The sequence below is a fragment of the Cupressus sempervirens genome, chromosome 3 (assembly GCF_028749045.1).
Source record: "Cupressus sempervirens isolate cs-2001-9-10 chromosome 3, ASM2874904v1, whole genome shotgun sequence".
Lineage (NCBI taxonomy): Eukaryota > Viridiplantae > Streptophyta > Pinopsida > Cupressales > Cupressaceae > Cupressus > Cupressus sempervirens.
The window spans coordinates 795,025,502-795,313,859 of record NC_143120.1 but is presented as its reverse complement, the minus strand read 5'-3'; the positions used below and the strand labels follow the sequence as shown (position 1 = coordinate 795,313,859).

Sequence of the window (288,358 nt, the reverse complement as noted above, 5' to 3'; positions counted from 1 at the left end):
TTTTTGTGATTCTGAGGGATTTTTCAATCAGATGTTGAGGCATAGAATCAAGTTGGGACAGGTCAAGCATGATTCTTATTATCTAGAGGATATTATAAGGAATGAATTCTCATTGCAAGAGCAGGAAACTAAAAAGAAAAAATGGAGAGTTTATTCTCGGGTCTTAGAATTCATTCATTGTTTTGATAACAAATATGGTCCTTTGGATAATGCTATTACAGAGGCTGACAAAATAAGTAAGCTCATGAATACCTTCCCTGAAATAATGGAGGTCATGAATGAAAAGAAATAATTTTTTATTGATTCATATCCTGATAAGGCCAGAGAGGTCATGAGGAGGTTGGCTTTCACTCCAAATGTGAGAACTAATAAAATAATTGTACAAAAGAGGCCCGGATATACTATAATTCAGAATAAAAGGGTTCCTATAGACAAGGGCAAACAAATAATAGGATCTACCAGTATAGCCCAAGAGGAGAGACCTGAAGAGCCTAGTCCTAAGAGGCAAAAGGTAATGATAGAAGAAAGGCCTCAAGATGAGGAATATTCACCCACCCAGTCCCCTTTGAGGATTGGAGAAGAGCAGCTCACTGGTGAACAGGTTGAACAAATGGGATCACAGGGAGATATTTTAATTACTCAAGTAGAATTAGATGAGGGTAACCCTCCAGAACTTCCTCTCCCAAGTTTGGATCTAACAATAGCTAATTATAGAGGCAAGGAGTTGGACCCTGTATTAGAGCAGGCAAGTCATCAATTTTTTACTGATGACAGTTTTGTAAAATCAAGGGCTTTTCAGCAGTTTGCATGGAGGACAAACATGAATGTTTTCGAGGAGAAATGTAAAAAGATGAAAACAGAGCATCCAGAAATGGATGAAACTTCCATGCAAAACCAAATTAAAGAAGAAATGATGAAGGAATTGCAGAATATAAGCCCTGAGGAGGGGAGAAAAATGATAAAGGCATTTTATTATTGCCCAATTGGGATATTGCAGATGCATTAATTTTCAATTCTGTTTCAAGTAGATTGGAGTTGCAAGACCCAAATAGAAGAGACTTCCAAGGCACTTCATTCATTGAAGATCAAGCTGCATTGGTCAGTTGGTCATTGAGAAAGGGATCTAGAGCCACACCATCACAATCAGATGAGTCTGGGTTGATGGGAAATATACTTGTAAGAAGGGTTGCTGACACTTCACATGTACAGGCAGCATATTGGAATGTGGATTCTTCTAAGTTTGTGTTGGCCACTGCTAAGAAGGAGGAACAGGTTATGTCTGAGTTACAGAATAAATATGAAACACTTCTTGAGGCCTATAATAGGGAGGTAAAAAGGAGAATTGAACTTGAAAAGAAGGCAATGGGGAAATCCACAAGGCCAAGAATAACATACCCCCGTCCTCCAGTGGAACCTTTTAAATCCACCCCCCTTGTAGTGATACCAGACACACCTCAAAGGCCTGAATATTATACAACTGAGGAATTTGAAGAAGAGAAGAGCAAACTATAGGCCTTACATGTAGAGTTAAATACACAGTATGAGGATAAGCTTAGAAAAGCTCTAATGTATTTAGTGGACAAAATTGAGTGGCCCTTATTCTGTGATCAGTTGGTAAAAGTAATAGATATATGGGAGGAATTGAAAACTCATGATGATACCCTGAAGCCTATTGTTAATAAATGGGGAAGAAGGGAAAAGGAAATCACCCTTCTATGTTATTCAGTTATAAAGTCTTCCCATGACCATGTTGAAAAATTGTATGATATTGCTAATGACCTGTCAGATTTTGATAACAGGAGAGTTGCTCTGCAACTGAAAATTGTTTCTTATTTGAATAAGTACAAGAATCAAATTTTTGATCTATTTCCTTGTGCCTTGGGTAGAAAGAAGAAATTGAAAAATAAGGAAGAGTGGAGTAAAGAATTGGATGACCTTTTTTGCACAAGGATAAATAAAGTTATTAATGAAAAAGGGCATGCCTGGTGGGCCACCACGACAGAGGAATTGGTTAAAGTCCAATTATTTTTTGATTTTTTGAAGCAAGAATTTGTTGGTTTTGAAAAGGAGGCTAGTTATATTTTAAAAAAGAAAAATGATATCCTACAGTTTAGCTAGCTGGATGATATACAATTTGACACTTGGATGGCAGATCTTCTGTTGGACAAGCAGTTAGAGGAGGACAGTTTAGATGATGATGAGAAACTAGAAGGCGAGGTGCAGGTTATTGACACCTCTACACCAGAACTAAAAAAAGAAGAAGGGGAAAAGGTAATAATTCCTGCTCAGGGTGAAAGCAGTGAGAACCCGCAGGAGAAAACCGATTTGGAGGTATCACAAGATCATCCTTCTTTGGCCAGCTTGGTAGCCAAGTATTCTGAGGAGCCAAAATAATGAGAGACAAATCAGAAGTTGATGATTCACAACAGAAACTAGAACGGGCCTACCTGAAAGAATATTTGATACGCCTGGCATTCTGTTGTGATTGTTTTTGTCTTTTGTATGATGCTTTGTTCCTTGGACACTTGTCAGATCACAATTGCCCTTTGCTTGTTGCAACTCATGCTATATAAATGAGTTTTCAATGCATTGTGATGGTCCGAGACTTGTGCAATTTTTTGTTTCTTTCAAGAAGAGTACATATTCAGTCGGTCCAATAGTATGCAGAGGTTTTGAGTTTGCTTCCATTGTACTTTCTAATAAGCAAATTGAAATGACAAAAATGGCAATCTATTCTAGGCATTCAATTGGTTATTGTATTAGTCATATGAAAAGGATAATACAAAGGGGTATTTACACTATATCTGTGGATCATCAATTTCTATCTCCAGTTTATGGGTTTGTTTACTTTGAAGTCATTTAAATAAGGTTTATTTGGCTGAATGCAGTCTAGATAGGTTGTATGTTGGTTTTATTGTTGCTTTTAATTCAAGCAATTATATAAATGCTTCAGTAAATCAGTAGGGTTTATGAGTTCATAAAAGGGATATTGCATAAGAATGGAGATGGGTGATTACAGTTGAATAATTCTTATACAAGTTATTTGAATTAGATCTCCCACTAATAGTCAATTTCTTGCCCAATGGATAAGGCACTGGTCCTATAAATCAGAAGTAAACAAGGATGAATTTTGTTGCTGCATATCAAATCATCTTACAAAATCAAAATTATTTTCAATCCTGTTCAAGAATTATAAATGCTGGTCTCAACTCATTTATATCTAATTCCTGAGTCTTAGGTAGCTGCTATTTCCAGGAATATTTGTAAATTTTAGGAGAATTATGACTAGATCTGCTGATAAGGGGTGTGTATAAGTTTAAGAGCATTGAAGAATTGAAGTGAGTTGTGTATGTATGTGAGGGTAACAGAGGAGAATCAGAATGAAACTAAGATAATTTCATTTTTGAATTCTACTGCACCGTGCACTTTTACAGATCCTTTCTTTTTCCTCTTTGTGCCCACCACTTAGCCCACATTATTGAGTGTCCTATACAAGAAAGTCTTATAGCAAGCAATTTACCCAAGATTCTTGGAGTTGTTCCACTATAAGATATGATGAAATCATGAACTAATTGCCTATTATTTAAGAAAATGAGAAACACTATAAGACACTTTGTAGTGTTGCAATAATAGCCAAATCACCAAAGTAGGCATGCTTTTTGGATCATATTCTCTCTCAGACACAGATGCAACATGCATTTTGGTTGCAGGTGATTTCTAGGAGCTTGGGGTTCACTATCAATTCCAACACCTTCGACTAAAAATTTTGAACAAGTCAAAAGTTGTTCCACTATAATGATTACTAATAAAATTTATCATTGTTCAAGTCAAAAGTTTATCATTAGCAAAAATGGTAGATAAGTTTGTTCATGGTCTCAAGGAAAAAAAAAGACTGCTTGACAATAGCAAGAAACAACACAGATGACTTAGAAATAGTCTATCACAATGAAAGACATATTTTGCCCACCATAACACTAGTAGTGCTCTACTGTCTCATTTTTGGTAACAGAGACACCCCCCAAACATGAAGGATTCACCCCCCAAACATCTTCAAACATGAAATGATCCACTGTCTATTACACTGGTGTCTAATCCAGGCTAAACCTCCATCAGCAATTACCATCCAACACTGCACTTGCACCAAGTTTTCCCACTCTCCTGCATTTGGTTAATATAGTACAAATAAATTATCACAACCTCATTGTCTCCCACCAATAACAGTGACTACAGGTGGTAGGAGAGAATCTACATTGGAAACTTTAGAATAAGTACAGTTGACTATGCCTAACCAGTCACTGGTTTGAATGCACCAGTCTATTATTCCTTACTCAACCCGCAATGAAAATTAAAAGAATGCGTGGACAAGATAACAAAAATAATAAAATGTTCTCACATTAAATATTAGTCAAAATGCATTTGATACATCATAGGAACTCACTGTTCCATGGGACAGAGACTGAATTGCAGAGAACAGGATTATTTTATTGATTATAATTTTTTCACAATGCCTTCTCTCACCACCCCAACTCTACTTCTCCCCCAAACACTTGACAAATCCCTTCTAAATAACCAGACAATAGTAAACAACCATTGATGTCTAACTATCTGACTGTTACCAGTTAGTTATAAACTAAAATTTGTTGTCTAGTTAACACAAAGTGTCAACTTCGACAACTTACAATCATATATGCCTTTAATATATTTCACTAACTTTTTCAAAGGTTTTATAACTTCACTAACCCTTCCAAAGACACCTAAAACCCTTACGATTTGTACTAGGCCTAAAGACACCTAAAACCCTTACAAGCTTTTCTTTGCATTTTTTCTACATTTGATACTTTTCTTATAGGTGGACATGTCTATCACAAACATCCAACATGTCTGTCCTTAGACTTCATGGCAAAAACCCTACAAAAAACACACAAAAAATAAGGACATGAACCATCCAAACATCTCTAATAGCTTGTGGATATCCCAAAGATGCATAAGTGCATGACTTGTGAAAACCAAAAAGATAAGACTAACTTGTATAACAAGCGAATAACCAAAATGATTTTATGTCTGTGTTATGTTTGACAATGACAATGATATTTGGATTCAAGTATGACGAAATTTGTATCAATCAATTCATTAAATATCATTTGAATACAAAGAAGATTTTAAGAGATTCAAGAGCATAATTATAAGCCAAATTTTTGGAAGACCTAAATCAGACCTAAGTGAACAGACATGTGAAGGCTTATTTTGAATATGATAAACAGATCTAAGGCAGAATTTTTATGAAGGTATATTCCAAGTTTAGAGCATTTATTGAAAAACAATATTTCAAATCTTGGTGGATTATTCATAAGTACAAGGTAGATTTGTTGAAGACCTCGAAGGAGATCTAAGGCAAATCTACCTACATTATAAACACTTTGCATTTCAAAGGTCAGTTCCTTCTGCATTGCAGGATTTGAGGTTGGTGTCTCTTGCTAATTGAGTCTACACATTTTTTTGAAGTTATATACATACATACATATGTGTGTGTGTGTGTGTGTGTGTACATACACACACAATTCACCTACAAGGATTTCCATGCTAAATAGTATATTCATCTTGTCTTCTTTTGTTAGACATCAACTATGTGAATGCTTTCTACATTGCTTTCAGTTGACTAAATATATATAATAAGATATGCAGGTTTCTATGTAATGCCCCGCCCGGAGATCCTTGGAAACAAGGATTCAAATCAAGCCAAGATATATATATTTTTTTTTTTTACAAGTATGAATGCACAAGACAACATCATACAGGGATCACAAAGATCGCAACGGAAGACTTCAACACAATCCCGGCAACCAATGAATCTCCGAATGCCACTACCAACTGACACACATAAACAAAGCCAACAAAGACAACGCACATGATGAGGGCACAAGAAACAACCCCTCATCAAAAAAACACCAAGCTGGGGGTAAAATGCAGAATCCTGAAATTTGGCTAAGCTTGAAATCATGAAGCCCTGAAAATTGGCTAAGTCTGAATTTTTGAAGCTCTGAAATTTCCTAGAATCCATAACTTATCTCCGAGAGGTCTGAAACCTATCTCAAACAATTTGTCGCATATATTAAAATATCGTCAACTTATACTTAAACGATATATTTTAAACCCCTAGGAAATATGTTTTGAACCTGGAAGGTGTAAAAACCAAAAGGGTGTCCAAAACCAACTTCCAAACTTTCATCCGACAAGCCTAGATAGCCCCTGTTTCTCGTGCGAGAAAGAAAATTGGTCTCGAGTTTCGCGCAAGATCTTTCACCGCTTCGCGCGAGAAAGTGCGCACTTCGCGCGAGGACTACTGAGCTTCGCGCGAGGATTCACATTCTCGCGCGAGGATTCCTATGCGCCACGCGAAGATTTACATTCTCGCGCAGGAAGTGTATTCTTTCGCGTGAGGAAGAAACAGTCTCGCGCGAGGAAGAAATAGTCTCGCGCGAGGAAGAAACAGTCTCACGCGAGGAAAATACAATCTCGCGCAAGGAAACAAATCAGCGCGACACAAAACACAAACAAAAAGCTAAACAAACAAGGAAACCTCCACACCGGGGAGTACCGGATCCACGTAAATCGAGGAATGAACACTCGAGAGCACTAACAGCAAGGAAAGAGGAACATCTAACCATCTAAAACATAAAAGCAAAGCACATACTGAAATAAACATCGCAATGAACAAAATACATTTCAGGAACAAAACAACCAAACTAAGTATGCGGTTCCTCCCAACCGTCAATAGCATCATAAGACCATCGTGGGTCCTAGCCATCCCCTGCGCGTAACATCCCAAGCCACCGACCAAATCGTCGGTACTGTCGTAATAGGGACGTCACTACTAAAAACATGCAACAATATAAGCATAAGGAAATCTAACATGCTAGTAGTAAAGCATAAGATAATCCTACAGTAGATAACATCACCTATCACATGCTAAACAGCAATAAGCAACAGATATGCTTAATACAATAATTCACAGCATCTAATCATATGTTAAACATCATAATAAGGGAATGCGTCAAATAAACTAACATCATCTAAACATGATATCCAAGCACTCCAATGAAAACATAAATCACAAGAAACCATACTCTGGAACCCGAAGTACCAAGTGAAAACATCCAGCAACGGTCGCACTAGGACAAAGATCGTCTCTGTACACTAATCCCTAGTAGTGGTGAAGGTAGCTACGCCTCCCAACCACGTGGCACCCGTAGGTCCACACCCGCCGTGCTGATGGAGATAATGATCCAACCACAACCACACATAAAACACAACATCCATGGCTAACACTCACGCCAGACAGTATGATGGTTGAACCAAGAACTTAAGACAATGTAAGGAGTACAAGTCCTGGTCAGACACTCAATAGGCTACTATGTAGGGGCTGACATCCTGGAGAGTCGCTTGGCATCAAAAAGCCCAAGCTCGGATCGTGTGTCCTCAAACTTAAACGGGTGCTCACACATTGTGTCCTCGAACTTAATCGGGTGCTCACACATTTTACTTATCTTAAGTTTTATTAACAATCACACATTTTATTTAGTTATCACTTATATAAAGCTTCCTCTGCCAACCCATGACGCCATGATCGTCGGGTTGCGAGATAGAAGCCCCCTCCAGATGCTACCCTACCCTACCCATGCTCATCCTACAACAAGTGCCCGTGGGCATGCATACTCCCATCCCAACCCCAATGATCATAACTTTCGGTAAATCCACGAAAGATTGGGCCTCGCAAGTCACCCAACAAATGTACGCGCACGTACTCGTGTGTGGCGCACCACCATCACGAAGATCATAACACAAGGACAGGAATGAGAACATAATGCAAAGAAAACACCCCACTGAAAGCAACACGGGAAGGATGGATTCTACACAAATCCCAAAGCCAATAAAATCATACACCATGAAATCACTCAACTGACCTCAATCCGAGAGTATGGATTCTACACGAATCCCAATGATGTAACAAGACCAAACATCGTGAACTCACTCAACTGGCCTCAATCCGAGAGTATGGATTCTACGTGAATCCTAGCGTTCACGAAACAAAAGCAAAGGTCTAAAAGAAACAATAACACCAGGTATAAAATCACTCAACCGAACACAACGTCGGGAGTACGGATGCAACACGCATCCCAATGCAACATAAAAGTGCAATAGTGGTCTGACTGATATCCAAATGGATCATCTAGGTCCACGAACCACAATGTGCCAAAAAAACTTGAGAAAACAGGGCGGCATGCAAAACGAGGTGAAAACCCCAAAATTTTGAAAAATTACAAAATTAAAACCCATTTGGCCTTTGGGTTCAAAAACCCCAAAAATCCAAAAATAAATGGAATCGGACACCGTATGCAAAAACGGCCAGCATAACGGTGCAAAACTCCAAACCCTCTTCCCAAAAAATAGGGAAATGTTCATACCCGCCCAACCGGGTAGAACTAACATATAGAAATGGAGGGGAACACTAGTTCTCAGCCTCCAAACAAATGGCTACCAAAAATAGAAGCTGAAACAGAGCAGAAACAATAAAACGGAAAAGCCCTACCTCACAGCCAAAAGGGCAAAACGGGAATCTGAACCATAAAATAAATATCTCGCAGAAGTAGCTGAAAATCGCGGCAATCCAAGGTTTCCCCGAGCTGGATCCAACGAGCCCAACCTCGCGACGATCCCATGCTCGTAGCTCCCACAACGAACAAAACAGTAAATCCTCATGAAGAGGATTTTTGGGTTTTACTCTCCAACTTTCCAATTTGAAAGTGAGAAGTGAGGAATTAAATTCCTTTTTGGATATTTATTCACTTTTCAAGTGAATAATTGATTAGGGCATTTAACCAGCCAATCTAGTTAAACCCTGAATCGACCCAAACGAAAACAGGCTATTCCTATAAATAGGAATTCATCTATGGAAAAGCTGCCAGAAATTAAAATAAAACAATTAAAAAGCCCGAAAACCCAAAAACACATAAATCTCCTTAAACAACTTCCGCGACAATGCGAACCTCTAAATGCACAAACACGCTTACTGGTCTAATCACATAATGCAAATGAGTTCGAATTTAATAATCATCGAAAAGTTTAATTTAAACATTTTAATTAAGGATACGTCAACCATACATGGGCGACATTGGTAAAATATGAACGACTGAATCACTAACTCCATGTGCCACTGCCAAGGATATAATCCTGCACACTAAACAACACGATCAAGTGCAATTGCATATAATAACATAGCCAAAGCAATAATGCGTTAAATCACCTAATTTAACCATTTATTTAATTATATTAAAATAATCTATTTACATCACTCATGTTCGCATAAAGCATAACAACGCAGGAATGAAGTAAATATCCATAGCATTAAATCCATCACATAACAAAATCAGAGGTATGTCCAAATACCAGATAACCAGATAACATCGTAAAACACACTGTCATCTCAAAATGGCATCATCATGCAATATGATTAACTGAACAGCATAGTAGTCTAAAATCTATGATACTAGAATCAAAGAGTAACATTTGACCCTCGGGTCCTCTCAAATGTAAACATCACATGAGTAACAAATATCTCTCTAATCAAAAATATAACAAGGTAAATGCCTGCAACAAATAACCAAATAATCCAACAAGAACAATCCATTCTAATTACTTAAGCATTTAATAATGATTGATTACTTTGCATTAAAAAGGCATTTAAAACACATAAGCAAACACAATCATAAACATGACTAACCATTGCTACAGGAACCTAGTCCAGTGTAGCATGGTAATAGTACACAGTGCAATCTCTGCACACATCTCAGGGTAATCATAGAACAACCTCATGATACCACATCGATCCTGGTAACCACTGGCACAAACCTCAGTGAACCAAAAATCACATCGTAAACTCAAAGATCAGACAAAAGCATAAACAAAGCAACTGATACATAAACATAAATCCAAACACCTCAATGGTGTAGACCACTCAAGGTCACAATAATGATCCCATCACAACAAAAGATCATCAAGGTTGCATCCATCATGACGACTTACAAAAGTCAAATGGGAGAGGCACTACATTCTATGCCAAACTAACTCCAATGTGGACAAATATCTAATGTTGTTGTCAAACTGTTGTGGAAGGGATAGAGGTAAGATGAACTGCAATCATTAAAAAATGATCATTTCAATATATTATTAAATAATGCAACTGGTACTACATTCAATCTTACAAATATACTATAAATAGAAAACATGACTTACCTTGAGGAAGGTATGCCAATCATGTGTCTTCAATCCTGGCCCAAAATCACCTTTCTTTGATAGAAGAGTGCTTATATTTGCAGCAAATCCTATTGGAAATTTTGTTTTTTTTATGACTTCTTTTAATGCATCACTTTGTTGCTCCGTTAATAACCAAGGAAGGGCACTTGTATTTATGCGATCTCCATTCCTATTTGATTCAATGAAAACTTTTAGTGCATGATTAGATTCATGAATGTTAGTACAAATTTTAGCAATTTGTTCTCTATCACGCCTTCCATCCAACATTTTCCATAGTGTCTCTGTTACATTCTTTCCAATATGCATAGCATCAAACAAATGCACGATTGGGAGATCCTTGTAGTATGGTAACCTACTAAATTGAGTAGGATAACTTTTCATTCCTCTAGGAAGTTGGTCATTGATGCCTTGACGACCTTTACAAGCATCAGTTATAGCATTAGTAAATATAAGACAATATTGTGGACGACAAATTGGACATTACCTCGACGATTTAGTCGATCGTATTCCAACTTCCATAAATGAGGTGTCATTCTTCGTGGCCTTGATGATGTCTCTTCTTTCCCATTGAAAAGATGTTTTTTGGCAATTCGACACCTATGATTATTGTGGATAAAGTGTCTAAACTCATCAAACACCTACTTTCCTAAACTTCTCAAATGACGACATTTCATCTTCAAACCACAAACTGGACATGCAAATTTTCCCTTTGTCTGAAGACCTAAACGATCATGTATAATTGGATTATGTACAATTATCATGCGCAACTTAAGCATTTGATAGTAATGTGTAAGCACTATAACAGACCAAAAATATGTGATCTTAACAATATAACATACCACAAAATGAGTTAGCCCAAGGGCATCATGTATTGTCCATACAAGCATTGCATGGAATTGAAATTATCGATGTCCTATCAGTCTAGAGATGTCATACATAGTGATGTCATTCCATAACTTCAACAACTCGTCAATTAGGGGCTCAATATACATGTTCATATCTTTAACTTGGTATTTACCTAGCAATTGAATGAACATAAACATTACATAATTATTATAACCATTTTCATGCACTATTTATAAATTAATTTAGATAACTATTAAAAAAAAAAAACCTGGCACAATCATTGACAACATTATGTGCTCCCTCTTTATGGACATCCAAGGAGGAATGTTATTGTTAATAACAAAAATAGGACATACTGAGTAAACAGATCTCATATCTCCATATGGATTGACACCATCTGCCGCCAATGAAAGTTTCAGATTACAAGGCTCTTCTTTAAAGTGTGACCATGTTTCTTCTATCTCTTTAAATGCAAAACCATCAGCAGGAGATCGCATAATGTCATCCTAACTTCTATTGCATGTATGGTAATCCATAAATTGTGCCAAGCTAGCGCACCTAAATAACCGTTCCAGACATGGAATAATGGGAATGTACCGAAGAACCTTGTGAGGCACTTTTTTTGTTATTTGATCTAACCGATATCTACTAACATGACAATCAAGACATTCTGTTGCAAATTCATGTTGTTTATGATATAGAATGTGATCATTGGGACATGAATGTATTGTCTGATACTTCATTCTAATTTGATCCATAATGTTGGATAATTCTCGGTACGAACGAGGCAAAATGTTTGATGGTGGTAACAAAAACTCACTAATCAACCTACAACAACAAATATGCATTGTTAATATAATGAATAGTAATTGTATGCTAACCTTGAAGATGACAAAAATGAGATACCTTAGCATACATGACATTGCTACATTGGATATGCTATTCATAACCTTTAAGTTCACCAACAACACTATAGCCGACAGTAGAGTTGTTTGGGAGCCTAGGTATAAGGGCTCATGTGCCTTCTCAAGTAAAGGTATATCAAGACCATCTTCATCATTATTATCAGATTCACTAGTACCATCATTGTGAGCCTCCTCATCACTTGCCCCAATACCATCTTCTTCAATCATGTCCTCTGGCACATTATCATCTTCTTCCATGGGAGCATTATCCTCAACTTGGATATTCACACCTCCATGTTCCTCCAGTAGGAAATCCACATTCAGCAATGGACAAAAATCGTGGCCCCCTTCAACATGACCATATTGCCTACAATGACTCTGGGCTGTTGTGATTAGAATTCTTCGATTCTTTAAACCCTTACACTTTTTGCAAGGATAATAACATTTATTAGGTTTTCTTCGGAATTGAGCCCACAATGCAGCCATTGTCTCATTATTTTCTTCTAGATTCATATTGTCAGGTGTGGTCTTTCTTTACAGGAAAATATACCTACAAATAAATTGGACATGTTGTGATTAATGTTTATATCTGCACATATGGTTTTTGTTAATTAATGTTTTCAAATGTAACTAAAATGATTACAAACATATCAAAAAGGACATTCACAGGGCCTTATTACATCAACTATTCTAACATGGTCATGTTGGTTATCTTGAGACCTTAATGTCTTCTCATGCCTTCAACCTTGACCTTGATGCTCCTGCATCATTCTCCCAAGGATCAAGGAAAGTTGGATCATCATGGAATTGAGTAGGCAGACCTTCTAGGAAGTTGCAATACTTCAACCTTGTAAGTGTCACGTCAATGCAATGGGTACTAAACAAACAGTTTAAGTTGATGAGAAATGGGGTTGTTATGAATTCAAATTGTAAGCATCACCTCAATGCATTGGATATTAAACAAACAATTCAAGCTGATGAGTATGGGTTTTTATGAACCACAACTCATGAAATATGCATTAAGTCCATACCTACTATTTACAATGAGTATGGGTTTTTTTTCTAAGAACATACCTATTGTTTACAGTCAGTAAGTTTCTATATCCTCTAACAAATTTGAAGCAATGAGCCAAAGTCACATGATTGAAGATGATCATTGTCCCCTCAAAGCACCATCATTTGATAAATTGTTGCATTGAAATATGATCTAGAAAGGGCCTTTCCACATAGTATGTTGGCACTATTTGGCAATCATCGATCATGTGGTTATTGCAAAGAGGCTAAGGACCAAACATGGAATCATGGAGATAGTGCACATATGTACAAGGAAAATTTGTTGCTCTTTAGCTACTAATCTTGCTTTGTGCTTGTTAATTAAAACATTATTTTTAAACTTGATTTTAATACTTTTTATAATCAATGGCTTTCTTTCCAATGTCTATCTCTCGACTCAACACATTTTTTCATTTTTCTTTCCTTCTTGCTTCATCATAAATACTTGGTTCACAAGCACTTATGGTGTTCTTCTTGCTAAGATTATGAAGTGGACAATGACTTTCAATCTAGATAATCAAATGTTTGGCTCAATTTTTTTGGGTAAGTGTGATGATATGTAGTGCACTATAAATTTTATCTTCAATGAAAGGATTAGCACCTCTAATTTTCAAATGGCGATCAACCAGAACTAGCTGACAATCTAACCTAAAAAATACATTTTATGCCAAATTCCAATCACAGTTAAAGACATTTAGCTATTGGAAAATGGCAAGATTATGTCTTATTTCAGATATGCAATAAAATGGGCAAGAAATGTGGAAGAACGTTAAGTTTTTATCCACCAAAACATGAGTAAAATTGTATAAACTGAATGTATTTTTAAAAATAATGTCAATTCCCTTCAAAAGAAATATTTTGCATGCAACTTACTTGCTGAAGATATTTCAAGTTCAGCAACTCTTTAATCACAGGATCCACAATAATTGGAAGCTTTGACCTGTCTGTCAGCTGTGGCTTGGCCTGCAGCAACAAAAAATTCTTAGCATATGCATCTCAAGATTTAAAAAATACATTAAGCAATTCAGGTCAGTTACAGTCTATAAATTAACTGGCATTTGTTTCTTCTTTAAAATATTCGACAATCAAGTACAATTAATAGGAATACAAGAACAAAACTTGGAATTCTACTAATGTCATCAATGTTAATCTTGGGTACTAGTACAAAGCCAGTAAGAAATTTGCAATTGTACCAACCAAGATATTTACAAGACTTGATCACAAAAGGTTCATTTAGCACAAAACAACTTCAAAAATATTGTATATATACACTCTTTGACGTTGTCAAAGGGAACAATTATTTTAATGATGTTTTACGTAAGAATTGCTAGAGGAAATGATAAGCATGAAATATATTCAAGTTTTGACACTAAGGAATTGAAACATCCACACTCAGGAATTGCCTGGAGTATTTAAAGAGTGTATCCCACAAATGAAATTGGTATAAATGTTACAACCACCAAATTTGGAGGGCATGGAAATTCAGTCATCACTATCCTATGTAGTACACTTAATTTCATATGTTGGAATCATTTTGTGACTTGTACACATGATAGCCTAATAGTTTTTAATGTCATCTTCATCACAATTTTTCTATGATAGTCTAATAGTTGCAGGTGGCATCTTCGTCATAATTTTTCCATGATAGTTTTGTTGGTCTGAATTTTTGCATAATCAAATTCCTTTGTCTAAGGTATAGAAGAATTCAGATTGGGATCCACCTATGGTGAATAGGGTTTCTAGCCAAGTCATATTTTGTAGGTCTTTGAAGTAAATTTTTTTTGAAACCCTAGGTCTTGTTTTCTTTTAAATTTTTCGGGCGCGAAACTAAAAATATGCGAAGATTCCCATCCTTTTTAAACTTTTTGCGCCCTGAGTCACATCTTTTCTTTTGTGTTTCTAACCGCCTGATCCCTAAAAGATCTACGACAATCGCTATCTTGCTATGAAAAGATACAAGTATTTTACCCTTAGCGACATAGCGACCACTGCTAAGTTGAAAAGTGGTACCATCAAGTGGAAATACAGTGACCAGAGATTGTATTGTTTCAGAGATATTTCATCACGTTTACAACAGACATGTCAGAACCTAAAAAGGAATTACAACATTGAGGTACAAAAGGCGTCAACAGAAATCTTAGATTTTTCGATTAGTCGCTTTGTCACTATCGGAGAAATTGGGCACTTCGATGTTGGCGACATGACGATTTCACCAAAAATAATGGCCGGTAGTCACTTTTAAATTTTTCGATGATCGTAAGTTTTTTCAGGCTGCGTGGTGCACGTGTTGTTTTATTATGTGTCAGATGCATTAACGAGGGTAGTTATGACTTCACTCGCCTTTATCTTTCCGACCCTGAATTTTGATGAGTCACCAGAAATCACTATGTCACTATCGAAGAATTGGTGTCTCTCGCCGTTAGTGACATAGTGCCCAGACGAAAAGTAGTACTGCAGAAACTTTTCAGAGTAAGTGGGTCCCAAAAAGTACTCCATCAGATATCAATTATAAAGCTTTGGAACATGCTGACATCTAATGGGCTACACGTATACGTTGGGAAAAGCAAAGACACTGGGATTTGCTATGTTGCTATCGGGAACTTGTTCTTCTCGCCATTAGCGACATAGTGCCCAGCCGAGAAATAAACAAATATGGGCCCCAAGCAGTAGGTAATATAGCTAGGATTTTATCATGTCATCAATGATTGGACCCACGCCCTGTTCACAAAATATATGAAAGACTGATCGTCAGATCTATCTCAGATCCATAATCATCGCTATCTCGCTATGGAAAGTTGCACGAAGGTTACGAATAGCGACATGGCGACAAGGGGCCCACCATATTTCTTTTGAGTAATGCATCAAATGTCATCCGCATGATCAAATCAGGATCAATGACGGGCGCTATCTCCCTATGGCAAGGTGCTCACTCTTTATGTATAGCGAGATAGCGCCTAAGTGACACGTGTCCTCAGATTTTTGTGGGTCTAGTTCAGAGGCGCCAACAATGAAGGAAAGGTACACATGGCAAATTTTCATTGGGTTGACTGCCAGCTTGTTAAGGGGAACATGAGTCATCTTTGCTTGCATCCCTGGATCGTAGGATTTTTCGTAAATCCACAGTGTAAATTTGAATATAGAAGGTGATGCCACCCTATGCATTTATGAGAGATGAAAGCTTCGTGAGTGAAGAAAAATAGAGTATAACACAGAATATTTTCTTAATTCCACCGTACTCGAACAAAGATTCAGAACATTTCTAAGCAGAAACAGTTGTTGAGAAGACCGTGTTGGATTCGGTAAGATTGTTAAGCAGTTTGTTCGCAGAAAGATTGCAGTAACACTGAGAAGAACTAGAGTGAAATTCAAAGTAAATACTTGCATTATAATCCTCATGTTGTTTCAATTCCTTTGAGAGTTAATTAAAATGGCTTCAAAACAAAAAGCGTTTTCTGGTCAAGAGAACTATTTGAATAGGAATGTTCACGATGATTTGTTTAAACTGCTCCCTTCTTCCACTGTTGAAACTGTAGAAGTTAAGAGGCTAACTTCATTAAACCCTAGGCTGAAAATAGCAGATGGGTTGTATGACAAAGGAAACCGGGTTAGGGATGCAACAACTTCACAGACTGGTCTTGTTTTATTCAAAAAATGGTTTTCAGAGAGGAACCTTTTTGCCCCACATGCCAACATCTGGAATTTTGGTCTAGGGAAAACGGTGGTTCCCAGTGTTTTCATGGATTATGATCATTTGGAAGTTGTAGCTAAGAATTATGACCAAGCCCTTAGGGTAGTGAGGAGAACTGATGGTGAAATCTTGATTACAATCAGCGTAGAGGAGATTAGGGAAGTTTTCAGTTTAGGGCCTGACACTGATTATCATGTGCCCATTGATTTGAAAGGGTTAGAAAATGAGTATATGTCTAAGAGAGATGCAGTTAGGCAAGGAGCGCTGAGCGCACACATAGGTAGAATTGGAACACTACCAGCAATAATAGCATCCTCCAGGGAGCCTTTCAAAAGGGCATACTTCAATTCTAGGGCTATAGAAATATATAGGTCCTTGTGTAAAGTTTTTGGGAGAGATGAAGAAGAGTTCATGCCTATGGATTTTATGTATATGATTACTCAGATTTCCTCTTTTGGTGTGGATATAATTTTTTATTTTGCTTCTTACTTAGCTGAGGAGATTAACATTTGACTGATTGGAATTGCTATGGGTAAGGCGGAAAAAACTTTTGGCCATTATTCTCTATTAATGCACATGTTCTTATTCAAGGGAGTAACATATTTTAGTAAAGAAATGGAATTAGACGGAGAAGAGAGTGGGGAAGCATTACCAGTTCAATTGTGGAGTGCAGATATGACTTGGAATGCAAAGAATGCCAGTTTTGTCAGGTTTGATAGGTATTTCGCTTCAAAGCTGAGATGCCTCCTATTAAGGGACAATCCCAAAATCCTCAAAGCATTAATGAATCTCATTAGGCCTATGGACAACCCAAGTGGTTTGAAAGTTTCACATAATTAGGGAGATGTCATTCCATATTCTGTTTCTACTGTATTTAGAATATATGGTTTTAAAGGAAGCCCTCACGTACTACCCTACCAAGTGCCTTTGAAGGTAGGAGTTGCTGAGATATTGTGGCAGCTGGGAGGAGTGGAGGAAGCCCTTCTATTGAAAAGACAAAAGGGGTCAATTTTTCCTACTTGCACAATGGCTCATCATTTTGTAATCACAAAATGAGGTTGGCTTTCTCTGCACAAGATTTTGAATCCTTATAAGATGGCCACTTTCCATCCTCATTTTTGTGATTTTGAAGGATTTTATCATTTTGCTCTGAGGCAGAGAATTAAGCTTGGTAAAATTGAGCATGAATTTTATTTTCCTAAAGACTTAATAAGGAATGAGTACTCCTTGCAAGAGCAAGAGACTAGGAAAGAAAAGTGGAAAGTCTTTTCTAAAATTTTGGATTTCATTCATTGTTTTGATCCAGATTATAGTCCTTTGGACGATGCAGTTACAAATGTAGATAAGATGAGAAAACTTATGAATAATTTTCCTAAAATAATAGAGGCAATGAATGAAAAGAAGCAATTCTTTATTAGGTTCTACCCGGATAAGGCTAGGGAAGTAATGGGAAGATTGGGTTTTACTCTCAATATAAGGGTAGGTCAATTAACTGTCCAAAAAAGGCCTGGATATACTATTGTTCAAAATAAAAAGAATACAGTGGACAAAGGCAAATAAATAATTGAGTCCACTAGTAGGGTTTTGGAAGAGAGGCCTACTGAGCCCTCCCCTAAGAGGAGGAAAATAATAAGAGAGGAGGATTCTCATGTTGAGGAGTATTCACATTCACAGACCCCTTTGAGAACCGGGGAGGAGCAGCTCACTATTGAGAAAATTGAACAAATTGGATCACAAGGGGGAGTTTTTGTCACTCAAGCAGAGATCGATGAAGGGAACCCCCAGGAACCTCCTATGCCAAGCCTCGAGCTGACTGTAGCTGATTTTAAGGGAAGGTAATTGGACCCTGTTTTCGAACAAGCCAGCCAGCAATTTTTTTCAAATGACAGTTTTGTAAGGTCTAGGGCTTTCCATCAATTTGCTTGGAGGTCAAACATCCACAATTTTGAAAAAAGATGTAAGAACATGAAAACAGAGCATCCAGAAATGGATGAAGCCTCCATCCAAAACCCAATAAAGGAGAAAATGATGCAAGAATTCCATAACATTACCCCTGAGGAGGGAAGGCAAATGGTAAAAACTTCTAACATACTATTGTTGCCTAATTGGGATATTGCAGATGCATTGATTTTCAACTCTGTTTCTAATAGACTGGAGTTACAAGACCCAAATAAAAAGGAATTTGCAAGGACTACTTTTAGTGATGATCAAGCTACTCTTGTTATGTAGTCATTAAGAAGAGGATCCAGGATTGTATCAACACAGCCTAATGGTTCAGGACTGATAGGAAATATTATTGTGAGGAGAGTTGCTGATACCTCACACGTACAGGCAGCCCACATGAATGTGGATTATTCTCAGTTTGCCTTGGCTACTGCTAAAAGGGAGGAAAAGGAAATGTTTGAATTACAAAGTAAATATGAGGCAGTTGTGGATGCCTACAATAAAGAGGTAAAAAGGAGAGTTGAGCTTGAGAACAAGCTACTGGGAAAATCCACCAGGCCTAAAATAACATACCCTCACCCCCCTGTTGAACCTTTCAAATCTACCCCCCTCATTGAAATACCAGACACACCCCAAGGGCCATAGTATTACACTACTGAGGATTTTGAAGAAGAAAAGAGTAAACTGTGGGCCTTACATGTAGAGTTGGAATTTGAATATGAAGATAAACTAAGAACAACTCTTACATATCTAGGAGACAAGGTTGAATGGCCACTAATCCATGATCAATTGGCCAGGGTGATTAACATCTGGAAGGAGTTAAAAGCAGATGATGAGGCTCTAAAGCCTATTGTGAACAAATGGGTGAGAAGGGAGAAAGCAATAACTTTATTGTGTCTATCTGTTATAAATAATTCTCGTGATCAGATTGATAAAACTTTTGACATTGTTTCTGATCTTGCTGATTTTGATACCAAAAGGATACATTTAAAGAAGATAATAATAGGCTACTTAGACAAATATAAGAGACAAAAATTCAATTTATTTCCTCATGCCCTAGATAAGAAAAATAGTTTGAAAAGAAAAGAGGAATGGGCGAAGGAACTTGATGATTTATTTTGTTTAAGAATGAATCAAGTCATAAATGAAACAGGGCATGCACGGTGGGCCACCACAATAGAAGAAATGGTGAAAGCCAAAATATTCTTTGATTCTTAAAACAGGAATTTGTTGATATTGATAATGAGGCTGATTATATAATAAAGAAACAGAAGGATATTTTGCAATTCAATTGGCTAGATGACACATTATTTGACAGGTGGATGGCAGAAATGCCTTCTAGTGAACAGTTTGATGTAGATGAAACTGATAGTGATGAGGTGCAGGGTGAGGAAGTCCAAATCATTGATAACATCACTACTCAAACCCAATCAGAAGAAGAAGACAAGAAAAACCTGTCACTTTCAGTTGTAGAACCGGGACCACAAGATGCCAATACAATTAAAGAAAAGGAAAAGGTAGAAGTTGTCCTTACCACGCAGAATGAAGGTGGTGGAAGCCTACAAATGGAGGTTAATGAGCCCTCGTCAGAACAAGCTTCATCGTTGGCTAATTTAGCAGTTACATATGAAGATGAATCAGATCAATAGCCAACTCAGCAACATCAGAACATGTAACAGAAGCTGACCCACCGAAAGGAATGATTTGATTTCGATATCTTCTATTACCCATAGTTTTGTCATTTTGTGATAGGTGTATGTAGATATTCCTTGTAAAAGACACCTGTCAGTTTCTCTTAGCCTGAACCTTGTTGCATTTCACACTATATAAATGAAATTCCAGGGCAAGAGAAAAGGTTCGAATTCTATTTGCTAAGTGATACACTTAGTCTGTTTTTGGTCCACCATTTTTGAGCAAAAATTTGTGATGTATTTTCTCTATCAGATCTTGAAAATACATGAATATAGAATGATCTTTATTTATTTTTGAAGGTCATTCTGAGTCTATTGTAAATTGTATACAATTTTCAAGGAAAATGAATACAAATTATGAACTGTCCCCATATCAGTTCTTTCTGAACTTTGTCTCCTTTTGATTACTTGGTTATCTTGATGTTGTATAAGTAAAGGCTTGTGCAATTGAATGTAGTTCAATTAGGTTGTATATATGTTTATCATGGCTGTTAATTCAATGGATTAAGTAAAAGCTTTGATGAATTTGATAAGGTTGCTATAGTAGTGGAAAGGATTTTGAATGATGATTTCTGATAAGAATTGCTGATAAAATTTGTTGTAAGGCAACAAATTAGATCTAGAGATTTGTAGTAGACTTTGAACCCCAATGGATTAGGCACTGATCAAATTTAATCCAGCTGAAAGAGAAATGTGTCACACGTGATTGTCAAAATGCAGAATTATAATCAACTTTACTTTTATTTCCTGTAGATCTTCAAAGTTGGCCTCTACATGTTTGCATGGAATGTTTTAGCTTTAGTTAGCCATTATTGCTGAGAACATCTACAGACCTGTAGAAGATTTTTGGCCATATCTATTATATGGGATGTGTTTATTAAAGTATCAAGAATTGTACATGTATTGGAGAATTTGAGATGAGAATCAGAATGAAACTAAGATAATTCTCATACAGTTTTCCCAGTCTTGTATCATCCTTGGGTATACCCACCCTAGTTTTGCAGAGCCAAAAGAGTAGAAAACCACCCTTGGTTTTGTAGAATTTTGGCCCAAATGGTGTGCACATAAAATTGATAATAAGAATAGGCTAGTCTTTAGACTGTGTGAGTATTGTCATCTTGGTATTAAGCATTTTGTTGCTTAGTAGTTTTAAAACACCAACAAGTTTGTTATTCATCCAAATGGAAACCCTTGTAGGAAGACCTAATTACAATGCAACAATTAAATGTAATGTTGAAATATAGGAGAGAGATTATTTTGGTTGAACTAGAAGATAAATCATCTTCTAACAAAATGACAGAGACTTTCGATGAAGGATCCAAAGTACATCAATTCAATTATAGTCTAGTAAATTTAGGTGTCATCTTCATCATAAGTTTTTGAAGATAGTCTAGTATTTGTAGGTGTCATCTTCATCAAAAAATTTCCATGATAGTCTATTAGTTTGAGGAGTCATCTCCATCACAAGTTTTCCATGGCATACTTGTAGTTAGAGGTGCATTGAAGACCTTTTATCACTACATGAGCTAGTAGTAGATAGTGATTATTCATTATCATCATCATCATCTAACATAGAATCACATGAATATCATGTTTTATAGCCCACATGGCCTAGGTATTGAGGGTACAACTCCAAGCACTAAACACACCAAATTTCAAATTATTATCTTTATGTGTTGATGTTTAAGTTGAATGTTCTAGAGTTGAAGAGAGAAACACACTCAATTTTATTTTCTTTTTGTTCTTTTTTTGAATATGAAACTGTTGTCTAAATGATACAATATAATTATGTATTATTAAAACAAAAATACAAGAAAAATATGATACCAACACAACTATATTTATAAAACAAAAAAAAATTCATTATTATTTCTTCTAAGCTTTTACAACTACAGCTTCTGCATATACATTTCCTTTCTTTTCTTTCGTTACTATAACAAAAAGTATAATAGTTGTTACAATAGACCAACATTCCAAATGATAAATCTGCATCTACACACTTTCAATAAAATGAAACAACAAGTACATTACATTCTTTTTGCAACTAGACTCTTTTTAACACTTATCATCAAAACATCACTGAGAAAAAACACTTGAGTAGAGACTCTCCCATTTATATTACACAACAATGGCTAAACTTTAGCATAAAAAATAATAACGATAGTAATAGTATTCACTTCCATCTTCAATATTATCATAAAAACCTACAACAAAAATACACATGTACCTATGGAAATATGCTCGAAGAGAAATCCCTCTCCTCGACCACCGGAGATGCAGGTGTGATTTGAGGTCGTGAATGGAACAGCTTTTGAAGTCGAGCACATCAGGAAGAATGAAAGAAAGACAATATCAAGAGTTTTGAACTACTATTCTACCCCCCTTATATTGATGCAAATGCAGGGCCCCCTTTCATATTATTCCCAGGGCTAGCAGGCATCATTAATCAAGTGGGTGGAGAAAACCTGAAACAAAACTGGGCTCAGAGAAAACCATGCGAAAATGCTCCAAAAACATCAAATGAAATCGGGCGCGAAAAATGTAATTGGACAAAAAAATTTGAACTTTGCGGATGTATAAGCCCTGTGTTGGTCGAAATTTTGACCAACACGGGTCTTATATGTAAAAAAATGAAATTTTTTCCTTTACATTTTGACCACCCTAAATTTATTTAGTTGATGGTCGAAATTTTTGGTCGAAAAATGATGTTAAATGTAGTAGTGACTAGAGCTCGAGAAAACTTCCCTTTATCATACTACTCGTTGAGATTCATATCCATTGAACAAGATGAACATTCTCCCTTAGAAAAGTTGATTTTTGGTAGACCTTTGGCCATATGTTTAGAGAAAATTTGTTGAAGAGAGCGGAAGTCAAGGTGACCAAATCGCTCATGCCATAAGTTGATTTGTGAAGTAGAGTGATTCAACAAGGCTTAAGAAGGAGACTTACACACAAAGTGGGAGAAGGAATAAAGCCTCTTGTAATCATTGACTTTTCCCACTACAACCAATGAATCATTTCTAAGACTTCGCACCATCATTGAATCTGGAAGGAACTCAACCTTGTGACCATCTCCAAGGTGAGTGATTTGGTAAACTGATAGGAGATTGGAGCTAAGGTTTGGAACGTAGAGAATATCTTTGAATTCCCCATTTTCCATTTCCACATGTCCTTTCCCTTCAACTTCCATTTTAGTATCATCTCCCATGAAGATGTGTGGTACCTTTGATTGGTTCAATGAAGAAAAGTCTTCCTTTGAAGAACCCATATGGTAAGAGGCACCTAAGTCAAGTATCCATTCTGAAGAAGAACTTGTGTTTTCCATAAATGCTTGCCCTTTACCCTTTGAAGAAGTTGAAGTTGAATCCTTGGAAGTACCTAGCACTTGAATCTTGTTCTTCCTGAGTAAATTTTCTAACTCATCATTTCTTTTAGTCTTGCAATGATGCTCTTCATGATTTGGCTTCTTGCAGTATACACAAAAGAGTTTGTCCTTCTTGTCATTACTTCCCTCCTTGTTGGAAGAAGAATTGCCTTGTTGAGAGGAGGATTGTTGTGTCTCAAATTGTGATTTCTACTTCCACTACTTCTTCTTCTTGTTTCTTTTCCCTCCTTAACTTGATTTGTGCTCATCACTAGCCACCAAGGCTTTGGTCTTTGATGACTTGAGAAGTCCAAAATCCACCAAGTGAGATTGTTCAACAATCAAAATCTTTGCAAATGCATCAAAGGAAGGCTTGTGGTAAGAAGATCCCATGGTCAGCCTATGAGTATTAAAACTTGAAACAAAATTGGTGTACTCAGAAGGTAGCCTCTTCAGGATGTGATGAATCAACCTGTCATCCTTCATGGGATTTCTACAATCTTTAAGAAGTTCCCTATACTCATTGACTTTAATGATATAATCCTGAATTGTGTCAAAATTCTTTGGATCCAAGAGAAGTAGATCATCTTCAATCTGAAATCCCTTTTCTTCACCCACCTTATCATACAATTGTTCAAGTTTATTCCAAGCTTCTTTAGAGTCTGAACAAATTTTAATGTGGAAGAGAAGATCCCCATGTACACAACTCCTAATAACTCCTAAAGCCTGTCGATCTTGATTTTTCCAATCAATGAGTACTTTAGCATCAGTAGGTTTAGGAATTATACCATCAACATAAAGACTATCCCTTTTCCATTAATCTACTCTATGCAATATCTTTCCATGTAGAATAGTTGTGTGAAGTTAGAGGAGGATATTTAAATCCATGATGTAGAAATGAAAAGAGCACAAAAGAGACAAAAAAATAGTACACAACCCTCCTTTTCACTGAATAAAAAGACCCCCCCAAAAAAGATGCTTTTGGCACTTTATAAGTAGTGCATTTACAATGGGCCACTTGTCAAAATGAACAAAGTGGACTTTTTTATTTTGCTTCTACAACTACCTTATGAGGCTTAAATCTATTACTTAAGCATTGTAGCTCAGATTTATAACAATTCTGAAAAAGAATCAAAGCTTTACAATGCCGAAAAAAGCCTAATTGTGAAAGTGAAAAATTGGTCCACACAACCCTAGAGTCTGACTTTAGATCTAGAAAGTAGACCAAAAAAATGTACTTTCAAAAAAATAGAACTTGAAAAAGTGACCAGATATGCTCGTACGAAGCGTTTGAAGTTGCAAAAAGTAGGATTATGCAAGTATAGTTGCCAAAAAATGCAATTTTTGCAAAATCTATGCACCAAAACTAGAAAACAACACCACCACTAGAAAATTCAAGAAATTCTACGCAATTTCAAAAAAGATTGCACTAAATCGAAGTTCGGATGTTCAAGTTATGGGCTCATGAAGTCAAGCTGCCAAACTGAAAAACAATCTAGAGAGGGGTCTGGAGAAAAAATTGCAATGTTAAATTTGACGGTCAAATAGCCATCACTTTAGTTATATATCACCTGGTTTTGACGGGTAAACAACCGTCAATTTTAAAACAATGTTCTGCTGATGTCAACAAAAAATCTGGGCCCTAAGGCTGATTTGGCATCCATACTATATGGGATGTACATGTGGCAAAATTTTGTACACTGACGTGTCAAGAAAAGATCGGCTGTCCACATGGCTGACGTGGCAATTGCAAATGCTGAGGACGTGGCACTGACGGTGCAAATAGGTGCTGACGTGGTAAACTATCCTACATGGACGTCAATGTGTTCCTTTCGGGCCGAACCAATTACAAGGAGCCACATGGTGGCTATTATCTACAGGTACATATGCACTGGGTAGGAAGGTTGAAATTCACGTGCCAAAAAACTTTAAACAGGTGACGGTCGGAAAACATACAGCGCAAGCAAAGTTTAAAATTATCGTCTGCCGTGAAAACCTGTTCTGCCGAGAGTCTGAAAGGGTGAAAAAAATTCGAAAAAATTCTAACAAAAATACAAAAATACAATAAAATTGTAGAGAAAATAAAAATTAAAAATCCAAAAATAATAATTGAGATCTACAAATGACCGTACCCAATCTGCAAATTGGGGCCTCTGGGTTTCGATTTGCAAAAAAAAATTTCCTCATGGTCGACTTTGAGCCAAGGTAGCCAAGTTTATAGTCAATTTTCACCGAATCAGCATTTTGGACACAATGGCAAGGTCAAATCTAGCTCTTGACACTCTTAGTTTCTGCAGTACTCTGGATTTGGGCTGAGGGGCTGAAGCAAGTGTGGTCTCGAACAACTATGTGATGAGAAAATCTCTAAGTTGATCTGATACCATGTAAAAATTTGCCTAAAGGCAAAATTCACCCAAGAACTAAGAACTCAAACACAAGAACAATTGTAGACCAAGAGAGAGAGTATGATCAGAATGACAATATATTTAATATGCCATGTTAAGAGTGCACTAGGAGTGCCTATCTATAAAGGCCTCTCAAGAAGCACCTAGAATGTCTCTAGAAACAACCAGGAGATAAGACAATTAAGCACCTTATCCAACATTCTAGATGAATGGATAAGAATGATAAAGTGTCATATGTGTGTAGAAGATTCTTGTGTTGTAGACAACATGTGCTTAAAAGAGGTGCAGACCCCTGTGATGTCATCATGACAACTCAGAAGAGTGCACAAACTCCTAAGTGTCTCACAAATAAAAATAATAAAATAATGCAAAATAATTAAATAATGCAGTAACCTAAGTAAACTTAAGTAAGTGTAAATAGTGAATACTTATTTACACCAACAAAACAAAATGGTATTTTTTTAGGAAACTCGGACCAAATTTGCATGTGTGCAATTATGAGTGGGCAAAAAGAGGAAACACATGCAAGCATGTGTTGAAAATCTTATATATTCTAAAGAGGAATGAACATGATCAAGTTGGTGGTAAGTATCATTTAGCATTTAGGATTAATTTATTTATATTTAGTAATCTTTTCTATACTAACTATATTAGTCTTATTTTAAATTTCAGAAGCTTCTACTTCATTGGTAGTTGATGATGAGGAAGTGAGAAGAAGTTCTTGTCAAGAAATAAATGTCATTGGTAATGAAGATATGATCTGTATAATAAAATATTATATAATTTAATCATTCTAAACATTAAATACTCCATGTTTCAGTCGTAGATAGTTGTATACATTCTGAAAATGAAGATGTGCTTGAGTTTGTTAACTTATGTGAAGGTGATAGAACTTGTAAGCTTCAAAACCATCATTTTTAATGAAATTTCAAAAAAAAAATCCAATATTTTTAACTTTTCTATTGTTATTCATATTGCAGATGGTCAAAATTCATCTAGTACTATCAATAATAAGATTCAAAAATGAATTGATCATTTAAATTCATTGCTCCAAAATTTACCAACTAGTGATTATGACAAAGACATTTTTAGTCAATCTTAGATTTAGAGATATTCATGCATCTCTTGCTTCATCTTCCAAATAAGAACCAATCCATGGTTCGAATAACATGTCTATGAGATGAATATCACCATGGTTTATTCCAACCAAAATGAAAAAAGTCATTCCACTCGCCAAAAGTGTGAATTCCTCACTAGAAACTTACATAGCAGAGTTGAGGAGCATGAACGTTTCCAAAAAGAAAAAGAAGAAAAAGGTCACAAATCACTTAAGAAGAGCTATTGAAGAAGAAAGATCGGGCAAATAAGCTAGTTCATTTTTTAAAAAAATATTTTAGTAATTTACATAACATTACTTCTTACTTTTATTTCATATACTAAATATATGTCACTGTAGGTTTTGGTGATCAAGAAAGTACTCCATGATGTCAATTAGTTTCTCCATTGATCTAAACCTTCCAATAATAGATGAAGTGCGATTTACAAATGGGAAGCTTTTAGCTATTAAATTCATTATTACTTTTATAAAAAAATGCTTAGTTCATAAATTTACAACTAGTTTTTTTATGATTTTGAACAAACAAACAAGATACAATTTCTAGAGATCAACTACCAATGCTAACTATTGTCCCTACCCATACCTTCCAACGAGCTATTGCATGTAGCTAGTAATTTTAATATTTTTTAGGTTAATAACATAAATTAATTTTATACTCGAATATTTTATCTTAGTTAATATGTTAAATATGAATTTTGCAATAGCTTTGGACGATCAACAAGAAGCTCAACAACTTGTGTTGCCCTCTTCTATTGATCTTAACCAAACATTAAGAACAATAGACGTATTACAAACTAGATATGGAAATAACACTATAAATAAAAATTAACCAATTATTAGTCTTTAGTTTGTAAATTTATTTTGCCAAAGTTGACATATTAAATGTTCATTTTATTGCAAGATTAGATGATCAACAAAAAAATCAAGAACATGTGTCACTTGTTTCCATTGAATCCAACCAGACATCAACAAGAAATGATGTAATGGAAGCTAGATACTGTAATCAAATTATGAAATGAAGATAATTCTAAGTATTTAATTTTTAAATGCATTGTAAATTTATTCAGGATATATGTTAAATGTTAATGCTCTTGTAGATTTAGATGATCAACAAAACATTCAAAAACACATGCAATGATCTTTATTGATCTTAATCAGACAATAACAAAAATGAACACAATGCAAAGTGCAGATGGCAAGGAAAACATGAAATTAACTGTAATCAATTATGTGTCTTTAGTTTGAAAATGAATTCCATTATTAACTCAATGTATTTGCGGATGTTGATGATATTTATAAGGAGGATAATGATGAGCACATTTTGGGGAATCGATTAAAGTGATAAAATTGTTTCCAATTAGAAGAGGGTTTAATATAAGTCAAGGGCAAGAGCTTCACTATGAGGGATTTGTAGAACTTATTGTATTGTTAAATATCATCCAAATACTAAACTTCCTTGATTTTGTACCTTTGAAAAGGATTTGATTTTGTCACATGATGAAAGCATTATGATGCTTTGAGTTATATTTTTGTACTATAGTTGTTCATCATCTTCACATGTTATGTTCTCTCTACCTTCTCATGTAGCATTTGATTAAGTTAACATGTAACATTTGATCTAACTTTAATATTGTAATAACACAAATGTTGAAATAACTTATGTGTATGATTATGAATAAAATGGTCAAATAAGATTTTTTTGTGTAACATATGGTTAAGAATCACATGATTCAACTAACCAATTTTTTCTTTTTCTTAGTTATGACTAGCTTTGAATCTTGTGCGCCTATTGTTGCCTGCAATGCTAAAACCTAGAGAATTTTGAACTTGAACCCATCACACACACCATTATATGCACCATCAAATTTTTAACCCTATGCTCCTATGCACTAAGAGACAATTAAAAGATAATAATTGATATTTAAGAGCATGATTTATAATTAATTCCTAGAATATAAATTGTATGCAAATGGGTTAATTAATTAAAACATCTATTATACATTTATATCCTTGTTCTATTCTCTTGCAAATTGTTTGTAAATACTAATTTCTAAAGATTAATTGAAAATAAGATTCACAATTCATTCATTAATCTCCAAGAATTAGAAATATTAAAGCATCATCACTTAATTAAAAAATTAAAAATATACTTGAACATATCTTAATCAATCAAAAAATGAAAAAATAATAATTATAGAATAGCTTACTAGTTATTATTTATTAACTTACTAATACAAAAAATTATAATAATAAAATAACTTACTAAATATTATTTTATTAACTTACTAATACCAAAAATATTGTTACTAGCAGTTGCATGCTTTTGTGCTTGCAACGATAAGCCGATAGGTGCTTGATAATAAATTTATTTTTTTAAATATAATCTTATGTGAACAAATTAGATCATTTATAATTTTCAATTTAAATAACATAATATTTACTAAAACCTTTTACATAGATTAATAAATATAATTTATTTAAAGTCAATTTATCAAATATGAAAAAAAATCATTTTAAAAACCCATCAAACAATCTATTATAAAAAAAATTAATAAGAGAAATACAAAATTATAATATGAAAAATAATGACGTTTCTAACAAATATTCTCTTGACTAAATAAATTATAGAAACTGAAAAATAATATTTCAAGAAAAAACTAAACTAATACGAAAATAAATTAAAATAATTTAAAAACTAAAACCTTTAAATCAATTTTAAAATAACTAAAGATTATTTTATTAACTTACTAATACCAAAAATATGATTAAAATAACATTAAATAAATTTTAAGGAATAATAATAAATTTAACGAAAACATGGTTAAACTAAACAAACTAATAGTTCAAATCAATATGGATGAAGAAATATTGTTACTCTAATTTTAGCAAAAAATGGCGATAAAAGTAGTCTGAGCGAAAAAAGCAATTAAAATCATTGATTATGCAAAAAAAACCCGAGTATACTTCTCGAGCAAATAGCCTTTGCCCTAATAGGGAAAAATTATTTATCCAAAACCTTGCGACACACCTAGACACCAGACAAAATGGCCAGTAGGAATGATCATGCCTTCCCACTAGTAACAAATTTGTTGTTTTATCAACTAACATGGAAGAAGGTAAAGCTCAGAAAAGGGTTGCGTTCAACACTATTTGCGAACTTTATTTTTTCAGTGATTATTTGCGAACTTTTTTTTTCTATTGTCTCTTTCTTTTCGACGGCCTAGGGTTTCACCAAAGTGGCAACCTTTGGCGACGCTAATGCTGAAGGTAGGGGACAATGAAGCACTTCCATGCGCCTCCTCAATATGGGCGTATCCCTTACTACATCCGACATTAAAGACATTAAAATGTCTGAGGTGAGTGATAATGGCAAGGCTACCAAGCAAGTACCAAGTAAGACATTTTCGATGGCAGTTAAATCTGTTCCAGGTAATGGCATTAGTAATCCAGTTTCCCATAGCAATGATCGACCTAGGTCTTTTTCTGAGGCTGTGGTTCAATCATCGGTTATTAATGATAGGGAAAAGTTTGAGTTTGCAAGTGTGGGTAACAAGGGAGCCTCTGAAACTGGTAAGACCCCTTCAACTTCTCTGTCTCCTTTTGCCATTATTCCTAATCCTAAAATGTTAGAAGAAATTGTTGAGGAAAAACATAGATTAAGAGGTACTGTGATTTTTTTCTTGGCTGTTGAAATTGATAAATGTCCACCAAGGAAATTTATGGATGATTGGTTCCTTCATTACTGGAATATCAAACTTGGGTTGCATATTTCATTCTGTAGGCAAATACATAAGGGTTTATATGTGATTTTCTTTGTGAATCATGATGCTCAAATAGAGGTTCTTAAAAAACAATATTGGAATGTGGGTTCAATATATTTTAGGGCTATTGCTTGGTCGCTAGAGGCTATCCATGAGGAGGTTCTTGCACTTTCGGCTCCAAGATGGATACTGGTAAAAAACATTCCCCCTTTTTGTGGCATTTTTTACCGCATTTGCTTGAGCCTATTAGTAAAATTATTTGAATGGATGAAACTATGAGACTCGTCCTGCATATGGACGCTATAATTCTTATCTCTCTCTTGCCTGGTAAGGATATTCCTGCCGATATTTCAATTAACATCCTTAATGATGCTTATATCTGTCCTATAGATATTTTGGGCCAATTGAATGCCTATTTTCTCTACCACAAAGAAGGTCACCTCTGTAAGGATTGTTCGATCATTAGGAAAAAACCTAATCCCTCCAATGATTCAACTAAAAATATGGTTAATCCTCCCATCACCAGTAATCCTCCCCTTGAGAATGCTCTTTGTCATACAACCCCTACTTCTTCTTCATCCCCATCGCCTACCACTGAAACCCCTAACCCCACTAATGTTTTGACTAAAGTTGTTCCTAACCCTCTCTCTGCTATTATTATTTGGCCTGAGAATGTTTCAACTAAAATTGCGCCTAACCCTCTCTCTGCTATTAATGTTTGGCCTAAGAACATTTTGTGTGATACAACTCCTACATCTGGAGGTCTTCAAATGCTCCCCAATCTTGATTTAGCTATTGATCTTAATACAGATGATGGTTTTACTATTGTTTGGGATAAGAAAAAAAGAAAAAAGGGAAATAGTAACTCCATGCCTAAAACTTTTTGCCCTAACACTAGTAATAATCAACATATTAAATTTTTAACTAGTATTTCTTTGACTAACGCAAATACTATCAGTCAGAATGCTGATATCAGTTGTAAGCCCCAAACCAGGGAGTCCTCTCAAAAAATCCCTCAGAAAATCTTCCAAGAGATTGGGGAGGATTATGAATTTGAAATTATTCTGACTGCCCCCGTTCCCACAAATTCTAATAATGGGTAATCCATGGATGTGGATTCTCTAGCGAAAATCAAAGTTGATGTTAACACCGACTCTCCTGCTGCCATAAGAAGAGGAAGACCACCTAGTTCAAAAAACAAGCCATCTATGCCTAAACCATGGGAGTCCTCAAATAATTTTTTGGCCCTAGCTGATCAAGAGGGTAATGCATGCTCCACCTCTAACATTTTGTCTCAATGAATTGCCTATCATGGAATGTGAGGGGTGTAGAGTCCCTTGATAGAAAATTTGTTATCAAGCAATTGTTAAATTCTCTACATTTTATAGACTTCTTTATGATGCAGGAAGTTAAGGATGTGGGATTCATTTTGGATTCCAATCTCAATTTTATTTGGAAAGATGCTATTAATTTTTGCACTAACCATGAGAGAGGTAGAGGAGGAATTTCCCTATTTATTAGTAATAAATGGGAAAAACATATTACTAATAATGGATGTTCTCCTTGCCAGAGAGTAGTGTGGGTTACTTTGCAGTATGATGACAAGACCTTCAGGGTCTGTGCTATTTATGCTTCAAATGACCCTAAGGAAAGAATTGAGCTCTGGAAATGGCTTATAGACTTCTCAGATATGCCTTGGCTTTTCGGTGGAGATTTCAACATGGTTGAATCTCAGGATGACAGGTCGGGGGGCATTCCCTTTCATTGGAAGGGTAATGAAAAAATTATTGGAATAGATTTTTAAATTCTAACTATCTTTTTTATCCTATTGCTAGTAACATGAATTCCAACCCTGGATTACGGCACACCTAGTGCAACTTTTGGTAGGGCAATGCTAGGATTTATTCCAGGCTTCACAGATTTTATGCCAATAAGTATTTTTCTCTTTCCTTCCTAATATCTCTAGAAATATTGTTCGAGTTATTGCCACCACTTTGTCTGATCGTCACTCTATTTTGACTAAGGTTAATTTTAACAGTAGTCCCCTTCAGCACAAGTCTAGAAGCAGTAAATTCATCTTAAACACCAGTCTCCTCATGGATGAGGATGTTCTTGTTGTTGTGTGGATTATTAGAGGTATCAATAAAATTAACCTTCAGCACTTGTCCCATCTTGATAGATGGAAAACTAACCTTTCTTCATGGAGGATTTTTCTTCAAACCATTGGTCAAAAAAAGGCTAAGGATTACAGGTTTGTTGAAAAACAATTATCTTCTGAATTGCAAATAGCTAAGAACAACATTCAAAGATATTCCTCCAATATGGATCTTCTCTCCCAGGTTATGGCTACCAAAGAAGCTCTTAGGAAGCATCAGCAGGTTAGGATTCATGGAGCCAAGATCAGATCTAGAGCCCACTGGCTCCAACATGAGGACAAAAGCTCAAAAATTTTCTTCAATCTTCTTAAGCATATACATATTAAAGATTCCATTGATAGACTCTCGATTGATAATCAAGACATTTTAGACCCTAAGATTATTATTCAGGCTTTTGTTGACTATTACAAGACTCTTTTTACTTCAGAGGACTCCTGTGAGGCTGAGTCTATAAGAAATAAATGCAAAGTTCTTATTCCTAAAAAGTTGGACTCGGATGATATTGTTGTGCTTGCTAAAGATATCTCTATTGAGGAGATTGAGGGAGTTATCAAGGCTCTCAATAATGATAAGGCCCCAGGCCCTGATGGTTTTCCTGTTGAGTTCTATAAATCCAATATCAGTTGGATATGTAAGGATCTCCATGACTTATACTCTGAAGCTTTGTCTATTGGTTCCTTGGGATAGGATGTTAATAGAGGGATCATTAAGCTCCTCCCCAAGGATGGAGATAAGACTCTCATTAGGAATTGGAGGCCGATTACACTTCTTAATGTGTCATATAAGATTTTGGCTAAAATTATGGCTCTTAAGTCAGTCAATATTCTTCCTAAATTTGTTAACTCTACCCAAATTGGTTTCATCAAGGGTAGATATATTGTCGAGAATCTCATAACTAGTTGGGAAGCCATGGAGTGGTCTAAATGATCACACCAAAACTTAGCCATGCTTCTTATGGATTTTGAGAAGGCTTATGACAGGGTTGAATGGAGGTTTATTCTTATGATGTTAGAGGCCTTTTGTTTCCCTCCCTCCTTTTGTAATATTATGTAGGTGCTTCCTAGCGATGCATCTACTCAGGTTGAAGTTAACGGTGTTCTCTCTACTCCTTTTTCTCTCAAGAGATCCATTAGACAAGGGTGCCCTCTGACACCATCTCTTTTTGTGATTGCTTCGAAGGCTCTTTACTATTTTCTCAGAGATAATTCCTTATCTCTTGATGTTAGAAGTATATATTTGCCTAATGATGAAGAGCTCATCAATTGCTAGTTTGTGGATGATATCGTGTTGTTCTTTGAGCTTTCAGAAAGTAATTTTAAGGCTTTGCAAGATAAACTCAATTTTTTTTGTTCTATATCTGGGGCTAAAGCATCTTAAGCCAAATTGGTTTGTTTGGGGTGGGATGTGCAGCCCCTAGATTGGTTTTCTCAATACAATTTTCAATGGGGAGGCCCCAATAAGATCACTAGATATCTTGGTATCCCTTTCTCGGTGGAACCTACCCTCAAAGACATGTGGTCATGGGTTAAAGAGAAGATTGATAAGAAGCTTAACAAATGGCATAATAGGGTGTTATCTCTGGGAGGAAGAATTCAGGTTTGCCAGAAGTTGTTGTCCTCTTACACCATTTATTATTATTTTGCCTAGTTTTTTAACAACTATCAGATTGCTGAAATTATTTCAGAAGTCCATCAGACACTTTCTTTGGTCTGATGAAAAAGGTAATAATAAAATTTATTCTGTTAAGTGGGCTTGATGCCACACTGACAAGGCCCTGGGGGACTTGGGCTGAAGGATTTAAGAATTCAGTGTATAGCCCTATCTGCCAAATGGATTTTTCAATCCATGGAGGGTGACTGTCCTTGGAAAGTCTTGGTTAGAAACAACATTGAGAGGGGTGTGCCTAAGAAAGCCAAATCTTGGACTAATCTCCCCTTTTATGGCCTCATTATTGGTAATTTTCCTGTCATGGTCCAAGGTTTTGCAATTTTCAAATCTATTTGGAAGGCTTGGGACCATGTTAGGAAATTCATCACTAATAAGGATTTTCATTGTAATGATCAACTCCATGGTGAAAGATCCATTTGATGGAATCTTCACCTAAATGGTAAACCTTTGGCCCTTACTCGAGGGTGTTTTGCCAGACTGTGGGCTAAGAAAGGTATTAAACAGTTCATAGACCTCTTTGAGCAGAATCAAATCACTCCTTGGGATGATCTGCAAAATATATATGATATCCCTGATTCCCATAAAAGAACTTATAACATGATTGTGCAAGTTTTTAATGGTCTTTCCACTATATGCCATGTTGATTCTCACAGGTACCTTAAATGTAACTGGCCTGATGGAGTTGTCACGAATCTTCTTAAGGCCAAGAATATATACAGAATCCTTGATTGTAATACTGATATTATTGATCATGTCAATGTTGTTTGGCACTCTTCTTGTGATGTTGATGTTTGGAAAAAAAATACTTTGATATCTTGTAGAAGAATTCTGTTGAGCCTAAACTTACATGTTTTAGATGGTTAGTCATGTTGGCAAACCTGCCTATTAAGAGAGATTTATCTAATTCTGATATTTGTAATTTATGTAGAGTTCTTGAAACTAGTAGACATATTCTTTTAGATTGTATTTTTGCTAAAGAAATTTGGAGAATGTTTGGCATTGTTTATCCTATTGATGTTAATATTCTTGATATTATCACTGGTCATATTAATGGTCTTCCTAAAGATACCAATTTATTTTGGAATATATATTCGTCTAACATTCTTTGGCAAATTTGGAAGCGCAGGAATGAGGAAAGGTACCAAGGTAAGCCGAGGGATCTTACTAATTTTTTTCGAAAACTCACATATTTTTAAAAAAAAATTATAGGTGTTGTAGACACCTAAATCTGATTACACCGCTTTGGTAATCCTATTTAGCTATCTCTAAAAGCATCATTAATTAAATTTCTATTTAATTAATCCTTTGCCATCCCCTAGCTGATTAATTCAATTAATCATCTATAGTCCTAATTGATAAATCAAATAACCCATTATTTATCAATTAAACCCTATTCTCCTATCTAATTCCAAAACTCTCATTTATTAAAATCACTTTAATAAATAAAACCCTCAAATCTAATAGCCCCTAAACTATCCTAAATCCTCCATTTAGCCTAATCCACCCCATCCACCCATACTAAACCTAGCTTAGCCACTAACTTACCCACCCTCATGAATGCCATCCACTTGCACATCTCTAACATCCTTAATCTAATCCTAAACCAAGCATATCCCCCCCTAACCTTGTCACATTCCCTAAGCAAGCTTAAGACTTTCCTAAACCAAGCAAAGTCAACAATCTCAACTCCCTCCAAAATATCTCAACCACCCAACCATGAATGCTCTTACAAAGCCATAAAGACTCTTACAAGCCCATTCATTGCTCTTACAAGCCATTTATGAGGGTCTTTAAGGCTTTGAGCTTCCCTTGTTGACTCATCCTTGCCCTTTCCTCCATCCACTCACCCTGTGACATGTGTCACTCCCTGATTGGCTGTAAGGAAGCACAATCCATGTGCTCTCCTCTCATTCAATCTAAGCCCTCCATGAGCTTTTCTCCATCCTTGCATCTTAGCCCTCAAACCCTCAAGCCCTTAGCCTATAAATTGAATCCCCTCCCAAGCCATTTCATCAAAAAAATCCATTAGCTAAAGTTATAATGCTAGTTTGAGAAACAAAGCTATTAACCATACCCTTATAATGCCAAATTGAGAGCTCACAAAGCTACCAATTTGCCATTACCCATCTCCACCATTGAAGCAAATTTGAAGCTTGAGCATACATCCCAAATCCTATCAAATAGACTCATCTCCAAAACAAGAAAGGCCTCTTTGAGAGAACCTCTTAATGGTTCATATTCTCAATTGAGGGCTTATTTTAGTCTCTCTCAAAGTTTATATTAGTTTTGTTAGTTAATGCTTTGTTTTCTTTAAATAGATTAGTGTTTCTTGCTAACAGATTAGTGTATACATTTTGGCACGCCCAGTGGGACCCCACAAGGATCATTTTAAATCTTCATTAATGCTTTGTTTTTTATGTTTTGGCTAACCATGAAAAACTAACCTTGTATGCCTTAACTTTTGTGTTTTTATCTTGTGATTTTTGATTGCAAGGTACAATTGACCACCACAGGAACGCGCATACAAGCCTCTAAGCAGTTTTGGCATAGTCAACGCTTGAAAAAAACCTTTCTTTGCATCCCTGCAACTTCAGGAACGCGATCTTGCGACGCGGGAACACTTCTATTCCTTTAGTGAGAACGCGAACCTGCGACAGCGAGTTCGCAGTTTATCAGAAAACAGCTCTACCACACAGCCATACAATTTGCTCTGCATCCCCGCCGACAAATCCTCCAGCGGGAACGCACCTCAGAGAAATCAAGATCATTATTCCCGCTTGCGGGAACGCGCCCTTATTTTTTAACTGTATCTAAAATTGTAATAAATTTATCTTTCGTGGGACTGTCATTCTCGCGTCACGGGAACGTTGTAAAACCACAAACCAGCGGGATCATTCTATTCAAAACGAGCTCCCTGGTTTTTTATTTTATCTTTTACCAATTTTTTCTCGCATTCTCGCACCTTGGTAGGCCTGCGAGAATGCATCCCCATGAAGAAAAACTCCAACGGGATCACGAACCTGCGTTGTGGGAACACTACCCTCGTGGGAACGCGTTTTCTTGTATTTTCTCTAGGGGAACGCTGTTAGTTTTTGTTGGTCGGGTCTAAGTCATTGTCATTTCTCTTTACAAATTGGAAAAATGAACTTGTATGTCTAACAACCCCACAAATCAAACATTTCATTTTGGAGCTTAAAAAGAACAACTACAAACATTCGATTCCGCATGCAACTTAAGCTAATTTAATTTTGAACACTTCGGAAATTCGTTAAGTTAACATAAATCAACAAAAAATCAAATTAAGCAATTTTCATTTGGACTCACCATTTTTCTAACCACCCATCATTCTAACCATTGGTTGCAATTTAGCGCCATATATGGGGATGGGTCCACTTGAAAAAGGTGTTAAGTGTTCCAATCTAATTCTACTTAATTAGTTTTTTTTGAGGATTTATCTTAACTTATAAGATTTCGTGAATGTTCACAAATTTAGATTAGATCGATCACACTTCAAGTTTGGACCTTAAATTTGAACAAAAATCAATTGATGTGGAGGGCCTCCAGGCGCGCGCTTGAAATCAAATTTCACACATCTTTGTTTTGGGCTTAAAATAAACTCACACTCAATCTTGAATGCTTTAAAGAAAAATCAATCAATACTTGACGTGGAGGGCCTTCGGGCGCGCGAGTTTACTTTTGTTGACCCTAAATCTTCTTGATGTATTCATTCTTCGATTGATTTTACTTTTGTTAACACTTCAAGTTGGAATTGAACATTTTCATCCTAAACATGTGTGTTTGCAAGGTCTAGATTAGAAAACTTAAATGTCAGTTGGAAAAGAACTCTGTTCTTTAGCCCAAGATCATCCAAGTCATCTCTCCTCTTGTCGTCTTTCGAGGCCATCTTGGGTGCATAAGATTAGGATCCAAAATCTTGTTTAAATTTTAGGAGGCTTGCTTGGAGATTTCATCACCCCTTGGGACGACCTCAACTCCAACATTCTGGCGGAGTATAAAAATCAGGAGGTGAATCCAAAGACACCTCTCTTGAGATCAAGATTTCGTCACTCGAGCTAAGCCTCAAGGAACTTTATACCCTTGAGAAGTGAAAGAGGAGAAGTGGGTTACCACTCCTCTCAGCTGTGTGACATTTTTTTAGTTTCATCTACGGATTTGGGTCTCACGTACCTTGGGTATATCGAGGACTCCCTAGCTAAACCAACTGTCAACCTTGCAGACAACCATCTAGGGTGTTAATGTGTTTGAAGTGACTGATCGAAACATTTGTAGAACATACACACTCCTTGGCGCAAGTATCACATTCTGAGAATCAAAAACTTCTATCTAGTTGTTCCTATCTATTGCTTGATTTTTTATTTTTTTATTTTTGTTGAATGAATGTTTTCCAAACTTGGTCAAATCCTAGCTTAGGGCACACTTAGTGTAGTCACTGCCTGTTTCAAAGGTTGAATAAGTCGAAGCAAAACAACCGAGATCTCTCAAAGCCAAGAAAATTCAAGAATTTATGTCAGAACAACCCAAACCCAAATAGAAGTTTCACAAAGCCAAACTCAAGCCATCTCAGGTATACCAAGAAATTTCAGCCAAGAGAAAGGAAGTAACACCAAGCCCTTGAATTGCTAAACTTCACAAAGCAGAAGAAAAAGCTACTGACGAAGCCCTTCAAGATGCTTGGTTAGATCGCACTATCAAATTTAGGAAACATCCAAGAGTTAACCCTGCTTATGCATTACCAACTAGGCATGATTTCTATGATTAGACCCCCTTGTTTGTCCACATCTTCTTGCATAAGATTCACATTAGAGTCATCTTTGTAGGAAAGCCAGCCATCTTTAGTCCTCCCCTTAAGCATTTTAGCTCATCCATCTCATTTAGAACCAAACCATCTAACCAGCAATCCAAAAACTTCACATCCAAGCCTTCAAAATTGTTGTCACCTTGCCAAAAGTTTGCCATTCCTAACATCTTCCAAATCCACCAGCCTCACCAAGGTTATCCCTCTGACAGAGCTTTGTCTAGGGTAATCTAGCTTTGTTTCTTGTTATCCCTCATCACCTTGAGCTAAAGGTTGGGATCCACAAGTGGTCAATCCCATGTTTTTCCTAAAGGATCATCAGTCTATCCTTAAAATTGACACAATCACCACCAAGCTTGCACATAGGAAAGCAGAACTTTCATGCTTTGGCAACATATCTTTGAAGTTAGAATCCCCAACCCAATCCTCCTTAGGTTTTGTCATATAGCTTTGCCTCAACCTAAGAAATCATTTGCATAGAAAAGCCTTCCCCCTTTGCATCCATCGGCATTGTTGCATCTCATCCCTAGGAACATTTTCATGCCACCCGTCACTTGCTTAGCTAAGAAGAAGAAGGAAACAATGGAGCCCTATCAATTAGATCACACAACATCGCTCCCCTTGAGCACTCAACCATCATTCAGCCCAGAGAACACTATACCATCACCTACTGACATTGAAGCTTTCATGAACCAACTAGGAAATGCAGTATTGGTAAACGCCATTATAGACAAGAACAAAGAAATAAGCATGGCTAACTTTTGAAGGGACAACATAGGAGCCTTCGACTTTGGAAGACCTCCTCCCTTATCAAATCCATCTCACCCACTGTTTGAGCAACTCCCACCATCCATAGGCTCTTATGATTCGAATTATCCTCAATATGTGCCAAACGAAGAACCTCAAACCAGTCCATATGATCCAACAGACCCAAACATACCAGCCTCCACTCAAGTTGAAATCTCCCTTCCGCAAGCCAATCCAGCCACCACCACTCCACCATTGGTCCATACCACTCCATCCTAAACCCCCTTCGCCCAAAACACCTCATCATTCACTCCGTTCACTATTGTTGCTGCTGCTCTCCAAACGAGCCTTCCAAATCCACCCATCTCCCAAATCAGTGCTAGCGTCTTTGGCCAACCTCAGCAATATACAACTGGGATGCCACCCATGGGGCCAAGTAGTCAACCTTTCATCACCCCCAGCTTGTTTACCTCAGCTCAGAATACAATTTCATCATTTCCACTAGGTCCTTGGAGCTCAGTGCCATCAGCCACAAATCCACAAGCTACTACCCTCATTCCACAAAGCTATCAAACCCCACAAGCTACTACCAATGTTCTGCCAAGCTCTCAAGTGACCCAAGCTCCTGCCACCACTCTACCAAGCTTTCAAATCCAGCCACCAAGCTATCAAACCCCATCAATTCCATTTCCAAGCTTTCAATTCCCACCACCTCCACCACCAACTAATCCATTACCTCCTATTACTAACTATTTTTCTATGCCACTTCTAAGAGGAAATCCACCACCATCAACCACCAATTACTTGGCCTCTTTTGTCATGCAGATACCTTCCCAAATAGGGGCACAACCCACATATATTGGTCAAACTCCTCAAATCCAAAGTCAAGTTCCACAAGCTCCCCGATCCTTTCCCCAAGCTTCACAACCATCTTATACCTTATCTCCACAAAGTAATCCATTTATCCCACAGCCAGCTTATGTTCCTCAATCCCAACCTCAAATCTAATATCAGCAGCAAGCCTCGCAACACATGCAGCAATATGTGCCACCTCCACCCCAACAACCCATCATCCACCATTTAGTTGCCCAAGCCATGTACAATCCCTACCATCCCATACCTCAAAGCCATCCCTATTCCATTGCCCCATCTAGCACATACCTACCTTAGGGCATTCCTACATTGGGGGCACCCCAGCCATCACCTATCAATTCAGAATGGGAAGCCATGAAGACAGCTTTGAAGAACATCCAGGAGGGAAATGATCCAAAAACCTTCAAGTTTGAGAATGTGTGCCCTTACCCATTTGACAGAGCCATTAACATGACACCATTTCCCAAACACTTTGAGATACCCAAGTTTGACAAATTCAGAGGAAAAGGAGACCCTGTCACACATATCAAAGAATTTTACATGCACTGCCAAGAAGTGGCATACGGTGACGTCTTCCTCTTGCATCTCTTTCCCAAAAGCTTGGTCGGACCAGCTCTTGACTGGTTTTATAGAATCCCATATGGCACAATTAAAAACTTTGTTGAATTGTCTAAGGCATTTGTAGCCCAATATGCCCATCTTGTTGAAACAGAGCTATCACTAGTTGATCTTGTCCACACTAAGCAAAAAGGTGGAGAAAGCCTTCCCAAATATCTGCAAAGATGGTAAACCCTTACCACCCACATATCTTGCACCTTACTAGAATGCCATTTGGTGAAAATGTTTATTGATAATGCCCATCCCAACTTGGCTCAACACATGACCATGAACTGTTTGCAAACCTACAAAGATATCAAAGAAAAAGGAATGATCCTTGAGCAAGGACTTATTAAAGATGGTGTGGTCAAGATTTACAAAGAGGCCAACCAAAATCAATCACATTCCAATGAAAAGTCTAGGTATTGGAACAAAAATAAGCACGTTGCAACAGATGGGGTCACTGACACGAGAAATGTGAATATTGTTGGTCCTTCCCAAAATCAGTCCAACCCACCATATCAACCAAACAATCAACAAGCTATCAACTACCAACAGCAGAATAACCAAAGCTATCAAAACCACAATCCAAGACCCAACTTCCAAGGGTCTAGCAATCAAGCTAATGCCATCAATGTCGCTGTAGGGAAAAAGCCCAGATTCCAACCTGCACCTAGAAATTATACACCCCTTGGTGAGCCATTGGATGTCATTTTTGAGAAATTGTCTAAGGAAAACCTCATCAAATTTCCTCCTACCCAGCAAATTGACCCAGGCCAATGCAAAGCTGCATAGGACAAAGCCAATGAGTACTGCAAATTTCATAGGGTAAAAGGTCACACTACCCTCAAATGCATGAAACTGAAAGATTATGTGCAGGACCTCATTGATCGGAAAGAAATCAGTGTTGGTGCCCAAAACTCTCCCAATGCAAGCTTACAGATCTATCAAAATGCTTTTCCTCCTCACAAAAATCAAAATCTTGGAAAAGCACCTATCCAAAACAACAACAACAACACCAACAACCGCCATCCAAACCAACAGCATGGGAAGAACAATGACCAAACTTCATCCTACATAGACTATGGTAGCCTCATCAGTTGTATATTTAAAAAAGAGCCTTCTGTCAATGTTATCAATATCCAAGGCCCAAACAATGAGTGTGCAGTCACCACTAGAAGAGCATGATTTAACATCGTAGGTCCACCAGTGTCACCAGCACCATCAGCTCCATCAAAAAGCTAGTGCAATATCTTGGAAAACTTTGGGAACATGCCAGCCCAAATCTCCATTTTAGACCTTCTCCGCACTAGTCCTGTGTACAAAAACATCCTTGATAGTGCTCTCATATAATCTCGTGTCCCTTCAGATATCAACGCTACTAATTTTTGTAATCTCGTTGGACACCTATCCTCTTCATGTGCCCTATCATTCAAACCCACCGACATACCCGTGGTCGAGCCAGATCACACCCTTCCACTCCGCATAGCCATTATGGTATCCAATTTTGCCGTAAAAAGAGTAATGATAGATAATGGATCAGCCTTGAATATTTGCACCCTAAAATTCATAAATCAAGCTGGGTATACTAAGGCAGATATAATCAGTGAGGTTATCACCATCAAAGCTTATGACAACTTGGAAAGAACCACAGAAGGAACTATTTTGTTGCCAATCAAGGTTGGGCCAGTCATCCAAGAAACACTCTGCCATGTTATTGATCTAAACCTCCCATTTAACATCCTCCTCGGTCACCCATGGATTCATGCCATGAAAGTTGTTCCATCCACTTACCATCAGTACATCAAATTTCTGCATCAGGGTACTGAGGTAACCATCCATGCCGATCCAGAACTCTTTGCTTACTACAATGCAGTTGAAGCTTCATATACAAACCATTGCCCTGGAATTGATATCGGCACAGCCATCGCCAGCTCATCCCACACTTGTAATGACCCAAAAACCATCCTCGCCTCCACCCTATTAACCATGAAGATCAATAACAAAGGTTGTGGAGAGTATAGCCTGTCAGATGCATTTGTTGTCAGGGCACTCCCACTTGATCCACATGCTCATGGGCGACCGACATATCACAAAGCTAAAGAGATTCCACCTCCTCGTTACAAACAGTTTGGCCCAACAACCTTTGTATCCTCAAAAATCCCTCTTCATGAGGAGCTCACTCCAGATATCAACAATTGGTTATATAAGGATGCACCTCCAAGAAATCAAGCATGCCTTGATAACTTTAGCTAGAAGTATCCCCAAGAACATAAGCTCATCACTGACAAATGGAACTATCAAGGTGGTGGTCTAGGACCAGAAGAAAGAGGCATTCAGTGCCCCATCGAAGCACACCAATGGGAAACGAAGTTAGGTCTTGGCTTTGGCATACCCACAACTAGGGGCACCAATGAAAATGGTCACACTTTTTTGAACATTCACTGCGACCTTGTTGAAATCGAAGACATTCCTGAGGAAGTTGAAGAGAGAGCCTATGACAATATCCCAGACCAAATCTCCCTCGGAGACTCTATTCTCCAAGAACTATCCATCCATTTCGTTGACCTACCACTCGCCCATCCACAACTCATAGATTGGGACCAACCAAGCGTCATACACATTGATGAGTTCACATCAGAGGAAGCGCTTCTAAGATTCATGGGAGTTGAAACACCTCACAAGCAAACAAAGCCAGACTCAACATATATCTATAAGCTAGATCCCAAGGGGTATTTTAGAGAAAATCGCCAACCTAGTTCTAATACACCCAAAACTAGAACTAGGGTGAATCTGGAACTAGCTAAGGTAGCAAAGAGAGCCCCTCAGCAAGAAAATCCAGAGTCACAAGCAAAACATGAGGATTTAGCATTGCCTCCTCAAGATAATCAACCAGAGGTGTCTTTTATTCTAATTGAGGATACTAGGGATGTCAACATCGGTTCTTCAAAGATCCCCAGACTTGTTCACATTGTTGCATCCCTATCACAAGACCAAGCTGACCTCCTCTTTGAGGTCTTAAGAGAGAACATTGGCCGATTTGCATGGTCATATCAGGACATGCCAGGACTTGATCCAAAACTTATAGTTCATCATCTTGCAGTCGATCCAAAGATCAAGCCCGTTAGACAAAAGCTTAGAAAAATGCACCCCAAGGTGGCATTACTAGTCAAAGCTGAATTAGAAAGAATGTTAGTTGCTAAGGTTATCCGACTTATCGACTACTCAGAGTGGATCTCCAACATGGTCCCCATCACTAAACCTTCCGGTGACATTAGAATCTGCACTGATTTTAGAGATCTTAACAAAGCTTGTCCCAAAGATGATTTTCCCTTGCCCAACATAGATATTATTGTAGATCTTATAGCTGGACATGAAATTTTGTCCCTCATGGATGGATTTTCAAGTACAATCAAATCAAGATTGCAGAAGAGGATCAGCATAAGACAACATTCACTATCCCTTGGGGAACCTTTTGCTACAACATGATGCCTTTTGGCCTAAAGAATGCTGGGGCTACCTATCAAAGAGCTATGATAGCCATTTTCCATGATCTTATCTATAGCATTTTGGAGGATTATGTGGATGATATCTTGGTTAAATCTCACACCTTCATGGATCATCTTGCTGACCTGGAGAAAGTCTTTGATAGGTTAGCCAAATATCATCTCATGCTGAATCCTAAGAAATGTGTTTTTGGGGTACATCTGGCAAGCTTCTAGGCTTTATAGTTTCTAAACGAGGTATAGAGATCGACCCCAAGAAGGTCAAGGCTATCTTAGACATGCCTCCTCCCCAGACACTGCGACAGCTTCGCTCTCTACAGGGAAAGCTTCAATCCGTTCGGCGCTTCATCTCCCAGCTTGTAGATAAGTGTATGCCATTTACACATTTACTAAAGAAGGATGAAAACTTCAAGTGGGATCCTTTATGTCAACGCAGCTTCGATCAGTTCAAACAGTATCTCGCCAATCCCCCTATCTTGGTTCCACCAATTCCTGGTCGTCCCTTGATCTTGTACATATCAGCAACACCTATTGTTCTCTGGGCACTTCTAGCACAGCTCGATGACTACGGTAGAGAAAGAGCCATCTACTACATCAGTAGAACCCTAGTTGGTTATGAACTCAATTATACTCCTATGGAAAAAGCTTGTTTGGCAGTTGTTTTCTCAACTCAAAAGCTTCACCACTACATGTTAGGTCATACCATCCAACTAGTCTCCAAGATCGACCCTCTCAAGTATATCCTCTCCAAAACAGCACTTACAGGCCATTTGGCCAAATGGGTTATGCTCCTTAGCAAATTTGACATCTAGTATGTGGACAGAAAGGCAATCAAAGGGCAAGCTATAGCAGATCACCTAGCTGATGCGCCTCTTGTAGATACATATCCTTTGATCACAGAATTTCCAGATGAGCATATCTGTCTAGTTGAAGAATAGCCCCCATGGAAACTTTATTTTGATGGCTCATACACATCTCATGGATCAGGGGCAAGAATATTGTTGGTCACACCTCAAGGAGGTTATATTCCAAAAGCCTTCAAGCTACAATTCCCTAGCACCAACAATATAGCTGAATATGAGGCTCTCATAGCAGGATTAAAGATAACCGCAGAATGGAATATCACAGAGTTACAAATCTTTGGCGATTCTCATCTCATCATCAAGCAAGCCCTAAATGAATATCAAACCAAAGATGAAAAGCTATTACCCTACAAAGAGCTAGTTGATTAGCTAACCCAACATTTTACAAAGCTTCAGTTTACACAAGTGCCTCGAATGCAAAACAAAGCAGCAGACACTATGGCTACTATTGGCTCACTCTTGGAAATTTCCCAAGCGGTTACACAGTATGAGCTTTTAGTCGAGCAGCTCTTCACACCCACCTATGTGAATGAGGATTCAAATTGTGTTTGTATCTTGGTACCATGAGATTCACGCTTACCTTAAAGATGGTATCATCTCCCCTCACCTCACACGTACCCAACGCCAAAACCTCATCCAAAAATCATCTCGCTATGTTATCATAGCCAATACCCTATATCGTCAGGGTTATCACAATACTCTCTCTCGATGTTTAGACCAAAACGAGGCCACGATGGCGTTAAAAGAAGTACACTCTAGACTTTGCAATGCCCATACGAGTGGTATTATCCTAGCATGGAAAATCCTTAGAGTAGGCTACTATTGGCCTACCATTGAAGAAGACTCCTGCGACTTTGTCAAAAGTGTCTCTCATGTCAGTAGCACGCAAATCTTGTGCATGCTCCAGCACAAGATCTATGGCCTATTGCAGCACCTTGGCCTTTCGCTTGTTGGGGCCTTGATCTAGTTGGAACTATCACACCTCTCTCATCTGATGGACATAAATGGATAATAATAGCTACAAACTATTTCACTAAGTGGGTGGAAGCAGTCCCCCTAGTCTTAGCTACAGGAGTTCAGGTCTCCAAGTTCATCTTGTACCACATTGTTTGCCGCTTCGGCATCCCATCCACCATCTTCATCAACCACGGAGGTAACTTTGAAAATCTCAACATGGAAGAATTATGCACTTCCCTCCACATCCATCATCGCTTTTCTAGCCCATATTTTCCACAAGGTAACGGCCAGGCAGAGGCAACTAACAAAACCCTCCTCAAAATCCTAAAGAAAGTTGTTAATGATTCCGACTGCGATTGGCACCTACAAATAAATCCAACCTTATGGGCCTATTGAACCTCCTTTCATACATCCACAGGAACAACTCATACTCCCTAGTCTATGGTGTCGAAGCAGTACTACCCATAGAGGTTGAACTTCCCTCCTTGCACATATCTTTGCAATGGAAAATATCAGATGAAGAATACAGAGTATTGAAATGATTTCTGGGGAAGATTGTGTGAGAGTTTTTTCATCAACGTTTCGGATCATACTGTATGATCCATCATCAAGATGCCACTGAGTCACTGAGAGCAAAAAAAATGGAGTGCAGATCTAGGAGAGGGGATAAAAAGAGGATGGAGAGGAGGGAAGGGGCACGGAGACCGAGGAGGCACGGATGACGGAGGGGGAGAGAAGTCAAAAGAAGAAAATGTAAGGAAGAAAGGATGAGAAATGAAAATGATGAGGAAACAAGAAGAATATAAAAACGAGAATAAGTGTATATATATATATATATATATAATCAAAAATTCCAAAACAGAAAACAAGGACAAGCAATCAATAAATTAAAGTAATAAATAACAAAAAATAATTAAAAACCTGAGCCAGTAACCACGCAAAAACCAAGAAACAAAAAATTATATAAATATCAACGGGGATAAATGAGCATCTATACGAAAATAAATATCTATGAGAATATATGTAAAACAATATATAAATATGAAAGAAAGTCTAAATGAATGAATAAATCAAGGTGAATAAATTCGTATAGATATATATACGAATATATATCTATATGAATGAAAATGTCAATAAGAATATATATATATATATATATATAAGCCAAAAATACCAGAAGCGATAGAATACGAACGCAAGAAATTAAAAAACTAAAAAATGAAACGAACAAGAGAAACAACAAATAAAAATGAAAAAAAAAAAAAAAAAAAAAAAAGAAAATGGAGCGAGGCAATAAAAAACAAAAGAGTTTGAATAAAAATAAAATAAAAATAAAACAAAAAAAATAAAAGTAGATAAATAAATGGAAGCGAATAACAAGAAAAAATAATAAATAAATAAGTGTAAAAAGTCAGAAAAACGAAAAAATATCCCAAGTGTATAAGAATATAAGTATAAAGACCAAAAATAAGCAAAACGAAAGAAAAATAAAAAATAAATGTAAAAAACAAAAACTAATCAGGTAAAATCGGAAAGAAGAAAAGAAAGAAAAGAAAAGAAATCAATCCAAAATAAATTACTAACTGAAAGAAAGATAACAAGGAAAGATAACAGCGAAGCGAACAAAAAGAAAAAAATAAAAATTGGAAAAGAGAAATAAGAAAAGAGAAATTATATAAAAATACAATGAAATAAAAATAAAGAATAATAAAAATAGAAAAATAAAATAAAGAAAATAAAAATAAAAATAAAGATGAGAGATTAAGAAGAAAAAGAAAAAAGGAAAGAGAAAAGAATCCAAAAACTAAAAAATAAACGGGAAGGAATACACACAAAAATAACTGTAAAGAAAAGTGCAGACCGCAGCAAGACCGAGGGTGACGAAGAGGGAGTGAGAGGGAGAAGGGGGGGGGGGGAGAGCGCGAGAGTGGAGGAGACGAGGACAAGCATCAGAGCTGGAAAGCGAGGGGGAAGGAGGAGAGACAGAGGGGAGCAACGGAGAGCCAGGAAAGAGAAAAGAGGATGAAAAAGGGGGAGGGGAGAAACCCGAGCTAGGAGGGAAGAACGCGAGGCGAAAGAGGGGGGAGGGAAGACAACAGAGGATGCCAAGAGGTGCTCAGGTTCCAGCCGTCATCGCGGTTGAGGTTGGCCGGGTTGTTGAAGATTTCAACAGCCTCTTTGCGTGGTTACTGGCTCAGGTTTTTAATTATTTTTTGTTATTTATTACTTTAATTTATTGATTGCTTGTCCTTGTTTTCTGTTTTGGAATTTTTGATTTTATATATATATATATATATATATACACTTATTCTCGTTTTTATATTCTTCTTGTTTCCTCATCATTTTCATTTCTCATCCTTTCTTCCTTACATTTTCTTCTTTTGACTTCTCTCCCCCTCCGTCATCCGTGCCTCCTCGGTCTCCGTGCCCCTTCCCTCCTCTCCATCCTCTTTTTATCCCCTCTCCTAGATCTGCACTCCATTTTTTTTGCTCTCAGTGACTCAGTGGCATCCTGATGATGGATCATACAGTATGATCCGAAACGTTGATGAAAAAACTCTCACACAATCTTCCCCAGAAATCATTTCAATATTCATGGATTGTGGAAATCTGTTTGCTTTGAATACAGAGTAGCCAGACTCACCCAGCTAGATCTCTTAGACGAGAAGCGTCAACAAGCCTATGATCATCTCACAGTCTACCAAACTCATCTCAAAAGGAATTTTAACAAGAAGGTGCTTCCACAACACTTTCAGCCATGCGACATGGTCCTTAAAGAAAATATGAAATTCCAAGCTGATCGAGAAAAGAAAGGCAAGTTTGAACCTACTTGGCTTGGTCCTTATGTTGTCACTGCCTCCTTTGGCTCTGGAGCCTATTAGCTATCTACACCAAAAGGAGAACTCTTGAATGATCCTACTAACATCATTCATCTCAAGAAGTTCTATGCTTAAAGATCCTTGGTATACCCCGCTTTTGAAAAATACAAAAAAATAGTAAAGAGAAATAAGCGTCCAATGGTGAAAACTTGGCAATTCAAGCACCTTGGATAGGTACCTTGGTGAAAACCTGGTAATTCAGGCACCTTGTGTACTAAGACTAATCCATTATCTATCACTATCCTATCCCTCATCCATTCACCCACCATCCCATAAAACACCTACTTGTTCCCTTGGTGTTCCAACCAAATATCCAAAATCTAATGAAGCTTGTAAATACCTCCTGTACAGCTTGTAAATCTTGTACCTCAGCTTGTAAATCTTGTACCTCAATTTGTAAATATTGTATCATCCCTTGTATCATAGCTTGTATATCCAAATCTTGTCCAAAGCTTGTACCATATTTTAGCTTGTATTACATACCAAAGCTTGTATCCTAGCTTGTATCCTATCACATGCACACAAAGAATCCCATTTTCACTTAAGTTTTTCGCAAACCATCTAGCTATCCACCTATCAACTATTACAGACATCCCACCCTTCACAAACATTTCCATCTCACAAAACCAAAACATGAACAACCTTGTACATTTGTAACATATCTTGGTCTATCAGCTTGTACATCCTCTTTAGCTTAGTACCATTGTATCTATCCAGCTTTTGTGTCAGTTCCTCCTTGATCAGCATCTTGCACACATCGTACAACCCTTGGTTAGCTATTCCAATGCATCCTTTAGCTAGATCTCCTGTCACCAAAGTGTTATCCTTCTTAGTTCAGCTTGCCAGACGCATCACTCATCTAGATCCATCAGCTTAGGTGCTCTCCGATAGATCCTTATAGGATATAGCTTTCCACATGTCTAATCTTGGTCCGTTAGTACCTCATCCTACCCATCTCATTGGCAAACAGTTCTCTTTTGGATTTTCTCTTTCTTTTGATTTGGAATCTTCCCTTTTGGGTCTTGAAGTATCTTTTCCAAGCAATCTCCTTGTTCCCTCCTCAAGGTTGCCACGATCTTCCATATCATGGTATACTGCGAATGGGGCAATCTGAGCGTAAGGTCTTGATCAGGTCTTTTGTTTGTTTGTTTTTTTGCTTGTGGGTTACCCAGTGTCGGTTCCACGTTGCTTCCTTTGGGAATCATGTGTGATGCTAGGGCAATCCTTGCGTGTTTGTTTTGAGTCAGTCCATCAGTTCTTTGGACAGTTGGTGAAAAGGCCTTGATGTTCTTGGTAACCTTGGCAATTAACCAACAGTCCTATAGCAAATCTAGTGCTCAACTACATGGTGGTACTTCTCTTTGAAGTATCCCCCCGCTCAAAAAGCTTCAATGGATTCCCTTCATCTCCATTATCCCCCATCCATATCCAGCATCTGTCTCTCATACCCCAGCTTATGCATCAGTATCTCTTTGAATCAATCTACACTTTTAGCTTTAGGGATCCACAATCCTAGTCTTAGGGATCCACCAATCCAATCAATCCACCAAGCCTCATCTTTCGAGCTCCACAATCCTAGTCCTAGGGATCTCTGAAACTCATCTTCTGCCAATATGGCTCTTTGCAATCCTATTGCCTCAACTTTCTCTTCCCATCATCCATCCCCTCCTCTTGGTTTCCTTTTATAGCGCTCCGCTCCTTTGTCCTCCCCCCAATCCTAGATCATCTTAAGCTTGCTTCCTCTTGTGCATCTGATTCTCCTTTATCATTCTCCCATAGTGAGAGTTTGAGCTAATTCAGCCCCTTCTCTTTGCCAATCTGGGTCTCCTTGCTTATCCTAGATTCTTGTATTTTTCAAGAAGTCGTCGAGCCTCATTTTCTCTCCCCGCCGCCTTCTTGACAGGGCATCTCATAGTCTAGTCTCTCCTCTTCTTATCCAAGACTGGGGCAACCTTGTTACTAAAACATCTTCCTCGTGTCATCTCCATTCGAACTTCTTTGAAATAGTGTTGTCTCAACACTATGTCAAAGAGGGGCAAAATGTAGACACCTAAATCTGATTACACTACTTTGGTAATCCTATTTAGCTATCTCTAAAGGCATCATTAATTAAATTCCTATTTAATTAATCCTTTGCCATCCCCTAGCTGATTAATTTAATTAATCATCTATAGTCCTAATTGATAAATCAAATAACCCATTATTTATCAATTAAACCCTATTCTCCTATCTAATTCCAAAACCCTCATTTATTAAAATCACTTTAATAAATAAAACCCTCAAATCTAATAGCCCCTAAACTATCCTAAATCCTCCATTTAGCCTAATCCACCCCATCCACCCATACTAAACCTAGCTTAGCCACTAACTTACACACCCTCATGAATGTCATCCACTTGCACATCTCTACATTCCTTAATCTAATCCTAAACCAAGCCTAATCCCCCCCTAGCCTTGTCACATTCCCTAAGCAAGCTTAAGACTTTCCTAAACCAAGCAAAGTCAACAATCTCAACTCCCTCCAAAATATCCCAACCACCCAACAATGAATGCTCTTACAAAGCCATAAAGACTCTTACAAGCCCATTCATTGCTCTTACAATCCATTTATGAGGGTCTTCAAAGCTTTGAGCTTCCTTTTTTGATTCATCCTTGCCCTTTCCTCTATCCACTCACCTTGTGACATGTGTCACTCCTTGATTGGATGTAAGGAAGCACAATCCATGTGCTCTCCTCTCATTCAATCTAAGCCCTCCATGAGCTTTTCCCCATCCTTGCATCTTAGCCCTCAAACCCTCAAGCCCTTAGCCTATAAATTGAATCCCCTCCCAAGCCATTTCATCAAAAAAAATCCATTAGCTAAAGTTATAATGCTATTTTGAGAAACAAAGCCATTAACGATACCCTTATAATGCCAAATTGAGAGCTCACAAAGCTACCAATTTGCCATTACCCATCTCCACCATTGAAGCAAATTTGAAGCTTGAGCATACATCCCAAATCCTATCAAATAGACTCATCCCCGAAATAAGAAAGGCCTCTTTGAGAGAACCTCTTAATGGTTCATATTCTCAATTGAGGGCTTATCTTAGTCTCTCTCAAAGTTTATATTAGTTTTGTTAGTTAATGCTTTGTTTTCTTTAAATAGATTAGTGTTTCTTGTTATCTCATAGTCTAGTCTCTCCTCTTCTTATCTGAGACTGGGGCAACCTTGTTGCTAAAACATCTTCCTTGTGTCGTCTCCGTTCGAACTTCTTTGAAATAGTGTTGTCTCAACACTATGTCAAAGAGGGGCAAAATGTAGACACGTAAAACTGATTACACCGCTTTGTTAATCCTATTTAGCTATCTCTAAAGGCATCATTAATTAAATTCCTATTTAATTAATCAGTCGCCATCCCCTAGTTGATTAATTTAATTAATCATCTATAGTCCTAATTGATAAATCAAATAACCCATTATTTATCAATTAAACTATATTCTCCTATCTAATTCCAAAACTCTCATTTATTAAAATCACTTTAATAAATAAAACCCTCGAATCTAATAGCCCCTAAACTATCATAAATCCTCCATTTAGCCTAATCCACCTCATCCACCCATACTAAACCTAGCTTAGCCACTAACTTACACACCCTCATGAATGCCATCCACTTGCACATCTCTAACATCCTTAATCTAATCCTAAACCAAGCCTAATCCCCCCCTAACCTTGTCACATTCCCTAAGCAAGCTTAAGACTTTCTTAAACCAAGCAAAGTCAAAAATCTCAACTCCCTCCAAAATATCCCAACCACCCAACCATGAATGCTCTTACAAAGCCATAAAGACTCTTACAAGCCCATTCATTGCTCTTACAAGCCATTTATGAGGGTCTTCAAGGCTTTGAGTTTCCTTGTTGACTCATCCTTGCCCTTTCCTCCATCCACTCACCCTGTGACATGTGTCACTCCCTGATTGGTTGTAAGAAAGCACAATCCATGTGTTCTCCTCTCATTCAATCTGAGCCCTCCATGAGCTTTTCCCCATCCTTGCATCTTAGCCCTCAAACCCTCAAGCCCTTAGCCTATAAATTGAATCCCCTCCCAAGCCATTTCATCAAAAAAATACATTAGCTAAAGTTATAATGCTAGTTTGAGAAACAAAGCCATTAACGATACCCTTATAATGCCAAATTGAGAGCTCACAAAGCTACCAATTTGGCATTACCCATCTCCACCATTGAAGCAAATTTGAAGTTTGAGCATACATCTCAAATACTATCAAATAGACTCATCCCCAAAACAAGAAAGGCCTCTTTGAGAGAACATCTTAATGGTTCATATTCTTAATTGAGGGCTTATCTTAGTCTCTCTAAAAGTTCATATTAGTTTTGTTAGTTAATGCTTTGTTTTCTTTAAATAGATTAGTGTTTCTTGCTAATAGATTATTGTATACAGGTGCAAGCTAATATGTTGATCGATCAGGACAAGATGAGAAGGTTTCTTCATGATGGGCATGCTACTTTTTTCTACTATGAGTTGAAGCATGGATACCAACGGCGTAGAACCCTGGATGATCTGCAAGCTTTTGAGCAAGCTTGCAATAGGCTGAACAGAGAGATCAGAAAGAAAGTGAATGCTAGAAAAGAAGAATTATTTAGGCTAATGTAGATTCAAGAACGTAAAAGTATTGTTTGGATGGAGGGTCCCTTAGGTTGGACTGCTTTGGTGGTCAATTACTATGATGTTCTTAGTTAGATAGTCCTTCTTCTCCTCTTTTTGTTATGTTGTACAGCTGATACTGTTCTTCCATGGTGAGGCTTGGCCTCCTTGTTGATATTCATGGTGGTACTTTGGTTGCTTTTTATTTTTTGAAACTCTTATATCTAATAGAAAAAATATGAAAAAATAATGACGTTTCTAACAAATATTCTCTTGACTAAATAAATTATAGAAACTGAAAATTAATATTTAAAGAAAAAATAAACTAATACAAAAATAATTTAAAATAATTTAAAAACTAAAACCTTTAAATCAATTTTAAAATAACTTAAGATTATTTTATTAACTTACTAATAACAAAAATATTATTAAAATAACATTAAATAAATTTTAAAGAATAATAAAAAATTTAACGAAAGCATGGTTAAACTAAACAAACTAATAGTTCAAATCAATATGGATGAAGAAATATTGTTACTTTAATTTCGGAAAAAAATGGTGACAAAAGTAGTTTGACCAAAAAAAGCAATTAAAATCATTGACTATGCAAAAAAAACCCGAGTATACTTCTCAAGAAAATAGCCTTTGCCCTAATAGGGACAATTTATTTATCCAAAACCTTGCGACACACCTAGACACCAGAAAAAATGGCCAATAGGAATGGTCATGCCTTCCCACTAGTAACAAATTTGTTGTTTTATCAACTAACATGGAAGAAGGTAAAGCTCAAAAAAGGGTTTTGTTCAACACTATAGTCAAGATGCATGAAGCTAGACACGGAGAAGTAATCAAAATGCAAGGGAAACGAAACATTACCAATGAAGAAAAAGATGGGTGGCAACAAGTAACAAGTAAGAAGAGTACGAGGGGAACTGCGATTAAAAAAAGACAATAACGGCCACAAATCATTTAGAGGCAGATGCGATCATCAAATGCCAAGAGGATTTTTATAGTGAAGCACTATATGTAAAGAAATCACTAAGGGTTGAGGAACATATAGTTCCCAAAATAAAGCCTTACAAAGATAAAATTTCAAGGATACAAAAACCTTTAAAATATTATAAGCAAATAGAATTTTGTTAGGTTATAGATAGCAGTATCATGCACATAGTATAGATCTTAGGGTTTCCACAATCAAACCTCACAACCCAAAAGTCTACATTTGCCTGCATAAAAAATCAGATGAAAGGAAAGGTGTAGCTGAAAGTGAAGTGCCTCCTCCTACAAAAACCTTAACTAATCATAAATCTTTTGTTGATATACTAATCATTAGTGACAGGCATGTAGAAGAAAAATGGATGGAGTGCTCAAAGCTAGGTGTGTTTGCATATTGGGGTGGACCAAGTATCGCCCAAACCTGGCTAAGAGATTAGAAAAGATTTGCAAGCAGCAAGTATGTATAAGGACTTTTTCAAACTTTTAATTTTATGTTCACTATAAAAACAAGGAAACTAGGAATAAATTATTCTCAATTTCAAATTTCTTTTATAAAGGATGTCTTGTTAAATTTCTAACATCAGAACCAAATTGGAGTGATGAAAAGAAAAATCAAGCACTCAACTAGTTTGAATGTAAAAAAAATCCACCATAACTTAAACATCTCCAAACCCTAATAAAAAATGGTAAATCTCTAGGAAATTTAATAGGAATTGAATTAGAGTTTAATTCAGTAACATTAAATTCGTAATAGAAACAGAGCTAGGTTAGAAAGAACTTAACACAAAAAAGTTAATTACAAACTAGAGTTTACAAAATTTGAAGGAGAAAGCAATGGAATCATCAAACCTAATATGAACATAGATTATAATATATCAAGCATAAAAGAAGCACTTAATAATATAAGCAACAAGAAAAGAAAGGAAAGAACAAAGGTATCAACAGATCATAAGGAAAAGAAAGCAGAGGAAAGTAAGGATAAAAGAGAACAGAATGGAAAAACACTAGAAAGGGAAATCATGTATCAGAAAAGCCAAATTGTAGAAAGAGAAATAGAAGGACAAAGAATATCACAAAGAGAACTAGGAAGACTAGGGGAAACAAAAAGAGAGAGAAAAAGTCACTCATGAGAGCCATCGAAAATTAAGATTCCTTAGAGAATGTAAGGAGTGTCAAAGGGAGAATAAAACATTGGATGATATAGAGATGAGCTTATAGGAGTTAAATAGAATGACCTATGATATCCTTCTAGGAAATATAAGAGGAGTAACTGAGAGGGGAGGGGTGAATCAGTTACTACTAAAATAAATTCCAGATCATGTCAATACAAAACTGAAAAACTGAATACTGTTGAAACTTGGTAAACACACACAAAATGTTGTAACTCGGTAATAACTGAATTAGCTAGGTTAATGCATAACATATAAATTTTTAGATGTTTTTTGTGATTACCATTACTTTAACTGAGTCACAAATATATATTTAAGAAAATAACATGAACACATATGACACTAGGATTTAACGTGGAAACCTAATTTGGGAAAAACCCCCAATTGCAACTAGTTACTATTTTTCACTCTTCTGAAGTGAGCCTTATTAGGAGCCAACCCTGTTAAAGGTTACAAAACACATTGTTAGGTGTGACCCTATTAGAGAATTTAATCACCCCATTAGGAGTGGCCTTGTTAGAGGTCTTGAGACAATTCAATAGAACTGCCACCTTGTTAGAGGATTTGCAAATAGTTGTTAAGCCAACTCTGTTAAGAGATATAGATCATTGCTATAGTGGTTAGAGAGTAACAATGAGATGACTTGATTTGAATGCAACTGATGTGTTGATTATACATCTCTGTTCTGGCTTGTACTTGATCCTTCCTAATCGAATATGGCTTTGCTACCCCACAAGGATATTCTACTTATACTTTAAATTTTCTTCCTCTTCTCATCATTAAATCTTCAATAACATCTTCATGCCTTGTACACACACTTTTGAAATCACAACTTGACCTTATATCTTCCACTTTGTCAAGTTGGCTCAAATATAGCTTAGAATAATCAATATGTATCACCTTAATCGGCCAGAATTAGTAGATAAATCAATTAAGATTAATATATCAAAATAAGAAAATCCTCCGTTAGCCAACCCAACTTGGTAGAAACTAACTCAGAAATAATTTCCTTTGTTAACCAACAGAAGCTTGGTTAACACTACAAACTCGCAAAAATCCTTTGAAAATCGAGTGAGCTTGGTTAGCACTGTTCCATCCAACTTTCCTTCATTAACCAAGTGAGCTCAATTAACACTCACTTTTCTACATCTTTCCTTTAACGCCTGAGTGAACTTGGTAGACACTACCTTCTGGACTAGGCAAACACAAGCATGCTCAGCAGACACGGAGAATTGTCTTCACTGCCCGAGTGAGCTTGACATATATTGACTGATAATGATATGACATTTGTGTAACATCAAAGACAACACACAATTAATCAATTGTATCCAACAATCGTACTACTACAAAATGATATTGAAGATCAAATAATGATAAGAGAACAATGTCATATTGTTCATGGGAATAGGGAACAACAAGATGAGAAGGAAGGGGGCAAAAAAAAAATCAGTCGACATAGAATTAAATGGGAGGAAATTAGGGGATAATATCAGAGAATAAACAATAGAAGAAAACTAGAACCAAGAAATAGTTAATAAAGAGACTCCAATTTAAGGAGAGATGTTACTAAAACAAGGTGCAGCAGGAAACAATTAGGATCAGACTATTGATCAAAACAAAATGACAGAAGCAAGAACTAAAGACATCATAGGAATAGAAGAGATAAGGGAGAATCAGGAATATGAAAGCTTGATCCCATCAACTTCTTCATCTCAATGGAGCAACATAACAATTTTTAAAAAAAGCAAAGAAAAAGAGTTATAAATTTTGGCAGACACCAACGAATGGAAAAGATATCTTTGGAGAAGAAAAAAGAAAAGAACAAATAGACAAAGAGGGATATTTAATTCCTTCAGAAGTAGCAACATTCATAGAAGCACAAGAATTGAAGAATATATTGACAAATGAGGAGATAAGGACAAAAGTAGAACATATTGGGCATAGCCAAAAATGGGAAGAGTTTGGGGTTTTGGATGATATATATAAATAAAAGGAGGTAGAGGAGGTCAATATAGTGGAGCAACAAAGGAATAGTGGACAAGATAATAAATTACAAGATCAGATATTTAAAGATTTAATAGATGAGGGTGAAGATAAGGAAGAAGATATAAATTCAAACAACAATCAACATACAATGGACAATCTGGGAATCTCTATAATTCAAGAGGGCTTTAGAACTCTGAAATGTGGCAATAGAAAATGAAGAGAGGTAGGAAATCACTAAAAGAACTAAGAGAGGTAGAGGGACAAGCAAAGGAGTAGAAAAAGATATTTGAAGTCCTAAATGCAGGGAAGGGGAAGAGCCTTCCTAGTGATCAATGAGGATTACAACATGGAATGTTAAGGGCTTGAATGCCTCTATCAAGCAATAGTTGCTTAAACACAATCTTAGTTTATTTGAATCAGATATAATACTAATACAAGAAACCAAATTAAATAAAGAAGAAGGAGACAAATTAGGAAAGAGACTAGGTAGATGGAAAGCATAATTTAAAGAATCAAATGGGGCTTCAAGAGGAATGGGAGTCATCTGGAACATGCAGATAGTAGGCATCAAAACCATAAAATCTGACTATAACTAGATGGGGAATAGAGTATTCAACTACAAACATAATCTCCAGTTAATAGTAATTAATGTATATGGACCTACACAAACACAAGATAAGAAAAAATGATGGGACAAAATAAACATATTTATGGAGAAATACTCTAATGAAAACATTGTCATTGGAGGAGACTTTAATGTCATTCTGTACCTGGATGAAAAATACAAAGGTTCTCAAGTTATTACTAAAGCAACTATGGATTTTAGGAATTGGGCAAGGGATAATAAGCTATTAGAAATCCCAACCAGTAGTGAAATATTTACTTGGAACAATAGAAGGAAGACTTCAATTACATAGCGGAGAAACTAGATAGGTTATTCTTTAAAGGAGATTTAGCAAACTAGATTTAACAGTTAAAGCAACTATTCAACCCATAGTGGGTTCTAATCATTATCTAGTTATAATAGAATTTAAAGAACCCAAGACACCAAATAGGAACCCTTTTAAATGCAAAAAATGTGGTTCCTAGATAGAAACTTCATGGATTGCATCAAACAATGGTGGCAAGAAGGTAATTTTACAGGATAAAAAATGTATTGTTTTGTTTCAAAACTAAAAATGATCAAAGAGCAAATATTAAAATGGAACAAAAATCACTTCAACAAAATTTTCAAAGAAAAATTGGAAACCAAAGAAGAACTTATTAAGTTAAATGAATAAGTAATTAAAAATGGTATGGTAAATTCATTAAAGAAAAAGAATTGTTAGCTAAACATGAAGCAATATTAGCAAAAGAAGATATTTTTTGGAGGTAGAAATCTAGGGGGAAATGGCTTATAGAAGGAGATAGAAATACTATTTTTTTTTCATAATAGCACTATCCATAACAGAACTATTAACACAGTAACTCAAATTAAAGGTAGGGATGGAAATATGGAAGATAACCCTTCAAAAATAGTAGAAATACTCATAAATTACTATGAAAAGATACTAAATAATTTTGATTTCTCTAGTTGAACTACTTCGAAAAAGGTGTTAAGGGTAATCCCCAAAGTGGTAACTGAAACTGACAATGTAGTACTCAATAAACATTTCTCCAAAGAAGAAATTAAGTTAGCCCTCTTCAATCTTAACTCAGAAAAATCTCTAGGGTTGGATGGGTTTCAGGCCTTCTTCTTTAAAAAATGTTAGATATTCTAGGAGAAGAACTCTTGAGGGTAATTAAGGCATCCAGAAATGGATGATCAATACTAACTGAAATCAATCACACTTTTCTTTCTTTAATTCCTAAAAAATTAGTATCAAAGTCACCATGTGATTCTAGACCTATTGCACTGTGTAATACTATATATAAAGTATACTCAAATGCCTTAGCAAATCAGATTAAAACTATTCTCCCAAAAATCATCTTAGAAGAACAAACTAGTTTTGTGCTAGGAAGATCCATCTTAGATGGAATATCAATTATTTAGGAAACCATCCATTCAGCAGTCAGCAACAAGCCAGCATGTATGGCTTTGAAACTAGACATCCAAAAAGTGTATGATGTAGTGGAATGGAGATTCTTATGCAAATCTCTAGAAGCTTTGGAGTTTTCCCACCAATGGATCAATGTAATATTTAATTATATACCAATACCCAAGATCTCTCTATTAATCAATGGAATCCCTAAAGGATATTTTAGTATTTCAAGGGGTGTCTAACAAGGTGACCTGATTTTGCCCTTCTTATTCATAATCATGGCTGAAGCTTTTGGGAGAACAGTAAAAAAGGCTCAAGAAGTAGGTAAAATTAGAGGAATTATGGTGGTGGATGACATACCTAGAATATAACTCACCAACAGTTTGCGAATGATACTATTCTCCCTGGAGTTAGTACAAAGGAAGAAGTACAAACTTTCAAACAAATCATTCTAGACTATGCAACAGCCTCAGGATAGAAAGTAAATGCGAAAAAATCAGAAATTTTCTTCCTAAACACATCAAGAGAAATAGAAGAGTATACATAAAATCGTATGTGATATAAGAAAGGTACTTTTCCTTGCAAATATCTTGGGATTCATTTAGAAAAAAGGAGTGTTGGTAAACAAATTGTTCTTTCTGATTCTAACTCTTAAATGCCCAAATTATGAACAATATCTGATTACAAACTATTGAAAAGTTACTTATGAAAAGGCTAACTTTTCTTTGAATTAATAGGTACAGCTCCCTATTGCGGATTTGCAATGAATTATGTTTTGTTCCTAAAACTTATATGGGGTGTGTTCTTGACCCAAGAATAGGAGAGGTAAAACCGAGCCAGGACTAAACAGAATCTAACTCAAGCAAGAAGTGATTTTTGAAGAATTGATTAAGTTCATGAACCCACACATCTTGTGAACTCACAAAGCTTAATGACTCAAAAAGGCGTAACAACTAATACTAAACTGATTCAACTAGAATCTAAGCTATAGAGAAAGAACAATTAACTAAAGGGAAAATATCTAAGAGATTTCTCTTCGAACATGCAATGACACTACTTATCACATTCGTTCATTACTTCGAAACAGGGGAATGAAACTCTGTTTATTCCTTGCTTCAATCTAGATAAAAGAGAAAAAAAGTAATTAATAACTAATAGAAATGGAACAAAAAATAATTGATACAAAATACCATTCAATTGACTCTGCAACATCAAGCACTTCACACCAAAATTTAGCTGACCTTTTATTAATCTTTCAATTTCATATATATAGGATTCTGAGATTACCATTACAATAGAAGTTCAATTAGTTCATCTCCTCAAAAAATGACAAATGGCAAGAAACCAGTTTTTCATATTACAATGATTACATCAAAAAATGAAAGGGGTGAAATATGAATCACTTCACTTTCTTTCCATTTTCAACTTTTTCCTTATAGGCCTTACCAACAACAATGATTGGGATTAGTTCTTCATGCCTAGGCACGTGTATGTTGGTGTATCTCAAGAGCCACTTAGAATGCTCCCTAGCCAAATCCTTCATAGCATTCAACTGATCTTGAAATTCCTCTATGGCCACATGTATGCATCCATTGAGTTTCTGGAGTTACGCAACTCTGTTTTGATTATTAGAGGATACATCCGTTAGACTATTTATGAATTTGGAGAAATTCTCCTGCATGACGATTATTCCAATGAGTCCTTTCCCTTAGCTGCTAGTCTACAGATTTGTATGCAGTCCCCTCATGAGCTCAAAACCTTTGTCTTGGTCCTTCTTTACTTTATCCTCTGTCTTCTTAAGTCCTTTCTCTTCTAACAAGATCATTTCTGATTTGAACTGCATACTTTGAAGCCATTCGAACAAAGGTTCATCTCCCTTTGGCTAGATCTTTGCTTCAACGACTTCCTTTTCCTTCATTTGAATAATCATCTTTAGAAGAGAGATACAATAATCACTCTTCACTCTTTCTTCGGCCAAAGTATTTCTATTTGTCGAGATGTTATCCATCTCTGTTTATAATCTTAAGATAACATTTCCAATTTTCTCTATAATAGAGACTCCCTCCAATTTAAGCTTTCCAGTCTAGTCCTTACCAATTTGGCCAAAGTGCCTATCTTCCTGAAGCTGGGAGATGAGGGCTTTAACTTTAGTGGTAGTAGTATTACTTATTACTGGCATTCTAGAAATACTTGCCAATGGAGTGACCAGTTGTCTAATAAATCTGTTTAACTCTTCTATCTTCGCCTTCATCCTAACCTTTGACAACTTGAGGCTCTCCAATTGTCCTTCAATTACTTCGTTGGTTGACTTCCACAAGCCAACCTTGGTGTCATGTCTGGCCTCTCCAAGATCCACCGAGTGTAGAGTGAAATCATCTACAGACATATCTTCCATCTATCCATCCTTGGTGGACTTTGCAATCTCCATTGTTAGGTGCCCAGTTTTAAGATCTTGTCCAAGGATAGACAAGGTCTTTTGCTTCTTGATGTTACTCAAAGTAGACCCAGAGCAAACTATAATAGATAAGGTATCCTTATTTGGAGCACCTTCATCCTTCCTCTTTCTCTTCGTCATCAAAGTGTCCTCTAACCAAGAATATGTGCCTATCACCTTGGAGGTCATCCCAAGTGAGTCTATGCTAAATATCTTCTTCTTGACTGGAGTGATTGCCATCGCAGTCGAGGAGAAGGGGTTCTTCAGAGCCTGAGAAATGAGCTTGGAAGAGCTTTGGCCTTTCTCTTCCTCTAAGGTTTTCTTAGCTACCTCATCAGATTGAGTAGATTCACTACTACTACTCCTTCCATCTCCCAAATCCACTATCTACATTGGGGAGCTACTTGGTTGCAGAAGTGTAGCACTTACTTGTGGAACTGGGCTATGATGAGGAGACGGAACCGAGGTGACATGAGGAGAGGGAACTAGGGTAATAACACTATCTTTTGGCTCCTCCATTTTCTTCTTCTCAGCATCATTTTGGGTTCCAATAATAGGGAGGGAGCCATCTTGACAAGTCTTAGCCATAAGGATGTTCTTGTATGGAGATTGATCACCTCCCCCAAATGGTTGAGTTGGCCCTTGAATGATGGCCAAGGTTACACTTGTTGTGCCACCTTGAGAGGAGGAAGGAGCTGCAACTACTAGACAAGCTTGAGCTGATGTGCTTTTACTTCTACTCCTCCTCGCAATAGTCTATTCGATCGACTTTCTAGTTCTTTTGATGATTTGGGCCATCATGATATCTAGGTCTTCCTCAACATCTTCATAAGGCTCTGAACTAATAGGAGTGCCTCTTAACTTATTTAGATATGTCTTGCTATACATATGTTGCCCATCATCCTCTAATCCTTCAACATCAAGATTAATATTATATGTTTTTATTTGCTCCACTGTGAGCCTGGCAAAGGCACGATCTTGAATTTCAAATTCATCTTTACAAATCTGCCCAATAATCTTCAACAGTGGTAATGTGTTTGATCACACTCCCGATCTGCAACACCTCCCTAACATATCCATTTGGATCAAACATAGGTCTTAGGACCTCATACATCTCCAATTTGTACCTCATCTCGAACACTTTAAGCATATTCTTTGCATCAGATCAGGTCTCACAATTGAAAGCTCCCACTTTCATAGGGAACTCATATCGGTTCTTCTTCAAGCTCCTGCTCAACACGTTCACTTGGATTGCCTGCCTCACGATCTTGATCAGCACAATCATGTCACTCGGATATCTAGGCAACTTCAAGGGGAATCCATCGAAAGGTTCAAGGTGCAAGTATAAGAAAGATGAGAACTGGATAAATAGCTTCTGAATTGGCTAATAGTTGCCATTGCTTCCGAATGAACTCCTCTCTAAGCATCCTTGAAGTTCCTTGCAAATTCTCATAGTGAATGCATCATTAACTTTGACATACTCTACATAACTATTTTGCAATTGCAAACATGGATAGAACTCATAACACTTCACATCATCGAGAAAATTTTCTATCCTTGGGAGGCCCAGACATAACTGTCGAGAAACTAGCATATAAATTAGAAAGGAAGACATATAGAAGGGGTTGTAGAACTTTGCCACGCTGAGAGCATTGGAAAGATTTTCACTTACCTCATGAGCCAATTCAATATATTGCATATCTAAACAGATTACTTGTACCAAAAAGAAATATTGTTCAACAAAATTTAGAGCTTCTACCTCACCTTTCAGTCTGTGCAAAAGAACTAGAATGTCTACAATCTCAAGTTTGAGATTGCTACCAAAAAGGGTCTTAGGGACCTTACTCTTTGCACTCCATGGATTTTAAAACTAGGACTACATAATCTCCTTCCTATGGACCATCTTCTTAGTAGAGAACTCAAAAATTGCCCATCCCACTGTCAAATCTAAAAACTCTTCCCGTTCTAGAACTCTGAGGTAATTCACCATAGTTTGCCTATCAATAGAAATCAACATTGTATCATCTAGTAACACAATCTGTCTGGTATCTGGATTGTAGTGATTTATGCATTCATAAATCAATTATGGAGCTTGGACTACCACCGAGAAACCAACTGCTTCCACTAGCCCAAATCCTTGGAGCTTCTAAATTATGGTATGAATCGGCTTTGATTTCAGCCTCTTTTGAAAATCTTGCATATCATAAAAACAAAGTGAAGTATCTATGAAATTTTGCAATGTGGACTTGACTCCATTCAGCCCATCAAAACTCGCAAACCTAGTTGCCATTCTGTCTAAGAATGAACTGAGTTGAAATTTTGAATCTAGAAGAAGAATGGGATATTGAATTCACAAATACAGGCTATTTGAAAAAGTTGTGCAATTTAACATAATAACAATTACGTAGTTTGAATAACTGTTATGTTTCCATCTATATAGGAGTCTCAATTCACTCGTTGATCTTCAAGATTCACGCCACATGAATGAATTAAAGAATAAATCCATTGAAATAGTAAATGCAGAAGCTCTAACAGATATTTTAGTGTCTTTTCACTATTTTCGTTGGCCCAACAGTAACTTTCTATTCTTTCATACTTACATTCTCTTTTCCCATTAAGTTTCAAAATGTTCTAAACATAATACTCCGTAAGAATATATTTGCCAAATCAAATTTTTCTTGGTATATCTTTCTCACAATGGTTAGATTGTTTCCATTATCATTTTAAGATGTTTTGTGTACAATTTGTGGGTCCAATCCACTTAACAAGTTAATTTTCTTCAAAATGCGAAAAATTGTCCTCATGGGTTGAAAACCCGTCGAGGAGAAGACAATTTTCATTTATCCACCCAGCCTTTCTTTTAACGTTATCTTTTGAGTTAATATTTCCTTTGGGTTTGGAGAAGTTTAAAAGCAATGCAAAAGTTGAAAGGGACCCACTCCTTGTTTCTTTTCCTTTACAATTGCCTTTGGCTTAAAATAGACTTCATGGGTTGAAAACCTACCAAGGAGAAGTCAATTTTCAGTTTTTCGCTTGAGATGATTCTGATCATCATGATGAATACTAAATGTTTCCAAAGGTAGTAGATCATAGTGAAAACATGAATTTACCATAAGGTATCTCATTATCTTCTTACATGGACCCATATGCATCATTTGGTGCTCTTCATAGGAAATCACCTTCATGGGTTGAAAGCCGTTGAGGAGAAGGCAAAGCTCAATTTTTTGCAAGCTTCTTATTTTCATGGAAAATATGGTAAGCCATGAGCAAGCTCAGCTTTGTGAATAATTTTTACATGTTGCAAGAATCTCCATTAGATTAGGTACTAAGCTACTCATAAGACTCACAACATAAAGAAAAACCACCCGGCCCTGAAATGTGGGGGAAGGGAAAGATGAAAAATCTGATGAAGACTCTTTTCACCTAAGGGAACTTAAAACTAGACTTAGACATACCTAGGCTTAACTAAGACACAAAATTCTCCACTTTTGCAAAAGGGGTTATAGGGTTAAGGGGGATTAGGTGTAAAGAACTTGAGTTGGAAAATTGAGGCATTGGAGGAAAAACTAGTCTATAGAATGTACCAAGAAAGGGGAAACAAATTGGCTAAAATTTTATACAATAAATACTTAAATGTGAACGATCCAACATCCTTATTCAAAACTAGGAATCCACCAGCAAGGTTAGAGACATGGAATTTCATGGTAAGATATCAATCAATGATCAACAAGTATTCAACTTGGGACCTTGGAAAAGGACTTGATGCTCCCTTCTGGGAAGATTCTTGGGATGGATAACCCCCTCTGACTAATACTAACATTCCTGATTATGTCAAGAATGAGCTTATCAATTTATGGGACTCAAAGGTTTCAAACTATGAATTCATCAAAAAGGTAAATGGGGAAGATATTTGGGCATGGAAAACCTTGGAAAATGTAGATATATCACCTATAGATAAAGAGAATTCGGAAAAATCTCAAATATTGGCAGGTGAATCATAAAAATAGGGGAAACAAACTCATATGGGGAGCTTCCAAAGATGGATCTTGCAAAGTTAAGCTAGGATATAACCTAATAATTAACTCATAAAGATGGGAAAACATTAACCTTCCTTTGAAGTTATGTCGGGATGCAACATGCTTACCTAAGGTAGGTATCTTCTTATGGGTTGTGATTCATAAAAGAATCCTAAAAGCAAACATATTAACAAAAAAGGCATTTGAAGGCCCATCAAAATGTTGCCTCTGTAAGGAAAACTCTAAGACATCAAAGCATCTCCTTTATAATTTCCCATTTGCTAAAGAATGTTGGAATTGGCTTTGTCAAAAACTTAACTGGACTTCTCCTCTTTCTGAGGATTTTTCTAGTCACCTATTAGGTTGGCCAACTAAGAACAATTCTAGTATATATGATAAATTATGGAATACATCCCCACCCATACTAATATGGGAAATATTGAAAGAGAGGAATAGACACATCTTTAGTAACATAGAACTAAGTGTGAACTCTCTTCTAATTAAGGTTGAAGCTAGTATTACTGAAGTTATTAATAACTGTTTAAGGAAATTTGTTAAAATTGAAAGGACATTCTCAGAATGGGATGGGTGTATGAAAAAGAATTGGGTTTTTCTAATTAATCCTCCACTAATATATGAGAAAAAAGACCAAAAGGCAAGGAAAGAATGTAAATGGGAAGCACCTCCAAAAGGATAGATGAAACTAAAATTTGACAGAGCATCAAGAGGTAATCCAGGAAAAGCACGAATAGGATGTATAATACAATCAAAAACTGGAGAGTGGATTATCAAAAGAGCTAGACCTCTGGGTATCTCCTCAAACAATACAACAGAATTAGAATCCTTTCAAGAAGGACTACAATTAAGTTTTAAAAATAGGATAAAAAGAATAACTATAGAAGGAGACTCCCAAATCATTATTAATGCTATTAGAAAATGTCAAACTCCAAACTAGTTGATGAACTCCAAACTTGAATATGTTCTCAATTTAATTGATCAATTTGAAGAAGCTAGATTTCAACATGTATATCGAGAAGGCAATATTAAGGTAGATAAGTTAGCAAATAAAGGAGTTGACGGTGAGGATTTTATCCTCCAATATTTAGTATAAAATCTTAGTTTTTATGTGGGTGGCCTTTTCCTTTTCCTAGTTTTTGGGATACTTCTCTTTTTTGGTTTGTCCCTCTATCACTTCTAATCATTTAGAGAGTTGTCATTATCAGGTTTTTTCAAACTTTGAGTACTAAAATCTTAATTAGCCAGGGAAGTGGTAATCATGTGTTGGTAAAGCTCTTTAGTACATCAGGCCTTGATTATTTCTTCGATGACATGTTTAGTCTTTCCCCTCTATTTTTGGTTCTAGATCTTTCTGAAGCCATAGTGTCTATTTATTTGGGTCTCTTCAGCTTAGTTGTTGTGGTGCCTTTATCTTTATTCTAGCATCCCTTTTGTGTCTTGATGGAGTTGGCAATATCTTTGTTTTATTCGTTGGAGGTTAGAACCATGGCCTTCTAGGGGTTCGTTAAGCCCAAGAGATGGAATAGGATCCTCAACCCAATTAATGATCTATCTAGGTTTACAGTTAGTTGGGCTATAGGTGAGAAGGCCTTCAACTACGATTTTATATGGCTGGCCAATAGCTTTGTTATTATCTCCTTCATAGGTTGTCTAAGCAAGGCTAATATAGGTAATGGAGAGATCATTCGATTCTATCAAAAAAATTTCAACCCCACTTGGTTAGAAGGTTTGGAGAACATTGTCCTTAGCATTCACTAGAAGCTTAAAATTCCACTACCAAAAGTTTATATGGCTCATCCCACAGGCAATCTTAGGTTAGCCATAGTGGTGAGGAGACCATCTCTTTACATTTAAGATAATATCCAATTCTTCTCAGTCTGGTAAAAAATGGAGGCTACCATCACTTTTTTGCTTCGCTAGAGGGGAATTATAGAAGATCAGAGTAAGGAGTGGTTATTTCATTTCCTTCATATGTTTGAGGCCTACACGATACCAGGAGTGGTTTTTTATGATCTTGACAACCTAAAGTTCATATTTCCCAATATGCAAAAATCTAACAAAGAGCAATCAACATTTGTGTTTCCTCTAGGATCTAAGGTAGATGACCTAGATGAAGTGGCAAATATCATCATGGTATGCTAGAACCAATTAAAGAAGGATTAATCCTCCTTTTCTGTTCAAAGTTTTTGTAGTTTTTTTGGGTTTTCATCCGGGTGCCATCCCCTCTGCCCTAGGTTAAGGGTTTATCTACTAGTATATTGTTTTGTTTATTCTCAGATCGGTGTTTTGTTTTTTTTCCCTTAGTTTTGTTGTTGCGTCTCTACTTTGTGGCTCATATCATATACCTTTGAATATTAGAGTACAAATCTTATCATATATAAATTGCATATGTTTTTCTTGACCTAAGTTTGACTCTTTTCCCTTTTACGTCTATAGTGTGTTGCGGATTTCCACTTATCTTTGATCGATTCTTTTCCTATTTTTTATTATGTTGTCATTTTAACTTTCATAGAAGCTAACATTAGTCTACAAATGGTTGGGGTAGATCATTTATATATCATGATCACTAGATATTAACAGTTAACCTCAGAACTCATCACTTTATTCACAAAACTTATAGTTTAAAAAAGATAGCATCTAAATCTTATAGTACTGACCCTAGCAAATCTAAATCTCTAAACTAGAATTTAGAACCATAAAGCCTACACTGTATCAACAGGCAAGTAGATTAAAGAATCTAAGAAATAAGGGCAAATTAGCTTGCTGGACTTTGGTAAAATGGTCTTCTAGACCCATGAATTTAACTTAGGTTTGGACACTAGCATCTTACTCAAAGTTTAATTGTGATCAATCTATTAAAAGGATAGATATGATTTTTTTATGTATTGGAAGATATAACTTTAAATCCTTTAAAGTTAAATATGCAAGACTTTTTTATTGTTTGAAAATTGAAAGTAGGGCAAAAAGATATATGTTAATCAATATTGGGATAATTGGCATTGGTAGTATAGGACGATTACTCAAGTACTTCAAATCATAAGGACATACACTGAGTAAACAAATGTGATAATTGGTAAATCACCTAAAGTAAGATCGTCGGCAATAGATAGGTAAGCTAAGTGAGAGATTTGGTAATAATAATCAAATATTAAGAGCAATTGAATTTAAAAAAATCAAAAGACAAAAAGACTTTATTAAAATTTAATAATCACAAAATCAGTAATTTAAAAGGAAACTACTTTATACACTATATTTGATAAAAAATTGGATTACAACTATAATATATCATGATTTAGCAGCATTTTAGAGCTAATGAGTATTGCTAATTAGTCTTCAGCTCTTGTTGCTTAAGTATTTTAGAATAGATTAGACTTTATTGTTATGTAATTAGTCTTGTAGTTATATAATCATCAAAATTTCTTATGATCAATACTAACACTCGAAACAAGTTTGAAGTGGTTTTTGTTTGCAGAGCATTAGTAAAATACACCATGATCAAAGTATAAGGCATAATAGAGATTTGAGTGGACGATCTTGGATGTGATCAACGGATGAAATCAAATGTAAAGGTTGATGTTGCCTCCAAAAAATGGTGTATCAAGGATTTAGAGATTAAACGGAGATAAAGGAAAAATTCAGCATAATATTGTATTAAAAAACTGGGGATGCCCCTTTTAATATTTGTACTTTGTATAGCACTAAGGTCCCAGGCAAGACTGGAGATTTTCTTCTCTGTTCTTTCCTATCAGTCCCTGTTTGAATGGAGATACTTAATGTTTGTAATTTGTTCAAATCTATTTATATAATCCAAAGGTTTTGATTGTTTACCAATCAAAATATATATATATATATGGACCAAGAAATATAGTTTATATTTATATTTATATTTTTTATATTATGTTTTTATTAACATTTTAATTATTCTTAAAAGTTATACACGTTTAAACTTTTTTAAATATACAAAATAGAAATATTTAAAAATAAAAATTGCCTAATCTGCTTGCGAAAATGCCGAAAACAAAGAACTGTTTTAGTTATCCATGCCCGAATCGAGGGCAGAGGAACAAAAGGAGACACTCCAGGAATGTGTGCACCATCGAAGAAGTGAGGCAGGGATATTCTCTAGCGAACCAGAGCAAATTTCACCACCTAAAATATGGAAAAACAAATGCAAGGTTCGATGTTCCTACCGCCAATAGATTCGAGGCACTGGATAAATCAGTAGAAGAGTCTACCTGTTTTCATCAAAAAGGAGGGCTTCAAAGATTTAAAATCAATGCGAAAGCTCCCTCTGGTATCATAAACCAATCTGGAATGTGTTCCCAATTGCCCATATTCACGGTAGAACAACTTGATAACCAAATTCGAGTTTTCAACATGACCAAGTATGTATTTCCAAATTCATTCAAAACTATGTCCCCTCCGGGAAGCACCTCATTGCATTCTATCCTTCCAGATGTTGAATTTGATTTAAAACTAGTCTCCCCTCCAACCTACATTCCCCCTCATAGACAGCTTAACAACTCACCCCATTCTTCTAACCCTAATTATTCTCCTGGATCGTCGCAACCAAACCCCCTTGACAAACCGGTTCACATCACCATTGATGATGTTGAAAATACTTGGTTCGACTGTCTGAAGAAAGGGATCTTTGCGATTTGGACTAGCCCTTCCAAAGATACCCATCCCCTAATGGAATGGCTATCGGGTAACTGTCAGGAGCAGGTAAGTATCTTTCACCATTATGAAAATGTTTTGTTTTTAAAATGTGAAGAAGAGGCTGTTAAAAATGAGTTTATTGTTGTCTCAGAATGCTTTTTTAAAGGTTTTTGTGTCAAATTTGTAGAATGGTTTCCTAATTTTCACGTTGATAGGGTAGATCGTATGATCCCGTTATGGTTTTCCATGCTATCTCTCCCCTCGGAGCTGTGTGATGTTGATATTATCTATGAAATAGGATCTGCAAAAGGAGAAGTTATTGCTATTGATGCTTCCTTTTTTAGCTGTAACAACATTAAAATTCTCATCAACCTTAATATTAATCACCCTTCAGAGTTCCAAAAAAAAAAAAAATCACCAGGAAAGCCTCTTATGATATAACCTTTCAAAAGTATAAAGGGAAGATCATTGATATATTGAAATATGAAATTAAAGATAATCACAGACCTGAGGTCCTTCCCCTTACCTCGCACTTCAAGGACAAATTTCCAGGGCTAAGTTCGAAGTTAGTCAGAAGGAATAAAGATTCAGGAAATCAAAACTACCGATCAGAGATTTAGATTGGACAAAATTCTCAGATAGAATAGAGGGCTTCATTGATAAACATCATGCCAAATAGGACAGAAGGTACCCTATTAGCCTCAAAAGCCGATTTAACAGAGGATACAAGAGGAACGAAGACTGGTGTTTGCACCAAAAATGACAAGGAATTCAAGGGAATAGGTACTTGTGACAATAAACATAAGACTAATAAAAGTGGATATGATGGAATTAAGACTCAACTTCCAAATGTCAGAATAAATTTCCCCAAAAAAATGAAAGAGCCAACTGTAAGACAATACAAGGAAAAGAGCAAGGCCTCAGAGTGAAGTAAACTAGCAGAAAAAGCGGACAGTAAGGATTATAGGACAAACAAGGAGAATTTGGGAGATCAAGTTTCCCCTCCCTCATAATTGGATTCTGTGAACCATATAGAGAAGGAAGCCCAGGACGATAGAAAATGGAAGGAGAAGGAAGATTCAGCAACAGTCAGAACTGAGGTAGATAATAGAGGAGAAGTTGATCAAAATCATGAAACATTATGCAAACCAGATGGGAGTTGGATCAGAGACCAAAATCCAAAGCAAGACACAGTAATACATGAGGCTCCTGCAGAGCACAAAGAAGGGTGTAATAAGGAGAATGGAAGTGAAGAAAGTAGTTGGAAATCAGATACAATAAAGGGACCCTCCACAGATATGTATCAGAAGGATCTTGAAGGGAACAAGGATACTGTAGGACAAGGAGAGATACAAAATAGCACCACAAAATCAGCAGATTTTCAAAATATAGGTGAAGCAAAAAATGACATGCTTTTCTCTTCACCCAAGGTGAGGATGGAAAAAGCAATTTCTACAACAGAAAAAGAGGATACTCAGCAACTGAATACCGATATTATCCCTGAATCAGAGTTATCCACTCTGCAAATTGAAGGAGCTAGAAGAACTTCAAAATTTTGGCAGACACCAGATGGACACCCTACCTCGCCATTCACACCAGAGGAGATTCAGTCACAGACACAGATTGATGGCAAAAGTCTAGAAGTCTCTATTAGTAAAGACCTTCAGAATTTTTTAAATGAGGACCTAGAATTTACACCAGAGGTTGGAATATTAGAGTTTGAAGATAACAGTCTTGAGCAACTAGCAGAGGAGCTTATTAAAGTATTTGACTTTGATAACTTAGATAAGAGTACTTCCTCTCAAAAAGAGAGGTTGATCCAAAAAATTATCAAACTGGGAGGAGATGAATATACAGCTAAAGATCTCCGAAGGGATATGATAAAGATACAGATGGAGGATAATGTAATGAGGCAGAACAAACAGAGTGGGAAGAAGCCAAAAGTCAATCAGGAAGGTGACGGGACAAACATGGGAGAAAGAGAGAATAAAGAACTGGAGGAGGACAGTCTTGGGATTAAAATCTGCAAGGAATTGGAAATGGAAGAATTTGAAAAAATAGAGGAATGCATCTTATCGATAGCACAAGAACTAGGTATATTTCAGCAAGAGTTTGGTATAGAAAGGAATCAGGAAGGTCTAACGTCTCCAAAATTTGGTAAGCTTAAAGGAAAAAGGGGTAGGAGATCACTAAAGGATTTACGTGAAGCTGAAGGCCTAGCTAGAGAACAAAGGAAAATTGATGAGCTACTAAACATGGGGAAGGGGAAGTGCCTTCCTAAGACAATATGAAGATAACTTCATGGAATGCTAGGGGTTTAAATGCCCCTAGTAAAAAAAGGTTATTTAAACAACATTTAAAAAGCTTTAATTCAGAAATAATATTAATTCAAGAAACAAAACTAAATAAGGTAGAAGGAGACAAATTTAATAAGATGTTAGGAATGTGGGATTCAATCTTCATAGAGGCAATAGGTGCTTCGGGGGGTTTAGGAATTATTTGGAATCCTAAGAAAGTTAGTCTAATATATCTAGTAAATAACAATAATTGGTTGTGTGCTAGTATACAGAGCCTAAAATCATATACGAAATTCATTCTTATTAATGTGTATGGGCCTAACAATATAATAAGGAAAAAAACTGTTTGGGGTGAATTAAGTACGGTTATTACAGAACACAAAGATAGCCCGATTATATTAGGACGTGATTTTAATACGATTTTAAGTTTAAACGAGAAAATAGGGGGTACTCAACATATCTCGCTCTCATCAATAGAATTCAAAATATGGATTGACAAATTTAGTTTATTAAAAATTCCATCAAGTAATGATATATTTACGTGCAATAATCGAAGAAAGGATAATGATTATATTGCAGAAAAGTTAGATAGATTCTTTTTTGTAGGAAATATCTCTTCTTACAATAAGGACCTCTAATCTTCCATTCTTCCCTTCACAGGATTGGATCATTTCCGTGTATGTTTGGAGATTTCAGAACCTTCTAAACCACAGAGAAATCCTTTTAAGTGTGAGAAGATGTGGTTTCAAGATCCGAGATTTTTGGAACTGGTTAAGACATGGTGGACTCAGGCGAACTTCGCTGGGTCCAAAATGTTCATTTTCATTTCTAAACTCAAATTGCTAAAAGAAAACATTTTGAGGTGGAATAGAGAACATTTCAAGAACATTTTTAAAGAAAAGTTGGAAATTGAAGATAAACTGAAAAACCTAAATCAGGAAATTATAAAATATGGTATGAATTATGAGAAATTCACTTTAGAAAAAGAGCTCCTTATGAAATAGGAAGATATTTTATCCAAAGAGGAAATCTTCTGGAGACAAAAATCCAGGGAGAAATGGTTGGAAGAGGGAGATCGAAATACAAAGTTCTTTCACAATTCAACTATTCAAAATCGATCTCTGAAGAAAATCTCTAGTATCTCGACTCCGTAGGGTTTGCATACAGAAAACCCAACTGAAATAGCAGACACGATAGTCTCTCATTTTAAAAATTTACTTAATAATTATGAAGGGTCCAATGGGGAGGCATAGGCCCAAATGCTCAAATTTATTCCAAAATTGGTCACGGTAGAAGAAAACAAAAATCTAAACAGACCAATAACTTTGGAAGAGGTAAGGACTGTGGTATTTAACATGAGTCCAGATAAGTCTCCAGGCCTGGATGGGGTTCAAGCTTTCTTTTTTCAAAAATGTTGGGATATACTTGGAGAAGACCTATGGAGAGCAATTGAAGCCTCAAGAAATGGTGGATCCTTGCTGGCTGAAATCAATTATTCATTCTTCACACTAATCCCTAAGAAGGAATGTCCGAAAAATCCTGGAGACTTCCATCCTACAGCTCTGTGCAACACTATTTACAAAATTTTCTCAAAAGTTATAGCTAATAGACTCAAGGCAATCATGCCAAAATTGATTTCTGAGGAACAGACAGGTTTTGTTCTAGGAAGATCTATTTTGGATGGCATACTCATAATTCAGGAAGCTATTCACTCGGCTACCACAAATAAGGAAGCATGTATGTTTATGAAATTAGACATACAGAAGGCTTATGATATGGTTGATTGGCGTTTCCTATGTAAAGTTCTAGAAGCATTCAGCTTTTCGCGTCAATGGGTAAACCTAATATTTAAGTTTATCTCTACCCCGAAGATTTCTGTTCTCATAAATGGGACTCCTGAAGGTTTCTTTGAAATCTCCAGGGGCATTAGACAGGGAGATCCTCTATCTCCCTCTCTCTTCATTCTAATGGCTAAAGCTTTTGGTAGAGCAGTCGCCTATGCCTATCAGGTACATAAGATATTTGGGATTTTTGTTACTAGAAATATCCCTAACATTACCCATCAACAGTATGCAGATGACACCATTTTACCAGGCAAGAGTTCTATCCAGGAAGCAATGGGTTCTAAAAATATACTTCAAAATTATATGGATGCTTCAGGTCAGAAGGTTAATAAAGAAAAATCCGAGATATTCTTCATGAACACCTCTCTAGAGATGGAAAATAAGATATGTGGGATTATGGGATTTAAAAAGGGTATGTTCCCATGCAAGTATTTGGGTATCTCCCTGGAAAAGAACTCAAGATATACCAAAGTTTGGCAGGATACGATAGAAAAGGTTGATAAGCGAGTTGGAAGCTGGAAGAATAAATGGCTCTCTAAGGTTGGTAAGATTACTAAAATCCGATCTGTCCTTTCAGCCATTCCAATTTTTCCTTTGGCATGTCTTCGTCTCACAAATTGGATGTCTAAGAAATTTGAATCCAAACTTAGGAATTTCCTTTGGAAGGATAAGGAAGATGATAAGAAACTTGCTCTTATTAAATGCGATAATTTATGCAAACCCAGAGAATGTGGAGGTTTAGGATTGAGGAAGCCTCAATGGCAAAATGAGGCTCTGGGAGCTAAACTTGTATGGAGGTTATACCAAGAACATGAGCACAAATGGGCTAAAATTTTATATTATAAATATCTGGATCCAACGAAGCTGAAATCATTGTTTAGGATGAGAAATTTTCCTAAAGGATAGGAATGCTGGAATTTCATGGTTAAATGCAGGGGTATCATCAGCAAATATCTTATGTGGGACATGGCTGCAGAAGATAAAGCCTTGTTCTAGAAAGATTCCTGGGATGGGCATCCCCCTTTACACTCATCCCCCAACTTAGAAAACCTAATAATTAGGCTGAAATCTCTATGGGGTAGTAAGGTTAAAGATTACAAAATCAAAGAGTTGATTGATGGGGAACTTCGATGGAGATGGAGGTCAATAGATGGTTTAGATCTTGATCTGAAATCAGCTGTAACCTTTAAAAAGATTATCTCGAATAGAAAAATGAAACAATTAGAAAGGTTAGATAGTCTTATTTGGGCTGGATCAAAGGATGAAATATACAATGTGAAACAAGGTTATCAAGCTATTATTCATTCACAGCATTGGAACTCGATGGAGATCCCTTTAAAGTTGTGTTGGGATATAGCCTGCCTTCCTAAGGCCGATTTCTTCCTATGGCTTGCCCTTCAAAACAGAGCTCTGACAGCTGACAGACTCACTAGATTTAGTATAATTGGTCCCAATTGGTGTGTCATGTGTAAACAGAGTAATGAAGATGCAGATCATCTCTTTCTTAATTGTCCCTTCGCTCAAAACTGTTGGGATTGGCTCAAGTCCCGACTAAATTGGGCTTCCCCCCTTCAGAACTCTCTTAAGGGGCTCCTCTGCTCATGGCCCACGAATATGGGACATGGGGTCTACAGTATATTGGAATATCTGCCCATCCATAGTTGTATGGGAATTATGGAAAGAAAGAAATTGTCGTATCTTTAAAGATCAAGAGCAAAATATAGACAGATTTATTCTAAACTTAGAAGCTTCAATAGTAGAAGTAATGAATGCTAATCTGAGGAAGACAGTGCATGTAGAAGGATCTTTCTCATATTGGGATGGCATTGTGAAGAAACTATGGCCCAATCTTATCAATCTGTCACTGGTGCATGCAGCTACTAATAAGGAGGCAAGGGAAAAATGAAAATGGGTCCCTCCTCCCCCAGGTTGGCACAAATTGAATTTTGATGGTGCAGCAACAGGGAACCCAGGCATAGCTGGGGTATGATGTATCATAAATGATGAGAATGGTAGATGGATAGCAAAACTAGCAACCCCTCTTCCACATGTTTCCAATAACGTGGTAGAACTTGAAGCTTTGGAGAAGGGTCTTCAACTTTGTCATAAATTAAGCCTCCCCAAAGTCCACGTTGAAGGCAACTCTCAAATCGTCCTTAATGCAGTCAGACAAAAGAAGACCCTAAATTGGGTCTTGAACTCTAAACTCCAAGAAGTGTTCATATTATTAGACCATTTTGAGGAGATCAATATCATTCATATTTATCGAGAAGGAAACTCGCTGGCAGATGAACTTGCCAATAAGGGTGCAGATGGAGAATCAAGCTTATTGTTCAATTCAAATATCTCTCCTCCTTCACATTAACTAGATAGTTGCATATAAATAATATGTAAGAATAAAAAGAAGAAAGATAAAGATAGAAAAGAGAATTTAGAATTAACCATGCAGATTAATATAAAGCAACCTTTTTGGACAAATCCCAAGTCCAGGTCTAGTTCACATTCGAATTCATAATTAAAGAATTGCAGTTATCTTCAGCCAATCCATAATAGCATTAATATTCATCGAGACATGATCAAAGCTTCTCAAAACATAACTTAAGCAATGTATCATATTGGTAAAACTTATATTCTTTAAATATTGCTAATATTCAACTAATTTATTAACCTATATAAGATTTATAAATCTCTTATTTTATATTATTTAAAAATAAATTAAAGGTCAAATTATTAAAATTACTTAATAATATGTTTAATATATATAGATATACATAATAATTTCTTTTGAAACTATATAAATCTATATATATACAGCAATAATAAAATTCACATATATATATTTAATCATAGAATAATATGTTAATCTATACAAAATTATTAAGTCAGATGTACAAATAGGAAGATTAACAAGTACAATAAGAATATAACAAGAATTTAATTAATAAGTGTTACTGCATTAGGATTATGTTTACTACTATAATCATTAATAAATAACACATTTTTTATATCTATAACTAGCATTCGTAATCAAATTATTAACTAAATAGTCCAAAACCGTCAACTACAAGTAGAATTAATGATTACTCAGCATTGATGTTAATTTTCGTTATTTTTCTCATCAAGAAGTGTACGAGTAGTCCTTTTTTCTCTGGATGTCTTGCTTAAATTGTTTCCTGTAGAATTATTTAACATAGCTAGAGATTTTATCGGTCGATTCAAGCATGCCACCTCTGAGTAGGATCACCTTTCTATCATCACAAGATATGGAAGGGATCTCCCAAGTATTTTTTGAATTTCCTAAGTTCATTATGGCAGGGGACGAAGTATGGTTACAGAAATTGTGCGATGTCAATTACAAAGTTTAAGCCAGCTTGAGATTATAAATGACCACTCGTTCATTTAAGCTTAAAGTACTTTCCCAAGATTGTAGTAGAAGGAAAGGTTTGGAGTGTAGATCTTTGGTCATAGTTCTTCCTATCTTAGACTCTGCCTAGAACCTTTTTTCATTGAGGCCCTCAGATTTAAGATGGAATCCAACATCCACGTCTTTCACTCGACTGAATCAAGAACTATGGCTTTCTTAGGTAAAATCAAGCCTGAGAGATGGAGTCGGTTGTTGAGAATCACTGATGACATGATAAGATTTGTTGTAAGTAGGGCTCTGGGTGAAGAAGTCTTTGATTATTCAACAACCTGGAGAACAAATAGCTCCATTATCGGCTCCCTCATTGGGATAATGGTTAGGGCAAAGATCCCTAAGGATGACATTATACGACTTTGCTTTGACATTATCAGCCCAGTGTGGAGGAAGGGGCTGAAAAAGGTTGTATGTAGCATAGACAATAAAGGCAAGATTCCATACCCAGAAAAATACATGGGTCTCCCGGTTGGTGATGAAGAATTGGACATGACCCTGCGCTGACAAGTCCTAACTGTACAGGAAGGCCTAGCCTTCTATAAGGAATGGCCCCGTATGGAAGCCAGCATCAATTTCCTTTTGCGCTGGAGAGGGATCATTGTAGAAGACAACAATGAATGGGTTTTCAATTACCTCAAAATGTTTAATGCTTACATTGAGCTAGGAGTCTCCTTTGAAGATCTGAATGCTATCAATTTTGACATCCTCAAGTCTGAAAAAATGAGCAGGGTCGCAATTCGAATCGAACTACCCATGAATATGGTCACGGATGATACAGAAGATGAACCCGAAGTACTCATGGTTACTCGACAAAAATAAGGATGGGGTAGGTTTTTTAGTATAAAGGACTTCTTTATGTAATCTGATAATATAGCTTGTCGAATCTGGATTTAGGTTTGTTTAGACTCTGGATCAGTTTAGTAGTCACATAAACCAATATGTCAACTTTGTATCGGACGAATAGATACTTCCTCTTTTTTGTGCTTTATTTTTTCTGATGTTTTGGGTATACTGGGGGTCTAGGGTCTAATTTGCTCTTAGATAGAAACTTTTCTACGTTGTATATAATGAACATGATAGTATTTGGAAGGTTCAAAACTTCCTGTATTTTGGGTTTGGACGAAAATCTTATATATATTGTTCTGTCTTTTATATAATAGTCTTTAGTTTAAAGCCTAAATGCAGTAGGTGCACTAGTTGGGTGGAAGGAATTTATCATCTGCTATAATAGGATTTTATGTAGTAAGCCTCTAGTTAATGAATAGTAAGAGTTTCCATTTCTGTGCTGGCTCATTCAGCTTCTTTTTATAATTTTTTTTTTAAAAAGTGCTTATTCAGAATTTTCTGGATTCTCTGTATGTGTATTTTTAAAAAAAGTGCTAACTGAACTTTTAATCTCAATATGCTTCCTTACATGACTGATATCCGATGATGTTTCCTATCATTTTCATAGATAAATATTAGTGCTATGGCCTAAACTTGAGGGTATGATCTTTAATATTTCGCTGTATGAATTAGGCCTCTATTAAGATTTATAGTCATTCCTTTTGAGCAAATAATAATTCGGTTTATTTTTTGTTGGAGGAGTACTTGATAAATTGCTGGAGCATTTAATTTCAGCCCTTGAGTCCAAACAGGGTATCTTCTTGTATTGATACAGAGATGGTGGACACTCAGGCCTTCATGTAATTTTGTATAGTGGATTTTTCTTAGGAACTACTTTGGTTAGAGATTCAGTCTACTAGTATGGTCTTTTAAAATGTATGCTATGAAAAGATATCCTCGAGTAACCTATAACTTGAGGTATTTATAACATCTAAGATTTGGTAAAACTAACATCACTACATTACTGCTTTTCTGGTAACTGGTGGTTCACAGGTAATGATCAGGAGTTAGTCCATATTGGCTCTATAATTTTACTTCCTTCCTTATATTTTCTTTATTAGAATAGGTATTTCCTGGATAGGTCTTCAGAATAGGTTGGAGTATAGATGCTGAAAGATCAACATTATCAGTTAATTTTGTTTGTTACTAACCAATTTTTTGAAAAGATTTTAGAAAGATAGGTACAGTTGGCACAAAATGGAAAGGAATGTGCTCTTATAGACAGAGTTTCAGTTTAGTTGGAAAGATTTAGACATCTAAGAGATGGAATTGAACAGATTTCTACTTTAGATCTTTCTTCTAGTTTGGGGTTAAGAGGATACAATATTTGATAATACTTGCCAGAAAAGAAAATGTAAATAATAAGGGTACGTTCTGAAATCTTTTGTAATTAAAATGGTGATATTATTTACTGGGGTATGCCCCTTTTATCAATGTAAAAATTGGGGTATGCCCCTTTTATTAATGTATAATATAAGACTGCGGTCCCGGGTAAGACTGGAGGGTTTCTTTCCCTGTTCTTCCCTACCAGTGCCTGTCAGAACGAGGGACTCTTTGTACTTCCTTTATTCAATTTATAAATTTAATCAAGGCTTCGGCCATTTATTGAGCAAAAAAAAAAAAAAGTTATACACGTCCAATATAAAAAACTATTGCAAACTTCATAAATAGTTTATAATTTAAAGAAAATGATGTGATTTCACCTTTCTTTCTACCATCGTAGTCCCTTGAGCATTGTGACATGTACGACAGATGTAACTGACATGGAAAATGGGTTTGATGGGCATGGCATGGATGCATGTTAGATGGGAGGACATTTGAAGCTTGGCATGAATTTCCAGGTGAAAATAAGTTATATCGTAGCCAGTGCCTGGACTCAAGGCGTCACATGCCTTGGCCCACCAACTTTGACCCTTGTGCACAAAGTACCATTGGGTGGCTGAATTTGACCCCTCATGACCAAGTTGTGTGCTTGGCATTGCTTGTAAGGGGAGTGAGATGTCTTGGTCACCTCCCTAGGAATGGGTGGGAAAAAATTTCGTGCTCTTTTTAACTTAAGATGGTGCTAATAATAGGATTGGTTTCCTAGGAGGGTGAAAATGTACTATAGTATTTGCATTTTATTGGTTTCTATTATATTTAGTTGTATATGTGATATAAAGAGTGTTGTCTAGAATAGTTAGCTTTATTTAAATATGTATATAATTTAATTTGTAAGATATTGACATGATCCCAAGTATAGGTAATTTTCAATTTATTTATTTTTAATATGTGAACCCATGACACAAAGGCTATATGATTCTTATGAGTCTTCCTACTTTTATGCATAAGACTTGTCTAATTAGTTTATTGTTTATTATTTTCTTGAGACAAGATTCTATGGCATATTCTCTAATTTTTTATTGGTCTATGATTGGGAGTGGGATATTTTCCCACTTCCCATACAAATTCCAGAGAGCTAAATGTGTTTGTACAAGCTAATATTCTCATGGTATTTTATGCTATGTGATATATTTATTTTCTCTTCTCTACTCAACTATGATATTATGAATATTAGTTTGGTAGTGATTTGAAATTAATTTCATATTCCAATTTAAATTTCTAGTTTAAGGGATCCATTTAGGAATCACTTGGACAAATACTTAACACATAAAATGCATTTGAAACACAATCCATCGTGAAACTAATAGATTACCATTTTCACCAAAAGTGGAACATTAAATGATATTTCTTATTGAACTAATGCATCATGAGATTTCTTTACATGAACAATCTTTTGAAACACATTCTCTTGTATTGCTTCATCATTTAATTGAGCATGATACCAATGTAATGCATATTCATTTCTTTAACATCAAACTTAATGGGTTATCCTTTGAAATGAATCTCTTCAATATTTCAAATTCCTTTAAATGCATTTTATTGGAAACTTACAATATCAATGCATATAATCATATCCTAATTGCTTCATTACTTCCATGAAATCATCCTTCTCAACAATGTACATAAGATGAATATTTCACTTTACAAATGTAATACACAACAACATAGATGGAATCATCTTTACAATGCAATACACCATGATATCTCTTCCTTGATACATCAATACATAGGGTAACCCTGGTTCCTTCTTTGGATTCCAAGAGCACAAAAAAAACCTGCAAAATGTTCAAACAAGAACAATGGAGGCTCACCTCCCATCCTAGGCATCTATGAGGCCACCCACTGAGCTAGGGGAAACAAGGCTCAAACAATTTACAAACAATCAAACTCACTAATGCATGAACAAAACCACACAACATTTCATTACCCCAACCAAGGCTTTCACAATGATTTACATGTGGAATCATGAACATTGGGTGAAGGTGGGTTCTCCAAGAGGAGAAATGACATGTTAATATCTATTACATACATTGAAATTCACCATGACTCTACAAGGCTTGCACAACACATTCTTCTCTTCACAATTTCCACTTATCACCCCCAAATCGTAATATCAAGATAATGGCTTCAATGGAGCCCATACTCCATGAAATCTCTCTTCTCTCTAAAAGAAAAGGCTCTAAACTACATTATTGAGCCCAACTAACCCCTTCACCCAAGGATTCTCTTCCCTCACAAGGGTGAGTGAGACCTTCAAACCTCAGAACTACATTCATTGCAAAAACAAGGATAATCAAGTAAAGACAAAATATATCAAATAACTCATCACAAGAAATACAACACAATACACATATCACATTTACACTTATACATGAACATAGAGCCAACATCATTATACAAGCTTCAATGAAAAACTATAGCATGGGCACCAACTTTGGTCCAAGAAAATGCCAAATGATAGTTGTTGAAGAGCTCCTTCCCTTAGCTTTTTCCTCCTTCAATAACCTTAATTGTCTCTTAACTTAGAGAGTGGGTGAACAATCCACTAGTTTGTCAGAAGCCCTCTAAAAAGCCTCAACCCACTTACTTTTGGAAAAAACATTAATCCCACTAACTCTTACACTATTGTCCCTACTAAAAATAAAACCTCGACCAAGTGTGAGGATGAGGGAAATGTCATGTGACATCACCAATTTCTAATTGATTAAAGAATGAGTTGTTAAGAGGATCTCCAAAGTTACCTAGACACTTCAATTTCAATAAGTAAAGGATGACATAGACATAACTTATTCCAATTTTATCAAGGAAATCTTAAAGAAATTTGGCATGGAAGACTCTAGACCAATTGGGACACCGATGATCAAAGGGTGTAAACTATCAAAGGAAAATGACATTGAAGAGGTAAATCAAACATTGTACAAATCCATGATTTGGAAAATACATTATGTTTTTCATAGTAGACAATATATTTCTCATGTTGTAGGAATTGTGGCTAGATTCTCTTCTAATCCTAAGGAGGTACACATGATTGTTGTGAAGAGAATCTCTAGATATTTGAAGGGAACAAAGGAGTATGGTCTATGGTACAAGAAAAATGGAGATTTTGAGCTAAAATTTTATACTGATGTTGAATGGGTTGGGAATGTTGATGACATAACCAATACCAGTGGTGGAGCTTTATTTTTAGGAGAAAGTTTCATGACATGGATAAGTAAGAAAAAAAGTTGTATCTCATAGTGTATTGTTGAAGCTGAATAGGTAGTTATTGTTATTAATTGCACTGACATTGTATGGATCAAACAATTGTTAGAAGAAATGTAATATGAAGTGAGTAATCTAGTGACAATACATTTTTTATTAACATATCAAATAATTTAGTGATACATGCAAAGACAAAGCATATATCTATCAAGTACCCTATTTAAGAGAGCGAGTTCAAGAAAAACAAGTTAGATTGGAGTATGTGAAGTCATGAAAGTTGATTGTAGATATATTTACTAAGCCATTACCTAAGGATGTATTTGAATATCTAAGAGGTAAATTAGGGGTTCCCCCATGCAATGTTCACTAAGTGAAGATTGAAGAATGCATCAATTAATGGTTTATCATAATATCTTTATGAAGTTGATGCAAGAGTTCACTCTTTAGGTTGTCCTAAAGTTGTGAAGAGGATGTAATAAAAAATAAGTGATCAATACATGCAAGGCACAAGGTATGACTACAAGGTTTTATAAGTTTCAAACTGAAGCTTATAGTTACCTTGGTATTGTTGCCAAAGAGGGAGAGACTAAGTAAAGGGAAAGAATAAATAAAGAAGGATTATATATGCACATGAAATAAAATGGTAGATGATGTATTGGAAACAAAGGGGGAGAATTATTGTGAGAAAGAAAGTTGAGATTATTGTTAAAGGGGGAGTTGATTAGTATTGAAAAAGAATAACATAATGAAAGGGGGAGTATATGAATAGAGTTATAATTTTCATATAGAGCAAAGAACCTGATGAAAAATAAAGTTGAAGATAGAAGATCAAGTTGGACATAAATAATGTATCGTTGAAGATGTTGATGTTTGGTACTAGATGGTTTGTTTCATAATGTGTTGCCATCAATGCTAAAAGGGGAGATTTTTTGACACAACTAATGTTGATGAAGTAAAAGGGAGATTGTTGAAGCTAATGAAGATGAACATCATGACAAAGTTGCAAAGTATATGTGGAAGAGTCATATCACTTGTTACATTATCATTGATGTTACGCTATTTGATAGTACTAATTCATGTAAGTTGCAGTCATCCAAAGGATGTGATATTGGATAAAGAAGTTAAAGTCAAAGTATGAATATGAGAATGAAGAAGTGATGTTAAGTATGAGAAACTAATTGGGAAATTGATGAATTAGTCTATGATAGTATAATGGTGGTTTGATTATTTTGCATGGTTTCATGAAGTGTTAAGATCATGTATACACAAGTTTGGTTGGTAAGAGAATGAATGAAGTTTAATAATGAAAAAATATTGTATACTGAGCTAGAGATAGTTGTCAGTAAATGAAGATAATGAAAGGTGATATAAGTAGGAATATTATTGATTGAGCAAGACAAATGTTAACTGTGCTTATCTAGTTTTAACTGAATATAGTATTAATCAAGTATGAAGAAGACCAACAAAAGAAGAATGCCATTTGGTAAATGAAGAACAGTTTATGAGGCATTGATTAACGAAGGCATAATGTGAAGATCGAAACTATTCTAGAAGATTTTCAAATAAGGATGAAGTTTGTCAAAGAGATCTGTAGCTGGAGAAATTTAAAGAAGATATGATGGTAAATATTTGAGATGAGTTTTGAGATCCAAGAAAAGAAACAAGTTCCAAGGAGAAGATACAGTTGGATAGATTTGTAATATGGTGCAAATACAATGAGATCAAGATCTTATAGAGGAGATTAATTCATGGAAAACCTAATTCATAAAATGAAGTTGGAAAACAATGTCTATATAAGGAATAGACAAGCATGAAAATGGCATTGGTCTAGTGAAGATAAAAGTGGATGCAAAGGAGTTGAAGGAGATCCTATCAAGTAGACTAGAAGTGAGAGTGGAAGTGAAGTGAGGAGTTGAGTGTGAAGGCCTGTCAATGAGCAGAGATATTGAGCATAATGGAGATCTAAACAATTAAATTGAGTTGCATTTTTATCAGATCATTCGCCTGTTACTCTCTAACCATTATAAAAAAAATCCCCTAGCTGAGTGGACATAACAATCTTAATTTGTAAATCCATTTGTATGGTGACATTCCATTGAATGTTTGTAAGTCCTTTAGACATCTCACTCATTGAAGGGTAATAAGGTCTAGATGATCTTTGGTGAAAGTTACACCTAACAATGTGCTTGTAACCATTAACAGGGTTGGCTCTTAACCGAGCTTGCTTTAGAAGAGTGAAAATATTTTGGGTGACTAGTCCCTAATGGTTTTTATCCTAATTAGGTTTCTACATTAAAAATCATAGTGTCAACATGTATATGGATGTTTTGCATGTTATCTTTTACATGTTGAAACTATTTATATTTGTGCAAGTCATTGAAAGTTACTAATATTTGATCCTGCAAGTGAAATCATTTTGATGCACATTAAAGATTGAGTTTACGTGATTAGCGATTTGGTTATCTAATAAGTAGAAGTTGTTATAAGTGTGGTGAATTATTTGAAAGGGCCTGAGGATAACTGATTCACCCTCTCTCAACTCTCTAACACCATTTTGTACCAATTTTGAATAGGTTTAAACATGTTCAATGAAAGATAGTGCAATTCATGAAGTGTTTGAAGATGTGACCCATGGACAAATCATTAAAGCTCATCAACTTCTAAGTACAACAATATCATTAGATGACACAAAATTAGAAGGAATAGATTGCATTAATCATAGTACAATAAGTGTTAAAATTTAAGGGCTTATAGAAGAGTGTGTATGGAAGATGATGCAAGAATATAAGATAGACAACATGAGTGTGGAAATAATGGCACGGTAAGGCTAATGGTAAGATTTGACAATTATTAACTATGATGTCATAAAATCATCAAATTTGAAATCCATTACCTCATGCAATCTTGCCATAATTAATCCCTAGGATATGTTTCTTTATATTTGCTAGTTTAAAGGTGTTATACAATGATGTGGGGTTGGTAAATTTTATGTTTAAGTGTAAATTATGGAGGTGAGATGAAGAAGTGTTCATAGTGTCTACGAGTCCAAGGTAAATCTTGGTAACTTTTCCATTTGTATTTCTGGAATTTCTTTTACATGAGGCTTGAAAACTTGTTGTTTGTTTGAAAGAGGAAGTTGACTACATCACATTTCTTTGGTAACGCCACAAGTATGAATTACAAGGGTCTCATTATAAGTGATATTAATTTGATGGTGGTAGACACAAAAAGGATGAGTGATAGAATTTATGATCAATTGGCTAAGCATTTTCCTCTTGAAATCTTGTCGGACTATTGTAAGTTATTGCTTTTCCACCTGTGACTACGAGCCCTGAACTTATCCAAGAATGTATTAACCACTATGACTTTAGGGATAAATGTATTGGGATAAAAAATGGTGAAACTCTAATCCCCATCACTAGAGAGATAATGATTTCTATATTAAAAATTCATGAACATGCCTTTTTAGAATTCACCCTACCCAATCTTTGGCCAAGTTCAATGAATTTCTTGAGAAGTATTGCAATTTAATTTCAACAAATTGGACTAAGAATTTTTATAAAGGAGGTTCTCAACTATACAAAAGCCTGAATAAAGACCACATGAAGTTGTACATCCATGACTTGGTAGTGTTATATAGTGTAAAGGGTTCCCCTAAAGCTTTCTTGTTCGAAGATTGGATGTATTTTTATATTAAATGATCATAGAGGGTAAAAAGTAAATGGATCAAGGATAAATCATATTGGGATCATTGAGGGAACAACTCAAGTTGTCTTGGGTAGTCAAGAAAGACTTCTTCATGTCTTCTTACTTAATGTATTGTTTGGCCTATACCTAGAATTTAACTAGTATCCCACATGAAAATTGGGACAATAACATCATTATTTATGAATACTACTCTATATTACATAAAAACATATCCCTTGAGAATTACATGAAGGTTCATGATGATTTTATGGAAAAATTATGTCTTCAACTAGTCAGGACTCTAGGAAAGAGAATGTCACAAGAAGCCTAGAGTTTTGTTCAAGTGTATGGCAACTTCTATATCTAATTCCCTATGTTCACATATATTAGAGTTGGGGGTTTTAAAGAGGAACCTGTGAAGTTACCAAGGCATGCATTAGACTATTTTGTGCTTGTAAAGATATGCAAACAACTTTATTGTGTAGTCAGGAAGTATATCCCCCAGGAAAAGTGGCATGTGTTTTTCTTTGTCCACATGGACCACCTTGCATGTAGAACCATGAATGACGTAGTAAGTATGGGCTTGATTTATGTAATTTTGTCCTCGATTATTATTATGAGATAAAATGATTTGATAACAAAGGGTTTTCTAGCCAAGCCCTATAATTGAAAGATCAAATAAAACTAATTCCCCATTTAGAGGACCTATGGGAAGATTGCACTAATGAAAGGGAGATTGATAATCAAGATTATTCTAGATTTTAATTGACCCAAATTTTTACTCTACAACTAAGAATGATAGAGAGGTAGTGGAAGATGGCGGTTCTGACATTGTTGAACTAGGTTATCAAAACCTAGATGAAGTGTCATTTACCTGTAATTGACTAGACTAGGGAGGAAAAGTTAATATTCTCCAAAGGGCCAGAGCTATTATCATATACACCGAGAATTGGTTGAAACAAAATAAAAAAGAGAAAGCATAAATGATTCAATTATAAAAGTTTGATAAGAGTCCCCTATATTCCCTTGTCAGTACTTCTAACGTGTGTCTCTTCATTGATGATGTAGGCAGAATACATCTCTTAGGAAAAGGGCTAGTTCTAATGAACAAGACTCTAAACCTATGACAAAACATTTGTCATATTTAAAACCAAGTCTAGAACTACATCTAAAAAACACAACAAAATGACATCACAAGAGGTAGCTTTTGTGGACTTGGACAAGGAGAAAGAACATAGCTCCCCCTCACTAAAACATGAACAATAGAGGCAGGAAATGTTGGACAATATCACTCCTATGGTAGATACTCTAGTGACTCCTATCAAACCAGTAGGAGAGGAAGTGTCTCTTGGTTCAATGCCCCAATAACGAACTAATTCTATAAGTAAGAAGCACAACATGATACCCATTTCTATTCCTATTAAGGATATGGTGAGAAAATACACAGTGAAGGTGCCCAAACCTAAGAGAGCAAAGAATACTGCAAGGATGACAATAGACCCCAAAATAGGGAGAGTAACAACAAAAGTTACTTTGTATAAACCAAAATAAGGAGATCTAGACTTGGCCATTAGTCATTTCAAAGTGAATAAGGTAGATATGGGGATTTTGAACATGGATACAAAATATCATTTGTTTGAATACTTTGCATAGCACATGCTAATACATTTTCAAAAGGATAGTCAAGATAAAAGGTTACTCAAATAAATCATAACTACCATGGCATAATACATAGATTCCTTCAACAACTTTGTACCATTGTCTTTGGCTTGGGTACCACAAGCCTTTGACCCAAACTCTCCAGACACCAACAAATTGTTAAGTCAAATCCAAAGGGGTATAACATTGACTACCACAATGGATTATTGGATCAATGGATTGATAAAAGAGGGGAATAGGTTTATCCTAGAACCCACCATTATTTTTAATGATGCAGGGGCATTGTTGGGTGAGATTCAAAAATAGATTCCAAGTTGGGAAGCCAACGAGGGGATGTGGGCCACTGTAGTTTTGAAAAACTTAGAAGTTGAGAAGTACAGAGCATCCAAATTCCTAGCCAAAAACTCTCTAGAGGTGGTTGATGAACGCATGCTTTATATTCTTAAAAAGAATATACGATGGAGAATTTCCCTATTCAAAGTTTATATTTCAGGGATTTAATCCATTGAAAAGGAAATTAAAGAAATGTATGAGAGTATGGTCATGGACGTGAAGATTATTAACCTCACATGCATCCTACAATATGAGGAAGGGAATAAAGATGTAGAGACTTTAATTAAATCATTTGAGGCAACCATGTTAGCCATCAAAGAAGAGAAGAATCCTATAGTTGATGATTTTACTAAAGGAGCATGAGTAAAAGCTATGATGTATCTTTGCATTGATTAGTTGCCAAAATATGTTGACCAAATTGTGAAGCTCAAATGGGAGAAGGACACGTGGAGAGCATGATTGCCAAGACTAAAGAATCCTAATGCATCATCAATGCAAGAGTTTGTGAGTGCATAGAGAGATTGGAAGCTCACTTGTGATGCCACATTGGAGGAAGACCAAGTACAGGAGGCAGAACTTGATTTGGTTGTCTAGTTAGTTTTTAGAGATATTAGTTATTAATTGAACTTTGGGGACATTTGTTCATTTAGTTGTATTAACTGTTTGTTTTAATCACCATAAGGTTGGGTTTCAAGGAGATTGTGAGGCCTCACCCTAGCGCATCATAACATAGCATAGCAGTTTATTTACATTTCAAATACTTTCTATTTTGAGACCTTGTTATATATTGGATTAGACTTCCCTTGATGATTTTCCTATCTTACTGGAGTTTGCACATGTGTTTCGCTCAAAGCTTCCTAGTATGCCTCCATCTAGAGCGCTTGATTTCCACATTGATCTAGTGCTAAGAGCCAAGCCTATTTCTAGGGCACCATACAATATGACCACATAGGAGCTCAATGAGTTCAAGATTTAGTTGGAAGAGCTCTTGGAGAAAGGGCATATTCATCCTAGTGTGTCATCTTGGAGTGCACCAGTCATATTCGTAAAGAAGAAAGATGGGTCACTTAAGTTGTGTATCGACTATCAACAACCAAACAAAGTAACCATCAAGAACCGATACCCAATACCTAGGATTGATGACCTTTTTTATCAACTAAAGGGTGTATGTGTCTTCTCAAAAATAGATCTTAAGTTGGGTTATTATCAATTAAGGATAGTGGAGAGTGATATCCACAAGACTATTTTCCATACATGGGATGGCCACTATGAATTCACTATAGTGCCATTTGGCCTCATGAATACTCCAGTTATATTCATGAATCTTATGAATGGAGTATTTTGTACTTTTATAGATAAATTTGTGGTGTTGTTCATTTATGACATTTGATTTATTCTCAATATGAGAAAGAGCATGAGGAGCACTTGTGACAAGTACTACAATATTTGAGGGAGAATCATTTGTATGCTAGTTTGGAGAAGTGTGCCTTCTTTAGACTTGGGATACATTCTCTAGGCCATATTATTACAGGTGATGGGATCTCAATAGACCCATCAAAAATTAGAACCATTATGGATTGGGCTAGACCTACTAGTGTCACTGAGGTGAGGAGTTTTATGGGATTAATACGTTACTACAGACATTTTGTGGCACAATTTTCTAGGTTGGCTCATCTCATCACGTCTCTTCAGAGGAAGGAAAGAAGTTTGAATGGACAAAAAAATGCGACAGAGCCTTTCATAAGATCAAGAGAGCACTTATCAATGCACCTATTCTTGTCATGTCCGATCAATTAGAGGATTTTTCTATGTGTATAGATGCTTCTTTGGATGGCATAGGAGCAGTCCTTATGCAGGATGGTCGAGTTATAACATATGAGTCTAGGAAGCTAAGGATTCATGAGCTTAATTATGGTACTGGTGCCCTAGATCTCGCTGTAGTAGTTCATGCTTTGGTGAGATGGAGAATTTTCCTCTTAGGTCACCATTTTGAGCTTCATTTAGATCATCAAAGCTTACAGTATATCTTTTCTCAGTTGAACCTTAATGCTAGGTAGAGGCAATGGATGGAGTTCTTATGTGATTATGGTTTTGATGTTTATTACATCAAGAGGAAGGAGAATGTGGTTACAAATGCTTTGAGTATGAGATGACATATGATATCATCCATGGCTACTAGAACCAATTTAAGAGAGCAAATCTTATGCCATTTGCTTGAAAATAAGTTGTATGCAAAGGTTAGTTAGATTGGTCATTCTTAGAGACCCTAGTAAGGAAGTATGTGGATTATTTGTTGGAGTTTGATGGAATTTTGTGATATTGAGGATGCATTTATGTACCTTCTACCAGTGATCTGCATGAGCTCATTGTATTAGAGGCTCATTGAGCACCATATGCAACACATCCTAGTGTTAAGAAGTTACATGCAAAATTGAGGCAATTATATCATTAGCCAAGCATGAGATTGTATATTACCAATATAGTAGCTAGATGTCTTGAGTGCCAAAGAGTGGAGGCAAAGCATAATCATCCAAGAGGACTATTACAGCTGCATGAGATACCTGAGTGGAAGTGGGATGTAATTTCTATGGACTTCATTGTTGGTCTCTAGTCTTTGTTGAAAACAATTGATTAATTGTGTATTGTGTATTGTCTTTGATGTTACACAAAATGTCATTTCATTTCTAGTTAGTGTATGTTGAGCTCACCCGGGTGATAAAGACAATTTCTTGTGTTTTCTGAGCATTCCAAATTTTGCCTAGTTCAGAAGTTAGAATCTACCAAGTCCAATCGATCGTCAAAGGAAAGTTTATAGAAGTTGAGTGTAAATCGAGCTCACTCGATTAATGAAGGAAATGTTGGATGGAACTAGTATTAATTGAGCTCACTTGGTTGCCAAAGGAACTTTGTGAATATGCAGTGTTACTCGAGTTCACTGGGTTAACATAGGAAAATCATTTCTGAGTTAGCATCTACTGAGCATGGTCGACTAATGAAGGATTTTTTTATTTTGGCATATTAAGTTCAATTGATTTAATTTTTGGTTCTAGCCGACTAAGGAGATGAGTATTAAATATTATAAGTTGTATTCAAGCTGATTGGACAATGTGTAAGTTATAAATATAAGGTCAAGTTGAGGATTAAATATGTGGAACAAAATATAAGATTTGATGATGCTTAGAGTTAGCAAATTAGAAGGATAAGAAAAATATCCTTGTTGAGTTGCAAAGATACATTCAATTAGGAAGGATCAAGTATTCATGCCATAATTGAGATTTGTAATCAACAATTTAGTTGTGTCAAAAATCAAGCCATCTCATTGTTACTTTCTAACCATTGTAGTAGTGATCTAAATCTCTTAACCGAGTTGGCTTAATAGCTATTTGTAAATCCTCTAACAAGGTGGAATTTCTATTTGAAGTGTCTAAAGACCTCTAACAAGGCCACTCTTAATAAGGTAATTAAATCCTCTAATAGGGTCACACCTAACAATGTGTTTTGTAACCATTAACAGGGTTGGCTCCTAATAGAGCTCACTTCAGAAGAGTGAAAATTAGTAACTAGTTGTAATTGGTGGTTTTTTTCCAAGTTGGGTTTCCATGTTAAATCTTGGTGTCACTTTTGTTCATGTTATTTCTTTTATGTGTATGCAACTAAGTTAATCTTAAAGCCAATCACATAAAATATCTTAAGTTTGGCATTTGTCGAGTTACTGTTGTTTCAGTTATTGTCAAGTTGCAGTATCTACTAGTGTAAATTGAGTGCATATGTGTTTGTTGAGTTACAAAAAAATGCAGTGTAATCAGAGCTTGTATTGACATCTAAGGGATCTAGGATTTATTTTTGTAGTAAATGATTCACCCCTCCCCTCTTAGTTACTCCACTTATATTTCCAATAGTCTTCTCATCACCATGATGCTATTTTTGTGTCAATTGATATGTTGACCAAGGTTGCCCATTTTTCATCTGTTCATACTACCTTTACAACACCAATAGTAACACTGGCATTTTGCGAGATGTTGTTGGACTTCATGGAATTCCTTGTAAGATCATTTCTGATTGAGACTCATTGTTGACATCTTCATTTTGCAGTGAGCTTCAGACAACTTTGGGTACTTACTAGTTTTAATTTTAGTACAACATATCACCCTCAAATAGATGGACGGACTGAGAGAGTCAATTAGGTTTTGGAGGATATGTTATGAATGTATGTTATGGATCATCAGGTCAAATTGGAAGAGTGCCTTCATCTTGTGGAGTTTTCCTATAATAATGGGCATCACTCATCCATTGGTATGCCACCTTATCAAGCATTATATGGTAGACCTTGCTGGACTCCTCTGAGTTGGGATAGGATTGAGTACAGAGCGTCTATTGGACCATAGCTGGTCAAGGATATGTAGCAACAGGTAGATTTGATTAGGAAATGTCTTAAGGAGGCTTGTGATAGACAAAAGAGTACATTGATGTGAAGAGGGTAGATAGGGAGTGCACGGTTGGTGATAGAGTTTTTCTGAGAGTGCTTCCACACAAGAGTCTAGTCCATTTTGGAAAGGGTTCCAAGTTGGTGCCTCATTTTGTTGGACCTTTTGAGATACTAGAGAGTATAAGACCATTTGCCTATAGTTTAACTTTGCCACCTAGCTTATTACACATCCACGATGTGTTTCATTTTCATTATTGAGGAAGTATATTTATGATGAATCTCACATTGTAGATTAGGATACCTTGTTGGTGAAGTCAGACGGGTAGTTAGCATTGTAGCCCATTCACATTCTTGGCTTATGGACCCTAATGCTTTGAGGCAGAGAATTGGACTAGGTTAGAGTCTAGTGGGACTATTATGATGAGGTCACAGCTTCATGGGAGGACGCAACCGAGATGAGAGCATAATACCCGTACCTCTTTGGTGAACTCTAGGAGGATGTTCATTCCTGGGGGGGGATGTGAGGCCTCACATTGGCCCGTCATAGCATAGCATAGCAATTTATTTGCATTTCAATTACTTTTTATTTCCAGACCTTGTTATATGTTGGATTATTTTGGACTATTATTCAAACTATTTGATACTATGGAATTCTTTATTTTTACAATGATTATTTATGATTAGGGCTTTTTATGATGTTGATGATTAAAGTATATTTATGCTTCTAATTGCTTACTCTATTGATGGATAATCATGATCTCCTGTAAATGTGAGCAAAATTATGTCATGTTTACTTGATGATGCACTTTGGTTTAGAATTGGAAAAATGTTATTTGAAATTCAATTGAGGAATATTTTATGTTTGATTCAACTATGAATATATAATTGATATAGGATTTATACATGCATATGATTTATCATCTTGGACTACTGATATGCGGTTTGAGTGTGCATGAAATAACCATGACAAAATGGAGAACCAAGACTATACCTTTCTGTCAACTGAGAATGCTAAGGCTATATCCAATGAAGAGATCTTAGCCTCATTTTTTAGTATTTTACTTTGTGAACATAATGTGAATGAGTGTGTTAGATTATATTTTCCACTCATAATGTTAACTGTATATTTTATAATGTCACATTGCACTTGTATTGTTATGTGTATAAGTGGCAAGTTAGATTTAGGTATTGGCAAAAGACATCCAACCTTAATTCCAACCAATTAGAAATGCTTAAGTTATATACCCTTGGTTAAAATTACCATATGAAGGTGTTAATTAGATTAAATTTGGATTTCAAGTTTAGCATGACTTTAGGGCTTTATTAGAGTCCTAGGGTGTTCTTTTAGTGAAATTGAGTTACCTACATGTTATTACTATATGTAAAGGGCTTTAATTTTGACTTTAGTTTAGTTTTAGAGATTTTATGTTTTGGAGTTTGGATCAAGGAAGGATAGATGGCTCTTCTCAAATTGGTTCATTTGCCATATCTTGGAGAAAGGTTGGAGCTTTTGCCCTGTTTTAAGAATTATGTATTGTATTGCTTTTCTGAATAAAAATTGTGTAAATTTTTTTAAAGATGCATATGTGTATTGTTCATTGTCTATGTTGCATTGTTGGGTGTGGATGGATTTCTATTGCCTTCTTTTCATTTTGATTTTGAGAGTATGATTTTATGGGTGTGGAAGGACATCACTCACCCTTGGAAGGGAAGCAGTGACCTTTAGGTAAAGAGGTTAGTTAGGCCTTTCCCTTGAGTGCAGAGTCTCTTCCCTGAAAGAAAGAGGGATACACATGTAGTATGGGTTGTATGTGCTAATACATTTGTTATGCACTTGAGGGGTGATAAGGGGAGAATTTTTGTAGAGTTATATTCATTTTGTGTGCCTTGTGAAGGAAGATTTGGGTTTATGTATTTGGCTTCTCCTCAGGGATTTAGGCACACCTTCACCCATTCTATTGGTTGCTATGGTAACCTATTGTGTAAGCTCAAAAAGAGTGTTAAATGTTGTATCTTATAATTATAGTTTTATGTGTTTGTGCTTGATTGTTACCCGGCTGGTCTTGGTTCTCCAAGCTCGGTGGCTGGTCTCATAGAGACCTAGGTTGGGAGGCGAGCTCTCCATAGTTTTTAGTGTTGTTTTCTACAAGTTTCATATGAATTTGTGTTGAAGAAAAGCTTGGAAGATTTCATTTTCTATTGGAGATTTCAAGATTATTTATTATAAATATTTGTAAAAATTTTGTATTGTAAGAGATCAAATGTAGACCTTCATTTATGTAAATCTTGATTTGTTGTAAGATCTAGATGTCATTGTAATATTGTAAGAGACATGTCAAATTTGTGAATACATTTCACTTTAAATATTTCCTTGAATATGATTAGATGTATTTGAAATTTGTAGCAATAATCTATAAATGTGGTTTCTTAAAGTGTTCAAATTTTAATTTTAATTTTCTTGAGTAGTATGTGTGTGTGTATCTTGTTCAAAAATTTGGGCATGACAGAGATCTCCTAGCTATCTCAAAAACTATATATGTAGAGCATAAACTTAAGTAAGGGTTAGGAATTTTGGTAGAGGGTGATTAAGAATAGAAGTGTTGATAGTTAAGTATTTTCCTTTTGGTTTGGTGGAATGAAATGAATTGACATACTTTGAGAACCATATATATTTCTATCTTCGAACATCAGTGATATAAATTAACATATCAAAGTTATTTGAATCTTTGGGTTCAAATTCATGAGACAAATGTTTTCTTTGCAAATATTACATTTAGGCTTTGTGTTATTTTGGTTGGTTTAGAGTGGATAGGCATTTCATATCTCATTGAATTTTTGGTTAAAAATTCATAAGATGTAAGAAAATTTGGTTTTTTGAATGCGTGATTTAGTCTGTGTTAATTGAATTAAGCTCCTTACTTAAGAGTAATGTGAGTCACCTAACGTACTTTTTGGTCAAAAGTGCATATGTTGTGTAGATTAGCATATATTCATTAAAAATATGTGTGAGGGAGTTGTACCTTTTTAAAAATTTGGAGGGAAGTAACCATTTTGTACTTCCCCAATTGTTGGATGATATAATTTGTTTCCAAAAGAGGGCCATTGAGTTAACATTGTAAATTGGTAAAATTGGGAGACAAATATGTTTGCAGCAAAATGGATATATCCTTTATCCCTTTATTTATTCACTATAATGGTAGAGGGACTTGACAAATATATCAAATCTCAAGTGCAACAGTGTCTTATCTAGTGTTGGAGTTGGAAAAATGTTTTGCACCCTTACTCTCATCTTCAATTTGTAGATGGTACAACTTTGATGGGTATGACCGAAATCAATGAGGTTATGAATTTTAGGAGAGTCTTAGATATCTACTTGAAGACTTTTGGTCGAAGAATTAATTACCCATATCTTCTACTTATTTCTTGGATAGTCCTCATTTTATTCAGAGCAAGATTCCTACAATCCTCATATTTTAGATTTGCTATCCCCCTCTAATGTACCTTGGGATTCCTTTGGCCTTAGGATCTCAATGTAGATAGTTTTGGTTAGGGATTCTAGACAAGTTTCAAAGTAAGTTAGATCGCTGAGCTTTTAGATACCATTTTCTATTTGGAGAGTGATTCTCCTAAAGAATGTGTTGTATTTACAAATGCTCTCTCCCAAGAATTCATATGTTATGAAACTCTTCTTTCTTCTAAGTGAAGCTAGGTAATCAAGAATTCATTTATAGGTTGAAGCATGTTGGAGGCCTCAATCTTCATTCTATTGGTTTGGTTAGCAAATCTTGAGCATTTGTATTAGAGGTGGTGTACTTATATTGACTAGGAGCCAAGATTATTGTCCACAAGCATTTTGCTAGTGTTGATAGCCACAATGTGCCTCAACACATGTTGACTTGAAAAAGATCTTGTATTTCAGATACTCTTAAAAAATGTTATCAACTTATAAAGGAAGGCCTATTCTAGATTTGGAATAGGGGCTCTTATGCTCTTTTATGGAAGTTCTCTTGGGATGGTCACCCTCCTATTCTCACTAGCTTCTCCAAGCTACTCTCTTTGTGATATTTTTACTAATGCTAGCTAGGTTAGGTTGGAGAATTTTAAATCCACAAAGTGTTAGGGTCATCATGAGATTACTTGTTGGAAAGAGCCACATGGGTGTCCCTTGGATGATTTAGTTGAGGATCATATTGAGTTGGTTAAAATCTTGGAGGATGACTATGTAGTTCCCTTAAAGAAATATACATTCTAGTTTGGGGTCCTAATCTTAAAGGATTTTTTTCCCTTGTTGTAGGTTATTCTTTGTTGTATGAGCAATGGCATGGGCTGGGGGCATGTATTCGTGGAAAAAGGTTTGGAATTACTCTTCTTGGCCTAAGTGTAATTTTTTTCTTATGGCTAGTTGTTAAAAACATATACTTTACTTGGGATAACTTTTGGAAGCACCAATTCAGGGTCCCTCTATCTATGTTCTTTGTGTGAATAGTGAAGAATGCAACTTCCATTTGTTTTTTAAATGTCCAATTTCTAGAGAGATATGACATTGGTGGTGGGTAACATGACAACATGCCTATATTCATGCTACCTCCCTAGATTGGGTAGACCTCTGCTGAAGGCATCCTTTCTACAAGTGGCTTGGACTATTTGGCCCACTCTAATTATTTGGAATTTGTGGGTGGAGAGGAACTACAAAAATTTTCGTGACACTAAAGTGGAGAGCCCTAAGATGTGAGACAAAAATGGTAGTAGGCTCTAAGAGACTATTTATACAAAATATGACATGCCTGGAAATGTGGATTCCAATGATTATGCTATTGTAGGAATTTGAGCTTAAGGGATAATAGATGTTGTTGCATTGTTTCCAAAAAATCCCATCATGGTAAGATGGGGTTTGTAGAATTGGGAGGTGGATGCCTTCTTCAAGTGGTGTCTTAAAGATTAATACAAATGGTTCCTCTTGTGAGAACCTAAGGCATGCTGGTATGGGTGGTATTGCTAGATGTAATGATGAAGTTGCTATTTATTTTTTCTCTATTTGAAAAGGACAACACTGTAATAATTTGATGGAGGCTCTTGCTATTAAGATTGTTGTTGAGAAAGACATTTCTCTAAGATGAAAGAAGATTATTTATATGTCAGACTCTCATATTTTTGTGGATATGTTGAACAAATAGGATATGGATGATGTTGGCAATTGACCTTTGCAGTTTGTTAGATTTTGAGTTTGAGCAACTCCCTAGAGTTTGTTTTCTTTTGCCATATGTCCAAAGAGTAGAATAAAGTGGTTGACTACTTGGCAAAGTGGGCTTGAGAGAATATTGGTAGTTGGGATATTGATGGGAGGAATAGGCTACCTCTTGATTATCTTGAGACTTAAGAGAGGTTCTTGTTGGAAGACAAGGATCAGTAGTGTAGTGGTGTTGATTCCGAAAGTTTCTTTCAAGATTCTATAGACTTTGAACTTATGCTTTGTATCTTTGAATTTATTTGAATAAATCTTTACTCCTTTTTTAATAAAAAAAATCTCTCCTTAATGACATAGTAGCGAAGTAAATCACTGAAATTAATTTTAAGTTTTGGTTATCAAATTACATCTTTTGGTTGTGTAGGGATTTTGATTAGTGATTAATTGTATCAATAAATTTGATCCTTCGAGCAAGCCTGGAATTTGATGGCCGCCCTTGCGTGTCATATGATTTTTTCATGATGGCTAAATATTTTTCATACCTTTCATTTTACGTTTTAAGCAAAAAGTTGAATGTTAATTTTTCTGTTTTAAAACAATTTAATATATCATTTTAAGTTTAAAATTTAACAAATAATAAATACTAATTGTAAAATATGCAAAATTCTCTATGAATAACTTATAATTAGTAATTAGTAATCTATACAAAAGTGTCAAATAAAGAAACAAGCTTCTAAATTCATATATATGCTTTAACATATTTTTAAATTAATATAATTATATTAAAAAAAGTTTTTAAAATTTATTATATATTCTATTTCAACAAATTTCTAAATTAATATAAATATGCAATCACCAAAATGCAAAATAGGAACATATCTAAACAAAAGAAAAAAAAGATAAAAATATCAACATAAACTACAAAATAGAAACATATCTTAAAAAGAAAAGAAAAAAATAAACATATCAACATAAACTAATATATATGTATCATATATATCATACATATTATGAGATCACATTTATGTATACTAAATAAAATACTAAAATACTAAGTTGTCTATAACAAATATTGATGGTTTAGTAATAAATTTACTTGTCACATTGATAATTATCTTTATACGGTCACAATTTTTTAACCCGTTCAAAAGTGCAAAAACGGCCAATACCGCCATCAAATGCCCCCGAGCTACCGAGATAGTTTTGTTTTATCCAACATAGGAAATGTTAACATTAGATTCTAAAACCCTTGTTTAATCTAATACGTGATAAACCCCCGATTTTATCTTTATTCTTCTATATTTCTTGCCTTTGCTTGGGCAGTGACGATCGTAGTCTTCCAATACTGCAGCAGAAATGGCGGCCAATTTGGCAAACCCTGGGTTGCTTTTAGACCAGCCATTCCTCCCCGCGAGGCCTCCGCAGCGAACCGGATCTTCCGCACAATTTAACGGCTCTTCTTATCCGGAAATTCGGATTTTACAGAGAAAACTATGCATGAAATTGAACGGATTCACAGCCAAAGTTGGAAGAAGGGATTTACATTGCAAAGCTCAAGCTCAAGATAGCGGCTTGTCGCGGAGAAGTGGTCAGATTTTCTTTTGCCAACTTTCCTGCCAAACTTACTTTTGCTATTAAAATTTCGAAGTAGCAGTTCGGAATCCCATGTTCTGGCTAGATGTTAGGCTTGTTATTTTCTTTCTTTGGGTTTATAGAATAGAGGGTAATAAGTTCACATTCATTTTATATTTAATTTATTTTTGATGTTGTATTCGGGGAGCCCTTCCTGTAGGGACTGCAGGAATTTTACATTTTTTGCTTGACGGACATCAACAAAAAAAAATCTCTTGCCTCATCAATGGTCCTAACGTACGAACGCTTAAACTTCTCCTTGGGCCCACTTCATATGGAACATTTGCTAACCGAGTTTTTTTAAAATTTTAAAATTTAAATGTTAGTTTAGTATCCAATGGATGTTAAGAGTCATCTTCTTTTATAACTTCCCTATAAGCAGTTTAGTATCCAATGGATGTTAAGAGTCATCTTCTTTTATAACTTCCCTATAAGCTGAACTCTTGCTTGGAACCATCTGTGTTAGTGGCTTCATAACTTGAATGTAGCTGCATTGCTTTTCCATATGTATGATGAAGTTATAAATCACCTCTCCCTTCAATCAACCTCTTCGGCTTCCATAGCCTTCTTTGCTTTGACCTTAATTCCATACGCAGCGAAAGTCAATGTTAGTCTCAGTGCCTTGGGTGATCTCTTCAGTTTCCGTAGTCTGCCTTGCTTTGATCTCTGTAACATTTGTAACAAGAGTTAAGTTTATTTTTCTCTCCCTTAAGCTAAATTCGTTAACTACTTAATTCTCTTTGTGTCAGACACAATTACATAACACGATTTAGGATCGTATTTCTCTCCTTTTAATTGATGAAGAGAACTACATTTTCTGGACCATTTCTGCCCAATGGATGTTAAGAGATCTTATTTTAATTAATTCCCTCTAAGCTGACTCTTGCTCGGGGGCATCTGTGTCTCTGGCTCCATGACTTGAATGTACCTTGCATTGTTTTTCTACATGTCTGATTAGGTTACTAGTCACCTTATCTCCCTTCAGTCAATCTCTTCGACTTCCTTACTCTATTTTGCTTTGACCTTAGTGTTAGTTTCACTGCCTTAGGTCGACCTCTTCAGTTTCCTTAGTCTACTTTGATTTGAACTCAATAACATTCGTAAAAAGAGAAATTTTTATTTTTCTTTCCCTCAAGTTGCACTCTTTAGCTACCTAATGCTCCCAAACTCAATTACATAAGTAAGAGGAATTAGGGCCGTATTTCTCATCTGTTAGTTGATGAAGTGAACACTGCATCTTCTGGACCATCCTGCCCAATAGACGTTAAGAGTCCCTTTAAGCTGAACTCTTGCTTGCGGTTATCTATGTTTGTGGTTCCATAACTTGAATGTACCTTGCATTGTTTTTCGACATATACAATCAGGTTAAAGTCACCTTCACCTTCTCTCCCTTCAGTCAACTTCTTCAACTTCCTTAGTTTTCTTTGCGTTGATCTAAATTACATGCATAACAAGAGTATATTAGTTTTACTGCCTTAGCTTGACCTCTTCAGTTTCCTCAATCTCCTTTGCTTCGAACTCAATGACATACATAATAAGAGTGAAGTTTATTTTTCTCTTCCTTAGTTTGACTCATTAGCTGCCAAATTCACCTTTGCTCTAAACTCAATTACTAACAAACAAGATTTAGAATCGTATTTCTTTCCTATTAGTCGACAAAGAGATTTGAGGGTACATGGATTTGAAATTGGGTTGTGTGCTTATGAGTCACCACCACAACATTATAACATGACATATTGGACTAGTGAGTCAAAGTGCTTATCAAATGTATTTACACATGTTGAAAGTCCATTGCCAAGAAGAGAAAATTGCAATGTGTAAGATGCTTTTAGGTCTTTCTTCTACAAATAATAACACAATACAGTATTACCTATCTGTAGTTTCACTCACAGGAATGTAGTGTGTGTATTCATCCACTTAGATGTGCATAACTACTTTTCATGTTATAAGTTAGCAATTTGAAGTCTCCTTGAGTGTCTATCAAGTGAATGAATGTAAAATAGCATTTGCATGTCTGAATATAGTTGTTTTTCAGTGACATGGTGGTAGAGCCTATCCGAGGCATTAAAGACTAGGAAAGAACCAATGCTGACAAAATGGGAAGTATTGAAGGGCTGTTTAAGTTCATTTTTTTTGTCTTTGGATACAATATGCAGCAGAAAATTAGATGGGAATGCTGCTTATGATCCATAATCTTCCCAGAACAGATCTTTATTTTCATACGTTGCATATTTTTCTGGAAAATTAATGAAACCCAATATATATGGGCTGAGGTGGTACCCATTCGTCAATTAATTATAGGATTCTAGTTTCATGTGTCTTAAGTTTATCAAATCCAGTTATTCCAAGATGGCATGTGGGATGTATATTATGTCTTTACCTAACAAATTTTATCAGTGGTCCATCAAAGCAATTCATTTTTTCATTGGCCCATAGATTGGTGCCTTATAGTAATTGGATGACATTTAATGCTTGTAATTGATAGTTACATTAGGGCTGTGTTGGAACAATCTTGCCATTGATCTCAAATTAATATTGGCCATTCATTGTGCTTGGAACAATTAGGCCTTCTCATTTGTAAAGGAGATTGTTGATGAAATTGTTGCTAATATTTTGCCAAAATTTCTCCTTATTGACTATTGTCTTTTCATGGTGAATACTTGTGAACTTTTGGAGTATTATACGGTTTCCTATTTTTTTGACTTAGTTTAGATTTGCTTGAGTTGAGTAAGAGTTAAAATAGTTGAAGTAAAGTAATTGGATGGTGAAGACCTTGTTGTTGTTGAAGAAACAATGAAACTAGTGTTCACAACTTTTGGCGTTCGTTGATTGCAAATAATAATATAAGATTAATTTGAATTTTGAACCTAATTCTAAGTATTTAACTTAGAGTTCTTAATGTTTATTGACTTGCATAGTACATGGTTTTGATGAGCAAAGTAGTTTGAAAAGCATACTTGCACCCAAACAAAATTGCACCCTCCTTGGTGTAGTTGATTTGCCAAAACAAGGATTAGTATGGTCTCACCATGACATCAACATTGTCTTGCATTAATAGGAGTAGAATTAGAAGTAGCTATATCTTTGAACCCTCATCTATTTGCACTTGATTTCAAACCATTGTTAGAGGTAGCTTGAAAAGCTCAATTGCTATACCTTCTGCATTCAAGAAGTTGATAAGTAGGAGATAATTTCCATAGCAAGTCAAATTGTGATATTGCTATCAGGTTTTAACTATGTGATTTTGAGTCAAACTCATTGACCCATGTTTCACGAGTAATGATTCAACATGAATCCATCTCTTGAGAATAAATGGAACACTTAGCACTCATTGGATCTAGGTGATGCTCACAGGGGTGAAGCACCGGAATTTCTCGAGAGGTCACCCATCCCAGTACTACTCCAGCCTGAGAGCGCTTAACTATAGAGTTTCCTCCATGGTTAAACTCAAAGCTTGCAACCCCATTTGCAAAACCTTCACCAAGTGTTGTGCCTTATGAACCATTCATTAGAAAGCCCCTTAAGCTCATCAATTGATAACTAGGAGATAATTTCCACAGCAAGTCAAATTGTGATATTGCTATTAGGATTTAACTGTGTGATTTTGAGTCAAACTCATTGACCCATGTTTCATGAGTAGTGATTCAACATGAATCCATCTCTCATGAGAATAAATGGAACACTTAGCACTCATTGGATCTAGGTGATGCTCACAGGGGTGAAGCATCGAGACTTCCCGGGAGGTCACCATCCCAATGCTACTCTAGCCTGAGTGCGCTTAACCCCTGTGAGCATCATCCCTGTAAAACATTCATTAAAATGTCCTCTTAACTTTAACACTCATTGATAATGCCCCTTGATTCAATCTTGACAAAATATCGTTAATCTTTACACTTTCTAAAAATGCTCGATACTTTTTAAGAATGTCCTTACTTTTGACACTCATTGAGAATGTCCCTAATCCTCGACAATCACTAAGAAACATAGACTAGGATATATGAAAACACAAAGCATGTACAAAATATATATACATTAGTGTATGAAGACATGAAGTATACACATTAATGCATGAAGACACGATGCAGACATAGAGCATACACATTTTAAAAGCTTTGGTGGATTCCTTCCTCTAGTTACAATTTTTGTCTTGTCGGAGTTGGTGGTGACTAACTCCTTGACATAGACCTGTATCATATGTTAGTACTCCAACCATGATAAGAATATTATTCAATCTTGTAAGTCATTAAAATATAGGATCCTAATTCCCAACTTAAGCCCTTCTTAAGGAGAGACTGTGATCAGATGCTTAGTTCATGGGGGAGTGCTTCCTGGGGCTCTAATTAATAGAACAACTCTCTCCACTAAGCACCATCTTCTCACAATAATTCTCTCTTTAAGACCTTATGGATAATCAATCTCGATATATCCATCCTTCCTAGGAGAGAGTTCTTTCTCATCCTAGACCTTATGGATACCCGCTTTGGGTGTATCCATCCTTCTTAGGAGAGGTAGTACTCATCCTAAGCCTTATGGATAACCATTTGGGTATATCCATCCTTGCATATGCATTTGTTTAATTATTTTCCAATTCTTCAGAGAATACTTGATTCTCTGCCTTACTTCCTTAAGAATATTCGTTTATAGAATATCTTGCGAAGTCCTTCAGAGAGGTTAGTTCTCTGCCTTAATTCCTGCTGGGAATTATTATTGTCGTCTTATTAGTGGCTACTTAGAGTAGTCTATTTCTTCCTTTCATTGACTGTAAGAAATCACTAAATTAGTGATTGGCCCTATATTTTTTTGACTGATATTCTTGTTGTGTCCTTTTTAATTTATCTGAATATTGTTGAACTATCTCTTCTTCTTACTTGACTCCTTTCCTTGATAAACTCATTTCTATTGATGTTTTTTATTCTTTTGTATATGCTGACGAAAACATGTTGTGTCTCATTTGATCTGAGATGAAAACAATGTAATAGATGCTCATCAATGTTGAACGAGTTATGTGTTCTTTATTTTACTTCTTCTTTCACATGTCTTTGATGAAAATTCTTATATGCTGATCATTGTATAAGATTCACCCTACAGGATGGCAAGATCATGCTCTGATTCAACTGTAATGTCCCCGGATGGATCTTTTTAAAACTATATGCCTTTATACTTAGATTTGGGTAGTAAGAGAATTCGTGCTAGTTAATCTGACACAATATCTCAAAATTTGCAATTTGACAGTCTTGATATAAGAAGTGGCAGTCTTTGAACCAATTACTAGTCTTGTATATATAAATGCACTGTCTGAATGATACTAGCTCTAGGGATCTTATATCTTGTACTCTTTGAAATTAATGATAGAGCAAAGTCTATTAAATGTGCAATATTTGTGTCTTGTCAGTTTAATATTTCTGCAGTTTCAAATGATGTAATAATGATTATGGATCCCACTGATTCTTTTAGAAGAGTATAGTGACATTGTGGGTATTTTCCTGAACAAAGCAATAACAATTAAACATTCAATAATAATCAGAGATAATTATCCTTTGTTGCCTTTGTTGCAAAATATATGTCTTTGTATTGGAAATGATCAGTAACAAATCCAAGTCGTCTATATATGCCTGCTGTAGCCTTAACTTTACTGGAGTCTACTTGCTGATATGATATGTGAAAGGCGGAATAAATTCCTCACCACCTTATAGTCTCTTCATAGTAACGATCTCTATATCTGTAGGTTATAATACTGATGGAGTGCTGGTTAGTGTTGACTGGGCAGAGTTGGTGGCGATACATTTCCTTCCTCTATAATATATCTTTTCTGCATTATTTGTCCTATGTTCTCTGCCGGCTATATATTCTCCAATGGATGCCATCATAATTTTATGTGGTTCCATGTTTAGTTCTTCTTTCCCAGCTGTACGACAAACTCATATAAATTACTTTATGTCTTCTATATCATATGTGTGTGTTTTGATTAAAGGATGATGTTGTCTGTTCTTCGTATCTCTATCTGAGAACATGTTGACTATATAATACCCTCTTCAATTTATTATGGTGCCCTTGATTTATTTATATTACTTTTCAGTCTTGTTATTGATTTTTTCCTGCAGGCTTGCCTCCGCTTCAGCCTCTCCAATCTGTATTTGATTGCTGAATAAGTATCGATTATATATATATCCTTCCATCTAGTTCCATGCCCCCACTTTTTGTCATCGACAACTTTGTAGATATGGTTACGTGTGGTGAGTTGCGACTTTGGTCGCATAGTCATTTTGTTCATTTGGTTATTAATGTTATACTCTTTTCGTTTATAAATTATAATTGTTATTGTTATCTTCTAATGTTTATTAGTAATATATTCTTTTGAGGCTTATATTTCAATTGTACAGTTTCAATTAACCATCAACTATTTGAAATATAAATTCTATTTATATATTTTATATTGGATTTAATTTTATAATTAATCATTATTAGATCCCTTTTTAAGTTTAAGATATATATGTCAATTATTGTATATATTTCTATAATTTAATTTTATCAATGTTATTATAATTATAATTGCGTTTATTTATTTAATTGTTTAATCTTATATATTTAATTCTATTATCATATAAATCGATCTCGGAAATGGGGACATTACAGTCCACCCTTCCCAAAATTGCTTGTCCTCAAGCAATTTAACATTTTCCCTTTGTGATTTGATTGGTGCACCTTACTATAGTCCTATCACAACAATTTAAATTTTGTTATTACATAATTGAAATATAAATTTGAAGGTCACAAGATTTAATTTAAATTACTAAGAATAAATTTTAAAAAGGAACTTATTTCAATTTGTTGTAGCACTTGTGATTCTCCCTTTGCTAGGTGTTGCTTTCGTTTTGGATAAGTAAGCCTTCAAGGATGTAGAGTCTTTGTCTTAATTCCTTTCTAAGAAGTAAAACGTTCATTAAAATGTCCTCTTAACTTTAACACTCACTCAGAATGCCCCTTGATCCAATCTTGTCAAAATATCGTTAATCTTTACACTTTCTAAAAATGTTCACGATGCTGGATACTCCTTAAGAATGTCCTTACTTTTGACACTCATTGAGAACGTCCCTAATCCTTGGCACTCACTAAGAAACATTGACTAGGATATATGAAAACACAAAGCATGTACAAAATATATATACATCAGTGTATGAAGACACGAAGTATACACATTAATGCATGAAGACACGATGTAGACACAGAGCGTACACATTGTAAAAGCTTTGGTGGATTCCTTCCTCTAATTACAATTTTTGTGTTGTCGAAGTTGATGGTGACTAGCTCCTTGACAGATAGATCTGTATCATATGTTAGTACTCCAACCATGATAAGAATGTTATTCAATCTTGTAAGTCATTAAAATATAGGATCCCAATTCCCAACTTAAGCCCTTCTTAAGGAGAGATTGTGATCAAATGCTTATTTCTTGGGGGAGTGCTTTTTGGGGCTCTAATTAATAGCATAACTCTCCACCAAGCACCATCATCTCACAATACTTCTCTCTTTAAGACCTTATGGATAATCAATCTCGATATATCCATCCTCCCTAGGAGAGAGTTCTTTCTCATCCTAGACCTTATGGATACATGCTCTTGGTGTATCCATCCTTCTTAGTAGAGGTAGTACTCATCCTAAGCCTTATGGATAAGTTATAACCATACGGGTATATCCATCCTTGCATATGCATTTGTTTAATTATTTTCCAGTTCTTCAGAGAATACTTGATTCTTTGCCCTACTTCCTTAAGAATATTCATTTATAGAATATCTTGCGAAGTCCTTCAGAGAGGTTAGTTCTCTGCCTTAATTCCTGCTGGGAATTATTGTTGTCGTCTTATTAGTGGCTACTTAGAGTAGTCTATTTCTTCCTTCCATTGATCTCAAAAGATTCCATGATGTGCAAGAATTTATCATTGACTGTAAGAAATCACTAAATTAGTGATTGGTCCTATATTTTTTTGACTGATATTCTTGTTGTGTCCTTTTTAATTTATCTGAATATTGTTGAACTATCACTTCTTCTTACTTTAATCCTTTCCTTGACAAACTCATTTCTATTGTATGTTTTTTTTTTCTTTCGTATATGTTGACGAAAACATGTTGTGTCTCATTTGATCTGAGATGAAAACAATGTAATAGATGCTGATCAATGTTGAGCGAGTTATGTGTTCTTTATTTTACTTCTTTCACATGTCTTTGATGACAATTCTTATATGCTGATCATTGTATAAGATTCACCCTACAGGATGGCAAGATCATGTTTTGATTCCACTGTAATGTCCCCAGATGGATCTTTTTAAAACTATATGCTTTTATACTTAGATTTGGGTAGTAAGAGAATTCGTTCTAGTTTATCCGACACAATATCTCAAAATTTGCAATTTGACAGTCTTGGTATAAGAAGTGGCAGTCTTTGAACCAAGTACTAGTCTTATATATATAAATGCACTGTCTGAATGATACTAGCTCTAGGAATCTTATATCTTGTTATGACAGACCAAAGTCTATTAAATGTGCAGTTTTTTTGTCTTGTCAGTTTAATATTTGTGCAGTTTCATGCAGTTTCAAATGATGTAATAATGATTATGGATCCCACTGATTCTTTTAGAAGAGTAGAGTGACATTGTGGGTATTTTCCTGAACAAAGCAATAATAATTAAACATTCAATAATAATAAGAGATAATTATCCTTTGTTGCCTGTGTTGGAAAATATGATGCCTTTGTACTGGGAATGATCAGAAACAAATCCAAGTCGTCTATATATGCCTGCTGTAGCGTTAACTTTACTGGAGTCTACTTGCCAATATGATCTGTGAAAGGTGGAATAAATTCCTCACTGCCTTATAGTCTCTTTGTATGCAATGATCTCTATATCTGTAGGTTATAATACTGATGGAATGCTGGTTAGTGTTGACTGGGCAGAGTTGGTGGCGATCGTTCTCCTTCCTCTGTAATATATCTATTCTCCATTATTTGTCCTATGTTCTCTGCCGGCTATATATTCTCCAATGGATGCCATCGTTTTTTTATGTGGTTCCATGTTTAGTTCTTCTTTCCCAGTTGTACGACAAACTCATATAAATTATGTTACATCTTCTATATCATATGCGTGTGTTCTGATTAAAGGACGATGTTGACCATCTGTTCTTCTTCGTATCTCTGTCTGAGAACATTTTGACTATGGAATACCCTCCTCAATTTATTATGGTGACCTTGATTTATATATATTACTTTTCACTCTGGTTATTGATTTTGCCCTGCAGACTTGCCTTCGCTTCTGCCTTTCCAATCTGTATTTGATTGCTGAATAAGTATCCATTATATATATATCCTTCCATCTGGTTCCATGCCTCCTCTATTTGTTATCGACCACTATATATATGGTCACGTGTGGTGAGTTGCGACTTTTGGTTGCCTAGTCATTTTGTTCATTTGGTTATTAATGTTATACTCTTTTCATTTTTAAATTATAATGTTTATTGTTATCTTCTAATGTTTATTAAAAATATATTCTTTTGAGGCTTATATTTGAATAGTACATTATCAATTAATCATCAACTATTAGAATTATAAATTCTATTTATTTCTTAGTATGGCAGGAAACTATGGCATTCAATGCAGTTTACCTTTTTAATTTGTTTATCCAATTAGAACAATTTATTATTCAAATACTTTTTGACATATAAAGTTTTCATAGTTATTGCATTAATAATAATTCAATACAAAATATTCATTGACATTTTGATTGGTTGTTTTCGCTACAGTAGGGAGTGCAACTTTTTCATCCAATCAGAATAGTTTATTATTCAATTAATTTTTGCAACTATAAAGTTTTATTATATATTATATTTAAACTAATTCACAAATATATATATTTATATTGACGTTTCATATGTTTGTCCAATTAGAATAGTTTATTATTTAATTACTTTTTGAAACTATAAAGTTTAAATGTATAGTATATTTAAACTAATTTACAAAAATATATTTATTGACAATTTGATTGGTTGTTTTGTATTGCAATAGGGCTTGCAATTTTTTGTACACAAAATACAACAAATTATTTTAGACTTTCAAAAACATGTTTTTTTTTCTAACAAAATCTCTAACACTTCTTTTAATTGTCAAACAACACTTTACATTAATATTATTTCTTTCTATTGAACTCAACAAAAATCAAAGCTACTATCCACAACACAAATCAAAACTACTAACCTACTATCGGCAGGATCTAGACGCATTGCGTCCTTGTGTTATAGTGGATTTAATTTTATTATTAATTATTATTAGATCCCTTTTAAGTTTGATATATATATATATATATATATATATATATATATATATATATGTCAATTGTTGTATATATTTCTATAAAATTATTTTATCAATGTTATTATAATAATAATTGTATTTATTTATTAATTGTTTAATCTTATATATTTAACTCTGTTATCATATAAATCGATCTCGAAAATGGGGTCATTAGAAAGGACATTTGTATAACATTCTTTGAATCTATTATTACACATTGTGACAATACAAGTACAATCAATATGTCTAAAAATCCAATTTTACATTCAAAAACTAAGCATATTGCAATTAAGTATCATTTCCTGAGAGAGGTCATTGAGAAGGAAATCAGATTGGAATATGTTAGAACTGTACCTTCTTAAAATGGAAGCACCCATCTTTTAAGACCTTTTAGCACCCGTCCCATAGTGACTTCCTGGACCATGGATGGGTTTGTGCTCAATGCATTCTTTCTCTTGTTTTCTTCCACGTTTCTCAAATTTGTCTGCACTCCCTCCGAGACTCTTGGAGTCCCTTTTTCTTCCCCTCGCAGAGAACAACTTGACCTCTTCTGGAAGAGGTTGACCTTAGGTCCACCTATTTCCCCAATGATTGCGAGGCTCGAGGCTTAAAATTGTCTTGGGGTTCCAAATATTAAATTCCCGCTTCTCGGTTGGCTTGTACTATTTGCTTGCCCAGAAATTAGTATTCATGGAGGTTTGGAGGCCTCGTTTTGCAATAATAAGAGATGCATATACACGCAAGCAAGCTACACTTGCACTTTGCAATCAAGCAATCCAAGAGTTCAAGGCATTCAAGCATTTAAACATTCAAGGGAAGGAATTTTCATTAAGCACTGAAGAATTCCTTGTGGGCATTTCCTCTTCAAGATCTACCATATTGTTTGCCGTAAAGGGAGGTGATATACAGTGAGGCATTCATCATCTTCTTCATTGATGCACATTTACATCCTTGGCTCCATAATGTGGTTTTGGTAGATCCATTACAATTGTGGAGATATCCTACTTCTACGTACCGAATTCAACATCTACAACGTACAAGGAGGCAAAATCCTTATTGACAAAGGTTTTTACAAACAAGGAGCAAGATAGGGAATTTGTGTTTGCAGATCTGGAAATAACTCTCCAAAAGCTTTCAGACGGATTTAGGTCGACCTAGCTACAGTGTCCTGGGAAGACAGTGACTCTGTGGAAAACCTTCTAGAAGGATTTCCACCAAGTTGACCTATTCTCTGAACCTTGATTGGAAAAAAGCTTTCTGCATTTTTCATTTTCTTTAGAAATCTATAGTCAGATTTTCAGTCTGCAGGTCCAGATCCACACTTTTTAAAGCAAAAACACATTTTCCTCCACATATTTCAATGTGACTTAATTCTCTTACATTTCCATTCATAATTTTAGCGGTATCTTAATTGGGCTGATTGTATACACTTGACATCTAGATTTACATTATTTAGTTAAGTAGTTCAATTTTGCATACACATTATCACACACGGGATACAAAGTATTTCGTTGTATTGCATTCCTTTCCACAATTCAAATTTAGCATTGGCATCCCTTCCTTCATTTCGGTCTTGCAAATCCAATTTGGAATTAAGAAGGAATCGTACTTGTAGATTCTCCTCCCCACACACATATTTGAATGTTTTATTCCAATAAAGTGGAGGTCTACATCCTATTTAAGTGCTTCCATTTTTGCGCTAAACAAGCACAAAAGAATAGGTAGTAGATATACTCACTAAACCATTGGCTAAAGTTACTTTTCAGTACCTTAGAGTTATGTTTGGGGTAATGGCTCCACGTTGTGTAGAGTAATTGATGCAGATATGCATTAGTCTACTGTATTCAGAGCATATTTAATCATCTGGGCGTGATGCTTAGTATTGCCCCTTAGGGGGAGTGGTTGCATTATGCAAAGCTAATCCTAGAGCTCTTATGTAATGGTTTTTGGCATGATAGTGTTTGTTGGCACTTGGCATCTTTGGTTGCAGATTAGCTTTATCCAATGCAGGTATTTTGATGAAGATCATAATCAAAGGGGGAGAAAACTTTAGAACGGGAGGAGATTAGAGATATTTTGATATTTGGCATATAGACACCTTTGCCATTGATGCCAAAGGGGGAGAAGATAAATGAAAAAAATTTCATCAGGAAAGGTATACGTAGGAAAGTAAAAGAAATAATCTAGGAAGGTATATGCACATGTGGAGACTATATATGTTGAAGATATTCAGGAAATTGTATTCTATTGTTTGCTTTTTGGATTGATGGGTTTTTACCATATGTTGCCATCAATTCCAAAGGGGGAGATTGGTAGGGATTGAGATCTTTGTTGGTACTTGGATGAGTTGTTGAGATGTTGTATTGATGACTAGTTTTGTCATTGATGACAACATATGTTCTCATGTTCATGACAGACAGATTTTGTATATTGTAGGTGATTTATTAGTTCAACGAAGTTAGTATTTGAGACAATTATTCATGTGAGCTTACATGTGTGCAACAAAATGAGTATAGATACCATATCGATGTTCGCTATGCTTTACATGAAGGTTTGGTTAAGTTACAAATTGATTGGTGAAGATTGGTGGTAGATCATTGTATAGGAAACATTGATAGAGATGGTTGTAGAGATTTTGTTTATATCTTTTTGGCGAATAAGAATTAACCACAACAAGCTTAGAAGGTGATAGAAAACATGCTCGTGCACGTATGTTTGTGATTGGAAAGCATTTGGTTTATTTTGGAAAGGTCACTAGTGCAAAACGTGTGGTATATTTTACTGATAGCGACTGTGTTGAGCAAGTGTGTGTTTTATCATTGCAAAATGTAATATCTTTGTTGTAAAATGTGGGAAATTTATTGTAATGATTGTAATAATGATTACGAAGGTGTGTATGCCTTTGTATGGTCCTATGTAATTAATTGTACATTGGGGAAGCTTTAACACAACGACTTAATCAATTATTTGTAAGGGTATAAACGAAAGTTGTTTTCCTTGGTTGATTATTATCATGCATAGGATATGTGGTATGCCTAGATACATATGATGCAAGCTTTCATGTGGGATGATCAGAGCAAAGTAGAGTTGATCTTGGTTGATTGAAGTGGACTTTAATGGAATTGTTTTGGCAAGTAAGTTGCAGATTAGTCAATTCATGTAAATGGATATGTCATCCTAAAAGTATTATCTTTCACACTTGTTGGAGCATTTAGGTAGTGGGTCTATTTCTTCTTATCAACCTTTAATAGGGTTAGAACCTTCTAACAAGGGTTCAAGGTCTTCTAACAAGGATTTGCCCTTTAATAGGGACTATTGTACTAAATGATCTGTATTTGACTTTTAATAGGGTCACATCCTTTCATAAGGCATTTATATATTAGTACATTATCTTGTGGGTGCTATCCCAACTGGATCTTTCCCTCTGATCAAGGGTTTCCCTAGTTAACAAATCATTGTGTTATGGTGTATGGTTTCTTATTGTTGTGCATTATTCTTTTATTTATTGGTTGTTGGAGATCAGATTTTTAAGTTTTGATTTAAGTATATTTACTCACAAATGATTTACGTCCCCAGTTGTAAGTGGACTTTACTTCTTAACAATAAGGGTAGGCGAAATGGACTATGAAGTCGTTGGAAAGTATTGGAATTTATGCGTAGGGTTTCTAGTATTGTATTTTTGTACTTTAGTAGCAATTTTATGTACATTTTGTGGCTTTTGTTTGTTACATGTAGATGTTGTTCTTGATATGGTAGGGTGATGGCCTCTTGATAGTATCCTTGATAAAGGTATTCCAAATGTTAGAAATTTTCATGGTTGAAGAAGTCACTTGGGATTTTTACTCCTATAATTTACACAGAGAGGTGATAGAAATGAGTTTAGCTGTGTTGTTACAACTACCAAAAGTTGAGTTATTGAAAGAGAAGACAATAGAACTATTGCTTTTGGATTTGCAAGATTTGATAGGCCACACTTTCTGGTTCATGATGTAAGGTTTGATGGTTGTAATAGCTTTTAACTAAGAATAAATGTTTCTTGCTTATTATAGTGAGTGATTTAATGGTGTTAATAATATTTTCATTTATTATTAGGAATGTTATGCGATTGTGTAGATGTTGAAGAAATAGATACATTACTTTTTGTCCACATGATTTATTTTGCTATACTAATTGTGAAGTGCTAAATATCATAGTTACTCATACTAGCAATTTATTCGTGATAAGTGAGCTTATAGCAATAAAGTCTAGATGGTGATAAATTCCAATAGTTTATCGCCAATAAGTTGCCAACTTATCGCCTATAAATTGTTGATAAAAGCACTTCAAATATCGCTTATAATCACATGATAGGGCATTAATGACAAAGGAAAAGCTGATTATGCATATTGTGAGTTCTATGTTGATGTTTGGGCAAAACAAATAAGTTTTCAAGGTGATTTGCTGTGATCTAGACTGATGTTTAGTTGATTTGAAGAGGTTTTTGTAGCAGAATCAGATTCAGAGGTAAATTTTCAAATTTTATTTTCTATTTTTTCAAAATCATTTTATGATCTCTTTGTTGACTTTAGATTGATAGATGCTCTATGATAGCATTTCTGAAGCATTTCAAATTTTACTAAAACATAATTGACAAGATTTAACATCAATTTTCTTTTTCTTCAGATTTTTCATTGTTTTCTCAAGAATCTCATCTTTTCCTAAGTATTTAAAACTCTTAACACCTTTTCTTATTTTTTTTTCAAGTTTCAAGTATGTTGCGAACAAGGAAAGTAGAGCAAACACCAACTGGTCCACTTGATTTGGACGAGAAAGATCTTTATTGTGATTGGACATCATAGGAGCAGCCTCCATTGTTTACAGAGAATGAGATCTACGATTTGGAGGGGTAGACTATGAACTAGTGTAGATTAATGGTGGGATTGGATGACATTCAAGAGGGTGAGGAGGATGAGAAGGTTGAGGAGTCATTACCAGTATTGGCACCATCTACATCCAGGATGGAGTTTGAGTCTCAACCAATTCTGCAGATGGAGGAGGCACAACCATTGTGGGCTTCTAGGACTAGACCCCCTACCCCTCTAGTAGTTTTTACTAGAGTTGCTGGGAGGGAAATAAGAAGATGTAGACTATTTTGATGTTGTACATGTATTTACTTATAGTTTTACAAAGACTATTTGCTATTTATAGTTAGTTTCAAAGTTTAGAGAATTAGGCTATGGCCGCCACCAATCATCAACATTCCATATGAGGATTTTGTACCCTATTTGGATTTAAATCTAAACTCAACTTGTTTGTTTTGTTTACTTATTCTGACTCATTAGATCCATCTCCTTAATGAATTTTTTTTTATAAAATGCATTTCTAATTAAATTTAAGCAACTTTTTAAGTTGTCTTTTTTTTTTTGATAAGTTGATGATTAATCTCTGTTTTTTTGCGGTTTTCTTGGGGCACTTGGCAATAAGTTGCCGAGAACGATATTTTCAACTATGAAATTCTGAGTAGCAAAAGTAATCTAAGTCGAAGACATGTCTAATGGGTTGAATTCCTGTTAAAGTACATGAGTGGTAAGATCAATAGAGTAATTGACGTGTTTAGAAAGAGGCATAATTATCAATTTAAGTAAGAGTTGAAGTGGTGGGTTGCGATACAATGAAGAATTTGTTTGAGAATGATGTTGATGTTGTCGAGTGGAAAGCATGCAAAGTATTGGTAAGTATGGATAGGATAATGGGATGATTTTTAATTATAAGATAATTTATTGGTGACAAGCAACAAATTGTGTATTCCTAAGAATTCTGTGATAGAGAATCATATTTGTGGATTTGTTGGCCATTTTGGTATTAATAGAACAATAGCCTTGGGAAGTGAAATATTATTATTGGCGTACATCATATGTAGATGTTAAGAAACTTGTTCGAAGCTGTGGATTACTTATTCTTCAGAACCCATGGGACAAAGTTATTATGGATTTTGCATCAGATTTGCGAAGAACAGGATATTTAATTTCCTGTAAAAAAAATTAATGATGCTGTGCATATAGCTGATTTATTCTTAAGAGAATCTTTGAGATTGCATGGATTACCTAATTGCTTACATTGATAGACAATTTACTGGACCATATTTTATTTAGGCAGTGGAAGCTCTCAGGTTGAGAATATGCTGTTGTCTTGCTAGTTATGGTTGGATGCTTGACAGAGGCAGCCATGTGCTCCCAAAATCCATCCCTTATTATGTTGTGCAGTAGTGACTCCAAGCTTTTTGCTACGATGTATGGTCAATGTCTCCTTTCAGCCGTCATATCCTATTATTTTGTTTTTGCAGACAGATATTACCTCAGCTTGTTGTTGTGATGTAAACCTGTTTCATGACTCTCATTTCTATTTTAACTGCATGCTCAAACAACCTCTCTGCTTGGCCTAATGAGGTGTTAACTGTTAGAACTTATGATATAAATTTAATTTAAAATGGTACTTTTAGCCCGCAGACTCTTGTATGTTTGTCACATATTTGGTTAACATAATTGTTTTTGTTTAAGCAAAAAAAATTACAAATACAAAATGTCTACAACACATGATGAATATATTAAGATTCAGGGTGGTTAGGGAATTGAACAATGCCCAACATATATGTTCAATATATTCCTGATTTCTTAGGTGTTTTAATAAGCACAGAGTAGTATTTATTGATTTCAAAGTAATATCTGGGAAAGTTTTTCCTTTGATTTTTGCACTACAAAATGAGTGGAACTGAATTAACTTTTTATTTTCTCAGTACATGTTTTAAATGTACGCACTAAATATTGTACAGAATAATATGCAGACGAATGCTGAAGTACACACGAGAGAGTGAATGCTAATGGGTTATAAGCTGTGTACTTATTCTATTGGAATTTAGTGTTTTGTATTACAGATGCTGCAAACAATAAATTATTGGGCCTGTTCTAGATGCTTTTAGTTTTTGTTTTCTCTGATGGAAAGCATTGTGGCTGCATTAACCAAATTTTCATTATCTGAACTTTCTAGTGTTTAATGATGTTACTTGGACTTTTCATGTATAAGCTATCTTTAATGATAGAATTCCTCAATCACCAAGAGATTGAGGGAAACTCCATTATGGTCTCAAATTTATTTAATCAATTATTCTATCTGAGGATTCCCTGAGGGCCATTGATTGTATTGTAGCTTTGCTAAATATAGGTTATTTCTGTCATTAGGATTGGATCAATCAAAGGTGCAGCTTCTTCTAGCTTCAATATCAAATTCTGGTGCACAGACATCTTCTGTTGGGTCAAGTCCTAATCCTCAATATATTCCACCTCCGCCAACATTAGTGTAAGGGAATTGGGTACCCATCTTGGCAAAATGTCAAAATACATTTTTTTGTTCATATTTGTGAGCTACAGAGTGTTGATTATCTAGGAGGTTAATGCATGCATTTGATTCCTTTCTCCTACATATTCAACATGGCTCATTTTATCATGTATTGCTGCTAATTGTTTGATTTCAGAGGGTCCCCGCTTTTATGGATAGGAATTGGAGTGGGGATATCTGCTCTATTCTCTTGGGTGAGTTGATCAAGATACACAATGCTGAACTTGCAAAGTTTTGTGCTTTAGTGAAAGTCTAAACTATTTTATTTGATTTTATCAATGTCATTGTACTGTTTTAAGCCACACCTTTTACTATTAGCTTACAAATGTCTCATGGCTGATTTTTGTCAGGTAGCAAACAGCTTAAAGGTCAGGTTACTATCTTATTTAAATTTTTGTTGTTCTGAGTAAGTAGCTGTTTGTTTTCCTTGATTTGCATTATGGCTCATATAACATGTATATTTCTGAGGTTACCACTTACTGGTTTCATAGCTTGCCCAGAAGGAGAATATGTACTCTACAACTGCAAGCAAATTACCATTCATTGCATTGCACAAAAGGTAGAATGAAATGTTAGCCATTTCTCTAGGGTTGCTTCATTAGGGAGAGTAAATTATTTTATTTCTTTATCTTCATATTATCTTTTTTGATGTACATTTATTGGCTTCGCATTTTACATGCTTAAGCCTTGCCTTAGAGTAATATTCTCTTTATCAAACCTTCAATCCTTTTCTTGTTGCTTATACCATGTGAGCTAAAGTTTACTCTTCGACATTTGCATTGCTCCAGAAAAAGGCCTTTAAAGCTTAGTAGGCAAGCTCATTTGAGGCTTTGCCAAAGAATGTTGATGTGAGTAGGCTGCAACATCTTGAATGTAGCTATCCAGAATTCGAATAAGTAATTTTTCTGGAGTTCTTCAATTAATTCTGTTATTTGGATTTCTATTTTTAGTTCCCTATGTTTTTTGATAGTATTTTGGAAAATGATCCATCTAGAGAAACAACACGGGAATTGAGAAGATAATATATTAGTATGTGAAAGGGAAGGATACTGAAAGGAAGACATTTTGGAGTATGTCATAAATTGTGGTGTTGAAATCTTTCCAAAAGATTGAAAATTTCCTCACTATGAAGAAATCTCCAAAAGGAAAAGTGGAATAAGAAATGGAAATTGTTGAAAATTCTAGGAACACTAGTAAGAATCTAAACATCTCTGTTCTCTTTGTGGTTGATGCCTTTCATCTCTTTGGTTGGGTATCATTGTGAGAAGAAAATTATGGCCCTTGCACAGGAGGAGCAGGGTTGTTGAACACCTTTGGATGTTGAGAGGTGGGGGTGTGGGGAAGGGAGCATGAATCAGCTTGCACAAAAACTAAACTTATTCTGCCATACACCTTTAAAAATTAACTTTAGTCCAAGTAACCATCAGTGAATGATATTGCAATTTTGACACATCTGCACATACAGAAAACTTATGTGTAAAACCCAATATAGAAAAAACCATGGTGAGAATCTACTTACTACATTGTTAATTGTTTACAATATTTGTTAATATGATTAACTGCCATGGAAGTACACTACTCCTTGATGAAGGATTTGCAGGCTAAAACACCCTGCCTTAGAGCAGGATTAATATCTGCACAAGTTACCAAAAGAGAATGCAATCTTTCAGCAGGTACAAGGAAATGATGAAAATATATATGATCTCTTGATTGAACTGTGTAACAACTCTATCAAATCCACACTCTTCTTCCTCTGCTCTTTCTTATTTGCATTACTTTGCTTTCCATTCGATCCAGTCATCCTTTTGCCCTGTAAGATTTGGCTGAAAAGCCTACCCAAGATACAAATGAATATAGAAAGCAAATAGAGAAATCAGATATCAGCAAGAATAAACTGTATTCTGCTCAAGAGAATGCAAAGCTTTCAGTAGGCTTGAGAAGTGAGATCACAAAGGGAAGACCTTGGTTATATAGGCCAAGGGAAGAGATAAGATACTGCAATATAATGACAAGTGTCTCAATATTATGAAAACGAGGCATAAAGTGGATAAATATCATAAGATTGTGACGAGTGCCTTATTCTTTATGATGTGACACAGAAAGTGGTAAATATCTCATTTGGGCCCTATGTAAACTTAAGTAGCTAGTGCCTGTACTGAGAACAGGTACAAGGGTATAGCCGATAGTTGCATGAGGTCAACTATTCTGAAAATATGTCAACACGTTGCCATAGATGATAAGCTCATATTCGTTTTGTTACAATAGTACTCTTGATGGCTTCATAGTCCACAATGGTATCCATCTCCCCTTGATAAGCAAACTAGGATAGAAATGCCCAACATGACCTCCTGTACTATCCTAAACATCTATTAACATTCCTTTCAGAAATAAAATAATGCATTCACGTTATTGATATTTACATGTGAATTGCATATAAATAATAACAATTTAGTATCTATAGCAATATTGATTTTGGATTTGGTCATTCTAATCAAGTTGAAGAAAATAGATTTAAATTGACGAAGCTATGGAATTTTATGGTTGTTGACTAGAAGCTCTGTTGTTAGAGCTTGATCTACTCCATGAGTATTTGATAGCCCATAAACAATTTCTGTTTGAAATGTTTTGGTTGTCCTTTTGTGGCCAAATATGGCATCGCTTATTCTTACTTCTGCTTTAAAAATCTGATGTTAAATGGGAATTCTCGCTGATAAGGCAGGTAAACTGTTTGACAGATTGCCTCAAAGAACTTGTAGTGTGCCCTTGCCTTGCTAAGTTTGATAGCTGGTGTTGCTTTTGTTACATAGTTTCCATCAATGCAAGTTTTTTTCCCTTCATATTTGGAATTCCATTTTCCACCTGTGAATTGTATAGAGCACCGGAGAAACAGGGGACCTGAAACCATTGCAATTGATCTCATATATCTTAATGCCTTCTTTATAATTCTACTTACGTATATTTTGGACTAGAAATAATCTTGTCTTCTTTATAATTAAGGACAACTAGGCTAAGCGAACAACTATTAAGGACAACTAGGCTAAGCGAACAACTAGTGACAATCAATTTAGATGATGGTAGCAAAGATGTCTACAACTTGAAGATTAGATGTGGTGTAGTAAAATATTTACCATATCTTTCAAATAGTTTGATAGTGCTCTAGAAACTAGGACCCATAAAATGTATTAATATGCCCATCATATATATATCCGATCACAAAATTTCAAAACATCATTTTCTTTAAAAAGATGAGAGAGATTTTGGATCGATCACCTTAAATGCAAATGAATGTAGTTGTATATGGAATAAATTTGCTACAAATTAAATAAGACAATTAAGCATAAAATTATCAAAGTTCTAAATGAACAAGTCCAAATAAGATGTAGCTGGTATAATGTGGTTTAATCAAATTTTTGAAATGCAATCTATGCTGCCAAAAATTACAAATAAGAAACTGAACACACACACACAGACATAGACACAGACAAATAGACAGACACACACACATGCGCACGCGCACACACACACTCGTGCACGCGCACACGCGCACACCCACGCACACACACATGCTCGTGCGCGCTCGCGCACACACACGCAGGCACACATAGACACACACAGACAAACACACATAGACACACATGCACACCTGCACACACCTATGCATACACGCATACCCATGCACACACACACGCACACCCGAGCACACAGACACGCGCACACACACGCACACACGCCCACACGCACACACAGCCATACGCGCACGCACACACACTTGCACATGTACACACACCCGCACACATGTGCACATGCACATGGACACGTGCGCGCACGCGCACGCGCACACAAACACATGCATGCACCCGCACGCACGCGCACACGCGCACACATGTGCACACACACATGCGCATCCATACACACAACCACACACACACGCCCACACACACCCACAGACACCCACACGCACACACACCTGCACGCACGCACACCTGCACACGCGCACGCACGCACGCACTCGCACGCATGCGGACACGCGCACACACACGCACATGCATAATTGTGTTCGTGTTTATAGAAATAACCCAAAGTTTCACCAACAACTACAAGAATGATTTCTCACACACACATACACACACATATTTGTGTTCGTGTGTAAAGAAATAACCCCAAGTTTTACCAACAACTAGAAGAATGATTATGCAAAAGCTGAGTTTTCTTCTTTAATTTGTCTCTGCACTACTAAGCTTCTCTTTTTCAAAGTGCCACATTTCACGACCGTTCGAGCTATCATTGATGCCATAAGGCATGGGAAAAGAATTCATGCGATTGTTTTGGGAATTTGAATTGGGTGTCGATGGACAACATTGATTCAGTCCATCTCTGTGAGATCTACTTCTTCTGCCGTTAAGCACTTCTAGATCACAACCATTGGTGTGAATTTTGATGACCTAGAAGACAATGGAAGAGGGCTTATAGAGTTTGCTAAATCTTTGGAAATTCCATTTTCGTACTGCCCAATAAAGATCACAAAGTCGGAGGAGATTAAGGAAACTTTATTCAATGTTGAAGCATGCGAGTTCTTGGCCATGAATGCTTCAACTATTTTTAGAACTTTTTTATATGAACCTACTCTTCTTGGAAATACTATTGACTTAATTAGGAAACTAAATCCCCAGATTATGGTGATTTTGGAGATAGAAGGGCAGCATAATTCTCTTGTTTTCTTTGACCAGTTCATTTAAGTGCTCTTATTTTACAGCGCTTGTAACATACCATTTTCAGTAAGCTGAAAGTAAAGAACATATTCTAAGATTATAACCGAATATCATATCGGAATGACATGAAGTAATTTAGAAACAATACATCATACATAAATGAAACTATTTATGAATTTATTATACAAGCTATAAAATCAAATTTAAGCAACGACTATATCTATTTCATATGAAAGACAACTAAATTAACTTCCATAACTGACTTCTACGATTACATTTTGAAAGAAACAAATCAATTTAACCATATTTACAACTGTACATTTCAAAGTAATATAAGGTACGCACAAGTCAAAGATTTAGAATTCATACATGAATTTAAATATCTGTCAATGTGTTGTGCAAGCCTCGTCATCTGGTGAAGAGGAGAAGCATTGACATAGGCTTAACCTCCCAGCTATGAACCTTAGCATATCCCCACACAATCTCTTATGAGAAAGGTTGTCCCTACCCCGAGTTAGGCTTGGGGCACCATGGTCCTGCCATCATGAGCATACAGGTCTTAGAGTGTCGGCTAAGCACTAGGCAAGGCTGAGGAATTCCTCCATCAACCTTCCCTCTGTGAGCTAACACTCTCGACCTCTAGTGATCAATTGTGGCAAGCATGCCTTTTATTTATCTTGGGCAAGGATTTAGGTGGGCAATTGAACAACTCGATCACCACTGCTTGACTTGACAACTGAATATATTTTGGACAATCATGAGCTGACTTGGACTAAACAATTTCTTTCTTTAAATGTTCATGCAATTAAGACACTGATCAATAGTTTATTCTTCTTGCAGGAATACCTCTTCTCTTCACCCATTTACACTTGGCTATGCTAGCCTTGGGTTCATCCTAGGAGACTGTTGCTAACTATGAGAATCTTATCAATCAGAATTTTGTGAATACCTTTTTGATTACTACACAGCGGGTATATAGCGAATACCAGTGTATAAGGTAGAAAAATACTTCATGCCAAAAGATGGAGCAGACCTTGTACAACAAAAAATATTATGTATTAAACAATTGTTGAGCATTCAGTCTTAAGGGAACTGTAACAGTTCACTCCCTACAAGTATGCACCCGATATGCATAGATAAGAAATAATCATAAATAAAGAATGAGCAGGCTGATGCTTCTCATAAATTCTTACTACGTTTTGAGCCTTGGTTATGGCCTAGATATGTAGCCAAGCTCGTGATTATGATACGTAACCAAGCTTGTGATCATGATATTTCTTCATTCGGCAGTGATATACATAAAGAGAAGTTTGTATTGAAAAATGCATAGCATGAGATAAAAATAGACTTGCGAAATGTTTCATGACTTGAGAAAAAACAATTCAATCATTGACGTGATTCTTTGAGGCAATAACACCACGCTATATTGCTTCCACTAGCGTGGCCCAACACTGCAGATCAAGTATGGTATTATGGTCCAAAAAATGGGCGGAAACAACAGAGGATACTTTGGTTCAGAGAGATCGCATAACAAGAAGGGAGTGGATAAGAGAAAGATCCTTCAGCCATAGGGAAGGGAGATAAAGCCTCCTGTGCTCCCGGTTACAAGAAAGAGCTCGATATCGGTTACAAGAACTTTATAATTTCAAATTTTAAAAGTTGATGCCGATAAGGTGGCAAATGCACATCGATTTGGAGTCATAATAAAACATAAAGATTATACTTTTTCACGGATTCATCATGCTATTGAATTCTATCTATAATTGTACCTACATATACATATATTTATACGCGTGTGTAATTTTGAGAATACATGTAATTCATTTTTATCATTATATTTTCTCTAGGTACGCACGCGCATATGTATATATACATGTAAGTGCAATTCATAGATATTATCAGAGTATCATGGTGGCATTATATATATATATATATATATATATATATATATATATATATATAGTTATATAGTTATAAAGTCGATCACTTCCACAATCTCAAAATAAGAGAGAGGTAATAGTTCTCATGACATTAAATGCTTCTCTTGTTATAAAAATTGATCAAGTAGCTCATGACTATCCAAGGTATACTCTGTTGCCTAGCCATTAAATCCTTCATCATAGTAGTTAGAGCCCATACTTGATGGTCTAAGAATGGACTAAATTGGTGCCCCATTCCTTGAATCCTGTTTAGCAATGCTTCCCTCCCTTCATCTGCTTCTGCAACAAAAAATGTATATTCCACAATAATAACATATTGCTCCATTTAAATTGAAATATCAAGAAAACACAATAATTGATAATTGTCACAACAACTAACCACCACTAACATTTATCTTAAAATATAAGCATTCATTGTTAGTCGGAATAACAATAATCAACTAACAAGTCATTTACACATGAATCAATTCGGTTAATCATAACTTCCATTTCATAATATCCGAGAGTTTCTAACTAACCATTACAATGGCTATAATATTGTTTAAAAAGATCAAAAATTTGGGATGTAACATGCCCTCCCCTTTGTGTTTCATTGCCCTTGATAAACTTCACAAAAGGGAAAACAAAGTTCTATGTAAGTGACAAAGCATAGTTTTAAACAGTTTTTAACAAATAGTTACAAAAATTTTATGCTTCGGTCCTAGAGAAAAGATGGGAATTTTTTTGGAAGATATCATCATAATCTTCCCAAGTGGCATTTTTCTTAGTATACTGGTTCCACTGAACCTTGCACTGGGTTATGTCTCGGTTTTGTAAGCGGAGCTTATACACCTTGAGGATTTTGAGCGACTCTATTTCCACCACCTGTGGGTCTCGTACTTGCAAAAAGATTCCAATCAATTATATGCTCATGATGGGTGACATATTTCTTAAGATATGATACATGAATACATCATGTATCCTGGTAAGGGGTGGAGGTAGTGCAATCCTGTAGGCTACAGGGTTTATAACTTCTAACACCTCAAAGGGTCCCACATATCTTGGGGCCAGTTTGGCATTCTTTCCAAACTTGATGGTACTCTTTTGTGGTTTTACCTTTGATAGAACCTTTTCTCCCGACGAGAATTCTCTAGGTATTCTTTTAGCATCTGCATAACTCTTCTATTTGTCATTTGCCTCCTTCAGCCTCTGGTGGATTTGAACTACTTGTTCTTCCATCTCTAATAGCATCTCTAGCCCAATGATAATTCTTGTCTTCAATTCGGTTCCAACTAACAAGAGTTCTGCATTTACGACCGTACAGGGCCTCAAAGGTACCATCTTGATAGTGAATTGATAAGAGTTATTATAAGCAAATTCTACTAAGGGAAGATACATTTCCCATTAGTATTGTCAATCCATATAGTACACTCTTAAGAGGTCTTCCAAAATTTGATTTACTCTCTCAGTCTGACCATTGGTTTCTGGGTGGTAAGCAAAACTAATATTTAGCTTGGTTCCCAAGGCTGAAAATAGGGTTTGCCAAAACTTGGATGTCATCCTAGCATCCCTATCGGATATAATCTTTTCTAGAATTCCATGAAGTTTGAAAATTTCTCGAACAAACTTGTCAGCAGTCTCAGGTGCTCCATCTGTTAAGTTACCTGGTATGAAGTGAGCCACTTTGGTTAACCTGTCTACCACTACTAAGATGGCATTGTGTTTGTTCCGGGTCATGGGAAACCCTTGAATGAAATCCATGGTAATTATTTGCCACTTCCATGCGGGAACCTCGTTTGAGTGTAATAGGCTTGCTAGGGAGCGATGCTCTGCCTTGACTCTTTGACACTCGAGGCATCCAACTACGTGGTCAATTATTTCTCCTTTCATTCCCTTCCAAAAATACAAGGGTTTTATATCTGCCATCATCTTGGTCACCACAGGATGTCTAGAATAGGGAGCTATGTGGAATTCTTCTAAAATCATCCTTCGGACTTCTGGAACCTTGGGTATATACATCTTACCTTTTTACCTCAACAATCCATCCTCTTCTAATTGATAATCTCCATACTAGGGATCTTGAGGGTCTCTATGAAGTGCTTGGCTGACCTCACTATAGAAATCATCTCTGGTTAGGTCTTGCAATACTTGCTCCCTAAGTCTGATAGTAATGGCTACCATAGCTGACACATGCCTATGCTGACCTAAAGCATCCGCTACCTTGTTTTCCTTGCCCTTAATGTAGCTGATCTCAAAGTCATAATCTGCTATAAATTCTAGCCATCTCCTTTGTCGAGTGTTAAGGTTAGGCCAAGTAAATATATATTTCAGGCCGTGGTGATCTAATCGGAGCCCAAAGGGTTTTCCTACCAAATAGTGCCTCCACATCTGGAGGGCGTGAACAATGGCTGCTAACTCCAAGTCATGTGGGGCATTAATTTGTTCATAATTTTTCAGCTTCCTAGATTCGTAGGCAATAACTTGATCTTCTTGCATCAATACACCTCCTAACCCTTTCTCGAATGCATCCGTTATAACCACAAATTAGCCTTGTGGATCAGGTACTCTAAGTATCAAGGCGGTAGTATTCAAAAGCTGCTTGACACTTTTTTGTCCAAATGAACTTCTTGCCTTTTCTTTGAAGTGAGGTGATGAGGTAAGCTATCCTGGAGAAATCTCTAACAAATTTCCTATAAAATCTTGCTAAACCCAAACTCCTGACCTCTCTCACGTTCCTACGTACAGGCCAATCTCTGATTGCCTTGATCTTAGTGGGGTCTACGACTATCCCTTGAGCTGATATAATGTGCCCCAAGTACTGGATCTATTTTTGATAGAATAAACATTTGGATAGTTTTCCATACAAAACTATGAAGTTTTGGATAGTTCCGCAAAACAATCTCTAAGTGCCTTTGATGTTCCTCCTGATTTTGTGAGTATACGAAAATATCATCGATAAACACCAACACAAATTTATCCAAACAATCTTGGAAAATGTTATTCATAAGATTCATGAAAGCCGTTGGAGCATTGGTTTATCCAAATGGTAGTATAGTAAATTTGTAATGTCCATATCTAGTTCTGAAGGCAATCTTATGAATGTCTTCGTCTTTAATGCGGATCTGATAATATCCAGACCTCAGTTCAATCTTAGAAGATACAATTTCACCTCTCATTTGATCAAATAAGTCATCAATTCTAGGAAGCCGATACCTATTCTTAATGGTAACCTTGTTAAACATCCTATAGTCTATACACAGTCTCATGGTCCCATCCTTCTTCCTGACAAACAACATCGGTGCTCCTCAAGGTGAGACACTAGGTCAGATAAGTTTTTTATCTAATAAATCTTTTAGTTGCACTTGTAGCTCCATTAACTTGGTAGTGGTCATTCGATAAGGTGCTCTGGATATAGGTTTTGCCTCGGGTACCAAATCTATGGTAAAATCAAATACTCTAGACAGAGGTAATCTAGGGAGTTCTTTTGGAAACACATCCTAAAACTTCTTGAGATGTGGATACTTCTCCTCAAAGGATTCCCTCATTCTTTCTCTAATTTCTCCATCTTCGAAGATGTAGTCATCCCCATGAGTAGTATCTATAAGTTCTCTCAAATCTTCAATTTTTACTACGAAGATTTCACATCCCTTCTTTCTGCATCTTTTAAGTTGCATGGCCAATATCTAGCTTGATTTGATCTCATGTATAATCTCCTTGATGGTTACAGGATTGCCTTGGTCATCTAAACATTCTTCTGTCTTGGCAAGGCAATTGACCTTAGCCTTATGTTCACTAAGCCAATTTATATCCATGATGATGTCGTAGGACCCAAGAGGTGCTACATATAGATTCAACTGTGTAGAAAAATTTGGAAAGTCAACTTGGGTCTCAAACATGCAATGCTCCACCCTAGTCCTTGATTGGTTTTCATACTCAATAGTCCATGGGTTCGCCATTAAACTAGTTCTAGGATCTACTCAATAACTTTGGGGATAAACAATTTTCTATTGCCCCTGTATCAATTAATATAGAAATGAGTTTTCCGTAGATCTTACCCGGAGTTTCTATTGGACCCAATTGTTGTTCTGCTTGCCGATTGTCCAGTGCTGCATGAATCCTCAGTTGGTAAACGGTCTGTTGCGACTGCAATGGGGGTCAAGGAGGCTGATTGGTATTTGGCTTGTTAGGGCACTTGTTGGCATAATGATCCCCACCACAAGTGTAACATCCTGATGGTGGTCCCTTCATTTCAATCCCTTTGCTGCCTTCGTTTAAGTTGGAGTTACCCTTGAATTCTTTACCACCATTTCCTCTAGGCTCTAGTTTATTGCGCTTGAAGTCTGTATGGATTGAGGAGCGTGTTGGAAAGAATGTAACGAGATGCTATCCATGTATGTTGCCATGCGGATAATACATCCAAACATACATCTTTCTTACCCTTTTGCATTTCTATTTCAATTTGGTAGCTAGTATGGGCATCTTGATGAGCTTGTTAAAACATGGGTGCTCAAAGGAAGTGGAGATTTTTACAGAGTCGGCGAACATTCTTATATCATATAGCTCGCAAACAACAGCATGTTCTATTTGCATCATGGTAATTTCTTCTATACTTTTGACAAAAATAACAGGTGCTTGCAATGCATACCTGTGGTTCAATATGTTGGTAATGGAGCAAGTAGAGAAAAATATAAAGTGTACGATCCTTCTGCCGACAAACTCATTATGCTGGTGGGTGAGAGCATAAATTTCATTGATGTTTACAATTCATCAACCTGTATGATTGGGCGTAGCCTAACGTTGCATTTAAAGGGGGAGATTGGGTCTACCACTGGTATACATCAGTATGACTCTAACCAAATAATGCTACCAGCAAAAAAAAGAAGTAAAAGCTGTTATTAATGTTGAAGTAAACGACATGTATTTGGTTGGCAAACGGAGGTGGTCAAATTGAGGATTGGCGGAAATTGTTTTCGCTTTCATTATTAGATGGACAATGTTTTCGTTTTCATTATTATTCGCGAACATTGAGAATAGTATTTATGATTTCATTTTTAGATGGAAATTTCTCACTGCTGTCTACTGATGGACTATATTTTCTTGTATGATTGAGATCATTTGCTGGTACTTTATGCAATTGATACTAGTATCGATGCCATAATGAATACTAAGTGTGCAGATTCAAAACTTATAATTCTGGAGATAATAATGAAGTTCTGAATATGTTCAAAGGCTTAAATTTTACTGCTGGTTGAAGGAGACTACTGAATGTATTATATTGCCTGAGCAATGATGCTTTGGAGTTGATTCAGATAAATTACCCTTAATGAGATCACTATTCTGAATTGTTATACTTTCAAACATATCACTGCTTGATTATTGCATATCACCTGACCTATATCATCGATGGGGAATGCCTCGAATACTTCCACGAAAATTGAGAAGACAGATATGAAATATCCTGTTGGTCTACTATTGCAGGGACATGATAGATATGGTATGAATATCTGAGAAAGTGAGGACTTCTGTAAAAAAATTGCTCCTGCTAATCACGAGCATCCTCAACCACAATAATTGGAATGATTAAACTCTTAGAGCCTCAAATGGCACCCCCACCATTTGGTGTATCCAGGGATTAGTGATCCATTATCATACCATGATTTGTCCAAACAAAATCTGTATCAAGAATACCTTCTCATCTTTTGAGATTAAGGGTCCACAGATCGTTAATAGTTTCGCTTGGAAGATAGAAATCTTGTGTTCGAGTTGATTGCACTTGTGTAAACAATCTGAAAGTCCTGCATAATTGATATATTGCAGCCAAAAGAAATGAAAGAAACTGATGTGGACAATTTGAGGCAGTGGCCTGGAAATTTCAATCAGGGCATTAATTCCAAATTACCATTTGGGGCCAAACCCTTCCTCAACTTTAATGAAGGTGCCAATTGACCAAGGATTCAATTATCCTTGAAGTTTCCATAACTAGAGGCAAATTGTAGAGATGCAGCAAAGATTGGATGAGGAAATAACTCTGCAGTGAAGAGGTTGTAGACATCTATTTGTTTGATCCCCTTAGCGGAATGGAGATCAAACAATTCCTTGGCTACGTCCTGTAGAGGTGGATACATTTGAGAGGCAGACCAAGGAGATGTTGATAATAAAATCCACTGATGGACCACTTACAGGAAACTTTCCATTAGAGGATGTCAATCTTCATAATATTTGGTTTCACTTGAATCTATCAACCCCCCACCCAAAAAATAAAAATAAAAAATGAATAAACTAAAAAAATTGGGCAGGTCCTTGGATTACTTGGGGGAATGAAAAATGGTGCAAACATTAGATCTCTTTGACAACAAATTAGCAGGCTCTAAAATCAAGCAATTTTTCTATGCACAAAAGAAACAAGTGTGCAAGGGCGGATGCTATGACAAGCATTAGATAGAAGCAGAGCCGTCAATAGTCGGCTGGGTTGAGTCAATTTTCATACTTGTTTGGAATAAGTGAGAATTTTACATTGTGGGGGGGAATAATAACCAATGGTACGTTCTTATTTGAACCAACCTTAAAAGGAAGGCGTCTCTCAAATCATCTAAGAATGTTGTACTTAAATTGTTTAACAAATGCTTATATGGAGGCATTTTTAGATTTGATGCATATGGACCTTCATCAAAACAACTTGTATCAAAGATGTGCAGGGATGATCTTGCAGGAAAAGAAGAATGATACATTAGGCATGCTACCATATATTGTGTTGGACTCAATCCTATGACATCTGATGTTCATGCTAGATAAAGAGAGGCTATTAGAGCATGATATCTTCTATGATCAGAATCATAAGTATTCTTCTTTAACAAGAGGGAGTTTGACACTTCGTTAGAGGCAACCTTGGAAAGAGAGGGAGCAGATAGAGAATACAGCTCAGTCAACTTTTGATGATTGATTCAGAGGGAGAAGATCATATTGAGATGACTTCTCTAGTGACCAAGAAACTATAGCAATCAAGAGGCAGTTTGAGAATCTACCGGAGGAAACCATAGACGAGGAGGTCTAAAAGTAGATATTGCATTCAGAAAAAGTCAAAGGCAACCTTGGACAAGAAGGTCAAAGGGTTGATGCATGTACTTGGAGCTTCAATTAGAAGCCACATTATCATGAATATTAGTGTCACCAAGCTTGGGGATAAATCGATAGTTTATTACATTCTCTCATGTTACTATGAAATCGAACAAGAACATTTGAATATGAGGGACTACTCCTACAAATAATGTTGTGATCAGAACAGAGAGAGTTACTAGAAGATCTGCCAAATGGATCTTTGATCATAGTGATTTTGAGGGAGTGGACCATGAAGATGTTTTTCTTTTGGACAAGGTACATTACCACTAAAGAACAAATGGCTGATATTCTCACCAAGTATCTTACCAAAGTAAAGTTGTGCATTTGGAGACTAGGTTGCATATGAACTCTCCCTTCTTTAATAGCTTGTTTTGAGGTGGTCACACTCTTCATTACATATCTTTTCACCTTTCATTAAATTTAGCTAATTTATGTATTATGATATTAATTAATTAATCAATTCATATTTTCATATAAATTTATTATTATTATGTATTTTTAAGTAGGGGACATTACAGTTCATCAAAGTATTACAGGTTGGACCCAAATGAATCATATACAAAAACATTAAAGCATAATATATATTAGAGGTTGGCCCAAAAACACTTTGTTGATGTGAGTTTTGTAACCACCCCAATGTGTAGGATATAATATTAAGTATTCTGCCCTCGCTTGAGCAACGAAGCCTCAAATGCTGAACAATGTGAAATTCCATGATGGGGTAAAGCAACTCCAAGTTTGCAATGGTTACTGACATCTTTATTGTTGGTTACAACAAAGTTTAATGATGCGATTTGGTAGTTATCACAAAGGGACTTACACTATTCATTCATGAACATTTAAAAACTTTTCAAATGACAAATGATTTAGTGATGTGAGCTCTTCAACTACTTCTAATGAGGAGTTCGAAAAAAAATGCAAGAACAATATGGGTTTTCAAATCTAAACTAACTCTTATTTTTAACTCCATCAGTGCAAGAGACAATTGATTATGAGGTGAAACTAACCAATCCTTGCTTTTCCAAAAAAAAAACTATGCAAAGGAAGATGCTATCTTCTAAGGGTGTGTAAATGATTATCAAATTGCTTGTACACATTAAAATTAGAAAGTACGCAACTCAATGAGCATGAAGCAATGAAGTTCTTGGCAATGATTCCAATGTAACTTTGCACAGCGACTTGCAATCAACTAGTAGCAAAAGGTATAATTGTCAAGTTTCACAACGAATCAACAATAATATCTTTCATTCAACTACTTAACATAAACAAATTCTATTGAAGTCAGAAATAGGAAACCATGCAACACTTTGAAATAACACAGGTAGTTATTGTGCTTCAATGAATTCGGAATTCCTTTTGTAGTATCTTAGTAACAATTTCACAAAAAAATTTCCTTTTACAAATGAGTGAGCAGGCCTTAGAGGCTTCAAGTACAGCCAATAACTCAAATCAAGATCAACAGTCCAGATAATTCCAAGTAATCCTAATTAGGGTTTTCTAACTATTACTTACAAATATTAAATGTTAATGAGTGAGGATAAAGCACCTACCTATAGACCAAAATGGAATTTCTGCCACATGGGATCATAAGCAATCTTATTCTAGAAGCATGTTTTCTTTATCCTTTTCCTTGATAGCATTTTTAATGAATCTAGGCATTTTGGCATTGAGCTCCTCCATAAGTGTAGTTGATGCAACCTCCACCTTGTAGCCTCCACCTTGTATTCAATGAATTCCAAGTCAGGGTTTCATGGGGTGCATGATTTCTCCTATTCTCTATCTTTGCAAGTAGCCATGAAATTTGTAATTGCCAAAGCATTCTTCAAATGATCTTGCAAAACTGGATTTGTTTAATATCCTGAAAAGCATATATTCTCCAAATATCATAGATCATATCACAGAAATTTAAACATCAGATTTGCATGCAGTTGATTCCAATTTGTCCAACTGAAATACAAAACACCCCGATGGACATTTTGTCATTGATGTCAAAGAAAATATTCAAGTATGCGGTTCACAAGATCATAAAGAATATATGTATAAGATAGATTATAAACATAATGACCAAATCAGAATTAAGGGGAAAACTATATCAGAGCAGGGACTTGTGTGGGAAGATACTGAAGTTTAGAAGAATAAACTATTGCAGTGACATGAGTTGAATAACAAATATATAAATGGCATTGAGAGTCCCAGTCAGTGACTGTCATATGGATATGAAAATAATGATGAATGGAAGAAAGTGATTAATACTATGGACAACATATGCATTACTTTTCATGCTTAACAAACAATATTGAATAAAAGCAAATATGAAGAAATATATACAAGAATTCAAGCAAGGTGATAAAGAGGTATCAAGTTTCTACTTAAAAGATTTGAGTAAAAAAGGATCCATAGAAAGAGAAAACGTGTAAAAAGGACTGTACAAAGGAATGTGACTACCAACTTTGTTATGGTAGAAGTATGATATTAAAATCACAGACAGATCAAAAGCATACACAGAAATCATCAGTATGGAGGAAGTAAGAAGCTACAGCAGAAGTCAAAGAACTGAGTATCTATGATTCTATACTATAACTTTATATGACTGTATATGAAGAATATCATTTTACCTACAGCCATGCTATGAAAAGAGATGATAACTTTAATATGCAACAAAACAGAGGACAATGGTCAAAGATGGCAGTAAGTTTCAGAGAAATAAATATCAATCCTTGAATCATGGGTTGACGGCATACAACAAAGCCTAGGTGGTGAATATCAAATGTCTATAAAACAGTTGAACAAAACCTCTAAGACAATAAGGGCAGATACCTTGTGGGTAGATGAATTACTTTTCATTTATACTAAGACAAGTATATGAAAATATTGTCATTTACAATAGTAAGACTGTAGCTCCTTAGAAACAACTATTCCTCTTCATACAACCACACAAAGTTTTCGCATGAAGGGCACAATCAACTTGGTTATAAAAACCAGTTTAAGCATTCTTTGAATCATTGGGCGAGTTTACTGTGTTCAAACAAGAAGAATTTGATGCCATCTGAGGAACATCATCGGGAGTTACCTAAAAATATTCAAGGCATGGTTATTGTCAAATAGAGTATCGTTAGCATGCAAGACAAATAAGAAAGACGGAGGTCTGTGTGCATCAGAACAGTTTGACAGGCCTGAACGTGTTGCTAAGCATCGTGCACAATATGGAGATCATATCCAGAATAAGCACTGCTATGTTGGAGGAGTATTGCTGTAACACATGAAAACCATCAAATTTGTCCAGCAAATCAAGTACCAGCAAGTTCAATGTTGGATGGCTGCCGTTGGGAGGTTTGAAAGACATAAAACATCAACAGTATATAAAGGACCCGATTAAAATATTATGAGTCCATTTGTTATGGCACTCTACATTGAACAAATTACATAAGTGATTCCACGTGAATGGTATTATTGGCAAAAATAAAGGGAGTCCACGTGAATGGTGAAAGCTGCATTATATTTGCTAAGTCACTGGCTACGATGCTCTGAAATGAGGTTCTATTAGCAGCTTAATAGACACACAGATCATATCTTGACTTCAGATAGAGGAAATAAATTATTGGTATAGAAAGGAATGGTGCCATATAAGGAATGTGTTATCGGTATGAGTCTCTAAATCTGCTGACAAAACAAAGATTCAACTACCAATGCATCTATAAGGAATGTAACACTGATGACAATGTAGTTGAGGATGATTTGTTCAAAGTAATCGCACAACATAATGATTAGAATAAGATATGGCAGGGTACGATTAAAGCCATGATTTAATTTAAAACAAATAATTCATTATGGTGTGTTATGAAAAGGTGCAGAGTAACTAAAATGTCCATTTAATAAGTTGAGATTGTTCGTGAGGACTATGAACGATATAAAGTGTAGAGGAAATTGTTGTGAAGGCTTGTTCTTTGGAGGACTAACTAAAAATGCTACCGCTGCTGCACTTTTTTGGTGCAAAGATCATGGAACTCCAAGTCAACATTAGTTGACGTATTGTTGAGCATCTCAATAAAGTTCTTATAAGACTTTATAGACTTTTAGAGTGACTACTACCTTGTCTTCTTCCTACATTTTTTGGCCAATTGCCTCCAATTGATCAGGAATGTCCTTGATTTTTGTGAGATGCTTCTGCAGGACATCCTATCATACATCATGATTGAGGAAAACACGCTCTTCAGAAAAAATGCACAGCTCTTGTCAGATGTTTAATGTAGGGCCTTCATATAATCCCATATTTAGCGGTTATCTTGCTTGAGGGTACCTGAGGTAGTTGATCTTTGGTGTCCAACTGAGCATCACAATTTCTTGATTTTGCTCATCAAATTTGTCCTGAGTTGGACCTTCCATTGTAGGACGAGTGGACTTCACAAATTTCAAGGTACTTATGTTTAAAAATGGTCATCATCTGTTGTTTCGAGGTGTTGTAATTATGTTAGTTGAACTTTTGACTGCCTTAGAACAATGGACTTCACAAATTTCAAGGTACTTATGTTTAAAAATGGTCATCATCTGTTGTTTCGAGGTGTTGTAATTATGTTAGTTGAACTTTTGACTGCCTTAGAACAATATATTGGTGAAAGAAGCCATCTTTCACACTTTTTTGAGGCACAAAAGTAAGATAAACATAAGAGGTTTAAACCCTAACTGCATGAAACCCGAGGCAGATATCCCAATGCTCAAAAAACAAAGGCAGATTCAGAATGTAGGCATTGATCCTGAGATAGATTGTTGAGAACTCTGGATCAAAAAGACACAAAAAATTAGGGATTTTGTTTTTTGAAAAATCTGCAAAATGTATTGCAAACCCTAGGTCGCAAAAAAACAATAGCAGCCAAACCAACAAACATAAATCCAGAAAATCTGAAAGAAATGCGAATAGAACTGTAAAATCTGTGTAGCCTGGTGTCTAGATATGCGGCTCTTGCAAATACTGGTTGTAAAATCCCACAAATTTAAACCACATGACCACAAAAAAGAACACACACAGAAAATGAGTCTCGGAAAATCATGTGCAGAGAAGCAAATTTCACAGATTTGCATGATGGTCGCTAACCAGGAAAGATGACTCCAAATGAGGTTGCTTGGGCTAAAACCAAACTAAATAAGGCATCACTGGACACGATATCTTGCCAGTGAAAGCACAGTGACCCTATCAGAGGCGCAACCATGCAACAAGAGAAAAACGCAGTTTGTAAATAATGCAGAAACCAGTTGCTAAAATACCTCAGGAGTCTTGAGTTGCACCTATGAATAAGACATAGGCCCACAAAAAGCAATACCTTATGAGCTCTGGGAACGCAGCTTGAACAAGAAGTGACATGCTTTGAAAAATACAGATGGTCTTAAAAAAATGCCATTGGGATCCTTGTAGAGGTAACCGTTTGAACACACAAAGAATTGAAAAATGGGTTACTAAGCCCTTGAATTTGCAGAAACAAACTTCAGAAAAAATCTTCACTGGAAATATTAGATGAGAATTTTTTTAGAATTACAATTTAAAAAAAAAAAAAAATTCTCTTGCTATGATACCATGTTACAATGGTAATTGCTTGATTATGTTAAAAGAAGAAAATGTACATATATAGGCAATAACATTGTTGCTGTTTCCTAAAGAAACAATCGAACACTGAAGGCTAAATTAGAAACAAATCTAATCTACCTCAAAATACAATATTGACCGTTAAGTTATAATGTATGCAAATCTTATTCTTAATACCTTTGGTTGGTGTCTCTTAAAAGTGGTTTGAAACGCTTTCATCTAGCTTGTCTTGCCAACCTCTGTCATGATTTCTGGATGTGGCAGAAGTTGCTACAGGTGCCTTTCAATAGACAGCCTTCTGTTGGGTGGTTTACCTTAGAGCCTAAACACTGGGCACATAAACAGCATGACAAAATATATAATTTTTGGGCAATCTTTGTCTAGTATCTTCTTGGAGTTCTATGCCAGATCCACTAACCAACACCAGGAGTGAATTGGTGGGTTTTTTGATTTCTTGATGTACATATATGCAGTAATTGTCATTTTAATTTGGCAGAATACATTTGTGGAAATTGTCTAATAATATGACGACATGTTTCATGATTTTCATTGGCATATTTCATGATTTTCATTGGCATAAGAATTGACCAGGTATAACTCTTAGGCATACTTTTTTTCATTTATTGAAATAAACTATATTTCAAGAATTTGCAGAATTTAGACTCCCAAAGGACTTAACTACTTTGTCTTTTCTGCATCCACAGTTTGAAAACTGATATTGGCAACAATACAGAAGATATCCATAGTTCATTGTTGGGTTCAGTCCAAAACTTTTTTGCAGTGGAACTGCCACCTGTTGAAAGCAGTTCGTCATATTGTATTGATCTTAGATGGTTCATTGTTTGCAAACTTGCCCAGTATTTGCACAGTTTACTTACAAGTGTTTCAAAGCTGAGTTTTCCTGAATTTTTACAAACCTGATGGCTTGACTTGTTGCATAAGCAGCATGCTTAAAATACAGGGAAATACATTGTTTAAACAGTCAAAAAGCATAGTTAACATGGCTTTATGAGCATTATGTTTAAGTAAGTGGTGATACCTATTATTTAGGCTATTTAGTAATTCCCTTTGGTCAGCATATTGTTTTTTCTGATCTTAGTTTAGGCTTTTTTTGGATTGCAATTTCAGTATTGGTCCCCTTGGACTGCTAAATTATTTGATCTTAGTATAGGCGTTTTTTTTGGATTGCAACTTCATATCGCTTGCCTTGGACAGCTTATAGCAGGATATGGATCCAATTATTAATATTTATCCTCATGATAAACAGTGTGACGAAATATATAATTTCTGGGTATTATTGTCAATTAGTTTATGTGCTTTACAAGTTATATATAAAGAGGAAATCACAATTTGTTAGTGCTATTACTTTTTACTAGAACTTGTTCTGTATGATAGAATCTGGTTCATAAAGTGAGGATATCTCAAGTAATAATTTTTTTTTGAGGTTTCATTACTGTAGACACATTTGATCAGAAGTTTAAGAATTTTTAAATTAACTTTCCTGTTTCAGAAATCCTGGATATTATATGTTTGTTAATTTGATTCTTCATTCCTAAATATTAATGTTATGTATGTTATTCAGAGATATGCAATGCAGCAATTTTTTAAAAACATTACGGGACAGAGAACACCAGGTGGAAGTCAGTTTGGTGGTATGGCTATGCCTGCAGGATCTGGATTCCCCATTCCACCATTTCCAGTTCCTCCTGAAACTCGTTTTCCATCAGGACAGACAGTTGATGTGCCTGCAAGTGAAGTAACTACCCAATCTACACAGGTCAATGGAGCAGCTGAAGAAAAATCAGGAGTAGTTGAAGACAAAATTGGAGCAGCTGAAATAAAAGCAGAGCCCAAGAAGCCTGGTGAGTTCTGTTTTATTGGATGACTTGATTGTTTCTCTTCTATGACCAGCTTCATTAAAAATCAACCTTAAATACATATGAAGCCCTTGTTATATTTAGAATGCTTAGAGTCTTAGACAGTAGAACTATATGATAACAAAATTAAATTGTTTAAACTTTCCAACATATTAAAGAGTGGCTGGACGGACAAGTACTTTTGTTTCTTATATAGCATCATATCTATTTTTTTTGTTTAGGTCTTTAATATATTTTCTCATTTCCATAGATTATTGAATTGTTCAATATTTTGAAGAGAATGACTTGTTTAGGATAGGGATGGTTGTTCCAGTTATTATCCTTTCCCAAAAAATATTAAATATGTGAATTTGAGACATTTTAATCATTGTGATGTCTATCCATGCAACATAGAATCACTCTCTATACTCCTATGTCTCTTTTCCATCTTGGCCTTCCTGTAGAGATCTTCATTGATCTTGTGCATGATGTTAAAGCTGCAACAACCATATCATTAGTAATCTTAAGCTGATCCTTCAAAGTATGTGTCTCGACACCATCATTTCTAAATGTGTTCTTTGATTGGTCCTCCAAATCACTATCATGCATAAGTGATGCACTGTTATTAAGAATGCATGAATCATATATTTCAAGGGTGTTGTCAATGTAATCATAGGCCTCAAAACTCCTTGTTTGATTGTTCTGCATGCAAAGTCAAGAATGCTGATATGTCATCATTTTCAAGCAAATGCTTATCATGTCAAGATTCATAAACTTCATTGGGAACATCTCGGGCTCCAACATGTCCTCTCCTTGAGTAAGGTCATCCTAATCAAAATGTTTTTCAATAACAACTTCTAAGTCACCAATATACAGATTTGTATATTTTTTATTTATAGAAACAGCTGAATCTTTCTCCTTGCAAGCATTTATGTTATTCTGTTGAAACGGAACTGTGAAATTCATATCTTCTTCATTACTGGTTAGAACCTCTTTGGCTGTCATATCTTCTCTACCAACTCCACAATTGTGGCTAGGTGTTCAAGTGTCTTGACATGGGAAACATATATGCTCCCTCATTTAATTCCTACTCTTTTGGGAAGATTCCGTAGCCTGTAATCCCAATGAAATCAGTTCTTCTTTGGCACATTGTTTTTTAAAATTTTCAATTTTTTCACTCACATTATTTGAGTACACTGTTGACCAACTCATAAGAAGTTGTAAATTTTTTTTGTTCTAACAACATGTGTTGAAGTGCCTGGAAATGAGCATTACTCTCCTTAATTGTCATAATCATAATTGTCTTCATGGTTGCAATAACATCTGCATTGTGTTATTCCTTGATTCTGACCAAGAAATATTGGAACACGGTGTGTATTAAAGTCATACAGTCCCAAGTCAAGCATAATATTACTCAATCTGATTTTTACAAATACTTTTAGTATGACAATTCTTCTAGAAAAATGACCTCTGATGTCCCCAGTATATCGGAAGCTATCAATGATTAGTTTTAATACCTCCTTCATTATGTTATCTTTATAAGGTTCTTGAGGTGCCAAGATTCTTATGATCTCCATCAATCAAGTAGTAACCAACGATCTGAATGCCTTAAACCATTTGTGTTGATTGATCTACAATTGTCAAACATCCCTCTAATTGGTTCAAATTGATGAGATTTTTGTTCCTTTATTCTGATTCCATATCGAGTTTTCTGCATAGCTCACTAAGTACACATGACAATCTGTCATCTGATGTTATCTTAAATCCCTTACTAGTTCTGTAACAAATTTCAGTTTCGGATCTCTGACATTCCAACAGACAGTTTGTATGCAAAGTCCGTTCTAATTGTTTGCTGATGAATTTTCATACCAGCATAATACAGGAAATGAAAAACCAAATCTAGAAATATCTTCCTGAAATGCAATATCAATAGAACTAGAAAACAGGGTTCAACTTCAGAGCAACACCATATTTTAAATTGAAATGATCAACCCAGTCATTACATGCTTTTAGTTTATATGCAGAAAAATAATTTTTTTTAACCTCTTGCAACCAAAGATAAGTTAACAGTCTATGACCTAACACAGTTATCTCAGACCCGGAAGATCTCAAGTCTCAACAGGTATGCTGAGTATCAAAACAACAGCAAAATCCTGGAAGTTAATTGTATGAATTGCAATACTTGACTCTCAAGCAAGGATGAACTCTCAACAGCAGCTTATAATGAATCCCCTGTGAAAGACCATCTTGAACAGAAAGAGAATAATATCCACTGGATGTAGAAAGCCACACAAGAGATAATGGGCATCAATCATCTAGTATCAGCTTGCCTGCGATTCGAGAACAACTGAAAGACCTTCAATTCCCTTGAATAACAGTCACAATAGCAGAGTTAGCTCAAGGGATAAACTTGCTCTTTCCCAGCAACCTTCAAACTACTTTTTAAAGAGAGTAGGTATAATGTTTTCCCAAAAACTTAATTTGTTTCACCTTAATTTTCTCCCGAAAACTGGACTGAGGATTTTTTTTTTCTATGCTAAGTAGATGAATATTATTGCCTATAATATCCAGCAATGAATGAAAAATTATTGTTTGACGGTCCTCCCCTGTTTTTTCAGACCTTGCCTTTTCACTGGCAATTACTTCTGAGAACACATGGCTCTTCCTCTGTAATGTCGCTTGCCCTATTACAAGATGAATACCTGTATTGTCACAACAGTTTTCCCGATAGCACAAGCTTCACTTTAAACTGAATGCCCTTCCAAATATATAAATTTGCATCCAATGTCTTTTTTAACAATAGTCGTCAAAATATAATCATTCGGTATATATTATTCCACAGCATTACAGTATATATTATTCCACAGCGTTACACTTCATTTGCCCATTGAAGAATCAGCTAGGACCAATAAAAAAGTGGTATTAAATTCAAGCGACTTTGGGTGGCCCAAAGTTTAGAAATATTTGCCCACTATATTAATTTGTCTCTAGAATTTATATGAAGCCAACAATAACAAACTTATGGCTTCCCCAACTCCAGAAATATTATTGATTTTTGGCAATGTTTGACAATGCTCGAATAACCAATAATCCATTCAAGGTCCCCCATATCAGAGAAGCGGTAGATAAATAAATTTAAACCTTATACTCGCAAATGTATTTCAATCCAAACTACCACCATGCAAAATATTATTTCTCCATTAGATAAAACAAAGGCGGCCAATAATATAAACATTCAACTTTAACCAAACATTCACTCAGATATTTCTAGAATTAATGTAATACGGAAGCCAAAATATATAAATTCATCAATGTCCCGATAACAAGCAAACTTAATGCACAAGCAGTAACAATATCTGTGACTGTGCTCTTAAGTCTACAAAAATCTCTTTCTCCTAATAAATTCAGGACCTGTCATAAAATGGCCTCATATTAATCGGCAGCAGTGGCAACCTTTTTAGAGATATATATTTTTTCCCATATTTTGATTAAATCTTCACCACTTCACAATTTCTCTGACAGCCGCCAGTTCAAGTTATGACAGATGGTATTGTAGGCACAACTTTAAATACCTTAATTTTTGTTACTCATGAAATCTCATAGGCTGGCAAGAAAACCAGCCCGATACTAGTAAAATATACCCCTAGGATATTATTTCCAAAATTTACCAAATATTTCACAGAAATTCAAAGAACAATTTGTATTCAACCGATTTTTCATCAAATGTATAAAAATTGAAAATCATATAAAATATCAAACTGAAATAGAGATTCTAAATGAAATACGAATATTGCCTTCAAATATTTAGTTGAGCAACAACAAAATATCCAATCGTAGCCACAAAACTTGCAGTCAGATTGGATAACCAAATTATGAATTTGAAGCACAAAGTGAGACACCTGATTGATATTTCCAACAGACAATGGAGTTTCATCCACTGTCTCCAAGCTTGAGGGTTCCCATCCTCAACCTTGCTGAAAGTGAAGACTTCTCCAAATTCTCCAAGAGAGAAAAACAAACATAAAACCAAGCATAATCAGAATGAGCATCTCAATGTCCTTTTAAGGACAACCCTGTGACCTTGTTTTCCCTTCTGGCTATTTCTTCATATTCTTTTTTTGTCTCTTTATTTTCCCAACAGGCTCCATAACAGTCTTTTTTATACTTTATTAAATAATTAAACTAAGTTGTTATTTCAATTTTATATAATTTGACAACTTGAAATTTAATTATTTAATTGACTTTTAACGTCCCCAAAAGGGACATTACATGATACAGCCTTGAGCAATCACATACAGACAAAATTTGGAGTGTGTGTCTTGAATGAATGAGTTTGGCATCAAAGAAAGGTAATAAGTTGGAAACCAAAATATGAGTATATTGCATCTTCAGATGAAGAAAATAACTTGCAAGAAGATGACATGGCCGAACTTAATGCCCAAAACAATCAAGTAGAAGATGAACTCTCATGCATCACATCACAAGAGGGAGGTGCTGAAACAATCAAGGAACCAATAATGTCTATCAATTGAAGAGATGGTAGCAAGCATAGATCAATCTTTGGAACCGCTTGAAGAACTATGAGATCATCAAATTTGAAGAACAATAAATCCTTGGTGAAATTTCACCCATGATCCAAGAGCAGGTTGTCCAAAATGAGTTATGGGAGGTTTCAAATGTCCATGGAGACAAAGGTAATAAAGTTGACTTGTTGAATGAGGAACTTGTGTCTTCATTTTAAGAATTCATTTGCAAACTTAGAGCCTTGATTCTCTAAGACATAAAGCCTCAAATCAGTAACAAAATGAAGGACAATGTAAGGGTATTTTATATAGAGGCTTGAAGTTGTTCCTATCCAAATTGATTTTCCACTAGATGAGAAATGTATGCAAAACAAGGACATTTTATAGGAACTTCATTTAATCCTTATCCTTATTAATTTTCAACCAAGAGGATGAGCAAGAATTAAAGAAAGGATTAAGCAACGAGCGTAAAATTAATCAATCCTAATGACAAGCAAACTGCCACCATGTAACATAAAAGAAAATAATTGGAATTTTGTTGATAATTTCCAAAGTGGGGACTGCTTATCTTAAGGACTATCTTAAGTAATTCAATTTGCATTTCATTATTCGCAAGTTTTGATATAAGTTTTTTTCCCCCTTTTGCAGAGGTGACTGCAACAGAGTGATCGTGAAAGAGCAAAAGGAGTTTCCCTAGCAGGGTGAAGGAAAGGTTTGAACATCAAGAAGACTACCTAGTAGATTCAAAGAGGGGCATAAGAGAAGGTTCATATTCAAAAGAAAGGATTTGCATCGAGGGGGTTTTGAAGTGATCCATGCATTGTGGGAATATCAAATCGAAGAAGGAACAAGTCTACAAATGACGAAGGATTAAATGAAGTTTAACAAGTCCACGATCAACAAAGCAAGCCCATCACAACAAGAAAAGTGAGATATCTAAAACAATTTAAAGGATTAGTTCAATGAGAGAATTTCCAAAAGAAAGAGGATGAAGAGGCAAAAATGAAGCAAGGATCAAATATGAGCAAGTTGAGGTGGTGTTCAATCATCATTCAAGTAATCAAAGTGCTCCAAGTTGACATCTCCAAGATCATCGAATCATAATCATTCACAAATGGACATGTGGACCATATTTTCTCATTGGTTCATCTTCAAGGGAATATTTAGTGTAATTTTCTCGTTGGCCCAGAGGGCGGTACCTCAGTATCATTGGGTGTGTATTTAATGATTGAAGCAACCCTGATTAGGAACTTCCTTGAGTAAATCAGAGCTATTGGATTTAAACCAATTTTGGCCATTCATTGTAATTGGGGCACCTATGTAAACCCCACTCCTATCACTTGTAAAGGGAGATACTTGTTGAAATTGTTGGCATAATTCTATCAAAGTAATTGCTAATTCATTGTTGGTCTTAATGGTGGATTACTTGTGTTGCTTTGGAGGATTGCATGGTTTTTACATTTCCTCACTTAGATTAGGATTTAATTTCATGTTGGTTTAGAAATAGTATATATGAAAGAAAGATATTTTGGATGCATCTTTGGTGAACTTGCTTGGACCAACCAATAGCTTCTTGTTGAGTGTAGGTTCATTTTGCATGGTCAAATGACATATTCCTAAGCTTGACACTGACTATTGCTTGCACATTGATATGCGTCGATGGATGGTGCTAATAGAATGGTGATAGCTTGAACATCTTACATCCACTTTAGGAGATCACACTAGGTTTTTTAATGTTGATGGCTAAACTAGGTCTAGTAGAGTCACAAATACATTCACAATTTCTTGAATTTTATGAGTAGAATAGTTTCCTAAACCCTTTTCCTTTTGCCGCTTTTTTGGTTGGGAAACTTGAAGTGGTTGATATCCATTGACAGAGAATTTAAGTCCATTTGTGATAACCTATATATGGTATCATTATGAGTGAGTGAAAGTCTACAATAAGAAGGAACCTTGGGGTTGTCTCGTTTGAATGCAGAATCAATATCCATCGTTTAGCATATGAACATCCTTATTCAAGAGAGAGTTGGAGATTCTGTTAATTAAGTATTCGATTTGGATGTTGTAGTGGCATAAACCTTACATCAATAGTTACAATCTTCCAAATATCAGCATTAGAACAACAACTAATAACATTATCATGGCTGGAGTTTCCCCAAAGGAGATAGTCCAACCATGTAGTATGAGTCAACAAGGGAACTCAATAACACAAGATCATGAATATGACTCAGTGACGAATTGAAAACATACAAAATCTCATATTCGCATTATTCACATATTCACATTTTCACAAATTTACGTCAATATTGGCTTGTCATATACAACTTACATGCGTTCATCATGCATGCCAGGTTACATCAAAAGTCTCAAACTAAACCCTAGAGTTAACCTCCAAAGGTTATTGTTACAACTCTTTCTCATTCTTGCTTAAATAAAGATCAAATGTGCAAATATATAGAGCCTTCACAGCAATTAAATTGACCTAAACAATCACATTTTCCAAGAACAAGAAAATTAAATACAATGAATATAGGTCAGGACCCAAATCATAAGAATCTCTTTGCTTTCAATAGAACATGAGAACGATCTGAAAGAGATGTCAGCCAAAGATCTAGGAACATCGAGATATGAGCTACAAAGCTTTGCCAATCAGGAAATAAATTCATGAGATTGGAAAACATGACTGACTATTGAAATAGTGAAGAACAATAAAAAGTAAACAAGAATCCAAAACATTTCTCGTATGAAGTATCCAAATGAAAAGTGAACCTAGACATAGATTAACTATGATGTCTAGAACGTATCTTGAAGATCGCAACAATAGATGATCCTGTTGAGTTTTCGCACTCGTTTACCATGGGCAATGATTTTCCCTTCCAACCATAGTCAATCCACGATTGTCTCCCCCAAGTAGTGCATTTGCTTGATAAAGCAAATTGTATATTTTACCTTTTCTTCAAGAGTCTTTCTTTATACCAATCAAGTGGGATTCCCAAAGGGACACCATCCTTCCAAATTTTGGGCTCCCAATTAATTAAATAAAGTTGGATCCCCCAATATAATATAATAGTAATTATATTATTATATAAGAATATAAAAATATTATAAAAATATAATAATTATATAGTATGATTATTATTTAATTATAATAGAATTATATTATCTCACAATAATATAATAATTATAATATAAATCACGATAATCAATATAATTACTGTATCACAATAATTATATTGTTACAACCTTTATATTAACTATGGAGGCCTGATGGAATCCGACCCTAGCTACAATAGCATTAACACTCCCTCTTAGCTAGGTTGGAATCGTTCACGATTACTTTGGAGTTATAATGTCCACCATGGCTACTCTTAGTGGGTGGCTCCATCATGGCTGCTCCCATGAATTGAAAAGCAAACAAGCACAAGTGGTCTTCATGAAATTGTAGTGACGGCTAACAGGCTCTTAGTTTTTCTCTTAAAAATCCAATTAGGGTTTGGATTATGTTTGCTTCAAACTAAGAGAATTCCAACAACCCATCATCATCATATCTAGAAACAATCATTGACTTATAATACATATTTAGCCCTCAATTGCGTAATCCTCTCCTAATCACTAACCCTAAGGTGGATGGTAGAATTATTGCTGCTTGAGCACAGAAACATCAACTTGAGGCTCTCACGTGGTTCTCACTTGTATAGGGACTCTGCTGGAAAGTAATTGAATTACTCCTTCCCTTGTGCTAAACCAGTATCCGCTTGGTTGTATTAATGAGTGGTTAAAGAATTGACTTAGTAAATATTATTATCATTATATCGTAAATATATGCTGGATGTAATGCTTGTGAATAAGCATCCAAGTTTACAATACATTTTGCAAATAACATGTTTAAGTCTCAATTCCTTACTTCTCCCCTCAAGTCAACCCTAGGGAGAGTGTGGATTTACCTGTCATAGGGCGCTTGCTATCAATACATTCTCTAGACTTACTCTGCCTTTCTCTACACAACACCATCTATCAATTATCAGGACTACAGGGAGACAATAAGGAATAAGCTACAATAGCTATTAACACCTCTTGTATTACTGCATAACATAATTATGATTGCATTATTTAAACATGTTTATATGCATATATAATATATGCTTAAAATATATTCTCCGTATACATATATAATTCTCTTTGTATTAAAATAGTTTTACCAACAGGAACATAAAAGAGTATTCAGATAGTACGATAAGAAAAAAAAACTAATCCCCATAAATATTAATAATTACAAAATTGGGGGAGGTGGCCTATAAACTATCATAGCTTTGAGTCATGCTACTGTCTGCTGAAACTAGCACGAGTTTCTTATACATTAAGATTTTACAATACGAAAAATCAAATATCCTCCATAAAAAACTGCATGTATTAAGGTACCTTGTGCCAGCATCCTTGTTGATAGGTGGGTGCTGAGAAACTTGCAGAAGATACATTATATAATGCACCACTTGGGCTGCTCCTCCTTCCAAGGTTATCCTTGTCATGATGGCTGTGTCCTTCTGTTATTAATTGAGTCCAAATGGCAGTTTTCCATGAGATTGTTGAGATCATGAATCTCTGATTGAGTGAGAAAACTTTGATAATTGTCAATATATAGGGAGGTTTTCACTTCATCTTTGTGGATCAGCAAAGCTCCATCATACATCAGCTTCATGAACCTGCTTTTGGGGATATCCAAGCAAATAAAGACCTGTGACATTATGTAAAAATGGATGAGTTTAAGATTAAAATCAGTAGGACATCTTCTAACATTTTGAAATATCTCTTTCTTCCTGTCTTTCCAAAGAAGCCATAGATTTTCACGATTTAGCACAAATCAAAATCTATTCTGATAAGAATCAAAAGACTCAACATAACCAGCAAGAATCTCACTCCAAGACAATCCAGGCTTCTCATTCCACTCAATAGAAAGACTGAGAAAAATAGACCGTACATTCTTGGCAAAAATGCAATAAAAAAAAAAATGGTCAAAGTTCTCAGGCTTATGACATATATCACAAATAACAGCTTCAACATTGATGGAGGAAACCACAGAGCCAATAACAAGTTTTTTAATCAGAAGAAGCCATTTAAAATGAATTTGTTTTTGCTCACAAGGACCTTTGCAAAAATAATTAAAAAAGAACTGCCAGTTTGAGAAAGGACAATCTAACCCCCAGCACTGGGACACTCATGTGAGAATAGAGTGATCATTCTTAAGCAAACTATAGATCTGTTTGGTAGAAGCATCTTTAAGAAGAATACCATCAGTCCATTTTACAAATCTGCCATATGAATCACTGTTCATGACCTTACCAATTCTTTCACTGTTAATCACTTTGGATAATAGAGTATATGTTTTCTTCTCAGAAATGGGGATACCAAATATGGTAGAAATCTCATCCCACGACCCTAACTTATTGTTGACAAGCAGATCACTAACAACAGAGATACCTTTTTTGTTCCATTTTTTGGCAGAGCAGATTTCTGTTAAAGCCAAAGGCTTGTTATTAAGGTATAGCCCCCACTAGATGGATCTGTCAACAACAACATATTTTGGTGGACCACCAGCAACACCCCTAAAAGAGATAAAATCCCTCACTTGAGACCATGCATTCCAAAAGGAATAGAACACCATAGATCCAAAGTTTTTTGAAATCCCCCATAATGATATCCCACAGTGGGATGTTTGACCACTGTTTTCCCTTCCTGATTACAGATCTTTCAATGTTATTCCTCACAAGAACCTTCCAAGGTTCATGTCCAAATAAAGCTTTATAAATCCATTTAGATGCAAGAGCTAACCCATGGGTTTTAATGTCTTTTAACCCGAGACCCGCAAGCCTTCTAGATAAACAACACCACTCCCATTTTGCACAGTGTCTTTTCTTAGAATCCATGCCATCTGACCAAAGAAAGTCTCTTAGAATCTTTTCAAGCATATTATTTTGATACTTAGCAAACAACCAAGTGGAGGCAAAATAAAGATGATGAGAGGAAAACGCTTTCTGCACAACCTGAACTCTTCCATCATGAGAGAGGGAATGAGTTTGCCATTTGATATATATCGTGTTAATCTTACTATAGACCCAATCCCACATGTCAGAAATAGATGGCTCAATGGCAAAGGGATTACCAAGGTACCTTACAGTAGGTCTAGGACCAGCCTAGTTCCAACCCATATTTGTCAACCAATTAGGACACAAATCTGACCAATCAAGAACTAAAGACTTCTGTGGGGCTACTTTAGCTCTAGAAGCCATGCAAAAGACATTAAGCCTGTCAAGGGTCTTGGAATTTTTTTTTCAGAGCAGTGTCATCGGCAAATTGAGTATTAATCAGTTCTTCTGAGTTAGGGAGAGGAATGCCTTTGATAGGGATACCAAACAACTTGCCTATGAGAATATAAACAAAGCATTGAAAACAACCACAAAAAGGGAGGGGGCAATGGGACACCCTTGCCTTATAGATCTTTGAAGGAAAATAGGATCAGAAAGCTTCCCATTCACATCAATCACTGTAGAAGAATCTTTAAGAAAGATTTCAATACATTTACAGAAGTATGGTGGAAACCCAAAAGCTTTGAGCATGCCAATAATGAATGGCCATTCAATCCTCTCATATGCCTTTCCAAAGTCGAGTAAGATCATGGCCACATTTTGCCCTTCTGCCTTTAACCACTGTGATGGAGCCCAAACTTTTGTGAATTAAGGGTTTCCATTTGAGAATTAATGTTGGAAACTTGAGGAGGTATTGTCATTAGTGTCAATAAGTACAATGCAAGACGGGAATATTATCAACCATTCTTGAGCAGATATATGAAGACTTTACGAGAATTTCATAAGTAGATTATAATCATTGTTATATAATTGTTGTTGTATTAGGCTATTAGCTGATTGGAGGAGAAAATATGGACAAATTTCAACAGTCCATCAAGATTGACGGTGTGAGTATTCAATCAGAATTATGCAAATAGTTACACAAGGCAGACACCTGTCAAGAGTTTGTGGAATTTATCAGCTCCATGAATGCCAAGTTTAACGAAGGGAATTACTAAAAGGGTTATGCCAACTTATTCAGAACTAAACCTTCATCTTCTCATGAAGTTACTGAATAAATAATACCAAAAATTTATGGTCAGCTGGTAACAGCAGTAAATATCAGTTATGGCTTATACCATTATACTGCATATCTTGTAAATCTGGAGGACTGTACTTTTATGAGAGATACAATCAGCTTCATATCCAGAGAAGATTGCCCTGATCTTCAAAACTATCTTTTGTGGGTTTATACAAGATTAGTAATATTCTCAGCTGTTGTAATGTTTTCAATAATATTCTGTGTTACATACAGCACATCCATGTCAACAAACAACAGAAGAAAATACATATATGGTATAGATAGTTAAGCAAGTACCAGGATTCAAAAACTAGAGAAGTGGATGCAGAGTATCTTCAAAATTGATGATCTTGTATTTGTGCATATTGTCGAAATTTTTCTAGAATAGTAATTCAATTCTCAGCTCCAATACTGCTGAAACTTTGATGTAGCCTCCATCTTCATGCTATGAGGACCAAAACTAGAAATAAAGGCTGAAGTAGACTGGGTCATGCAGTTGGGATGGAATGAGTGATTCAGGAACAATTTGTTATTATTGGCGCAGTAATATATTTCAGCATTGCTTTGAGGATGTTTAATATACAACTTGGAGATGCTACTTGTGTTGCTTAGTTGGGCCTTGATGTAGATATTCTCTTTCAGGAGGGATACACATCTAAAGATGATGAGAGACCGACCCTTAAGACTGTGGATGTACAAATTCCAGGCGAATCCATTGTCATAGAGCTCACAATCCATGTCATCTAGCACTCTGCAGACATCAACTTTGCCAGATTTAAATGCAACAGTAACACTCCAACAACCATTCACAGATTCACAACAAGTTCAATTGTGCGCACATATTCTCGTGTATGGGTCTTTCATCCAGGGTGCACTACCAGAAGAGGCGCAAATGCTGATATTGGAGGAGTGAACATCATATAAAACTGGGCTTAAATATATGCCAGACGACTTACAAAAGGAAGGCTGCACATTCACAAAGCCTATCTACAGGGGTGACACATTAGCAGCAGCAATTTACACACATCAAAGTGAGCAGTGATGAATGGAAGTCAAAGACGGGGATTCAAAATAGAATGACACATCATGTGCTATCTCATACGGTGATTAAAACCTTTGAAGCCACATCTTTTTTGATATGATTGAAATATAATAGAAACAACAAGGAAGAACTGATTAATTACCAGTGATAAATTGAGCGATGTAAACACATCATAAAAATAGCGATTCCATCCTAGTCAGATTATGATCACCATGAATATTAAAAATTTATCAGATGTAAAGACATCGCATAATTCTCCTAAAATGGATTGCTACTTATAAGGAACGGAACTCAAAAATATGTCTAACGTCAAGAACAAACCATGATATAAAAGGCACAAAGACTAAGCAGCGATCAGTTTACATATGAAGAAATGGTAATGAAGTTGTTATTACCAATGGATACAAAGCATCGAGGATATACTGGATCAAAACTATATGACAACGGTGAAAGGAATTTGAAAGGAAAGAATCAATGACAAAGCAATTCAAAGGTAGTCAATGGAGTTAAATGGAAATTTGGGCATGAATTAAGAAAGAGATTTATGATATAGTCTCCTATCAGCATCTCATAGTCACAATATAAGCATAAACAGATACACACGTCAAATTCCAGAATTGAATAAAGTAAAATCCGGTGATGATATTTAGGCAGTCCTGAAATATTTATATATATAGAGCGATGAATGTTTCACTATAGCAAGGTAATAAAGGAGAAGAATATGAAATATGAAGATCATTTGTTTTGATGTAGATATGGTTCCATCATTAACATTGGAGTAGTGTTACATTGGTTAAATTAAACCGATGAGAGGACTTAACAAATTTGTAACTACTAAAAGAAGGGGTTATTTAGTTTGAGAAGAGATGTAACCCTTTGAGTTGAAAAGTCAGGTCTTGTTATATTAACAAGTATAAAAAGAGGATGATCATTTTGAAATGAAAACAAGACATATATTTGACAAGAAGATATATTCATATATCTATTTTTATGGAGGGATATGGAGAAGAAAGATGACTTTGTAATATATTTATTTATTATATTTTAATGATAAATAAGAGCCTTTTTTGCTTTTTGTTTATTTAAAAGGCACGAAGATTTAAACTGCAGTTGATTTGTCCTTTATAATCATCTCTAAATTTCGTAAGCACTTTAAATGTCAGCTAAGTGGACTTGGTCATTTATGACATTTGAATCTCGATCATCTTAGATATAGGAAAATACTAAATTGTTTCCGTATCTATGCCCAATTTGTCTCCCTACCTTAGGATTTGAAGTGCAATCTGGACTAGTTTAAAATTGCGTATGTATACTTGATCCTTCGTGGTTGGATAATAAAATTGTTTCTAGTTTAAATGCATAGAACTTTATAAAGTTGTACCTGATAATCTTCATTTTAGTTGACTTTGTTGCTTAAATAAGCAAAGGCACTGGTCTTTTGAATCATTGAAGTACTATTATTGGGTTTATATTTGAAGTCATGAAATCTATATCGTCTTTCTTACAAGCATCAAGTCAATTATTGATAACATTATACAAAGCATTTAACCATTTTAAGCACTCAACATTCAATTTCATTTTGACTGAGTTTGAAGACCATGCCAACCAGAGAACTTGTAAAGTTTAAATTCACTATATAAAAGGCTTTGCACTAGGTGGTCAGGTTCAGAGTGAAGGTCTACGCGCTTAGGTGTAGCGAAGCTTGAAGTGCAGGGGAATCAAGAAGTATTCCCGTTTGTTGGCCAAAAGTGATTGTGGAATCTTGTATGGGAAGTGGCAAGCTCTTGGATTTCCAATCTGTGGTTTTGGGAACCAACAGATAGGCTACTCTAGTGGCGGGAGTTGCTCACAATAAATATTGTGAAGTTACCTAGAGTTTCAGATTTCATGGACAAGAAAGCAGTTGTATCAATTTGTTTGGAAGCGTACTCTATTGGAAGTGAGATTCTGGAAGATCAGCAAATCAATACATTCCTCGAAAGAGGTGGCAACTCTATTCACAAATTTTAGTTAGTAGCTCTGCAAAGGGAGAAGACTTGGAAGGAAATGGTAAATAGTTTTTGGAAATCTATTGATTATTTGAAAAAAAGCCTTTTATTCCAGATGGCATCAGGCCATTGGATTTCAGCAATTTTAATAATGAACCTAGCAAGTTATCCCCAAAACTTTCACAACTTGTACCAAAATTCCATGGAGAATGGAATGATTCAACACTTCAACATTTGGATGTGTTTTATACATTCATAGTAGATTATGAGATTGGTGCAGAAGATCAGGGGACGAAGCTATTTGTGAGGACATTGAAAGACAATGCGAGGTAGGCATATGTATCACGACCTACACAAAGTATCTCATCTTGGAAAAAGTTTGAACAATGGTTCTTAAATGAATTTCATGATGCAAGCGAGGAAGATGAAGATGAATAGTTGAAGATCAAAATTGCAGCATGGAAGAAGATCTTGGCATGTCTTCACTTGATGCCTTTTTTAGTTTAGAGAGATTTGAAGGGGAGGCTTCGACGCATTTGTATATGATTATAAAGAATGTTTTTGAGTTGGGAGTCTCACCAAGTGACCCCGATTTGAAGCTTCTTTTTCAAATATTAGAGAGAGGTGATAAAGATGAAGAAAAATATACTGAAGTCAGACAAGAATCAAATGATGTTTCAGATCTGAACGAAGAAGAAATCTTTGGACAATCTAAGGAAGAATCTATCCATGATGAGAGTTGTGCGACAACAAATGTCAGTGAATGTAAAATTGAAGAGGAGGAATATCTTAGCATGGAAGAAATTTTGGATTTGTTAGATTTGGAGTATCAGAAACATGTTGAGAAAAGTAGTCCAAATTTTTTCTCAATCCACCATAATAAACAAGTTAATGGATCGACACATACTCAAGAGGTACTAGAGGAAGGAGATGATGATTTCCAGGAATCAAATAGTGGAGATGAAGTAGAGCAGCATGCAACATATGAACAGGAGGAAGTTTCAGACGAAAATTCTAATGGAGGTATGTCCGAGTTCTCTATATTCTCGAATCCATTGTTTGAAGAGGAAGTGGAAGAAGATATGTCTGAGTTCTCTATGTTCTTGAATCCATTATTTGAGGATCTTTTATGCAATCAAATCCATCAACATAATGATGAGGATAACATGCCTAGTAATGATTTTGAAGTTGATGAAACTCATGACGTGTATCTAGAAAGTGGGGGATGCGCTAGTACCTCCTATGAGAAGGAGTTTTTTCAAACATGTGAAGCTGATATGGAACCAGACATGCATAATGAGGAGATTGCATTGAAGGATAGCTCTGAAAACTCTCCAAGTATCCCATCTGATCAGGTTCTTGATATAAAAGCAGTAATAGTTCTTGAATATGAGCTATCTTCAAACCCTTTTTGTAAGACGAAAAAACATGGGGAGTATGTGAATGGAGCAGATTGTGTTCAAGGAAATATTCAAAACCTTGATCTAGATGTTTGCATGACTGATCAAATGCATAAAGATCTTCCACCTAGCAAAGACCATAGTGTACCTAATGACTTCTCAAAGGCTAAACATAAATCAGATGCTAAATGAGTGTTGTCAATAAGGATGATGCATTTAATACAATAAGATTCAAAGTTTTACATGATCAGAATTATGCGTTCGATAGAGGAAAGAAGCAGGGTTCATTTTTTGGGGGCCTGGGGCCACCCAATTCCACTTTGCAGCAAGTTGCATGGCCTGCTTCACTGCAAGAGAGCTGGGATTCTCATTATGCCCACAAGGAGCATATTTCCCCTATAAGAGTCACTGATGGAGCCCAAATTTTTGTGAATTAAGGGGTTGATTGGAGGAGAAAATATGAACAAATTTCAACAGTCTATCAAGATTGATGGTTTGTGAGGATTCAATCAGAGTTATGCAAATAGTTACAGCAGGCAAACACCTCTCAAGAGCTTGTGGAATTTATCAGCCCCGTGAATGGCAAGTTTAATGAAGGGAATTACTAAAAGGGTTACGCCAACTTGTTCAGAACTAAATCTTCCATCTTCTCATGAAGTTACTGAAAGGATAACACCAAGTGTTTTTGGTCAGCTGGTAACAGCAGTAAATATCAGTTATGGCTTATACGATTATACTCCATTTCTTGTAAACTTGGAGGACTGTACTTTTGTGAGGGATACATTCAGTTTCATATCTAGAGAAGATTGCCCTGGTCTTCAAAAATATCTTGGGTGGGTTTATACAAGATTAGTAATATTCTCAGCTGTTGTAATCTTTTCAATAATATTCTGTGTTATATACAGCACATCCATGTCAACAAACAGCAGAGAAAAGTACATATATGATAGAGATAGTTAAGCAAGCACCGGTATTCAAAAACTAGAGAAGAGGATGTAGAGTATCTTCAAAATTGATGATCTCATATTTGTGCATATTGTTGAAATTATTCTAGAATAGTAATTCAATTCTCAGTACCAGCACCGCTCAAACTTTGATGTAGCCTCCATGTTCATGGGATGAGGGTCGAAACTAGAAATAAAGGCAGAAGTAGAGTGGGTCATGCAGTTGGGTTGGAGCGAGTGATTCAGGAACAATTTGTTATTATTGGAGCAGTAATATGTTTTAGTACTGTTTTGAGGATGTTTAATATACAACTTGGAGATGCTCCTCACGGTGTTTAGTTGGGTCTTGACGTAGATATTCTCTTTTAGGCGGGATACAGATCTAAAGATGACAAGAGACTGACCCTTAAAGACTGTGGATGTACAAATTTCAGGTCATCCATTGTCAAAGAGCTCACAATCCATGTCATTTAGCACTCTGCAGACATCAACTTTGCCAGATTTAAATGCAACAATAACACCAGTATCGGTGTTGTTCAAACAACCATTCACAGATGCACAACAAGTACAATTGTGTGCACAGATTATCGTGTACGAGTCTTTAATCCAGGGTGCACTACCAGAAGAGGCGCTATGCTGATATTGGAGGAGTGAACATCATATAAGTCTGGGCTTAAATATATGCCAGATGGCTTACAAAAGGAAGGCTGCACATTCACAAAGTCTATCTACAAGGATGACCTGTTACCAGCAGCAATTTACACACATCAAAGTGAGCAGTGATGAATGGAATTCAAAGACAGTGATTCAAATCAGAACGACACATCATGTGCTATCTCATATGGCGATCAAAACTGTTGAAGCCATATCATATTTGATAGGATGGAAATATAATAGAAACGACAAGGAAGAAACGATCAATCGCCGGTGATAAATTGAGCAATGCAAACACAGCATAAAAATAGTGATTCCATCCTAGTCAGATTATGAACACCATGAAAATATGTCTAACATCAAGAACAAACCATGATATAAAAGGAACGAAGACTAAGCAGTGATGAGTTTACATATGAAGAAACAGTAATGAAGTTGTTATTACCAATGGATACAAAGCATTGAGGATATACTCCATCGAAACTATACAGCAACAGTGAAAGGAATTTGAAAGGAAAGAATCAATGACAAAGCAATCCAAAGGCAGTCAATGGGGTTAAATGCAGATTTGGGCATGAAATAAGAAAGAGATTTATGATATAGTCTCCTATTCGCATCTCGTAGTCAGAATATAAGCATAAACAGAGATGCAAGTTAAATAGCAGAATTGAATAAAATAAAATGCAGTGATGATATTTAAGCAGTCCCATATATATATAGCGATGAATGTTTGACTATCACAAGTTAATAAAGGAGAAGAATATGAAATATGAAGATCATTTGTTTGGATGTAGATATGGTTCCAGCATTAACATCGGAGTAGTGCTACATTGGCTAAATTAAACTGATGAGAGGACTTAACAAATTTGCAATTACTATTAGAAGGAGGGGTGTTATTTAGTTTGAAATGAGATCTAACCCTTCGTATTGATAAGTCATGACTTTTTTATTAACAAATATAAAAGGAGGATAATCATTTTGAAATGAAAACAAGACATATATTTGACAAGAAGAAATATTCATATATCTATTTGTATGGAAGGATATGGAATAAAAAATATGACTTTGTAATATAAATTTATTTATTATATTTAATAATAAATAAAAGCCTTTTTTACTTTTTGTTTATTTAAAAGGCATGGAGATTTTAACTGAAGTTGATTCGTCCTTTATAAACATCTTTAAATTTCGTGAGCAATTTAAATGTTAGATAAGTGGACTGGGTTATTTATGGCATTTTAAACTCGATCATCGTAGATATAGTGAAATATTAGATTGTTTCCGTATCTATGTCCAGTTTGTGTCCCTACCTTAGAAGTTAAGGTGCAGTTTGGACTAGTTTAAAATTGTGTATATATACTTGATCCGTTGCGTTTGGGTAATAAAATAGTTTCTAGTTTAAGTGCATAGAACTTTATAAAGTTGTACATGATAATCTTCATAGTAATTGACTATGTTGCCTGAATAAGCGAAGGCACTGGTCTTCTAAATCATTGAAGTATTATTATTGGGTCTATATTTGAATTCATGAAATCTATATCTTCCTTCTTACAAGCATCAAGTCAATTATTGATAACATTATACAAAGCATTCATCCATCTTAAGCACTCAGCATTTAATTTCATTTTGATCGAGTTCGAGGACCTTGCCAACTAAAGAATTCATAAAGTTTAAATTTGTTATATAAAGGTTTTGAACCATGCGGTCTGGTTCAGGTCTGAAGGTTTAACCGCCTAGGTGTAGCGAAGCCTGAAGTGCAGGTGATTCAAGAAGTATTCTTGTTCGTTGCCTAGAATTGATTGTGGAATCCTTTTGGGGAAGTGGCAAGCTCTTGGATTTCGAATCTGTGGTTTTGGGAACCAACACAATGCATGACCTCCCAATCGGTGATTAGATTTTCTAATATATATCTGCCCTTAATGAAACCGGTTTGTGTAACCAAGACAAAGCTCTTAATGATGTCTGCAATTCTTCTAGCAAATTCTTTAGCAATGATTTTGTAAGACAAATTTAGAAGGGTAATAGGTCCCCAATTCTTAACGAAGGATTTGTCTCCACTTTTGGGAAGCAGTTTGATGACTACTTTGTTTACATTGCTGCCCAAAGATTCACATTCAAATGCATAATTATGAAAAGTGAGAAGTTTCTATCCTATCCATTCAATATTGTCTTTATAAAACTCTGCTGTGAGCCCATCCAATACCTGTGATTTCTCATTAGCCATAGACTTAACGGCACTAGTGTTTTCATCCAGTGAGATGCATCTGCTAAGATTATCACTATCTAGAGCATAAAGATTTTTTAGGGAAAGAGCCTCTAATTGTTACTGCCCAAGTTCAGAGAAAAAAAATATCAGAATAAAACTAAAAAAAGGCTTCTTTGATCAAATCAGGGACATTAGTTTTACCCCCCTCAATCTGTAAATCCTCAATCATTTCTTTCTTTTCTTAGCACGTATGATATTAAAGAAATATCTTGATCCTATACCCCCTTCTTTCAACCGATTCATATTGGCTTGAATGTTTTGGGCTTGAATCCTATATCTTTGTAGAAATCTAAGTTGATTCTTAGTAGAGATCAGTAACTGCTCAAGCATGTCATCTTCCCCTTTACATTGAAGTTTTAATCCAGTCTCATTAAGTTTGATTTGTAATTCATTTTCCACCTTATTTCTTTCATTAGCAAGCTTTTTACTATCAATTTGATAAACTTTCCTCCAAGCATCCACTAAAACGTCCCATTGTTCAACTGGTCTCTTGGATTGAGCACACATCTTAGACAGGCATGTCACCATTTTAATGGCATCCTTGGTATCAGAGTCCTTTGGAAGAGTAGAGTTCAGCTTGAAGACTATGATTCTAGATTTACTGTTACTGTCAACACTGTCATGATTAAATAAAATAAAAGTGTAAATAGGAGAATGATCAGAAAGGGAGGCAGGGGACACAACTACTGGAGAGTGCCCTCCCTTGATCTGAAAGGAGAAAAAAGGAGAGTCACCATACACCCTATCAAGTCTGGAGAAGACTCTATTCTTGCCCCCTATTGGTTGCACCAAGTGGACCAGATATGTTTAACCTCATTTCTCCTTTTCTCAAGAGGGTTCTAGAGATTAAAGAAGCTTTTGAATTTAAGCCAGAAATACTGTCCATCACCCTTCGAAGCGTGCTTTAACCCTCCTTATTTATCAAAACCATATTCCATCGGTTAAAGTCACCAACAAAGATCCAATAGGCTTTGGGGATTCTTAAGGAGCTCCATTCCCAGAGTTTGGCTCTTTCCCTATAATCATTCAGGCCATAGATATTACAGATTCCAACCAAACCATTATTACATTTGAGAATCACCACAGAGTTCTTTGACATGGAGAGCATCCATGATCCAAAGTATAGTGATCCCAATTAGGGCCTACAAGGATGGCAATTCCACATTTCCCTTTCTCATGATTGGAATGAAAACCTAAAGCTTTGTCTTAGAAAAATTTCAACATACAAGAGGCGTGAAAACCAACCACCTTAATCTCTTGTAAACAAATAATATCTTTATCTTTTAGCTTATTACACCAACTTCTGAGAGAATATTTCTTGTCAGCCATTTCAAGCCCCCTCACATTCCAACTGTGTATATGTAACATAGAAAACATTTTATTTGGAAGGAGGTTTCTGATTTTTATACAACCTATTAAAGCAATTAGGGATATCATTCTTGTTTCTATCACTGCTGGAGAGAAGTTTTCTCTCATAAGCTTTCCTTTTCTTCCTTACAACTTGAATAAATTGTTCTCTAGAATCTGGATTCAATTCCTTTGGGGTCTCAAATGAGGGAATATTAGTCTCCTTAGGGTTCACAGTAGTACTTTTGATCTTACTGGCTTTCTCATTAATAGATTTAATAGCCAATTGTTGAGCATTCAATCTAGAGGGGATGTTTTTACTAACCTCAACATGCTTTGCTTGTCTTTCAATAACTAGAGTTGTGGGATGAGTCCCAAAAGAATTAGGGTTACTATGATCTGCCGAGATTACCACAAAATCTCTATCATACAAGGGAGTAGAAAGAGTGATAAATTCACCTTTATCAGTAGTTTCCACTTCAGAAGAATTTTTCATTGATCTAGATTGAACCAAACTAGGGTTATCTTTTTCCTCAAAATTAGGCATGTTATTCAAGTTATCTGAGGCATCCACTTTAGGGCCTAGATTATGGGTGCCATCTTTAGGTTGTTCCATAGTCACTTTAGCTTATCAAATTGAGCTTTAATCATTAAGTGATCTTTTTTAACATGCCCATTAAGCTTGCAATGTAAGCAAGCATGAAGGTTGCCTAATAGAGCAATCTCCCATGAGAAATTCTCTCCTTCCAAGTCAAGTGAGATAATTTCTGGAAAATCAATTTCGGGAGATAAAGCTATAAGAATTCTTGCATTTAAATGAATTAGTGTAACCCTAGATTCTTCAATTTGCATAATAGACCCAAGCGAATTTAAGATTTGAGAAATAAAGGGGCAAAATTCTGCTTGAAGGTTCTTTGTTTCAACCTAATTTGGCATAGATCTTTTGTTGATGTCAATTTTTATACCACATAACATATTAGCAATTGAATATCTGATACAGAGTATCAAACACAATTCCTCTCTTGAAAAGTTAATACTCATGGGACATGAGAATAACTCCAATGTTCCTTACACCTGTGGATACTAACTCAGTATATCGATGTGATTTGCTGGTAATCACGTAGGCGGCCTTACGCTATTCATTCGAGGATGACTTGGGTTTTTGGCGAGATGGTTATGATTTTGTATGAGTGCCAAGTGATGTTGATGGTGATAGTGATGGTGGAGGGTGTAGCGCCTGATAATGTTGATTGCACGAGGAGGAGGCAATAATGCCTCAAATGACTTCTACCTTCCTAACTTTCTTAGAGTGAAATCCGACTACTCAACTACTTGCTATTCTACTCCTACTCCTATGAATGGAAAGATTAGCAAATGGACGGGGATCGAATCTAATGAAAGCTTGCTAGCAGCTCCACCTCCATAGATGCAATGATTCAAAGGAAAATAGAACTAGTTTACCACACAAGGCTCTACTAGCGGCTAAGATGCTAGTGGCCTAGTTGTAGATCCCTATCAAACATTCACTAACATCACCATACAATTAGCCATCTACTTCTACTCTAGCAACATGAAATGAAATCCTACTTTAATTTGAGAGATGAGAAGAACCATGTAATACACCAAAATGATCATGTATATCCACCATGCAAGCCACAACAATGAATAGAGATCAATTTTGATAGTATTTTAGCAACAATTCTCCAACATAACTCTCTCACAAATGAGAGAAAAATGGACTTATATAGAGGCCAAAATGTACAACCGACGACAGAGATAAAGAGGCAAAACTGACGATTCAGATTGAATCCTAGGAACCCTAATTAGGGTTGCCACCCCCTCGGCCAATGAGAAGACGCCACCTTGTCAATGGACCAATGAAAAAAGTGGAAAAGTGGCAACCGATGAGAAGGCACCGAAATGGTGGCCAATCAGAATTAGACACTTGTCCCATTCTAGAAGAAAGAGAAATTGCCACTTGGGCTTACATCAAATGATCTTCTAATATAACTCTCCCTTTTCTTTCATTCTTTTATCTAAGGCAATGAACTTAGCTAGCCTTTCGTTGACTTCTTCTGTGGGAGGACAAGGTGTATGCTTTATCTTAAGCTCAACCGATTTCATCACGCTGCTTGCTGCTTGTAGTTTCTTTTCATGATCCTTCTCATATTCTTTTGCATATCCGATAAAGGCATTGAGGGAGGCAAGGGTGCCCAAATGTTTCTTCCTGATGGCAACCTTCCCCAACTCATCCAATCTTGACCCAAATTCTACCTTATTGACGTTCTCCTCTTGTCCACTTGAATTAACCTCTTTGGCCTCTAGCCCCAAATATTTTCAAATCACTTCCTCCAAATTTGCTCTCCTTGAAATTCACTCTTCCTTGAGATTCACTTTTCAATTTTTACTGCCTCTTAGAGCTAGGCCATGATTTGGCTGAGAAACGGAATGAGATCTCCATACTCTGATTTGAAATCTACCACGGTGAGCCTTAATGACTTGGTGACTCCTCTCTTGCCTTTGTGTAGCCAATCTTGCCTTTGTAGATCTTTGCCATGGGGAATTGTCCTTCTTTTAGTCTGTCCTTTACTTGTATCATATTTACTGTACCGACATTGGTATCGGTTATTCACCTCATTTTCGAGAAGAAAGTTGTTTTGGGCATCATATCCTCTTTGTGTTTCATAGTGTTTGTTCCCTTAGGATTCTTGCTTGCATTAACATCTACCATCTTGTCAACCTATGATGGGATGGTGAAGTGGTGGATGATGAATGTGAGAAGAACCATGGGAGACAATGTCTAGAGAAGAAAGAAAGAGAGAAATCTGCTTAAGGACCCCTTTCAACTCTAAATGATTTGAAATTACCTTTACCAATGTTCAAACTTCTTTTGGGATTTAGGATCAGACTTCGAGAATTTCACACCCCTTGCAAATCTTGAGGCCCTAGCTGGAAACAAATCAGAATTTAGTGCTCTGGGAATTGTCCACCATTTGCCAAGTGTTGTTCTTTGAAATTTTGTCCGGCCTAAGGATGAAATTGGTTGTTCCAGAAAATCAAGTTGAAACCTGGTGAAAATAGATTTAACCCTCTCCCCTCTGGCCCGAAGGTGTCAAAGACTTAAAGTTTTCAAAAAAAAAATTGAATCAAAATTTTTGGACAACTCAAAAATTTGCCAAGGCAATATTAAAAAAAAGGGTCCTCAAAGTTTTGGTGCGATGGTGTGAGAACCTCACAACATCTTTCTACGACTTTACCAAAATTCCTTTTGGAGATCATGCGAATGCACGGAATAGAGAATGGCCCACATTCCAAAAGCCTTTTTTGAACTCTTTCCTTCATATTATGGCTTTTCAAAAAAACAACAAACAAATCCTTTTGGATCATTCTGCAAAAACTAAAGTGTATTCCAATTTTTTTTTCCCCCAAACTAAATTTAACCAGTCATCAAAATATTTTTGAGAAGGCAAAGCTTTATGATCTAGACAAATAAAAATGATTGCTATGTTCTTTAACTGACTTTGCTCTACCCTAACTGCCTTAATCATGTCCTCATTGGGAGACATGGTAAGAGTTTTCAAACCAGAAGAAGACACCCTACCACTTCCTCCATTTTCTGTCTCGTCTCCATTTCCTCATCTATCTCCATTGCTTGTGGATCCTCCCACGCCTCTTGGGTAACTTGCAATGAACATTCTTTCAAAAATACCATTAAAACTAGCAGAATCTGGACAAACTGGAATGGAATCCTCTGCCAAACTGCTTTATACGATGACTTCTCACTGTTATTATTATCATGGCTTGTGTTTCCATCATTATCAGACACACTTGAGACTCTCTCCTCCTTATCTTTACTTGGCACTTTCTGCTCACATTGCATAGAATCATAGTTCGACACTTCAATCTCTACTTGCGGATTAGTGGATTCATTAAGAACATTTACCATTAACCTTGGCTCACACGAGCGAGCCAAAGTAAAGGCAAAAGGTTCCTAACACAAACTGGCACACGAACCCTAGACAAAGAAAGACAAAAGCAAAACTGAGGGAAACAATGAAAACACAATAAAAGTTATAAAACACTCATACAAAAGCAATAAGCCACAAAAAAGACATGTAGGGCCAACACAGGAGGCTAGCAAGCCTGCACGCTCTCCAATGGATGCAGAGTTGTACAGATTTTTAGAGCCTTGATTGTTATTTTTCTCTCATATATAATTCTTAATTTGCTATTCGTAGCATATATAATTGTTATATGACCATAAATATGTATTTCTGATAAATTATTTTGCCCAAATTATTTCATGTAGGACTGCCTTATACCTACAAGGTCTTGGATATATGTATGTATGTATGTATGTATTATGTATGTATGTATATTTTAAGTCTTAAAATGAATGTCTTAATATGTATGTATGTATGTATATTTTAAGTCTTAAAATGAATGTGTATGCATGTATGTATATATGCATGCATGCATGCATGTATGTATGTATGTTATGTATTAACTTTATTAAGTCTTAAAATGAAGTTAGATACCTTTTAGAGGGATTCCTTATGAGAAGGGAAATTAACTTACTTTCCACGAGAACTTTTCTCATTTCATATGTTTTCTTTTGCTGCTCTTTTCCACATGTAATAAATCCTTCCACCTTTTCTCGTTTTTTTTCTCCTTTCTTTCATGTGCTTTTTTTATTGCTTAAAATAAAAATAGGAAGTAAAACCATCGTGTCTTTTCTTCGCTAGTTTCATGCCATTTAAATATTCTTGCACAGGGCTGTGACTTTCCAAGTTGAGTGTTATTAATGTTGATTTAGCATTTAATATTAACACTATGTATATTGATTTGTCAACATTAGTATTGATAATTACATACATTTATTGATATTGATTTATTATTACTAATATTAATAACTATATTAATGTTATTACATTGATTAATAATATTAATGTATATTAATTAATTTTATATTGATTAATTACTAGGATTATATTGATTAATAATTTTATTAGTATTGATTAGATTAGTAAATATTAATTTGATTAATATTATTATTAATTATGGATTGAAAAACAATATTATTAGTTCTTGCCATGGGCAAGAATACTTATGCATTCATGTTAGTGCTAATATACATTAACTTGACCAATCAAATCAAAGAATTTAAAAGTTTATATGCAACTTACAATGTGTATATCTAATTTTCATTTTTCTTTATTTTATAAATGACATTTTGTGCTCATTCTATTGGTCTATACTATTTTTGGTAGGGAGAAAAATCAATTTTCCTTAACAAAAATTCACATATTTTTCTAACAACAATGATGTCATGCATTAATGATAGCTTTATCTTTTTTACAATTGTGACAAATTGATTAGAGTTTCCAAAAAGTAATTATTTTATTTTCTACTTCACTGCCTAAGTCATAAATGCATGTCTAATCAACAATAATAACTAAATCATTTTTCTTACCAAAGATTGTAAATATATCAATATATTATTTTTAATATCTTGTGAGTTTAAGCTTGTTTAAAATCTTACTTAAAAACTAATTATCATATCATTTTAAAATACATTTATTTGATTTTTTCTTCACAATAATTTAAAATTATTTTATTGTAATTTTAAAATTAATTTTTTATTCTAAATTATAATTAAATTAATAAATAGCAAAAATATATTTTTAAGAATATAATTATTTGATAAATTTTTAATAAAAATATTTATAAATTTTGTTACAATTTTTTTTTTAAAATTTAGTTTTTAATATTTTCTATTTTCTATTTTAAATATATTTATTAGTTTTAGATTGTCCCTTACTTTTGTCAATCATAAAATGCTAACTTTTTTCACCATATGTTTAACTAGCTATTTTTTCCAATCTTGTTTTAATTTTTTTTTGCATTTTAAAATTTGTAAAACAAATATTATTCTTCAAGCTTGCTAACTCTTTTGTTGGTTTGGATCAAGTAGTCAACAAGTTATTTTTAAAAATTTAATATTTGAATTTATATTGGAAAAAGTAGAAATGAATACTTCATTGATTTAACTCAATTTTATAATTGTTATTTAAACATTTCGTAAAATAACACAATCCTTAATGTTTTTAAAAAAAAATTGTCTTCCAACTATCTCTATTTAGTGTCCCTATAATAACATGTCATTCTCTCTCTTTTAAATCTCTTTATATCTTTCGTATCCTTCATTTCTATCTATAAATCTCTATTATCATTATCTCTCTTTTCAATTTGTCTTCATAAATTATATTAATGTTGATTATTTAAGTAAAGACATAGGAGTATTCAAGCCAATTTTCATACACACACATCAATTATGGTTCATGACAAAATCATTCCATGTATTTTATCATGATGTTCATCATGGCTACACCTAGAGGGTGAACAAGCACAAGCATGGAATTTCGTCCGTGACATCCACCATACATACTCATACAGGATGGATTCATCATGCCTACTCGCAAAAGATAAAAAACTGTCTTACACCTCAAACTTCTCTTTGAGAAGAGTGCATTACCACCTTGCCTATTCACAGAGAGTGGTTCTGCCATACCTATTCGCAAAGAGTGGACTATGAGGGCTTGCGCCTCAAACTTCTCCTAGAGAAGAATACTTTATAACCTTTCCTACTTGCAAAAGGTGACTCCATCATACCTACTCGGAGAGGGTGGACAATTAGGAATTGCACCTCAGACATCTCCCAGAGAAGAATGCATTGCCACCTTGTCTAATCACATAGGGTTGTTCGACCATACCTACTTGCAGAGGGTGGACAATGAGGGCTTACACCTCAAGACTTCTCCCTTTGAAGAATGCATTACCACCTTGCCCACTCATAGAGGGTGGTTCTACTACACCTACTCGCAGAGGGTCTAAGATATATCTCAATGTTTCTTTGATGTTGAGGCTTCCTCTCAACCAAAGCTTCATTCTCCACAATTCCAAACTTATCTCAAAAAATGCATAGACTTCACTTTAGAAAGAGGCTTGGTGAGAATATTAGTCATTTGATCATCAATGCTAATGAACTTGAACTGATTAGCATTTCTTTGCAACATATCATGTATTCAGGAATATATAGGTCTCTGAGTAAAGGCTGTCCAGCCTACACACATAGTACTCCATCCCATCAATCGTAGTCCTCTTATACAAATTTCTGATCACTAGAGAAACCATCTCGACATGGTCTAGTGCCTCTGGACCAATATAACCAAGATCCTCGGAAATCAATTGAAGCAAATCCGCTAGCTACTCCCTTTGACTGACTTCTTCATTCTTCGTCCAAAGATGCCTCTAATGGATGGTCAGACTCACTTTGAACGTTAATCCCTCCTTATTGAAGAAATTCGGAGATGTCTCAACTCAAGGACAACATTGGCAGGTCCCTCTCCTATTTGAAGACAATCATCCCACTGTCATGTCCAGCAGCAAGTTCATCTTAGGATGCACTGGAAGGATCTAGAGTCTATCTTTCACCTTACGAAATATTTGAAAACTCATACGCTTTGATGTAGCTAGAAAAGATAAGATAAGCTAACTTTATTAATGTCCAACAAAAATTGTCAAAGGGACTGCCAAGAGTACAAAAGGAGAACAAGTCAAAGCAAGGGCACCAAACGGTGCCCAGGAGATAAGAAACAAAGCAACCAAGCAAACGGAAATGAATAAGGAGAACAACAGGAACGGGGTGAGGCTCAACAGAGAGACCACACTGCACCTAAGAGGCAGAAGCCCTAGCAAAGAACCCGTGAACGGAAGGGTAAGATGCTGAAGTGAGACCAAACATTGTTAAAAATCTCTATTTATCGTTCTCAGAATACTACCAATTGAGGACACATCTTTTGTTTTGCTATCAACCAATATGCATCCAGCAATGATGAAGACAGTTATTTCCTTGGTGATGAAGCCTCATAAGTCAGGATTCTATGTTTAAGTTAGTTTGAATCTATATTTCAGTTCTTAGAACAGCAGCTAGGATTGTCATTCCTTAATTGTAATATTCTTAGCCTTCCAGGTAGAGATATTATGACTTAAAGAAGAGTTACTGTTCCCTAAGTAGAAAATGAAAAGACTATACAAGGACCTAAGGAGCAGAGAAAACCTTCAAAACTGAATACTGATTTGGATTTTTCACTTGCAGCAAGGATGCACTGGAAGGATCTAGTGTCTATCTTTCACCTTACAAAATACTTGAAAACTTGTATGCTTTGATGTATCCAGAAAATATAACTTTATTAATGTCCAACAAGAGACCACAAAAATGTTCAAAGAGACTGCCGAGAGTACAAAAGGAGACCAGCTCAAAGCAAGGGCACCAAACGGTGCCGAGGAGAAAATAAACAAAACAACCAAGCAAATGGAAGCGAATAGGAGAACCGCAAGAACGGGGCAAGGATCAATAGATATACCACCCTGCTCCTAAGAGGCGGAAGCCCTAGCAAAGAACCCACAAACAAAAGGGTAAGATGCTGAATTGAGACAGCACATTGTTAAAAATCTTTTTTTATCGTTCTGAAATGAACTGGACCAGGCCTGTTGTGTTATCGTTCGTCACCTAGGATGCCCGGTTATGTATTGAGAGCCCCTTGTGTTTTCAGTTGGTAATTGGAGGTTTTATAAAAACTTGGAGGATTTCCCTCAATCCAGTTATTATTACTATTCAAATGAATTGCAATGCACAATAGTATTTAACACCAATGCAACATAACTGGTAAGAAAAGGAATTGAAGCTTCCACAAACACAAGGAACACTGCGAACTTAAACTTTTTATTTGCAACAGTTCCCAATTCCTACAAACTGGTTCTACAAATTACATGCTAATAAGAAATGAACTGCTACCTGGTCACCTGCGGATGTTTCCTGAAGTACCAAGCCTCCTGCTCCACATGTCGCCTACAGAATGCACTATGGCACGGTTGTCTGGTGTGAATTCCAGTATTTTGTCGTGATGTCTGTGCTTTTCACCAAACTCAATTCCCTCCGCGTCTACCAGTGAGCAGAGCTACGCATTCCCAGGATATTAGCACTGGTTGATATGCATTCCATTCCACTGTTGTTCTGCAACTTGGCTGATCTTCCTCACTAATTATTCCAGACCGCTGTGATCTTCCCAATCACCAACATGATGGAGTCTGAACTAACATTCGACACTCCTGAAGCTATTCGCATGGACCTCAAGGCTCTCCAGAGATGGCGTCGAAGTCGTTAGCATGCAGGGTTGACGTCCCACACACCCTCGAACTGTAGCTGTGATTTTTTTAGCGATTCTCTCAAACCATTCTTCGTTTTTCTTCTTTCCCCCATATGCCTCCCCTTTCGAATGACCTCCTTTCATACCTATCTCCAACTGTTCGTATTCCGCAGGAATCCGATCAATGCCCAGAAGTAACACCAAAAGCTAAAATTGGCATCTGCAGTTACCTACGGCGTGTCATGCCCACTGCTCCAGCAATGAGCCTCCAGCTTCTGTTTGTCTTTACTTTCCTTCCATGTAAGCAGCCCACTGGCAACAACATCTCACCCCCATTTGACTTAATCCAACGTCTGCAATGCCAAGTTTTGAATGCCAGGTGTCCCTTATCGTGTGCCCAAAATTAGCCTTCTCGGGACAAAAAATCAGAAGGTAAGCACTGCACTATGATGCCTTACGTTGAGGAGATTACACGTTCTCAGAATATTACCGATTGTAGACACGTCATTTGGTTTTCTGTTAACCAATATGCATCCAGCAATGATGAAGAAAGTTATTTACTTGCTGATGAAGCCTCATAAGTCAGGATTCTATGTTTAAGTCAGTTTGAATCTATATTACATTGCTTAGAGCAGCAGCTAGGATCTTCATTCCTTCATGGTAATATTCTTAAACTTTCAGGTAGAGATATTATGATTCAAAGAAGAGTTACTGTTCCCCAAGCAGAAAACTAAATTACTCCAGAATTGGTCCTAAGGAGCAGAGGAAGGCTTCAAAACTGAATACCAATTTGGATGTTTCACCTGCAGCAAGGTAATAATGGAGTATTAGAAATATAAGATATATCTTCCTGCAACTAGAAAGGTATAATCGTTCTCAGGGACCAAATTTCAAGACACAGTTGTGACCAGCAACAGTGAGAATACTTTTAGTGAATGTGAAGACTTTTAATAATTTCCAGGCCGCAGCCACTCATTCCAAATACACTGAATTTGTTTGCAAACTCCATGCTACAGGGGACAATGGTAGGATGGATTAGTATTCCCATGATAGCATAGAATTATCAGGATATCCAATCTGCATTGAGTCTTTATGCACAATAAAAAAGGTTGGTGTGTAAATCGCGTTCAGGCAAACATGTAGTCACACTTCAGCATTTGGTAGAGGAGGGAAGGGGTACACTATTCAAATCCTTGACATGCAATGATTTCAGAAGCTCCCATATTCTGGAAATGGCCTTAACATATCGTGCTGATATATGTAGCCGCTCAAATACATATATTCACCAAACCCGAAAACTTGAGCAAAGCCTGATAAATATGAAGTTTGAGATGATAGACAATTTGACAAGTATCAACACAAGGACCTGAGTGAAATTGCTCTCCGCATATTGAACCACAGGTTGGCACCACATCATCACAAACATGGAAGGTCACGATCTCAGATAAATAAAACATATACTGGGTACAAACATACAAATGCTTCTGCGAGGTAAGGTAATGTTCTGATATTAATCCAGGACTCCACCATAGAGCACTCTCAATTCTTCAGATGATTTGATTCTATATTTCTGACTCAGGATTTTGTGCCTATTACCATAGATTGCTAGCTCCCCACTTCTGTGTGTATAAAGTGAGATGTGCATGTTTTCTGCTTCTAACCACCTGTCCAATTTATGAGCCGCCTCCATGTCATAAGTCGATTATCCATCGCTCATACCTTCTCCAGTTGTTGAAGAAGCTCCTTTAGACAAAATTGGCAAGCCTTCCACACTATGCCCTGCTTTCTGACCATTCATCCTGTAGTTATAATTCGATAGTGACGGTGATTCTTTCTGGCGTTTTTGAGTCTCCACTGCCCATTTGTCTCTTGATAGAACCGGAAAATGTCAGAGAGAAAGTTCTGCATTCCAGTCCCCGTCTACAGTGCTTTGGAGTTCTGGACCAGTAGCAAGGGATTTCACATCCTTGAGTGATCCATTCTGGAAGCAAGCATATCAACATTGCGAATACATAATGATAGTTGAATCTTTGACACCGTTGTAAGGCAAATTACTTGTAGCAAAGCTCGAAGCATCATACGATCACGGTTGTATTTTGTGCACTTATTTATATTGGCGACTTCCAGTTACTTACAATGTGTTTTGTAGACTCCATAGTCCATATCGCTGCTTTTACTCATCAGTATGAAGATAATCTTTGATAATATGAAATCGAACCTTGTCTTACCTTTATTTGGTCTTATGTGTCCTTCCACACTGGAACAATATGTTGTTGATGTTTGAAAGTAGATATGCTTTGTGGGAAAACACCGTTCATTGTATATTTTCAGAGATAATCTTTGATAATATGAAATCAAACCTTGTCTTACCTTTATTTTGTCTCAGGTGTCCTTTCACACTGGAACAGTATGTTGTTGATGCTTGAAAGTAGATATGCTTTGTGGGAAAACAAGTTCATTGTATATTTCAGGCAATATGCCTGGTACTCTAGAATAATTGTTTCTCCTTGATATGAATTCAGCAAGCTGGTATCAATAGTTGGCTTCTTTTGTGTTCCTTGGACAAAACTGATTTAATATTGCAAGTTTTCGGATCTCCAAAATAATACTGAATTTCCCTTAGCTCAATGTATAGATAAACTAAATCCTATTGAATGCCAATTGTTGAGTGCGTATAATACTGATCGTATTATTGTCTCAATGTCTTATTAAGCTTTGTGCTCAGACGTGTCTACTACTTCCAATTTATGATGGCTTTCACATAAATTTTCTTTGCAGGATTAAGGCCTTTGTATTCTAATTTTTTCTTAACAAACCCGCTCTGATACCATGTTGATTTTTTGTGCCTGTTTACCACAGGCAATGATTTTCCCTCCCAATCATAGACAATCCCCGATTGCCTTCCCCGAGCACTTCATCTTGCTTAATGAAGAAGATGGTATATTTTACTATTTCATCGGTCCTCAAGAGGGGAAGATTACTCTTTATACCAATCATATGAGATTCACAAAGGGACACCGCCCTTCCAAAGTTTGGGCCTCCCATTATCTATAATATAATAATTGTATAAAAATGATATACCAATATAATTATTATATTATTAGTCACAATAATCAATATAACTATTAAATCACAATAATTATATTATGACAACCTTTGTATTAGCTATGTTATCCTGAAGGAATCTGACCATAGCTACAATAGCATTAATAGATCCAATTGGAAGGCTTGCTACCAATAACACATAAATTGTTAAACGAGAACAAAATTGAAAGTAAATATTTTTGGGTGATGCAAGATTGGCAACGACCGAGGGATGCACCTGGATCAACGAAGAACTAGAAACTATCAAATTAGTAAAATTAGGATATTTATTCTAGCAATTAGTATAGAAGATCTTGCTATTTTTTGCTAGCAGTATATAGGGTTACAATATATATAATCAACTAATATACATGCATAGTTTTAGAGTTTCTTGAACTTTATAATGTTTATAATAGTGTCAGTGTCAAACTGATGGAGAGTAGTGTAAAAATGCGTGACATGTTGCCAATACTAGAATGTATTAGGAAAAGCTTATTTATTTCACAAGAAAATTAAGGTTTTTCATTGGAAAATTTCATTATATACTCCCCAAACTACTCTTAAATAAAGACCAATCTGATTTATTTCATTCTAATGAGCATGTGCTAATATTACATTAACACTGTTTGCAGCGTTTGTTGATGTTAGCCCAGAGGAATTATTGAACCAAAATGCGTATGGAAGGAAACAACAAGAACCGGCAGAGAACAATGCTCCTAAGATGACAAATTTTCAAGATCCAACAGTTAGTTTCTTAGTTTCTTTTTGTGACCTATGTTAATAGACCTCTGAAACACAATTATTTTTCTACAATGGATTTTTTTTATTGAAATATTTGACTGAACAAGATCAGATAGTTTTGTTTATTGATATTAACAGAAATTGTGTTTGTATTTATATATATAAGCTGTTGCAAGATCAAACATTCACACAGACAGATGGAGGGACAGCTAGCAGAAGCTCTCAATCTACTGGTAAGTATTGTTTGTTTCTTAAATTAAATACTTCATAATTACATCATTAAGTTTAACCTTTGGTGAACTGTTCTTGTGAGACTTCGATCTTACCGAATTTGATTGTTTAACAAGTGAAGATCAAATTTATGATGTTTTGTGGTAAGTGATGTTGAACTAATATCTATGTAAATTTAAGAGAAAAATTTGTTCCATTGTTTTTGATAATCAACCATTGCTTCACATTAAAGAAGATTGTAGTTATCATAATGGTTATGTCTTCTGAACAATATTGAGCATTGTAAACTGAAAAACATGAAATTTTGAGGCTTGTTGGTGGCGTTTCTACTAGAAATGTTTGTAAAATGGATCAAACTTCGGAACATTTTTGTAAAATGTGGATTCATTAAAACTAAATTTGCAAGAAATAGAAGAGTAAAGAAATAATGGTTTCTCTCAAAGGAGGCTCAAAAGTTGAGGATGCCAGAAATAGTTTAGAAGAACAAAGACATTCATATCATAATTGTACGTTAATTTAAAATACCATCCAATAAATATCTTTTTATCCTTATATGTCATACAATCACAGAGTTATCCATAGCGATAGATGTTTAGCTGTGTGTTATCAACCATGATCTTTTCGGCCTGGTAGTTAGAAGATGCACATAATGTTTCTGTTGTGCAAGCAAATTATGTTAAGCCAGAGATACAACAGTCAATTTTATTAGTGGGAATTGATGGAAATTCAAATAGCACATAATTTTTAATTAGTTAGATATTTTTATTTTGGATCTTTTGGAACTCTTCGAAGGATTTTAATACTGAAGCTAGCACTCTGATTTTTCCATGAGTAGCGTTTCTACCTTGACTCTTCAATTTAGTACCTTGGTAGTTGTAAGATTTGGCTATGGATATCCACCGAAGATCTAGAGGCCTAAGGTTGTGACAAGTGTCATATTTTTATGACATGATAACAAAAGAGGCAACTTTTCAACTACCTAAGGTGGAAAAGTGAAAGTGTCATGTGTTCACTAAAGGTAGACCCCCCTTCAAAGAGGAAAGATGTATAACATGTCTGCTACAGTTGGATCATCCTCTAAAGGTGGAAAAGTGATAAAGCACCAAAGGCGGAGATACCATATAAAGTAGAATGTGATAACATGATAATACCGCCTCAAGTAGAGATGCTTTGAAAAGCTCCTCTGCGGTCCCTAAGTAAGCTTAAGTGACACATAGTTAAGAACTAGGTGAAGAATAACCAAGGTAAAATGTCATAATTACACCAACACCCACCTTAAGTGCAACTTCATGTGAATGTGTGCATAATATGCAGATGGGTTTCAACTACTAGGCCATGTTAGGTACCCATGTACAAATGCAATGCTCACAAGTAGAGAAAATGAGAAAATTTAGTGAGGAAAAATACCTTCCCCAAAGAGAGATGCAAATACAAAATATTATTGAAAAATGCCTTACCCTTTGAAGATACATCCTGCACCCCCTATAGAGCTTACAACTGATGATATTTGTTCTTAATGAAGGTTTTGTGAAGATATTTGCAACTTGCCTTGCTTCATAACAATATTTCTTATCAATGACCTTCTCTCAAGATAACTCCTTGATGTACAGCGTACGGATCTCAATGTGCTTGGTCCTTTGATGGTGAAACGTGGTCTTTGAGATTTGGATGGCACTCTGATTGTCACAATGAAGGATTATGGGTCATGGAGTGGTGAAGCTAAACTTAGTGAGAATGTTTTGAAGCCAACTAGCCTCATTAGCAACATTGACATTCCCTTACTACTCAACCTTAATTCAAGAGAGAGCTATAACCATCAAATGGGGCCAAAACCAAGATGAAAGTTGTAGTCAAAGGTGGACTTAGACTTAGAATCACCAAGGTTATCAACCCAATCTGAATCTATATGACCGAGTTAGGTATTGTTCCTGCTGTATAGTCAATCCCAAAGTGCTGTGTATGTTGGTGTAATGCAAGATGCGTTTGGTAGCTTTCAAATGGAACTCATATGGTTGCTGCATATAACGTGAAACCAAGCCAACCACAATGGAAAGGATTGTTAGGAATGGATACCTTTGTTGGCTCTTGGATGAGTAGCTGAGATGTTGTATTGATGACTAGTTTTGTCATTGATGACAACATATGTTTGTATGATCATGACAGACACAAATTCTGTATATTGCAGGTTGATTATCAGTTCAGCGAGGTTGGTGACTGTATTTTGTATGCGAGCTTAGATTTGTGTGGCAGAATGACACCATGTCTATGTTCCCTGAGTCTTATGTTGAGTTCTGGATGAGTTACAGATTACTTGGTAAAGATTGGTAGCAAATTAGTGTACAAGGAATAACGACAGGGAGTTGGTAGCGTTTTTGCTATTTCTTATTGGTGAGTAGGAATTAATGTCAATGTGCTTGGGATATGAATGTAGACTTGTTTGTGCGTGTATGTTCGAGAGTGTGAAGCACTTGGGTTATTCTGGAAAGGTCGTTGTGTAATGCGTAGTATTTTTTTGGCAACTGATTGTATTATGGAAGCGTGTTCTTTAGCATTATAAAATGTAATATCTTTGTTGTAATGTGTGTGAACCTCATTGTAGTAATTATAATGATGCTTATGAAGGCGTGCGTAAGTTAGCATGGGCCTACGAAATTAAATGTACATTGGGGAATCTCTAACATGCTGATCTAATTAGTTATTTGTAAAGGGTATAAAGGAAAGATGTTTTCCTTGGTTGGGTATCATTATGGTAAGCATGTACATGGGATCAATTGAGTATGATGTTAGCTTGTATGCTCGACGATCAGAGAGAGTAGTGATGATGCTGGATGATTGAGGTTAGCTTCAAAGGAACTCTTTTGGCAAGTTGCAGATCAGTTAGTTCCTGCTTTTGGATATGTTAACCTGAAAGATTGTCTTTCACACTAACTGGAGCATTTAGGCAGTGGGTTGACTTGCTTCCTTTTTGCCTTTAACAAGGTTGGAACCTTCTAATAGGGGCTCAAGGTCTCCTAATAGGGATCTGTCCTCTAATAGGGATTTTTGTACTAAATGCATTGTATTTGACTCCTAACAAGCTTACTTCCTTTCACAAGGAACTTATATATTAGTACATTATCTTGTGGCTGCCATCCCCAACAAGGTTTTCCCTTTGATCAAGGGTTTCCCTAATCAACAAATCATTGTGTTATGGTGTATGGTTTCTTGTTGTTGTGCATCATTGTTTTAATTGTTGAAGAACAAATTTATAGGTTTGGTTTTAATTGTAGTTGGTCACATAATTGATTCAACCCCCTCCTCTTAGTTGTGTGTGGACGTTACTTCTTAACAATTGGTATGAGAGCATCAGGTTCTCTTTGAGATGGAAGCTTAACAACTTGAGGAGATCTATGGCTTACAGAAAGGAGAGTCCTAAGTTTGATTATGGTAATTATGACAACTGGAAGAACAAGATGCGAACACATATGACCCGTATGGGTATTGACTATTGGTTGATCACAAGGGATCGAGTTACTGTGAAGACTGAGAGAGATCATCTTCATGCACAGATAAGGAGTAGAAGATACTCTAGTACTACATGATGATTGCAACGGAAGCATTGATCAATGCCTTATTTGAATCAAAATTCATTGAGGTAAAGGAATTTGACCTAGTACATTATATTTGGATTAAGTTATAGAATTTATATGAAGGTGACGATTTTCCAAAGAAAGCAAAGTTTTAGAATTGGAAAACTAAGAAAATGCGAGAATGCAAAATGACGAGAGTGCTAGAGTATTTGTTTGAAGAATTACAAAAATTACTAGAGGGATAAAAATTTCATGTGGAACTATAACAAAAGATGAAGTTGTTCAGAAGATTCTTGGATCCTTAACACTAGCCTTTGAGAACAAGGTAAATGCAATTGAAGAAGTCATTCCTCTTAATAGGGAAACATTGATTGGTAAATTGCAATCTTTTGATACCGGAAGATTGAATGATGCTTTTCCTAGAGTTAAGACTGCTTTTAGAGCTAGTGCATATAAAAAGAATACTAACCAAGAGTGCAAGTATAAGTAGTAGAAACTTGGAGAATATGTAGGTGAATGGGCAAAAATTCAAGAAGAAAATGGATGAGATGATGTTGATTGCAAAAAGAGAGAAGAGAGGTACAAGAGTATTCAAAGGTAAGTTGCTTACAGATTGCTATAACCATAACAAGATTGGTCAATTTGCATCAAAATGTCCTACAAGAAAACCTAAGGTAAAACCTAGACCTTACAAATCTAAACTTCCTAAAGAATGTCTCTATGTTAGTGATGATGAGATTGAGGTTGGAAATATCAATTTATGGGTAGCAATGATGAAGATGAGATAGGATTTATTGCTATTAAAGAAGAGAGTCTTGTTAAAGAAGAAAAAACACTTGTTTCACATGTTGAGTAAAATACAATAGATTGGATCATAGATAGTGGTTGTTGCCATCACATGACAGGTGACAAGGCAAGTTTGTGGAATTGAAAAGCTATGATGGAGGTCAATGCACCTTGCTTGATAAAAGGAAAAGGTTCTGTATCTCTTGATGGTAAGACTAATATTGGTGATGTATTATTTGTTGATGCACTGAAACATAACTTGTTGAGTGTTGGACAACTTGTGGACAAGGGTTATCATTTGCAATTCATTGATAAGAAATGTTCAATTAAGGATAAGCATGGAAATGAGATTTCCACAGTTACAAGGACAAAATGTTATGTATTTTAGTTGAATCCCCCTAAGATAAGTTGTTTTGTTGCAAAAGTTGACGATAGTTATGGCCTAGGAGATGTTGACATATAAACTTTGATAATATAATGAAGCTGAATAATTCTAATGCGGTAATAGAACTACCTAAGATTGTGAAACCATCTGACGTGATGCCTAAGGAACATGTTATGGCAAAATAGAAAAGGAGTACATTTTAGAGAAAAACATCTACTACTTCAGAGAAGTTGGAGATTGTTCACATAGATTTATATGGGCCTACAAAGACAAGAACATTCTATGTTGAGAGATACTTTATTCTTTTCATTGATGATTTTACCAAGATGATGTGGGTTGCTTTCTTGAGAGAAAAATTTGAAGCATTTGGTAAATTTAAGATCTTGAAGACAAAAGTTGAATAAATCTGGAATGAGGATAAAATGTTTAAGGTTTGACAGAGGCAGAGAATTTACTTCTAATCAGCTAGATGCATATTTTGAGGATAATGGTATTCACAGACGAGCAGCAAGAGCAATGTTGCTTGAAGGAAAGGTATCACATGTACATTGGAGAGAAGCAATTAATATTACAATATACACCATGAATAGAGTTTGGATCAGACAAGGAACATGTAAAACACCTTATGAGCTTTGGGTTGGTCATACACCTATTGTTAAGTATTTTAGAGAAATGTTATATCAAAAGGGATGATGAAATTGGGAAGTTTGATCCTAAAAGTGATGAAGGTATATGTTTTGCATATTCAACTAAGGGTAAAGCTTATAGACGCTATGATTTGAGGCTAAAGAAAGTTGTTGAGAGTGCAAATGTCAGAATTGATGAAAGATTTTAGGTACAAGAGAGAACTTTTGAGTGTGATTTAGAGGATGATTCAAATTAGGCTAGTACAAGTCAGAGATCAACTCAAAATCAAAATGCAAAACATGAACAGTTCTTTGCAATTGATGATGGAATTCAAGTTTAGATTGAGGAACCTAGGAAAGAACAAATAACACATAAGTATGTTGCTAGAAGCCATCCTGATGCACAAATTATTGATGATGCAAGCAAAGGAATATTGATAAGAAGAAAGGTAAGAGATGAGATTTGTTTGATTTCACAAATTGAATCTAAAAGTATGGATGAAGCATGCAAAGATGAATCTTGGAATAATGCTATGAAGGAAGGACTTGAACATATTGAAAAGAACAATACATGGGAATTAGTGCCTAGACCAAAAGATATGAATGCTATAGGAACAAAATGGGTATTCAGAAACAAAATGAGTAAGCAAGGAGAAGTGGCAAGAAATATAGCACGAGGAGTATGTAAAGGTTATTCACAACAGTATTGACTTTGAAGAAACCTTTGCTCCTAGAAGCAAGATTAGAAGCACTATGATTATTTTTGGCTTATGCATCTAACAAAAATTTCGAAGTGTATCAGATGGTTGTTATCTTTCTTGAATGGAGAACTTGAAGAAGAAGTTTACTTTGAGCAACTTGATGGATATCCGTTGACAAAACAAAAGGACATTGTATGTAAGTCAAAGATATCGTTGTATGGATTAAAGCAAGCACCTAGAGCTTGGTATGTGAGGTTGGACAAGCACTTGCTAAGCTTGGGATTTAAGAAAAGTAATGTAGGCAGTAATCTGTACTTGAGAGTTTATTCTGATGGCTTACTAATTTTTGAAGTATTTGGATGATATCATTTTTGGAGGAAATGATGTGGTGAGCAATAATTTTTTTGATAAAATGAAGATTGAATTTGAAATGTCTATGATTGGTGATATGAAGTACTTTCTGGGATTGCAAAAAACACAAACAAAAGATGGTATTTTTATATCTCAAGCTAAGTACTTGAAGAAATTATTGGCAAGATTTGATATGGAAAATTATAAACTGATTGAAGCACCTATGGTAATAGGATGTAAGTTGATTAACAATGATGACTTTGGTAGCACAACTTAGACAACTTTCAAAGTGTCCTTTTTGGCTTATGCATCTAACAAAAAATTCAAAGTGTATCAGATGGGTTTAAGTCAACTTTCTTGAATGGAGAACTTGAAGAAGTTTAGATTGAGCAACTTGATGGATATCCATTCGTAGAACAAAAGGACATGGCACTGTATGGATTAAAGCAAGCACCTAGAGCTTGGTATGTGAGGTTAGACAAGTGCTTGCTAAGCTTGGGATTTAAGAAAAGTAATGCAAATAGTAATCTGTACTTGAGAGTTAATTCTGATGTCTTACTAATTATTGAAGTATTTGTGGATGATATCATTTTTGGAGGAAATGATGAGGCGAGCAATAATTTTTTTGATAAAATGAAGATTAAATTTGAAATGTCTATGATTGGTGAGATGAAGTACTTTCTAGGATTGCAAATAACACAAACAAAAGATGGTATTTTTATATCTCAAACTAAGTACCTGAAGGAATTATTGGTAATAGGATGTAAGTTGATTAACAATGATGACTCTCCTAGCACAAATTACCCAAGATATAGATCCATAGTTGGAGACTTACAATATTTGACCAAACTTGATATTGCTAGTGCAATTGAAATTGTAGCAAGGTATCAAGCAGATCCTAAGGAATCACATCTTGCTGCACTAAAAATGAGATTCAAATATTTGAATGGAACATTGAATATGGCTTATGGTATGATACATTTAATGATTTTATATTGTGTGCATATATTGATGCTGATTGGGCAGGAAACAAGAATTTTCCTCTGAGGAAGGTTAGTATCATGGTTGAGCAAGAAACAAGATTGTATTTCACGGTCTACAACAAAAGCAAAATATGTAGCAGCAACAAACAATTGTAGGCAGAGAATGTGGATGAAACAAATGCTAAAGGATATTGGTATTACATTTTTTAAAACTACTATCGTACATTGTGATAATACAAGTATAGTTACTATTCTAAAAATATAGTTTTACATTCAAAGACTAAGTATATTGCAATTAAGTATATTATTTCTTGAGAGAGAGTCACTGGAAAGGAAATCATATTGGAATATGTGAGCACAAAAGAGTAGGTGGCAGATATATTCACTAAATCATTGGCTAAAGACATTTTTGAGTACCTAAGATGTATGCTTGGGGTAATGGCCTCACCTTGTGTAGAGTAATTGATGTAGTCTAGAGTATTCAAAGCATATTTATTCATTTGGAGATGATGCTTTGTATTGCTCCTTAGAGGGAGTGATTGCATTGTGCAGAGCTAACTGTAGAGCTCTTATGTAATGATCTTTACATAACAGTGTTTGTTGGCACTTGACATGTTTTTGGTTGTAGTTTGACTTGATCCAATGTAGGTACTTTGATGAAGATCGTCATCAAATGGAAATAATTTTAGAATGAGAGAATTTTAGTTGATATATGGCATATTGACACCTTTGGCATTGATGTCAAAGGGGGATAAGCTCAATGGAAAATCTATGGAAACCAATGTGAGAGGAGATCCAGGCAAGAATTTATCAGAGTTGATCAGTGAGGTTGTAGGAATAGGTGAAGACTGTATAAGTTGATGATATTCATAAAATCGTGTTCTATTGGTTACTTTTGGATTGATGGTTTTTCACTATATGTTGCCATCAATGCCAATGGGGGAGATTGTTAGGAATTGAGGCTTTTGTTCGCAGTTGGCAAAGTTGCTAAGATGTATTGACGACTAGTTTTGTCATTGATGACAACATATGTTTGTTTGATCATGGTAGACATAGATTCTGTATATCACAGGTAGATTATTAGTTCAACAAGGTTAGTTGGTGACGGTGTTTTGTATGCGAGCTTAGATTTGTGTGGCAGAATGAGTATAGACATCATGTCTATGTTTGTTGAGTCTTATGTTGAGTTTTGGATGAGTTACAGTTTATTTGGTAAAGACTAGTAGTAGACTAGTGTAAAAGGAATAATGACAAGGATGGTAGCATTTTTGCTATATCTTTTTAGTGATCAAGAATTAATCTTAGCAAGTTTGGGATATGATAGTAGACTTGTTTGTGCACATATGTTCGAGTGTGAGAAACATTTGGGTTATTTTTGAAAGTTGTGTAACGTGTGGTATATTTTACCGGCAGTCAACTATGTTATGGAAACGTATTCTTTATCATTGTAAAATGTAATATCTTTATTATAACCTGTGGGAACATTATTGTAATAATTGTAATGATGCTTATGAAGGTGTGTATGCCTTAGCATGGAACTATGAAATCAAATGTACTTTTGTGTAGCTCTAAAATGCCAAGCTAATTGGTCATTTGTAAAGGGTATAAACTGAAACATGTTTTCCTTGGTTGGGTATCATTATGGTAAGCATATATGCAAGGTCAGCTGATGATGATATGGGCTTGTGTTTTGGACGATCAGAGAAGAGTAGTGATGATGTTGGATGATTGCTTCAAAGAAACTATTTTGGCACGTAAGTTGCAAATCAATTAGGTCATGCTTTTGGATATGTTATCTTGAGAGATTGTCTTTCACACTTGCTGGAGCATTAAGGCAATGAGTCTACTTGTTTGCTTTCATCCTTTAACGAGGTTGGAATATACTAACATGGGTTCAAGGTCTCCTAACAAGGATCTATCCTTTAACAAGGATCGCTATACAAAATGCATTTCATTTGGCTCCTAACAGGGTCAGATCCTTTCACAAGGAACTTATATAGTAGTACATTATCTTGTGGGTGCCATCCCCACTTGGGTTTTCCCTTTGATAAAGGGTTTCCCTAGTCAACAAATAATTGTGTTGTGGTGTATGGTTTCTTGTTGTCGTGCATCATTGTTTCAATTGTTGAAGTTCAGATTTATAAGTTTCGTTTTAGCTATATCTGGTCACAATTGATTCTCTCCCCCTCCCTCAGTTGTGTGTGGACTTTACTTCTTAACAAGGTTAGGGCATGTGTGAGTCTAGTAGATGAGGCTCCCACAAGCTAATGATACAATTTAGGAACAACAAGTGGAGTGGACCTTGTATCCATCTTGACACTTTGCTGACCCTACTCTAACTCTCATTCAATATAGTGATGGATTCTAACATGGCATAACTTAGTAACATAGATTATGACACCTTGGATGTGTAGGTTCTAGATGATTTTTCATATTGCATTCTAATTAAGTTTATTAGATTTCCATATTCTATATTGATAACTCTAATTGCTTTTCAAATTAAATTGTCTAAAAGTTTTTGCATCGACGTTTTGGATCACATTCCATGAACCATTATCAGGATGAGATAGAGTAGCTGAAGGAGAAAATGTTTCATAGAGTGTGACTTGAAACTTCAATGCAAAAGCTTACACAATTCAATTTAGAAAGATAATAAAATTATATTGCATTTTAATTGATTTATGTCATGTGCATCATGTTCTTTCCAAAGGTAGTTCATGGGTTGTTGCAGTTAATGTGAATTTTTGTCATATCATATCAAGTCTTACATGCTTAATGGGCTGAATTAACTTTTTTGGGTGTAGATGTGCCTATGGACCTTGTATGTATATCACCTTTGACCTATTAAGAGTTGTGACCACTTTGGCTTGGACTAGGTGTTGCTTATGAGATTCCTCCTTAGTGTTAAAGGTGCCGTATGATGCCCAAATGGTCCTATTTTACCATCTTTAGGTGCATGAGAGGGGAGTGTGGGGTGGGAGGCATATATGGCCTCATCGCATATACTTTAATTTTTTCAAGCATCTCATGTAGAGTACATTAGCATAATAGAATATGCTAGGGGCAAATGACTCTTCTTTGCATGCATTTTCATAATTGGTTAGTTTATTTAACATATCCTTTTAATGGGTTGACTAGTATAACATAAATTTCTAGACCATTCAACCAATCATTTGTGTAGATTTTTATAAATTGATTAGCATGCACTAGACAATCAACTCCCTATTTGCATTTTTCAATGGGTGGAACTATTACAACACAATTTCTTAGACTATTTCCCCCTCTTCTCTCGTCCTTCTCACTCATGGATCACCTAGCAAAACACAAATGGCTAGCTTGTGTCATTCATGGTTGTCGTTTTCTTTCCTCCTTGATTCCATAGCATAACACACTTTGATAGTAGCTTATATCATGGAGTCTTATCTTTGACCACTTGTGATTGGGAGGCATTTTAATTGGTTTATTTATTTATTTTGATGCCCGGCCAGCCCTAGCTAGGTCAGCCCTTCTAGGTGATCTTTGGTGCCGAGAAAGAAAGGGATAACTCAGTCATTTCGACGCCAAATCAAATCATCTTTCCTTCTCTCTGTACTTTGCGAATTATAGATGCAGTAGTTTGGTCCGAATTCAATTGTGAATCGAAGCCTCAAATGGATTGTGAATTTGGTCATATTTTTCCACGATCTTTATTCCAGATAAGCAATGATTTTTTTTCTCCAAAATTTGCTACCAATGTATATACAATAGAGACAACAAGTATGCCTAGTTTGGCAATGAAATATCTATATCAAGGGCAACAAACTGACTCAATAGCTCAGTGATTCACTTTCTTAGAGGCAACCAATCCAGTTCGAGTTAGCAACAACACTTTCAGACCACATTTAGGAGCGATATCAAGGCTTGAGAAGGCTGCAATTTTGATCAACATAAAACCCGAATTTTCCCAAATTATAAGGTGATGAGCATTGAAGTTCTAGGCTGGTCATGCATTGGATATGTAATAGCCAACATAGAACCAAATTGCTAACTTCAATAAGGCTTGTAAATCATGATTAGAAATATACCAGCCCAAGAGAAATTCAATATGAATAAGAAGACTAGAAGATCTCTAGTAAAAAATAGCAATTTGAAAATGATGAATCTTAATTGAATAAGAAGATTAGAAGATCTAGAGTAAAAATTTTAATTTGAAAACAATGAAACTTAATTGAATAAGGGGATGAATAAGTTCAGTTGATGCGGAATCAGCTTAGAACTTGTTGAAGTTCCTAATTAGGGAAAGTAGAAGGCGTTTGCTCAACTCGAGTTGTGGGATTTTTAACTAAGTGGGAAAACGTTGAAATTCTGATGGAATTAGTTCACCAATTTTGAAATTAATTATTCTCCATGGCTTGCTAGTTGGAACTTTAAACTCAAGAGTTTAACGAATCATCTGTTGTGGCACATAGAAGAACGTTCAAAATTTGAGCTGGACGCTCAAAGAGGGCAAGTTAGAGGCTAAAATTTGAATTGTAGCATCCAAAAATATTATAGCCTTCCAACATTCAGCTGGAGTGATTTCAAATTTCTTGTAGGCTTGCGCATGGCGAAAGGAGTTGGTAGTGTAAAATCAAAACTCCATGCCAAGGAGGCGACAAGCCCATCAACTCATGATATCTTGGAGGATGAGCAAGCGCCTAAAGGAAAAGGGGTTAGAACAGTAGAGAACAATAGGGCATAGAGAATAACTCAGTTCAAGTTTGACATGCAACACATGATTCTCAAGTCAAGCTTCATATCAACGTGAGCCAATGTAGGAGTGACCAACCTTGGACTTTTTATATATGGATATGATAAAAAATAGATTATATGACAACAATCAATCTAAGGAGAAGAGGATTTCAAAAATGGTATTATATAGGCTGCTATCTTCCCACCTACACATCAGTGAGCTGAGCTCATGTAAGAGATGGTAAGGCATTAGAAGTGAACAACAAGGGAAGTCCGTAAACCAAAGGGGAATTTGTCAGTTACTCTTGCAATGGCATAATTATAGAGGCCTTCAACATTCCAGAACACAGAGTAGATATCTGAAAGACAAAGAAGGATGCCATGAAGGAATGTGAAAGCAAGACCAACTATTATGTGGGCCTCATCAACTAGGAACAATCATTAGGACATAAAATAACTCGTGCTTGGTTGTCCAAGTTAACAAGGGCTAATTTCAAAGAAGATTTAGGGGACTTTATATTAATGTTGAACCAGATTATTGGCAGCCCCTAGGCAGCACTCTACGAGACGTGGATGTGTTACTTCATTGATGTGATAGTTAATGGTAACAAGATGTTTGATTTGGGTTGGGTTGGATGATCAACAGTAACATGAAGGAGCAGTTAAGGACCGTGATATACACCAAATTCTTTTACACGACTTCTTGTTTGGTTTATATGATTGCATGGATATGTAGGTATCTTGGATTGGTATTTGGGAACATCTGGGAATCAGAAGGGAGAACATATGGTCTATGATTGCTACCCACAATTGCATCTACACAATAGGGATGGCTTTCAGATTGCCGATGATGCATTGGCCATGGACAATGTGAGGGTGTTGTAGAGGAAATTATTTAGTAGAAAGGTCCTAGTAAAGAATATCGATCATCGTTCATTTAATTCCGCAAATTCACTTACATCTTGTTGCCCTGCTATTTACCCTACACAAATTTCAAAATTATTAGTAAAAATAGGAAAATAACATCCGACTTTGAGCTTTAAAATGGCCAATATCTTATCAAAATTTGGGTGGTGTTGTGATTACAAAGGCTTTGGTTTATTTTTGGCTCTGTTGGGCATTTTGAATTTCCACAAGTGGAGTCCTGAGATAAAAGTAATGTGGGTTATAAGTTGAGGTGCTATTTTTCAATTGTCCAAAGTTGAGAAATTAAAATTTTGAAACTTTTTCTTAGAAGTTGAGAGTTGTTTGGGATTGAGTTTTGTTTAACATACCAAAAGTGGGTTAGTAAAAAGTGTTTACTTGGTGGTCAGCACCTCCTTCGGGGTTTGCAACATGGCTTAACTGCCTCTCGTGGATCTGGGTAAGTTTGGTGTTTGTGACATTTATTGATAGCTCGAGATTTTGGCGCAATGACAAACATACCAACAATTGGTATCAGAGCCTTGGGTCACGGGTTCGAAACTCGGGAGGTCTCCTTCATTCCGTCGGTGCGAAACCCTCGGTGCTGAGGGGGAGATTGTTGACTTGGTGGTCAGCACCTCCTTTGGGGTTCGTGACATGGCTTAACCACCTCTCATGGATTTGGGTAAGTCTGGTGCTTGTGACGTCCGTTGATAGCTCAAGATTTTGGCGCAACGACAAACATACCAACAAAAAGGTTAAAAGCTTAACTAAAAGGCGAAGGCCATAACTAAATGAGGTTAATGATTAAGGGTTGGGAGTTTTCATTGCGGAAAGGAAAAAGCTAAAAGCTTGGAAGGTTAAGAGTCAACATCCCAACTCCTACTCTTTTTGGTCAACATCCCAACCTTTTCCAAAACCTTAACCTTTGAAACAACGTTAAGAATTTAGAACTTTGCCCCAATCTTAACCTTTTACAAGTTAGAAAGTTAGAATTCCGACTTTTCCCAAATTGTAGCCCCAATTCTAAATTTTCAACTTTGTAATAGGTTTGATAACTACCTAGTGGAAAATTTTAAGAAATTGGAATGACAGTTACAAAAATTTGTGAGAGGAACAAATGGTTAATAGGCTCATTCAAGAACATATGTAGGGCACACCATTTTGATGGGATTTCTCAAACCAATCAGTTGTGACAAGAGATGTTTTCAGGAGATTCATGAAGTAGAGTTGTCAAGAATGCCATTGTCATGTAAAATGCTGAAGTTGAAATTTGCACAACAGAGATGAACATGCAATTGTAATATGTGGATTTGTGATTTGATAACAAGGACAATACATTGCAAAAACAAATTTCTAAATTCTTGCCACTATCCTCCATACTTGCAGGCAAAAATGAGATATTTAATTCAATGTGCAAAGGTTACTGTGGATTTTCACAACAAGAACACTACTTTCTTGATAAAATGTACCCAATTTTTTTATCAAGCTGCACAAAGGAGTTCTCTGATCCACCTAACAAGAAGGTTGGATATATGTTTATATTCTTTGTTGAAATTATTATGATGGACAAAAATGTTCCACAAAAATATGGTTGATTAATATTCTCATTAGAGTCACCAATAGGGAGCTTACTTTGCATTAATATAATGTTTGAGAAGAGTGTGCATGGAAAATGGAGAATTCCATTGGATGAAAACTTTTGGTGAAGGGGAAAACTATTGAGGATTTTCGTTAGATTTGGCACCAAGTACGGAATTGTCTTTGAAGTTGTATATCTTTAAAGAAATAACATGAATGCGTTTAGTTGTATGTCCTAGATGTGTTCATCATTTATTATTGCTTACCTCTCGTGTGTTGAGTTGGCAATTTTTTTATGTAGTAGTGCAATCATATATTCTTTCTCATTTGTGTCATTGATGTGACAAGATGCACTCATTTCTTGGTATCTTGATGTGAGTGCTTTAGAATAGTAAATCCTTTCATATCTCGAGGTGTGCTATCCTTCTTGCTCATAATTTCATTTCACACTTGAATCCCTTTTCAATTTGTTATGTTTCTGGAATCCTATTCGGTATCTGTATGTCTACCATTGGGGTTTCCATTGTTCATCTTGTTTAGTTTTGCCTTTTCTCCTTTATGTCCTTTTAGGTTAAAAGTACACTAAAATACAAAAACACCCATCATATGAGGGAGCTGCCCCTCTCAAACACAGAGGAAGATTGTAATGTGATAGTGATCACTTGCAATCTATCTAACCGTTAGCACGATTGTCACTGTTCGCATGGCAAATAGGGTCAATTTTAGAGGTGATTTTACATTGATAAATCTGTTTACCAACAGTTCCAAATACTAGGAAGTACAGTTTGGCCAAAGAAACTTCCTAGGTTTCCAACTGATAAGCTAGTATTAATGGAGGTGACTAGGCAATTGTTGGCATATGATAGAATCCTAGAGAACAAGCAAAAGTCGGGGATTGTGTTTCCACTTAGTGTTGGGAGTGAGAGTTCCTCATCCCTTAAAGTAGTAGAGGCAACAAAGGGAGAGTTCAAATTCTATTTTTTGGGGTTATACCATGGGAGAGCGCACTTTGACCCTATTCATCAAATCAAAAGAGTGTGCAAAGTTGAGTACATGCACATATTTTGGACCATTGGGGCAATGCTAGTGATGATACCGAGATAAGAAGAAGGGCGTTTTCTAGGGTGTCAGTTGAAGTGATAAGGACAACTAGGTGGATACAAATTCCAGATCAAATTGAAGATGATATGTAGTATCTCTATCTAGATTAGGAGAGGGAAAAAATGGAGGGCATCTCATCCATCAATTAGAATGATAAGAGCGAAGATAAATTGGATTCACTTATGATAATGGTTAGAACATTCACTACGAAATGGTTGCTAGAACAAGAAGCCTGCCCACAAGCACTAGGGCTCCCACTAACTTATGAGCTCATGACGGACATGGTTGAACCCAAGAATTAATCATCGAGGCCACCATTGGAAAAAAGTATAAGTTTTGAAAGGTCAACACAATGAGAGTGGTGGTGGTAGGCCTATGTAGGCCAAGGAGAAGAAGAGGAAGGAAGTTGTCAATCAAGTGACACAACCTAAGAAGCAACCAGCTGAATATTTAACTTAAAGGAAAATAGTAGAGGAGGAAGCCCTCATTCTAGTCACCAATGAATTAGAGGCAAGCAAGAGTTCTAGTTATGTACTGTCAGATCATGATGGGCATGAAGTTGACTCACCCCCTTAGCATCATATGTAGCAAGAAGAAGAGGGGAACAAGATCATTGATGTTGAGTCTTCATCACAGGATGATGAGAATCAACCACAAGACGTTGAAGCAAATCTTGTAGTGGATCAATAGGTTCAAGGGAAAAACCATGAAGATAAAGGGGTTGAGGATGAGCTCAAAGTGATCACAACACTCCCTTGGTTACGGAGTAGAATGACAAAGTCAACTATAGTTGAACAACCCATAGAAAATGCATAGTAGCTAGTTAGAAGAGGAGAAGTTGTTATGAGCGAGGCCCCAACTAGGAAGTTCTATCATGTCACAAAGGATGCCTTAGGAAATTAATTGCACTGGTAGTAATCCTAAAGGTTAATTGGGCAAGGGGAGAGATTGAGTTGGATGAGTATGAGCTAGGATGAATCACTAAGAAACAAAAAGTTGAGGGGGCACATGGGACTATCCAAGCTCTAGATGAAAGAATACAAAAGGAAATAGCAAAGAAGAGGTATATGGCTGAGGCCATGAACTTGAGGAATGACTTCGATAGATTATGAACCTAATACCACATGCTGATCCAAACTTTATTCCTCCAATGCCTAGTTCTCGTGCATCTATGGAAGGATTAGAGGGAGTTGGACCTATGCGGCAAGAAGCAAGGAGATGGGTGACATTGATAAACAAAGATGCAAGCATAGTTCTCAAGAGGTTCATCAAGACATTCAATATTGTTCACTCCCTTCATGAATGAGCTAATAGGCTATTGAGACAGTGCATAGACTACTCATTACGGTAGGAGGAGGTTCTCTTCCATTTGCTGGCACTAATGGAGATTCCATTTCACACATTGAAAAAGAATTAAGTGGTATAGGAAGGACACAAAGTTGATTTTGTTGCTTGGCATTAGGCTGTGACTTATAGATGTGATGTACTTAAGCAAGTTGAGTCTTGCTGCCTTGTTATGAGGGGTGATTTTGAAGATTAAGAATGAGATACTTGGTTATGTGGATCTTTGTTGCACCTAAAGATGGACATTACATAAAGGCTACATGTGGAAAGACTTCAAGAAAGGGTAAATGAGATTTGGACTTGAGTTTGAGCAATTGGAGGCAACGACTAAGCTTAGGAGCTTCTTGACTTTATGTAATGCACCTAATTGGAAGAAATTATGTTCTTATACAGGTGAGGTGAGCTATTACAAGTATAGGCTTAGATGCATGCCAAGTGTCTCTATGGAAATTCTTGGCAAGATTGTGTTCATAATTAATTGAATGTGTAAAAGGGGATGATGATGGGAAGGACAATTTACGAGTTGATGAGATGTCATAAGCCCACCCGGTCTTGAATTTTCTCATTGGTTGGTTAATAAATACCTTTATTTGATTGGCCCATTTGGCACCAAGGAATATAGTACCATGTGCCTTATTTTTTGGTTGGCCCATGGTGCTTTTGAATTTTCCTATTAGTCCACAAGATTGTGGCTTTATCTACATGTGCTCTCTTCTCACTAGTCCAAGTGTTAATTATCCTTATTCAGTTATTACGGCTTTGAATTTTCTCATTGGTCCATAAAATGAATGGTACTTAATTGTAATTAGGTGGACATTCAATATTTGTAGCATGTGGTTATTGAAACCCTAATTAGGGCTTATGCAAATCAATCTAGGTTGGAGATTTTGATTTAATCTTGGCCATTCATATACTTTTGCCCTCTATGTAAAGGATTGCTCACTTCATCTGTAAACTCATGTTGGAGAATTGTTGCAAAAATAATGCTACATTTGCTCTACTTATCATTGTGTTTTGCATGGTGATAGCTATGATCAAGTTTGTGTTATTGCATGTTTACCTTCATCCTCATTTAGAATACATTTCATTTCGAAGTTGATTTTCATTTTCAGGTTGTGGAGATAAAGTAGAGTTTGTTTCAAGTAGTTGGTTGAATGGAAGTAGTTGTGGATGTTCACTTGCATTACTCGAACAAATTTGGGCCACTAGCTATTACAAAGTAATTGGAAAATATTTGCTTGACATTAACAATGTTCAAGAGATCAATTTATACAAGAGATTGAACGATGTTTCCTTAAGAAACAATCATAAAGAATAGAAACATTCTATTCTAGAAACAAAAAACTAAATATTAGAAATATTCTAATATTTACAGAAGATTGCAATATATAACTAAGAAACAATCGTAAAGAATAGAAACATTCTATTCTAAAAACATATTCTAATATTTACAAAAGATTACAATAGATAACCATTGGATACTAAACAACGATAATAGAAACTATCTATTATCGTAATACCCTCCCTTAATGGTTAATCTATCTAGAGCACAAAGCTGTCAAAAAGCGTAAAAGGTAGATTCAGTCTGCTCAAGGTGCTTTGTGAAGATAAAGTAGAGTTTGTTTCAAGTAGTTAGTTGAATAGAAGTAGCTGTGGATGTTCACTTGCATTGCTCGAGCAAATTTGGGCCACTAGCTATTACGAAGTAATTGGAAAGTATTTGCTTGATATTAGCAGTGATCAAGAGATCAATTTATACAAGAGATTGAACGATGTTTCCTTAAGAAACAATCAAAGAATAGAAACATTCTATTCTAGAAACAAAAAACTAAATATTAGAACATTTTAATATTTACAAAAGATTACAATAGATAACCATTAGATACTAAACAAAGATAATAGAAACTCTCTATTATCGTAATACCCTCCCTTAATGGTTAATCTATCTAGAGCACGAAGCTGTCAAAAAGCGTAAATGGTAGATTCAATTTGCTCAAGGTGCTCTGCACTGTTCGTTGTGGGTTGCGAACCAAATTGCTTAGATAGGATAGCTAAGTGCTTTTGACATTCAACCTTCATGTGCTCAAACTTGTCGCAATAGTTGCATTGAATGTTTTTCTTCCGAGAGCCTTTTGAATTTGGAGCAGAGGATGTCTGCTGATGGTACTTTGGATAATGCGCCAAAACTTTGTAGATGAGCATAGTGCTTCAAAACAAACCGCAAAAAACCATGATTTTTGAGGTGAAAACCAATCAAAACCCAACATAATTTTTGAGGTGAAAAATCAATCAAAACCTGACATGATTTTTGAGGTGAAAAAACAATCAAAACCTGACAATACAAAGCTTGTTTTTTTGGAAAAATGGTAAAGAATAGAAACATTCTATTCTATTCGTGATGATTGATAAAATAAACCTATGCTAGACTTCTGAGTTTTAGGCCCTACTGTGGGTATGATATTGAAGAGTTGGGAGGTCTTAGACAATGAACAATCAAGGTTTAATCGTAAATCTTATTGAATGATTGGATATGATAAGCTAATTTTTCTGGTTCTGATTTATGAAATGCCTAGTTGAGTCTAAGCGTACAAGTATTTAAGCTAAATGTACTCAAAGCAATTGCAAGATGTATGACACTAATTAAAATGCACTATCAAGTCTGCAATATCTGTAATTCGTCTGACAACAGGTCTGCTTATTCTGAAGCTCAAACTTTTAAGGTCATCCCTAACTTTATAAATCCTGAAGTAGATGTTCTGATTTGGCATGAAAATACGACAGACAATAAAGCATGATGGCTGTTTTTGATTTTGTTGATGTTTTTTTTGAGTTTTTACCCTTTCAAACTTGGGATTTTATGGTTGGCAAACACAAACTTGAACTTGAGCGCTGTGACTTAGTTTACAAGTTCATTTTGGTGGGACTCCATATTGTGTTCATGTGTAGAACATCATATTGAAAGGCATAGGGATGATACTCTGGGTGGAGAGCAGTGGCTAAGTGAGACATATACAAATGTTCATGTTCAACCATCACATGTTCATTAAAAGAGTATTCTTTAGTATTTGCAGAAGGAATTCCTCAAACCTATAGAAACTAGATATGCTAGCTATTGTATTTTTGAGGAGAATCCCTTGCTTTCTTTAAGACTATATTTTTAGTATATGCAGTTCCTCAGAATCATAGAAGCTAGATATGCTAGCTATTTTACTTTGGTGGAGAGGATGCTTGAGGTTTAGGCTCCTTTATAGTTAATGGTGGATAATCTAGTGTGAGGTAGATGGCTAGGTGTGAATTGAACTAAAGGACAGAATGCAAAACAAAGGTTATTAATGATGGTTGGGTTATGCTGCAAAATCATTGTCCATATGTTTTAAAACTCTAGATTTGGGAAATATGTAGGGTCTCTAGTAGTTTATTTAGCAGTCCAAACAAAAAATATATTGATTTATTAAAATTTAAGGATAAATAATGTAAATTTTTTATTTGAAAAATTGTGAGAAATCTTTGATTGCTAGATATTCTATCTGGGTTTCTGATAAATTCATTCTATTTGATGTTGCATAATTACACAAATGTTTCTTATTAAGTTCATGTTCCTGCTTTTCTCTGTAAGCAGAGAATGCTGGCTCAAATCTGACTGTAGAGGCATTGGAAAAAATGATGGAGGATCCGACAGTACAGAAAATGGTTTATCCGTAAGGGACTTACTTGAGGTCTTTTAATTTTTGTTTAATCAATAACGAGTAGGGCTTAAGTAGTACTGCTAACATGTTTACTACTCTTTGGATTCTTTTCTTCACTGTGCTTTTGTGTGCAGTTTTTAATTTTTGAGATTGCACATTTTTTCAAAACCACTGGCGGGATGTTTTCTGCGAAGACTATATTGCCATTTCTTTTAATGGCGATTATGATAATATGTGTCTTTTGCTGAAATGTTTTATGCTGAAATGTTTTAGATCTAATATTTTTGGTGCAACTAATACTGTTGCAGGTATTTGCCCCCAGAAATGCAGAACCCTGATACTTTTAAATGTAAGTTGTTACATGATGCTTTATTAATCTTGTTTGTAATGAAAATGTGTTAGAAGCCTGGCTGAAATATTTACTGATATGTAGAGTTATTCTGATGGAATAACGTAAGTGTTGAATGATGTGTTTAATTTTAAGTTTGCAAAGGCTTTAATGAGCATTTATAATTACATTTTAATAATCTGATGAGTTTGATATTTTCCTACAGGGATGATGCAGAATCCACAATATCGTGAACAACTTGAGGAAATGCTGTAATTTATCCATTTGCCCTTCGAGTTTTTTAAAATGAATGTCTGGGTGGAAACATTCTTATACTTTGTTGAAAATTCACTTACATTGTCATTTTCTGTAGAAATCTTGGTAATTCTGTGATTTTCTGTTTTTATCAATCTACAACCTGTCATAGAGAATTGCAGTAAATATTGACAGTGTATTGTGTAACACCCCGCTAGGGGACCCGAGAGGACAACATAATTAACTAAGGTAAAGGTGCACATTTTTTGAAAAAAAGAATGCTTCTATCATTACCCTATGCCTTTTCAAGATACAAGAGTCTTAACTAAGATAAACAATTAACTTATCAATTACAGTTGCTTAGAACATTAACTCATCAATGATTCGTTACATTAAACGTAAGCATGTTTCCCAAACATGATTCAGATAGCAAGGTCCTCTTAAGTTGCTTGGCGTCGCTAACATCAATGCATACATATACGACTATTGCAATTAGGACACCAAGAAATGTAAGAATAAGGTTATAATATGAATGAACTCATCTAAATATAGCATTCAGATAACATAAGGACACATGGTCAAATCAAGGTCATACATCTTTATCCACTTCTTTCATTACATCATAACTAATTAGAAAGACATGTTATCATCTACCAATCACCAACAAACACAGAACGACATTTACATATGTATTTTACATCTCTTTAAGGGGATTGCAATACAAAATCAGTACATCAATAGGATGATATAGTCACGATGCATCAACACATAGCTTTATAATAAAATACAATGAATCATAGAAATCATCTAGCTGCATGAACAAAATACTGTAGAGAAGAAGATGTAAGTTATCCCAGCTATCAATCACACTCAGGAAAAATATTTGATTGGTAAAAGATTTTCCACCCAACCACGTGGAACCCTAAGGCTCATTCCCTCAAGCTAGTAGATAACACAAGGCCCCACACACACAAATAGCACAGGTAAGACAACAAGGAAACGTGAAATCCATGGAGTAATGTAGGAATCCGCTAGGGTATACAACAAGATAACATAAGATATCACAAAGGAACATTCTATACCAGAGATGAATCTAAAATAGATAGGAGAGAATCCTGGGACACATATTGAAGGGTGTCCACATAGCTTCCACTCTCTTAGGTTATCTTGATAGTCTCTCTGGACTTGATGCCCAGGTGGAGTGTGGAACTAACAACTTTTTATGAGGACAAGGTGTTGTTTTGCTAGATCAACATTCTAGGGGCAATCAAGCCTTCTCAAACCCATCCTTATCTATACATATACTTAAGGTTGTGTTCAAGGCAAGTGTCTTTTTTGTGTGTCCCACTTGATTAAAACTCCACCATGAGTTACCCTGGAGTGACCACTTTGGGCCTCAACCCCATTGGGAGCTATGCTCGTAGGGAATTCTTCTATGCTTTAAATTGAAGATCAAAGAATGAAGCAAGAAAATAATCTCAATGGAACCTCATAAAGTCCTCAAAATCAAAGAAGCCATATAAGAAGAGCTTGGAGCAAAAACTCATAATCATCAAGAGGATCCTCGTTTTGCTAGATCAACATTCTAGGGGCAATGAGGCCTTCTCGAACTTGGCCTTATCTATACATATACTTAAGGTTGTGTTCAAGGCAAGTGTCTTTTTTGTGTGTGTCCCACTTGATTAAAACTCCACCATGGGTTTGCTTGGAGCAACCACTTTGGGCCTCAACCCCATTGCGAGCCATGCTCCTAGGGAATCCTTCTATGCTTTAAATTGAAGATCAAAGAATGAACCAAGAAAATAATCTCAATGGAACCTTATAAAGTCCTCAAAATCAAAGAAGCCAAATAAGCAGAGTTTGGAGCATAAACTCATAATCATTAAGAGGATCCACAATGTCAACATAACAAAGAGGATATCAAAATCATATAAACATCATAATGAGAACCGCGTAGGAACTCTCCAGGGTCCAAAACATAGCCATAATTCTAGATACCATATAGGTCATGTATAAGTCCTCTTTTGGATACATTACAACAAGATTGGATACATAAGACTCTATGATCCATCAAATGCACAACTAGGCTCCAAACGCACTAGTAAACCAACATATGATAAAATATGGTCACCGGATAACGTAAAATATCAAGAGAACCACACTAAGTCATATAACAACATTAAACTAATTCGAACAATAAGGTGTCAAGAAAACTAATCAGGAACTTCATGTGACCTCAATTATGCAATAGGTTAGAAAATAACATGCTACAATAAGTATATGGTGAACTCATCATAAGAGATCACGAGACATTAACCATCAAGTTACATGACAAAAAATAAATAAAAATGAAGGCAAAACCCTAGCCTCTTTTATATCAACAGGAAATCCCTCCCATCAACACCAAGGCTAAGAACACCATTCAAAAGCAATTGAAATAACAATGAAATCCATTCATCAAGCATAGTGGTCATGAACTTGCAATACCAAAGGGAACACAACACATTAACCCTTCAAAAAATAAAAATATGACACACACACTTCTATTACATATCTTTCAATTCAAAAGGACTCCCAATACTATCATCATAAAACCATTCAATTACGATGTCTCATATTGCAAAATTATTGTAGTACTCAATATGAAAGCCTAATCACAACATACTGAGACAAATGAAGAAACACAAGTCCTTATAGCTAGCAAGAAGACAGAATTAGCGAAGAAATTACCAGTATATATCCACGTCATTAAATTATACATTGCAAGGTTAATCTATTAGATATGCTCACATGCTATGAACCATCCATCTCGCATGACTATAGTCCAAATACTTTACATGACTACAAATATCCATTGATAAGGGCAACGACCTCAGTCATATAATATTTAAATTACTTACACCCACTAATATTCAACCAAGCAATCTTTCCTATGTCCTTCAATGCATTGTTCAATGCATGAACACAACAACGGGTCCAAAATATGTGCCTATAAGCACCCTCTACCATCAAATTGATTAATTTGCACACACGTGTAGATTCTTTGATTACCTCTACTATATTAGCTAACCCAACCTCCTCTATGGCATCCCTCAAAATGGTGAACTGGAACTTTGCATTGTTACGCTTTCTTGAGCAATCTATGACTTTCAAAAAATAAGAGCCAATAGGGGATGTGATAGTGATATTGATGAGTGGCCGATGTCTAACATCAGTCCACCCATCCATCACCATAGAGAAACCCATCCTAGCCCAACCATGTTTCATATCCTCTAACATCAAAGCAATCTTAGAGTACTCATTGTCTAGGATGGTGGTTTGTAGCTTATGATCACCAGGGGTTACAAATGAGGGATTCATAGTCATTATATCTTTCACCATTTATTTAAAATAAGTGGAACGGGCTACTTGAAATGGGATACCATTAGCAATAACGAATCTACCAGTGGATGCCTGCAAACTTCCTTTACGTGTACATTAAACAATTTGTCCACTGATCCCTTCTCACCACTACCCATCTTCCTCTTCCCTTTTGTCTCAGTAGGGTTGGCACTAGTACAAATGGCAGATGACATATGCCTAGATGATTGTGACTGTACAGTGGATGGTGATGGCATTGTTAGATTTTGTCCCTCCATTTCAGGCTCTAAGTGCAATCTTTGGCATTCTAATCTCACCTTGTGAATCAAGTCGGGACAAACTTTAACTCTCTGGCCTGTAATACCTATAAAGATTGATTTCACCTTGTATGGCTGCCTCTAAAATCATCATGACAAATATGGCAATCCCACACCCTAGTCCCTTTTGCATTCTTTTTATTTTGCTGCCCCCTAAGTGTGACAAATTGGAGAAGAGGTATTTTTCTATTTTATTGAATATAACTTAAAAACACTTTAACATCATCAAATAGAAGCTAATATACATAAACAAAGAACATAAATGATAAATTCATCACACACGTAAAATGTAAATTGTAATTTGTAGCTCAAGTAAATAGAAATATAGGATCATATGACATAGATATATAGAATTATAAATGTTGTCAAGTCATAATGTATGTAAGATGAAGATCCATAAATCGATGACATCAAATCATAAATGTATGTAAAATGAAGATCCATGAAAAAACAGGTCTATTTCCTTTAGCTCTAGCTCAAGTCTATCCCTCACTATTCCTCTCTTTTTGTAATACTCAACAAATAGAAGACCTTTTAGGGTTATAAGAAAGAGAAATGTTGAAAAAAATCATTAATGTTTTTAAATTTTTTTAAATGTTTTTGTGTTGTCCAATTGCGCTGCCTGATTTTTGGAGCCGATTCATTCGATTCATGGGAAAAAATTGGTGGTCCGCTTCACCAGGTCAAGCAAAATCGCCCAAGCTAAATCCGATCGCTGAATCTTGTGAATTGTTGTAATTTTTGGTTCTTTGATGAAACAATGAAAAAAATCAGACTCTTTCAAGCTGCAAATCTATTGAAAAATGGAAAATGGAATCATAAAGACTTTCATACTTGGTGCACAATGGAGGAAGCTCAAAACCCTGCACAAGCTCTTTGAATAAAAAAAATCACTTCCTCTTGTTGCAAAATGAAAACCCTAGCCAAACGGTATAAACTCCAAATGTAAAAACAATGCCAAACAATGGCATATTAGGGGCGTTATTGCCCTCTAAGGGCAAGCAGGGAGGCGAGCCCCTCTAAATGCCCAAATAATTGCATTAAAATAAGTTTCAGACACTTTTTAAAAATATTTGTTTGCTTTTATGCTGGGGATGACTGACCGTACCCCTTTTTTTCTTGCAACATCCCGATGTTTCCGAAACATCCTGGGCAAATTTCCAGTTTTCAGGGATGCAGGGGACATCCCATATCCATCCCCCTATCTTGGGGACATCCCTGTTCCGAAAACTCTGGGTTTTTTTGGGTGGGGACGCGTCTACGTGTAACGTAGATAAAATTCCCTCATTACTTTTATTAAGCCCAAAAGGATTTTGCACTGTAATGAGTTTTGGTAGCCTTAAATTTTTTCTTTTTCTCACATTTCTGCCTATTTTCAACAAAATTTAGGTTTTAACAGTTAACTTCAGAGATTATTTTAAACTCGTCATTATCAAAACTAGACCAATAGTACTTAAATCCTGATAGCAGTATCATAATCAAAATAGTATTTTGTTTAAAACCTTGATCTCCAACAGCCCCATTTTCGCTATTTGTAATTTTTCTGTACCTTTTCCTGCATCGATATTCTCTTTTGTGCAGCTTATTTTTTGAATTATTTCATTTTAATAAGGTTTCGTCCTTTGGTATATATTGATTTTGGCTGTTCAGCCACTTGCTTGAATTTTCTTTTATTGAATAGCTGATTGACATGTTAATTCAGATAATCAATTGTCAAATTGCCTCTTTTTCTTCAGTTTTTTGTTTAGTATGAGATTGTCTAGACAGTTACCATGGTTTTTTCCATGATTTCCAGAAAAAATATGAGCGGTGATGCTACATGGGACAACCGAATGCTAGAATCATTGAAAAGTTTCGACCTTAACAGTCAGGAGGTTAAGCAACAATTTGGTAAGTTTGCTGCAAAGTTATAGCCTTTGTTAGGGACGATTTCAATCTTGACTAATGTATGTTTTATTTGGACATTTGAGGTCAATTAATGTTGGTCTAAAAGAAAAAAAGAAAACTAATTTTATTGATCCAAGAGATTTTAACTTTTTTAGTGTTTGATAAAAATGAATATTTAGTTCATATTACACAGAAAGATAGTAGATTCTTGAGAGAGTATTAGACTATCATTATAATGACCTTTTGAAATGCCAAAAAATGTTTTAGTCTGCATTGGTTAACAGTAAGCAATCATTACAGTGTACAAAATTGTAGTGTCGATAAATCATATTCTCCTACCTTCAATTGTCTCTGTGGCATTCACGATCATGAAGGAGGTTAAAGATGTAAAGTGATAACAATAAACTTGTCTAGATACTTGTACCTATTGACATATCTATGTCGATCAAATTGCAATGTAGCTTGAAGTTGTAACTGAAAGTTAATGTTTTCCTTTAAATTCCAGTAAGCAAGACTACCCTAATTCCTCACACATGAATTCTTTTGCTTCCTTGGATAATATCAAAATCTTCTGATTTATTAATGTGAATACAAGGTTTTCGCCTTAATTATACAGTTTCATTTAACATTCAAGCCTCAAGGTATTGTCATCAGATTCTCAGTTCAGATTTTTATTATGCAATTTCATGTTATGCCTGTTTAGGTTATTTCTTGCTGACATTCTTTTAAATTTGTCTACAGTTAAGTCTTGGATAATTTCATGATGGAAACTATGCTATTTTTTCTTTGTTTCATCCTTAAGCAGTACATTCCAGCAATTGTGAATCTTTGATTTTATTAGCAAAGGTGTCTTAACCTTGAATCCTAATATTTCTATCTGTTAGATTATGCGTATTTATTTATGGTTTTTTTATCCCATGGAAAGGAAGGATGTGCTGATACTTATTAATTGTACAAGAGGTTGTAAGAGCATCTAATGTCATCATGATGCATAAGAGCATCTTTTGAAATTTTAAAATTGGAGTTAGTTGTTATGGATTCTATGACATTGCAACATGTTGACTCTTTATGGGAGTTGGGCATTGGAATTCCTCATGGGGATTTGGATGCTATTTTTGTTGAAAATATTGTCATTGATGTCAAGGACACTCGTGTAAAATTGTGTAAGTAACATTCATTGACATCAAAGATACAAAAACAATGTTTGCTAATGACAAGTGAAAGTATGTAAGTTAGGAGTTCATTTATATGCTCAATGAGTGGCATGCTGTAAATGTTCCAACTACTGTTGCTCTATCTCTAGCTTGAGTTATGGTGGTAAAAGCATGTCCGTGCAACGATATATATGATGACGTATGGTGGGAATGGGGGCAGGTAGTGAGGAAGGCATTCATAGGGCTCTTTGGATGGTTGGAGTTGGAGGACCATACGATGTATAGTACAAATACATGGCTTCCATATAGGAGTCAATGAGTATGGAGGGGTGTGAGTGCATACAGTTGAGTTGGGTTGACCGTACGGTGGAGTGGGTGGCAGCCAATTTATTGTACAGAGTGGGTCACGGTGTGGATGTTGCAAGCCATATGAGGTTGTTTGGTAGGAAGAAGTGTGGAAATTTTACCACACATTTGGAGGATTGAATCTCACCAATGCTGGAGAAGGTTATAGTGTGGCATTTGATAATGATCAAAGATATATGAGATTAGTTGAAACTAGATATGCAGAAAAGATTCACCAAACACTAGATTTTACACTAAGTGCAGAGATATGCAATTTGTCATCGAAGCATGGGAAATATATATTCGTAGACAAAGATGGCTCTCAGAGTCGCTAGATCCAAGCATAGTAAAGAGAATCCTATCAAAACTGCATAAGCCAAATAGGGGAGATCTTTCACTTTCGAAATGTGGAAAATAGCAGAACTCCAACTAGAACTCGCAAACAAAATAAACAAATCAAGTTGCATACCCACAACAATCCAACACGATAGACATATATACTCTTTCGGAGGAAAACTCCCAAGGGAGAAACTAAGTGCCGACACATGGCACGACAAACACCTACGAATAGATTAAAAATAGAAATGAGTCTGAAGATACCTAAACCGATTAGTCCCATAAAAAATGTTTTCATATTTTATTTATTTTATGACTAGGATATTATAGTCCTCCCATCTTGAAAATTGCTGCAGTTGTAGTGTTGGGTGCTCCATAATCTATTCACCCTCCCAAGTACTGTCATTAAGTGGAAGATGCTTCTAATATACTAGGATCTCCTTGATGGTACAGTTCCTTAGTTTCCTTTCTTTGACATCAAAAATCTCGACAAATTCCAATAGTAGTTTCCTTCTTCGTTCAAAAGTGGCAGGTTGCCCGATACTGTGATACTTTGCCCAACGACTTTCTTCAGGTAAGATGCATGGAAGACACTGTGGGTTCAACTTCCATTTGACAACTCAAGTTTGTAGGTGACTTAACCTACCCAACAGGTCACTCAATAAGGAATATAAAGGCACGGCCTTAACTTTTCCTTATCACGTACCATCAAGGATGATTGTCTATGCAATTGCAGTTGAAGATATACTAGGTCGCCCACCTCACAAATTCACTCAATTTGACAATTGCCAGTATATCTCTTTTTTTGATTTTGTGCCCACTAGGTATTTTCCTTCAGAAACCTCAAAATGCCTTGTCCTTCTTGTAGCCAATCCTTAGCCCTCGACGAATGATTTTCTCCCAAAACCATTACCACAAATGAGGGGGGTTCATATTTATAAGGTGTGTTGAAAGGGGCTATCCCAGTTGACATGTGGTAAGTGGTGTTGTAGCACTACTTCCCCAAATTAAACCATTTAACCCATGCCCTTTGTTGTGCTGAATTGTAGTTCCATATGTATCCTTCCAGTCGCTTATTCACAATTTTGGTTTGTCCATCAGTTTGCGGGTGATAGCTGGTACTTGGCGACAATTTTGTCATTGATAGACAATAGTTTTTTCTAGAAAGTGCTAAGAAAATGATTGTTTCTCTCGCTCACTATGTTTTGTGGCAACCCATGCACGCAGAAAACCTTCTCCAAAAATAAATCTACCACTTGTGCAGCTTGGAACTTGGTGAAGATGGCAAAGGAATGTGCATACTTTGCCAACCTACCAAGTACTGCAAAAATGCAATCTTTGCTGAATACTTAGTCTAGTGATGAAGTCCTTGGAAATGCTATCCCACTTCTATTCTAGTATTGACAATGGGTGGAATGAGCCAGTTGGTAATGCGTGTTCGGATTTGTTTGTTGACATGTTGAACATTCCCAAACGTACTGCAAGACATCATTCTTAAGTCCCTTCCATGAAATTCTCTCCTTGATCTGTGTCTAGGTCTTGAGGAATCGTGGGTGCCCGACCAACGACAAGGCGTGCATTTCCTTCAATTTTTTTTTGTTTCATTGTGGATTCGGGTACCAAGTAGAACCTATCCTTGTAGTAGATGATATCATCAACTACCTCGTGTCTATCGTCTTGAATGCTGCCATCCATTAACTAACTTGCAAACGTGTTCTTGGAGTATTCCACCAAGTATGCCTTCCAATCATCCATTAGCTTACATGCAAACATGTTCTTGGAGTATTTCACCAACTGAAATTTGGGATAATGAATAGATGGCGAGTTTTCTTGACAAAGCATATGCTACAACATTATTCTTTCCTTTCACATTTTAAATATCAAATCAAAGGCTTGAATCTTACTTACCCATATTTGTTGCTTCTAATTTAGATCCCTCTACTCCAAATAGTATCTCATACTATTGTGATCAATACATACAACAGACTTGGCACCCACTAGACATTTGTTGTAACTTGGTTAGGGCATGCACAATGGCCAACATCTCTTTATAATAGATGAAATATAATTGTTCACCCTTTGTGAGTTTTTCACCCTTAAAAGCCATTAGATGTCGATCCTACATGAATACTACACCAATGTCCTCACTGTAGGCAACACATTCCAAGATAAAAGGCTAAGTAAAGTTTGGTAATACAAGAGCCGGAGAAGTACTAATTGTTTCTTTCAATTTATTGAAGGTGTGTTGTGCTTGTTCACTCCACTGAAAAGATTCCTTAGTTAAATTTGTCAAGGGTGTAATGAGCTAAGGGAAGCCTTTTAAAAAGCTCATGTAGTAACTACACAATCAGAAGAATCCTCGTAACTCTAAGAGAGTGTTTGGTGGCTAGCAATCAAGAATAGCTTGGATCTTTTCTTGTTGAACCTGAACTTCATATCTATTGAAGACACGTCCCATGTATAATATTTGTCTTGAGGAATTGCAGGTGTCCGACCAATGACGAGGCGTGCATTTCCTTCAATTTTTTTTTTTGTTTCATTGTGGATTTGGGTACCAAGCAGATCCTATCCTTGTAGTAGATAATATCATCAACTACCCTATATCTATTGTCCTGAATGCTGCCATCCATTAACTTGCATGCAAACATGTTCTTGGAGTATTCCATCGTAAAGAATGCCTTCGGCTGAAATTTGGGATAATGAATAGATAGTGAGTTTTCTTGACAAAGCATCTGCTACAACATTATTCTTTCCTTTCACATTTTAAATATCAAATCAAAGGCCTGAATCTTACTTACCCATTTTTGTTGTTTCTAATTTAGATCCCTCTATTTCAGATAGTATCTCAGACTGTTGTGATCAATATAGACAACAAACTTGGCACCCACCAGATATTTGTTGAAACTTGGTCAGGGCATGCATAGTGGCCAATATCTCTTTTTTAATAGGTGAAATATAACCGTTCACCCTTTGTGAGTTTTTGGCTCTCAAAAACCATTAGGTGTCGATCTTACATGAATATTGCACCAATGCCCTCACTGTAGGCAACACTCCAAGATAAAAGGCTGAGTGAAGTCTCACAATGCAAGAGTCGGACAAGTACTAATTGCTTCCTTCAATTTATTGAAGTTGTGTTGTGACCGTTCACTCCACTGAAAAGATTCCTTGGTCAAATTCGTCAAGGTTGCGAAAAGCTAAGAGAAGCCTTTTACAAAGCTCTTGTAGTAACTGCACAAGCAGAAGAATCCTCGTAACTCTAAGAGAGTTTTTGGTGGCTACCAATCAAGAATAGCTTGAATCTTTTCTTGTTGAACCTGAACTTCATATCTATTGAAGACACGTCCCATGTATAATATTTATGTCAACAACAACTTTGCCTCCCTAATTCCAAGGACTTCATCCCAATGCCTCAAATGGTCTTCCCATGTTTTACTATAAATAAGAATGTCGTAAAAAATATCAACAAGAGCTTAGGCAATTGTTTGTTGAATATGTGGTTCATGCAGGATTAGGATGTAGCAGGCTCGTTTATTAACCCAAATGGCATGACCAAAAACTCATAATATCTATAGTGACATGAGAAAATTGTCTATGCCACATCTTGTTCTCTCATGTGGATTTAATGATATTCGGGACAAGATTTATATTAGAAAAATAGGCTGCACCATGAAACTCATCTAGCAGTTCATCAATCCTAGGATTAGGTTTATCTATTCTTGATTGTCTTCTTGTTCAATGCACGGTAGTCCACTCACATGCGTAATGTGTCCCATCCTTGCTTTTTACTACTACCACTGATGATGGAGATAGAACTAGGTCAGATCCATCCTTTGCCGAGCAACTCCTCTATTGTCTTTTCAATCTCATCTTTAAACTTATTGGGTTGTTGATATGGTGTGGTGATGACCGGTTTGGCGCCACCTTCCAATGCAATGGTATGCTCAAAACCTCAGTAGGGAGGTATGCTAGGTGGAATGTTGACAAAACCCCTATCTTGTTTATCCAAAATGACTTGAAGCTCATCATCCTGGTAGTACACTTGTTGCCCTTTTGTAGGTTCGAAATGAAGTAATGTGCTGCCCATGCAACGTCACATTGGCCTCCGCTCGTCATGCTGAAATCTCCTTTGGTCCCTCATTCACCATCCCTCTCAAGACAACCTTCGTTCCATCAACGTTTGAAGCTTTGTGTGTACTCGTCTAGAGTTTGCATCCACTGGATGCCCAGAATGACATCCATGTCATCCAGATCCATTATAAAAAAGTCCCCTATGTCAGCGTGTGGTTTCCCATCACAATGCTTAGTTGGGGAACTAGGTGGGTCCATGATAAGAGTGTATCTCCGACCACCTTGACTTGGAATCCCATGTGTGCCTCTGTAGGTAACCTCTCTACAAGTGATGAGTCTATGAAATTAAGTGTGGCTTTGCTGTCCAACATTACTGTGACCCTTTGTCCTTGGAGGGTTTGTCCTACCTTGAAAACCGTGCACCTTGGGCTATCAACAAGAGCAAAAGTGCCTCCGTGTCATACTAGTGCGACAATCCTCTCTATAGGCTTTAGGCTTAGCTATCTTCTTTAGGTGCCTCACAATCTTACATGACCTGAATGTAGTGTATTTTTCCTTTTCCTAAGCATTTGTTCCTTGATTCCCACGACTCCTAATAGTTGAGACATAGTTTTGTCCTCTCGAGTTCATGTTTGGTAGCTTCATCCAATGAAGGCTTCTTTGGATGGTTTGGTGTGTGAATAACTTTGAGGAGATGAGGCTGATGGTGATGCCATACTTTGAGCCTTCTTGACCCTTTATCCATCCCTTTAACAATTCTGTTAGACATCCATGAATAACATGGTCTGCTATCTCTTTGAGATGTTAGTAACCAGTACGAAGAGTCTCTGAAACCCAGTGATGTAATTGTCAAATGACTCAGTTTGCCTCAGTTGTGCCAATTCTTTAAAATTGAGTTCTTGATCTTTGCCATCAAACCGACCAATAAGTCTTTCTGTAAACTTGGCATATGTATTTACTTGGTCTTTTCCAAGTGTAACCATACCATGATGCCACCATTCATGCACCACTCCTTCGAGGTGGAGTGCAACAAATTTAATTGCTTCCTCTTCCAACATCTTACATTCCCCATGCTTGTGCAAAGATTGATCCAGATGCATCAAACAATGATAGATTTACCTTGCTTAATTTTCTTTCAAGGTCATCATTGAAAAAACCATGCTCACCACTACCTTAGTACCTCATTCTTGATTTGACAATCTTTGTAAGATATGTCTCCTTCCATATTTGCATTCCTCCAATCTTCTCGTAACTTGCATTTCTTCAAAAGTTGGTTCCTGTCCTTTTTGAGGTGCTTCCGTTTGAAGAGGGAAGGTTGACATGGAGGGTCGAGAATGCACAGGATGACGATTTGCCTTTCATGCAATAGAGTCGCTACCGTGTCCATTGTGTTATCCAAATATTTTGCCTTTGGCCAATTTTTGTAGCATTCCCTCCATGAGCTGTTGAGTGTCGTTAATTTGTACCTGATTCCTGGTGAGCTTTCACAACAATGACACAACTTCTATAGTGGAATCTTGTGAATCTGCCATTCTACTGAGTGTTACTGTCTTTGTTTCTGGGTATAAACTTCATTCAATGTCCATAGGAGGGCAGGATCACTAGCTCTGATACCACTGTAATGATTCAACTACCGCTTCACTGCTACTGGCTCGAGCTATCCCACACACTTAACAAGGTTGTGGTTTAAAAAAAGTTTGTATGACAGTATATATGATGACGTATGATTGATAGGGGTAGGTAGTGAGGAAGGCTCCCCTATGGTTGCAGCTAGAGTACCACAGGATGTGCAGTGGAAACAGGTGGCTTCCGTATGGATGTCAGTGGGTATGGAGGGATGTGCGTCCATACCGTTGAGTGGTGTGACCATACGATGCACTAAGTGGTGGACAATATGTTGTATAGTGTAGGCTGTACAGTATGGATGTTGCAAGCCATACGAGGTTGTTCGGTAGGAAGGAGTATAGAAATTTGAGCATGTGGTTGTAGGGTTGAATCTCACCAATGCTCAAGAAGGTTATAGTGCAGGATTTGATAATGATCAAAACATATATGAAATCATTTGAAACCAAATATGCACATAACATTCGCCAAAAACCAGATTGTTTGTCAAGTACAGAGATATGTGCAATTTGTCACTGAAACATGGGAAACAAATATTTGCTGAGAAAGATGACGCTTAGATTTGCCAGATCCAAGCTTAGTAAAGTAAGCATAATAGAGTAGGCTAGAATCCTACCGAAATTGCATAAGCCAAATAGGGAAGATCTTTCACTTCCGAAATGGCGAAAAGAGCACAACTCCATCTGGAATTTGCAAATATAATAAACGAATTAAATCACATACCTACAAGAATCCAACACGATAGACATATATACCTCATCAAAGGAAAACTCTCGAGGGAGAAACTAAGTGCTGGCAGAAATGGGCCTTGAGATATACTAAATTGATTGGTCCCATAAACATAGTTTTAATATTTTATTTTTATATGACAGGGATATTACACATGGGTGTGTTGTTATATACAATAATCATATTCAAGACACTAAGCCAGTTCTCACTGCTGGAGGAAAGTGTCATTAGCATACAACTGAAATTCATGAAAGATCCAATTGTAAAGAAATGCCTCAATAGGAGAAAACTGATGCAGCAATAACACAAGCAAGATGTAAGGAATCTATAAATGACAAGTTCATAAAAGATGGCAATTACAAGCATCAAGAATGACCAAGAGTATCAATGCTAGAATGGAAAATGCTGCTTATATGTTTGTGATTAAGATCACATAAGAAATGCACAAGCAGTGATTTCCATGACAAAAGGAAGAACCACAAGACTGGTGATCTGATGAAGACGAAAATAAATGAATAAACATTCCATCATTGTGTATATATTTACTCATGAAATTGTCATATTTGTATTTTTAAACTTTAGGGTTGATGTCAAACTTGTTAGAAATAGAGGTTTGGTTGGCATTTGGATTTACTGTTTATGCGTTGTATTGATGATAGGTTTTGTCATTGATGACAAGATATGTTTATGTGGTTGCAAGATGATTGTTAGCACAATGAAGTTGGTATATAACATTTCTTTTTTTTTTCTTAAATTTATAAGAGGGGTAAATGCTTTGACCTGGAGCTATGAACCAGTGAGGCCACAAATGGGGGACCTCATCCCCATGAGATTTGAACCTTGATGGCAAGGATAACAACACAACAACTTAACCATCACAACATGCCACTATTGGCAAAGTTGGTATATAACATGATAAACTATGCAAATTTAGATTTGTGTAAAAGGATAAGTATAGATATCATAATTATGTTCGTTAGATCTTATGTTGAGTTTTGGATGAGTTACGATATGTTTGGTGTAGACTGGTAGCAAACTAGTGTACAAGAAATAATGATAGAGATGGTAGCATATTTGCTGTATCTTATTGGTGAGGTGGAATTGATGTCAACGAGCTTGGATCTTGGTAGAAGACTTGTTCGTGCGACTATGTTCGTGATAGCAAGGCTTTGTAATTATTTTGGAAAGGTCGCTGTTGTGGAACGTGTAGTGTATTTTACTAGCAGCGGACAATGTTAGGAAGAGTTTATCTTATCATTGTAAAATGTAATATTTGTATTGTAACGTGTGGGAACCTTATTGTAATATTTGTATTGTAGAGTGTGGAACCTTATTGTAATATTTGTAATGATGCTTATGAAGGTGTGTATTAGCATGGTCCTACGTAATTAATTATACATTGGGGAAACTGTAACAAACTGACCTAATTAATCATTTGTGAGGGTCTAAAGGAAAGTTGTTTTCCTTGGTTAGCAATCATGTATGTAATATATGTGGTCATGTAATGTCCCTCGTAGATGGAAAACTCGCAGATTACTTGGCGAGTTTTAAACACTCGCCAAGTATTTAAGCTGGGCGAGTAAATCCCAGAAAAACTCGCAGGAATAAAAATTCGTCTGTTGGGAAAAAACTCGGCGATTTTTTTTTTACAACTTGGCTGCATTGTTTGATGCCAAGAACTATTTACTATTTTGCTTCTTGCCATGAGCATTCCACATGAGAATGCAATTTTGTACGCACTGTGCATTTATATATATCTAAACTCTGCTTGTTTCTTTTGTATTCTCTTTAATTAACTTATTAGATGCATCTTCTCATTAAATTTTGCAAAATAAATGTATTTTTAATTAAATTTCAGCGGTTTTTTTAAGTTCCCGAGTTTTCTCGAGTTTTTTTTTTAAATCGCCGAGTTTTTCCTGATTAAAACACTTGGGGGGCTTGGTGAGATTTTGCCTTTGGCGAGTTTTCCAACTATGATGTCCCCTATTTGGAAGAGAGTTTAATAAATAATTCATAATATTAAACTAAATACCAGATAGTAATAATTATATAAAGTGATTAATAATATTAAGCAAATATTAAACAAAGAAAGATGAATGATATTTTATATAATTAATTATTTATATTTTAAATATAATAAGTAAAGAACTAAATATAATAATAAAGTAAAAATTATTATTAAGCAAATATCGAATATCATCGTGATATTATAAATAAATATATTGAAATAAATAATAACTGATAATGAATATATACATATATTTATATATTAGTAAGAAATATACTTAATATAATTAATAAAATTATGATAAGATAAATTAAATAATAGTAAAGAATAAAATAATAAATGAAAATGTGGACTAAGTGACTAAGAAAGCAGTGACTCCTACAACAGCAGGTGGAGAAATTAGATAAATTTGATAAAACGAATATTGAGAATCATATTTGAAACGATTTGCACGAAATGATTTGCACAATTGAGGAAGTGCTACCAACGATTAGAGGAATTGATCAGTGATTAAGATTGGTAAGCCATCATTACAGGAGTGTTGTCAATAGAATTTTAACAGAGTTATGAGCCAAATTGACCTCAATAAAATGAAGGAGAAGGAATCAGTCAGTTGCAGATATTCATCTATGGTAATAGCATATTATCCAATAATGATCTTCCCTAACCATATAACATTTTTTGAATTGACTAACCCAATTAGTCATTAATGTTAGAGAGCAGATCACCAATAATAGAAATCAAATTACCTTGAGGACTTAGTGTATGAATTCATAGTTGTCTAAATGCATGGTGTCTGCAATAAGTTAAATAAGATTGCAGCAATTATAATTCAAGAACTGCGATTGGTTACCAAGCTGAAAGTACATGACCTTTACTATATGACTCTTTCGCTCATTTCACACATATATAATAAAAAGTGTATCATTGGGTCAGGGGTATTAAGAATGAATAAGGATTTAAATTGCAGAGGAGGGAGAATTATAAAGTATATCAATAGAAATCCTAGTCAACCCTATGGCAGGAAGCGAATAAGAAGATAAGTCAGGAGTAAAGGAAATATGGAAGCATATCAAAAGTAAAGGAAATATGGAAGCATACCCGAAAAAAGACGTGATAACCAGGAACAACGATAAAAGACTGGGACTGTAAGCAACTTATGCAACACTATAAGGGGTTGGGATTTATAATGTGAAATGCCTTCTAATATGGAAATTCAATCTGCCATAATAGATACAGCAGGAAACACATACATAAATAGGAGGATACGAATCATAACATTTGAAGAACGATTCCACCACTAAGCATTCAGCAGAGAGGAAAACATTGTACAGCAGTAATTAAATACATAACATTATGCAGAGGGATAACTGTAAAGTTTCTGCAAATTCTAAGTAATTAGATCTGAGATAATGCCTCTCTGTATGGTTGCTGTTCTGATCTTCCTTCTATCTGACCTTGAACTGAGATGTCAATATTAATTATTATTCTGAAATATATTTGTCTCAGCAAGTATTCGATTTGTGGCAGAGTTGCTTAAAGGAACAAACTTGATATTCTATTGTGTGCTCTTTAACTACAACCACACCTTACTCATATACCATAACCAAAAGGCATGCCCCTTAAAGGGACATGACCCTATCTAGGTCGGCCCACAATGCTCTCTCATAATCGGCGCCTAGGAGGAGATATAGTTTAACAAACAAACATAACTAAACTTAGTTAAGGTTAATGCTAACATATACTCATCACAATAAATCACCGATCATGCCTAGACAAGGTGCAATGTGTTAATAAGCCTTGAGACGGTATTATATGAAAGATGAGTCTATGTGATTTGCACAGTTAGACTAGTATGATGATCGCAGTTATAGTTTTAAAATTCGCTCTTAACTTTATAATCATATTGAGAGATAACATATCTAGCATCATCAATTACGATGAATAAGTATAGAATGATACTCTATATCTATCTGAATCTTCTTAGCATGTGGTATCATTGAACACATGATACTATGTCATATTACTATATCTGTGATATGACATATCACTGATGCTAGTGATAACTATATTGCAATGAATACAATATACAGGATAACATCCGGAGAATAATTAAATTCTTCATTTATCCAAGTTGTGACTCATAGGTACTGGCATTCCTATATCACAACATGATCCTGAGTTAAGATCTACCAGAAGACAGGATAAACTTTGGAGAATAATAAAATTCTTCCTTTATCCAAATTGTGACTCATAGGCATAACAATTCTACATCACAATGTGATCTTGAACTCATCTAGATCTGACAGTAGATCTCTACTGTTTAGCACATTATCGAAGAGATCGTCATCTCTCATAATGTCTTCCATACAAGTGTTCATTATTTGAGAGATCGTCACCTCTAAAATAATGAATACAAATGGTGGAGCCCATAATAGTCAATACTCTGACAATAAAATTATTTTATTAATAATTTAAAGAATACAAATGAATTACAATTCAACCATACCAAGTCTTTTCCAAAAGTGATCTATCTTCACTCGAGAGAGAGGTTTGGTAAGAATATCTGCTGTCTGATCTGTAGTGCAAATGTATTCTAATTTTACAGTATTCGTGTCTACCATATCTCTTACATAATGGTAAGGAATTTCGATATGTTTGGATTTGTCATAAAAAATTGGATTTACAGAAAGCTTCATTGAACTCTAATTAGCAGAATGAATGGTCGTAGGATTCATGGCTTGACCAAATAATCCCACAAGTAACTTTTTAAGCCAAACTGCTTCCCGAGAGGCCATCGCTGCTGCAATGTATTCGACTTCTTTGGAACTTTGTGCTATTGAAGACTGCTTTCTGCATATCCATGATTTCATTGCTGAGCCTAAACGTAAACAACATTCTGAAGTGCTTTTCCTATCAGTAACACTTCCAACTTAATCTGAGTCTGTGTAGCCATGTAGGTCCAATTCAACTTTCTCATACTTGAGCCCAAGGTTAAGAGTGCCCTGTAAGTATCTCATGATGTGTTTGACTGCAACTAGGTGAATCTCCTTTAGCTCACACATAAACTTACTTAATGCATCAACAACAGAGCAAATATCAGGTCTTCTATTTACCAAGTACATAAGGGACCCAATTATCTGTCTGTAAAGAGTAGAATCTATGGAAGGTGATTCTGCTATTGCTTCCTTAAGTTTATGTAAGTTAGTCTCCATGGGAGAAGGCATAGGCCTGTAGTTCCACATTCCAAATCTCTTCAAGATAGTTAGTCTCCATGGGAGAAGGCATAGGCCTGTAGTTCCACATTCCAAATCTCTTCAAGATGTCTAATGTATGCTTTCCTTGATTGAGTATGATGTTGTCAGAATTCTGCCATACTTCCAGTCCTCGGAAGTAATGAAGGAGTCCTAAATCTTTCATCTCAAATTCTCTGAATAACTCTTTCTTGCATTGATCTATGAGGTGTTCATCACCTGTTATTAGTAAATCATCAACATACAATATTAAAATTACTATATCATCTTTATCCCTTTTATAATATAGACTTGGATCAGCTTCATTCTTGGAGAATCCTAAGTTGGGAAGATACTTATCAATTCTTTCATACCATGCCACTAGAGCCTGTTTAAGCCCATAGAAAGCTTTCTTGAGCCTGCAAACAAAATTTTTAAGGTTATGAGTTTTAAATCCTTCTAGTTGCTCCAAATATACCTCTTCTGTAATCTTTCTATTTAGAAATGTTGTTTTTACATTCATTTGATGTACTTTCCATCCCTTCGATGCTGCAATAGCTAGGACTGCTCTTACAGAGGTGTATCTAGCAATAGGAGCAAAGGTTTCTTCATAATCAATCCCCTCTTTCTGAAAGAATCCCTTGGCTACGAATCTGGCTTTATATTTTTCAATGCTACCGTAAGCAGCATGCTTGATTTTAAATATCCACCTGGAAGAAACAACATATTTTCCTTCAGGTTTGGGAACAATTTCCTAAACATCATTTTTCATAATGGATTGGTATTATCCTGTCATGGCATCCTTCCAAGCTGTATGTTTAATACAATCTTAAATATTGGTTGATTTTGATTTAGACAAATCATTCATATTTGCTGCATAACTAGAAAATCTTTTGGGTCTTTTGCTTTCTTTGAATATTCTAGATGGTGTAGCAAAGTCTTGTGCTTCCTCTATGGTCTTAATAGCCCAAAGTGGTCTTTTCGTAGAATTTTGAGTTTCTTCAAGATTGAGATTTTGAATTTCATCTTCAATTTCTTCAATGTTTTTCCCCTGAGGCTCAGATTCAGTATTTCCTTGAAAACTAGGTAAGGGACAGGTATCTCTAGAACCTAGGGCTCTTTTGAATGCTAAATCTTCTTCAAAAATTACATCCCTACTAAGTTCAATGTTTTTTTGACCAGGTATGAAAATCCTATATGCTTTAGATGTTTCACTATACCCTACAAAAATACCTTTCCTACTGGAGGGTTCTAACTTAGTTCTCTTTTCTTTTGGAACATGTATATATATTGACCACCCAAAAATTCTAAGATGACTTATATTAGGTTTAACCTTAGTAAAGACTTCTTCAGGAGTTCTATCTCTAAGGTAGGAGTGAGGACTTCTGTTTTGAATATAGATAGCAATACAGGAGGATTCTGCCCAAAGATAATATTCTAGATTTTGATCAAATATCATAGCTCTTGCAGCTTCTATAATTGTCCTATTCTTCCTTTCTGCTACCTCGTTTTGTTGTGGGTTATAAGGAACGGTATACTCCCTCTTAATTCTTGTTTCTTTACATAACTCTTTAAACAAATTTGAGGTATATTCCCCTCTATTATCAGTCTGAAGAGTTTTAATTTTATGTTTTGATTAGTTTTCAGTTAAGGTTTTAAATTCTTTAAATCTCTTAAGGATTTCTTCTGATTCTTTACATTTTAAGTAGTAAAACCAAATTTTTCTAGAGAAGTCATCTATAAAAAGTATATAGTACCAAAATCCTTCAAGAGAAGGAACAGACATAGGTCTCCATAAATCTTAGTGGATTAATTCCAAAACATTGTCAGTTTTTCTAGTGCTATCATGAAATGGACTTTTGTTGTTCTTACCCAGAGCACATCTTTTGCATATGCTTGAGTGATCTTTATTTAGTTTAGGTAAACCATTAACCATTTTCTCCATAGTTGATAAGCTTTTGAAATTTAGATGTCGTAACCTTCTGTGCCATATTTTGTTTATATCAGCAGCTTCATGAATTAAGGCTTGAATAGGTCGACTAGGTTTTGAATTTAATCAATACAAGTACCCCTTTCTTTGACCAATCAATTTTGCTTTCTTAAATGAAGAGTTCTTGGCCGAGGTCATTACTTTACCATCCATGAATTCAGCATTATGTCCATCATCTTGAAGTGATGTAATTGAGATTAGATTCCTTTTTATTCTTGGTACATAGAGTACTCCTTTGAGATGAAGAGAACTTCCCGACTTTAGTTTCAAGGTGCAATTTCCAATTCCTTTGACAAAATGTGCTGAATTATCACCGATGTTGACTTCGCTATTAACTTTTCCTGATATAGAGTCTAGTGCTTCTTTGTATCCTGTAATATGTCGAGATGATCCACTATCAATAACCCATGCCTTACTTGAGACTTAAATTTGATAGTGCCGAATACAATACACGATTCTCAGGATCATAGTTATCTTCTTTCTTAGTAATGTTTGTACAATATACTCGGTGTTTAGAATTCTCAAAGCAATTAGATCTGTAGTGTCCAAACTTTTCGCATTTGAAGCATTTTATTTTGGATAGATCTTTCTTAGGTTTGTCATTCTTTTGATTACCCTTCTTTTTCTTGAAGTGCTTCTTCTTACCTTTATAGGAATTTGTGTTGAGAACATGAAGTTCTTCGTCTTCAGTTTTCAACTTTCCCCCTTTCTTGAGTTTTTTGGATTCTTCTTGAAGACAATCTCACTTAATTCTATTGAAGTCAAGAAGATTGTCTCTAGCACTTACTCCTTGTGCGAATGTTTCCCATAAATCTGGTAATCCATCTGTAGCCATTAGTTTTAATTCTGTCATCAATTATGATTCCTATACCTGCAAATTCATCTCTTAGACTGGCAACCCTTAGGAAGTAAGTATTCATCAATTTTCCCTTCTTTATTTGTATATGATTTAGTTGCCTTTTTAGTGCGAGGACTGTAGTTGCATTGTTATCTTGATATGCATTCAATAATGCATTCATCATATTAAATGCTATTTGATGTTTCGTTAGCATGGGTACTATTTCATTTTTTACTCCATCTAATATGATTTGCATGGCTTTCCTGTCTCCTTTGCTCTAGACTGGTGGAGTCTTTTAATCGTCTTCTTTCGCCGCGATGACCTCCACTACGATATTGTTATTTGCCGCCATTTTGACATTGTTCGCGATCTTTCCTATCGTCATTCATGGCTCCTGTCATAGTTGATTCCACGGACTTCTGGTGTAGGTGTTGGTTTGTTTTATTTTGTTTACCTAGTGTGATATTGTGGGTTTTGTCACTGGAGTTTTACGAGGAGTTTGCAACCTAGTTTTCGTGGGTTATGGGGTGTCCTCGTTGCTTGATCTTGGTCGTCGGGTGTTTTCTTCTATTTGCCTAGTGTGGTATCATGGGTTTCGTTACTGGAGTTTTATGGGAAGTTTGTGACTTGGTTTTTGTGGGTTAAGGGGTGTGCTTGCCGCTTGATCTTGGTTGTCGAGTGTGATTTGTGATGTGAAGGTGCTCTGCCTAGCTTGGTTTTTTGTCCGCAGCATGAGGGTGCTTGCCGTGGATGCATTTTCCTGTGTATGCCCTTTCTTGCCCTTTCTCCTAGTACTCTCCTCTCTCTTCTGTTTTCAGGTCTTTTCGAAGGAGTTTTACAGTGTGTTTATGAGTGCCTCTGTTGGGTTTTGTGCGGGTGTGGCTTCAGCGTTCTTATCTGTATTTTAGGTTGCGGTTTTATGCTCTGTCTGGATATGGCAGACAATGTTGATTCAAGTTCAAGCCATGGCTAGCAACTCCTCACTTATCAGAGGTTATGTGACAGGATTTCCAAGCTAGAAATAGACAATTTACAGCTGAGAGAGAAGGTTACCTCCCTAAATGTTACCAGTTTTGAACTTAGAGTGCGACAACCTCCAAACGGCTCAGTCCCAAAGCTTCTCATATACTTTCACCACTGAGACAACAGGACTGCAAACTAGTATTAGCTCTATTATTGCACAACTGGAGGGACTTGATGCCATCAGAGAACAACAATCCATCATAGCAGCTAAGCACTCCTCTCGTGTATCGAAAACTAAACTGAAAGTCACATCATTGGCCTCGCTTTATAGTAGCATAGATTCTCAACCTGTGGCTAGTATTGACAAAATGGTACAAGATAAGATTGAGGATGAGAGGGTGAGATGGGTTTGTGACCTCAACTTGCAGATTTGTGGACTTCCCTCTACTCATGATCCTTTCACAGTTGGACTCTCTTTCCCCTGTGATCAACTTGGTCTTACTAACATCACGTTGGATAGGTGTTGGATTGGACATGGTGACGTCCTATTTATGAAATTCTTTTCACTTGCAGATAGGCTTTAGGCTCTCCGTGCCAAGAGGAAGCTATTTTCTCTTCCTTCCAAGATCTTCTTAGATGAAGATCTCACGAAGGCTCAGGTTGCATAGCTCAAACATGCTCGCAATATTGCTGCAAAAGCATGGGCAGTTATCAGGAATCTAAAAGCAGTTATTAGAGATTCCCCCCTAGTGGTTGGGAAGAGAGGCAGGCCCCCAAGGTCAAATGACGGTCCCACCAGTAGTCGGACAAGGGTGAGACCCCCATTTGCTCCCTTCTTGTTAACTGTTGGAATGGTAATGGGGCTTTATGGTCATTACCTGGTCTTGTATATGATGTTGTGGGATCTGCAGATATTCTTGTCATAACTAAAACTCATGAGAGTCCTGTGTGTCCTCTTCTAGGTGGTACTAGTTTTCAGTGGTTATCTATTTGTAGAGAGGAGGTTCATGTTTCTGGAGGGGTACGGGGCTCAGGTGGTGTAGCTTGTTTGATTAAGGAGGATATTTTCAGTAGCACTTCTATTGTACACTCAGACACGTTTGCCAGAGTTATGTCGATCCGCATTGATCGTAAGTGTCACCATCAGAGAGATCTTTATTTGGCTGTTTGCTACTTTCCACCGGCTTCCTCTCACTATGCTATTCATGGTACTGATGATGGAGACCCTTTTATCGACCTTTGTGAGACTATTTCTCAGTTTGCTATTCTAGGGGATATTATTATTCTAGGGGATTTCAATGCGAGAACCAGAGTACTTCAGACTCCACTTTATGATTGTAGTTCAGATTCCATATGCTCCACTAAGATTGATCCAACTTCTTTATGGCTTCAGAGGTATTCTGAGGATGCTCTTGGGCCGTTATCTTTGTATGGTAGACATTTGTTGCAGCTTTGTGATATTGAACGGCCTCTCCTGCTTCCCTAGATCTGAGTTTTTTTACTTATTGACTTCATTGTGGTGGTGCTAGTGTCGTTGATTATGTTCTTGCCTGTCCCTCCTTCATCCCTTGCATTCGCAGTTTCACCATCCTGTGCCTTCGTCTGGCGGACCATGCTCTCCTCAGTATTCATTTTCGCCTCTCTCATCTTCTTTCACCCCCTCCCATGTTGCCTCATCATTCATCTGTCATTGCTTGCTCGCCCATTTGCTTTCGTTTTTTCCACTCATCTTTCGAGACTCCTCAACCCTTCGTGCTTCTCAAACTTGTACGAGGCCACCTCCATGTTTGACTTGCTTGCGTTGGCTATCCGTAAGTCGACCACCCTTTCCATTCCTCATTGTCCTCCTCTGCCCCTTCTCAACAAATGTCGTAAGACTTGCCCTATGAACCAGTTGTTCGATTCGAACTGGAAATCCTTCCATCGTTTTATGCATTTTTCTTTTAAGACTCGCTCCACTGACTTTGCCCGCATTCACATGTCTTATCTCTGCTTTCTTTGGAGTAAAAAGCATAACTTTGCTGCTTTTAAGTGCAAATCTCTTTGCTCCACATTGATCCGCAATCCCTAGCTCTTTTGGCGCGCTCTTTTCCCCCATAATTCTCTTCCACTCTCTACCCTCGAGCTTTGCTCTCTTACCTTGCACACCATGGCTCTTTATGACATTCTTGGGAAGCCTTCCATCCACCCCTCTTCGCCTCCTTTTACCCGCCTTTTCAACCCTTCCCTTGAGTTGCTGGGTTTGGACCCTGAAGCTCGGGTCCGGATTCGAGCCTGGGTCGTGGAGCTGGGCTGACACACAACCCCCAATCGTAGACCCTGCCTGGACTTGCTGCGGACCCGGTTGAATCCGGGAGGACCCATGACATGTGGTGCCATAAAGTGGCCATAAAAAACATTTTAAAATGGGTTTTTTTTATTGTTTTTTTTTTTTCCAAATCCTAAAGGAAGGCGTATTGGATACTTTTCATTCATCTAATCTCTCATTTGCTTTTTCATTTTGCTCTCTCATTTTGCAAGTTTGAGGAGAAGGTTGTAGAGATTGTTTGTGGAGTCTCAAATCCTTCAAATAATTAGTGCCGAGTGTTCCAGGTATGCATTTGATCCTTCATTTAGCTTCTTTCGTAATTTGTTTTTAGTTTTTTTAATATTTATTGTTCTACTTTTTTATCAAGTTCTGTATAAGTTCTGAAATATTTTTAATTTTTAATTTTTTTATAGATTGCAAGAATCATAGAATGAGTAGTCAGGGTTCAGTGGGTGGGGTGGGATCCCAAAGATTTAAAATTGATAAAAGCTCTCCTTTGTGGAAGTATATACAACAAGAACTAAGCAATGTGTTGGAGGGGGAGGGTATATATGGAAATATAATTTTTGCCAAAACCAATATAGAAGCTCATATTACCAGGTTAAACATCATTTGATAGGCCCACTAGGTGAAGGGATTAACATGTGTGAGGGGCCCTTAGAAGGAGGTAAAAAGAGGTTGTCGGCTCATCAAATAGCAGGCATGTTAAAAGAACAACAAGAGGTTGATAGGTTAGTGTCAAACGCGAAAATAGATGAATCAAAGCAAAAACCACCGACACTAGCCTCTCAAACAACCACTAGACCACATCCCTTCCTACCTACCCCATATGTGGATGAAGATGAAATAGAAACACCCCCATCCCACAAGAGAGGCCCATTAGATAAGGCATCTGAAAATGAAAAGAGAGAAATTGCTGACATAAAGATTGGGTGTTGCCTCATTACGAATGGTGTTTCATTCAATCTAGTGAGATCACGTTATTGGAGAGAGATGGTGCAAGCAATAAATGAAGCACCTCATGGTTATCAAGCCCCTGGATATGAAAGGTTGAGAACCACCATAGTGCATAATGAGAGAAAGAATGTAGAAAACCTCCTAAAACCAATAAGAGATTCTTGCATCCAAACGGGGTTTAGCATTGTCTTTGATGGATGGAAGGATTGCAAAAACCGTCCATTAATAAATGTGATTGCTGTCTGCCCCAAGGGGGCAATGCTTTTGAGGGTGGTTGATTGTGAAGGGCAGGTAAATGATGCGAATTTTATTGCTGAACTTCTCATTGAATCCATAGAGTCCGTGGGAGTTGACAATGTTGTCCAAGTAATAATGGACAATGCTAAAGTTTGTAAGGCTGCAGGTGCTTTGGTAGAAGCACGATATAAGCATATCTTTTAGACACCATGCACTGTCCACTCCTTGAACTTGGTGATGAAAGCAATTGGCACCCAAATTGAATGGGTGAAAGAAGTGTATGAGGAGGGTGAGTAGATCCAAATGTTTGTGACAAACCACCATATGTCACAAGCAATTTTCAGAACTTTCTCCCAACTGGAATTATTGAAGGTAAATTTTAAACTTTATTTAGCTTCATTTATCATTTTAATTTTTGTGTCATACTTTACATAATTTAATTCATATTTATAAATTTTTGTGTTGTTTACATATTTGATATTTGAAATGTGTTATTATATTAACTTACAATATGATTCTTTCAATTAACATGGTAATAGGGTGCTGAAACAAGGTTTGCTTCACACATAATCGTCCTCAGACGACTTTTGAGGGTGAAGAAGCATTGTGTCAAATAGTTATTAGCAACAAATGGGGTGGATGGAAGCAAGCCGATACAAAAATGGCTGAAACTGTAAAGGATTTGATCTTGAGTGATGATTTTTGGAATAGGGTGGAATATGCATTAGAACTCATTGAGCCCATCATATCTATGCTTCGGTATGCTGGCACTGATGAGCCTTGTTTGGGGGACATATATGATGCCATGGACTCCATGCTAGAAATAATGAAATCAATAAGTTTAAATTTTTATATAATACTTTATCCTTGTTTATTGAGAGATTTTTATTTTATATTTTAACTAAGTTGTTAACACTACATCAAGATAACTTACACGTACATCATTTGACATCCCAGGTCATTTAGAGGAGAGAGTAGGATCCTGAGGTTACCTTGTACAATAAGGTCAAGAAAATTGTTCTACATCACTGGAACAAGATGACTACACCTTTACACCTCCTGGCATATGCACTTTCTCCCAAATATTATAGTGGTGAGATACATTCTATTCTTGGTAGAGTGGCACCATACAAAGATCTTGAAGTTTCTAGTGGGTATAAGAGGGCATTTAGTAGGCTCTTTAGTGATTTTGATGTGGCATCGAATGTTAGGAGAGAGTTTGTAGATTTTGTCTTTGGCAAAAATGCAGACCTTGATGCAATCAATGACCAAAGTAGAATGGATGCCATTGGATGGTGGTACTTACATGGGCAAGGTTACATGTACCTCCAACCTCTTGCCATTAAGATCTTGTCACAAGTATGTATTTAAGTTTTTTTCCCTTTTCTTATGGTCACTTAGCTTGTCGAATTAGCACCCTTAAATTCTTATTGTATTGTAAAATTACAATTTCTAATTTTTTAAATTGTGTTGGTTGTCTCTCTAGGTTGTGAGCTCTTTTGCTGCTGAGCAGAATTAGAGCACATACTCCTTTATCCATGGTGTGAAGTGTAACCGTTTGGGTTCGAATAAAGTAGAGGACTTGGTATTTATTCACAACAATTGGTGCCTTCTATCATGCAAGGATCCAGGATATAAGAAGGGACCAGAGAAGTTGTGGGATATACTGCTCGAGACTTCTGACTTGGATATGACTGTCCAGGATATATTTAGAATTGCCTTGCTAGATATTGAGGAGAACGAGGAGGAGGATGTGGTTGCATTTGGGGCTAGTGGAACCGGTTTGGGTTCCAATGATGAGGAAAATGATATAGATGAAGATGAAGCCATTGATCCCTCATATTTTGATGACCCATTTGACACTTGAAGGGCATTTGCATCTTTGATAAACTATGTTTAAACATTTGTCATTGACTCATTTACGATTTATCAACATGTTTCAAACTTTTTTAAATTATAATTTATTATCTATCAATCTGATGAAGCAGTCTATGTTTTGAATTTCCATTTTGCATTTTAGTAATTCAATGTATGATTTTATTTACAACATTACATAGATTAATGAGTGTGTATTTAATGTTTATCTTTGACATTTGGCATTGATCAATAATCAAGTAATATTGATATATTCATATTATGAAATGACTTAGTTTTGCATATATATATATATATACACTCACAAACCCACCCATGAACCCAAAGGGGGAAATTTTTTTGCCTGAAGCCATGAACCCGAACCCTGAACCCAAATCCATCCCCAAATCCGAATTGGCAACTTAGTAGTTATAGTTTTAATGATAACCAGTGATAAGGGAACATTAAGAAGATATTCAGCAATAATAATAAAAATATATATACTGTGACATTACTGGTCCAGCTTTATATCAAACAACAATGCAAGGAAAAGGAGGATAAAATGATAATAGAGAGCAATGGCAAGATCACCATAAGTGAATTCAATCTTATACAACATAGCAATGATCAGCAACCAGGAAGCCATTTATATTTAAAGATAGTTGGAGAGCAGAACTAATAGAATAGAGAAACAAGAGAACTTATCAAGGGAATAGTAAGAATTACACAATATATAATTATGAGAAGACCAGAGGTTGAGCCTTCATTTATCAATCCAGAAGATGGGACATCACATGGGTTATTAACAAAGAAGTAAATATTCACAAATTGGGTTTTTCTATTGTCCAAATTCAATTAGAACATAGTTGATGTGAGTTTGAATGCTGGATGATAAGAGGAGATAAGAGATTGAGTTGGTTGATTGTGGTGAGCTTCAAAGGAACAGTTGTGGCAAGTAAGTTGCAGATCTGCCAGTTAATTGATTTAGATATTTTATCGTAAAGATTTGTTCTTCACAGTTGCTGAAGCATTTAGGCAGTGGGTCTAGTTGTTTCTTTATTAACCTTTAATAGGGTTAGAACTTTTTAACAAGGGTTCAAGGTCCCCTAACAGGGATTTGTCGTCTAACAAGACTGTTGTACTGAATGCACTATAATTTTGTCCTAGCAGGATCGCATCCTTCTGTAAGAAACTTATATATTATTGCACTATCTTGTGGGTACCATCCACACTAGGGTTTTCCCTTTGATCAAGAGTTTCCAAGTCAACAAATCATTGTGTTATGGTGTATGGCTAAGTCACAAGGTTCGAGTTCGAATTCGAGTTCGCCAACCATAAAATTCGGATGAAGTTCGACAGAGTGGAAAATTCAGAAAAAAATTCGACATTAAATTCGCCCTATATAAATTTAATATTTTAAAAATATAAATAATATATCTATAAAATATAAAAATAGTTTACGTTTATAAAATATAAACCATTAAAAAAAAATTATATAAAGAAACATAAAATTTATAATTACTATAAGTATCAATAACATTTATTAAATTTAAATGACTTGCAATAATTTTCTAACTTTTATAAGTAAAAAAATTAATTAATTAAAAATTTATATTTTTTAATTTAATATATTCTTTGTTTACTATCTAAATAAATATACTAAAATATTAATAAAGTTATTAAAGTGTAAACGCTAAGTTTTAATAAAAACAAATAAAATTTAATAATAGCAATATTTGAATTTTTTAAAACTCTATTACAAAAATTAGAAAATAAACATCCTTAACAAAACTTTAAAAAACTACATACATTGCGATCGTGATAAAATTTCTGAGAAAAAAAACTTGAAAAAAATGGTCCGACCGAAACGGAAAAGCCCAGTGGTGGGTGCACAAAGATGCAAATGCCTTACAGGATGGGCTTTGTAGGCAAACGATATTAAGCCTTTAAACCTTTGCGGGGACAGGTTTGGCAGATGCCGATGGTAAAGAAAATAGAATGGCTGGTGGGAAGTGTCAGGATGCCCACGTCTAGATTTCGTTGTTGAACCAACTCTCCTTTCGAACTTGTCTAGATTTGCAGATTCACGCACTATTGAAACCAGTGGATCAAAAACCTCAACGAAAATACTTAAGAAAAAAAAACTGGCCGACTGCTATGCGAATTTGACACGCATTTTTTCGAATTTTCTAGCTTTTTAAATTGTTCGCCGAATTTCGAACTCCATGCTAGAAATCCGGCGAACCTTGTGACATAGGTGTATGGTTTTCTATTGTTATGCATCATTGTTTTAATTGTTGGAGTTGAGATTTATGATTCTGGATTTACATTAAATTTGTCACATCTTAATAAAACTTCCCCAGTACTCTTGTTTTGAAAGTTTGTGTCATGATGCCTATACTTAAATTGTCAAATTATATTAAAGAAAATGGCATCTACAAGTACTCCCATGTCTTATTTTTCAAAAAGACAGATGTGGTAGCATTCTCCTGACTGCCTGGCAATTATCCATGTTTTGTTTCTTAGTGATTTTGTGGCCCTTTAGCAGCTTTTGGGGGTTGAAATGTCCAAAATGAATGTTATCAGCAGATTTTTTCTGTCAGTATAGGCTTAGCACCACCTAAGATATCTAATAGATTATACCAGTTCAAATTTAAATTACTGTATAGGAATACTATATCTTCAGGGTTTCTAAATACTAGTTTTACAATATTTTAATTTGTTTGTCTTTAACTGTGGTGAGTCCTACCAGGTAGTTGCACAAAATCTATTATAGCTACGCTGCATACCTGGAATGGCAGGGAAACTGGTGAGATAATTGCAGAGTAGCTTGAAATGTGCAACGAAGTTAAAGGACTAGATCAAAATCCATTGCGATAGTCTTGAGGTCTGCTGAATTCAAATAGTAGTTTTCAACAATTTCAAGACCTGCCCTTTTACTCTGGTTTTGAACCATGTTCATAATTTGAAGAAAATAATTAGCCTTACTCCTTAGTTGTTTGTTTTCAATTTATTCTGCTGTCTTCGTTTTCTTTACAAAACATTGTCAGTGTTGTTGTGTAAGGTTCAGGTAACAGATGGGGGTGCCATTTGAAATATTACCAACCTTGATTTACAGTCATGGTATTCAATAATCATGTAATTGTCACTTATCATATATCTTCTGAGCTCACAACTCTTATTAAATCGATCTGAAGATGTAAATCGTATGCTGATCTGAATATATAAACCTTATGCTGATTTGAAGATTTGACTGGTAAAATCTTAATGTTCCTTCCGCAAATGAGATGAACTGCTATTGGAAAGATTCAATGGTATTAATTAGTAAATCCTTCTGATGAGATATTAATGAATCCTCATCAATATAGAATTATCTGCCAATTCATCGTAACATCAGTATGAGTGTCTTGCCATTAAAATTTACAATCTGGAAATGTTTTATATTGCATCAATACACCAGCCAGAGATAAGAAAGGTAATATTTTTGATCCTTCAATCAAGTCGATTTTGACTTCCAGAGAAATGACCCTTGTAAGCATAGGGAATCAGAGTATTCACCAATATGCAATTGTGGATATCATGAAAGTGTTTGCAATCTGCTGCTTCGCACCTCAGGTCTCACAGGCCTTTAATTGCCAAGTCCAAGGAATAATATAACCCTTGTCAGGATATCACACAGAAACATTCAGGTCTTTGCAAGGAGTATCTTTCCTGTGCACCACTTTGGACTAAAAAATCCAACACTTCCAATGATTATTGTAGAGATGTATCCAGTCCTTACATCATTGGTAAGGCTTCCTGTGAACTCCGAATTATGCTCAATAATTTTGAGGTAAAGTGATTGAAGAGTTTATACTCCATCAATAATATCTGTCCCTCTTTCCATGTATCACTCAGTGTTATCGTGCCAGCAATATCTTGATAATTGCCAAACATGCGATAGAGAAATATTCTTGTTATCACATACATTATTTTATTAATCACATTCTTTAATTATGCATGTTGGCCTCAATTGGGTCCACATTTCAGCAATACGGTTGTCTTTTCTTAATGTTTCTGCCTTTCATTTGAAGCTGATGATGATTACTATTTTTTGTTATTGTCTGATCTTGATATTTCCAAATGAGATTATTTTCAGTTTCGAAGTTCAAAATATTAACTATAGATACTTTGTGTTTACCACCTTTGAGGAAATAGGAAGAATACCTAGACATTGTTTGAGATCAAGAATTTGAATTTGTTTTAGAATATCATGATTGAGCTGTAGGATGATTGTGTTATGGGGAACCTTTGAAAGGCTCAGTCATAAATTACTTTTTTATCATTATTAGCTTCATCTTGTTTACATTAGACACTCCATAGCCCCTTTTGCATGTTATTTGATTCAGCAATATACTGTTGTCACTGAAATATCATGCATGGAAGCCTTGATTTCTATATCTTCATTTTTTAATTTTGTGTGGTTATTCTATGCAGAGCAAATAGGACTCACACCAGAAGAGGTGATTTCAAAAATCATGGCAAATCCTGATGTTGCTATGGCATTTCAGAATCCAAAAGTTCAAGCTGCCATAATGGATGTAAGTTTACTGGTGAATATGTAATGTCTATTAAAAGTATTTACCAAGGCACAGTATTTGAGATTAGATTCATTACTTACGGATGTTGTTCTCCATGATTTTCAGTGCTCACAGAACCCTATGAGTATAACCAAATACCAAAATGATAAAGAGGTAGATTTCTATTTTTTCGTTGTTCATATTAATTTAGAATTTTGTTGCTCTAATTTTCTCAGTAGTTGTCTTTGAAAAAAGTAAAATGTAGATAGAGGAATGGAAGAGCTGCATTGTAATTTAAATGGTTTGCCCCAAAGAAAAGACCCTTTGTTATCTGCAACCTTTGCAGTTTTGGCTTTGTATGCTTCTTTAATGCTGTCTCTCACTGGTTTCCTTCAATACTGATTATTACATAGAAATTGGCTTCTTCCTCAATTTTTAGGATTGGACATTTTAATTTCTTATCTTCAGTACAAATGAAGAACAAAACTTCTTAAATATGAGGGCGAATATATCTTTCATTTTTAATTCAAAATCTGATAGGTGACTAGACAATCTCTTGAACGTAAAAGGGAAAATGTAAGTTTTATTTTTCTGAATTCTGATGAGTGGACAGAATTTCTTTAATTTTGCATTTGGTGTGGGCTATACTTTTTGACATAGTTTTGAATCTCATAGTTTGCATTTGTCTCAACTATTGAGAGCCAGTGTGATAGTATCCCAGTGAAAGAAGCATTCATTCTGTACTGATTTTTTGAGTTTGAACTCTTCATCTGGTTGGAAAGATTAGATGCATCACAGTATTTGAAAGATTGCATTTTGCTCTTCATCTTTGAGCATATGGAGTTCCTGCTTTCCACTGACTATGATTGATGGGAAGGTGCAAGTGAACACACAAAAAAAGCTGCCAATGGATTCCTCACTTTTCAGGAAGGCAAAATCTTCCTAAAGAAAGGTGATGTGATATTTTGGTAGCTTAGCTTATTTGGAAACCAAAGTAGACATGCAGCTGGTTTGATTGATTAATCATAACTCCAACTGTGGGAAGATTCTTGATAGTGGAAATTTATAGTAATATATGTTAAGAGTGGGTGTTATGGAGAGATGACAAGGACCTCAGGGTTGAAGAAGCTTTAGTAGGGTAGATGACAGTAACATGTTGGGAGTACCTGAAGGACTTGATGGATACATGAAAGCAATATAAGGAGGTTGGTATTACTCTGGATCATATCCCGTCTGTTCAAGCAAGTTTAAATAAACCAATTCGATTTGATAATATATTTTGAATCGTACCATTTCTGTTCATTTTAAAAATCAGGATCACACTGAAATGGAGCCAGTTCTGGTTGGAATTGTTGGATATGTGTTTTATGACTACCAGTCAGCTATGCTCAAATTTTATTGAAAATTGGCCTCTAAAGAACACTTCTGGATAGGCTTGAGCTCAACCTTGTTGATAGTATTTGAGAAGAACAATTCCACAATGAAAACATTTATAAGATTTCTAATGGTTATAGGTACTTGCTGAGAAATTGCCTTATGGTTCCTTAACAATTAGAACAATCACTTTATATTCATATGTTACCACACTTACCTCCGAATAATACCAATATATTGAAGAGACATTGGTTGTGCCAAAGACCTGAAATATTGACCTAAAAAATGAAATAAAAAACTGCAAAAAATATACACACATGCCAAAGAAGCGATGAATTAATTTCTGTAAGTTATTTCCTTCACAATCGTAACTTTTAAGTGGATAAAATAGTATAATCCGTGCTAGATCAAACTTGAAGAATAGAATCATCAGAGACCTTTGGTAGGTTGGTCTGCCAGATAAATCAAGGTGGCAATAATATTTATTGAAATGGATATTAACTGGTATTTTGTGTTCACCCTAATGGCAATCATGGTATTGTCAGTGAGTGCAAAACACTTAGTTATTCACTAGGCAAAGTTGGTCGGTCAACATTGCGACCAAGCCACTCTATACAAGACAAGCTATGTAAAGGAGAAGTGTACATATTCAGTTGTTGCTGAGTGGTAGTGACTGCTGAGAAAACTAAGTGTTGCCGAGTATACAATGGTTGCTGAGCTTTATAGGATGCAACATATGAGCCGAGTGCTATAGAGGCTGAACAAAACAGTATGTGTCGAAGGACATCATGAAGACCAAGCATGACTGAGCATCAGGAAGGTATATATGCCAAGTTAAATAGTTCTTGTATATATGTTTGGAATGACACAAAATCCTATGTAAACCGTTTTTGTTGAGTTGGAAGTGTGTTTTTATGATCGAGGAGTTAACCAAGGAGTCAGTTACGCTTGTAATTGCGGATCATCAGTCTCTATGCAAAGAAAGTAACTAATCAGAAAATTGGAAGGACTAAGCGGAAAAAGGGATGAATCTGGATCGTTGCTTGAGATCTAGAAACTTCTAAGATGGCTATTTAAGCACGATTTCGAGTCAGCATTTCGTTGTGGAGAGTTGAAGGATTGCATGTGTGCAAAGCTAAGGTGAATTAGCAAGTTGAGAAGGAAGGCGACCGAGCAGTGCAGAGAGCAATTATTGCAGATTTATTACAGAGAGGTGATTATATATTGGAAAGAGGTGATCTGTCATTAGCATTCAAGTGCAAACCGAAGGGTCAAGGTACAATTACATTTTAAGAGGTGTATCAGGGTGAATCTTTTAACAGAGTGGTCCTAACAGTCTTATGAAAATTTTCCTAACAGAGTTCTCACTTAATTCTGTAGTTTAAATCCTTTAATCAAGGTAGACTTAACAATCTTGTAAGCTCTTAATAGGGCGGACCCCTTACACAGTAGATCATTAGAAGTGATCAAACTTTGTAGCCCTAACAGACACACTTTATTGCTGCAGTAGTGTAGATTTTTTGGGTGTCATCCCAACCGCAACTTTATCTCTCATTGGAGGGTTTTTGCGTTACCATATCTGGTGTTATATATTCATTGCTATTTACATATTTCATACATGTTATTAGATGTTAGATTTGATATTACATGTTGATATAAGTTAATGTATAGTGAAGATTAAGGATGAGATGTGTGATGAATTAAGTATGAACATGGTTTATGCTTGAAGTGGTAAAAGTTTTAAAGATCTCGATTATTTCCCCCTCTCAACATCTTACTTTCCCTATTAGATTTCGAACAATTGGTATTAGAGCTTTGTTGTCTTGGAAAGAAGTTTTAACCACTTGAGAGTCAAAGATCTTGGAGATGGAAGCTTACGAGTTGGGAAAGGTAATTGAAAATCAAAAGTTTGATTTGCAGCTTGCATATGAGCAAGTCAAGGCTGCAAATGAGGAACTGAAGAAATCCTTGACAAGAAGGAGATGACAATCCGACAAAATGACACACAATACAAAGAGGAAAGCATTGAAGACCTATGTGATGAAGGTAGATCTAGTGAAATTGATGCAACAATGGCAGATTTTTTGGAGAAGAACACCCTACATGAAGAAGTAAGAGCACTGAAAAGAGAACATGAAATACAATCAGTAAGGCTCTCTGAAATTACTAAACAAAAGAATAAGGCAGAAGAAGACAAGGCAATGGTTGATGAAGATAAAAGACAAATGACTAGAAATCTTGATGAAAGGATCAATGAAGTACAAAGGCTGACACAATCAATATTATATGGTCGATCAATTGCTAGGTGCTAAGGAAGAGATTGCTAGGAAGGTGGAAGAGATTGCAAATCTAAGATCTGAGAATTATCAATTGAAAAAAGAATTGAGAGCTAAGAAGGAAGTCATTGAAAGAATGAACAAACCCAAGGAGGCCATAAGACTACTTGATGAACATATGCAAGCACAAAGAAGACCTCATGATACTACTGGATTAGGCTGTATCGAGTTGATATCATCTACTCAGCAAGGAGAATCATCAAAGAATGGAGAACAAAGGAATGCAAAACCAAAGAAGAAGAAGACTACATGCTACAATTGTGTAAAACCAGGTCACACAACAAATGCTTGCAGGAGAAAAACTAGTAAGTCAATCTCAAGTCCAAATTCAATGGGAATTGTTTCAATTGCAACAAGCATGGACACCAAGCACATTAGTGTAAATCGAAGACTAGTAAGACACAAGCTACATCTATATTTTAAAGTTATTGTTACACATGTTAGAAGTATGGACATAAGGCACAAGATTGCAAATCTAATACAAAACACAATTGGACACTTAAAGGTCAAGGCAATGCAACTAGGCAAGGTTATACCATAAATTGGGATTACAATACTTGGGTCAATTTGCAATTATGTGGGAAGTATAGACACATTGCAACAAATTGTGCAAGGATACATCTCAGAGTTAGATAAGGAAATTGGACAAATTTTGGACAATCCGTACCTTCGCACGCGTACAGACTATTCCTTTCCTCCTCTTAGTTGTACATGTTCATAAGGCTTTGGTTCTTAGTGCCTTGGCTTGTGTGAGTGATGGTTCCCTGTTCAAGGTGTTGTTGGCTTTTACAAGTCTTGGACTTTGTTTAGTTCGACCCTTATTCATTTTATCTACTTTTTCTCCTGTCATGTCCTTGCACAGAAATTCCCTACCCTTATGTGACTCACATACCTCGTTATGGTTTGTTGTTTCTGTTGGTTTTTCCTTTTGATTTCCCAAGTTAAGTTCTACCACCCTTGGCTCTTTGTACTTTATCTTCTCATCTTCCTCGAATTGGTGGGATGATGTATCATCTATTCGTACCATTCCTTCTTTGTACTCCTTGTACTCCTTAGGGTACGTGACCTCTTGGCCCTCCGTCTTGGCAATTTTTAGCATATTATAGTTTGGTTTAAACACCACGTACTCCTCTATTTGCCAATGGAACAATCCATTGAGAGAACTTGTTCCATCCTCTGAACACTCTTATAGTCGTAGCACAGTGTTATTGTCCTTCCTTGCGTTTACTTCCTCCTTGGTACTTGTTCTATGTGCTATTGCCACCTTCAAATGTGGTAAGGTTTCCAACAGATCTCCAATCTTTACTGGTATAGTAGCGTCAAGGACTTGCTTCATGATATTATTTTCCCAAATTGATTTAGTGAAAGGAGATTCAAAAGTACTTACTTTTTCCTCTTCAATGACGTCTTGGATCACCTTCCTATCCTCGTCCGACCTCTTCCTTTCCATACCCATGTCAGGATATGAAAATTTTCTCTGCTGCATCTGCATGATAGCTTATACTTCCTATTGTGGCTTTGCTACCTCAAGCATGTTCACACTTTTCTATTTGGGTAGTTGGCATCCTCGTGGTTGCCCCATCTGCACCACTTACAAAGTATCCCTCTAGTCTGTCCACCACTCTGACAGTCGTGTGTGAAGTGCCCCCATTCATGACACCTCCTACATTGTATCATAGGCCGCTACTTGGAGTCGTATCGTATGCTGCTCTTTGGAGTGTTATTATTACTATTGTTGTTGTTGCCTCTCCTGTTGTTTTGGCATCCTCTAGGTGATGCTTCCATGCTTGTGTTACATAGAGGAGTGGAAGGAGGTGTGGATGGTACTCCTTGAGTAAACAATACTTGAGCATTGCGGGCCTTCAAATTGTAGGGACAACCCTAAATAGAGTGCCCCAATACTTGACATATGTCACAGAATGCCTTTCAGGGACAATTATTCTTTGTGTGTCCTTCATTCTCACATTCTGGGCACCATAGTTCTTTTCCTTATCCTTTTTCCTCCTTGTCCTCCTTGTTTGCAATTAGTTCCCACATCATCCTCATCATGTCCTTCCACAAAGCTTGGATAGTTTTAGACTCATTCTCACTTCCTTCCAAACTCTGGCTTCCACTTCATGGTCTCCTTTCTTTAGCAGTTTTGCTTTCACTCTCTATATCTATTGTGTGAGTACATGCCTCGGCAAATGATGATGGTGGAACAATTTTCATTTTCCTCCTTAGTGAGGTAGTTAGCCCTTGAATAAGCCACCTTTTCTTTAGCTCACCTGTAGGTTTGCAATCCAGTTTCCCTATCAACTCCTTTAGCCTCTTGCTCTAAGCTCTCACCGGTTCATTTTTCCCTTGTCTTGTGTTGTATATCTTTGTTACAATCTCATCATCATCCCTTAGGAGTTTGAATTCTTCCTTGTACGCTGTGTGGAGATCCTTCCATGTGGTCTTCTTCCCGGCCTCCAAGTTTGTGTACCAATCAATAGCCATAACCCTTAGGGTGGCAAGAAATGCCTTTAACCATTTGTCCGTGTCATTCTCCCCATTTTCTTGATATATAGTAATACAAATTTTACAATGTCGTGCCGAATCCTCGGTTCCTTACCCTGTAAATTTAGGCAGTTTTTTCTTTCTTGTCGCCATTCTATCTCTTCTGTATTTGTTTTTTTTGGTTACTGGTGTTCGTCAAGATCCTCCCGATGTGCTGGCGTACTCATACTTCGGATTTATCATACTACAGGTTTCGCTTACATCAAATTCTTGTATACTTGAATTCTCATACGACAAAATTCTCACCTTGAAATTCTCGTATATTGGAATTCTCGTAGGGGATAGATTCTCATACGTAATCAATTTTTCGTTTAGGACAAATTCTCGTACAAGACAGATTTTTTCGTATTGGACAGATTCTCATACATGATGGATGTCTTATACTTGTACTCAAATATCTCTGTGCTTCTCAGACCAAGTCTCCAAGATTCCGGGTCGTTTTTCCACACAATTGTATGCGGTTGGCGATTCTTGAAAGCTGGTTCTGTATCGTGTTTTGAGGAACTGCTCACTGCTGGCTTCCTCTTGCACGTACTGGCAACCGAGACTTCCCTCATTTCCACCAACCCTTGTCACCTAGTCCTTTTTCATTTCCCGTGGTTGTTTACAACCTGTAATTGTGATAGTAATAGCCTGCCAATTATTCCATCCGCCTATAGTAGGACTTCTAGGTTCAAACTTAGGCAACGATGCCAAAATGTAGAATGGTTACCATATAGGATGGATCAAACATGAATTGATATTACCAATACCAATCTAAAAATTTATCACCAATGGCAACCGTACCTAATATTCATGAAGGAAATATTATTCTTTATTTATTGCCAAGAACAAAGAGTACATCATTCATGTTCCAATGTTCTTAAATTGTGCTCGGTTGGTTAGGGAGACCAATAGATGCACCCCCTCGCTTCCTAACCCACCCAACCCAAATACTGACTATTTTTAATTACATAAATGCTTTATTATGCCCTACATTAGCTAAGTAGAGATTGTATGAATTGAGCATCAACATCACACTCTAAAGAAACGAATGGCAAGGGAAAGGTTAATGTTGAAGAAGTGAGAAGCCAAATGAACCAAACCTGGAGAAAGAAAATTGATGAAGGCAATAGTTCAAATGGTGAAATTCTGATCACCCAATCCAATGGATTGGTGATTCCCCCATCTCAACTAAGCAAAGGTATGTATGGAACTGTATTTTAATTGCTAAATCATACATCATTTGCTAAAATCATATACATAAAAGTTCAAATCAACATGTTAATGGATGCACAAGGACAGATTTGAAGTTTAAATTGAGTAATTTATTTTGATGCTGAGATAGTGATGACCAAGTGTTAGTATTGAAGTCTTGAAAGAGTGTGAAAAGGGCGAGTTGAAAATGTCAGTTACGATCGAGTCTAGGTATTGACCTAGTTGAAGAAGTTTAAAAGTGTTATAACCGAGTTTCCATGTATTGCTTGAGACAATTGTTATACACCCCCTAAATGTACGGAACATTGATGAGGCCCTAAATTTGAGTTTTCAAGTTATATAGTGAATTTTATGAGTCATTTCAATCACACAACATTCAAGTTTTCTGAGAGCACATTGAGCTCAAGCATTTGTGAGCATTTAAGCAAGTTTGAGAAAGATTTGGTGTGTGCCTTCGGCTATAGAAACAAATCGTTTGTAGTTGTGTTGAGGCCGAGTTGTGCAAAAGTTTGTGATCAAGCCCTAAGTTCGAAAATGGTATCAAGTGCATCAACATTTGAGAAGAAGATGAAATTAGAGGTTAGTAATGCACAATTGATTAAAGACAAAGCTTGTCCCCCTCCGAAATGTAAAGCATATCGTGATGAAGGGTGATTCTTTGTGTGCCCTGTCATCGATCCCACCTAGGGTAATCATGATCCATGATGTAAGATCATGTTATATGTTGAAGATTGAAGAAGTACGAGACTTTGAATTGAGGAATGCATATCATATGCTATGTGAAAACGGAAGATTGAAGGATGAACACAAGATTGTTGCCGAGAAAGGGTTAACAAATGCCCTAAATTTTCGAAGAAATTTCAAAGTCGAATGGATAAAGAGTGTTCTAAGACATGTGCATGACATGAAACTCTGTTTGGAATATGGAACAATGAGGATTACAAAGCAGATCTTTCATCATGTCAAGGGCTACCTTGTTAGGGATAGGGTAAAGAGTAATCGTTTCCAAGGGAGAGATGCGATTGAGGCCAACACATTGGTAAAGTGGAACAAAAAAGGAATGACAATATCTGCTATTAAGGATGCGAAGATTGAATTTGTTGTCAGAGCCATCATACACAAATTCTTTTAGTTTAGCTGACCTAATATTATGTCATGTGATGCGGTAGATTTGGCATGGAAGATTGTTAAGAAAGATCACAGTTACGACCTTGCAGAGATCCAACTTACACAACTAGCAGAGAACTTGGGAAGCATAAGGAAAGCAAATAACAACTTGTGTAAGTTTTGATCTCTGATTGTTTCTATTTTGTTCTATGTCTAGAATTCATTTCCTACTATGGGTAATGTTGTTTGGGATAGGAAGCGACTTGTTGCCCAACAAATAAACAATTTCATCAGTCAAATTGGTGAAAATTTTGAGACTATCATGGATGGATACTTAAAGAGTTCAAGAGAAAGACGAAGAACAAATCAAGGATTCCCCAATCTTTTGTTGATCATATTATGATGACATATGTTACTTAGTTGATGCCAACTATACATATGCATAAGCAGTATTACCTAGGGTTGCATGGTTGAGACTTCTACCTTATGAGGTAAACACTGATGAAGTTACAACAACTATCACAACTCTATTAGTGGAGGAAGTTGATAAGGATGCCGAGCCTTTCGACAGGTATGAGTTGGCAGAGCTGAAGATTACTGTACAACTCAATGCTCCAAAGATGGTAAAGAAGAGAAAGAACATGACAGAGAATTTGGAGGAGTAGAGGAGGAAATACCATTCCAGATTACAAAAGGCAGAGTAGAGGACAAATCCAGCAGTGATGAAGATGAAGAGAATGAAGAAGTGCAAGGTAAAGGTAAAGCGATAATGGCTGCCGAGCCACAGACAAGGAAAGGTAAACAAATTCATTGCTGAGCCACAAGTGAAGAAGAGTCTTAAGAAAATTGTAACTAAGCCTACTCCTGCCCCAAGGATCACTAGGAAGACAATGAGACCATCCACCACTACAGTAGCAGTTGAGCCAAAGAAAGAAGTAGCCAAGGCTACTAAATCTGTTTAGAGAAAGATCCTGAAAAGGAGGAAGAGTGATGATGAGGAAGAGCTGAGCAAGCTTGCTAAGAAGCTAAGGAGAAGGCTTGTTATTGAAAAAGATGACGACGATGATGAGGAAATGACCAAATCTGAAACTACTAGTCAGTTTAGAGTGTCTGTGCACAAGAAACCCTATACATTAGATGAGGCATGTGAAAATATTAGAGGAAATGTAGGATTGTTTGGTTTTCATTTCATTAAGTTTGATAAATTGAGTAAAGAGGACAAGGAGAAAGTTGAAAGAGCATTGTTGAGTATGATGGCCCACACTTTAAATATACACTAATAGAGTTGGAGAATATGATACCCAATGAGCTCTATGGTAGAATAGATGGAAAATAGAAGTTTGCATTAACAACAAAAAGACAAATAAAGGAGGGCACTCTAGCCCAAGTGATGCTTGAGGTGAACAAGAAACAAACTTCAAAGACCATGAAGTAGTTCAACCACAAATTTGTGCCCAAGAGGAGGGCTTTTCTAATTTTGAAGAATAAAGTGGAAAATGTTGGAGAGGAAAGCAAAATGATGTGGAAGAAGATATATATAGATTGGTTCTTGATGATGAACAAAAGGATGAGGCAGAAAAAGTTGAACAAGAAATGTGGAACTTGACTATATTGAAGATATTCATGATGGAACATAAAACCTTGTTAATACATTCCACAATTTGGTACAACTAAGTGGAGGGCAGATTGAAACTGTGGAAGTTGATGTGAACCCAAAATGAGCCCAAGTAGGAATGTTTTGAGTGAAGAAAATATCACAGTTGAGTTGAGGAAACAAAGTGAAGATCCTATATAGACCGGGTCAATAGAGATGTCGGCTCATGAGAAGTTGATGGACCCCAATCCTATGATTGTGCAAGTAAAAGAGTACCCCAAGATTGATGCATAGAAGTCCACACAACAGGTAGAATCCACATATATTATTCCTATTCTTCCCATCTTTACAGTTAGTCAAGAACAAGGTCAAGATGTAAGTGATAGTCAGGCTGGGCAACATAATGTGTTGGCTAACAAAGAGCAAAATGTCCAAATGCCAGTACAACAAAATGAAGCCAATGAGGGCAATGCAATTGTGAAAACTAAAGAGGAGAAGAATAAAAAGAGCCACAACGATCAAGTGGATCATTTCACCATAGGCGAGAGACCAGGTGCCTCAGTATCTCAGATTGAGGGAGCAAAGGAGGCAGGCAAGTAGAGTTCAACCAGTGAACTCCAAACAGTTGATTACAAGAATAAATAGGATGTGTTTGTACAACACCCAGATAAAGATAAGAGCAAGGAAGACTAGATGAAGTTAGAAGATGAAACAAAGAAAGATGAGGTGACTCAAGAATCACAGAGGCCGAGTTTGGAGGTTTAACACAAAGTTTACAATTAACTATGCCGAGCTCTAGCACACCAGATTCCAAGGGCAAAAGACTGAAGAAAAAGGTGAAGTAGTCATCACAAGCTTTAAGTGATAAACCAGACACTGTTGATGAAGAAATTATTATTCCTAATTGGGATTCATCTAATTTAAGTGAGGGACAAATGAAGATATTAAGTAAACTATTTGCAAGTAAGGCTAGGCAAGCCGAGTTGAGAAGAGAACATCAACGGAGGCAGGTATTGCATGACATTAAGGATATATTTCTTGACACTATTTTTGTTGATGATTTGGATGAAAAGGATCCAATTATTGAGTAGTTAGTTAAAATTGTGGAGAAAGTTAATGATCCAGATGTAGATATTCAAGAAAACTTCATGCAAAGGGCAGAGAGTAAGTATGACAATAGAGTGATGGAGAAAGTATCTAGGGAGATAGCAATCAAACAGGTTGAGCTATCCACTCTCATTACTGATTTGGAAAAGCTAGTTACAAATGCTAATACATTGTTTTCCAAATTATGCAAAGATATTCCCTCATATTGCAAGACTCTAAGGGAGAGAATGGATAAAATTGATGCTGATCTTTAGAAATATAGCAAAGCATTGACCATGGTTGCAAATTCCAACTCAGTTTATTATACACAGATCAAATTTTTGTAGGGGAAGTAGTCAAAACTATTACATGAAGAACCGCATTAGAGATGAGGTAACTACTATTTAAGCCTGGTTATTACCTCATATGGATGTCATGCAAAGGCATCTATAGGCTGCAAAGGATCTTGTGTAGAACCAAGAGTCATCTATTACTGATAACATGGTGAATCTGACGGCCAAGATAGAGATTGAAAAGCAAGTTCTTGAAACTTTGAAGACAAATTGGGATAACACTATGGCCATCATTATTCGATTGCACCATCCATTTTTGAATGAGTTTGGTATACTCTCTACGACCCAATTGAATATTATTTCTAAGCCTAAGTGACAAAAACAAGGGGGAATAGTGTATGACCAAGTATGTATAAGATTTTGTTATGTAGAGAGTCATAAGGAGGTTTTATGTTAATGTTGTGATGCTGGAAAACAAAAAGATTTTGGAAAAGAATGTGAAATTGCAAGTAATAGCAGCATATGTAGACTGAGCTACAAGTATGGTGTACATCCTAAGGGGGATTACATATTTTTGAAGTTTTGGTATGTCATGTTTTGATCATGATAAGTGTTTTTGCCACTAATGCCAAAGGGGGAGATTGTTGACCCTAAAGGCAATCATAGTATTGTCAGTTAGTGCAAGACACTTAGTCATTCACTAGGTAGAGTTGGTCGGTGAACACTACGACCGATCCACTCTATACAAGTCGAGCTATGTAAAGGAGAAGTGTACATATGTAGTTGTTGTTGAGTAAACCAAGTGTTGTTGAGTATACAATGGTTGCCGAGCTTTACAAGAGGCGACATATGAGCTGAGTGCTATAGAGGCCGAGCATAACAGTTGTGTTGAGGGACAACATGAAGACCAAGTGTGATCAAGCATCAGGAATGAATATATGCCGAGTTAAACAGTTCTTGTATAAATTTTTGGAATGGCATAAGATTCTATGTAAACCATTTTTGCCAAGTTGGAAGTGTGTTTTATGATTGAGGAGTTAATCGAGGAGTCAATTACGCCTATAATTGCAGATCATCATGTTGACCCTATGGCAAGACATATTGTCAATTAGTGCCAAAACACTCTACTCATTTTGTATGGTTAATACTGTTACTGAGCGAAACCAGGTTAACAATGTTAACCAAGCTAGTAGTGAGCAGTGTCAACCAAGTTGACAGTATATACCGAGTTGTAGTGTCAACCAAGTGTTTGGCTTCAAGCAGTTTCGACCAAGCTACCAATGTTGACCAAGTCATCTTCGCTTGCTGAGTGATCAATGTGAACCAAGTGCATAGTGTTAACTGAATGCCACAGGTGCCGAGTTCCACTCTGTTGCCCGAGTGTCAGCATATCACCCAAGTATCACCATTGAGCTGACTTGGTAAGTTATTGTTTGAAACTATTATGATATCTTAGTAGTCGACTTATTAATGTAATCGTTTTGGATGGATATAAATATAAGTTACTTTGGTTCACCATCACGATGAAGAATATATTATTGAAGAGCATTGTAGAGAAGTGAATATGACAAAGCTAAGTAATTAGAAGGCTACAAGTAGTATACACGAAAGACAAAGATTCATCTATCACAGTCAGGTGATTAGATTACATCAAAGGGTCTTACTCAACGAACCAAGTTGCACAACAAAGATCAATCCACTGATTCATCCTAATAGGTGCATCAGTCAAATCCTCTAGCCAGGTGGGCCTAATAGTCCTTCTTACTCTTAATCGAGTAGATCATCAAAAGTGATCAATTCTAAGCCTTAAGAGACCAACTTTATTATTGCAGTAGTGAAGCATTGTGGGTGTCATTCCCACCCTAGTTTTACCTTCTACTTGGAGGGTTTCTGGGTTACCAATTCTTGTCTCAATGTGTTATGGTGTTGTTACTTTTATTGCTTTATGTTCCATGCATGCACGTAGATTAGATAATATATAAAGTGAAATAAAAGAGAAAGAAGTTTTAAATGGTTCCTAATTCACCCCCCCCCCCATCACTCCACACATCAATCCCTATGTAATGAGATTAACCAATTAAAAAATTGGAAGGACTAAGGTGCAAAAAGGATGAATCTGGATCACTAGTTAAGATCTAGAAACATCTAAGATGGTTATTTAAGCACAATTTCGAGCCAACATTTCGTTGTTGAGAGTTGAAGGATTGCATGTGTGCAAAGCTAAGGTGAATTAGCAAGTTGAGAAGGTAGGCGACCGAGTAGTACAAAGAGCAGTTATTGCAGATCTATCACAGAGAGGTGATTCCATATTGGAAAGAGGTGATCTTTCATCAGCATTCAAGTGCAAACCAAAGGATCAAGGTACTGTTACATTTCAACAGGTGTATCAAGGTGAATTTCTTAACAGAGTGGTCCTAACAGGCCTATGTAAATCTCCTAACAGAGTGCTCACTTAATTGTGTAGTCTAAATACTTTAATCAAGGTAGGCTTGACAGTCTTGTAAACTCTTAACAGGGCAAACCCCTCACAGTGTAGATTATTACAAGTGATCAAACTTTGTAGGCTTAATAGGCACACTTTATTGCTGCAGTATTGAAGATTTTTGTGGCTGTTATCCCCACCGCAGTTTGAGCTTCTCATATGAGGGTTTTTGCGGTACCATATCTTGTGTTATGTGTTGATTGTTGTTTACATGTTTCATTCATGTTATTAGATGTTAGATCTGATATTACGTGTTGATATAAGTTAATGCATTGTTAAGATTAAGGATGAGATGTGTGGATGACTTAAGTATGAACATGGTTTATGCTTGAAGTGGGTTTAAAGATCTTGATTAACTCCCCCTCTTAGCATCTTACTTTCCCTATTAGATTTCCAACATTTTATTGGTTATGTATGTGTCATGGTGATTTAGCAGGTGGCAAGGAACATTCATCCTCCTATATCCATCTTGAGGGCTGAGGAAGAAGAGCAATTAGAGCTGTCATTAGAACCACTAGCACCGTTTTTAATCCTCGGACATTTTTGCTGCAGATGTGCATATTTAGGACATATATGACATTGAAAGGGATGGGACTCGTAGTCTAATTGCCAAACCCATGTGAAAGAACCTAAATAGATTTTCACAGAATTTGGCAAGGGATTATTCAAATGAATCTCAACATAAATATGGTCAAAAGTAATTATCCTTTTATCAAAGGTTTGCCAAGCTATTGCAGCCAACGTCCCAAGCAAAGCGATAATCGATTGCAAAATGTATTCCCATGAAAACTCAAAAGGAAGCCTCAACAAACGATTAAAGATCCCACAAATAACAAACACCCCTTGAAAAAAGACTAAATCAAAAAATTGAAAGTATCAAAGTGGGAAAACTCTTCACGGCCACCAAATCTCCATCAAACAACTCTACCAGAATGTGCTCGCACGATCCGCCAATGATACACATGGTAACGAAAATGGAGAAAAGAAGAGTGAAGGGCCATAGACATCCACATAGCCCTGTGTGCCCCAAAAATTTGGTTTGCACAGATGCCCTAGTGCAAACCTCCCACATAGACCACCAGTCATAGAAGTTTGGAAGATCAATAAAATCTTGTAATTCATTTCCATGTTTGTATGATATTTCATCTATTGTACACTGCGATAAGCTTTTTGCATTCCAATAGAATCCAGTGTTCATTTATTGGGCTACCCAGTAGATTATGTAGAGCTTGAACTATAGGAGAGAATTGTTTTAAGTTAAAATAGGGGCACTTGTTATGTTTCCTTAAGGAAACGGTGATTGTGCTTTTGACAGTTATTGATTCCATTAATGCTTATACTTTAAATGGATCTTTTACTTTAAATTAACAAGATAAAATTATTTATATCTGCTTTATTTTGATGGAGCTTCCAACCAAGGGATGGTATTTTTTTGTTATGTCAAGTGAATGGTTTATATTATGAGGTTTTATTTTATCTCACTATTCGTAATTTACATCTTGTTTCTACTTTATCAATATTCAGATGCTTTTGTTAGGACTTCTTTTAATACGTCGTCAAACATGTTCAAGTTTGTGTATACTTATTATCTTCATTGAATGTTCAATACAATTTTTAATATGTACTTCGCAAGGAGCTTTTAGTTTAAATTGACAATATTCATAATATCAAATCAAACTTATTTTGGTGCAATTTTTGTTCATAGTAGTGTTACCTACGTGGATGTGTCCTTGGCTTGAAAACCCTTGTCTCGTATTGGGAACATTTCCAAGATGGAGATGTCCCCTTCCCATCCCCAATTTTCAAAAAATGACAGGGGATGTCCTAGAAACTTGGGGATGTTTCCCAAAATTTGGAGGGATAATTGTACATCTCAGCATCCTTGGGATGGATAGGTGTCCCCATTGGGATAGGTTGCATCTGCACTTTAAAAACCACATTTCTCTTCTATATAAATTTCTATTTTAATATATAAGTGGGCCTCTCCATCCTGTTAAGGTTGTAGCTTCAGTCGGATTGGTTCGATTTGAGATACATTATTGTTATTGGTAAATCATCATTTCCTATATATATTTATTCATATTAAATAATATATATATATATATATTATATATCTAATAATATCTAATAATATATATATATTTTGTTATACATAGTATTATTTATGTTAATATAATATTACTAAATGATGATTACATCATAGAGGCATGTCTTTTCATGAGACATGTCTCCTCTCATATTTATATGAGATCGAAATCTACATTTGGAGCACATCGATATATATATATATATATATATATATATATATATATATATATATATATATATTGTTATACATATTATTTATGTTAATATAATTTTATTAAATGATGATTACGCCATAGAGGCATGTCTCTTCTTATGTTTATATGAGATCCAAATCTGCATTTGGAACATATATATATATATATATATATTGTTAGAAATATTATTATTTATGTTAATATAATATTATTAAATGATGATTACACCATAGAGGCATGTCTCCTCGTATTTATATGAGATCCAAATCTGCATTTGGAACACATCAATATCAATGGTAATGTTAGTACATTTGCATAAAACGATCCATAAATCTTTACATGGTATCAGATCCTAGTACCTTCTATAAAGCCCTAACAGCTTGAAGGTAGATCCCAAACAAAGATCACAATAGAGTAATTGTAACAAACTCGAAAAAATATGGTGTAATACAAAGTTCAAGTGGGACGGATAATCACCATACAAGAAAGAGTCTTAAATCAATTAATCAACTCTATAGAAAAGAAAGCACTATAATCTTTTGGTGACACGCGAGCATCTACGAGTAGGTTGTATGCCTCTCCTTTGTTCCTTTTGTTTGCATTAGAGAGCCTTAGGCAAAAACAAATTAATGTCTTTAAATTTGAACTTTCTATCAATTGACAGAAAGAATAGATATATATCACATTTATATGTTCATTGGCAGATGAGATTTGTTTTGTCTATTTATTGTTGTTAATTTTTGCAAACGGTAGCAACACCTGCAACGCCACTCACACAGAATGCACACCTCGTATTCTTTCAGTAAAAAGTGGCAAGACATATCGTGTATGCATTGCGAGCATAACTTCATTATCCGCCCACAATTTTCTCAATCACGGAGACAAAATCACTGTTGTGGATTCACATAGGAATCCCATTTACCATGGCACCACTTTGGCATTGAAGGCCCATAAGGACAAGTATTTTCAATTGAAGGGCAAGAGGGAAACGCATGAAAGAAAAAGACAATATAAAGATTTCTATTTATTATGATGTTGTGCGGGCCACTTTTATTAAGTTCTAAGAATTTAAATAAATTTTCATCTACCATATATATCTTAATCTGGCTTATTCATAATTGGTGAAACTACCAACATTTTTCATAGTTTCCATACATATACAAAAGGATTGAATATTACCGCAACCGATTTATAAGCCTTCCTCTATGCTAGTCAGGAATTTGTTAATGTTTGTACAAACATTAAAGATCGCAGGGTCCATTTGACCAAAAAAAAAATTAAAAAAAAAAAAAAATTGTTGTTTGAAGTGCAAATTGAGAATATTCATAAAACATGTTGGACCAGCCTGGAAGTAACATTGGGTTCGATGAGGGTGTAATATACAAATAGTGAAGCTGGAGAATTAAAATGTTCACACTATCAAGAAATTTAATGTAGATAGACGAGGTATACACATCTGATTGGATGTGACATTTCCATGGTGTATGATGTGGAGTAGGGAATGGACAAAGACACCGAAGTCAGCCCTAAATTGGTGTGGAATGTGTAAAATAATGCATGGTCAAAAGGTGTGATAAAATGTTATTTTGGGAGTTCATCCTGCCACCATGGAAAGTTTGGACATAACGTATAACAAAGAGGGTAGCATTCTGACAAATTATTGAAAAAAAGACTTTGTTGGGCCCAATTTCATATCACACTAGTACAAGGGGACCCACCACTAACCGAGAGGGAAATGAATGCCGTTGATTATATAAGAAGTCCCCCAAGTACATATGGGTAGAAACAAAAGGTAAAATGAGAGTGATGGTGATTTGACCTCATCATTGGCGATAGTACTACCGAACAAAAGGCACAAAAGGCGACCTCATATGTGGTGGAAGCCCATAATTTTGATTTCAATCTAAACATAGGAGTGTTGACTTAGCAGCTCACTAAAATCACATATGCATAGTAAAAGAAAGAATGGACTATTTTGTGCTTGAACTATGATTGTATTTCCAGTCTTCCAGGGAGAGACATGAGCCACAACCACTATGGAAATGATGCAACATTTACTTAAATTGCGCCTTCTACATTGACTTGTGTTTTTTTTCATAGACTATCTATGTCTTCGCCTCCATGGATGGCTTCTAGTTAGGAAGAGCTAGGCTTGCTTTGAAGTTTTGAACTCACATTAATTACTACTGTCTCGATTGATATGAATATTAATATGCTTAGACTGGATGTTTAGGTAAACTACACTAAGTGACGTGGGCATACAATCAAGCTCCAATCAATAATCTAGTCAATAAAACTTATGTGATCATATTTTATAGTGTTTATGAGAAAAATAATATGGCATTGCATGAAATATTGTATAATCAAATATTAGACATTGAAGACATGATAAAATTGCTCAGCAAGTGTCGTGGGTTTAGCTACTGAGTAAGGAATATTTCAACAATGGAGAATTTGACACAATGGTAGTTGGCCGCTGAAAAATATTGCCTAGGAATTAATAGCGTGGATGAAACATACTAGAAATCCTAAATCCTCTAAGAAATACTATCCATATTTCTATTGTTCAATGATATCTTTTGATTGCATAAGGTTCCTCTAAGTAATGATCCATTTGTCTTATTTGACCTTGATTCTTGGATGTCTCTTTTATGCGGCACTTCAAAATATTAGCACAATGTTTATGATAAGAGCCAGACAACTAGCAGGGGGAACCAATTTCTGCATTAGAGAATTGAATAGCAAATTTCATCTTCAGGCAATGTCTTGAGACTTAGTTTTAGTGGTTGGTATGTTCCTATTATGGGAAATGACATTGATTCATCTCTAATTGAAGACAACATTGCTAGAGCATCTTTGTAGTTCCATGATTTCTAAAAATAGTTTTCACTCCTTTGAAAGACAAAGATTGGGGTACCTGTGAAGGATTGGTTGTATTATAATGGTTGAACTATCATAGTGGATGAGCATTTCTACAATAAATTGAACGAATTGAATTAATTACTTCTTCATGGTCATCGGGCTAATTCATTTCCTAAATTTTTGGTTCTTATTTTTTGTAGGTTGGTTCAATGTTCTCTTAATGAGCCTTATTAATAAGAAGATAACTAAATTGATTGAGTGATTAAAGATTATTGTAAGATCTTCTATGGAGAGTTTCTTATAATGACCATTTTATGTTGATAAAACTTGGGAATCCAAAAATTCACGACGAGAAAATATTTGTGAAACTTTAAGCATTGAACTATTTGGAGGCAAACATTTTGTAACTCAAGCACCCGATTATCCTCATAGACACATTTTTTGCTATTGGATGTGATGAAGATTGTCATATTTTTTGTGATGCTAAATTGTTCAATGATACAAGAGTGAGAATTTTACATTGTGGGGAGGAATAATAACCAATGTTCAGTTCCCACTCAAACCATCTTTAGAAGGGAGATCTTAGAGAAGGCACATCATCAGAGTTTCAAATTTGAATTATGTCTTGGGCAACGTGTATTAATGATGGTGATGTGCAAATAAGTATTTATTATTCTAAAGTATTACATTTATCTACTCATCATAGTCTCTCTATCATTTGCAATTTTATATGTACTATATGAGTTATTTTTCCTTGATCTTTTCCTTTGTATTTGAAGTTGATCTTGCAGGAAACGAAGAATGGCACATTAGGTAGCTTATGATAGTAGCTTCAAAGAAGTTTTGATCAGGCTGGATAAAGTGAGGTTGAGGTTCTTGAAGAAAATATCTTTGATGATTAAGATTATGAGTATCCTTCTACATTAAGAGGGAGTATGACACTTCTTCGAAGGCAATGCAAGAGCATAGAAGATTGATACTCAGAGGGAGTCTAAAAATACATGTGTGTGACTGCATGATTTTGATGGGCCTACTCTTGAGTGCATCACGGGGAAGTATTGACTTACTAGAAAATCGAAAGATTGACTTATCACTAGAAAATCTAAGGGAGTAACTACTGGACCTCCTAGGATCATTGTTTAGAGGGAGAATTTTGAGGTGCAATCCGTTGTGAATGACTTCTTCTCTATGAGGAGAAGTTCTAAGTGAAACTCCTTGTAATGCATTCTTCTCTGTGAGAGAAAATTAAGGTGAAAGCCTTTGTACCACCCTTTGACTTGGTTCATGGTGGTTATTTCACATATGATATTTAATGAAAGGTGATGATCTTTTATTGACATATATAAACAGAAGGTAACTAGTGTAAGGTGACGATCTTATAAATGGTAGACCTGTTATCATGACAAACTTTATTAAGTTGTTGTCCTAGAGTGTTGGAAGTCATGATAATGAACGCATCATACAAAAGGTAACCATTGTAAGGTGGAAATCATATAAATGGTAGACCTGTTATCATGATAGACTTCATTAAGTTGTTGTCACAAAGTGCTGAAAGTCATGATAACGAATGTACCATGACAAACTTCATTAAGTTGTCACAGAGTGCTAAAAGTCATGATAACAAATGTATTATGATCATACTTCATGAAGTTGTTGTCTCGGAGTGTTGGAGATCATAATATTTGTCATGATAGAGTTCATGACATTGTGATTTTTTGTTGATTTGATAGACTTAATTGTCCTAGAGAGCTGGAAATTAGAAACTTATTCTCTTGATAGACATCTCTTATTCGATTTCAGTGCACATATCAAAAGAATAGAAGTATGATGAATATCGTATGATTGATATTTCTTGTTGAATCATACTTCGGATTATATTGAAAGGCAACATCTAAATTGACGGATATATTTTAATATCCTTAAATATGCCATTTCAAGAATGTCATACTGAGATGATATCTCTTCATATACTAGAGAGCATAATGTGTTCTACAAATCCTCCCTAGCTAAGAGGGAGTGTTAAGGTTGTAGCTTCAATCGGATTGGTTTGATCTGAGATGCATTATTGTTATTGGTAAATTATCATTTCCTATATATACTTATCCATGTTAAATAATATTATTGTATATAATATTGTATATGTTATATTATATATATATATTGTTAAACATATTATTATTATTTATGTTAATATAATAATATTAAATGATGATTACACCATTGAGGCATGTCTCTTCGTGAGACATGTCTCCTGTCATATTTATATGAGATCCGAATCTGCATTTGGAACACATCAATATCAATGGTAATGTTAGTACATTTGCATAAAATGATCCATAAACCTTAACACATCCAAGTTTGCCCTATTATGCTTATTACTGTTTGGCAGTTAATTCTTACTATTTTTGAGTCCTGTGATTAGTATTTGGCAACATTACATTAAGAGTCATGAAATCAAGAATGTTGTTACAGTCATGCTGCATGCTCAGAATCATATAGCAGATTTTTTGCAAGGTTTTGGGAAAGTATGAAAAGTGCATTACAAACCTGGAACATGCATCGTTATATCATCTTGTGGCAATACACCAGTGTTAGGTTGGTTTGTGTTGATTTGGGCCCTTTGTAGAAGATTTGGTGAGTATTAGAAGTTGCATCAAGGTGCCATATTCCTGTAATAGACCTATATCATGATTAGAATTGTATAAAAGACCTGTTCATATTAATATTAGTCTACTTACAATGAACTGGAGGTGTAGTTTTAGGGTTGTAACCCCAATTCAGATCATTGGTGAATGTGGTCTACAGTGAGAAGAGGTTTGAGAGACATATTTGATCCACTCTGTAGCAGCCCTTTCTAGTGGCAATGTCAACCTGCAACAGTCAACTCAAACACAGTTTCCAAGGTTATTCATGTTAGTATTTCATAAGAATGTTATTTCATGTTCAGGCACTAATGTGAATGTGATTGTCTTTGAAACCAATTTTAACGCTATACCTGTTATGTGTACACTGATAATTTATATCAGACTTTAATGATAGTAGTGCTTTAATTTAGAAGGTGGGTCGTTCTTTTTGCTATTGACAATGAATTCTGAATTATGTTCTTGCGTGTATTTCAATTTTATATGTTATTATCTTAATAGTACATGCATATTGACAATGAATTCCCTGAATGTTTATTATTGCCACAAGTTGAAGATTACCTGGTACCACTTGAAGAGAATATTAATTAATCTCAATCTACCTGTCACTTCATAAAGAATCAATGCATCGAATATGAAATAACACTCAGCAAAGTAGATTGAATATATGGCCACCCAAGGAAGGATTGTGACGACGAAATTAAAAGATAACTAATAAAGTGATCAATGACGATTACAAGACTACTTAAGTGAAGTAAGGATGCAGTGATTTGACTTACAAATAATGTTGCAATAGGGATAACCATGATAATCATTGATGAAAGGGTGTCATATGTATAATAAACTGGTTCACATATATCTTGAAGAGATACAATATACTTAGCAAACTGATCTGCTTATGTTAAGAAGTGACATGTCCCTTGGACATTCAAGGGATGCAACCTTTGGGTCTTGCAAGATATGTAATAGATCAGAGCCATTATAAAAAATTATTGGAAATTTTACGGTATATAATAATCAGATCGATTAGCAAAAACCACTGGAGTTTCTCCCTCTTATTTATCTGTTTGGAATCTTCTTATGGGGTAGTTTCCTTATTGGTTTTAACCAGATGCACAGTTTGAAAGTAAGATCAGAGACGGCACCATTATTGCCAGGATAAACTGATAATATAAAAACAGCATCATTACTTGATGCAAGGACATAACCACTCATCTGAAACAGTGATATATCGCTATAAGCAATATTATCATCACATACATTGCACATATCGATGGATTGAATCTTAAATAGCAATTCATCACTCTAGGTGATTAGAACACATTATACCAAATTCTCCAATAATCAAGTGAGAGAAGGCCATTGAACATGAAGATGACTTTATCTAGCATACATCTGATTGTCGAATCAGAGAGGGAGGGAGGGAGGGGGGGGGGGAGAGAGAGAGAGAGAGAGAGAGAGAGAGATTTCTATTTTATTGAACATGATAATGTAAGTAGGTATTTAAGTATTTGGGACATATGATAATGTAACCATTTTTTGTAAATTTGCCTACAACCAACCTTTCTTGGCTGGCTGGATTTTGCAAGTTTAAGTTTTGAGTTGCTAAAAATGTTGAAAGAATGTGCCAAAATATTGAAGACGTTTGGCCTGTATGTGCTCCTGATGAATGTAATGCCACACAAGACATAACCGAAAGAATCTAAAAACAAAATACAATTCCATAAACGCAATAATAATAATATTTTTTTTATTAAATCGACTTATTACTACCATAGTACAATGATTGAGCCATGCTCAATCTGAAATCCTCAAAACGAAAGATGATATCATCCAAGTACATTTCTACTATAATGTGAATACACATAGAGTTTAGTACAATAATGAAGTACAACATCTTTTCTTTAACACTAATGTCCATCATATGGTCTCTACAAGATACAATTTCTGCTATAAGAAGTAACTTCAGTATTCATCCTTAAGCTAAATGTTAATCAACTCGAAGCACCTGTAAATACACACAGAAGTACAACACAACACAAAGAAGGGGGCTCAGTACATACTGAATAGAAAAGCGTAATCCACCTGCACACACATTAAACCTAAACATATACATAATCATAATGCAGATGTCTGATTCACTTAACATTGTGCAGTTCCATAATTAATATGCAAGAAGTAACATTTACTTAACAATGCAAAATTAAACTCACACTAAGAATAACCCGTAAATGAATCATATATATACTGAGGTGTCATCGTTATGGCTCTAAGATTTTGCATCCATGTATGGTATGCCCAAAGTCAACACATAACGGAAATCTCTATTATACTTGTCAATGACAGAATAGAGATATGCCTTTTCTCCGTACTTAACCATATAGGTTAAATCATAGGTAAGGCCAATTATTATTTTTTATGTAATTCACCCACCCAGTTTATTTTAAAGTTATTACTGAATTAATTAACTGAATAAGGTAAAACAAATTCAGCGACCTCGATATACGTTCATCATAGCTATCCTTAAAATACACATCACACAGAATTACAATAGAATGTACATGCAACAGATCTAACATCAGTTTACAACATGATACTACATCCTTTAATCCATTTGTAATTCATCTTATTCTGCCAAGTTTCAAGGAAAATATAGATAATCATAACAACAAAAACGTAACCTACAACATTAAGATCATGCAAATACAATTAAACTGTTATCTCAGTTTAACGGTATTTACCTAATCTTAAAACCATACAATTAACTTCCTGCTGTCATAATCACCTACATCTAACTTCGAAATGACCAAAGTAACCAATCAAAATTCCTAAGATATTCTTGCTTAAAATGAGATATCATTAAACATACATATAAAATCTGTCCCATTACTTGAAACAACTTTCATTTCTATCTATAATCTAAAATACATCCTTAGTCCAGCTTTTCATTAAGAAAAATCTTTAATTTAATAATGAAAAGAAAGAAAAACATCATTATAAAAATAATTTCATTTCATATTCAAATGATTTTTACACGACTGATATTTCATATCCATTCAACACAGTATAAAATGGCATTAATATATCCCCTGCCAATCTGACTTCATTAATAGAATATCACATACGGCACCTTATATTAATTTCCCCACAGCATTCATATAACAACTGTTTAATTTAATAAAAATGTTTTCAAACATATATAACTGGATTAATAGTGCTAAACAATCATTTATCTTAAATCCAAACTCAAAAAAAATTAAGTTCAACTTTATTCAAACACATAAGATGTCTGCAGTCTCTATGACAAACAGAACTCGAAATGTCTACTCAAAACAAAGTATACGTTCACACGATATATGGCTATTCCTCTGGTTCAATACAGTTTAACACTAACTGTGATAGATTTAAGTTATCAAAACGAAACTTAGCTATGTATTAAGACTGTACACAAACCGTTTATTGGATTATCCATCTCGCCAAAAACAAATAATCATTAACTACTTTATTCACAGTCATCATACAGTTTGAAACTAATCACGTTTAATAATTAAACATCAGCTAATGAGTCTTGAAGTCCTAATAACCTATTTCCTACCGATAATAAGTAACTTTGCTGTTGCAAAAATGTTTACTACTTACTACAAGTTTCCACCTAACTGTTTGTCAAAATGTCTCGACTGACATCAAAACAGCAAATTACTAAATTCCCAAACTTCAAATGATCACTCAATACAGATGACATGTAATTTGAACTCCAAAATAATTCCACGGCATCGACTGATGTCAGTCAAACGAATTCACATTAACACTATGATAGCAACCACCGAAAACAGCTAAATTCGAGTTTCATGCCATATATTTTGACGACTGTTTGATCAAATGACTGTCACAAATTTATGTTGTGGTTCGACCATTAAACTATGTTTTAGGGTTCAACTATTCAAATGCCATGAAAACCACAAAGTAACGAACTCACTGGATTCGAACTTAATAGAAGCCGACACCCACAACCCAATCACATTACCACAATACAATACAATACAATACAATACAATACACCTCCCAGGCGCAACACAGAATTTGAAAATATCAACACCCTCACACCCAACTCTAAATAGAAACATAACAACAAATTTCCGAGTTCAGCATATATTTATAGTTTGATGTCGAAGTTAACCATATATCATCTAATACATCTACTGAAAACTTAAACACCCTGAACTCGGCTCTATGAAAGCCGCAACCTTAACATTACACATTTCCACAGCATAAACCAACATTCTACTGCAAATAACGTTTTCAAATACCCACATCCAAGTATGCAAATAAACACAACTCGACAGCTTCATTGTCGAACTTTGCTTATGCCCACACCTGGGTGTTGATATAAAACCTCATACAACAGATTTTAACATACAAAAACTACAAATCCAAACATAACAGGAATAAGATAGGGTTTAAGAGAGAGGCCCCCTACCTCAAAACTCAGTAGATGGAGAACAACGTTCAACTCAAGCTCCAAAATACAGCTCGACTCCAAAGCCCCAAACTGAACAAAATCTCTACAATGCAAATAACAACAGAATCCAAATTTCCAACTGCAATAAAACTCCCACTGAGTTTCCTTTTTGCTCGATTACATATGCAAGAATATCCTTCCAACTAAAACCCCTCATTTTGCCAGAAACCCAGCAACAACACACAAGTGTAACTCGAAACAGAGGAAAAAGGCCCAAATTCAGGTCATTACCATCGAAATCCATTTTTCAAATAGCAATGGCCGACATTCCTTCAAGGATAATAAAGCCTCAATAAAAGAGCAATTAATAAATCTGCAACTCCCAAAGAGTTGTGCATACGGCTTTCCTTATAGCCTCCGCCATTTTGGCCACATAAAACAATAAACATATTTTACCTATTCAAAGCATGCGAAACCCTCTAGGGTTTTAGGGTAAATGGTTTTTATTCAAATATATATATAATAAATGCATAACACAATCACCCCCAATGTTTATTGCCATAGTATTTAAACATTGCAAGCTCCCAAAACCATTACTCCACACTAGAATTTATGTAAATATATGTGCGAATATCTCATACCTATATTTATATGAATTTTGTGTGTGACTTATCAAATTATCCCTTTATATAAATATATTCATAAGTCAAGAACTTAAAAGCATGAAATGAATTTCTCGAAAATAATAAAGATAGCAATATACCTGAGAAATTCCTAATAATACCAGAATGTATTTATCATACATGTACCAGATATGTTTACTTTCCATCAATAAGATAAAGATTAACATCAATACTAATCAAAACCTGATTCAGTTCAGAGATCAAGTGATGTATTTCAAAATCAACACTACAACTAAAACTGATCAGCTGTAAACCCGAGAACAGTCCAATTGCAATACAAAAGCAGTATCCAAAATAAATGTATCTCATAAAACCAAAACTAACCTATCTGATCATAAACAAAACAGTGTTCAGAATATAAAATCTCCCAGCCACAGAACTTGTGTCCAAAACAACATCTATAGTAAATAAAGAAAAACAGGAAGAAGTAGGGTCAGGCATGACAATGAAAGCATAAATTCCTTCATGTTTTTTTATGTGATGCCCTTGTGACTGTCTGCAGATGGTATGTTCCTTTTAACAGGTTCTTGTGACTGTTAATATGTTTCACAGCCTCTTGTAGACTTCCCTTGACCAAAACCCTACCTCTTTTACATAAAATTTATGCTTTTTTCTAACTTGTTTAGTTTTGCACAGTTCTGCAGACTGTTCAAATTTGGGTCTTCTGAGTCTGAGTGGAGTCAAACTTTGTTATCTGTAAATCAAACAGCTTCTATAAAAGAGGCTTCCAGCAGCCACACGGGATTTCTTGGGAATTGGACAAAATGCTTGAATTGTAATCTAGTGAAACTGACTGGGGAAGAGTTCAAATGGGGCTGTTATGTGCAGCATATTTATAAAAAAATGTGACATAAATTGTAAAGAATAGGGATTTATGCAATTTCTTAGTACTTCATAGTCTAGTTTCAGACTTTCAGTTCCTTTAATTTCCTACTTGGACTTGTGCTGGTTGCAGGTGATGGATGTTTTCAATAAGATTTCAGAGCTTTTCCCAGGCATGGCAGGCTCTCCTTGATTGTCTTGAAGAAAATTTAGACGCACATAAAACTGTCTTTTCAGGACTTGTGAGCAGTACACAAACTTGACTTGCAAATGGCAATTCTTTTGGTATCATGAAGTTTTGTGGATCAAAATGCACTTTTGTAATCCTTGCTGTATATCAATGTGGACCAAAAAGATTTTAGGTCCCCTTGCAGCCTGTGATCTGATGATTGGCAAAGTTTGAGAGGGCTTTCATCAAGGGATGCTCCTGAGTGGGCCTAAGAATACTTTATTTGTAAGTTTGCTTCAGTATATTTGCATTAAGGGTAAGCATGTTTTTGATTAGTTCTTTGTGTGTAACCATGTGGGTAGGTCTGTTATCATGTCAAATAGGATATTTAATGGGAGTTGCAGGGTAAGGAAGTACAAACTAGGGGACAAGCTTAAACTTGTATATGTTCTTTTAAAATTTCTCATCGGTCAGAGTCTTACCAGGGAATTTCTTGGGTTTGCTTGTTCGGTAGTCTTGGGGATAATGTCATTTTTTTTGCAGGGCACGGTTGTTGTTCTATGGAGAATTTCAACAGTAATAAACATTAGTATTTACTTGATATTAAACTTCTAAAATAATTCTCCAAGTGAAATAAAGCATTCGGAATTTGAGGACCAAAAAATATTGTCTAGTTGTCACCGTGGCTTCGAGACGATATAGATTTTGATTTAAAAATCATTTGACTTCTAAAATGCGTTTCAAAATGAAAAGAAAGTACTCGGAATTTGAGAACAAAAGAATGTTGTTCAGCTGTCACCTTCGGGATGGTATAGATTTTGATTTAAAAAGCACGACTAATGCTCGTCAAATATAGCTCTAACATTCCTAACGCGACGAAAATTTGCTACTTTTCCACTGACCTAATATGCATTCGACTTGCAAAATTATTACATAATGAGTCAACTCGGGGAAAACTATTTTTGTTCCTTTTTTGGTTCTGATTCTCTAATTCAAAATTTGATGTTTCGATATATTCCAGTACATTTATAATGACCACGCTGAATGGAGTACCCACATTAATGAAATATGTTAGCATCAGGTTTCACGTAATAACATGAAATTTCTCCTCGCTGCATTTGTCATTAATGCTGGACATGATCTGATAATAATAAGTGAACATAATTTTGGTACTTAAAAGGTTTCAGATAGAACCATGAAATTTTTGCTTCACTTAATTCCTCCACCGCAGTAATGAAATTTGCGATGAGAAAAATTTGAAAAAAATAATGAAATTTATGCCCAGGAACGATGATTGGAGTCCCAACATTAATGAAATATGTTAGGCGTCAGATTCACATAATAAATGAAATTTCTGCTCTTTTCATCTGTCATTAATGCTGGGACGTATTTTATAATAATAACTATGATGTGAAAAGTGAACATAAATCTGGTAATTAGAAGATTTCAGAAGATTTCAGATAGAAGCATGAAATCTGGTATGCTGCAACTTATTCCTTTCTTGTAAGGCACCTCTAGATGAAAATCTAATATTTTATTGTATCTATACTCATTTTTACAATTGCAACTATCCCGCTTAATAAAATATACGATGAATAAATTAAAAAATAAAATGAAACTTATATCTAAGAATAAATGCTAACAAATAAACCTACTAATGATCAACCTAGATTATCAAAGGAAATGACAAACAATTTTTTTTTGATGAACAAAAACTGGCTATTTCATTCATTCAAATCTTTCAAGGCATTAAGTACTTTTTCTAGCTCATCATCGTTCTTCCTTTTCGTTCTAGTATTTTTGTTAGATTCCTTGTTCCCCTTGGTTCCAAGCAATTTGGGTTCATCCCTTCTTCCTAGCTTTCCATAGGCTTTGTTTCTCTGTGTTCACAATAACCCTAAAATCATCTCTTAAGGTGTGAGGCTTTTTATCCTTCAACAAACATGCCATCTTTCCATAAAAAAACATTGAAATGTGTTGTTAGATACATTTTCATCCAATCTCATCACCCAAAATAGCTTATGCATACCTTTTTGAAACCTCATGTTCTGCAACAACCTCATTTGGTGACATTTTGATATTGTTGAATTCACTCAACATATTATTGGCATTAGTCTTGTCCTCATATTGTTCTTTGAAAGATGTCTCAAAATATTTCAAAGATTTGGTGCTATCATTTGGCAGTCCTCTAAACCAATCCCTTGCATTTTTAACCAAGGAGTGCACAAATAATTTCATGACTACATCATCATGTTCTACCCCATAATCATTTCACATATCAATAAATGACCTAAGGCGCTATTCCCTTGTGACAATATTGTTTCCTACAAACTTGCTAGTCCTATCTTTTAACTAATTTAGAGCTACATTTGGATAGCCAGGGACTCCTTAAAAAACCTACCTATGCTGCTCAAGGTGAATTGGTCTTCTTTGAAATATTACTCCATTATTTCTACAACGACCAATATTGGTTGCAGTTCCACTATGTTGTCTAGAATTTCTTTGATTTGTTCCTTGAGAAGTACTAAAAGCACCCATATTTTTATTACTAGTATTTTAACTCAACCCAGGGATGAAATGACCTATTGTGCATTATTCAATGTAGATTACTTTAAAAATTGAATCGTCTTTCTCATCTCAACAATAGAATGTTCTTATTCAATCCTCTCCAATTCGTTGGCTATTTCTTCTCTTTATTTTATAGTTTTCTCTAATTCCAAATCATCTTTAGATAAGCCTCAAGATACTTTATTCACTTATATAGGCTCATTTATTTTGATAACACTAACTTTTTGTTTTCCCTTTTCCAATTTAGTTCTTATTGTTTGTGTCATTGGTTTATCTTGCTTTACATTACCAACTCTTGTGGTTTTCTCATAATAAAAGACTTTCCTCAAAATATGACTTCTCAAACTCATTTCCTTGTAGAAGTAGTTATCTCTTTTGGTACCCACTCCACAATGTCTCCATATATTCGACATCTTTGTTCAAACATCTTACTCTTGTGTTAGGTCCTTTATTCATTGCCTTTAACTCTCCTATTAGTTTTAGCAGATTTTCTCTCTTTATAAAAGCATTTATGATCTCATCTTCTCTTTCTTTACCTTGTTTCCTTATGGCCATTTGTCATCATAACTCTCTTTTGATAACATTCAAATCTCCAAACCACTCTTCTAGGTCAAGCAATGTAATCTTAGAGCTTGCAAAATCAACTAAATGTATCAAGTGTATATTTTGTTGATTCCCAACTCTTACATAAGGGTTTTCAATGGATTGGGAGAGAGGTCTATTGAGCGCACCTCTTGGTTGATCTCCTCAACTACTACGCCTAGCCTTAATCCTTTCATTGTAGTGGACCCTAGTCACTTGCTTGTCTTGTTGTGGCGCTTTTTCCTATGTAGGATTATCAAACAAATATATATAAAAAATCTTGAACTCTTAGATCCATGAGCTCTTGGAAGAAATACCACCCCTCTTAGGAACTAGGTGCAATATATTGCTTTTATTTGCATATTTGGCTCTCCATGATGCATGAGCACCACTAGACTCCCAATCCTTCCTAGCCCATTGTTTTCATCCCATTTGGAAGTTCACTCTCTAAAGTGACTTCGAGATGTTTCTCTAAAAGAGATATGATATTTTTTTGCTTAATCTTCTACGTGTTTAGCAGACTTGAAAAGTGCACTAGTTAGCATATGAATTACCACCCAGGATAAGTTGGGATTAATATATCCCTTACAAATAATCCCTCGTAACTTCGTATAAAATACTTCAGAATGAAAATGCATAGATCATGAACTAGGACTAGGAGAAGACTAAATCTAATGTGTCAACTAAATGAGTAAAATATATTTTCTTTGCAAATTTCCCAAGGATAGAATCAACTTGGCTAAAATATCTTGAGGAGGTTTGTAACCTAGGCACATGCTAAAAGTGGACAAATTTATTATAGCTCTTCCTCCATAGAGTCACCATTTTGTTGGCTCATGATTTGACAATGTTTACAAATGTAATGATGCTACCAAGCTACGTATCTAAAAGCCTAAGAAGTAGTCAACTCCTATGTCTGGCAATTCAAATAGACTTGGGCCAAATGACAAGACACTTGATGTAAATCCCCGTTCATGATTGGATCTACAACACCAATACCTATGAAGTATTGAACTATCTATTTCAATTAAAAAGTCAAATATGAGACCCCATGCACCAATTCTCTCTATAAAAAAAGTAAAAACAAAATGGATTTGGTTATTTTAAAGATTTTGTGTAAAACATTGATAGAATTGACAACATAATTACCTAATTAGACTAGTGCTTTATCCATCTAGCAATAGAGTCACTTAGATCTTCCATGCCATACCAAAACAACTTTGAGATCTAAAATCTTATTGTTTTGCAATAGATAAATTCTTAATTTCTCAATTCCATCCTAGTTATAAGATCCACCAATGTATTATATGCATTTGCACACTAATTTCATGTTTTAAAAATTTGTTTCTTGAATTAAAGAAACAAAACAGGTATATACCCCTCAACAATGCACTGGAAAAATTGAAAACATGTTCCAATCACTTTAAAACACACAAGTATACAATAGGAGAGACATAATTAGAAATTATTTCTACAATTTTTCATTTATAGAATCCATTTGATGGCACAAAAGATGTTTGATAAAGGACATACAAAACCTACAAGAAGAGACAATGCCATTATTCAAAACCCTTATGTTCTAGTAGGTTTCATTGCTTCATCAAAATATATCAACATTCACAATGGACTGACATACTTTAAAGAAAATAAATTAATTCATTAAATTTTGGACCCTAATCTCTAGTCTTAATTACACTTTTATAGTAATATAGGAAGAAACAAGCCAAGGACCAAAAGATGGACATGTCACATAATCATTTATAGGATTCAAACAAAATAAGTCACAAGGAAGAAGTTATAACTACATAAAAGATATTCCTTGTATTTGCATGGTCATGTTCATTTTTATATAGACTTGATGGTGGGCTTGTGACTATTTGAGTGTAAAGGGGAGATGATACATCTTTCACAAATGATGCAGTGCTTGCAAAATTGTCATTCTTTTTTTGTATTTTATTCTTCAACCTACATTCATAGCCATTCATTATACTCTTCTTTTGTGGGCGAATCAAAATTCATTAATTTGTTTGATTTCTTAATGAAAGGGGTGTGCCTAACAACGCATTGATTTACCTCCCTTTGAAAGTTGTCAATATAGAACCCAATGGCAATGACTTTGTCCATACTATTCTGTAACAAATCCTTGTCCATGCCATCACAAACTTCATCAATGATAGTGACTAAACTTGACTTAGCATCATCCTTCCGTTGCTAAAAAGGCTTTCCCCTTTTACTGCTATCCAAGATTAGGGGGAGAAGAGGTTCTTTCATTTCTCCAAAACTTCTTTACAACTTCCTAGTCCTTGCCTCAATAAGATCTAGTAACAATGGAAAATCCAATAATATTTTCACAAATTGAGTAGTATGTTGGATTTTCAGAGGTATCTGTTAATGAAATCTTGCTCCTACTTTGATTAACCTCATCTCACTAACCCTACGAATCCACCTATCATAGAGTGGTCATGCCACTTCCATATCCTTTCCAAATTTACTAGTTTCTTCAAGAAGTCATGGTGTAACAAGCATGAATTCTTACCAAATGTGCATCTACATTTTCATGTAGGTTAGACAACAATTTGTACTATGAATTTTTTCCTCTTTTCAAATTCTTCCCTATCTCTGTCTTCAACTATTTCCAATTCATCAATCTTATGATATAACTAAGATTTAGAAAACTCAATTAGACAATCTATCTCCTCTAGCATGTCTATAGAAAAAGGTGGTGGGGATGTGTCCCTATCAACCAAAATTGGCCTTATTGATAATGTATTAGATCCCCCTATTGACATAGATGGTACAGTTGAATTAAGTGGCAACATTCCTTCCAAATCATTTATCTTCTGTTGCACTAATGCAACCTATGTCTCCAAGTTGGTACACAACTTAGCTTTAATGTCATATGTTGGAACAAATGTTGATTTCTTAATTATAACTCTTTGATTTGTTGTTCCTTTTTCTTATGCCACAACCAAAAAGGAAGACTAAACATTTTTAATAGCAATTTGCACACCACTAATATCCTGAACTCTCTACATACATTAAGCATCCTTCAATGTTGCATTTACTTCTTTAGATTTTTCGCCATCTAACCTCCTGCTTTTCCTAGTAGCATCAAAAGGAACATCTGCAATGTTTCAATTAGACAAAATCAAAACACCAACATCGTGTACATGCTTCCTCCCTTGCCCTAGTGTGATGGTTCAAAATTCATTATGCAATTCTAGTTGAACTTCCTCGATAATCTCTTGGTTAATCAAATGTGGTTTTTGATCTCTTCTCTCTAATCTTCTATGATACTCTTTTACATGCTTTTGCACAAAACTTTTTGAAAGGAACGAGAGTTAATAAAGCCTTCATCATTCAAGGATTCATTGCATGCTTCCATTCTAAGGTCCCTATGGAGTTTACCTTGCACTTCCAATGAATAAAATTATGAAAGAGGTGCAATGATGAGAGGAGGGATGCCAATGTATAAATCTTCCTCAATGATAACAATAACATCTTCCTTATTAGCGTCACTACCACAATCACTAGGAACAAGCACTAGTGGAATTGATTTATCATCCAAGCTTTTTCCCTTTCCTTTACCTCATTCATAAGCAATTTCTTTCTCTTCCATTTCCATTGGAGGAAGTGGAGGTGGCCTTTGGGATGGAGGAGATAGTTCCCTCCTAGGAGGATCATGTGGCTCTCGGATGCTAATTCCTTTTAATGGCTTGGGGGTGGGTCGGGGGGAGTTGATCTTTTGTAAACCATTTTTTGATTTTCTTTCTTTCTCTTCATTGCATTCTTGTTACTATTTTAGTCACTAATATGCTCAACCTTGAATCTTTTAAAATCTTTCTTTCTTGTTTTATCTTTTGAAGATGGGGGTATTTTCTCTAGTATCCCCCCCTTAACTTTCTCATTGGTCTTTAAAGATTCCAATCTGTCAGATCTAATCCTTCCCATCTTTTATCTAAGAGTAGTGTAAATATCATTGAAAAATTGAACCTGGTGGACATCTTGATAGAATTAGGAGTCAAGGATTTGAGGGAGTCATAGTTAGGATTAGATTATTTTATCTCATCTAATGCATTCTTATATGCAATTCATTTTCTTTTGTTTTCCTCCTATTCTTCTTCATAATAAATATTCCTAATACAATCTTAGGAAAATTGAAAACATGATCAACTTCCTTGAGTCTAACTCTTTTTCTAAATAAATTATTGAAACCCTCAAGGTAACTGCACTTGGCCACACTAACCTCAACATGGTAGGGTTCAAGGAACTTACAAATGTACCTAACCCCCTTTTATGAGTGGAAAATGGTGAAACAAAGTATACTAAAGGAAGAAAGTGCCCCATATTCTTGCATATTAGTCTGCTTTCTTGAATTTCTCCAACCTATGTGATAACTTCAAGAAAACCAATCCTTATTATGACATAACAAGGTAAAACAAAATGAAAATCAAAAAAATCTTAAACTTAGATGACCACACTGATAGGGTATGGAAGAATATCCCCCAATTGTGTTGTACACCTGATTTATGATTTCCCTCTCTCAACATTGGGAAATCCAATAACTCTATTGGGATACTTGGTGGATTTTCAATTAATCCAACCCATGTATGGATACAAAGTGATGTTCAAAAGGATATAATTGGACTTAGGTCTATCCTTTGGCGGTATTGTGGACCAAGTTTGCATTGGCATAGGCTCACCATTATGCTCTTCTTTAAATTCCATGAACTTATCAAAATATTCATCATTGTTAACAAAAATTATTTGAATCAAGAAGGAATACTAGAAAAGTAAATCATTTGTATCCTTCTTTAAATTTAAAAACACCCACATGTATCTTTTTTGCAAACAAATTGGGATAGTTATATGGCATGACAAAAGTAGGTTGCGGAATCTAGATTTCCATGTAGAAATATTCTTGCAGAATGTTATGCCCAATGTGTCTTCCTAATAATTGGTCCAATGAGTAGTAAGTATCTTGTAGGATCCTTGCTAAAAACATCAAAGGGAAAGGTTCTTTGCCAAGGTCTCTTGCAATTTTTTTTACTGACCCTATCTTGGATCAATGAGTAAGAAGAATCCTATATTTCCGTCCTCCTTAGAATTTGGATATTGAATTTGAAATTTGTTCAAATATATCACTCTTAAGGTTGGCAACAAATCAACTATTTTGAATTTTTTTCGATTTCATCTGCATTCATAGTGAGTAGAATCTCAACACTAATTTCCCTAATAACCCTAACCACTCAGTCATACTTCAATACTAAGTTGAGGTTGAGTTGAGTTTCTTTCGAAGGCAAGGAAAGATGAGGCTTGTTAATCTCATGGGAAGATATATTGTCAATTAGTGTCAAAACACTTAGTCATAATGAAAAGGTAGTAGTAATTGAGTTACTGGTATGCAGTGTTAATTGAGCTCACATAGGAACCAAGTGAATAAAGTTAACCTTGCATAAAGTTGTAGTGTCAACCGAGTTAACGGTTTGCACCAAGATGTATTGTCAACTGAGTTGATAGTGTCTACCAAGCTCCATTGTGAACCGAGTTAGTAAAGCAATTTTGTTCAAAGGTGATAATCAAGTTGGCAGAATAATGCAAATTGAGTTGTAAGTGTCTACTGAGTGATCAACATGAACCAAGTATCCAGTATCAACCAAGTGCCAAAGTTAGCCAAGGTGATAGTGTTTCTTGAGTATCTTCAACATCACCCAAGTAAGCCATTGGACTTGAGTTACAACACTAGGTCGACTTGGAAATTGTTTTTGGAATTAGTTATGTTGTAGCCGACCTAAGAAGAAATTATTTGGATGGATATAAGTATGAAGTATTTTGTTTATCCAAAAAGATATACAAATTGCAATTGAAGAACATTAGTGAATGTGGAAGAGTAGATTGTTTGAAGGCTACAAGCATTCCAAGGAAAGGAAGGGACTCATCTATCATAGTCAAGTGATTAGTTTACTTCAAAGGATCTTCATCAGCAATCAAAGTTGCATTTTAGAGATCAATCCACTGATTCATCCTAACAGGTGCATCCGTCCAATATCCTTTAACCAGGTGGACCTAACAGTCCTTTGCAAAAACTCCTAACATAGTACATATTCAACTGTATTGTATAAATCCTTTCACAAGGTGGACCTAATAGGCCTTATTACTCTTAACCAAGTAAGATCACCAGAAGTGATCATTTGTAAGCCTTAGTGAGACAACTTTATTATTGTAGTAAGTGAAGCATTGTGGGTGTCATCCCCAACCCAGTTTTACCTTCTACTTGGAGGGTTTCTGGGTTACCTAATATTGTGTTATGTGTTACTTTACTCCTTTATGTTTCTTACATGCAAGTAGATTAGACAAATTTACTTGAGAGCAAAGATCAGAGGCAATGGAAGAATACAAGCTAGAGAAAGTCATTGAAAATGAAAAGTTGGATCTACATGTGGCCATGGAACAAATCAAGAAATTGAAGGAGCAACTCTCTCAATCTCTGAAAAGAAGAAACAAATTAGCAAAAAAGATGAATGCCAATCTTGACATAGAAGAAAGAATTGAAGATATTTGCAAAGAGACAAGTTCAGATGAAGCAGATGCAACTATAGAAGATCTATCTACTTCGAAGAAACCTTATTCCACAAGAAGTCATAAAATTGAAATGAGAACAAGAGATTCATCCAGTCAGGATATGTGAAATCATTGAACAGAAGAACCAAGTTGAAAATGACAAAAATATGATAGAAGAAGACAAAAGATTACCAACACCAGGATGCAATGTTTCATTTGAATTTAAATTGCATTATTTTAATTCAATTCACTATAATTATAGCAATTTTGAATAGATATTTTCAGCCAATAAGCATGTGACTACATATTGCATGCATAGAAGAAAAGGATAATGAAATCCACTAGCTTTCACTACATCAGATAGATATTGAAAATCAGTTGAATAATGCAAATCAAGAAGTCGTCAGTCTAAGGATAGAAAATGAAAGACTCAGGAATGATCTTAGAGCAGAAAGAGAAACCAATGAAAAAATGGTGAGATCACAAGCAAGCATGGATCAGTTAGCTGAAAAACTCAAAATAGATATAAAGAGAAAGTAGGATTGGGTTACACTAAACAAGGAGATTCATCACAACAAGGAGCTCAAAACAATAAAAGACCTACATGCAATCATTGTGGAGAAGCATGGCATACTTCAAATAAATGTTGGAGCAATGAAAAGTTAAAAATTAATGGAAAATTTTATAGTTGTAACAAACATGGACATAGTGCAAGTGAATGCATAGATAAAACCAAGTTTGAAGGAAAATGTTTTACATGCAACAAACAAGGTCATTATTCTTTAGAGTGCAGAACCAAGAATTGTAATCCTACTAAACAACTTGCTAAAGAAATATTTGGTTGGGATTACAACACTTGGTAAATATGTAATCTATGTGGAGAGTTTGGACACATTGAAGCTAATTGCATGAAGACTCATCTCAGAAAATGAAATCCTACCAAAAGATGTTATGTATGCAAAGAACTTGGTCATCTAGCAAAGAACTGCATGAATAGAGATAATGTTGAATATGAAAAGAAATATTAGGCTGACAAGATCAGGACTCAAATAACGCAACAATGGGTGAGGAAATCTCTAGAGAATTCAAGTGAAAACAATGAGGTTATTGACACCCAAGACAATATATTGGGTAATTTAATTATCTTTTCTTAAATAGGCAAAGAGACCACTAGAGTTGTGATAAAATACATATTCTACATTAGCTCTAGGCATCCAAGCAAGAAAGTCAAAATCAACATATTAGATGCACTTGGACAGAAGTAAAGTCTCAGACTTCTCCGAGCTGTTAATTCTAACCGAGCTACTCCTTAGGCCTAACTAAGTTGTTAGTCCTAACTGAGTCACTCCTTAGACCCAACTGAGCATGGATAGACTTGATCAAGTCATTGACTCAACTAAGCATGGTTAGTTAGTGATAGCCAAGCATTTAAGGGTTGAAGACTAAACTGAGCATCTTCTACCTCCCCAGGTACAGAGCATTTAATGAAAACCTAAAAATTAAAAAAAATGATAAAAAAGGAGAAATCATAGTTGCATTTTCACTGCGAATTCAAAGTTTTCTAAAGAGTGCAACATTCCTCGAGCCCCCAAAGCTATTAGGTGCAAGTTTGTTGAAGGAAATTCTCAGGCGAAGACACCATCTTCAAATCCTTCGTCAACTGAGTAGTATGGAAACATCTTCTAGGTCAAAGGTCAAAAAGGGTTCAAAAATATTGGTAAAAATTTCAGACTATATTCCTCCAAAATTTAAGCTCTATCCAACAATTGGCAAGGAAAAAGATTCTCAAGGAGCTCAGTCGTCAATCCCTCCAAAGGTACTTCTCATTCACAACATGGGTCATTTTATCATTGCTCTATTCAAGAACTAGGGAATCTTGAGCTAGGTTAGGAATATGGTGCATTGTGCGATAATAATGTGTTGAAGCCTGAGAAAAAGCATTTGGAGGACAAGGGTTTGACTCAAATCATCCACATGTCAATGAATTTTTAAATCAAATTGATCAGGCTTATACTAAGCTGAGTTCATGACATGTAATTCTGGTTGGAGCAGACCTATCGTATCACTAAGAAGACGATTCATAGGATAACAGGGTATCCTATGTTGGAGAAGTCAAAGGCTACCAAAACCTTAGGTCAAGAAGAATTGACAAAGCTAACGCTAGCTGAATGGGATGGTAGAGGCATGAAGCTAAACAATGTGATAGACATGGATATCAAGTTTGGCATCCATGTCATTGCACACAAAATCAATAATTCAGGTCGTGTAAACAACATACCATGTGAGGCAGTGGGACTGGCATACAAGATTGTCAAGAAGAATCTATCTTTTGACCTAGCTAAGCTTCAATGCACCCAACTAAGCAAGAAGATGGAGAGAATTCAGGCCTCAAAGAACAACACATGTAAGTTCAGTTCACTCTTAGTGTGTTTGTTCTTTTATGCTCATAAATTCTTTCCTTGAAAAGGAAATGCTATTTGGAAGAAAGACACCCTAGTTCTCTATCAGATTAATGAATTCATAAATGAGATGGGTGAGAACTTTGAAAGCATCATGGATGCATACTTTGACAATTTCAAAGAAAGGATGCAAAGGAGGCTTAGGATCCCTAAGCAACTTGTAGAGGATTATGAGAAGGATATATGCTTCCTAGTTGACTGTGATAGAGTTCACATACATGTAGTCATACCTAGGATAGCATCGGTAAAACCTTTGGCATATGATAGAAATATTGCTGATACAAGAGATATTGTTGAGGTAAATATTGATAAAACCTCTGGCTACTTATTTTGGGACATAAGATGGAGCTAAAAAAAGAATGTCACTTGAGATTTAGATTCCTAAAATTTTGAAGACAGGGAAGAAGAGGCTAGAAATCATTTGAAAGAATCTTGCAAAATCAAACTCATCTCTCATGATCATTGAAGGAAATGGTAATCATGTAGAAGAGGAAGATGAAGAGGAAGAGGAAGAGGAATATGAAGAAGAAGAAGAAGAGGAAGAAGAACCTCTCGAAAATAAGGTGAAGACCCCATCCAAGCCTCCACCAAGGAGAACTACAAGGTCTACTCCTATGATTACTACCTCAAAGCCAAGAAAACCAAGGAAGAAAATGAAGCTTGATGATGATGATGAAGACAATACTCCTACTATCTCACTCAAAAAGTCACCACCTACCTTTGAACAAAGACTAAAGACACTAAAAGAAGGCAGTGGAATGGCAAATTTTAGATATTTGAAATATGAAACAAGAAGCAAGGATGAGAAGAAGTAGATTGAAGATGCAATGGTTGAGAATATGGAAAAATAAAAATATGAACCTTCTGAACTTAGAGGGAAAGCCCCTGAAGCCCTTTTGAAGACCGTCTCTCACCATTGGGCTAATGTAGTGAAAACAAAAAACACATCAAAGAGAGAACCTTAAGAAAATTGATGCCTAATCTGTCTGGCAAAGAAATCAAGGAGACAATATCTAATCATGAAGGTAGACATACTCCTAGATTTAAAGCTTTCCAAAATTTTTCCAATAAGATAGAAGATGTTGTGCAATCCACAAAAAATATGTAGAAAACAATTTTTGATATCAAGGAAGAAGGAGAGCTTCAAGAGATTCATACAACTGAGGATTCTAATGCTGAGAAGATTGCTACAGAGGTCATGGCATCACTTCCCTCCACTCCACATAAGGCAACATTTGAGCAAAAATCCTTTGAGTTGAACATAGTTCAAACAAGAAGTGAAGTGAAGACTGTCACACCTTCACCAACCTCTAGGACCTCTCTCCTAGAGGTAATTGAACAACAAGCTCACATAGTCTCAATTGAGCTACAACAACAGGACTCGATTGACAAGGGAAAATAAATCATTCCTTCTTCAATAGTCAAGAGAAAGGGAAAAGGGAACATAGTTGATGGAATTGATCTTGATGAGGATATTGTAATCTTGAATTGGGACCAATCCAATCTATCTGCTAAGAAAATGAATATTTTGGGAGAATTGTGGAAGAAAAGAGCTAAGCAACATATGCTAAGGGCTGAAAGAGATAGAAGCAAAGTCTTGGAAGACATCAAAGAAATATTTGTAGATGCTTTGTCTATAGAGGTAAATGATAAAGTCCCTATCATTGATCAATTAATTTATATTGTACACAAGTTCAATGAGGACACTAATGGGCATGATAAACTCCTTATGAAAGTTGAAAGGAATTTTGAGAACAAAGTGCTAGAGAATATAGCACAAAAGATAACAATTGATCAAATAGAACTACCTACTTTAATTTCTGCATTAGAAATTTCTATAAATAATGTTGTATCTTTATTTGTAAAGTGATTCCACTAACTTTACCAAGGAAATAAAAGAGAATCTAGCCAAAGTTGGCATGGACTTGAAGGATAATGCAAATCAGTTGGCACTCAATCCAAGCTTCAGTTCCATTCATTTTGCAAAAACTAGAGTTTTGACAGATCTTCAGGAAGAACTGCTAAGGGAAGAGGCCGGAATAAGTGCAACATTGATTGATATACAAAGAATGATACTTCTGCAAATGGACACCATGCAGAAGAGAATGGATCATGCAAGGACATTGGTCAAAGACACAAACATGTCAGTTGCAGATCACATGTTTGATTTATCAGTAGAGCTTCAAATTGAACTACACATCTTGAAGGTGCTACAAGATAACTGGGACACGACTTTGTCTGTAATTTTAAAGGTACACCATGATTTTCTTTCTCAGTTTGGCATAACCTTGTAAATATTTTGGCATTTGTAACAAAAGCAAGGGGGAAAGAAGATGTACAAAGGGGGGAAGTATATAGAGAAAGTAAATGTACATACTTATATACATGTAAACGGAAATATGTACAATAGGAAAGCTATGTAAAAAGCAAAAATAATTTTGAAAAACTAAAAAAAAAGTTTTTCAGTTCAAACCGAGTTATAGAGTCTTCAGTGCAAACTAAGCTACAAAACATATAATATTTAAAAGGGGAGTTTGATTGAAGAATTTTTTTAGATCTTGTGTATAATAAGTGTATTTTTCACTAATGCCAAAGGGGGAGATTGTTAATCTCATGGCAAGATATAATGTCAATTAGTGTCAAAACATTTAGTCATAATGAAAAGACACTAGTAACTAAGTTACTAGTATGCAATGTTAACTAAGCTCATAAAGGAACCAAGAAAACAAAGTCAACCTTGCAGAAAGTTGTAGTGTCAACCAAGTTGTAGTGTCAACCGAGCTGTAGTGTCAACTGAGTCAGCAGAGTAGTTTTTTTCCAAGGTGATAATCAAGTTGGCAGAATAGTATGAACCGAGTTAGAAGTGCTATTAAGTGATCAACATGAACCAAGCATCTAGTATCAACCGAGTGCTAGAGTTAGCCAAGGCGATAGTTTTGCACAAGTATCTTTAGCATCGCTTAAGTAAGCCATTGGACCTAAGTTACAACACTGAGCTGACTTGGTAATTATTTTTGGAATTAGTTATGTTGTAGCGAACCTAAGAAGGAATTATTTGAATCGATATAAGTATGAAGTATTTTGTTTATTCAAAAAGATATAAGAATTGTAATTGAAGAACATTAGAGAATATGGAAGATAAGATGGTTTGAAGGCTACAAGCATTCCAAGGAAAGGAAGAGACTGATCTATCACAGTCACATGATTAGTTTACTTCAAAGGATTTTCATCAATAGTCAAAGTTGCATTTTAGAGATCAATCCATTAATTCATCCCAACAGGTGCATAAGTCCCAAATCTTTTAATTGGGTGGACCTAACAATCCTTTGCAGAAACTCCTAACATAGTACATACTTAACTACATTGTATAAAATCCTTTCACAATGTGGACCTAACAGTCCTTATTACTCTTAACTGAGTAAGATCACAAGGAGTGATCATTTGTAAGCCTTAATAGGACAACTTTATTACTGCAATAGTGATGCATTGTTGGTATCATCGCCAACCCTAGTTTTACCTTCTACTTGGAGGGTTTCTAGGTGGCCAAATATTGTGCTATCATGTTGTTACTTTATTGCTTTATGTTTCTTACATGCAAGTAGACTAAAAAACTTTACAAAGTGGGTTAAGTAGAAGAAGTTTAAGTGGTTCCTAATCCTAGCTTGCATCACATTTCCGACAAGGGCCCCTATCTCTACCCACTCTATTATGAGATGGGGGGTACCCAATTCATAATTTAGTCACTAGAAAGAAGGGGCAACTATATATAGTTGAGTTGGCACCTATACATATATATGTTTAGAAGTAGGTCCACATCCAGATATACATTGTAGAAAAAAATGTTTTCCAAGGTCATATTACTAAAAATTTGACTTAGTGTTTTCTAGGCTATCTTAACCATAGCATTATTTGAATAGCTCTAATCCTAAAATTGGAAGTATAACATCTTCAACACTCCCAAATTTATCCCATAATCCTTCAACAATTTGCCTAACTATCTTATTCAAATTCCCAACCATTGCTTTATTATTTGTCAAGTGTTTGAGTGCATCAAGAAATCAATATATGCATTCCTACCTTGTTAATTAACTTTGACTAAATTCTTTCTAAGAGGTGACATCTTTGTTAGAGTAATAAGATATTTCCTTATTAATTAAATCATTTTGATTTAATTATTAAGTCTCTTATTATATCTAGTTTACTTAAGCTAAACTTTAGGCATATAATAATTAATTTTTTTATTAATTACTATCATGCAACCTAGGTTTTACCCTGTTAGGGTTTTGATCTCCTTTTATAAGGATTGGTCTCTTTGTAGTTTACTTAAGCTAAACTTTATGCATATAATAATTAATTCTTTATTAATTATTATCATGCAACTGAGGTTTTACCTTGTTAGAGTTTTGATCTCCTTTTATAAGGATTGATCTCTTTGTAATTTTATTCATCCACTTTTGATAATAGAAATCTCTCTTTTTGTCCATCAAGAATGTCTCATCTATCAATCTAGGAATTCCAGCCTCCATAGTATTTTCTTCTCTCTTTTTGTGACAAGTGTTTGCATGCAGGTGATTCTTGGGAGTTGTCGGGTTGATCTTTCATCAACTTGAACATGGTATAAATTGAGATTTAAAAAAAAAATGAGATTTTTTGGCACATTGCCCGAGGCAATGATTTTGTATTTTTGGCACAAAAATTGAGATTTTGGGTCACGAAAATTGAGATTTTGGGGCACAAAAATTGAGATAGTTTTGGTATGGAATTGACACACTTCCCAATGCAATTTCTGGTACTATTTGGTATACTTTTCAAGACATTTAGGCATAGATCTTGAGGTAGTAAATTTTTATTTTTTGGCTTTTCTAGTGCTTTTTTGACCCATGTGATTTTTTGGCCATAACTTTCTCATTCAGACTCTATTTTACGATCCATAAAAAGCATTGAAAAGTGAATTTTGAACCCGTCATGATTGTGTAGTTTATTTTGATTTTTGATGCTGTTTGGTGGATTTTTTGGGTACCAAAGTCAAAAGTTATATTTTTCACTATGAGAGACATATTTTGAGACATTCTATTTTTCAAATTCTTCTCCAGGCACATCCCATTCAGTTTTTTGTTTTTTTTGCATTTTGATAGATATCTTGGTTGTTTTAGGTCTGGGGATCAATTTTGATGTTTCAAATAATTTTTCATGGGCTATAGTATCTATTATAAAAGCCTTATGTCACTTTTGATATTTGTTGACATCCTTTTGTAGTATTTTTGCAAACACACTGAGATAAAGTGCCACTCTATTGCATTTTAGGATCTTGGACTTCTTTGTGTTTTGTTGTACTCACACTACATTATAAAGTGCCTTGGGGGGTTTTATGTTGGCCATATTCACCATATTCCTTTGTCAAGTGAGTGTTCCTTCCACAACATTAACCTCATGATGTGTTGATGACACATGCCAATATAGGTGTTTCTACTTCTTTTGCACTCTCAATGTTCCTAGTTCTTCTTTCTGCATGAGCTATTGCATTCAGTTTTAGTGTTCATGTCTTACCTCTCAACATGAGAGGGGGATTATGTTGGTTCTATTTCTTTCTTGGTTCGATGGAGTGAGCTATGTATTTAGTATTTGATCCTATGTACTAGGTGATTGCAGTGGTTAGATACCTATGCATTTTAGTGAGAAGCATCATTTACCATATAGAAATTCTTTCACTCCTATTTTTGGAGGCTATAAAGATACCTTCCATCTTCAATTGATCAACACTTTAGAATTTGTCTTCTCTATCTAGTCATGTTCTATATAGTGGAGGTTCTTCAGATCAACAGTTTGGTGATATTTGCAGCTTCATGCTTCACTGGTGTTGTTCATGATTATCATTTGTTCCTATCTTCTAGAAATTTTTTTCCATCTCTTTTTGGAGTACGGTTTTTCCCATGTGGTTTTCTCTATTTCTCCTCTTTACAAATATTTGGCTATGCTTGGGTATCTCATCAGGCCTTGTTGCTGAGACCCAAATTTTCTTTCAGCAATAGTTTTTAGGGTTTTAGCTACTCCCTACGTTTATCTTAAGGGGGGTGTTAGAGTAATAAGATATTTCCTTATTAATTAAATCATTTTAATTTAATTATTAAGTCACTTATTATCTCTAGTTTACTTAAACAAAACTTTAGGCATATAATAATTAATTCTTTTATTAATTATTATCATGCAACCTAGGTTTTACCCTGTTAGGGTTTTGATCTCCTTTTATAAGGATTGATCTCTTTGTAATTTTATTCATTCACTTTTGATAACAACAATCTCTCTTTTTTCTCATCAAGAATGTCTCATCTATCGACCTAGGAATTCCAGCCTCCATAGTATTTTCTTCTCTCTTCCTATGCCACGTGTTTGCATTTAGGTAATTCTTGGGAGTTGTGGGGTTGATCTTTCATCAACTTCAACAATATTCATAATTAGGGTTTTGGATAGTCATTACAAAACTAGGGTTCTTCCTATTGAAAATCCTTAAAATGATTAGAAAATCCTCTATCACTTTGCAAAATTAACAAAAAAATCATCTAATCTTAACTAGAAAATAGAAATCACCACACAAATCTAGTAGAAGATACTTCATACATACCAATACAATTTGATTGGGTCACATACAATTTATAGCTTATCCACATAATTCCTTGCTCAATTTTTCTTACAAAGATGGGGCAAAGATCAACAACAAAAGTGTAAATGAGTCAAACAATCCTCAATATCTTAAGGTACTTACACCTTACCCACTCTTCCTAGAGCTTGCAAGACTCCCTTGAACAATATTTCAAATAGTCACAAGGTTCTACAAAAGCTTTTACACTTCAAGACAACTTCTCAACAAAGTGACTTTAAGAACCAACTTTGGACATAGGCACAAACTGAGAAATGGTCACTAATCAAGTCCTTGACCCCAAAAAACACATGGGACACTTCAAGGGACATGAAAAGAGTAGGTTTCAACAATAGTTTGGCTTCTCCAACTTTCAGAACACAAAAATACATTTAAGAGGCCTTATCCTTTAGTAGTACTTTTACTAGTTTTAGGGTAGCAAGTCAAAATTTCTCCAAAGAACTTGACATAAAAATTAGGGTTCCAAATAACCTTTTGGAAGTTACATTTACCACCCAAGTTACAATTCTCCAACCTACTCTTGCACCCCTAAATCCACACAAGCCTCACTAGCCTAATTGGCCAAACTAGGCATGGACACTTGGTAAAGAGAAAGAATGGGTACTTAGGTCTTAGGAATTTATTTGGGATGTCTTCTCTTACTTAATTCAACATGAAACAATCATTCATGAAGTTCTATCACTCCATTTGAATCCTTTCCCTACAAACCTTCAAAAAACCAACTGAATACATGAAGATATTCAACTTAGGGCACATTCATAGGACCCTTAGATCTTCTGAGAAAGACCTGCTACTTTTAAATCTAAATACACATACCCTAACCTTACAAATCCTAGGAGGCCATGGAAGTCCAACCATGGAAATGCAAGTTAGGGACCAAAATCCATCAAAACCCTCAATTTCAGGGTTTGCTGACCGAGTCACAGTAAAAATGAAATATCTCATTTCAAACTTAATCAATTTGAACAAGAAAAAGTGCAATGGAACAAGGACTGAGTGACCTATTGATTCATAAAAATAGTTTTAGTCTCCCAATCGGTACAACTCCATACAAATAACAAAAGCTTAGAAAAATTATTTATTCCTTCCTAAAAATTGTTTGAACGTACACCACATCACACCTCTAACTGCCTGGAGGATGTTAGGATCTAAATACATAATTTCCAACATTCACAACCAAAATTTTGAATGGTTGGATCCATTATATGGTAAGTTTCAACTTCTAACCAAAAGTTGTCAGCAATATTTATTTCTTAAAAACAACTTTTCAAATATTGCTCCCAAAGACTTTACTAACTTAACATTTGCAACTCTTAAGACCCTAATAAGATGCAATAACTCACAAAACACATCGCGAGTCATATTATTACTCTAAATATGAAAATGCAAAATCCTTAGGACCGAGTGAACTTAGGTTTACATGAATACCCTAAGTTCCTTAACCATACAATAGGATCATTCTTATTAAAAAAAAAACATAAACCAACATCATTACATAAACCAACGTCATTCTATGAGGTAAAGTATCACCATATGCCTTCTTCCATCAAGCCATTGCTTACCATGTCACTTAGGTGCCTTGCACCATACTCCTCTGGCCAAAAGGAACTCAAGTCCCTTGAGTGGGAATGTCTAACAACTTGACACTAGTCTATTCAATGTCTTTGGGAGTCATCCAAGTTGCTTCCTCCAAATGTTTGTCCTACCATTTGACGTAGTAGTCATAATATGTGTGCCTCCTAGTCTTTTTGTTGATCCTCTTCTCTGAAATACACTCAATGCTTGGTGGACCTTGTCTTGGCAGATCTAGGAGTACATCTATAGGTGGAGAATCAATACACCTTGCAACACTAATGTCACTAGGAACATAAGATTTATAAGCATAGATATCTGATACATTGAATATAGGTGGAAGACCTATATTAGAAGGTAAAAGAATTTTATATGCATTAGGACCACACTATTTGAGAATCTAAAATGGGTCAATCTTCTTCATATGTAGTTTAGTATACTTTCCCTTGGGAAGTCTTTCTTTCTTAAGATGGACCATGACCATGTCTCCATCTTTAAAATGAGATTCTCTTCTTTTGACATCTATTGCTTGTTTGTATTTCTTAGAACATTGTTGCAACCTTTCACTGACTTGTTGATGAATATCTCTCATTACCTCTACAAAATCATTTGTAAGAGCACTTCTCTGGCTATTGTTTTCTATTGCTCTAAGCTCAAACACACCCCTTGGATGAGAGCCATGAACAAATTGAAAAGGACTAAGTCCTATACTCCTATTTATATAATCATTGTAGGAGAATTCTGCTTGAGGTAAAATAATATCCCATACAACACCATATTATTTGGTAAGACACCTAAGAAGGTTATCCAAAGGTCTATTTATGGCCCTAGTCTGCCCATCTGATTGTGGATGGTAGGAAAAAGACATAACAAGATTAGTTTCAAGTCTTTTCCATAGGTTACACTAAAAGTGTCCTACAAAATCAGGGTCTTTATCTAAAAAAATGGTAAGAGGTAACCCATGGAGTCTTACAATCTCCTTGAAGAATAGGCCTGCAATACTTGAAGCATCATATGTTGTTTTACAAGGTAAAATGTGTGCCATTTTGGATAACCCGTCTACAACCATGTACAAACTGTCACAACCAGATTTGGTCCTTGGAAGACCCAAAAAAAGTCAATGTTGATTGAATATTAGGGTTTGGTAGGTATGGGTAATGGTGTACACAACCCTTGGTTGGAACTTGTTCCCTTGGCCCTTTGGCAAATCAAGCAAGTCTCCACAATTTTTTTGACATTGCCTACATCCTAGGCCAAAAATAAAATCTTCTTACTAACTCTAAAGTCTTATCAAGGCCAAAATGACCAGATAGGCTTCCACAATGCCTTTCTCTAATTATATTCTCCCTCATAGAGCATTGAGGTATGCAAAACTGACTTCCCTTGAATAAGAAACCTTCTTGGATGATGCAATCTGCAAAGTCAGTGTGATACCTATCTCCCAATTCAAAAGAAACTTGGTAGGCTTCATTAAAATCTTCATCATTAGGATATATGTCTTTTAAGGCAGAAATACCAACACTCTCCATTTGAATTTCTTGAATGGCTAAGTTCCTTTTGCTCAAGATATCAACTACCTTGTTGGCTACCCCTTTCTTGTGTTTGATGCAGAAGTTGAATGCTTGGAAATACTCCATCCATTTGATGTATTTATGGTTCAGTTTCTCCTGCCTATTTAGAAAAATTAAGGCCTAATTGTCAGTGTAAGCAATAAATTCCTTAGGTAGTAAATAGTGTCTCCATTTCCTAAGGGACTGAACCATTGCATATATTTCTAGATCATAAGTGGAATATTTCTTCTTTTCCTCATTTAGTTTTTGACTAAAAAAGGCCATAGGCATGCCTTCTTGACTCAAGACACCACCAATTTCTCTCTTACTAGCATCACATTCTATGGTAAAAACTTTGTTAAAATCATGTAAAACTAGTATAGGTTGTTGTGCTACCCTTGTCTTCAAATATTCAAATGATTAGGCTACATCTTTAGTCCACCTAAACTGACATTTCCTTCCCCCTTTTATAGTATCAATCATGGGCATACTTATTCCACTAAAGTTCTTCACAAATTTCCTATAAAAACTAGGAAGGTCATGGAAACTCTTGATCTCACCAACAGATTTTGGAGTAGGCCAATTCAATATGGCTTCAACTTTTGAGGGATCCATCTTTAGTTTTCCCTTGGAGATGACAAACTTAAGAAACACAAGGTCTTCTTGTAAAAACACACACACTTGTCCAAATTGATCTTCAACTATTCCTCACGTAACCTCTTTAGTACCATATCAAGATTTACTAGATGTTCATCCTTATCTTTGCTAAAAGTCAAGATATCATCTAAATAAACAATAATGAAACTATTTATTAAAGGTTTAACGACTTCATTCATTAATCTCATAAAGGTTCTTGGAGCATTGGATATGCCAAAGGGCATCACAACCCATTTAAACAACCCTTCATTGGTCTAGAAAGTGGTCTTCCACTCACCTCCCTCTCTAATTCCAATCTAGAGGTAACCACTCTTCAACTCAATCTTGGAACAATATCTTGCGTTCCTTAAATAGTCCATGAGATCCTCCATTTTGGGCATTGGGAATCTATACTTGATAGTTATTCTATTGATATCTCTAGAGTCAATACATAGCCTCCATGTACCTTCCTTCTTAGGAGCTAGTACTATTGGAACAAAACAAGGGCTGATACTCTTTCCTATAAAACCCTTCTCCAATAGACCTTGGATTTTCCTTGCAACTTCTTCATTTTTCTCAAGGCTTAGTTTGTAAGAAGCCTTGTTGGGTAATGTGGAGCTAGGAATGAGGTTTATGCAGTGACTAATATCCCTCTTGGGTGGTAAGGTATCTATGCTTTCATTTGCAAGTATTCCTTTATACTTATCTAGCAAATCCACAACCTCTGCCCAGATTTTCCCAAGGCTTCTTGTTTTAGTTTCTCCTTCTTAGGCACACTCTCCTTAAGTTTCATTACAACAACAAAAACATGGTACTCTATCTTCTTTTAGTCCTTTCAAGAATTCTTTCTTGCCTACCAACATAACAGTACTAGGTGCACTTCTATCCTTAGGCTCTCCTGCCAAAAGTGTCATAGTGAAAGTTTCCCCATCTTTGGTTAGGGTGTATACATTAGTTTTCCCCTCATGTTGTGCATTGCTGTCATACTGCCCAGGCTTTCTTAGAAGGAGATGACAAGAATCCATGTCTACAATTTCACACATCACCTTATCCCTATACTCTCCTATTTGAAACTCAACACAACATTGTTCATTAACTAAGGTCTGTTGTTCCTTACTCAGCCATAAAACTTTATAAGGATTTACATGTAGGATTCTTTTTAGGCCTAGTTTATTTACCATCTCAATAGAGGCTAGATTCTTAGTAGAACTTGAACCAAAAATTACCTTACATACATTTCCTTTCACCCTACATGTTTTTTTAAAGATGGATTTCCTTTGAGGATGTTCCTTGTTGAGTGGCATTAAGAGTTATCTATTGAACATCATACTTTCTCCATTTTTTGGGCCTACATGTTTTGAAGAAGAAGCAACATAATGGAAGGAGGTTGTTCTTTGAAAATCTTCATCGTGGATTAGTTGGGTTCTTCTTTCTCCTTTATTGGCTATACCTATCTTCTCTGGACATCTGAAGGATTGATGCCCAACCTAATTGCAAGAGAAACATCTACACTTGTTCCTCTTCCCCCAAATCTGTCACTTGAAGTTGATCTTCAACCTCTAAAGTAACCTCATAAGGAAAAATCATCCTAGCAATCTAGCATAGAAGACTTTATTTTATCTCAATCTAGGACATGTGTCAACATCCCGTGATCTAAAAATGGATAACCATTGAGCACCTTCTAGTGCAAAATCACACAAATCATCAATCTTTAGTATGAAGATAAAAATGTAGGATCAAAGGAAAGATCAAACTTGAGAAACTATATCATTTAATTAAAAAATCTCTATTTAAAATCTCCACATGCATAAAGATAAACCAATTAGTTGCTCACTATTTTCCTTTAATGCAATTGAGACTAATACATGTTGGTGCAACATCACATAATTAAATTGATTAGGAACTCTAACATATTTTGACTAAGTTTCACTTCATGTGTTTCTAACAACCTTGGATACGTGGCAAGATCGCATAATCTCATGATTTGAATGCAAGATTACAAAAGTCATTAGTGTTGGTATAATTAAATATCCACTAATTGCACTTAATTTTACTTAGTATAATGCAGTGCACAATAGTTTCTCATTGAGACACCCAAGAGTTTGCACCTCAATTGATCACATGGTGTGGGAGAATTCCTCTCTAGGTAGCCATAGTTGTTATATCAATCCACCTTTAGTGCATATAGCACATTTTCATCCTCATCATCTCATATACTTCATTGAATAATGTAGGATGATCAACCTTTAATGGACATATGATTCCACCTTGTGTAGGTGATAGGTTGTCTTCTCCTTATCATTATATATTATTGCCTCTCCTATATAAGGTGGCCTATTATGTACATTTTAATCTTGTCAAAGAAGTCTATTATCAATAATATCATTCTTCCATCTTAATAAAATTATCTTGCTAATCTCTTGTGGAAGTTATCTTGGTCTTCCATTTAATACTAGAGGAGTTGTAGAGTCACCTAAAACTGTAACATGGTAACAAAGCTCTCAAGGTATGAAGACCTCTTCTCAAAAAGTGCAATCATGGCTTTCATTTTTGGTGTAGAATTTGACAATTTAAACATCACCATTTCATCATTAATTTGAAGGACACTTGAAGTCGTATTTTGTGACTTTCTATTGCAAGTGAAAATTGGAGCTTTCTGGTGCAAATCAAAGGCTGTCATCGTATAGAAGAGGTCAAAAAAAACCTAAATCAAATTTTGCTTCATCCAAATCAGACATTTGAAGCCAAAATTAGAGCCATTTGATTTTTATAGGTGTGATGATGATGATTTAGAAAAAATAATTTCATAGGCAATTTTAAATCAACAATATCTCAGTCATTTGGACTCTTTTTTAAGAGCATTTTTTGTTTTATTTTGCGGTACAATTTCATGATCTAAACAATGATGCATGTAATTTTAGATCTCTATTTCTGAGTTTTTCTAAAAATCACAAATTCCTATATTTGCTACTTCCAAGGCTTTGTTTGGGCACATATGGTAACATTTTAGGTGCATTTTTTTTAAGGTGTGTGATTTTCCATATAGTTTCTAGATCTACGATCAATTTTTAGTGACTTGGAGTAGAGACATCACTTTCAAAAATAGGTCTTTTTTGGCTATATTTTCACTTGGTGAATACATGGATTTTAGTTTTATGATTTGCATTAGAAATTTGAAGGAGTTATTAGTTTATTGAAGCAATTCTTTGGGTTCATTATAGATTTTTCAAAAGTCACATTGCTCACTCCATATAGCTATCATGAATGGAAACAAGAAGTTTCTTATTAGTTTATGAGTATTGGATTTCTTAGACTGATTCTTTTAGAAGATCTAGAACCAGCTCAAGGTGTTGTAGAAAGGAGAAAATGGTTTGATCGAAGGGATAAAGGACTTAGCACTCCTAGATCAACCATATCTTATGATTTTAAATACCACAATGCATCTTACACACATCTTCCTAATGCTTGGACAACATTAGAAGGAATATTTGCTAAACCTGATAGAATGAAAATTAGAGAATGAGATCATAGGTCCAAATCCATGCAATTTTGACAATATCCAAAACTTTTTTTCTAATTTCAATTCTATTAGATTGGAGCTTTCTAATTGTGGTATTACTAAAGATGATGAACAATTGATATTATCTATTCTTTCCAAGCCACATCTTGAATATCCAATATTTGTTTCCACATTCTATGCTACTATTGATGTTGTTGGTAGTGCATACAAAATTCTTTGTTTTGATGAATAAGTGGCTCATCTCACAAGGGAACAAGAAAAGTTAGCACACATGGGTCAATTAAAGCCTTCAAAGCATCAATCATTGATTGTAAATGGCTTGAATCCAAAGGTTTCTAAGGGAAAAGAAAAGAAGCAACACAAGGGTGCTAAGAAACATTAAAAAGGTGACGACCCTCCTTTACAAACAAAGTCTGAATACAAGTCATCTTCAATAGAGGAATCATCTAGAAGAAAGAGAGAGAAATGTGTGCTTGGAAAAATAATGGTATCATAAACATACAACAATGGACTACCTATTTAGAATCGAACACCCTAATTGGTTTCTAAATGAATTATTTAGTCACATTTAATTATTGACTAGGGATGTAAAATTGGAATGGCATTCACAAAGTACATTTCTCAATCTTAAGACTAACCTATTCAATTCAAATGCTTGACCTTCAAGAAAAATAAACTAGAACCAGTAAATGAAATTACTCTAAAAAAGTATGTAATTATGAGTAGAAGCTACTCTAACCAACTATTCTATAGGAACAGTTAACCGATTCTGTTATCAATGGATGCGAGAGCAATAAAGTTATACCCTACTTAAAAATAAACAAGGAAATGAAATCTACTCTTAATAGAACATTTCACTCACCAAATGGCCCCCCTTAGATGAGTGAATAGGAAATAAATCAAGATAAGAGATATACACTTGAACTGTGCATTCTATTCATTCATGGAGAAAGATTACACTTGATTGAAAAATAGTATTACAATAGTGCTGCTATGAAAATTAATTCATTCTACTTCTTCAACTACCCTCAAAGTTACAATAATTTGTTATTTTAAAGGATTACAACTACATCCTAAATCTAAGATCACTCCATTAATGAGGATCAATCATAGACTCATAAAGTTCAAAATAGAAACAACATTAACCACGAATAAATCCTATGCAAATATAGCAAATTGTGGAAGCTACATCCATGCACTGCAACAATAGAAACAAATAAATGATTTGTCCTGCTTGCAAAGGTATAAAAATCCATGGTTGGCTTTGACTATTTCGACACTGAAATGTTGATCCTTGAATACCCGCAACAAACACTTGCAAAATAATCAATGCGCACACAACCTTCCATATACATATATTTTGTCATCATCAATATTAGAGAAAAGGTGTAAAGTTCCAATTAACAATCTTACAAATCCTATGACTACTGGAGGAAAACTACCCAAAAGATGGCATATATGGGGAAACTTCATTATACCATTTCTTTCCATGAATTCAAGTAAATACAACATCTTTAAAATATAGATATTTCTACTTCATGTCTTCATGCGCGCACACACACACACACACATAGACACAGGCACACATAGAGTTCATATGCTTGAAACCATAAAGTCATGACTATTTGCAAGATAACTATTTGAAAGTAAGATAAAAAGAACTCAAAAAGATGGCATTTCTAATCACTAGCTGTCCTTTCCCCAGGCTCATTCTTAACATAATCAAAGTATCCATAATTTTCTTCGAGCCTTCTCCATTACCGAACTTCTGTAGATATATTATGATCCTCTACATTGTTATTCATTACTTGTAATGGATGGAAGAGTATGGGAAGTGGGAAGCTGAAACCTTAATGGAAGATAGTATTGGTGTAGACTCCTTCCCAAATTGATATACCATGGGACTCTGATAGTGGCAAGAGTTAAATTCTATGGAGAGTGGGGTTCCCTTATCTTCAGATCATGTGATGCCCATGTCCACCTTTTTCTTGAAACAAGGATTGCTATTTCAACATCATGCTACTCCCAATATGCAAAGAATTTGTCTCTTACTAGGTATACACTATTAGCTCCACTTGGGTTTCCTAGAATAGAAATCCAGTCCAGAAATGTCCATTGAGAATTTAGAACTTCAGGTCTCATAAGCAAAGGAGCTATCATCTCACTATCTTTTTATGGCATAGCTTGGTGTTCCTTGATTATCTCATTTTGGATCCAAGACATAACTTCTCTCAATTGCACATCTCCAACATAAAGGAGTGATTTCCACTCTGTATCATTTGGCATTGCCAAGTTATGCAGATATAATTCAAAAAAAAATTCTTCAGTCATTGGAATGGACTAGAATGCATCATAAAATTCATGAGGAGTTGAAATAGAGGGACTAAGCCCTTCTATAATTCTTGTCAATTTGGAATTAACAAGGTGTTCCTTGAGTAATAATGCATACAATGGAGATGGTGATCTGCATGCCATAAGATCAAGAATCAACCCTATGATTTGTTGAATCCTTTTCCTGAAAATTTCATTTTGGTCCAAAATTTTCTTTAATTGATGGTTTTTCTCATCAATGAAATATTTAAATTTTTCTCTTTCTAACTTCTATTGTGCTCATTCCCACAAAAATTGTTGATATAAATTGATCCTTGCAGACATAAATCGAGTGGTGGCAAGGGTTCTTGATTGAGAATATCTACCCAGTCAAGTGCAAAGTGAGGAACTTTTATGGTACTTTGTGACATGGAGGGTTCTCCCTTCCATAGAACAAGCATTTTTGCTACATTGTCTCCCTTACTAGAATCAAATTCTACTTTAGCCAGTGTCTATAATGCATCTTGATTGATATTTTGTAGCACTTCTTCAACAATTTCTTGCCTAAATTTTGGGTATTCCTTAGAAGGAAGGTTTTCTAAATTCTTGCAAGTGTCCTACATAATAGGATTTTATTCAAATTCTTCAGATGCTTTAGTTTCTTCAAAATCCTTATCACTATTAACAAGTACATAGTTAACACTAAGGTCAACTTCTGGCTGTGGATTCTTATTGTTAGTGTCATTGGCTATATTTTGTTGAAATTTTCTCTTTGAAGATGACTCCTTCACAAACTCAAAGGACTCTAGGTTAACTATTGGAACAAAAGCCTCAACAAATCTATTACCTTAAAAAATCCTTGCAATTCTTCTTGTAGGGGGTGTAGAAGAGCATGGAGATTCTTTCATTCCCTTCTGCTCGTGGTCATTTCTTCCATAGTTGCTTCAGGGGGTTTTTCTAAAGTTTTCTCCCCATGCAAGTGTAAGGTTTCCTTGATATTATGATCACTATTATGTTGCTGTTCTATGTTTCCCTCTTCTGGTTCCACATCTTTACCCTTGCCTCCCATAATTGTGGACCTTGTCTTTACACACAATGGGGTTTTAGGGGCAATAACAATTTCTTTATTTTTACTTCTCTTCTTGCTAGAAATGGAGACATCAACTTTGCAAATTCTTTTACTAGATGGTCTAGAACTAGAGGTAGGAGCTTTAGGAACATTTTTTGTTCTTGGGATAACTTTGCAAAATCCAGTGGATGTTTGTTCCCTATGCCCAACACCCTGGCCTCTAAGGCTGACCAATCTAGGTTCTCCCTCATTCAATTGTAGAAATTCTTCCCATGTCCCAATTGATTGTTTGCTTAATTCCCTTTCCATAATTAATTTTATCAAAAAATGATGGGATACATATTAGTCTTTTCCTAACTGAACTAAAGAAGGTTTCTTTTTCACAATATTAACTAGGAAATTGGGAAGATTTACCAATCTATTGTCGTGTCGAAGATGAGCCAAAATTTTGAAATATAGGCCATGCAAATAATTGTAGTGACTTGAATGCTATTGGCTTCATGAATTCCAAGGGCAAAGATAATCTAGAAGGGCCTTTCTTTTTATATATGTCCAACATAGGGTCATCGTGCAAATTGAACTACGCCCTAGCTGAACGTAAATCAAAATCCTTCACCCACTTTTCACCTTCCTGGGGAAATCCAGTTATTTCAGCCATAAAATATTTTGTAAATTCATTTTTTAGACCTTTGACCACTACAAATCCATCCCTCAAGGTGCTTAGAAATTGAAGAGCGACCTCTTCATCAAACCCTTTAAGACTCAAGTAGTAGTCTAACCATCCTTTCTTCCTGAACATTTCACAACTGGATGTGTCACCCAAAAAAACCCTCTGATCCACTGACTCATATATTTGAAGACCCCCTTCCATTGTTATGAACAACATATTTTTGCAGAATCTTGGTGGTCACAAAACACAACAATGGTGAATCAACAAAATTATCAGTATTATGGCACCAGATGTTACAAACATAAAAAAATGACGTACAATTACTATGTGCTTCTTGGAAATAAAATTTTTTAATGCAAGAAATCTAATGATATCTTTACTTGCATCAAGTCTCATAATATTTTGCTTGTGTCAAGGCTTGCCACCCAACCACATCGCTAATATATCATTAAAAGTTAAACTTCAACTTTTAATGTCCTTAATTTCCTTAATGATGCAATTACAGAAGGATAGGTCATCAAACATGTGATGATAGTCATCTTATAAATACAAAAACTCAAATTTTGTTAGCATGAATGTTAATGATACTACTCTAGGGAGTATCCTGAGCATTGGAGAGTATTTCTATGTTGCATCCATGACTATTTTTGTCATTTATGTCAACATAGCATGGCTTCTATAAAGTCTAGTTGAGTAGCAGACAGATCTTAATG

The 288,358-nt window shown here is 35.6% G+C and overlaps 1 protein-coding gene across 1 annotated transcript; it reads left to right on the top strand.

The window, feature by feature from the left end:
• Window positions 1-101,631: 101,631 nt before the first annotated feature.
• Window positions 101,632-257,828, top strand: TIC40 (hydroxyproline-rich glycoprotein family protein). The gene is made up of 14 exons (XM_089821947.1): window positions 101,632-101,995; window positions 119,589-119,706; window positions 119,882-119,939; window positions 120,096-120,113; window positions 140,647-140,926; window positions 175,150-175,262; window positions 175,425-175,491; window positions 196,149-196,227; window positions 196,524-196,564; window positions 196,770-196,815; window positions 202,271-202,365; window positions 229,482-229,585; window positions 229,691-229,738; window positions 257,458-257,828. Exons 1-14 carry the CDS (start codon window positions 101,764-101,766, stop codon window positions 257,515-257,517), a joined length of 1,359 nt encoding a protein of 452 aa, XP_089678073.1. The 5' UTR covers window positions 101,632-101,763; the 3' UTR covers window positions 257,518-257,828.
• The last annotated feature ends 30,530 nt before the right edge of the window (window positions 257,829-288,358 follow it).

Coding starts and splice junctions, on each gene's coding strand:
- TIC40 (XM_089821947.1), top strand. CDS start 101,764: ATGGCGGCCAATTTGGCAAACCCTGGGTTGCTTTTAGACCAGCCATTC. Junction 140,927..175,149: donor AGCAGAGCCCAAGAAGCCTG/GTGAGTTCTGTT, acceptor CACTGTTTGCAG/CGTTTGTTGATGTTAGCCCA. Junction 175,492..196,148: donor CAGAAGCTCTCAATCTACTG/GTAAGTATTGTT, acceptor CTCTGTAAGCAG/AGAATGCTGGCTCAAATCTG.